Raw genomic sequence first — 288,358 nt, 5'->3', positions numbered from 1 at the left:
ATAAAACAGAAAAGAGCTCTTTTTGGTTGAAAACAGAGCATCTGGTACAATGGCTGTACAGCTGTGTTGATCCATCAAAAATGTTGATTTTTTAAAAATGCAGTTGGGCGGGAGCAAAATAAACTCGCCGCCTGCTGAAATATCACTGCAGAGGGAGAGAAAGAAATTTCTCCTTAACTGACATGGATCTCACTTAAACTTACAAGGTGGCAGGCGGTTTCTCTCTCCCTCCCCACCCCTAACTTTTCAAAATAGCCATGTGCTGCTTGTGGCAGTGTTAAGGCTCCCTTTCTGCAGCTTCCGGTCAACCACACTTCCTGGAATAGCTTGGGCACTTTGCATTGCATCATTCCCAAGGCATACAAGGAAGTGTGAAAGAGAAGCGCTTCCTGCAACTTTCTGCAGGCTGCCCTTCTTGTTGACACCCAGTAGGGCAAGTGGCGTCCCAGAGAAGGCTGCACTAAACATTGTAGGCCTAATTTTGATAAGAATATGGCTTGCCAGATCCAGACCTTGAGTGGGTTTCCGGTGCCTTTGGAACGGGAAGAGAAAACCACCAGCCACAATTTCTCTTGTTACTGTGGCGCTATAAAGTATAAAGCTGCACCAGGTGAAATTCTGTCTTCTCACTACAATTCTCAAATGTAGAATTGCCCTCTTTCTCTGACCCCACTTACAACTACAGTGGTACCTCGGGTTACATACGCTTCAGGTTACAGACTCTGCTAACCCAGAAATATCGGGTTAAGAATGGCAGCGGGAGGCTCCATTAGCCAAAGTGGTGCTTCAGGTTAAGAACAGTTTCATGTTAAGAATGGACCTCTGTAACGAAATAAGTACTTAACCCGAGGTACCACTGTATATCCCAGTGCCTTCATTCATGTTTTCGGTGAGAGAAAAAGGCAAATACATTTCCATTTTCCGGGTAAGGGCAGCCGCCCTTGTGCTCTGCAAACTCCACAGAATGCTTATGGCATTTGTGAATGGCTGAGCATAGTGTTAGCTCTTAAGGACTGTTTAATTCCCCCATGTTTTGATTTATTTATTCATTTTTAAAAAGAAGCTCTCCAGGCAAGACTTTCTTTCTTTCTTTCTTTCTTTCTTTCTTTCTTTCTTTCTTTCTTTCTTTCTTTCTTTCTTTCTTTCTTTCTTTCTTTCTTTCTTCTTCCAAGCTGCAAGATCTAAATGGCAACCTCACTGGAATGAAAGAAGCCTAAAAGTCCACTATTATGTGGTCTGCGGAGATGGCTGGCAATGAAGAATGGATGAATCAGGGATCTCTGACATCTGCCTGAAGCATAGCACAGTTGTCGCTGGCAGGGAAAGAGCAGCTATGTTCAGTGCAAACAAAAGCAGCCCTCATTGCAGGACGGGAAAGCCAGACCTTGAAAGCAAGAACATGTTTCTGGTGCATCTGAGGCCTAGATAAAGTCAGCCACATAAGGTAAGTGCCTTGTAGATACAGGGTTGTCATCCAATGTTAGTCCTGCTCAAAGCAGATCCATTGAAAAGAATGCCATTTATGAGCTCCATTAATTTCAATGCATATACAGTGGTACCTCGGTTTTTGAACGCCTCTGTAGTCAAATGTTTCAGAACTCAAATGCCAAAAACCCAGAAGTAAGTGCCTCCATTTTCGAACATGCCTTGGAAGTCGAACAGGAAACACAGCTTCCATTTTGAGTTTTCCGTATTGTGAGGCTTCCGTTTTGAGGCTTCCCCTTTCAGTTTTTGAAGGTTTCAGAACTCAAACAGACTTCCAGAATGGATTACGTTTGAAAGCCGAGGTACCACTGTATTCTGAATAAAACCTAATAATCAAACCCATGTGGGACACGGGTGGCGCTGTGGTCTAAACCACTGAGCCTAGGGCTTACCGATCGGAAGGACCTCTGGATGGTTAAGTCCAGTCAAAGGCGACTATGGTGTTGCAGCGCTCATCTCGCTTTCAGGCCAAAGGAGACAGCGTTTGTCCACAGACAGCTTTCCAGATCATGTGGCCACCATGACTAAACTGCTTCTGGCAAAATGGAACACCATGATGGAAACAAGAGTGCACAGAAACGCCATTTACCTTCCCGCTGCAGCGGTACCTATTTATCTACTTGCACTGGTGTGCTTTCGAACTGGCAGGAGCTGGGACAGAGCAACGTGAGCTCACCCTGTCGCGGGGATTCGAACCGCCGACCTTCTGATCAGCAAGTCCAAGAGGCTCAGTGGTTTAGACCACAGCGCCACCCGTGTCCCCCTTTGAATGCATTTTATATTCACCTAACTCCAAGTTCATGCAACTGCTCCATTTGACTGCAAAGCCCCTGTCTCACCAGATACTAGCTTCAGACACTGGTAAGTTTATCCTGGGTGTTAGGTGTAGCAACTTTAAATTTATTGCAATGGGACCAATGGGGATAGCTGCATCCATTACAACCTTTGCGTTTATGAACGGCGTTGTAGCACTCCCGTATGGAATTTTCCCATGGAACTCACATTTCTCCCTTGGCCTGAGAACTTTCGAGAGTGGGTTACAACAAACACCCCTCAGGAGGAGGTGAGCAATGACCCTTTGCGGAAACATGAGATCAGTCTCCGTCTACCTCCAAGGAGAATGGACTCCCATTGCTGGTATGCAGTGAATGGTGGCAGCAGAGGCGGAGATCTGGCTAGAGACAGATCCAGCTCTATGTTATTCTGTGTCCATGGGCGGGGCTATTGATGGACCAACCTCATCTCATTTTACCCTTAGACATGTGCCAAGAAAAAAAAATCCTTATACAAAGTGCTTTCCTCTACACAACCACCATCAGTGTTAAAGCGTGGGAGACAGGGATAGTCAGTGATTTCCCTCCAGATACGATTGTACCACAAATCCCATCATCCTTGCCCACTGGCCATATTGGCTGGAGCTGATAAGCATTGTAAACTGACAATTTCTGGAGGGCCACAGGTTCCACATCCCTAGCACATGGCAAGGCTTCCATTGTGAACATTGTTAACAGTGACCCCCAAAGCCAGGAATTGCTCTTTGGGTCTACTAGACATCAGTTTTTATACGAGAGCACAGCTTCAAACTAATAATAATAATAATAATAATAATAATAATAATAATAATAATAATTTATTTATACCCCACCCATCTGGCTGGGTTTTCCCAGCCACTCTGGGCAGCTTCCAACCAAAAATCAAAAACAATACAACATCAAACATTAAAAACTTCCCTAAACAGGGCCGCCTTCAGTTGTCTTTTAAAGGTAAAATAGTTGTTTATTTCCTTGACATCTGCTGGGAGGGCGTTCCACAGGGCAGGCGCCACTACCGAGAAGGCCCTCTGCCTGGTTCCCTGTAACCTCACTTCTTGCAGTGAGGGAACCACCAGAAGGCCCTCGGTGCTGGACCTCAGTGTCCGGGCTGGATGATGGGGGTGGAGACGCTCCTTCAGGTATACTGGGCTGAGGCTGTTTAGGGCTTTTAAGGTCAGCATCAACACTTTGAATTGTGCTCGGAAACGTCCTGGGAGCCAATGAAGATCTCTCAGGACTGGTGTTATGTGGTCTCGGCGGCCACTCCCAGTCACCAGTCTAGCTGCCGCATTCTGGATTTATTGTTGAATTGTTTAGCTTGGCAGCAGGGCCACCATCATCCTTTGGCTTCCGCCGTGCGATTTCTGCACAGGCCATTTTAGGGATTGTGGCATGAGGAAGGTGTATTTGTGGGTAAGGAGGGTGTCAGGTCAGAGAGAGAACTATTGCAGCACCCGGAGAGCGGGGAGGGAAGCTGCATGGTCACGCTGCCTGCACTGAGTAAGCTGCGGCTAACCTAACTACACCGCTGAGTCAATGTAAAATAAACAGAGCCGAGGACAGCTTGCAGGCTCTGTGCAGCAGGAATGGGCACTTGATTGGCTGACTGCTCTCTCCTCTTCCATCTCTCGGGAATGAAAGCTTTGATTCTCTCTCTCCACCCGCCCTGAGTTCTTGGCAGTGTTTTTGGAAAGACACTTTGAGAGATTTCACAGTAAATAAACTCTCTTGCTCACAAAGAGCCTCCGAAGAATAATTGAAATAAGATTGCTATCAACTGCCATAAGGGGCAGGCTGCTGGTTTGCTGGCAAGTATGGTTCCTGCCATCTGGCATGAAATGACACCTCTTTTAAGCGGGGATCCAACCACAGGCCAGGAGGCTGAGTGTAGCCCTCTAAATCCTGCTCTCCTGCCCCTGGGACTCTCAATAGGCCATGCCTTCCCCAGGCCACACACCTTTGCCCAGGGCACACTTGACCCTGGCCTCTCATCACCCCCTCCTTGAGTGCTTTTGCCTGATTGGAATGTGTCCTTGAACTGGGATCGTGGTTCTTGCATGCGTGGAAGGAGAGATGCATTTGTGTGGGTTGGTGTAAACCAACTCTGACTTTTATGTTGCTGGAATGTACAAAGATCCACCCACTTCTGCTTCTGGCCACACCCACATCTGGCATGTACCCCCCCCCCCAGGTTCCGAGAGCCAGTGTGGTGTTGTGGTGTAGTGGTTAAGAGTGGTAGATTCGTAATCTGGGGAACCGGGTTCGCGTCTCCGCTCCTCCACTTGCAGCTGCCGGGTGACCTTGGGCCAGTCACGCTTCTCTGAAGTCTCTGAGCCTCACTCACCTCACAGAGTGTTTGTTGTGGGGGAGGAAGGGAAAGGAGAATATTAGCCGCTTTGAGACTTCTTCGGGTAGTGATAAAGTGGAATATCAAATCCAAACTACTACTACTACTACTATTGTTGTTGTTGTTGTTGTTGTTGTTGTTCTTCTTCTTCTTCTTCTTCTTCTTCTTCTTCTTCTTCTTCTTCTTCTTCTTCTTCTTCTTCTTCTTCTTCTTTTCTTAAGGGAATGTGGTCCTTGTGCAGAAAAAGTTCTCCACCCCAACTTATAGCATTGAACCAAGGTTGTAGCTGCAGGACAGGTATTGAGAGTTCAGCATAGTTGAGCATTTGCCTAGGGGCTCCATCCCAGCAGAAGACGCCACTGATATGAGCCCATTCTGGACCAGACTATGGTAGTGATGAGAAAGAGGAGCAATAGATGCCCCTGTGACATTGGCTCTCTGATTGGCAAGCAAGCAGGTAGCAGCAATGCTGAGAGGCGCAAGGAATGACAGGATTAGCTGGTGGTGAGGAGGTAGACTAGCTGAGGGACGTGAGCCCATGGAGAAAGTCTTGCCCATGAACTCCCCAAAAACTGAAGCTGACACCTTGTGAGTGTTTCCTATCTGTCCTTCATCAGTATCAGCACTTCTGAAGACTGTGAGGTAATACGTTAGAGAACAGCATTCCTTCAAACATGACAAATATCCCTTGAAATGAGGAGAATCTCATACTAAGGTTTTCATCTCCATCACACTCAACAGGAACAAGACTCTGATTCACCATGAGCCTTCTAAAATTGGCAACTCTGGCCAGGACAGATCATAGTGGGCGTCACCAATGCCAAGGGGAATTGGCCAGAAAATTAAAGGATACTGAAGAAGCGCGATTCAGAGCTGGTATGGGCCAGTTGATGGAATGTTATACTTTGAGCCAATGCACACATACAGGAAACAGTGCATGGCACTGCCTTCTTGGGAAACAGACTGTAGCTCTGTGGTAGACCACAGGAGTTGCATGCAAAAGTCCAAAGTTTCAGTCCTTTGTAGGACTGAGAGATCTGTGTTTTGTTTTGTTTTGATGGAGATGCAGGGGATTAAACCTAGAACCTTCTGTGTTCTGTCATTGACCCCATGGTCCTTTCCAGGAGATCTCTACAAATACTTTTTCTGAAATGTGAAGGCTGTGTGTGGGTTTTTTTGTTGTTGTTGTTTTTTGTTTTAAAAATTAATAACTCAGAGACGCATGTATTTTGAATGCACAGTCTCAGGTAGGAATGAGAGGAACCCAAATAGATGTTTGTACTAAATATAGATACCACCTTCATATTCAGGCAAGAAAGTTGGATGTGTCATCTCTTCCAAAAGAGTCAGAAGGACATTGGGCTGGGGATGACGCTCTGTAGGCCCCTCCCTGCAGGAAAAAAAAATACTGTTAACCTTTCAGTATATGGAAAGTGCTCCAATATCTTGATGATCTGGGTTATTTTCTTCCTGCAGTTTTCCCAGCTCTATGGTTCCTTCCATCCTTCTTTTTCTTTTTCTGAGTTTTGGCAGTAGGAAGGTTATAAACCTGCCCACACTCTTCTTACCGGATCCAGCACAATTGGACAAATGCTGTTTTGCATTGTTTCCCAGTGAAACATATGAGTCCCAAGCGACATTCTCTTCCTTTAAGTATTCTCTTGTAAAACCTTAGCCCCACAATGGCTGCAAAATGACTAGACAGTTGTTCAGCAGGTGGCACCAACTGTGTCATTTGCTTGCATCTCCACTCCTAAATACCTTTCCTCATTCTTTGCATCCACCTGTTGCCTCTTGTTAAACTGTGATTGTAAATTTCTTTGTTCAGTTGTCTCAGGGTCCACCTCTTTCATTCCAAATTGATATTACTGATGGGCAACTGGCCCAAGGTCACCCAGTGAGCTTCTTAGCTGAGTGGGGATTTGATCCTCAGTCTTTCTCGTCCTAGCCCAATACTCTACCCAGTTACACCATGCTGGCTCTCCACAGTTGAATTCCTCACAGATTTTATAGTTCCAGATTACTCTAGTCCTCTTCAGGGGCAGCCTAAACATGCAAAGAGGTAACCAGGAGCACATGGGGTTAGCTCTGCCCTATTCAATGGTATTGTGCACACTGGGCACATACTCTGATTGAGGAGTAATTGGCATCCATCTGAAATTTCAAACATGAGGACCCCAACTATGATCGACCAGGGTAGTTATTCCTATGTTCGAAACAGTCACCTTCAGTCTAATGCAGATTGTGCATTGGTCAGCAAACATACCAGTTTGTTGCAACTTTTAGTTCCTTCAGTTCATTTGGGCCCCACTACTGCCACCACATCCCTGATGTAGCTAATATGCCGCATAAAACAATCTACATGTAATTGCATCAATATTCATTTTGTGCTGTGTTTTACCAGTGCACATAGGAATGTGTCTCCATCAGCAAAGCAGTCGTTTACTGCACCACAACAGCCTTTTCAACCAAACTTCAGTGCACATCAGAAACACAGAAGGAGAAAATGCACAGAGACAGAAAAGTGCGTCAGATTGTGCATGCTCTCATTCTGGAATGAAGTTCCGAAAGTCTCCTAGAACCTAAATCAGGTTTCAGGAGGAGCAAAACGCAGGGTAGACTGAACCCATATAGAACATGGAATGAAAGGAACCCACTTGTCCATCATACCCAGATAAACATCATTTCAGTAGAGGGGATAGCCTCAAAAGCAGAAAGGGACCAAAGGGGGATTATTTGCAGCAGTAAACAGGCTTCCGAATAATGATGATGATGATGATGATGATGATGATGATGATGATGATAATAATAATAATAATAATAATAATAATAATAATAATAATAATAATAATAATAATATTTATACCCGCCCTCCCTGGCCAGAACCGGGCTCAGGGCGGCTAACACAAAAAAAAATTTACAATAAAACGTAAAAGAAGAAGAAAAAACAGTTAATTAAAATATGGGTTAGAATACAGGTTAAAATACAATTTAAAATGCAGCCTCATTTTAGCAGTAGCCCATAAATCAAAGCCATAAGGGGAGGGAAACATAAGGGTCAGACTGAGTCCAAACCAAAGGCCAGGTGGAACAGCTCCATCTTGCAGACCCTGTGGAAAGATGTCAAATCCTGCAGGTCCCTGGTCTCTTGTGACAGAGCGTTCCACCAAGTCGGGGCCAGTACTGAAAAGGCCCTGACCCTAGTTGAGACCAATCTAACCACCTTGTGGCTTGGGACCTCCAAAGTGTTGTTATTTGTGGACCTTAAAGTCCTCTGCGGGGCATACCAGGAGAGGCGGTCCTGTAGGTACCTAGGCCTCATAGGGCTTCAAAGGTCAAAACCAGCACCTGTACTCCACCGGGATCCAGTGCAGCTGGTAAAGCACTGGATAAATGTGGTCCCATGGCAAGGACCCCGTAAGGACCCTCGCCACGGCATTCTGCACCCGCTGGAGTTTCTGGGTCAGCTTCAAGGGCAGCCCTGCGTAGAGCGAGTTACAGTAATCAAGCCTGGAGGTGACCATCGCATGGATCACTGTGGCCAGGTCAGGGCGAGAAAGGTAACAGAATAGTCAGAGCAGCATTGTCTCCCTTACAGGAAGACAACAAGACTTTGTGGAAATCTTAGAAAGGGGAGTTAATCCTAACTGCCTGGTTGCAGTGCTTGGCTCTGCAACTGTTGCAATAACATAAATCCAGCCTGCTCATGTCTGGCTTATCTCTGACTTGAAACTGTGAGCAATGCCTTGATTGCAATGCTTATGCTCCACTCCTGATTTACTGCTATCGTGTCTAATGGTGCATCCATCACTGTTGCCTGACGTCAGTTCCAATATATCATTTCCCCTGAAGGATTCTCTTGCTCGCTCGCTCTTGGGAGGACAGTGAGATATCAGCCTGGCTTGCTACCTTTGGGTAAAGAGGTCAGCTGTCTGGCATTGACTGTGAGATGTAGCCAGGCCTGGAATTTCTGGGGATGAAATAACATAAGCTCAGGATATGGGTCTTGCTGTTTTCCACCTCTAAAGGACTTGATTTATGGGAGCTGAAATAATCCTATTGCATTCCCGAGAAACCGAGAGTCTTCAGTTGCAGCTCTCGTGTTAACTGTAGTTCCGATATGATGTTTCAGGCTATTCTGGGTTCCATTTATGCTCTGTAAATAACACTGGTTAGGGGGCTAATGGCATGGGAAAATGGCAGGTCCCCATGTTAGGAATAGAGGAAGTAGTCTTATTCTGAGTCAGACTGCTGGCCCGTCTAGTTCAGCACTGCCTAGATAGTGATGTATGGAAGTGAGAGCTGGACCATAAAGAAGGCTGATCGCCGAAGAATTGATGCTTTTGAATTATGGTGCTGGAGGAGGCTCTTGAGAGTCCCGTGGACTGCAAGAAGATCAAACCTATCCATACTGAAGGAAATCAGCCCTGAGTGCTCACTGGAAGGACAGATCCAGACTCCCTGGAAAAGACCCTGATGTTGGGAAAGATTGAGGGCACAAGGAGAAGGGGACGACAGAGGACAAGATGGTTGGACAGTGTTCTCAAAGCTACCAGCATGAGTTTGACCAAACTGCGGGAGGCAGTGGAAGACAGGAGTGCCTGGTGTGCTCTGGTCCAGGGGGTCACGAAGAGTCGGACACAACTAAACAACTAAACAACATTATTATTATTATTATTATTATTATTATTATTATTATTATTATTATTATGTGGGGCTCGAACCCACGACCCTGAGATTAAGAATCTCATGCTCTTACAAACCAAACCACTCTACCCACAAGGGGACCTTGTTCATTGTAACATGGATCAAATACGCCTTCCTTTCAAAAGCAGCTTTCCAGGGTGTCAGGCAGGGGGTTTTCTCAGTCCTTTGGAGATGCCAGAGGTTGAAAGTGGGGGTAAGGTGCTCTACCACTGAGACCTTCGCAAAGTGTCTTGTCTGGAAACCAAACCTGAGACCTCTGGACCCAAAGTGAGAACTGTGGAACAAGACCAGGGTTACTGCACCTGTGGTCCTCTAGTCTAGAAGTTGTTGGACCCTAATTCCCATCAACCCAAGCTAGTCTGGCTAAGGGTCAAGGATGATGGCAGAAGGAGTTCACCACCATCAGAAGGAGATGCAGGTTTCCCCCTCCCTGCTATACTAGACCAACAAGCTAGAAGCTGTGTTAAAAGACAGGTTGCCACCAAATTAGTATAAAGTAGACTTGGTGTTGGAAGAAAGAACTGTGTGTAGAATTCTACCCTTGGGTGCTGCTACCTTTCACTTGCCAACTCCCTCCCACTACAGTGGTACCTTGGTTCTCAAACTGAATCCGTTCCAGAAGTCCGTTCCAAAACCAAAGTGTTCCAAAACCAAGGCGTGCTTTCAGATAGAAAGTAATGCAAAACGGATTAATCCGTTCCAGACTTTTAAAAACAACCCCTAAAACAGCAATTTAATATGAATTTTACTATCCAAGAGACCATTGATCCATAAAATGAAATCAATAATCAATGTACTGTACTATAAAATAAATAAGACAGTATTGTAGATGATAAAAATTAAAATTAATTTTTTTTCTTACCTGCACTGTTGGTAGTCATTGTTTGGATGGGAGGCTTTTATCAATTTCCGCAGTCACACAATCAGTCAATCAATCAGTGGCGTAGCGTGGGTTGTCAGCACCCGGGGCAAGGCAAGTAATTTGCGCCACCTAACCCTACCCGAGCAAGGTAGGGGTAGAGAGCTGCGAGTGCGAGCGCCCCCCCCCCCGATGTTGCGCCCGGTGCGGCCGGCCCCCCCCCCTGCACCCCCTACACTACGCCACTGCAATCAATCAATCAATCAGTAGCTGAACTGGGTTGCACATAGTCACAAAAACAAATTAACCGAAAAAGCCTCAAAAACAAAAGCACCAAATAAATAGCTAAAAACAAAAGCGCCAAACTTAATCCATTCTGAAAGTCCGTTTGACTTCCGAAATGTTTGAAAACCAAGGCGCAGCTTCTGATTGGTGCAGGCGCCCTCGAAACAATAGCCGACAACCACATCGGATGTTCGGCTTCCAAAAAACGTTTGAAAACCGAAACACCTACTTTTTGGCATTTGAGTACCAAGGCACTTGAGAACCAAGGTACCACTGTATTAGTTTTTCTGCTCATGGACCATCAAGATCAACATCAAGTCCCAGCACCTTAGGGCCTAAAGCAAAATCTAAGGCCAACGTGTACGGTCCAACTGAAATAAAATAAACATATTTAAAGGCATTTCAACTGCTGCCAAAAATAAAGTTGCTAATAGAGCACCCAGGTATTGAGAAGGGTGTCCCACATCTCTAAGGAAAGATCTAGATGCTATGGAACTAACATTGCTACCACCACAGCTAATATACACATCTTTACAAGCAATTTCTCCACACATCATGTTTTTGTTTTTGTTTTTTACACATTGTTTGGTTGGAGACCTGCATCACAAAATTCAGAGATGGGCAAATCTGGAAGGAGAATTGCATTTCAATTCACATATTAGTTAGAGAAGCGTGAATCAATTAATTTCTCATTAAAATGCAAATTTTAATTGGATTTCTTATCCCCATCCTCACAGAGCCGATTTCTGTTCATGAGTTTCCCTGCCAGCATTATTGGCTGCAGGCTTTGCAGGGACAGGAAACTTCACAACACAATGATGTTGGTTGAAGGTTTTGTAAAGGTTGACATTATGGTTCCCCGCTGCCACCCACCAGCAGGGCTTTTCATTGGCTCCTTCCTTCAGGAGAAGATGGTGCAAAGCCCTATGACACTGCCAGGTGGAAGGGGGAAATCTCTCCCCCCCAGCCCCATGGCAAAGCTGGGTGGTGGAACATCTTGTTGACTTGGCAGGAGGAGAGGCATTCTGCAGAGCTTTGTCGCCAATCTCCTTCTGCCCCTAGGGGCCAAGTTGACCAGCGGAAAAGCTGGGCAGTGGAACAGGATGCCACCCCTTGGGGGATGCCGCCTGAGGCAGCTTCCTCACCCAGCCTCATAGGCTGTGGGGTGGGGTGGCGACAGAAAGGGATGTGGAGTATCCTTTTTTGGTGGCATCACATCAACTTCTGGCCTAAGTGTCTTTCTCCAGATTTCACCAAAAGCCAACTCCAAAGCACTCTGAAATTCTGATACACAGGAACAAAACATCGAACAGACAAGCTCCTTCTCAACAAAAATGATCACCAGTGGCTTGCAATGTGGTTTTGCTGCCTCTCCAGGACATTCAAATACAGCAAATCTGTTAAACCAATCTGAACACATCAAGCATTGTCAGTGGTTATCTGTGGGTTTAAGGTTTCAAGACCGAGGAATAACTGCAAGGAGAACTCATTTCATCTTAAAATCCTTATAACGGGAACCCCACAGCTATAGCTGTGTTTGCCATCCCTGGCAGGAACTGGTCTCAATTACGCTTCAGAGCTGGTTGGTGGGGGAGGAGAAGTGGTGAGAAACTGGATTTTAGACAATTTGGAAATAGATCAACCAACAAAACATAGCCTAGCGATGGATTTTCCACGTTTCCCATCTGGCTCAGAACTCTGTCTGGTTGTCACATGCAGTTGAGATTAACAGGCAAATTCACAAAGCGGGCCGTGCCATTCTGGCTGGCTGTGTGTAACTGAAGAACACAGCGCTTCTTTTGAGCCACACAATCTGGCCTCTTCATTCAGGGGAGGAAAATACGATCCTTACCTCTTGGTCGCCTCTGAAATGATTTATGGTGGAACCTGCTTGTGCTGATCCGTTCCTTTGGAAGACCGACACAAGGTGTCTGGCTTATCCACTTCAGTGCGATGGGTAGAAAGTTTGATGAAATTAAAACAGGAAGAATAACCACCACAACAACATTTTATGTTCAAGTGACTCACTTGGAAACACACAAACTCCTTTCAACACAGAGCACACAGTAGAACCAGAATCATTTTGGCTTCCCACTTAAGCTGTATTTTATACTTCAATTAATATTTTTTTGGGGGGGCCGGGGAGGTTATTTATTTGTTTGTTTATCTGGAAAATGAGAGGGAACTTTTGCTACAGGCCTGCAGTCCAAACCATTGTTCTTAACAACATTACCTCATTGAAGTCAGTGGGATTTCCTTCTGGAGAAGCATAGTTAGGGTTGGTTTTCATTCCCAGGGGTTTGTTGCAGTCTCTCCCTGCCCATTAGCATCTCTGGTGATACAAGTTTTGAATGCTTTGAAAGATGGTTGTGGGTTGATGGAGGTGGGCTGAGTAACCATGCATATCATGAACAATGATTGCCGTTTCATATCGCCTGCAACTCTTTGTCTTTGGGTTGGCTTCAGGGTCAAGGAGACCCTGGAGAAATTATTCTCCATGCACCATCTCATTAATCAGTAGGAATATACCTAACCACTATACAGTCATACCTCATGTTACGTCCACTTCAGGTTGCGTGTTTTTGTCTTGTATCCCGTAGCAACCCGGAAGTAGCAGAATGGGTTACTTCCGGGTTTTCCATTTGCACATGAACAGAAGCACTGTATCACCGCACACCTGTGCAGATGTGGCGCTTCGAGTTGCAGGCTTTTCACATTACAGACGGGCCTCCGGAACGGATCTTGTCCGTAACACGAGGTACCACTGTACCCAAAGGGCCACCTTTTCCATATAAATCTGCCTGAACCTTGATATCATCATCCTAGGTCCTTCTCTGCATGCCACATCCAAGGCAGGTCTGGGGATTGGTGATGAGAGAAGAGAACCTTCTCTGTAGGAGCCTCCCATTTATGCAATGCTCTCCCCTGGGAGACCCGCCTGGCACCAACCCTGTTGTCCTTTTCATGTTAGGCAAATATATTTATCCCCAGGCATTTGGGCATTTGTATAATATTGTACAGTGGTACCTCGGGTTAAGTACTTAATTCGTTCCGGAGGTCCGTACTTAACCTGAAACTGTTCTTAACCTGAAGCACCACTTTAGCTAATGGGGCCTCCTGCTGCTGCTGCGCCACCGCCGGAGCACAATTTCTGTTCTCATCCTGAAGCAAAGTTCTTAACCCGAGGTATTATTTCTGGGATAGCGGAGTCTGTAACCTGAAGCGTATGTAACCTGAAGCGTAGGTAACCCAAGGTATCACTGTACTGCTAAATATGCCTTTACTGATGTTTATGTGATTTTATCCCTTTGGTTGTTGTTTTTTTTTAGTGAGAAGTGATGTATACATTAAATAATCCTAAACCCAATCCCGTTTTTGTGGTGATAGCAGCAGCACACAAGGCAGCTGGCTTTTAAACATTCTTCACAAAATCCCCAGCACCCCTGGTTTATGGCCATATTCTCTAAGATTGTAAGCCTGCAAATAAAACTTGTTTTTCCCCCATGTGGGGATGCTTCAGAAATCCTCATCTGAGGTCTTCCCTGGATTTTGGAGTTCTGAATGTTGTGCTTTTTGCTTCCAAAGTAGAACTGCTGCGTTAGGTATTCTTAACTGCTGCATTAAAAAAAATAATCAAAGTTTTAAGACTAGACTAATTTTTACAAGTAATTCAGGAACAGAGGACTCGGTGTACATTGAGTGGCAGCAGTTCTCCAGGAATTCTGACAGGATCTCTCCCAAATCTTTCTCAAGATTCTCCCTCCCCAGCCGTATCTGCACAAAGGCGTGTTTCCTTGGAAAAGCCATTGCGCTCGTCTGACCAATGGCTTTCTGCTATTCCCATCCCACGTGTTTTGGTGGTGGTTTAAAAAGCTGCCCGCTGTGCAGCTGGAGCACTCAGAGCATCTCATCCCGAGACACTAGCAGGGAGTTCACCAGCTGAATCTCTTGCAGGCACAATGCATCTTGTTCAGATTTTCTCAGTCGGAGGTCTTGGCAGAAATGCTTCATTTCCGGAGACAGAACGAGCTTTTAATCTACCAAGAGAAAACTTATTTGGGGAGAGAAAAGGAGAGAGGGAAAAGAGAAGTCATAAAATTCTGATAAAGTGAAGCCACATTTTTTTTCCTCTTTAAGAATCCATGTTTTCTCTTGGAGCAGATTTGATTGATATGAGCAAGCACTTTCCAAAGTTGAGTGTTCTGATGGCATCCACAACAGACAGGCTTTCAGGGTCTTTATCTCTGCAGAGCCCAACCCATAGCTGTCAACATTTCCCTTTTTTAAAGGGAAATTCCCTTATTCTGAATAGGATTCCTCTCAAGGAAAGGGAAAAGTTGACAGCTATGGCCCAACCTTTTAGGAGGATGTCATTTCATCCTCCTTCCAGACATTCAGAGATGGAAGACTAGAGCATGGGTAGGCAAACTAAGGCCTGGGGGCCAGATCTGGCTCAATTCCCTTCTAAATCTGGCCCGCGGAAGGTCCGGGAATCAGTGTGTTTTTACATGAGTAGAATGTGTCCTTTTATTTAAAGTGCATCTCTGGGTTATTTGTGGGGCATAGGAATTCGTTCATCCCCCCCCCCAAAAAAAATAGTCCGGTCCCCCACAATGTCTGAGGGACAGTGGACCAGCGCCCTGCTGAAAAAGTATACTGACCCCGGACTAGAGGATGAGGAAATAGACAGTTCAAAATCCCAAAGAGGGTAGTCTGACTTCTTGGCAGCAGTCCAAATGCTGTTGTCAGGGGTTCAGGAGCAGAGGCGAGGGCAAGGGAGGAAACAGAGAGCGAGGGGGAGGAGTCCGAAGAAAGGATGAGTGATGACGACGACCCGAGATCTCCGAGTCTTTCCAGTGAATCGGAAGATTCACAGAAAGGAGCGCCAGTGGCCAGAGCAAAGGGGGGGCCTAGGGGGACACCCCAGGAGGAAGGGACCAGCGGGGGTTCAGAGGGCAGCAGTTGGAAATCGGGGCCAGCGTCCCCACCAGAGTGCAGTGGAGAGGAAGGACGTCAGGGATCGAGCCCTGGCAGCTCGCAGCAGGGAGGAGGGCATGAGTCAGGAGTGACCACGCCCCCATCGGGGAGCGAAGAAACGGTCAAGCGGAAAGTGGAAGGCTGGGCACGCGCGCCAAGTTCAAATGCACAGGAAGGCGGCGCAGTAAGCAGCCCGGAAAGGGAGCCAGGTCCTAAAGCCCGACGCAAGGAGACAGGAGGGTCCGGGGGGTCAGCGTCAGAGGAGTCCCGGAGGGAGGAGACCACGGGGGGCAGAGGGACCCAGAGAAGGACGGTCAGGCGGAAAAGGTGGAGTAAGGCGAGGATATTAAGTTGGTGTACGAGGGGCGGAGATTCAGACGGAGCTTCGCCGGTCTAGCCATAAGACATAGAGTTGCACGCAGCAGCTTGGAAATGGAAACTGTAACTCAATAAAGACTTTTATAAAGCGAACGCTGGCTAGCGTGATCCTCTGTGAGCTGGGATCGGAGAGCAGCTCTGACAGCTGTCCTATCAGGGGATTGGCCATCGCTCACTGGCAGAGCATCCCCTTTGTACACAGGTGGTCCCACAGACAAACCCTGACATCTTCAGGTAGGGCTGAGAGAGAAACCTTGGAGAGTCATGACAGGTCTGTGTAGGCAATGCTGAGCTAGGTGATCTCATGATTTGAGAAAACTTTCCATGTTCCTATCAGATGGGATATAGCATAAGGTTGGACATTTTGAAGAGATGCTAGGTGGCTACATTTCAGGGATGCTGAGTAGTCTCTGAATGTTTATCCTTGAGTGAAATGAGGAGGCTTTGGGATTCGGTTTGAGGGAAAGGGAAAAGAGAATCAACGAGGTTGGCGATATTTCTTAGAGGTCTTCATCATATCCCTACCTTGTGCTATACTCTCCATCTACATGATGACAAGTGAGGGCAAGTGAGAATGGTGGCAATTTAAATGAAGAAGCGCTTTTTCTCCAAAAGAAAAGTGCCAGCTTTGTTCGGTGAACTGCCCTGAGACCTCTGGGTATAGGGCAGTATATAAATTTGATAAATAAAATAAAAATAAGCTTTCTACATTGCCAAAAATATCCACATAAAAAGTGAGTAGTTTGAACCCAGCTCTCGTTGCCGTAACATTTCTTCTAAAGCAAATTTGCAATATTGAGGTGGATGGACTGAGAACTAAACGCCTATGTGTGTGCACATGCATGTGCGAGTTCTTGTGAAACTCTCACCGCCCTGCTTGCTCCCTTTCAAGCTGTAAAAAGTTTGAGCCAGAATGCTGAGCTGCTTTTCTCCGAGGCCATCCATTCAAAGCATTCTTATACCACCTTAACAGCCATGGCTTCCCTCCAAAGCATCCTGGGAGCTGCAGCTTGTTAAGGGTGCGGAGAGTTGTTGGGAGACTGCTATTCCCTTCACAGAGCTACAGTTTCTGTGGGATGTGATCCATGAGAGGCAGTCAAGTACAACATTCTTTGTAATGCTAGAGAAGACATGCGAGGGAATGTTTGGTCCAGCCAGTCGAAACTTCCTGTTCCTCCTAGCTGGAGCATCCTTCCTTTTGCATGTGATAGAAGGTGGGCGTGACCTAACCTGTCCAGGTAACAAAAGGACAAGTCACACAGCACAGCTCTCTTTTTGACTTCCTTCTTCATTTGACCAGCTTCTAGCTAGGACTGCTCTGCTAGATCCCAACTAGCAGAAGCACTGGGATTATTCCCCCATATGGGGTAGACTCACATGTACATATTTGTAACTAAGTCTGCTTTCAGGAATCCAACTGTGAACTGATGTGAGTAAACTTCTTTTATTGACTTTGAATAAGATTGTCGCGTCTTTATTCTTTTAAGAGGGATTCAAGGGAATTTACAAGGAACGTACAATTCAGTCTGAGACAGATTGAATTGTATAATAATGAGAGGCTCACACGAGCCTGCAACCAGCTATCTGCTGTGCATATAAAAGGGGAATGTAACTCTGCTACATAAAGGAACTTGCTAGCGCAAGTTAGGAAGGCTATTAATAAACAATATAACCTCTCCCACCACCCTGAACATCCCCAAAGTTTCCAGCATGGTTTATCAAACAATCCCAGCAAACTCTGGAAAATGTGGCTTGGTTAGAGGAACTCTCACCACGCTTAACAAACTTCAGTTCCCAGGATTGCTGCAGGGGGAGCCATGACTGTTAACACAGCATAAGCATCTTTAAATGCAAGGCATGGATGTGGCCTACTCTGCAGCAAAAAGCTCCTTGCATGCTGACTGGTCTGCAGCCTTCCCTTCTCTGCTCCTGAAGGAATGCCAACCCATTGCTAATCCTCTGTGTGGGCAGGATTAGCTGGAACAATCTAGCAGCGCAGCAAGACAAGCCAGGCACGGGGTGTGCATTGTTGTGAGGGAGGCTCAGTGGCGCATCTCCCTGCCTGACACCGCAGAGGATCCATGAGGAAGGTGAGCCAATTGGAACACTCTGCTATTACCTCTTGGCAGGCAGGAGTGCTTTTTTTCTACATCACTTCCTGTGCTTTCTTTTCCATCCATGGCTGGCTGACTCTAAATGACCCAGATGGAGGCTTTGACAATGGGAGGGGGCCAAACCCAGCTTTCTTTTCGAGCCAATTCCCTAAGAAGGTCTTCAGCACGTAAAGAAAATCCAGGCTGCAGACAGATGATATAGGTGTAGAAGAGGGTTTTATGTTTTGTTTGTTTTTAGGACGCAGAGAGAAAGGCGTGGGTGGGAGAGGGAGTTGAACATGATGTGCTAGCGCCATACCTCCATTTGTGTTATGAGCATTACTTTCTGCTGCAACTCTCTCTGTGCAAATGGGCTTTGCAGGTGGCTGAAGCATGGCTGCGGTGACCACTGAATCTATCCCCAAAAGAAGAAATGCATTTGTTATAAAGAGGTCTAAGGGAGAACAGATCTGCATACAATTTGCACGTGCTAACTTATATGCATGCCTATACCCTTTTAAAATCTGGCTCTTTTGGGGGGGGTATTATTGGGTTAGGGACGTGGGTGGCGCTTTGGGTTAAACCACTGTGCCGCTTGGGCTTGCTGATCGAAAGGTCAGCTGTTCGAATCCCCGTAATGGGGTGAGCTCCCGTTGTTCGGTCCCAGCTCCTGCCAACCTAGCAGTTCGAAAGCACGCCAGGGCAAGTAGATAAACTGATACCACTCCGGCGGTAAGGTAAACGGCGTTTCCGTGCACTGCTCTGGTTTCGCCAGAAGCAGCTTAGTCATGCTGGCCACATGACCCAGAAAAACTGTCTGCAGAAGCAGACAAACACTGGCTCCCTTGGCCTGTAAAGTGAGATAAGCGCCACAACCCCAGAGTCGTTCACGACTGGACTTAATTGTCAGGGGTCCCTTTACCTTTATTATTGGATTATTGCTTTTATTTTTATTTTACATACTGTGATCTTTTTATGTGAACCACTCTGAGACCTCTGGGTATAGGGTGGTATATAAATAATAATAATAATAATAATAATAATAATAATAATAATAATAATAATAATAATAATAATAATAATGCAAATTTAGAAAGAATAATTATAGCATTAATAGAAATACATCTCACCGCTATAGGGAAGGCTGACTTCACTTCTTCACCATACATCTGATGCGCTCTTATACCAATTTAAAAGTTATGGCTCCCCCCAAAGAAACTTGGGGACTCCAGTTTATTAACAGTGCTGGGGATTGTGGCTTTGTGACCAACAAACCGACTAAACATCAGGGGGGAAATTCCGATAGCAAGAGCTGTTCAACAGTGGAACGGTCTCCCTCAGGAGGTTGTAGATTCTCCTTCCTTGGTTTTTAAACCGAGGTTGGATGGCCATCTGTCATGGATGCTCTAGCTGAGATTCCTGCATTGTGGGGGGTTGGACTACATTGTGTTCCCTTGTGGTCCCTTCCAGCTCTACAATTCTATGATTCTAGGAACCCACAGTTCCCAGAATTCCTTGGGAGAAACTATGGACCTTAAGGTGGTATGAGAGTGCTTTAAATGTGTGGTGCAGATGTGATCTGTGAGCCAGCTCAGTCTGCTGTCCAGGTACTAACCGTTGATAGGCAACACCAAGGTATCTCCTGCTCTCCGCCCTTATGATTCTTTGGACTGGATTCAACTAGCTCAGTGCAGTGGCAAGTCATTGCCAGTGCAAGGACTTCTGCAAGTGCAAGGGGGCTTCCCCACTCTCCTCCCCCCGGCATTTCGGCACTTCCCCCAAATCCACTCTGGAGGGTTGAGAGAACCCCCATAACAACATGTAGGAGATGAGAAAGGAGATATGTTTTTGCTGACAAAACAGTCATAATAACACAGCATTGCATTCCACCCTATATCTTTAAATGGAGTTTCAAAGACAGGACTGCCCTCTCTAACTGCCCTCCAAAGACAGGCCTGTCCAGACTAAAGTTGGGCACGTGGGCATCCTGTGTATAGCAAGACAAATAAACCCTTCCAAAAAACTGTTTGGTCAGACACTAGGTAACTTTTGGTCAGACCAGTCCAAATTTCTGCAATGTCCCTAGCCATAAACTTAACCAGTGGCAGTTGTGGAAGGTGGCCATTTTAATTTTCCACAATGCCCTTGTGCATTAAAATGGCCGCCACCACTACTGTCACTGGGTAAACCCAAAACTAGCCCAGACAAACATAGGAAAAGGCAAGCAAGAGAGCAGTTTACGGAAGGCCCCCTCAGACTTGGAAACCTTGGCCCAGTCACTGTCTCTCAACCTCGTGTCAGCCAGAAATGGTTCATGTCAGGTGCTGGGTTTAAGGGGTAAATGGCATCATTGCAAAAACTAATGTCATAGAAACTTGTATTTGCATTTCAAAGCTTCATAAACATTTTATAGGGTTCCTCCCCCCAAACAAAAATAAAGTTGAAATTGAGAACAATATTAGAACAGATGCTCCAAGCCTTTATTTTCAGCTCCAAGCTGATTTCCTGAGGTAGCCCATGACATCCACACCTTCCACACCTTCCTGTTTCATTATATCCTCTGACTGAAACAAAATGAATAGAACAGAAGAGCATGAGGAATCTTTTAAAATATTGTTACTGGAAGAGAAGCCTGGCACAAAGCTGTGCTTTCCACTGTAACTACAACATGACTTCTCCAAAACAAACTGAGACCTAGAAGAGCGGAATGATTGAAGTGTTACGAAGATACACTACCCAGTGGAATATCCAGTGTTTTCTTGTTTCCCATCCTTTGCTCTTCTTGATCAAAACATTCCCCGGCAGATGAGGAAGAGGAAGAGAGTCTCATTGCAGGGGAAGTTCAGATAGCATGAAGTTTGTCAGAAGCTGATTGATGGAGAGTGCTATAACTCATCGAAGAGTGCAGCTCAGAGTCTGGCACAAGTTTATGACCGCCTTTGAGGTGGAATCTCAAAGAAAACAATCCATGGCTACTGTCAAGTTTACACCAGACCTTTTCCATCTGCTGAGCATTTGCTTGCTTGCTTGCTTGCACCAAGAGGAACTTTTCCCCTAAGAAGTGGAGGGGAGTTTTGACGATGCCTTCAAACATCCCTAGTTACAGTGGATTTAAGACAATCGCACCAAGGAAACGTCTCAGCCTGTGGATCAAACAGCATGAAGACTAGGCCTTAAAATCAGGCCTTAAATCAGGATTCCCTGTTGAGCCTGAAGGGTCCTGCCTGCCTTGTTCCACCTGGCTTGGGGTGGGGCCTAGAGGGCTCCATAAAGAACTGCTGCTGCTGCTCAACAGAGAGCCAGTGTGGTGTAGTGGTTTAGAGCGACAAAGACTCGTAATCTGGGGAACCGGGTTCGTGTTTCCGCTCCTCCACATGCAGCTGCTGAGTGACCTTGGGCTAGTCACACTTCTCTGAAGTCTCTCAGCCCCACTCACCTTACAGAGTGTTTGTTGTGGGAGAGGAAGGGAAAGGAGAATGTGAGCCGCTTTGAGACTCCTTCGGGTAGTGATAAAGCGGGATATCAAATCCAAACTTTTCTTCTTCTTCTCAACAGAGATGGCTCCTTTTTAAAAATTGTTTTTATTTTTTATCTACATCATTTTAAATTGTTATTGATATTAATGTTATAATCTTTTTTAGTTTTAGATTTTATGATTTATGTGGAAATTGTTTTCCATTTGGTTGTATACCTTTTGATGTGCTTTATTTATTATGACTTTTGTTATGTTGGTAATTATGTACACCTTGTCATGTTGTAAGCCGCCTTGAGCTTAGTTTCAACTATGGAAAGGTGCCATACAAATAATCAATCAATCTGGCCGAGGAAGGCATTTTCTAGTTGGTGGAGAAATGCAAAGAGGTGGCGATTCTGGTAAGCAAGGAGGTTGGTAAATTTAATAGGAACCTAGCATAAATCCAGCTTCATCCCACCTTTCCCTCTTAACTCTTGAGATACGACTCACCAGAGAAAAGCAAACATGAGAACTGAATATGCACATTCATTTTAATTAGTAAGAGGGTCTTGGGACCCTCCCCCCCACACTGCCAGGAGCAGCACAGTGTTGGCAGTGAGGGAACCTGAACAGAGAGCATGGATCATTTTCAGATTTATACTGTGAGGGAGGCATGGTAAATACTTCCAAGTCCCTGCCAGGCATCTTGGCATAGCTACTGCATCTGCTTGAACGGGAAACCTTTCCCCTCACATTCTTTCCTCCCAGATGTGTCCAAGTAAGATATACTTTGAGAATCAGGAGCCAAGACTGAGGAGGGGTCCTACCTACCTGTCATCTGATTTCAGAGGGGCAGCATCTCAAAGTTGAGCTGGCTGGCTTTCACTTGAAATAAGCTGCTTTTTAACCAAAAGCCCCACTGGATTATAAAGCCATCAAAGCTTTCATGAGATGGCTAATCCTTTCAAGGGCTTGCTGCTTAATACACACTGGCTGATGATACGACCAGCTTCATTTACTGAGCTCCTCAGGTCTAATGGATCTTAGAAGATCTACACTTCTAAAAGGAAGGATATTAATTCCACTTTGTGGCAATGCTAAGGCAGCATTGATTGGTCTATACTAGTGAGCGGCCTGTGATTATGACCAGCTTTCTGAATTTAATGGAGCCAGGGAAAAGGCATGGAAGACAATTGCTTTTAAACTCTGGGGGGTGGATTTCTATAGGGAAAGCTCAAATCTGCATCTCAGGGGACTCATTCAGCAGGTTGAACCAGTCACTCTGTCCCAAACAACAATTTTGTGTTGTGAATGCAGTGAGAAGGATACATTAAAGAAAATAATCACAGTCCCTTGCTAATGTTGACATTTATTGGCAATTCTTAAGAGGCCTGGTGGAAAATGTCAGAAAATGATGACATTGATTAGCAAATATCAAGGCAAATCAAGTCCAGGCTGAGAAGCAAAGAGCTCCTGACGTTGCACCTTTACTAAAGCAAAGCAGGGTTATACACAATCTATTTGTTGGATCAAAGTCCACTGGGAGTCTCAATGCAAGTGCATTAGAATAAATGATTTTGCAAAGAAAACAAAGTCCAAATTCCATTCTCACTTCCATCCTTCATCGGGAAAGGACAACATTCATCAGAGTATTGCTGTAAATATTGAAAGCAAGTCTCTTGATAAATTTGTAATCATAACATTATGTATATACCATTCTCTTGCAAAAAATCAGGGTGTTGTTTACTATCAAATCTCAAGAGCTACCAAACACTTTCACTAAATAACCCATTTCCCACATTCCAGTAAAATGTCATTTAATAGCGAAGCATGCAAAACATCTAGAATTATGGGGAAACTGTATTGTTTTTCTGGTATTTTCTTACCTAAGGTAATTACAAATACACTGAAAAAAAATTCTAAATATCATGACAAATACATATGCAATGAACAATATGCAGTTTTAATACAAATATAAAAAATATTGCACAGGAATAAAGATAGCCAAAGTATCTGCAATGCACTCATATGTGTTGCATTATCACAAGGATAAGTTAAAAGCCAACCATAAAGGGCTCTAGCCATTAACTTCTATTCAGAGTATCCTAGGTTAACCATCTTTATTAATTTCAGTAGGTTTGCTCCGAGTATGACTAACATCAGATACAACTCAAAATATCTAATGAACTTCCTTATAAATACAGTGTTGAAAAATATGTCACAGGACAACCACTAGATATACAAATCACCTTTCTTCTAGAGTTTTTTTCTTAATACACATGCCAGTTACAGGTTAATATAAATCAAGGGCTCCCAAACTAAGATCTGTGGACCAGCAGCAGTTCTTGAGCTTCATTCAGATGGTCTACAACAAGTCTGGATTTTGGGTTGAAGATGGGGGAGGCACATCCCTTACATCCAAAATTCATACTGAATTTTAATTGCATTCTTATTGCTAATTTTATTTCTTATATTGTATTCTGTTGTATTCAAATCTGAGTGCTCCAGAACCTCTCTTCATTCAACAGCTGCCTGATTGAGCAAATCCACACGCACTACTCTCAACGTTCTCTAAATCTGGAAGTGTTGCAGTTCTTTCAAGGGGGTCTTCAGTCCTTGTCTGGCTTCTCAGCTGCAGCCGTTCAAGTGGATTTCAACGAGTGTTGCCTAAGAATCTGAATCCAAAATATGATCTCAACGGATATACAACGGCTTTAACTGAAATCAGAAATTTGGCTCCAGATGCTCAGTTGTACGTTAACCAAACAAGTGCTTTGAGAGTTTCCTGTCTCTACTACAGCAAGGGAAAGTGAGCACAGCAAAACTCCATCCATTAATGATCCAACCCAGCCTATGTCTCATTCATTTCCCTTTCCCAAGGCCAGTTCAATGACAAAGATGCATGCTGCATTATTGCTGTCATGCCGTCTTTATACAGCTTTGAGTGGCAGATGTTGCTTCAGCTGTTTTGGTGGGGAAGCTCACACGAAACTTTTGTGTGGCCTGCCTTTTTAATTGCTCTGCACTTTTCCAGGCTTGTTACAGTTGCCTCAATTAAACTGGCTAATTTTAGCTGCATCCTGATTGCTCCCATCTGGGATTTGTTAGGAAAATTCACAAAAAAAGCTTGAAATTTGGCTCTGGCCTGTAACAGCCCTGTGCTCTTCCTTCTCTGCTTTCCATCTCCATGTTGCCATTTTGTTTTGTTTTGTTTTTCCATCGCCCCAAAGCAGAGAAAGTACTGGGCCAAGACTGAAATGCAAAGCCAATGTTAATGTGATTCCCCTCTGGAGAAAGACTGGGCAAATTATGATGCATTGTGGTGTGCATCCAGGCATGTTTGCATCAAGCTGGTTCAGAACCGGATCTAAGGACTCAGCAGATCTGACTCCTCTTCAGGCATAACCAGAATGATTTCTCTCATTGCTATACTAGTCCAGTGTAAATACTAAATAATGCCAATGGATCTGTGGCTGGACTGCCAGATTTATTGGTTGCTAAAGAGGCTTCAATACTTTGGCCACCTCATGAGAAGAGAAGACTCCCTGGAAAAGACCCTGATGTTGGGAAAGATGGAGGGCACAAGGAGAAGGGGACGACAGAGGACGAGATGGTTGGACAGTATTCTCGAAGCTACCAGCATGAGTTTGACCAAACTGCAGGAGGCAGTGGAAGACAGGAGTGCCTGGCGTGCTCTGGTCCATGGGGTCATGAAGAGTCGGACACGACTAAACGATGAAACAACAACAACAACAACAACAAAATTCTATTGCATCCAAATGCCATCTAGCATCCTTGCTCATACCTTGAGGATCTATTTTATCTGTCAGTTGCTGGCACAAACATTCATATAGTATACCATACCCAGGTGACTTTAAATTCCAGGGAGCAAACCATTCATACACAATGGATTGTCATGCAGATCAGTGGATTTCCTTTGTTCCACCGCAAATCTTATTGAGGCACCATCTGCATGGTGAGATGACCAACAGGTTCCACCATGGAAATCACTCCCCAAAGAAGGCATTTTAAAGCTGCCCTCTTGCAGAAGCCATTTTGCATGCACCAGCCTCAATTTAACATGCCAAGTGAAAGTTGCCAAGTTGGGTTAGACCAATACATTTTGCTACCTGAGGCCACCAACAAGATGGCTCCTACATTCCCCATTTCCATACACACACACACACACACACACACACACACACACACACACACACACAGCTGGGCTCGCAGTTGACTCTTAGTTCAGCAATGGCAATGGGACAAGATCCTCTACTGTAGCTGAGGGCAGCAGGCAGACCACATGGTACATGTAGCTCTGTCCTCTATCTCCTGCTACTCTTACTCCCAGCATCTGCTGCCTCCCTCTGCCAAATGATAGGGCTGGCCCTGTTGCCAAGGCAACCACATGTCTGAAAAGCAAAGGAAGTTCCTTGGACCAAGTTGGAGGAAAGGATTCATATAATAGGAAAGGAGATGTGAGGGCTGGGGGAACACAACCAAAACCAATTGGCTTGATTATAACGAATTGCTTGATGACTTGAGGAAAGGGATTCTGCTATATCTCTGGTTCTGGTATGAACAACGTTCAGCACATTGTGGGTGGCCTGAAAGCCTGCCACTGTAAACAAGTAGAAAACAATTCATTGTAAGACATGTTGAGTCCAGCCAAGAGTTTTCCACAAATGATAGACCTGGGTCTGTGGGACGGGGTGTGTGTGAAGAGAAAAGGGAGTAGATTTTCACTTTGTCACTGGTGTTGTGCTTTGGATCATAACATAGCATGTTACTTTTTGGGGTTCAGCATCCTACAGACCTCCTGTGGTTAAACTGGCATGCTATATGTCATATTCTGATAAAATCTCCTGAAAGTAAAAAAAAAAAAGAAAGAAAGAGACACTAAATATACATATATCTCTTTTGCCAAAGAACAAAGTTACAAACTATTTTCTTGTCTCTGCTTTTCTCAGAATTCCTTGGAAGCAAGAAGGACTACTCACTGGAAAGTAAGTTAAATTCCACAGCAACTCTAGTCCTGGGAGAGTTTCTTCACCAACCCATAGGCTCCAGCAGGCCTTGGTGTTGGTCGAAGGCAGCTGGAAATCAAAGCACAGCTCAACTTAAAATACATGCAGTAATGTTTTCTATGGATCTGAGAAATGGGTTTGTTGGAAGAATGGGAAACTTACAGCCCTCTGGACGTTGTTGAACTCCAGCTCCCATAAACTTCAGGCAACATAGTCAATGGTGGTGGGTGATGGGAGTTGTAGTTCACCTAGATTTGGAGGGCCACAGGTCCCCTATCCATAGTGCACAGTAGCCCACTGAGAAATGTTGCTTGGCTTCTCAAAATTATCTTTGTTGCCCTTGAAATTCCTTGAAAGCTTCACCAAAACAGGAGACTTCAAATTTGCCTCTCAATTTTTCTTTCTGATTCCATTGTGGAGCAACTGGAGCTGAGATAAAATTTCACCACTTTTTGTAAACAGCAACTGTGCTTACCAAAACAAAAAAACAAAAAACCCCTCACTTTTTCATGTTTTTCCCTTTTTGCTTTTTTTGCAAAGATGTTCATGTATTCATTACTGATATCATATAGGCACCTTCACTTTATTTTTTACTGTGGCTGCTGAAACCATTCTTTTTTAGATAGGTCTACCCATTAGAAAGTTGATGCGAGTTTTGGTCTCTTTTTATTCTATTGTTATTTTAGCAACTGAAAGTCTTAAATTATTGTTGTTGCTTTATTGATAATTTTATTGGGCTTTTTTTGTAAACTGCTTTCAGGTGCAGTTGGTTTTTTTTTTAGAATTAAACAGTGTACAAATGTTACGAAATAAACCAAAATTCAATACTCCCACTTGCTCTCACTCGCTTCACTGTGCTGTCAAATCTAATTGACTATGTAGCATCAGCCTGTTTTCTGTGGGATCCTGTTTTGTGTGGGATCAACTATTTGACTAATCCAGAAAGGAAAAAAGAAAGGGGGGCAATGAACGAAAAAACCATCAGCAGCCAAGGAAAACAATGACATCCAAAAGGATTGAAATGAGATGAATATTCACACAATGGAAGGAATGTTAGGCAGAAATTTCTAGTCCACATTTATTTTTTCGGCGATTTTTTGTGCATATTATAAAAATTATGAAATTCTCCTCCCTCCCACAAGCCCTCCATAATGTCACTAGGTAGCCAAATTTCATTAGTTGCTCAGCATTGGGACATCATCCTGTTCTTTGTGATCCCGAATTGGGTGGGATCATGCATGTGACTAATCCAGATTGGAGTAAAAATCTGCAGGGAGGGGGAAGCTTGTTCCAAAAAATAAATAAGCAGCAGGCGGGGGCAACAAAGGCAACAGCAGGCTTTAGAAGCAGGAACATTTATACAATCTAAGCATACTTTGTAGAACGTTTCACCTACCAAAGTTGCTAATTTTGACCCAAGACAAAAGATGGTGATAGACTGAATGATGTGAGCCCATAATTTTGACTTTTTTTCAGACCCAGAACCCAAAGGTGCATTTCTTAATTTTTCACCACGTGTGTTTGTAGGGTGGTTGTGCTGCTTTTTGCAACTCCCCTTGGATCAGGCCGCAACCTGGTGGTGGGCCCCAACTCGCCAGATGAAGGCCAATGGTGGAACCTGTGGAAAACAGCAACCACTTTCCCAATGTATGCTCCATGTGTGTTGTTCCCTTGTGCACTGGAAAGCAGGAGTCCAAGAGGAGATAACCCCCACCCCTTCATTTTTAAACGCAGCCCTTGGCTCTCGTGTTGAGGTTGCTCTTTGAAATCAGGTCAGTGCCCGCATTAGCAACTGCCTCCCCCCCCCCTTCTTGGTTCCCTTCAGCCTAATTGTTTTTCCTGGTTTAATGAGCAAGTATCTGCCAGGAGATATTAGCAATGGACCGAGAGGAGGACCTAAGAAGGGTGGTTGATTTGTCAGGAACGCTTATGATTACCAGCTTGAAGGATCTGCCGGCTCCTCACTCACTTGATTGCTTTCTTGCTATCCCTGCCTGTTGCGACAGAGGAGGACCTATAAATGCCCAAGGAGAACAATATGATGCTGAAAATCAGGCGCCTCACCCACCAGTAGTTTTGTAGGCCAGAAATTAGTTTTGTAGGCCAGAAATCAGAGAGTAGTTATGATCAGGGATGTCTGAGAATTGCCAGTGCAATGGAAATGGGGGTAAAAATGGCTGTTGTTCACTTATTCGTCACATGTCTGGCACGAAAATCAATCCAGCAGATATGATTGGTATTCACTGGTGTTGTGGTTTTCAGTCTGCAGATTATACATAATAATATGGAACTGACCGATTTGCTTTGTGTTTATTTGCATTGGACTGCATGGTGAGCAATAATGTAATGATAATGAAACGAATGGTGGGTGGACTACTAGACCTAATCAGAGTAGACCCATTGAAATTAATGAACATTAATGTAATTAGTTCTATTAATTTTGATAGGCCTACTCGGAATAAAAGTTAGTTGCATTCCACCTTACGTAATTAATTACATAAAATTTCAGCATATCGAACACCAAGACAAACAATGTAGCTTTTCTCAGAAGCCAAACCGCAGAGGAATGGAAAGAGGGCTGCATGATTCTCTGATGAATCCAGGTTGAAATGGATTAAAATCCTAAGGAAAAGGAGAGAGCAAAACAGAGGAAATAAAATGAAGCTTCTGTTCTTATCAAATGCCCAGTGCATACTCAGTCATGAGACACATACATACACCCCTCTGTCACTTGGAGTGATGCAATCCATCTCACCACTTCATTCTTCTACATGTATTTGTTGTTGTTTAGTCGTTTAGTTGTGTCCGACTCTTCGTGACTCAATGGACCAGAGCACGCCAGGCCCTCCTGTCTTTCACTGCCTCCCACAGTTTGGTCAAACTCATGTTTGTATCTTCGAAAACACTGTCCAACCATCTCATCCTCTGTCGTCCCCTTCTTCTTGTGCCCTCAATCTTTCCCAACATCAGGGTCTTTTCCAGGGAGTCTTCTCTTCTCATGAGGTGGCCAAAGTACTGGAGCCTCAGCTTCACAATCTGTCCTTCCAGTGAACACTCAGGGCTGATTTCCTTAAGAATGGATAGGTTTGATCTTCTTGCAGTCCATAGGACTCTCAAGAGTCTCCTCCAGCACCATAATTCAAAAGCATCACTCTTGAGGAGTGACTCCAGAGTCTCCTCAAGACAATCCTTCTGTATTCCAGAGAGGCCCACAGAAATATCAAACTGTTCCAAATAGCTCAGTACCATGGACATCCATGGCCAACTTTTGTTGTTTAGTCGTGTCCAACTCTTCGTTACCCCATGGACCAGAGCATGCCAGGCACTCCTGTCTTCCACTGCCTCCCGCAGTTTGGTCAAACTCATGTTCGTAGCTTCGAGAACACTGTCCAACCATCTCGTCCTCTGTCGTCCCCTTCTCCCCTCCATCTTTCCCAACATTAGGGTCTTTTCCAGGGAGTCTTCTCTTCTCATGAGGTGGCCAAAGTATTGGCACCTCAGCTTCAGGATCTGTCCTTCCAGTGAGCACTCAGGGCTGATTTCCTTCAGAATGGGTAGGTTTGATCTTCTTGCAGTCCATGGGACTCTCAAGAGTCTCCTCCAGCACCATAATTCAAAAGCATCAATTCTTCGGCGATCAGCCTTCTTTATGGTCCAGCTCTCAGTTCCATACATCACTACTGGGAAAACCATGGTTTTAACTATACGGACCTTTGTTGGCAAGGTGATGTCTCTGCATGTCTCTACATGTATATTCAAGCGCAAACCATCTCTCTTGGGAAATGTCTTAACACTTACTGGGCTGCTGTGGGTTGCCTTCCTTCCACCCCAGTTAATAGATTTCTTTCCTTTTACCTGGGAATGGGGAGCCTATGGCCTTCTTAACATTGTTGAACTTCAACTCCCACATGCCCCATCCTTGCTTTTATGCCTACACTGATGTGATACTTGAAGCCTGATAGGGTGTCTTGTAGGTTACACCATTTTTAACACCACGTATATGATCATAACCTTCCCATACCTTTTCACTTTAAAAAAAGAATCAACTAAGCTATTTTGGACATATGTCTTCTGAGTTTTTTTCACACACACACACACACACACAACCCACTGGAGCCATTTTAGATCTGACACAATGAGCTACAGTCATGACCAGGGGTCAGCAACGTGTGGCCCATGGGCCGGATCCAGCCAACGAAGACCATTTTACAGGCTCCTGAGCTGCCCCCGAACCGAGCCACCCACTTGGCAAGTCCCCCGCGTCCTGTGCTAAACCAGCGCAGCATGGTGTGGGGACTCGCTGAGCGGTGCCAGAGATCATGTCTGCGCACACGCAAATACCGGAAATCGCATCTGTGCATGTCCAGATGCTGAAAAAGACTTCTGCACAAGTGTAATTTTCAGCATCTGGGCATGCGCAGAAGCGATTTCCGGCGCCACGGACATGCACAGACATGATTTCCGGCATTGCACTGTGCCAGTCTGGCCCACGGATGATCTCCGTGGGAGTGATCCGGCCCATGGCCGGTAAACCTTACTGACCCCTGGCCATGACTAAGAGAACATGAAGTGCTTTTGATCCCCGCTACTTTCAGAAGGAGAGAGGGAGTGTGATATTAAGGTGCATGGATAGCTCAGGGACTCAGCTATACAGCTGCATATGAAATGTTTTAAGTGTGTTTTAAGTGTAGTATACAATGTGGCACTAGATGGTGATGGTGAGCCTTATGGAAAATTCAATGTATTTTTTAAAACGTTTCGATCCTCGTGTGGGACAGTTGCATTTTCCTGAACTGCAGGGGGTTGGACTGCAGGGTGTAAGTATGCTTGAAGGTGCAGCCTTAAACGCATGCTTAAAATTGCAATCCATGTCTACTTGGACATTAGCCCTGTTGAGTTCAAATGGGATGTGCTCCCAGGCAAGTGTGCAAATGACTGCAGCCCAAATCACTCCTGCTGACATCAATATGAATAAAAAGCTAGATTTAACCGGCTGGATTTTGCATCATCACTATCACCACCACCCTTACAAGTTGTCTGACATGTAAAAAGGCCTTCTCCCTCCTCACAGCCCTCGGAGGCCTTTGGTCACATTATCAACCCCATTTTTGCTTGCCTCGATTCATCCCAATTAAGGGGCATTCTCATAATGGGGAAGCGAGATGAAACACAGCGCGATGCTCACTCTGGTGGACGAAATTCCTCTTGCTTACTAAAGTCAGGCTAATGTGCACATATATGCGCAAGCAGGTTGCTGACCCAGCTGCAGCCTTCTGGAGTGTCTCAACGCTCCTTCTGGCTGGGCAGATTCCCAGCATTTAAATAGTAGGTTACTTTGCAGAAACATACTTGCCAGGAGCCAAGCAACAAAGCTCTTTTTATTCTGTCCTTTTTGCAAGGTGGGGTGGGATAGGGGCCAGGAACACCCCCCTCCCCCTGAGAACCAATTACTGGGGTCTTTTGGAATTTTTAATTGAATATTTGTATTATAAACAGGAGCAGGACCCGTAGCCTTGATTAGGGGAAGCAGAGAGACAATGGCCAGGGTCTTGTTTGCTTTTCATTCTGGATTAAGGACTTTCCATTGTTTTCAAAGCTCCTAGATGGTGGCTCTGGGGATAATTAGTCTGAATTTTGTTTGCTGTCTGACTCCCTCTCCATGCTTCCCTCCTCTTTTGCCCCTTCTCACCATCACATGGTGGCAGAGACTGAAGCGAAGCCTTAACATCACCAGCCAGGTCTTCTGTTACACAACTGGGTTTTCTGGAGGCTTTGATACCTCTGGATGAAGCTTAGCTGGGGCGAGTGGGCAGAGCTCATAGAAGTTTAAGTCTTTGGGTCTCACCAGGAAGATAATTTGGGTATATCAGCTTGTATGCTAAATTTGAACCATATGTCTGTATGGTCTAGCAACTCTTTCCTCCTCAGAGCATCCCAAGAGAAAGATTACACCTTAGTAATGAAAAGGACTGGGCCTCTCATCCCCTTTTAGGGCTGTCTCAACTTATCAGTTCTGCTAAGGAAAGTATTCTTCCAAGTTCTGGGTCCTTATTAGGAGGTGTCTACAGACAAAAGAAGTGCTCAAACTCAAAGTGGCCCACAGTACTGCAAATTTCTTTTTATCTGTTACGTCTGCCTCTAACATGCCAGAGGAGGAGGAGTAATAATAGTAGTTCAATTTCTTACCTCCATTAGGTCCCAGCAGTACTTCTCTTCTAGAAAAAAAAGGTGCCCATACTGCAGGTTGCAGGGTGGGTTACAGCCATTTCAGAATCATATAAAAGCGAAAATTCCATATTAGAAACAGTTTAGAATAAATTCCAGAGACATGAATAGGGTGGATCCTGGTGTTATTTACTCTAATGGATTGCTTTGTTGATGCAGTTACTAGTTTGTGCCATTTTTAAAACCAATGCAATTTCTATTCTCTACTTGCACGTTTGGCATGCTTTCAAACTGCTAGGTTGGCAGGAGCTGGGACAGAGCCACAGGAGCTCACCCCGTCATGGGGATTTGAACCGCGAACCTTCTGATTGGCAAGCCCAAGAGGCTCAGTGGTTTAGACCCCAGCGCCACACATGATCTGTCTGTCTGTCTGTCTGTCCGTCTGTCTGTCTATCTATCTATCTATCTATCTATCTATCTATCTATCTATCTATCTATCTATCATCTATCTATCTATCATCTATCTATCTATCTATCTATCTATCTATCTATCATCTATCTATCTATCATCTATCTATCTATCTATCATCTATCTATCTATCTATCTATCATCTATCTACAGTATATCTCTTAGTGTTCTTGAACTTTAGGTCCCAATACATTTTTTAATTATAACTCCTATCATCTCTGACCACTGGCTAAGCCATCTGGGGATGAAAAAACGTTAGCAGTGTTGGAGTAAATTCAGCAGTATAAATTAAGCAGAGATATAATGAATAATTAGAATACGCAGGAGGAATGGATAACTAAAATGAACCATGGAAGCGGGTGGGTAGGGAAGTCGATAGTTAATGTATGGTTGTATTGGTTAATGTATGAGTGTGAAAAATTTGTAGTAGAAAAAATAATAAATAAAAATTAATTTTAAAAGCCAGCTGAAGGTGATGGGAGTTTTAGTCCAGCAACACTGGGGATGCAAGGTTCAAGAACACTGTCAGAAAGGAGCCTTACCGACCAACAGCTACCTGCATATTTTACACTCTCCTTGAAGGCATGGCTATGAACTCTCTTGGGGGGGGTTAGGTATTATGTTTTATGTGCTATTAGATATAATATCTACTCTCAGACTGATTTTAATAAGGAGTGAGCTATAAATTGCCCAGAAAATGCCACGATGAGCTTCTGCACCTTATTTGTCACTGCACTACCTCTCATGAGAGCTAATAAAAGCACAGAGGGCAGGCAGATTGCCAGAGACAGCAAGGAGGAAAAGGATGGGGACCAGGAGGTTCTGGAAATCAGCGTGGGTCTCAGCAGGGCACTGATGATGCTGATCCCTGATGCTCCCTCTGTACAATTCATATAGCAGGTATAGGGAAACTGGGGCCCTCCAGGTACTGCTAAACTGCACCTCCCATCTTTCCTGAGCACTGGCCTTGCTTGCTGGGACTCATTAGAGTTGGTATCCAACAGGTTTCCCATGCCTCTGTGCAGAAACCAACTGTGCCAGGGAGAAGGATTTCAGCCAAAGCTTCCTAACATGCTCACCTCTGCTCAATAGGAGTGGTGTATTCAGTAAGAGTGGTGTATTCAGACATGCGATCCCCGTACATGCAGTCCATAACAGGCTAGAACAGAGCTGGCAGGGGAACCTGTAGCTCTCCAGACATTGCTGGACCACGACTCCCCATCACTTACATGGCTGGGGATGATGAGAACTGGAGTTCACCATCATTTGGAAGGCCACGGGTACCCCATCCATGCCCTGGAGCAGACAAAGGCTTGTCCTCTTAGTGAGAAGGAAGCCTCATCTGGAAGTTCTCCTGCTTCCTCGACTTTTGGTACGGGAAGAAGACTTCAGCGATCCTGCTTAATAATGTGATGTCTTTCTATGAGAAAATATTTGCCAAGCTGTCTTATTCCCCACTATTTGATTTACTCCAACATATGCATTTCGGCGGATTTATGCTCCAAACAAAATAAGCTGGAGCATTTCCCAAACGTCTGGAGCCCTATGAATACTTTCTTCAATTACACCGAATGAGATCATGGAATAATTGGAATGTTGTGATGAATGCTCTGCTAGGTAATGCACGCACGCACGCGCACACACACGCACACACGCACATACACACACAGGCAGGCTTTGCTTTACCTCTCTTGTGATAAAACAGCATTCTGTTCCATATATTTGTTCTCTTCCCTTGTTGCTTTCTGCTTTGTAAAAACCTTCACTTTGATGGCTAATGCATCTGAAAGCTGAGAGGCGTCATGCTAGCCATGTGACTGTGTCCTCGTCGGCCATGCTTATGATGCACAACCTGCTAACCAGCAACAAGACTCACAACCGGTGTTGCTGACTTCAGCATATGGAAAGCACAGCCTCAGAAAAGCCAGAGTGGTTTCAGTGGAATGCAAGTGTCTCCTACAGTGACAGCACCCTGTAAATAATATCACTGTGGTTTGGCATGGTGCGTTACCCCCACCCCTACTCCCCCATGATGACAGCTAGTATTATTAAGTCACTAGAAATCTGCTCTGAAAATCCAGGTGAGCAAGTTGTTCTGAGATACTGAGAACAAATAAAACTTTCTTCTTTTGATTAGTTCAGGGTCACCAACATGGCGCCCACAGAGGCTTTCCCTTGTGCCAAAGGGGCTCCCTCTTCCTGCTGTAACTACACTGGAAAGAAAAAGTCTATTGAAACTTAGGTTGTGGAGTGTGTAGGGGGTTCATAGGGTTTTTTTCTGGTTTGCAAACATGCCCATCAGCTCAGAAAGCTTGTTGACCCTCAAATCCTTTTTGCTCAAAAGAAAAGGGCCCTTGTTTGCCTTGTTCTGATAATATCACTATAAATAACAAATAATCGCAACAGATATTCTTACAAGACACAGGTTGCCTTTTAACAATTTAATCTAGGATTTATTCAGGCGTTGGCATCTTGCTCATTGTCATGGTAAATCTTAAATCTCTTTTGACAACCTCCCTCCCATCATCTAAAAAACCAAGCTTGGCCTTCCACTGACTGCAACATTGCCAGCCTAAGACCAATTGATGAAAGACCTACCAGCATGGAACTGTTTGCAGCTCAGGAAATTTGAGTTATTTGCATCTTTTGGAATTAGTATTGCAGGACAGCAGGGGTATTGTGCTCTTAAAGGCTGCGTAGCAGGCAGGCATTCAACAGGTTAACCCTTTTCTTGTACGGAAATAAAATCATGGGGAAAGCTGCACCTGTTGACACCATCCACCCAGATTGAGGAGCTGCCAAAAACCAAGGCCCTCTGAATGTGGATTTGCCAGTTTTGGGGGGGCCAATGAGTTAAGCTGAGTGCACATCATAAGCACCACCTGTAGCTACACTTAAGGATCAGCTGCAGCTTAGATACAGTCCATCAAACCAAAATGGGACTCTACATCTTACCTGAGAGACCACACTTTTCTTATCATTCTAGTACAGTGGTACCTCGGGTTACGAACTTAATTCATTCCGGAGGTCCTTTCTTAACCCGAAACTGTTCTTAACCTGAGGCGTGCTTTCGCTAATGGAGCCTCTTCCTGCTGCTGTTCTGCCAGCACACGATTTCCGTTCTCATCCTGGGGCAAAGTTCTCAACTCGAGATACTACTTCCAGGTTAGTGTTTGTAACCGAAGTGTTTGCAACCCGAGGTACCGCTGTATAATCCTTAAGAGCAGTGAATATCTTTGCTGGTAGCATCCATGCTCTGAGACCAACAAGCAACATAACAAACCCAGGCAACTGCTTAGGGTAGCATAAAGGTAACAGAGCCTATGAAGCAGAGTCTGATCTGCTTGGGATTCAAAGACCCAGGGCTTGCCACACATCCTCCTCCACCCAACCGCATGCTGAATCTTCATCTGATCAGATTAACTCATCATTGGCTGTCAGACTAGCAACTTGAAGAACGAAAGGACAGAATTCTTATTACTTTGACATTCTGGGATTCTGTTTTGCTTTGTTATCTCCACCAGCCCAGCAAAGGTTTCACTTGAGGAGGAACCCCTAAATTAACTTTGAATTTAGCTGTGGGCAAAATGTAGCCAGAACCTTAAAAAGAGCGGGGCTGGTGGGTGGGATCATGAGAAATTTCATTCACCTTTGTCAGGGACTGGGCAGAGGAAGAACGGTGGAGACCGCCTCCCCATCCTGACCCTTCCAGGGAGGAGGAAGAGGAAGACAGTATAGATTTACAACAGGGGTTTGAGGGGGGTCGCAGCTCAGAGGCAGATGAAGGGGAAAGTTGGGAAATCATGGGAGAGCCAGAGCAACACCCAGCTGACACGTTGTCATTAGAAAGCATTCCAGACCCTCCATCTCCCAGAACCTGGCGAGCCTTAAAAGTAGGAGAGCAAAGAGCTCAAAGACAGAGGGCAGGTAGCAGCACCCATTGAGGAGATGATGAGAATGAGGAAGTGGGAGAGACGGGGATGGAGAGTCACTTGGGACAACACCATTATCCAAGAGGCTGGGTTCTATAGCCTCTCTCTGTAAAGACTGAAATAAAAAAGGATGGTAAGAAACTTTTCTTTGTCTTTATATTTTCCTAGGCAACCAGCTGGTAGCCGCTGACAGCATCCTGACAACCTCTGATTTTGCAGCACTTTGTTGATCACTGTAATGCAGAGATGAGGAAGTGGACCCTGTTGCTTGGTCAAGTCCCTAATCCCCACCACATGGGCCATCTTTGACAGGTCATATAATGATATCAGGTGACTGACACCTGTCAACAGTCAAAAGATGTCACTGTAACCACTGATCAGTTGTTTGGAGTCCCTTTGGTGGAAACAGCTTGGGTTCAAGCAGTTTCCTCCAAATGGAGCGTTAATGCTGTGTTGGAGCATGTGATTTAAATCCAAGCCACTTCTTCGGAGGGAAAAATGCTTCATTGGGCTCCAAACTATTTCTTCTAAATGGATGCATTTCCAGTTCTGCAATTAAGTAGTTTGAATTCAAACAACTTCCTCCAAATGAAGAAAGTGGATTGTATCCAACCAAGGCCTATTGAAATGCATGGACTTAAGTCAGTCATGTTTGTTAAATGGGCCTTCTCTGAGTAAACTAGCATTGGCTACAAACCTGTGAGTGCCTTTGGCTACAGTAGGGAGTTCCTAATGGTGGACTCCTTGGCATAACCAATTCTAATAGGGCTCCCTTGTCAACACCAGTCAGCTGGTTGATGCTAACAGGAAATCCCACGTGCAAAAGAGCATTTGGGAGCTCACTTTAGACACCCAATTGTTCCTTTGTAGCCACATCCATACCTGGCCCACCCCCATCACAGTTGATGCCAGGTGTGGGAAAGTTGGGCGGAGCTTGTATGAAATGGCTTCAGAGGCCAAACAGGGACCTATGAAGGGCCAAATTAAGCCTGCTGAATTGGGGTTCCTCACCATTGCTGTAGTAAAAAGTGAGAAGCTTGAAGCCACTGAAGAACAAAACTTGTGTTGCTTCAAGGTGGAACGTGTTGGTTGTTTGCCCTACTTGCCAATTCAGATTGTTAGCTGTTCTTTGGAACTAGCCAGCAGAACAGCTGGAGATGGAACAAGATTTTCTTTGTCCCTCATTTTAATGCGACCTGACTTCATTCACATACCCCTAGACTCTAATTCACAAATCAGCATACCAGTCTTCTTCAGATTTCACACTATTTCACTGCAATTCCCAGCTGGGGAAAAATGTATGAAATGAACAAAGAATGTGTGCTTTAGCATTAAATGGGTTTAGAAATATACATATTGAAATAAATATATATAAGTACCTTTTATGCAATGAAATACATTTTTAAATTTGAATTTTGGGTGCAGATTAAAAAAACAAACAAAATCACCCATTACTGAGGAAAGGGAATGGAATGGCTTTATGAATGAGCACATCTGAAGTTGAAATGAATTGCAAATAGACTGATCTGCCAATCCCATACACAGCAAATATCCCCTTCCATGAATATATTTTATGATCTGTCCGTTCATTATTATTAAGTGGGCAGGGAAACAGGAGAGAAAATAGCAACTCCTGGCCTCTTAATGGTGATTCATGGTGTACAAGCTGTTGGGAGCGCAGGTGTGTGCTTAGAAAATATCCTAATTACCTGAACCTGCTTGTTGTATTGTCTGTGTATGTAGGCCTGTGATTTATGAAGCTCTGAAAAGCTAGGTAAGATCATCTGTGTGCCCTGAGGCCAGAAGAAGCAAATCTGGCTGCAGCAAACATTTCTGCTTGGCCCCCTCATCCCCATCTGCCTTTGCATTCAGGGCTGCTCAGTAAATTGAAGGCTCATGCTTTGCAGATACTGAAAGAACCATAGAGGAACCTAAGCGAAAGGCAGATTCCTGCCCTGAGGAGCCTACAGTCTAAATGTAGGCTACATAAACGGAGAAGAAGAGAGGGGGTGGGAGAGGAGAAAATAATAAAGTTGAGATTAGAATGGGAAATCCCTGTATGCACAAAGGCTTAGATTCAGCCATGGACTAGGTTATTGACAGTTCTTATAACTCGAAGAAAGCAATTTGTGAATGGGCCAGAGGACATCATGGAGATGCTGTTAGATTCTACACAAAGAGGATATCATCATGAAATCACCAGAGTTACATAAATAAATGCTCAGGGCCCAGCTTCAAAATTTCACAGGCAACAACATCCAGGAGAGAAATGGTTGGGGACAGGAAGGCTGCATCATCATCATCATCATCATCATCATCATCATCATCATCATCATCATATTTTATTTATTATTGTCCACCCCAGCCGAAGCCGGGCTCAGAGCGGCTAACAACAGTAAAGTAATACAGCAGTCTAAAATCAATTCATTATAAAATCAGTTCAAATCAAATTAATGACAACCATTGGGCTAGAGTTCTATGAGGATTACAGAGGGAGAGAGGAGGTCAGACTGTGCCTTGGCCAAAGGCCTGGTGGAACAGCTCTGTCTTGCAGGCCCTGCGGAAAGATGTCAAGTCCCGCAGGGCCCTAGTCTCTTGTGACAGAGCATTCCACCAGATTGCAGCCACAGCTGAAAAAGCCCTGGCTCTGGTTGAGGCCAGCCTAAACTCCCTGTGGCCCGGGACCTCCGAGATGTTTTTGTTTGAAGACTGTAAGGTCCTCCATGGGACATACCAGGAGAGGCGGTCCCATAGGTACGAGGGTCCTAGGCCGTATAGGGCTTTAAAGGTTAAAATCAGACATCTCCAAGCTTCCCCAGAGAACACCTTCAAAAGTATGTAGGTTAAATGGGTAGAGTGGAGAATGGGATTGCACATGTTTCCTTCACCAGCAACTTAAGCAATCTGAATAGACCCATGTGAACTGAAGGTCTGAACAGAGTCATATGTGCCTGTCCTTCTTCAGATACCTCATTGGCACATACCACTCTATGCACATATTAGACTCTTCAGCATGATTGGGAACCCTGGGGAAAACAACAACATTCCCTGAGTTCACATTGTGCTGCAACTTTATTGAAGGGTCAGGTCTGGTCATGGACTGGATACAGGAATGAATTTTATGATGGCAGAAAAGGTAGGGTACATAGGCAACAAATTAAATGTGTCTACAATTGTAAGTTTGAAATCCGCTCATCTAGGAAAATATGAAGCTGTCTTATACTGCTGGGTGACTGTTGGGTCACCTAGCTCAGAATTGTGTACATTGATGGGCAGAAGCTTGGCAGGGTTTCACACTAGGGTCTTTCCCAGTCCTGCCTGGGGATGCTGGGGATTGAACCCAGGACCTTTGCATGCAGAGCAGATGCTGTACCATTTCCTCCAAATGGGCAGACATCCACAACTTGAAATATTTCTATAAGACTGTCTTCCCTACCCCTCCACGCTGATCACATTTTCCAAAGCTCAGTGTTCGGAAGCATGAACGAATGCGAAAACCCTGATCTCTGGTTCTGTATTCTGTGTTAGCAAAGAAGTCGTGTTTGCAAGTAACTGATTATCTAGGTGTAGCAGAAAAAGAGACATTTCCCAGATTCCCCAAAAGTGCAAACTTTTGCCAGACACACCTGAAATGACTTGTGATTGGTAGGAGACTGCTGGCTCCCAAACACATCCCACCTGGGTACCCAAAACCCTTATTTTATTCCTCTTCATTCCCACAACCTTCAACCAATACCTGAGGCTGCCAGCTTCAGAGGTGACCACCTAGAGCAAGTTTTGCAATGTCAGTTTGGGTTACTATAAGATTAGTTACACAAATATTCTGGAATGGTGTTTTATATAACTTTTGAGATGCATACTTGCAATTTCACCACCTCTTCATTATTACATATACTCTTTTGAATAAAGCGTTTGTCAGCGGCTGCCTCAGGTCCCAGCTCACAAAGGACCAACGCCAGTTGCTCTTTATAAACAAAAGTCTTTATTGCGGTTCATTGTTGGTTTGACATCAGTGGCGCGCAGCGCTATGTCTGAGTCCTTAGACCGGCGAAGCTCCATCTGAGTCTCCACCCCCTGTACACCAGCTTAAGACTCTAACCTTACTCCACCTCTTCCGTCTCTCCTTTCTCCTCTGGGTCCTTCTGCCCCCCGGGGTCTCCTCCTTTCTGGACTCTTCTGACGCTGACGCTGACCCCCCTGACTCCTCCCCCTCCTTTCGGCGGGCTTTGGGACCTGGCTCCCTATCCGGGCTGCCCACTGCGCCGCCCTCCTGTACATTTGAACTTGGCGCGCGCGCCCAGCCTCCAACCTTCCTCTTGACCGTTTCCTCGCTCTCCGATGGAGGCGTGGCCAATCCTGACTCCTCTCCTCCCGCTGGCGGTGAGCCTCCTGATCCCGATACCTGGGACTCCTCCCCCCTACTGCGCTCTGGTGGGGAAGCTGGTCCTGATTTCCAACTGCTGCTCTCTGAGTCCCCTCTGGCCCCTTCTTCCTGGGGTGTCCCCCTAGGCACCCCCCTTGCTCTGACCATGGGAGCCCCTTTCTGTGAATCTTCCGATTCGCTGGAAAGACTCAGAGACCTCGGACCGCTGTCGTCGCTAACATTTCCTTCGGATTCCTCCCCCTCGCTCTCTATTTCCTCCCTTTCCTGTGCCTCTGCTCCTGAGCCCCTGACAGCGTTGAATTGGATTTCTGGGCTAGGCTGATTTCTGAAGGCACTCAAGGGCTGGTTGTCCTCCCGGTTGTCTTAGGCTGCTTGGATTATGCAGCTAGTTGTTAAAGTGCCCAGGGCATCAGGTGAGGAGATGGGCTGCAGTGACCACTATGTTAAGAAGCACTTGAACCATCTGAGAAGCCCTGGCGATCCCATCTATGAAAAAGCAGTGCTGAAAGGTGAATCTGCTCCTATCTTTCAGCCTTGCAAGCCTGACCTTCTCCTAGAAAAACACAAGGAGTTTGCAAGCCATAACCTCTGACCCACAGCTGTGTGCCTCTAGCTGCTGCCAATGGCAATCCATCAGAATCAGCCATGTCTTTGGGTGCTTGTGCTGATACTCTGCTAACAGAGCAGCTTATTAAAAAAAGAGAGAAGTCCTCCCCCCTTCCATCAGATTTCGTTCGCTTTTAGATTCTGTTTCAAGAATCAAAGTTCATCAGCAGTGCAAGATGACCTGGCCTCTTTCAAGCACAACTGGGTGGCCTGACAAGGCTCCAGTTTTGTTTCAGATCTTTGCCACTGGAACTCAGTATTGGCTGTGGATGCTTCCCTCCGTGCAATTCAATGTGGGGAAGCATTCCAGAAAAGGAATTCTCAGCATCCCTCTTGTTCTCTCACATTCCTCCATGGACCTGCTCTTGCAAAGCACTGCTGCTCCACCTAAGCTAACTGTTTGCAGAACCTCTGGACTCTTCCTGACCTTCTCATTTGTTAAAATAAAATTAAATGGCTTCTGCACACATGCAAGTCAACTCACAAGCTTCAGATTCAGCCTTGACTCTACACAACAAATGGCTAGATCAGAGAAGGATAACCTCTCAGGTCTGGAGGCCAATTGTGACCCTTGAAGTTCTCTCTGGACAATGCTTCCTTTGCTGATCACATCCCCTCTCCTTGGGGCACAACACTCACTGGCCCTACTCTATCACTTCAAGTATCTGGCTGCCTGACTGCAATGGAGACTGGTCTGTTAGGACTACAAAAAGAATGTCAAGCAATTTAACATCCCACACACACACACACACACACACAGAGAGAGAGAGAGAGAGAGAGAGAGAGAGAGAGAGAGATCAAAACCATACACTCTTTCCTGTCCCAAACACATTTTATACATGCATATGAACTCAGAAAGCTCTGCAAACATTTTTGTCAATCTACCATTCTCTGGCCAACTAGACCTCCACAGCACTCAACCAATTCTAATCCAAAAGCATAGTTATAGCAAAGCAGGTCCCACCCATGTGTCTTTTCCAGTTAAAGCCATGTTGCTGTAGAGAGGCCATCTTTTTTCCACCCCCTGCTGTAAAGGCTCCTTGTTGTTATGAGTGCTAACCAGCCATCTCAATCTTGGCCTAGTAGGGCTGCCTTGAAGAGCACTCTAAGCATGCTCAGAGCCGTTTTCTTGAAAGCCGCACCTCAAAACACATTCTTCATAGCTAGTCAGAAGAAGAGTGCAGTTCCAATGCGAGCAGCTGGGCTTTTTATTAATATTTATTAAGAGAGAGAAATGGAGGACGGAGTGCATGCGTATCTTCATAATGCAACTTTCAGTACGCAGACAGAAAAGAAATATACATGCTCTCTCTGTGAAAGCAGAGAGCAATCGGGGGGGAAAGGAACAGGAAACCAGTAACATCGCATCCGTCTCCTGTCTTCTGTGGGACTTCCAGCAGTCTGGGATTCCAGGAATGTAAACAGAGTCCTGTGACTCCAAGCACTGCACCAGTGGCAACACACAGAAACCTAACAGTTGTGTACTAATGAAATTGTGTAGTTTGTTTGTTTGTTGTGTGTGTGTGTGTGATACCAAAAATGATTGGTTTGTAAGCAAACCAATTTGTAAGCAAACACCTCTCACCAGCTGCCAAGGGTTCATTGTGCGGTGAGGTGTTTTCTCCCCACGATGCCCTGCAAGAAGGCAACAAGGAGATCATGGACCAGATCATTATCTCTCCCATTCCCTGTGGGCCAACTTGGTAGGTAGCTAGGATCACCCACCTGTCAATCACATGAGAGCATAATGATGTCAGGCAAGTGATACCTGGGTAAGTTAAAAGAAGATACCTGTAACCATCAAGCAGCTCATCAACAGCTACAGAAACCTCCTTTGGAGATGCACCTTCAGTGCCAATCAGCAGTTACAGGGAGCCCATTAACGTCTCTGTAGAGGGGGAAGTGCTTCTTTAAAAATGGAGCATTTCCCCCTCTGCAGAAAAAGTGTTTTGGATTCAGAGCACTGGGGGAAGTGCTTTAAATCCAAACTGCTTCCTCCAGAGGCCTCAATAGCACTAGGGAGCTCCTGACAAGGAATTATCTAGGGCAGTCAATCCTAGCAGATCGTTTGGGCTGTCCTTCGAAGCTTCAACAAATCATCAACCATGAAAGGTTCTCTTTTCTCAAGCACCATCCATCAGCTGGGGTCATGTAGATATTATGTGGCAACAAAGGACAGCATTTCATGCATTTGATAAAGTGGGCACTTGCCTGCAGCCAGACATTTTGTGGTGAGGAGACCTAAGATGAGGGGATGTAGGAAATTAAGGGGGTGCACAGGCCCAAAGATTCGCCCTGCATCTGTGCCTTAAAAAAATAATAATTCTGATCTGCTTCTGAGTTGCTCTGTGCTCTCTGCACTTCAAACTGTAATTTGGTTTCCGAGTCACTCTTGTTTCAAATGAAGCTCTGTGTTCTGCATTCACTATAATAGGGATTCTAAAAATGGTTATAACCCTTTTCCCCACTTTGGCCAATGTGGATGAAATTGACAGGTACAGGAGCCGCTCCAGAGTAGATTAAGCCTGCCCAATTGCAGGGGATTCACTTTTCTCCATAATTCCTTGGGAGAATTCCTCTCACTCTTTCTTACCATGAAATAATTAAGAGGTGGTCAAGGGCTGTGTATTCTTACTTGTACATTATTTAAAGCTTTGTAGTTTCATGCCTGCCTTTCCTTTCCAGTGCTTGTTTATGTCCTTTAATTGGCGTTACAGCATGAGGGTGTCTAGACTACAGCCCGAGGAGTTCTGAAGAGTTGTGTGTTTGTTTTTGTTAAAGCAATGTAAAGTAGGATTTTAGAAAGGGGGGGGGGGCTTAAATGAAGTTTTTAACTTACAAAAAGTCAACTGCTGTGTTTTAACAAAAACAAAACAAACAAAGCAACCCAGAGCTCTTAAATGCTCCACAGACAACATTTTGGACAGCTCACTTCTTGCAAAGCCCATGGACCTGGGAAAACATATGCAGGAAAACATAGAGCTATATAGGACAGAAAAGAACAGAAACAACAGGCTGACTGGAGGCTTTGTGTGGGCAATCTAGTAACTTGGGCATTTATTGACACATGGAGAAGGAGAAGCCCCTGCCCTCCCCCAAAATCACATTGCTTAATCTTATTAGTAGACCACACACAGAGCTGACACACAACCCTAGTGCAGAATTGATGCAGAATAACTAGAATTTAATACGATTAGCCAGTAGTGGTTGGTGCCCATTGGGACTGGTGGGGCAGAAGGCATGGTGCTAAAAGGCAGATAAGTGGCAGCCAGCCAAGGGCAGGCTGGCAATTGGGGATGGTGGGGTGCCCCCATTCACTCTCATGGGCCAGCCTCCACTGCAAAGGTTCATAAAATGAAGTTATAACAATTTTAATGTGCCTATTGCTTATTCGTTATCTCAGGGCCCTTGTACACATTTTCCAGGACACAGGAAGGTACACAAAAATGCATATATCAAAATATACAAAACGCAATTATATTACAGAGAGCCAGTGTAGTGTAGTGGTTAAGAGCGGTAGTCTCGTAATCTGGGGAACCGGGTTCGCGTCTCCGCTCCTCCACATGCAGCTGCTGGGTGACCAGTCACACTTCTTTGAAGTCTCTCAGCCCCACTCACCTCACAGAGTGTTTGCTGTGGGGGAGGAAGGGAAAGGAGAATGTTAGCCGCTTTGAGACTCCTTAAAGGGAGTGAAAGGCGGGATATCAAATCCAAACTCTTCTTCTTCTTCTACAGGGAAATGCTTGCAAAAATGTGTAGATTTGTCAAGACTGCAAAGAATGTTTTTATTACAAGAAATTTGCACTAAAATTTTCCTTATTTTTTAAAAAATCACAGAATGCTGCCGAAATATGGAGAACTGGTGACTGGAGAAAAGAGAAACTGAGAGAACCAAAAATTGACAAATTCATCCACCCCTTAATAGAACAAGGATGGGGAACCAATGGCCCTCCAGATATTGGTAAACTACAGCTCCCACCAACCATAGTCAGCATGCCTTATTGTCAAGGATAATGGGAGTTGTAGTCCAACAACACTGGGAGGGTCACAGCTTCCCCAACCATTCTATGCATGGACCATTACGGGGGAACAAAAATGAACTGAGTTTGGAGCAAAAGTTCAAGCTAGTTAAAACTATTATCCATTCTCTCCCCCCCCCCCTTTCTCCCTCTCCCTCTCTCTTCTTCTCATTCTCTCTCCAGATTTCCCATCGCTGAACTCGTCTCCTCCCCTCGCTCTTTCTGGTGTTTGTCCTTATACTGCCCTCTCATTCAGCACTGAAGAGAAGGCAGCTGACCGCGTTGTCAGCCTGGAGCCATGGCTGTGGTGTTTATTAGAAGAGACACCGAATTTTCAGTTTTATTTACTACAATTCTCCATGCCTTGTTTCACAGAGGCTGTTTGTGTAGGAGCTGCAGGGGCCGTAATGAGTTGCTGATGTTCTGCAGCTGGCTTGCATTTTGGAGATGGTAACAGTAGCCATCCTTTCCCCCCTCCGCTGCTACCTGATGAATGGAGTAGAAGCCTAGAAACTTCCCATCACACAACAGCAAGTGACATAAGCGGCAACGGTCTCGACAACTCAGTCTGAGTGCCCCAGTTGCCAGATCAAGAGCCATAATGGGGAACCTTAGGGCTGGTAGCAAAATGCAGAACCCGTCTCTCTTTCTGGTCCTTGAGATCTTCCACAAGCCCCACCCTCATCCCAAAGCCACATGCTTTCTATCCAGACCACAGCCTTCATTGCCCCTGCTTTGCACCCACATTGTGTGTTCTTACTTGGCTGGAAAGTATCCTTCAATTCTAATCATGCCTCTTGCTTCCTGTATCGAAGATAAAGTGAAGTGTGTGTAGAGACTAGCTGACCGCACAAAGGTTAAATTTCCATTTGTTGCTCCAAGGGTGTGATGGCCTGGGATTCGGACTCAGATACTGAACCTGAGGGATCCCAGCCTGCACAGGATTCCCCGCCTCCAGAACCAGCTGAGCCAGGGCTGGGGCATGAGCCTGAAGGGTCCTCACCTGAGGTACAGGCATCAGCTGAGTCTGCTCTGACTCCTGAGGTGATGGAGAACCCATTGCCTGAAGGTGCCCCACTCTCAGCCCTGTCAGAGGAAGCTGAGGTTGCCTCTGGGTCCAGTAACCCTCCAGCCTCTCCTGAGCTGCAGAGGCTCAGGGCAGAGAGGCGGAGGGAATTAAGTTCCCGCAGGAGGAGTGCTCGCCTACAGGCCAGGAGAGGTGAGTCACCAGAGGATCGGGGCCGTCCTATGCCTAGGACAGATAAAAGCCGGACAGCCCCAGTCCCAAGTTGTAGGAGCAACATTGTTGGTTGCTAGTTCCTGCCTGAACCCTGTCCTGCTTTCCTGCCTGAGCTCCTGACCTGCCCTGGCTCCCTGCTTGCAAACCTGTTCCTGACTTCACCCAGCTCCCTGCCCTGCACCCAGCTTCAGCTACTACGTGGACTGCCTCCACATTGCACCTTTGACCACAGACCGGACTTGGACCTCGCCTCTTGGGTAACCCACGGGACCAGCACAAAGGGATACAAAGCTGAGCTAGTAAGAGGTCTTGCTCAGGAAGATCTGTGGCTATGGGAGCGTTCAAAGGGCGATAGAGAGAGACCTGGAGAAAAGCAGTTGAGCACCAGGTTGAAGGCTCACCATCTCTGCTCCAGATGAAAACTAGAATGCCATGAAAAGAAATCAGGTCATTTGGAACAGAAAACACTGAAATCAGCCGAAAACTGCCTGGGCCTTCCAGTCAAATAAATGAGGGTACAAATTGGGATAAAGTCTAGGGCCGCCATACGTTTCCCCAGATGTATACTCATCCATAGGAAATAGCATCCAGGTGGAATTTCCAAAAATGGTTAAGACCCGGATGTAGGGCAACCCACGTTGGAACAACTCTGCCAAAAAATGTTTGATGACTTTTGTGTCCAGATTTTCACTTTTTGAAATACGGCAACCCAAATGCATTTAAAATGAATGGAATATGAAATGAATGAAGAGAAGAAAAAAACGCAACAAATGGTAAAGTGAAACTCCCTCCCCCAAGCATTTGCACATCGGTACAAGTCATGAGTTTTGGGCAGAGTGGTTACCTGCAGGGCAGGGCAGCTGGTCCTCTCATAAGGTGGTATGGAGTGGCTGTCTCAGGCAGTGAAAGTGCAAGAGGCCTGCCCCATCGATTCTGTCAGTGGCTAAATGCCTCCTCTTGTCAAGATTGTTCCAGTGTGCGCTGCTGCACTTCAAGACCCCCAAGGCACCCCCCGGAGAATAAAAACACAAGGACACAGAATTTAGCTTAATGTTAATGTGCAAAATTTAGGCCACAACTTTATTGGTTACAGAATGTGAGTGGTATTGGCTTAGGCATTGGCATCAACAGCCTATATCAGACTCCTGCCCACCTTGCAGGAAGTCTGGTAGGGTAAACCACCAATGCGGATCGACTCGAGCCCCCCTGAGTTCCCACTGGGGTCGTGGCATGGCCCCAGCCCCTCCCTGGGCTTCGGACAAGTCCTGGATTCCTTTAACAGAATACCCTTACGCGTGGAGAGGCAGGTGATGGCCGCACCTCCCCTCCCCAACACATCGCTATTCCAATGCCTAACCATCAAACCTTCCAAAGTTGTGACGATTGCTATGAGGTAGGTGAAAACCAAGTGGCTGGTGCCAATTTGCCAAGGGGAAAAAATCCTACCAGGCCCCTCAACAGTGACCAACTGAAGTCCATAGCAAGGCCAGTGACCCTACTTAAAAGAGGATGGAAGGGCAGGAGATCCACAGTGCGAGGCTGAAAGAGGAGCTTCCAGAGTCGTGCTGCGGTTTAAATTGGCCCCGGCCATGCCCCCACAGCGTCCTGATTGGTCACCTGGCAAATGGCATCCCCGGGACACCCTCAGCATGATGTGGGATGCTACCACACACCACGCTGAGGCAAGGGTGGGACCTGGTGGCCCGAGCACAACCCGTTTCCACTTGGAAGCGGAACCAATTTGCTGCTCATCTTCCCCATCCACCGTGCAGAGAAAATGGGTATCAAAGCCTTACAGAATGCTCCTCTTCTCTCTGAGTTTAGCAAGAGGTGGGGGCACTCTGGCAAGCCACTTTGCCACTCGTCTTCCCCGCCCCCAGGGCAGCGAAGGCAAGGGTCAAAGGCTTGTAGAATGCCCCTCCACTCGCCAGTTTCAGTAAGGGGATGTTCCAGCACGCAATGGGGGTGGAGTGAGGGGTCAGGGAGCAGCACATTCCTATTTTACCTCAGGTGGCAAAGCGGGATGGGCCGCCTCCGCAGGGCTGGTAGATCAGCCCATGTTGCACCCATATTGCAAGCCTTCTCTATGCAAGTGGTGGAGCATATGTTTGCATGAAAAGGTCACAAGGTTAATTCCTCTTATCTATCCTTAAAGGATCTCAAGCAGCAGGGCCTGGACTTTATCAAATAGTGTCCAAAAACAGTTACAGACTGATGTTCCCCAACGTTAGGATTTCAGATTGACATCAAAAAAGACTACTGATTTCTTTTTTTAGAACCGCTTTAAAAACAACAACAACAACAACTAAGATTGAATCACTCACCTTCCAGAATGCAGCATTTCCTTGGTCCACTTTCCCTTTTCTTTTGATTATGGGAGACAATAATTCCCTGAGGCTTTTGGTTTTGTTTTGTTTGTGCTGATGCCTTGGTGATCCATGGTGAAGTCTTGTCGAAAAGTCAACGAGGGAGGATTAAAGATACCTGCTGCTTGCTCCCTTCGAGCTCCATTTAAGCATGACTGGGTCTTCTAGACACCCCTTGACTTCTTTTAATTGCAGTTGCTTTTGGGGATTATATGCTATTGCTAAATCATGGAGGGAGGGGAGAAAGACTGTGAGCTTTCCTAATGCCGCACAGAAAAGAGATACCATGTCACTTTTCCTTTGCATTTAATGGTCATGTGTTTGTGTTCATACACAGCTTGGCCCTGCCACTCATACAAGTTAATGGAATAGTTATTGTACAGGTGAGTGGGGACCTCGGGCGCAGGGACAAAATGTGACCCTCTTGGCCTTTCTGTCTAGCCCTTGGCATTCTCCCCAAGCCACACCTCCTCTCTCACAGACCACACCCCTCAATGGCCCTGCATTGTGCCCCAAATGTTTTTGCATGGCTTGAATGTGTCCTTGACCTCTTATAATGGCAGTCACTCCTGCAGTCACATGCCCTTTGGGTCCAGTCTGTATCACTGCCCAGAAAGAGAAGGAAAGACAAGTGGAGGCAGTTTCTCCTTCTGTTGACAGACTTGGAGATGGCAAGTGATGAGGCAGTGGCAGAAGAAAGGAAGAAGAGAGGCAGAATTTGATGGCTCTAGGGTTCAGCACAAAACTGGGTCAACAGTACTGGCCTTCAGGTCTCTCTGTTTCTCATTTATACAATCCTAAATTCAGTTTTCCACATTTCTGCAGCAATTTGCATTTAAAAAAAATTCTCATTAAAACTCGTCAGCATTTTTGTATGAAATTTTCCTAATGAATGCATGTTTGCAGGCAGTTTTGACTGTACACATTTTTCCAATCATTTCCCCCTAATAAAATGCTCTTTTGCATGCTATTCTAACTAATAAATGCATTTCTATGCACATCTTTGCTTAACATATGCATTTTTGCACCTGCTGTTTGGATGGAAAACTGCATTGCAAAATTCAGAGAAGTTCAAGTTTTGAAGATGTGCTGTTTTGGAGTTCACATATTGTTCCAAAAAGTGCAATACAAATAGTTTTTCATTAAAATACAAAAAAACCCACAACAACCCTTGATTTTCTCCCCCATCTCTAAATGCTACTGGTTTGAATTAGCTGCCTTTGGGACCTTTTTCCAGGTGATCCAATGTTCGGCATAAGGTAAATATTAAATGCATGAGTAAATGAGCTTTGTCAGGGGTCAGCAAAGTTTTTGTGGCTTGGGCCAGTTCACAGTCCCGCAGATGCTACCATGGGCGGGAGTGTGTGTGTGTGAGCGCACGCGTGTGCACGTGCACGTATACACAAACGTTATTTCCAGTGCTCCTTCTGGCGTGGAAGAGGTGTGTGCAGCTTCCCACTGGCTGCAGGAGCTTCCTGCAGCCAATGGGAAGCCGGCCAGCATAGCGGAAGGCAGTCCCCGCTCTGCTCCGCGCCGGTTTAGCACAGTGCACAGGAGCCGACCAAGCGGGCAGCAGGGGTCCCTGAGTGGGCAGTGGGGGTCCATGGGCCGGTTAAACGACCCCCATGGGCCACTTGTGTCCCATGGGCCTTAGGTTGCTGCCCCCTGAGTGCATTGTGACTGCATTGACAGCCATTGCCAACCTGGATCCAGTGTGGTGTAGTGGTTAAGAGTGATGGACACGTAATCTGGTGAACCGGGTTCAATTCCCCGCTCCTCCACATGCAGCTGCTGGGTGACCTTGGGCCAGTCACACTTCTCTGAAGTCTCTCAGCCCCACTCACCTCACAGAGTGTTTGTTGTGGGACGGGAAGGGAAAGGAGAATGTTAGCCGCCTTGAGACTCCTTAGGGTATTGATAAAGCGGGATATCAAATCCAAACTCCTCCTCCTCCTCCTCCTCCTCCTCCTCTTCTGCCTTGGACTAAAACTCTCATTACCCCAGCCAGCATGATCAATGGTTAAGTTACAATGGCAGTTGTAGTCCAAACCATCTGGAGGGCATCCGGTTGGCAACTCCTGGGATGTACTAATGAGATTTTTCAGCCAGCGGGTGTAGGGGACATCAAGGTGACATCTTGGAGTAGATATTTCATGGATTATGTGGGGTGGGAAGACCGGTCCTCCAACAAAAGGGAAGGAGACTTGCTTGGGTTGCATCCCTGTCTGCCTCACAATAGCAGAAGGAAGGAGATTTCTTTTGAGAGGCTTGTTGGAAAGCAATCATCAGATTAAGGGTGAAAATAAACCTTTGATGGGAAGATTGAAGGGATTTGAGTGCTGTTGTTCTGGAAAGACAAATAATCCATTTGAACACAGGAATGCCCCGGCAATTAAATCAACAGGCAACACTGCCTAATGTTAAATAAATAAGGGGGCAGCAAGGGAGGGGGGGAGCTGTGTCCTGGTCTGTACAAGGATGCTGAAATAGAGGCCAGTAGCTCCTTCTCCTCTTTCTACACTGGACAGAGAAGTCTTGCTGCTGTAATAGAACACAACTTCCAGAAGTTGCAGCATGTTGGACAAAAGGAAGAACAAAGGATATGCTCACATTACCGTTTACCCCACATCCACTGTGCTCCCACTGCAAGTGTTCACAGGACATTAGCCACAGTCCGTAACAACCCTGTAGCTCCTTGACAGATGCTGCTGTTGGATGCAGTTTTTCTCAAACCGGTTCCAATCCGACTAAAAGCCTGAAGCCACATTGACTTTGTACATGCTCAGGAGCCCTGGGGACAACCATTGCGTATGCACAGAGGAGCACACATGCACAGAAAACATCTTCTTGAATAAGAGCTGTGGGGGGGTGCAGGTGGGGGGGACCAAACAGGCCATGCGCGTTGGGTGGAGACAAGCTATTACAGAACAAATTGATATGATTTACAGTAGGCAGAGAAGAAGCAGTATGCTGATGGGGGTCACATTTGGATCTTTAGTGTGGGTAGGGCATTAAATACTAGAGTGTCCTTTATGTGAGATGTTGGGGCTAGGGCTGAACCAAAATGGCCAGATTGGAATTCTTCTAACCAGTTAGGGAGCAACCCAAACCCCAGAATTACCAGGAAGAGCAACATAGGAGCCAAAGAATTTGCAGTGTGTATAACAAAGTTAGGGTACTAATTCCTCATGTTTGGATAAATGAATTTCCGTATGCCGTGTTCATAATGCAGGACCTGTGTTTATAGCGTGGATGAACCCTCATAACTATAGCCTCACCTGGATTCATTAATATTTCTGTAGATCTTCTGGTGTTCAGCTATATTTAATGAAATGTTTGTAATGGAGGGTTATTCAGGGTCCTGGTATTATGGCCTTTTTATTAATTTATCTACTGTATTGCTGTGTATGTTGGGTTATTATAATTATAAGATCATTGCGGTGTAAATTTTGATAAAATGTTTGCAATGATATTTTTTTTTAGTACTTAAAACTGTTCATATTTATTATTCAGTGTTGCTTGATACAATGAGCTTGTTTTGAACCGATATATATATATATATATATATGCTTTCGTAGATTTTCACGGGTATAGGTATGCAGGTTTTGGTGTCCTCGGGTGTCTTCCCGTGTAAAAGTTGGGGTGTCTAGGCGACGTTTCGACGAGGTCTCACTCGTCATCTTCAGGCTGGTGCTTTCGGCTTCTTGTTACTGGAACAGAGCAGGATCTCAGTGTTTGAGTTCCTATAAATACTGTTGAGGGGTGTGGTGTATAGCCTCCAATGTTCTGGGCCGAGAGGAAGTTCCCAGGCTAGTGTGCCTTTTCTTCTTTTGTTCCTTAGTTGCTTGAGGGATATCTTGAGTGATTTCTTGAGTGATATCCTGAGTACCACTTAGGTGGGTCATTAGGTGTGGATTAGTTGCTAAAGCCTTTGTGTCTTGACCTCTTGAACTTTGTGAAGAGTTTTTCTGAGAAGATGGCTGTAGTTGTGCTCTGGCTTGGCTTCGTGTATAGGGGCGAGCTGTGGTTTTGTGGCCTGTGCCAGCCAGATCTGTGTAGGGATTGCAGGGGGGTGCAGCATCCGGAGGTGCCATCATGGTTTGGCTACTGGATGGTGTCTGTAATTCTCCACAGATAAATTACAGACACCATCCAGTAGCCAAACCATGATGGCACCTCCGGATGCTGCACCCCCCTGCAATCCCTACACAGATCTGGCTGGCACAGGCCACAAAACCACAGCTCGCCCCTATACACGAAGCCAAGCCAGAGCACAACTACAGCCATCTTCTCAGAAAAACTCTTCACAAAGTTCAAGAGGTCAAGACACAAAGGCTTTAGCAACTAATCCACACCTAATGACCCACCTAAGTGGTACTCAGGATATCACTCAAGAAATCACTCAAGATATCCCTCAAGCAACTAAGGAACAAAAGAAGAAAAGGCACACTAGCCTGGGAACTTCCTCTCGGCCCAGAACATTGGAGGCTATACACCACACCTCCTCAACAGTATTTATAGGAACTCAAACACTGAGATCCTGCTCTGTTCCAGTAACAAGAAGCCGAAAGCACCAGCCTGAAGATGACGAGTGAGACCTCGTCGAAACGTCGCCTAGACACCCCAACTTTTACACGGGAAGACACCCGAGGACACCAAAACCTGCATATATATATATATATATATATATATATATATATATATATATATGGGCCTGTGTGTGTGTGTGTGTGTGTGTGGATCCATTTCTTTTATTTCTGTTATTTCTGTCACTTAAAAGAAATTTAAACTTCAGCATAATATAAGTGGAAAGGCAGTATATAAATATAACAACAATGGCACTAAGCTGGATCTGAGCATTGAAAGTCATCACATCTTGTTTCAATTGAAATAAATGCAGCACTTTGCCATGACATAACAAGGTTGAGGGCTGGGGGAGGGGGAGGGGCGGAATATCGGAGTTTATTGAATTCGTTAACTTCATCCATGGACCAAAGGCTGAGGAGGTGGGCTGGGAATAGAATGGAATTCATTTCATTGCTTTAAATGAAATAAAACATTGCGTCGTGGAAATTCATTCCAGCCTAACATCAAACACATAATAAAGCCTTCAAAAGCAGCATCGACAAGGCTGGGGAAAAGGGAAGGGCTGCTTTGGGTCCTGCTCTTTGGGGAGTTTTTGGAGTGGTTTGGTTTTGTTTCGTGGCAATATTTTTGAAATTATGAATGAGTTGAGTCAAGAGTCTCTGTTTTGTCCAAGACATTTATTTATTCCTTGGCTGAAATCCTTAATTTATTGGCTGACATCATTACTCCCACACTCCTGGGAATAAGCCCCATTCAGCAAGATGGGATTTGTTTTGAGGAGGTATGGATAGTATTGTGCTTTTAGAAGAAGGTGGTTGTGGGGGGGAGACCCACCTCCCTCTTGGAGAGTACATATATTGTATGATAATGGTACCAGAGTCAAAAGCTGGCATCTCCAGGTCTGGCACCTCCTGGCTTGAAGAGACTCCTGCTCAAAACCCTAGGGAGCCGGTGGCAGTGAACTAGATGGACCAACACTCTAACTTGTTATAAGGCAGCTTAAAAAGGTAAAGGTAAAGGGACCCCTGACCATTAGGTCCAGTCATGGCCAACTCTGGGGTTGCAGCGCTCATCTCACTCTATAGGCCGAGGGAGCCGGCGTTTGTCCACAGACAGGTTCCAGGTCATGTGGCCAGCATGACTAAGCTGCTTCTGGCGAACCAGAGCAGCGCACAGAAACGCCGTTTACCTTCCTGCCGGAGTGGTACCTATTTATCTACTTGCACTTTGACATGCTTTTGAACTGCTAGGTAGGCAGGAGCTGGGACTGAGCAACGGGAGCTCACCCCGTCACGGGGATTCGAACCGCCAACCTTCTAATCAGCCAGTCCTAGTCTCTGTGGTTTAAGCCACAGTGCCACCCGCATCTATGTTTAAAAGAACAACGGTGGAAAGAAAACGGGCCTCTCTTGGCATTTGGTGACGCAAACTAGGTATGACGACAGAGGAGGCCCTCTCTCACATATTCTAGGCATTCATACCTTTGAAATCCGGACATGGAGAAGAACGTCTTCAGCAGATCTTAATGCATGGGCAAATTTATATGGGTGTAAGCAGTGCTTTTTTCCTGGAGGGATGCAGGGGTATGCATACCCTGAAACATTTTGTGAATCTTTGTACTTTTGTCCATTTACTGTATTTATTTTTCCTGATTTGAACTATAAAATGGTGTACCCCTCAATTTAGAGTACCCCTAAACATTTTTTAAGAGGGGGAAAAAGCACTGGGTGTAAGTAGTTCTTTAGATAGCCTGATCCTAAATACATAGGGCTTTAAAGGGGACCACCAACACTTTGAACTGGTCCCGGGAACAAATCATAAGCTGGTGACGCTGTTGCAACAGGAGGGTCCTGATAATTGACTCATCAGCTAGGAATGGAGGAACCAGTCAATTTCTGTTCTCTACATTTCTCATTTTTCCAGTCTTAAATTCAGTTTGCCACGTTTCATTAGCAATCCACAAGGCTGGGTGTGATTATTTGATGCACATTTGATAACCCTCCCCTTGCTTAGGTTATCAGGTCTTTTCCTCCCTGCATGTGCCCCAGGTGAATGAAGATGGAGAAGTGGTGATTGCAATTTTGGTATACGCCAAGTGGCCACAACATCACTGGGCAGGTGTGGATGCACCACCATCCCATTGCTGGGACCACCTACATCTGTTTTCATGTAGACATTCTGTGGGGTAATGCAGAATCAATCTGCAATGGTCTTTTTCTTTTTCAAATAAAACCAGTTCCTCAAAAGTGCTTTTGGGGACCAAAAATAAATAAATGCAAGAGATGTAGATTATGTTTGGACTACATGGGGTGCAGGGAGAGACAATAACTCAGTCTTTGTTGATTCTAGAATAAAATATTGTGCAGACAGAGAGGTGGGCATTTGCAATCAATCACTCAGTGACTTGGAGCCTTACACACCTGTTGTCCTCTGCCGAGTAACCCAATTCTTACAGAGGATCTGCTTCCTACATGCCCATAAATACAAATAAGAGATTTGAGGGTTTTGCAGTGTTGGAGAAACACGTACCACAGGACGAGGGCCCGTTAATGAGGTATGACTTGAAACTGATTAGACGAGGCTGCTGAGCAAAAGAGATTTATATTCGGCACTGAGCATCAAACCAGTGGAGCCTAACTGCTTTAATAAGGATAAACCCAGGTTAGCGATGATTAATATAGGCTGGCTGGGCATGGTGGAGGAAAAGCTGGCGAGCCGGACGGTGGGTTTGATTACCTTACTCAGTTGGAGAGAAAGAACTTTAGTTGAACCATTGTCCACCATTTCATCAAATTCACCCAGTGTCTCCTGGGGATACCTAGAGTTTGACCTTAAACACTCGGACCAAAGTTCTTTTCTTTGTCTCCTAATAAACAGGCCCTGATGACTGCAAGGCTCCTGCTGTTCCTCAGCTCCCAGCTTCCTGAAAGAGATGACTTCTCCATGTGACGTCTCATTAATGTGGACTTAGGGCCAGGTTGGGCTCTCGGCAGCCGCCTCTCTCCTCATTATAGGCCCTGACTAGTTAGAGCAATCATTTTCAGCTCTTTACTTGACGGGAAAGTGGCTCTTGGGTATGAACCAGCTTTCATAGAAGCCCATTGTATGAAAAGTTCAGGCCTCCTGTTTTGACAGCACTGAGGAGAAAGGGGGGGGGGAAGGTTCCCACTTAGCATGACATTTTAAAACATTTTGACAGATTCCCCCCCCTTTTTTTCCTTTGGTGTCTGCCTGAGTTGTATCAACTCCTCTCAAAGACAACTTGTACTAAGGAACTAATGGCCTACATACATATGTGTGCATGTAGGCAGGTATAATTTTGCAGTGGGTCAGCTTGGTTGTCATTCTTTGACAGAAAATAGATCAAAACCAGCTGCGGGCAGACCAGCAATTCACAAAATTCAAAGGCATGCCCACACATACATGCAGACAGATGCACAACACCCAGCCTTCCTCCTTTCATCTGGGGCAACAGGCATTTTACATGTGTGTTTGTGTGTGTGTGCCAGGTTCTCTTTAAGTGTGCAAGACCAGTGGTCTTCTGATGGTCCAAACTTGAGACCCACCACTGACTCCTAACCTGCAACATGGACCCACTTTCATTTATTCGCTTCCAATTTATACTTAATAGCACTAAAACGGCACATTGTTCAGCCGAAAATGGCAGTTCACAAAGCAATCTACATATTCTTAACTTTGCATTGCTACAAGATGGAAACCAGCAAGGAACCCAATTCGATTTCAGGTTGTAGAGCAGACATCCCCAAACTCAGCCCTCCAGATGTTTTGGAACTACAATTCCCATCATCCCTGACCACTGGTCCTGTTAGCTAGGGATTACGGGAGTTGTAGTCCCAAAACATCTGGAGGGCCAAGTTTGGGGATGCCTGTTGTAAGGAGGGAGGATGGTGTGGCACCCCTGCTCCTTTGAACTCTCACTTCGTGTTGCGAGACTAATGCTATCATTTCCGTGGTCCCTGGCTGCTGCCATGATGGCAAGCACTGGGCAACCAAGCTCCCCATCCCAGTGGACGCTTCTGCAGTCTAGTCCAGAACATGCTTCCATTCTGGGAGAAGTCTACAGAGCCATAGAAACAGACTGGAAAGTGAACAGAGTATCGCTACTCCATAGAGTGCTCCCTCACTACAAATATAGTTATAGGAAGTTGGTCAGCTGTACAGTTGGCCAGAAATACATTTCTTAGTGAAAAAGGCTCTTGCCTTTCTGCCATGTTGCAGCACTCATGGAAATTGATAAAATGAATTTCAGGTCCTCAGATCAAACTGGGTGTTGGGTCTCAGTAAGCAGCAGGAACTTCAGGTCCCTCTGATTGGTGGATGGCATTCTGCGATCTTCGGAAGTGGTGGCCTGGGAGAGACTGTTCTCTGCAGCAGCCTCTAATTGCTCTAGTTCCCTCCCACAGAGGGTTCTAGAGGTGCTGCAAGCAGAATCCCTGATCTTGGACCTTGTGCAGAGTAGAAATGATTTTGCTCTCCACAACAGGAATGTGTTTCAATGCTTTACTGAAACAGTCTTAAGATAGTTACAAATAAATGTTACTAAACACAAAGTAACACACTGCTCTTAAACAAAGTAGCAATGTGGCCCAGTCTTCTTTTTAGCCCTTAATACAGTTCAAAAACTTTCCTCTTTCTGTTCTTAGAGAGCGATTGAACAATGCTGACCTTAGTTCCTCCTCCTCCTCCTCCTCCTCCTGGCTCCATCCCTTGCTGTGATGCTGAGTTCTCTGGTTTCCCCAGGGATGAGTAATCACTTAGCATACTCCCTGAAACAGAAAATATCCAGCCTCTCCTTGCCGCATTTACCTAGAGTTCAACCTCTTGCCTAATACAAGCTTCTCTTTATAAAATATTTTCAAACACAATGGATACAAACTTTTCATTTTATGCATATTAAACTCATATCTTTAACAAGAGCTGCATCAAACACCTTCATTTTTTGGTTTCCATTATGTTCCATTATGTTGCACCCCTGTAGCCTGACCTTTGATAGTGAAGATATTTTGTTTTGTGGACCCACCTCTTTTGTTGAATCTATACCATTCTGTTTTGGTCATTATCATATCACTGCTTTACCTGTTCTTATAACTGTATGTACTGTATTGTTGTAATGTTCGCTGGGACCTTGCAGTGAAAGACAGGTAAGAAATCTTATAAATAAACAAACCAAGAAACAAAACCTCATGGAAGGACAGGGAATTATTGCTCCCCCCCCAAAAAAAAAAATAAACAGCAGAGATCAAAGTCTTCATGCAGTTGCAGACCTTGGCGTCTCAACTTGCAAATTACTCTTGTTTGGCTATTTAGAGAAAAATTAAGGAGAGTAAACAAAGTTCAAGATGCAGGTTCTTTGTTCTTATTTAATTTCAGTAAAAAAAAACCCAACAGCTGCTAAAGAACAGGACATTGGAATCAGAATGAAAGTACGAAAGTGTCTCACATAGACCACTAAAATGGGCACATGCAGACGTCATGATAAGACATATCATTAAGTTCATCTTAGTGGAATTAAGTCTAGACTCTCCTAGGATTCACACATACAAACACTCTCCTTTTCCAGTGTGGCTGCAATGAAGTAATTGAAAGCTTTTAACCTCAATTGACCATAGTTCAAGTCAAACCTTAAACTGTTGCTAATCATAACTATGGTTTGTTGAAACAAGCCAACTTTGTAAACCCTGGTCTGAAGTTGTCTTCTTTCAAACAAACCATAGTTACAATTAACCACAATTTTTCATAGGAACAAAGAAGCCATACAGTGGTACCTCAGGTTAAGAACTTAATTCATTCTGGAGGTCCGTTCTTAACCTGAAACTGTTCTTAACCTGAGGTACCACTTTAGCTAATGGGGCCTCCCGCTGCTGCGTCACGGCCGCACGATTCTGTTCTCATCCTGAAGCAAAGTTCTTAACCCGAGGTACTATTTCTGGGTTAGCGGAGTCTGTAACCTGAAGCCTCTGTAACCTGAGGTACCACTGTATGGAGTCAGAATATTGGTCCATCTATCTCAGTAAACACCAACTGGCCATGGCTCCAAGTTTCAGACAGGGGTCTCTCCCTGGAAACACCAGGGATTGCACATGGGACCTTCTGTATGCAAAAAAAGCACTACCACTGAACTCTGACCCTTCCCCAGTTTTGTCAGGTTCACAATGATGGCAAGCTGTGGTTGATCAGAAACATAAGGGAAAGCTCCTCAACTCCTCATGCCCACACCAGAGGAGGAGGAGAAACATAAGCCTGGGAGCAAGCCTCATTGCAATAAACCATGGTATGTCAATATGCCCAAACACAGACTATGAGTTAATGACATTTTCCAAATTCCACTATTTGGGAGCTGATGTGCACAACTCTGTGTGGTTTTGATTTTCACATTTTTATTTTATTTTTTTGCAATCTGGTAGCCACAGAGTAGATATCTTTCCCTATCAGGAATAAACTAGATATACTGCAAGGTGTTTCTGTCTCCTAGCATAGCCCAAGCCTGCCTCTGCCTCTAGAGGTGTGTTGATTCTCGCCGTATAATATCAAGTCTTGGTATAAGGGGCTTAACATTTATATGGTGCTATTTACTGGTGTTTTCCCAGTTAGCGCCACTCTGAAATTTTCCTATATTACATACTGCTGTTCCAACAATAAACAAGTCATTACTGAGGTCAGAGGGCAAACTCTGGCTGTTTTATATTCATTGTTTTACGAATTGACTCGATCCTCTCATTAAAATGCTTGTATACACTCTGGACTGTTTTGCAAGCAAAGTGGATACCGAAGGTTTAAGGCTTCACCAGGTGAATTAAGGCTTTGCTTCAGAGCAAAGCAGGGATTCCTCTCACTCCCCTCCCATCACACACTTGCACGCACGCACGCATTGCCCTCTGAGCAATTTCTAGCAGAGCACGAGCTGTGCAATTAATTGTGGGCTCACAGCTCCACAGAGCTTTGGCGAGTTTTATTTCCATTTTAGCCTGCAAACAAACATCAGGGCCAGGGGCAGACTTTGGATCAATGCCCATCCTAAATGAATCCATGATCTGCAATAAACAGCCATGTTGAGCAATGTAATCACACCTATGCACCTGGAGAAGCTAGTAAAAACCGCTGAAAGCTTCTGAAACAAAAGCCATGGGCCTGCGGTGCATTTGAAGCCAGGAAGGGGTTTGTTGCACCCTCACGCAGGGGTGTAGGAAGGGGGGTGCAGGGGGTGCGGTTCACCACGGGTGTCACCCTGATGGGGGGTGACAAAATGGCGGGTGGCACTCATCACCGCAGGGCCTGCAGCGTGCATGAGCCATGTGTCTCGGCACCCGCAGGCTCCGTGCTGTCTGCCCGCTGCCTCCCCCCAGCTGTAGGGCGACAGAGGCCCCACTGCAGTGCCCTGGTCCTATGGGTGCCGCGTGCCCCGTCTCGTCCATAGGGATAGCATAGGCCGCACTGCACCCATAGGGATGGGGTGCGGCGCAGCACCCATAGGGACGGCACAGGTTGCCAAGCACCCCGTTCTGTCCCTATGGGTGCCACGCACCCAGCCCCTATGGGCGGTTCGCCCTGCCCCTGGGCACTCCACGCCAGGTGCCTGAGAGGCTTCTTCCGCCACTGCCCTCACAGTGCAATCCTAGGCATGCCTACTCAGAAGTAGGCCCCGTTGGCTTACTCCCAGGCAAATGGGCTAAGGTTGCAGCCTTAAAGACTCACAATTCTTGCAATAAGTGTTATTACAATTCATAGACTTTCTTTTACATGGGACAGTGCTCTGTAAGATCTGGGCACGGCTGCTAAGGTCACTCGTTGGGGCTGGTTGGGAAGAGCAGAGTAAGATTTGAGATAGCTGTATGAGTTGCAGAATCACTCCGCAGATTGGCAGCACAATCATGGCCATAGCTGTCAAGTTTCAGATTTGAAAATAAGGGATCAGCAGCCTCACTTGTCCCGGGGACAGTCTATGGGATATCTAACAATTCAGGACAGCAGCAGGAAACAGCGCTGGAATAAGGGAATTTCCCGCAAAAAAAGGGAAGGTTGACAGCTATGATCTTGGCCTGTCCACTCAGAAGAAAGTCCCATGGAGTCTACTGAGACTTACGCCCTAGTAATTGTGTATAGTCTAAGGTTGTAATCAGGGCACCCCAGGAGGCGAGGTGTGACCATTGCCTCAGGTGGAAGATGTGGGTCTGAGGAGCATGCCACTGTCACCGCTAACTCCAGGCTGTTGCCTCAACTGCTGTGCCCGGGCTGCCACATCTGCACAGTGCCCAGACCAATGCCATGGCTGTAGCCACACCACTGTGGGGCATAGGGGCAGTGCAAGTGGTGTCACAGGCGGGGGGGGGAGGGTCCAGGGGGGTGGGCCCAGATCTGCAGCAGTGGCAAAACATCCTAGGCCAGTCCTAGTTGCAATCCTATACACATTTACCTGGGAGTAATTTTCACTGAACCCAGTGGGCTCTTTTTAGTCATCGTTCCCAACAGGGTACCCCAAGCCATCTGATACCTCCCTCTTCTGTGTGGGTGGTACTGCTTTGGCTATATAAGGATCACCATCTGAACACCAGAAATAGCTGAGTGAGATGCCAGGACACCAAGGTCACACCCATACCATTCATTTAAAGCACATAAACGGCCTCAGCCCAGTATACCTGAAGGAGCATCTCCACCCTTATTGTTCAGCCTGGACACTGAGGTCCAGTGCTGAGGGCCTTCTGGCAGTTCCCTCACTGCAAGATGTGAGGTTACAGGGAACCAGGAAGAGAGCCTTCTCGGTAGTGGCGCCCGCCTTGTGGAATGCCCTCCTATCAGATGTCAAGGAAGTAAACCACTATCTGACTTTTAGAAGACATCTAAAGGCAGCCCTGTTTAGGGAAGTTTTTAATGTCTGATGTTTTATTTACAGATAGGTAGCCGTGTTGGTCTGCCATAGTCAAAACAAAACAAAATCCTTCCAGTAGCACCTTAAAGACCAACTAAGTTAGTTCTTGGTATGAGCTTTCGTGTGCATGCACACTTCTTCAGATACACTGAAACAGAAGTTGCCAGATCCTTCTATATAGTGAGAAGGTGGGGAGGGGTATTACTCAGAAGGGTGGGACATTCAGGACATTCTATACAAGATCTCAAAGTAGCTGTTTTACTACAAAGGAATTTCAAAAATAGACTGGAAAGAGAAGCTGCTGAATTGCAACTCATTACCAAACTTAAAACCATGGAGAGACCTGGTCTGAACAAAGACATTGGATTCTTATCTCATTATACATGACAAAGCCATTTTTCACCTTCTCACCCCTTGCTTTTTCCTGTAAGACCTATTGCAGTCGTTAAGAGTCGTCAACAGGCTCATCCCAGCTATCTGCCAATCACCCATTCCCACCACCCTTCTGAGTAATACCCCTCCCCACCTTCTCACTATATAGAAGGATCTGGCAACTTCTGTTTCAGTGTATCTGAAGAAGTGTGCATGCACACGAAAGCTCATACCAAGAACTAACTTAGTCGGTCTTTAAGGTGCTATTGGAAGGAATTTTTTTTGTTTTGATGTTTTATTGTGCTTTTAATTCTGTTGGGAGCCTCCCAGAGTAGCTGGGAAAGCGCAGCCAGATGGGCGGGGTATAATAATAAATTTATTATTTTTAGTATTAAACTCACATGGCTTCCCCCAAAGAATTCTGAGAACTGTGGTGCCTAGAATTATGACTCTGGTGAGGATTAAACTACAGCTCCCAAGATTCTTTGGGGCAAGTCATGTGCTTTAAATATATGGTGTGGATGTGTGGCCTCATCTAAACAACCAGAACAGAAAGATGTTTGTTTCTAAAACTCTCTGGCTTTCCCACATGCCCTCACATCATTGCAAGAGTCTCATAGAGTTCCTTTGTAGTGGTTCATTATACAAGGCACAGACAGCTTCCTTTATCTTGGCTCATGGAGTAGCCTTCTTGGAGATATTATTGCTGAGAGCTGCAAACTTTCACTCTCTCAAGAATAGAGGAATCACGGCAAACTTGTTGGGGCTTACTTCCAAGTAGACATGTGTTAGATAGCACTATTAACCATGGCAGTTTGCAGATAGAATGCCTTCAGCCAGGACCCAGTTCACACAGTTCTAGTGGGATGGGTTAGTTAGGGAAGGAGAGGGAGACAGGTCTGGAAGTCAAATAGATGACTCATATGCTCCGATCTGAACTTCAATCTGGATTTAGAGTTCAGGGTTCTTTTAGTTCCACATTTTGTAGATTGCTGTGCCAGCACCAAGGTTTGGGATCACTGGGCATCTGACAACTGCCCACGAACTAGAAGAAAGCCCACCGACAGGAGCGCGCTGGATGACCCATGCCTCTACACTATATATACATGGTAAATGACCCCTGGATGGTTAAGTCCAGTCAAAGGCGACTATGGGGTTGCAGCTCTCATCTCACTTTCAGTCCAAGGGAGCCGGTGTTTGTCCACAGGCAGCCTCCTGGGTCATGTGGCCAGCATGATTAAACCACTTCTGTGATGGAACACGGTGATGGAAACCAGAGTGCACAGAAATGCTATTTACCTTCCCTCCACAGTGGCACCTATTTCTCTACTTGCACTGGTGTGCTATCAAATTGCTAGGTTGGCAGGAGCTGGGACAGAGCAACATGAGCTCACCCCGTCATGGGGATTTGAACTGCTGACCTTCTGATTGGCGTCCTGTTACACTATAGCAACTGGCTTGTGCACCTACCACTCAATGTGGCCCAGACAATGGTGAAGCTACAGAGAAAGAAAGCTTGGGAGATGCCACCATCTTGACTGCTTGACTCTCGGCCAGGGATTGAACCTGGGACATTCTGTGTCCACAAAAGGTGTTTTGTCCAAAATTTTAGAAATGTGAAAACCAATTTCAAGAGGAGCAGAAAGCAGGGCAGAGAGAACCACAGACTGGTTGTAGGAATGGAGCAGGTGATATCCTCTGAGCCTTGTCCTTTCTTGTAGATCTGGAGGGTGGAGGGGATGTGTCTAGTTGGCTTATTTCCACAAGCAGCCCATCTGTACTTCTGCTGTGCAGGCAGAAGACAACCAAAGTTTCACTTTTCCCTGCCCTGTAGGGCAGGGATGGAGAAATCTGTGGCCTTCCAGATGTTGCTGAACTCCAATTCCCATCATCCCCAGCCATCAATGGTCGATGGACAGGAAAGATGGAGGTTGTAGTTCAACAGTATCTAGAAGACCACATGTTCCCTACCCCTGCAGGAGGGGAAAGTCAACCTAGGAGCAGCTTTTCTCTCCAGACTGTTGTCCCTGCAGAACCAGTGGGTAAGTGGGACAATGCTCTTTCACATCTGCTTTTTGTTAACAAAGCAACAGCTTCATTTGGGGACCTGGGGAGAGGGGATGGTAATTGGCTCATGAAAGCTGCATTTTGCTGGAGGGTTCAGGAAGGGGCTGGGAGGGGGCTGCAGTGAGAGCAGCGAAAGGGGACTTAATGGGAACCAAATGCAGCCTGCAGAGCAATACCCCCTGCCATCACTCCCCCCTCCCATCCATTAGCATTCCTCAGACACCTGTAGGCACTTAAAACCTTGGCAGCCGACAGAAAACATTTTCTTTTTCTTCTGTGCCATGTTTGTTCACAAAAAAGACGCACAAGTTTGGTTTCAATTAAGGGAGCTGCCAACTACGAGGAGCTCCTTATAAATCCATTGCGGAGAGCAGGCGAGGAGGAGGAGGAGGGCAGGGAGGAGAGGAGAGGGCCCTTTTTCGGTAGAGTGTTTTGAAAGGCCGGGACTGGAGGGACCCTCCCAGTGATGTCCTTAGAGGTGTTGGAGCTTGATCTGATCTGCCACAGGGATAGCAGGAGGTGTAAGTAAAGGACCATCAAGGTGGCTTCTCGTGTACCAGAAGCTGACATATTAGCAGAATCCAAGGCACCTGCCAGATGTTCTTTGGGAATTCTACAGTGCTTGGTGGGCATGTGTCTGCCTTCTTCAATCTAGCACCCTCCAGATGTTTAGGTGCTAAATATCATCTCCAGCCAGAGAGGAACTGTAGTCCAAAATATGTAGAGACCCTGGGGTGGAAAAAGGCTGGCCTATCATTCAAAGGAAATGGATGAAATCATCCCATTTTGGTGAGGTGCAAGAGGAGAATTCGTCCTCATTTCTGAGTCCTTACAATGGCTGAGCCAAATCAGCATTCCTGACTTCATTCTTTTATCAAAATGCATCACCCACAGTGGATTTCCTGTACTAGTAAACATATCCACATTTTTTTTGGTGACTATATTCTTTCTTGCGGCTGTTTCCCTTATAGTGGATGACATTATAAAGGAGAGAACTGTTAGATCCCAAAACCAAGACTTTGTCAAGGATGTATAACTTGCTGTTGAAATGGAATACGCAGGATGAAACGGTGAAATCTGCTATGATTAAGTGGGCACAAGATGTTGGACATAACATTATGATGGCTGACTGGGAACAGTTATGGACCACAGGTATGAAGTTTACGGTATGTAATGCCTTAAGAGAGAATATTATGAAAATGATATACAGGTGGTACATGACACCAGTCAAGCTTGGAAAAATCTATCATCTGCCCGATAATAAGTGTTGGAAATGTAAAGAAACTGAAGGTACATTCTTTCACCTTTGGTGGACGTGCCCAAGGATTAAGGCTTTCTGGGAGATAATATATAATGAAATGAAAAAGGTATTTAAATATACCTTTTTGAAGAAACCAGAGGCCTTTCTCCTGGGCACTGTCGGCCAATTGGTGCCAAATAAGGATAGAACTTTCTTTATGTATGCCACGACAGCAGCAAGAATACTTATTGCAAAGTATTGGAAGACACAAGATCTACCCACCCTGGAAAAATGGCAGATGAAGGTGATAGACTATATGGAACTGGCGGAAATGACTGGCAGAATCCGAGACCAGGGAGAAGAGTCGGTGGAAGAAGATTGGAAGAAATTTAAAGACTATCTACAGAAATATTGTAAAATTAATGAATGTTAGAATGATGTTGGATAAAAAGTTAAGTGGTTTTTAGCTATAACGCTATAAGGAATATGAAAAAATGTATTATTAACAGGTAAAAATTTAATGGTACAATATTTTAAGATTAAAGACTAGGACAAACAAAGAGGGAAAGGATTTGCTGAACTAACAAATTGAATTGGAATACAAAAAGGGAGGTGTGAGGAGGTCCGGGAAACAAGCAAATGAAAGATAAGTGATGGAAAGATAGAATTGCTTTTTAACTATTTTTACTTTGTATTTTTCTTTTTTCTTTTTTCATTTTGTAATATTTTGAAAATTTTAATAAATATCTTTTTAAAAAAAAGACAGTATAAAGGAGAGGTCCTGCTCACCTGACCTCCACTCAGTTGCGTTGCTGCTGCTTACCGAGATGTAGAGGGTGATGGGGCAAGGGAACAGCGAGATTGGTTTATCTGGTATGCATGTACCATGCTAACCTCTCCATCACCTTGTTCTTCCCCTTGTGGCTCCTGGTAAGCAGCAGGAAAGCAACCGACTCGAGGTCAGGTGAATGATGTCCCACCATGTCATCCAACCTTTCATTGTCCTTCTGGCTTTGTTTCTCGTTTGCCCCTATGGCTACTTAATCTACTTGGCTGTGGTGTGATCCATGTCACCTTGCCAAGGAAGCTGTGGTGCTCCATCTGCTCTGATGTCACAAAAGGGAAGCAACAGGCTATGGGGAGGAGGAGGAGGAGGGTGGAAGGAGGGAACCGAGATCGCAAATGCGGGTTGGAAGAAGAGAGGCAAAAGGTTAGGAGATGGAGCACGGGTGAAAGTTTTGAAGAGAGGATGGTCCAAGGAATGAAATGAAGAATGAGAATGACAAGTGGGGAAAGATGTAAGGAAGGCATGGGAAAGGGATGGTGTTGACAAAGCAGGGAGTATGATGGGGAAGGGAAGCTGGGAGGAGAACTGGCCTGTGAGAAGAGATGCAGATCTCTTTAAAAAGGTGGCAAATTTTCTTGCTTGCTTTCAATGCGGGAAGCAGACATACAGACATTCAGTTCCGTTGTTTATTAGTTAGCATATCTATAGATACATGGTGCTTCGCACCATAAGATCATAGTAGATCACTGCTCAAATTATTATGGCCCAAATCACTTTGTGAGCTTTTAAACTGGTTCTCCTTGGTTGTAGCCTGCCATGTTTTTGTCTACACTACAATCTCAGGTCCAGGGCCTGACGGCAGACCTCCAGCCTCAAACCACACCCCACATTGTCCCTTCATCACACCTTTAATGTATTTGCCTGGCTGGACTAGCTCCTTGAACTCTGGCAATACCTCAGGCTTGTCTGGGTGGAGGGCAGAGAGGGATGTGGGTGGGTGCAGAAACTAGCTCACCACACAAAGGTAAAACTAATGTGCATATCTCCTCCTACTTCTGCCTCTGACCTCCTTCATCACTGGCATGGCCAAAAGTTGGAGAAAGGAGGAGGGCTGAATATCTTGCCACTGCCTGCCAAATCTGTGACTGTGGTCCTTTGAGGTGACAGTGACACACCATGTGGTTTAAACCACATGACTTTCCCCCAAGATTCCTGGCAACTGCAGTTTGCCCCTCACAGAGCTACAATTCCCAGCACCCTTAACATATTACAGTTCCCAGGATTCTTTGAGGAAAACCATGTGGTTTAAATGTATGGAAGTGATATTCAACTAAATTTTACTCAGACCCACTGAAATTAACAAACATGTCTAAGTTAGGTCACTTCATTTCAATGTGTCTGCTCTGTGTAAAACCTAGTTGAATACCGCTTCATGGTGTGTTCAAAGCCTTGATTAAATGATTGCACCATTCATTGTCATTTATGCCTCAGCGACTAGTCAGTGTCGTATGATGTGTCTCCAAAGGCCAAGCTACACATTACATTAAAACTCTCAATGCCATTTTCTTCAAAAGGCAGCTGGTGGTGGGATTTGGATCAGGGTCACAATGAGGAGAGGGAACACTGCTACTTTTTTTGAAGAAGAAAATGGTGTCAGTAGTTCCAGTCACAGTACACAACTGTGGTTTGGCCCTATATCTCAATTGTGAAACGTCTGTTTCCTTTCATGGGATCTGAGCCAGGCTAGCTAGTGGTTATTTTCTATAAATGTTGTGAGAGAGCCGTCCCACTCTGGAAGTAGAGTCATAAGTCCTGAAGACATGCAGAAAGACAGCAAGTGAAACTGGAGATGAAATCATGGTGATAGCCTCACATGTTGAATTTTTGCCTGACATGGAGCTTTTAATGCAGAGGCTGGGAACTTCAGGCAAAGAGGCCAAATGTGCCCCTCCAAACTTCTCCATCTGGGCCTTAGGGCTCCTCCTAGGCCACACCCTTTACTGGCCCTGCAATACACCCTCCTCCAGTTAGTTTACCTGGCTGGAATGTGTCCTTGAACTGTAAGAAAGCTTCTCACTTCCCTGAATGGACAGAGAAGGTAAAGGGGACCCCTGACCATTAGGTCCAGTCGTGGCCGACTCTGGGGTTGCGGCGCTCATCTCGCTTTACTGACTGAGGGAGCTGACGTTTGTCTGCAGACAGTTTTTCCAGGTCATGTGGCCGGCATGACTAAGCCACTTCTGGCGAAACCAGAGCAGTGCACGGAAACACCATTTACCTTCCCGCCGGAGCAGTACCTATTTATCTACTTGCACTGCGTGCTTTTGAACTGCTAGGTTGGCAGGAGCTGGGAACAAACAATGGCAGCCCACCCCGTTGCGGGGATTCGAACCACCGACCTTCTGATCAGCAAGTCCTAGGTTTAACCCACAGCGCCACCCGCATCCCGAATGGAGAGATACATGTGTGGAAATACACCTCTGACTTGGTACAATAGGCTGCAGTTCAGCCATGCGAGTGAGAATCTGTGCCTCATTCACCACTCACATGTGGCCCCCAGAAGGTTGCTCATGGGGGAACGTGGCCCTCAGACTGAAAGAGTTTCCCCATCCCTGTGCTAAAGGCACACATGATCTGCCTGGGGGTGGGAGGAGGAGAGAGAAAATTGGCAACCTCACAGGGTCGAGCCATCTGGCCGTAGGTGGACCTTACTTTGCAAGAAACAAGGAAGGCCTTAAGTTCCTCAGAGACCCGCTTCTACCCCCACAGTTATGTAATTTCATGACGGACTGTGGGAATGGAAATTAAAGTCCAAGGACACAGCGGGGAAGAGTCGCCTTTGAGTGGGAAGGCCCGCTCTCCTTTGGTGGAAATATGTTTTATGAGCTGAAGGAGAGACACAGCTGGCAGCTCAGGAATTAAAACAGCCAGCCCTTTTCCACCCCCACCTTTAGCATGTCTTGGCAAGGCAAACACTGTGCTCCGTGGTCCCTTGCTTGACAACCACGTCTGCAATGGCTAAGGATATCAGGGAATTCAGTCGGAAACACAGAAATTGCTCCAATTTACCTGTCTGCCCAAGGTCAAGAACGGACCTTTGTTTTTGTCAATGAACATTACACATATAACTGCATTGTTTTCTGCATTGTTTTTGACGTTTCCCTGCTATTGAAATGCACTGAAGTTAATTGCAGGGTTAATTACATTGGTTTCAGCCATAATGGACAGCAAGACGTATAACATAGGTTTCAGCAGAAGCTGAACTGTAGTGGAATGGAAACAGTACCAATTGCAGCAAGCACAATGACTTTGAAGAACATTTCTATTGAATCATGTCAGACCACACAAAGTGCACACCTTCCATTGCAGGATGACAATGTGTATTTGTCAGAGAGCAAAGGGAGGATAGATAGCCAGTTAGATGGATAGATAGATATTTGCATCAGCCACAAGACATTGCAGTCTGTGTACAAAGTACAGCATATATAAACACAAGCACACATATAACATTGTCACACTAAATGAATGGACATGCAATTTAAACTCAAAGCATCACTGTGGCCCTTATGTTAAGGGCAGCCGTTAGAAACAATGAGGTGCTTATCCTCGCGCCCCTACTGGACTTAATCGCCTGCCTATGAGTCTTGAAGGCCACTCCCTGCAAGGCCTTTTCCATCTGGCCTAGGGGGCGGGGCCCAGGCTCACCAGTTCTACTAAAGAGGCCCCTGGGGAAACATCGCTATGCCTGACAACAAATCCTAAGTACAGTGGTACCTCAGGTTTACTTAATTCGTTCCGGAGGTCCGTTCTTAACCTGAAACTGTTCTTAACCTGAAGCACCACTTTAGCTAATGGGACCTCCTGCTGCTGCCGTGCCGCCGGAGCCCGATTTCTGTTCTTATCCTGAAGCAAAGTTCTTAACCTGAAGCACTATTTCTGGGTTAGTGGAGTGTGTAACCTGAAGTGTATGTAACCTGAAGCGTATGTAACCCGAGGTACCACTGTATTGGATTCTTTTCCCCATCTTTTTGTGCCTGACAAACAGCTGTGTCGTGCTTATAATATTTTATTCTCTTGTTAATTTTGCTGTTTTAAATGTGCATTTGACTTCACTTAGCAATGTTTTGTTTTGAAATGTTTAAGATTTTGTTTTTGTTTTTTGTTTTGTTAACTTTGTGTTAAGTATGTATTCTGTAGTTGACCTCCTTTGTAATGTTTTATTTTGAAACCTTTGAGACGGTATTTTGGTTTAGCGTTAATTGTATTGCTTTGACTGTGTACTTTATATTTGACTTCCTTCAGAAATGTTTGATTCTGCATTGTTTTTATTGATGTTTAATATGCCATAAGATTTTTCTGAAAAACATAAAGCGGTATAGAAATGAAATAATTAACAACAACAACAACCCAGGCTAGATTGACTGGTAGGGTTGCCAACATTTTCATTGACTCTGCAGGCCCACAAAGAAATTTGGCAAGGATGCTTTTCCTGGCATGAAGATCAAAGTGATGGGGGATGTTTAACCTACAGTGGTACCTCGGGTTACAGATGCTTCAGGCTACAGATGCTGCAGGTTACAGACTCTGCTAACCCAGAAATTGTACCTTGGGTTAAGAACTTTGCTTCAGGATGAGAACAGAAATTGTGCGGTGGCAGCATGGCAGCAGCAGGAGGCCCCATTAGCTAAAGTGGTGCTTCAGGTTAAGAACAGTTTCAGGTTAAGAACGGACCTCCAGAACGAATTAAGTTCTTAACCTGAGGTACCACTGTACTTGACTTCTGTAAGCTGAGCTGCTGCTAAAAACATAGGAGCTGGGTCAATTTTAAAAGGTGGCAAACATTCTTCCTTGCTTTCGCTGCAGGGAGCAGGCATATAGACATTCAGTTCTGTTGTTTATTAGTTAGCATATCTATAGATACATGGTGCATTGCACCATAAGGTCATAGCAGATGACTGCTCAAATTATGATAGTCCAAAACACTTTGTGAGCTTTTAAACTGGTTCTCTTTGGTTGTAGTAGCCTGCCATGCTTTTGTCCACACTACAGTCTCAGGTCCAGGGCCTGATGGCAGCCCTCCAGCCTCAAACCACACCCAACATTGTCCCTTCATCACAACTTTAATGTATTTGCCTGGCTGGACTGTGTCCTTGAACTCTGCCAATACCTCTTGCTTGTCTGGATGGCAGGGAGAGAGGGGTGTGGGTGGGTGCAGAAACTAGCTCACCATACAAAGGTAAAATTTATATGTGTTGCTCCTCCCACTTCTCCCTCTGGCCTCCTTCACCACTGGCACATGGCCCTCAGAAGGTTGCCCAAACAATGCGGCACTCAGGCTGAGAAAGCTTCTCCACCATTGGTCCACACCACACTGGCTCCAAGGAGGAAGGGCCAGCAGGAGCTTATTGGAAAAGCTCAGCCTTTAGAGAAATCTGAATGAAAAGAAAAGGTGGTGTGGGCACTTGTATAGTTTAGCCGTCAGGAATTTCCTGTTACTGTACTGTTCTTCTTTCAGAGGGACCAATAAAGTTCTTGTCTAGCTTCCTGACTGGTGCCTCTACAAAGCCTTCAGTGAGAAGGTGTTCTCAAATGGAGCTTCAGAGATAATGGACAGCAACAAGGTGGAATCGTTAAGAAAGCTGGGGACCTAAGGGCAGTCAAGAATGGTGGGAGTTCATTTATCCACCATTTCACCCTGCCCTGACTGCAAAAAAATAAATGAAAATATAATAGGAGGCACCAGGCTCAGCCGCTGTAGGAACTATTGCAGGCTTGCCAAAATGTCTAAACCTTGCCAAGGGGGAGAACGAGGGGAGTTGAAAGAGGCCATTCCAACACCCACATGTAGCTCAACAGTTTGAGAAGCCCCAGAGAACAAGTGCAGACCTCAGCAGCTTTTCCCTGCTGGCTGGGCTTTTTTTATTTTAATGGGCTCCCTGAATGATGGCAAACTCCATTCTCACCTGCTCCCCAGCTGTCTTTCTCTACAAAGTCTTCTTCCACCCCGCTCAACTGTAAATTCTCACGGGCTTCTTAAAAATCATCCACCCAAATGCGAGACATCTGTAAGACGGATTTGCAGATTAGTGTTAAGTGGAACTATTTATATTGTTATCTTTGGGATGGTTCGTTTCTCCTCCCTCTTTCTCTCTTTCTTTCTTTCTCTCTTTCTTTCTAAATTGGCCTGTTTATTTTATTTTCACTAATGAGGCAACAGTTAGTTTTAGTAATATCCTACATGTGTAATATTAGCTCATTGACTCCTTTCCCCAAACAGAGCTACTACAAGCATTTGGGACTTAGTTTTAAGACTACCAGCAAAATCCTAGATTGCTGTAGGACATGAGTTATAGATTCTGAAGCAAAGCATTCAGAAGGTCTTGAATCAGCCACCAAATGGAAGGGAGTGGAGAGAAGCAGCTTCAGGAACAAGAAACCCCAGGTTCTACAACTGGTATGCATTATTTCAATGAGCCTATTGATACTGGAGTCTTAAATTGCTTTAAAATGCATTCCTTCACCCCAAGGATTACTGGGAACTGTGCTTTTATGAGGCGGACTAGGGCTCACTGCACCGAACTATAACAGTTATTCCCTCTGTTTCCGATATCCTGGTGTGAGTGCCATCACTTAGGTAGCTACCAATGGCATCATCTACACACAAGGGGGAGCTATCAGTGGGGTTTGGGGGATCCCAAGACAGCTATTTCTGGCCTGTTTTCTGCTTTCTGCAATCAGCACCATTTCTGTTCCACTGCACTTTGGTTTCCGCCTATGTTATTGATCTCACTATCAACTATGGCCAAAACAAACATAATTCATTACATAATAAACCTCAATACATTTCAGTAAAAGGGAAACATCAAAAATATGTATTTTTGGCATATAAATACATATAAAAACCAGAAACCTACACAGAATTGGATTGCAGAATTCAAAAAAATAAATGACTGCAAATGTCACCCATATTTACATGAATGATTTCATCCCTGACCTTGGATGAACATGCAAATTGTGACAATTTCCACTCTGATTTCCAACAGAATTTTCCAACATCCCTGGGGAGAGGATGGAAAACTGAGCAGGAGGCATAACTATCTTATTAGAACAGCACTTGGCACTGCACTATTTTGTTGCAGGTCTGGCTTGCTGCTCGGATACTTTGGGGTAAGCCATGACATAGGAAACTGTAGTGTGAGTGCAAGACATTTTGCTGATTGACACACAGTCCAAATACCACCCTTTTAAGGTTTGCTAACCCACTGAGATGCCAGTTCTAGCCTTCATCCATTCAGTCTCAGTCAGTTTTATTGCACATAGCCAAAGGCTGCCGCAATGTACACAGAACTATTTGACAATTAAAAAATATATATACTGAATTGGTAAAAAAAGACTTAAAACATGACTGGCCCTGGAAAGCTTATACCAGGTTGGACTAGTTGTCAATCTAGCCTAATCAGTATTATCTTTTCTGACTGGCAGCAGCCTTCAAGGTTTCAGGGAGAGGTCTCTCCCATTGTTCCATCTTCAGTCTCCCATAAACAGGCAAGCACCCTTTCATTAGGAGATGAGCAGAGGTCCCAAGATTCATCTTCCTATACCTGTGCATTCTTTAAATAAATAAAAAATTCAGATCTGTTTCTGAGTCGTTCTGTGCACTCTCCTTTTTTATCTGTAATTTGGCTTCTGAGCCACTCTGTAGAACATAAAGCTCCCTGTTTCCCCATTCTCTATGTCATATTTTCTCCTTTTGGCCAAAGTGGATGAAATTTACAGGCACAGGAGTCTTTCCAGAGTAGATTACAACCAGGCTTTTGTTGGCATATTAAAAGGGATTCACTGCTGCTTCTGGGCACCTTCCTCATTCCTTTACATCTCATGGCACTGCTATTACTATTACTACTACTACTACTACTACTACTACTACTACTACCACCACCACCACCATCACTGCTCCAGAACCCAAGGCCACCTGGCTACCTTCTGAGCACCTTCTTCCTCCCTGCACTGTTGTGACAATCTCGCTGGAGCTTGCCTGGGCTACCCACCCAAGCACCACCTATTGGTAATCAAGAGAACTCCAGCATGATGACACATTTATATTTTTATTATATAGTAAGAAATATATAATCTCTCTCTCCCCCCCTCTTTCTCTCACATACAATACCCATCATCAGCTACCTGATTCTTTTTAACTGGTTTGAACCAGGGGTGTCAGGCATGTAAAACTTGTGCTTTGTGCATAGAGTCCCCAGTTTGCATGCTGTGTATGATTTTAGCAGTGCAAGAGAAGTAGGAGCTGACTGAGCAAACCATGCTTCAGGGACTTGGAGACAAAGGGATCTGGGTGAAATGGGATAGAAGAAGCTCTGATTGTCTCTTATTTCTCAGCAAGTGACCTGACAACTCAAAAGAGGGACAGAAAGAACAGGGGGGGAAACAGTTACAGTACCTCTAACAAAACCATCCTCATTCCCTGGCTATGCAATACCTCACATTTCCAGCCTCTTAGCAGAGATTGCTGGCTTTATTTCAAGTCTAGAAACACACTGAATTTCCACATGACCTGTTTATTGAGCGTTCATCCTGATTGGTTTGCAGGGAAATTCGATGATGTTGGCTATTTAATGAGCATTCACTCCTGTTTGTTTTCAGGTAAGCTTGAAGTTGTGACATCAAAGGAAGCATTATCCCACAATTTCCACTGCATTGTCCTGCAACTTTCCTTATCACAAACCAACATGAGCTTGTTGCACTAGAGCTCCAAATTGACTTCAATATGCAACCTTGATTTGTAAGTATGTGATTAAAACCCACTCCAAAATAGTGACAGTATGGAAGTTCCCCAGAGGGCTGGAAACTAATAACAACAACAACAACAACAACAACAACAACAACAACAACAACAATGTCACTGGCAAAGCAACCAGATCCTATGTGTCTATACCTGATTCTTGGCAAGATCACTGCTATGCAGATTTACATCCCTTTAGCACAATATATTTTGATAGGGCTTCAGTGTCAGTGTAAATGCAATAAGGAAGGGGACCTTGTGGATTTACCCCAGGAGGCTGTTCCACAATTTAGGGGCCAAAGCAGAAAGGCTCTGCCTGTCCTGCCCGCCCACCAGGCCCCCTAAAGATCCACAGGACAGAGGACAAAGCCTTCAGTCTTGAGGCTCAGAAAGGTTTGTATGGGGAAAGGTATTTCTTCAAACCCGTATACCGCAGGATAAGAGTTAGCATGTGTGCAAGCTCTGAGTCATTACAATTCCTAGAAAAATGGAGTTTGACATTCCCGGGGAGGGCTTGGTTGCGGCTGATAAAAAGAGAACATCAATGTCCAATACCTTTCTGCAGCTTCTTCTTCTTTTGGTTGAAAGATGAAAGTGAGGGGGGAATCTGAAGGAAGAGATGTATGGAACAGAATGGAGATAGAGCCTCTAATTGTTGGCAGGTGCTCTTCAACGTGGCTGGGAAAATTCCCCTAATGATTTCAGGCCAAGCTGCTCGTAATCTTAGGGGAAGGGCATCTCGGAGTCCTTTGGACTTCACAAGGTCAAAGGGTCATTTGCAAAGCAGCCATACTGGCTGCCAAAGGGTAGGGAAAGTCTCTCATTAGTTTGAAATCCCGGTTTGTCCCCCCCCCCCCCGCCCCAGCAAATAATTTAGTCTAAAAATGTTCATGGCTTTTGTCTGTAGCCTAATTGCTCCCTTGCCTGAGCTTTATCTTGTGTAACCTGGAAAAGGGGGGGGGGTGGAAAGAGAACAGAGCAACTTACAGTGACAGCTGCTCTTTTTTAAAAAATGATGCTATCATGATTCTCATATGAAGGTGTTTAATCTTCATCAGGCCATCAATTTATTGCATTATTTAAATGGTCTCCCCCCCCCCCCCAATTTGGAAAGTGTGGAACCTGTGGTGTGGATCAGGCCAGTTCATGCTGAAATCTGCAAAGCTCAAATTTCTCAAGCATTGCTCTAGATGAGAGGGCCTGATCCTGCAGACTTCTTACGTAAGGAGCCCCAGCAGCACCAGCTCTTTGGTGATGCTTCTGGTTCCAGTCTGGAAGTTTCAGCTAGAGCAGAATGTTGTGGCTAGACTGGTGATGGGAACAGACGACTGCCAGCACATGACAATTGCATTAAAAGGTCAGACGGGCTTCCCACCTGCTACCAAGCAAGGTTCAAGGTTCTTGTAGCAGTGTACAAAGCCCTGAAAAACTTAGACCCAATACCTTAAGGACCACTTTGTCCAACATGTCCCAAGCGCACCACTGAGATCATCCAGGGGAGCACTATTGGTGGTGCTTTTCCAGGGGGAAGTGTGGATAAGCCCCAAATTGCTTTCAGGGACACATATACTAGACGAAACTGTGTACAAACATGCATAGGGCAGATGTACATAAAAAACTGAATTGTTGCTGAAATGTGGAGATTTTAAAAAAACACACAAATTGATGCAGAAATGGGCAAGCTGGATTCAAGGTTGTAAAAAACAGCAGGTGAAGAAGAACCAGAATGGAGAGATTCCTCCATCCCTAGTATTAAGCTACTCTGTTCTCTTAAAAATGCACCGATCAGATTCTCTAAGCTGAGTCGTGCATGCTGTGCACATAGGTATGTATGCATGTGTTATCTAGATACCCTCTCCTCTGTCTGACTTTGCTCAAGCGTCCTGGTCAGGGCCAGCAAGTGAGAAGGCCAGTGCTTCCGGTGTCCAGGGTACCTGATGCTTTTCCTCTCCCATTGGCCACCCTGACAGAGAATAGCTGCAAGTTAATTCCCAGCAGTAATGAAGTCGGGAGCAGCGAAGTGTGTGTGCGTTTGGTGGAAGGAAGGGGAGGGGAGAGAAACAGCTGAGGTTAGCCCTGTCTGGGAGTAAACTTGACCTGTCCTCTCTTAAAAGGGCCATTAGTTTTTGCCACCGCCAAGCGGGAGAGCACAAGGGACGGGCCTGCTTCGAGCTGAACTCCCACTTTGGCGGACTCGGCGGGGTTAGGATACAGAAAAGACAAGCACTCCATAGACTGCCAGGCCCTGAAAGCGACTATTGTTAAGGGCTTTGGCATGAGGGAGCCCAGAGCAAAAGAGACTTGTTAGAGAGGCCCAGGCTGAATACAAGACGCTCTCAGAAAGCCACTGAACCATGCTAAATTACTTAAACCAACACTATTGACATTGCACCCAGCTCTACTTGAAGGGGGCAGTTTCTCCTTCTGTTCATCAAAAATTCATAGTAAAACCCTCCGGCGCTTCTTTCTCTGCTCTTGTTATTCACTGAGGAGGGCTCCCCCCCCTTACAAACACACACACACACACACACACACACCGTTCCTTTCCAGTCCCCTGGCTCTGAAAGGAAGACAGGGAAGCCTGCTATGGGAGATCAAGAGGGTTTTTGATGCAAAAACAACAACCCAACCCTTTCAGAGTTTATTAAATCAGAGTACAAGGCCAAGCAAACCTGGCTTGTTGCAGCCAACTGGATGTCAGAACAGTCGTGCTCCCGCCACCAGGGTCTGTTGCAAACAAGTTCTTCTGTCGTGTTCTGTGTACAGCCTCCCAGATTCCCCCATCAGTCAAGGCTGACAATTTCGAATTTCCAGAGGGGTAGTAGCCGTGTTTTTTTACCGCAGCAGCAGTAACAACAAAGAGTCTTGTGGCACCTCAAAGACTTGCACGTGTATCACGGCATATGCTTGAGGGTCTGCTTTAGCCAGGCGTTTTCCCAAATTGGGGTGCTTACTTCGTTCATCTGAGGAGGCGGACTCTAGCCCATGAAAGTTTTATGGCACAAGAAATTTGTTAACAATTTAGAAAGCAGTACCTCAGGTTGAAACGCTGAAATTGTTCCAAGGTCCCTTCGCAAGTCTTGGAAGGCAAACTGAGCCACGGTCTTCAAGCTGATATTGGGAGGAGGTGTGCCAATTGTTTATTTTTGTTGCTATTATTTGTATTTCTTACGTGACCTTCACAAAAAAGGTCCAGGGCAAGTTACAGCATAAAAAAAACCATAATTGAAACAGTAAAAAGAAAACTAATCCAAACCATCAACCCCAAATCAATGACTCATGAGGGACATTACAGGGAGGGTACCAAAATCCATTCTTCTGTTTTCAATGATAGACGAACATGGGAAATCCTGAGTCTTTCGCTCACTCCCTGAAATGACCCCTCCCATTTTCCATTGCTGCCCCTTATGCCTAGACCTGTCTCCCAGATCTCTTGATATGACCAGCCTATTTCCTTTTAAGCTCCTCCTAAAGCTCATCTTTTCCAGGAAGGCTTTGAGCCATTCCCCTTAGTCCCTGTGCCTTGCTGTAACTAAGCTAAAGTATGGGTAATTGAAATAACCACATCTCCTGCCTATCCATGTCTCCATTTCCCATTTCATCTCTCGCAGGGGTAGTCGATGTTGGGCTCTCCAGATGTTGTTGGATTACAATACCCATCAGCCCCAGCCAGCATGGCCAGAGGTGATGGGTGTTGTAGTCCAACAACATCTGGAGGACGCCTTCTCTATGGTTTCCCTGTGTTTGTTTTCAGATTGTAAGCCTCTTTGGAGGAGAGTATGTCATACCTGCTCTTTGTAAAGTGTCATGTGGATGTCAGAACAATAGATAATGATTCATTTAGGATAGACCAATAGGCACGATAACCTAAAATGAGTTGCTTCACCAGCCACATTTGGATGTCAGCCTGTCAACTGATGCTGCCTGCTTCTCACAATCTACTGCCCTTCAGATGGTTTGGACTCCAGCTCCTAGTATCCCTGAGATTAGCAATGCTGGTTGGGACTATGGGAACTGGAGTCCCAAAACATTAGGAGGGCACCTTGTTGAGGAAGGGTGCCCTAAATTGTAACAAAAATGAGACCTGGATCTGAAGACAGGGGAACGTAGAACTGCTTTATAAGCCTTTTCGGCATGTAAACAGCATATAAATTAAATTATTCTATTATTACAGTATTGTATCCATAATTGATCGGCCCCTCCAATCCTCTTGCTGAGTCTAATCTGTTGAGTTGGGGGTTTCTGCAAAATCATTTCCCGAATCTTGCCTCTGACAATGCGTTGCCCTAATCCGGCTGCTCTGCCCTCCTGGATTCAATCAAAGGAGGCGAATGGCATAGCAAAAGCTGAGCATTTCTGTATATGAAGTGTGAAGAGGATCTCCCATGGTTCAGTGACTCTCTGCTAACTCAGTGGGAAGGAAATGATAAACATACTAAAGAGCTGCTGATTTGGTGCTGTGTAAACTCAGCCTGACACCGTTTACTTTGCTGTCAGAAGCCCCTTCGCTTGGCGCAGAGCAGAGCACTTTTCACGGGCAGGCAGCCCCCACAAGCAAGGACAGGAGTTTCCCATGTCCACTGTTGTTAAGAAGAGCCCTGCTGGATCAGGCCAAAGGCGCGTCTAGTCCAGAACCCTGTTCTCACCATGGCCAACCAGATGCCTCTGAGAAGCCTGCAGACAGGACCAGAGTCAACATACCCTCCCCACTTGTGATTCTTAGCAACTGTTCTTTGGACAAATGCTTCTTCTGGCAGTGAACACTGCAGATCTTGGGAGGGAGAAGCAAGGAGAAAGCTATTTTTCCACTGCCAAGGCATCTTTCCCTGATTTTGAGCATGTTTTTCTGGCCTTTCTTTCTTGGAAAAAGTCACCAAGAGGTAAACATCAAGGGTGATATTTAACTAAATAGTTGTGCTGGCGCAAGGATTAACTCAATGGGATTTCCCCCTTCGCGCCCCGTGCATTCCCCATGCACTACCCAAATCTGTTCAGGATGATTTGGGGAACTCAGATTTAGGGGGTACATGGTGAGGGAGGAGAGGAGGAGACTGTTTCATTACGCAAGGAGAATTCCTTTTATATATATATAATAATATTTATTAGTTTTCCAACAAATTAAACACAACACTACAAAAAACCAAAAAAGAAAAAAACATACAATAATAATAATAACAAAAAAGGGGGGGGGACTACAAAACACTAACCTACAACTAACAAAACAAAACAAAAACCATTTAAAACACAGTCCAATTTCAATATTTTATCCTCCTTTCACTAATTTCCACGACCTCCTCACACCTCCCTTTTTGTATTCCACTTCTATTGATTGTTTCAGCAATTCCTTTCCATCTTCCTCTATTTTCTATCCTATAATTATCTTAACACATTCTAACCTTATTTTTCCCTTTAATACTCTAGAAGAAGAGAAGAAGAGTTTGGATTTGATATCCCGCCTTTCACTCCCCTTCAGGAGTCTCAAAGCGGCTAACAATCTCCTTTCCCTTCCTCCTCCACAACAAACACTCTGTGAGGTGAGTGGGGCTGAGAGACTTCAAAGAAGTGTGACTGGCCCAAGGTCACCCAGCAGCTGCATGTGGAGGAGCGGAGACGCGAACCCGGTTCCCCAGATTACGTGACTACCGCTCTTAACCACTACACCACACTGGCTCTCTCTCTAATGATCTATTTAAACTTAATTCCTTATAACATTTCTACTAAAGCCATATAACTTCATTCCAACATTTTTCTAACATTCATTAATTGAGAATTCCTTGTGTTGATGGGATGATCTGCCTAACCAGGACTTCTTTTTCCCCCCAGCCAGAGCTCACAGGAGCTCAGCTCCAGCACCTCTGAGGTGGGCACCATTGTCATTCTAATACAACAAGGGAGAAATTTGTGGTGAGCTCTGGCACCTCTTTTTCTAGAAAAATTGCACCGTGCCTAACCCGAAGTTGAACACAACCCCGAATAAACCAAGAGTCAAAACCCACCATAATAAATCTGTTTTTAAAGCATACAAAAACGAGGGGAATGATTCTGCACTGGAGACCAGTAAGAAGGAGAGCCCTGAGATATCCATGAAAACAGTCGCATCAAGTGACACCAGTCTCTGCTCTGCCCTTTGGCTCCTGGTCTCACCCTGCATTCTGCCCTCAGGCTGAAGAGGACTGGCAAACCTACTACCCATGTTCTATTTGGGATAGCAGGTTGGTGGGGCACACATAGTGATCCTCAGCACAGAATCCTACTGGTAGCTTATAGCTGAGCAGCATCTGCTGCAGACGATCTTCAAGGTTCTGGTTAACATCAAAGTCTGTTTGAGAAATTTGCAGTGATATAGGGTCTCCATGAAAACTGTAACCATGAAAGCACCTTCCTTCGTCAGCCAGTCAGCATTCCTGTCCAGCAGAGAGAAGGTTATATTGGAAATAAAAAGGAATATATTGCTAGCTGTCTATCAACAGCAGTGTCTGGAATGCAAGCAGAAGACTCTTAGCAGGCTCCAAACCCTCCCTCTCTTTAACTCTGTAAAAGAAACAACAGATATCAAATCAATTTGCATATGCTTTTGTACTATTGCTTCTATTTGTTAAGGAGTGGGAAAAGCAGCAAGCTTCAGCTCCTCTTTCAACCCACCCACTACCTCCATTAAATGTCCTACACTCGTCCCTGATGGGTTTGAGGAGTCCATCGTTTCAGGCTGTCAAATGAATTCACAGAGCTCTGTGAACGTTTTCAGTGATGGCCCCAAACACTTTCCATTTCCAGCTATTTTCCCAGCTATTTGTAAAAACAGATGTGCATCTTCATTCATGTTGCTCTCAGTAACAGCATTGTGTTGGTCAGATCCTCTTATATGACTATCATTGTGACATCATCCTACTCAACTGTATGAAGAACAAGTTGCTCAGCTGGACCATTCCATGCAACCACCAATAATCCGTATTCAAGAGCAGTAGGTTGACTAAGACCCACTTCCTTCCTTTTACAATACAGTGACAGATCCAGGTTTTTGATGCCCCCTGGACAAAGCATCTCCCATGGTTTTCAAGAAGAACTAGGTTACTATTTTTGTCAGGGTGCCTCTTGCTCAAGGTGCTTCCTGTTCACCTTCTTGTATTGCTGCTACTGTTGCTAAGAAAAGATTGCTTGAGGAATATCTCCCAGTGGTTGACCTTGTAGCAACCACAACAAAGCAAGTGATGGTTTTCCCCCACAGTGACTTATCTGCTCATATTATGAGAAGTTCTTCTCTCTCAAAACTTAGTACTAGGATAGCCAACAAGTCGCCCTCCAGATGTTGCTGTAGTACAGATCTCATTGTCTCTGGGGGTGATGGGACTTGGAGGGCACCCCACTGGCCACCCCAACTTTAGAGAAATCCTTGGTACAACATATAACACTCTTAAAAGTGAAATCTACATCTCAAGCCATCAGTAGCCCACCAATATCACTTCAGAGGCATCTGTGCAAGGTGGGCTATAATTATGAACCAGAATGGGTTTACTTTTCAGATTTCAGAAGCTCAGGAGAGATTTGTTACTAGAGTCTGGGATTGAAGTAGGATTTTCACTAATGGAGTGTAGAATTCACTCTCCCTCCCCCTTCGCTCATGGTTAAAATCATTCTGGCTTAGTTCTGCTCCTTCTACCACCATACACGTTCCTATGAGCCAAAAATGCATGAACTTTATGCTAATAGCTCAACTCTGGCTCCAATTTGAGACAAAGTTCTTGCAAGTCTGAGATGAAACACATGCCTTTCTGTCAGGCCGGTAATAAGAGGCAGAGAGGTCGGCGATGTCCCAGGGCAATCGGAAACTATTTGGAGTGAGAGGAAGGAAACCAGGCTGTGATGTCCAATTCTAGATGATAGGACAGATCCATACTTCCAACTATCCCAGTTGTCATTTCAAGCTAATATGGAACCAACATGTTATCTTGATGAGGCCTAGTCAGGTTTGGTTTGGTTTTGAACTCAAATTAGAGAAAGCAAGAACTTTTATTGTAAAAGTATTGTTGTGTTAGTAAGAGAATCCCATTCCAGCGCTCTCTCCAGAAAACTTCTCCTCTGAAGCTTCCTTTCATGAGCCCATACAAAAGTCCAAATAATCTGGGGCTGAACAGTCTAACTTTAGGGTCATTCAGTTGTTTATTCTCCATTTTGTCTGCCAAGCAATGAGGAGAATTTCACCTCACACCTACTCGTTTGTGTAGAAGGTCTGGTAAAATAGGCATTCATATAAGCTCAAAGATTCTGCAGAATCACACGGAAACTTTGATTTGTCACGTGGTAAAGAACAGACAATGTTTTTTTTAAGATGCACCAAAATCCACCCAGTCAGTTGCTTTGACTCTTCCAAAACATGGTTGTGTTTAGCTCAGTGATGGGGAAACTACGGTCCTCCAAATATGGCTTGCCTTCAACTCCCATCATCTCTTACTATTGGCAATGCTGGTTAGGACTGATGGCGGGGGGGGGGGGAGTCTGATAACTGGAGTGCCGCAGGTTCCCAGTCCCTGGTTTAAAAGATGACTGTTCTTCAAGAAAGCAATGAAACGTTCTGGGCTCATGAAAGCCTCATTACAGCAGCACTCATTTTCAAGGCTCCTTGTTGGCCAGGGAGAAGCTCACATGTGTTTCCTCAAGTGAAAGCAGCTTCTTTCATGATTATTTTTAAAGAAAGATATTGCTTCCTCCCAAAGGCAGAACCTATTACTTGGCAAGTGTTCAGACAGTCTGGATCTTTTAGAGGAAAGGACATCACTTCCTGTAATACAAAAGGATTTTCCTCTCAACTTATAATTGTCTTCTTGGAGAAGTCCTCTCCTCTTCTAAGTCGTCATTGGGAAGAGAGCCATACACAGCATAGTGCCAGAGTGTGTTCTCTGAAGATTTGAGCCCCATTCAAAAGTGTTAGATGTGGACTTGAGATGATGCATGGAGGACGGATGAGGATTGTGTGTGTAGGTGCAACAATGGAGTCCTGTTTACATGGAAAATGTAATCCTTGCGCCAAATGAAAGAAACGGTGAAGCTGGCACAGAAAGTCCTTCCTATAATTTCGGAGGAAAAGTTCACCAATCCGCTTTAAATTCTTTAATTGCAATGTTTCTGCAGCTAGCCATTTCTTAGGAAACATGGGGAGTTTTGATTCCTTTATTGCAGGGGTGGCCAACTTCCAAGAGACTGCGATCTACTCACAGAGTTAAAAACTGGCAGTGATCTACTCCCTTTTTGGGGCTTCAGGTAAAAGTTGTTGAGCTTTTTTAGGGAGGAGGATAGCGACGGGTTTTAGGGGTGCAGGACAAATATGTTGAGTTTTTTTTAGGGGAGCCAAACTTTCTTAGCTTCTTTGGGGGGGAGATACCAGTGATCTACCACAGTGATCTACCTGTTGGACATGCCTGCTTTATTGTAAATGGAGCCTTGCTCTGTCTACTCAGAAGTAAGTCCCACTGTATTCAATGGAGCTTACTCCCAGGTAACTGGGTAAAGACTGGGCAGCTGTACACTGCAATCTGAAGCATTTTTACTCAGAACTAGGTCCCACTGAGTTCAATATGATTTACTGTCTGGTATGTTCCTGATCATTCTCACAGTTTCTCCTCCTCCTCCTATTATTTGAGTCTCCCAGACAGAGACTCAAAGCAACTTACAGCTAAAATTTTATTTCATTCCATTTATCTGTGGGAGGTCTTGTACATGATCCATTCCGTCACACATTTTTTTCTTTACAACCATCCCGTGAGGTAGGTGAGGCAGAGAGGTTGTAATTGGCTCAAGGTGACAGGTGTATCTGTGTATATGACGTTGATGTGTGTGGCAAGATCAAACATGGGAGAAGCTTCCTGGTGTAGAATAGAACATCCCTCTTTTCATTGGGAAAATGTCGGAGGATATGTAAAAAGGACAGGCCTTTAAACTGTCCATCAGTGGTGAGCACCTGGGCAGCAGACTGAGCAGGAACAAGGGTTACCTGGTCACAGTCCTCCTCCGCACTGTGATGCGATGCATCTTTATTTCTAAATTTATCTTTGTACTTGTAGTACCTGTAGCAGCAAAACCAGATGTCTTCATCTGCCCCAACTGCAGTAAACCATATCTCTACTGTACTGGTCTCTACAGGCACTCTCCAGCAGTTTGGCTTGACCCCAGAAGGCACACTGTTCCATTATCTCCCAACGGAGGCCTTGTGAAAAGTGGCCACCCTACCTCAACCTCAGAAACTCTTGTGTCTGAGAACACAGTTTCCAAGTCCGGATTTGGTTATGGCTGCCTATAGCTCCAGCCTAGCTGTGATGGTGCACACATTATAAATCCCACTCTGCAGACTTCAGGCCCATACAGAACCAGAAATTGATACAATCTGTTGTATAGCGTTGGTGGTATAGTGGTGAGCATAGCTGCCTTCTAATCTGTTGCATAAATTCCAGGAGGTAAGCCATACGTGGAACGAGTCTGCCCATGAGGCTTGATGAAGGTAGAAACTGTCTCTCATGTCCTGTTGCACTGCCGTTTCTACAGGTATATACGCTCAGTATTTATCACTCCTGTTAAAGAGAAATCTCCAAATGGGTCTGAACTTCATTGTCTAAAACTACTGGTAGAGGACAAGGATCTAGAGATCACGCTAAGGGTGGCCAAATTCTGTGCGACTGCCATAAATCTTAGGGAACAAGCTGTACTACCAAAATGATTTAAATGACAATTTTAGGTTATATTTTAGTGATCAAGATTTAATATATATTTTTAACTGCCGCTATATCTGAATTGTCTCTGTTATATCCAAACGCAATTCAATGTATTCCTATTGTGTTTTATGGTTTTCCTGATATTGTAAGTGAGCTGGAACTGGTCTGTGAGCATAATAATAAAGTTCTAAGTTCTAAATTCCAGGAAGGCAATACCAATGGAGTACTTAAAGCATGCAGGTTGGATGTGCATTAGATACATGCCTAGGCTTTCAAAACCTCCCCATAGAAGCTGTATTCCTAAGGAAAGTGCATCCCTTCTTTTCCAGACCGAGTGGCCTGGCAATCACAAGCTATATCATGTAGCGCTAGTGCACTGATATACATAAAGTATCAGTACCAACACCGACATGGATAGTAACACACATGGCTTCATTTTGCTGCATTTCCCACATAGGCATACCTGACTTCCTGTCCTAAGAATTCTGGGTAATATAATGTGACATGTATTTCCTGCAGTAAGAAATCCGAAACTGTCACAGTTGCCACAAGAGGGCATACCAACGACCTGTGCGCCTGTGCGCCTGAACATGACTTGTTCCGTTTGTTAATTAATGGCGTGAAGCTTGGGTAGATATCTCACTGGCTCAGATACAAACCCTCTGTTATTCTTTGTGTAAATGGGTTCAGCCTGCTAAGCCCCTGTTTAGTCACAGAATGGCCTGCTCTCACAACAGTCCTCCAGATGTGTCATAATAAGCTGCCATGAATGTGCAAGGAGGCAGCTGGGACAGCGTTAAATCAAAAAATAGCATGGTTTTGGAGTTCCAGCTCTTGGCCTTTGTGGTATTTTATTGCGGGCTTCTTTCTTTTTTTGGAGATGTGGCGGGGGGAACGACACATTTTACTCCAAGTGCATTGATTTAACAGGACAAAGATATCTCCTTTTAAAAAATGCACATTCTTCCCGTTTTCCCTCTAGAGTCTTATATAGGGGTGCAGCTGCTATATAGTCCCCTGAAGCGCATAAGAAGATGGAGGCCTTTTGGAAGGGAAGTGTCCAATTTCTGTGGCTCCCAGCTGGGAGCAGTGAGTCACTTCCTTGCAGGAAAGGAAAAGCAAAAAAACGAGAGAGAGAGAGAGAGAGAGAGAGAGAGAGAGAGAGCGTGCAAAGCATCTCAAACTAAAAGCAGGGTTATCATTTGGTTAACAAAATGGAAGCAAGTTGACAAGGTGTGTGGTTCAGCAAATCACAAGATAACCTACTGGCCATACGCTAGGGTAGTTTTCTGTATTTTCATTTTGTTTGCAGATTGCAGCCTGTTTTTCCTTCCCAAGGGAAGCCCAAGGCAGCTAACAGGAAAATCAGGGTGCGTATGAACGTAAAATATCAAAATGATAGCAGACCCTCCAAGTGTCCCTATTTTCTAGGGACAGTCCCAGATTTACAGGAGCTATCCCAGTTTCTGATTTGATCCCAGAATGTCACAGTTTTCCTTAGGTTGTCTCTGTTTTCATTGGATAAATGTTGGAGGGTATGGAGTTATGCTACTCTTGAGCCAAGGAGATAACTATACAATCTTTATAAATAAATAAAAATTAAAAAATTGTCCAGTAGCTCCTTAGAGATCAACTAAGTTTGTTCTGGGTTTAAGCTTTCGTGTGCATGCACACTTCTTCAGATACCAATATACATACAATCTTTAAAAGACATCTGAAGGCAGCCCTGTACAGGGAAGGTTTTTTTTTTAATGTTTAATGTTTTATTCTTTTTTTATATATGTTGGAATCTGCCCAGAGTGACTGGGGCAACTCAGTCAGATGTGTGGGGCATAAATATCATCATCATCATCATCTATTATGTCTCAATTTTCATCAGAGAAATGTTGGAGAAATGTTGATATTCAATGGGACAATCTATCAAAAAACAGAACCAATTTTAAAAACCAATTTTCATATCCAAACAGTACTGACAAATAAGTAAGTAAAACTGTTAACTCAGTGAGAGTGATTTCAATAACTCTTCCCATTGGCTGTAAAATCCAGCTAATTAACAATAACTGTTCTATCAACGTATACTATGACACAATGATGAAACTGATACCCTCCTACCTTGAGAACTCCAGGTCAAGTCCTACTTTACAGAGGACTGACCCCTATTTGAAGGGGCTGTGAAGTTATGAAACTTGAAGTTGCCTATCAGCCGTAATCACTTGGACAGCAAAGGGAGCAAGAACACAGATCACATCATCACCGTCTGACCCATTTTGCCATTTCTGCATCATCCATCAGTTTAACCTCTGGTAGGGACTGTGCCTTCTTTCCAACTGTAGTTTCTTAAGAGTGTTGAGCAGGGGGAGGCATCCTAAGGCCCGGGGGCCAGATACAGCCCAATCGCCTTCTCAATCCGGCCCACGAAGGTCCGGGAATCAGCGTGTTTTTACATGAGTAGAATGTGTCCTTTTATTTAAAATGCATCTCTGGGTTATTTGTGGGGCACAGGAATTCATTCATTATTTTTTTGAAAAACGTGGTCTGAGGGACAGTGGACCGGCCCACGGATGAAAAATGTTGCTGACCCCTGGTGTTGAGAGTAATTAGGTGACCCCTATTCCTTTCCCAGAGTGGATTTACAGTACAATCAATCCCTCGTCTCAGGGAATTCTGGGAACTGCAGCTCTGGAAGGGAAAAATGTGTTTCATAACAATTCTCTGCACCTGCAAGAAACTACAGTTCCATTACAGTGGAAAGCAGTATGACGCTGCTTTAGATGTATAGTGCAGGTGGGACCGTACTGGACCGATAGCTGATTCTTACTTCATCCCTAGTGATGGGGCACGATCTTACACTATACCTGAGGGTAGCAAGTAAACTTAGGAGCCAGGGGGTGGTCCCCATGACTTACACACAGCTCCGTCCTGCAACACCTCACCTATGCTCCCCAACACCACCCAGGCAGCTGCCTCATCCTCATTGCACCTACCTAATGGTAGGGCCGGCCTCCTCCTGCCAAAAAGGAATGAAAACATTAAGGAAATTGACAAGTGTGTTGAATCTCAGAATAGTAACACTTTGGGTCGATAAGAGAGCTGTGATATTGTCACGCCTACACGTTTCATTTAAAAAGAGTAGGGGAAATCACGAATGGAGCAATTCGCTAATGGGACTCATGGGATTTTTGCAAACAGCAGCCGAGGAAGTAAACCTAAGTCTTTGGAATGAACCACTTCAGAATGCAGGTGGAGGTGGGGAAACATGACAAAATGTTTCCCCATGGAAAGGAGTCTGATACACAGAAAACTAACCTTTCTGGAAGATGATTAGGCTACAAACCCTTCTCCCGGATGTCTGGTTTTCTGCGTTCAGGAAAGAAGGGGAGTTGGGGATATGGAGAAGCATTTAGTTACACGAGTCCCCCTCCCAATGTGAAGTAGTACAGTCCAGACAAAGATTGACTATGCCGTCTGCTGTTTGTGAAAACTAGGCTGTAGTTAATCTTTGGAGTAGGAAAATACATTCCCCCCTTGCTTCCTAATGAGAAACACAAACTCAGCATTCAGGGGGACAGACAGTTGTTCCAAATCCAGGAAAATGAAGCGGAGGAAGATGGAGAGAGAAAACACGCAATGGAATTGGGGGCTGGGAACCAGAGATTGTAGCTCTGAGTAAACTGTTGATTAAAAAAAATGCAATAAATGAGTGATGGCGTCAGACCCAGGAGAGGCGCAGAAGGAAAATTGAAAATGAGCAGGCTCTTTCCTAAGTAAGGACAGCTGCCGGGGGTGGAATGGGAACAGCATTTTAATAAACAGTCAAGGTACAACACCTGGGAGCAGATCAGAGGCGCTGAATCCATTGGGTTGGGGGGCAAAGGGGAGGTGACTCTCAGCCCAAATGAGAAGAGAGCAGGAAGCCTTTAGGAATATATTTATGTAGACAAACCTTTTATTTGTCTACATTTGCGAGAAGTAGTTCCTTTAGGGCGGCAGCACCTGTGCTCTGAGAACTCCTTGCCTGCGGAGATTAGGCAGACACCTTCACTAAACTGCTTTGGAAGCCTGCCAGAAACCTTTTCTCTTCCATCAAGCCTGTCTGGACACATGGTCTAGTTGCATTTGTTTTAAATTTTCATTTGCTTGTTTTAAAAAATGGGGGTTTTATGTATATTTGTTTTTCGTTAGTTTGTGGGTTTGGGTTAGGTTTATACATATATATAATTGTACTTGGAAAATTAATTTTTGAGCAAGCGGTTTATACGTTTTCTAAATAAATAAATATTGCAAAATACAGTACTGTTTGATTGTTTTTTAAAGAAAACTTTGTGCATTGTTATCATGGAGTCGGTCACTACCTCTCAGGTGAGTCTATTTCAGAGGACTGCTGTGAGGATACAATGGCCGAGGGTGGGGTGGATTGTAGCCAACTAAGCTATACTCAGAGGAGACCCATTGAAATTAATGAGTCTAAGTTAGGCCCGATCTCCACTATACATACTAGACACCAGCCATCTTTCAACCATGGATAGCCTTCAAGCTATGATCCCAGTCAGCGAGTCGACTTGACTTATTATCACTCTATAGCAGTGTGGTCCAGCGTGTGGACCAAGGGCCACATGCGGCCCCCCAAGGCCTTTTTGGGCAGCCCTCAGCAATAGTTGACACCCCTGCCCTTGTGCTGCCTTCCCCAATCCAGATAATAGAGGCACTGGGCTTTGGGAAGGAAGCGTGAAGGCTCTTGACAGGGTCCCAGAGTCCTCCATCCTCCTTCCCAGAGCCTAGTGAGTGCTTTACCAGCTTTGGGAAGGAGGTGGGTGGCAGCGGCGTAGCATGGGTTGTCAGCACCCGGGGCAAGGCAAGTAATTTGCGCCCCCTAACCCGTGGATTTGCCCTAACCCCAGATGTTGCGCCCGGTGCGGCCGGCACCCCCTGCACCCCCCACGCTACGCCACTGGTGGGTGGGTTCTAAGACCCTGCCAATTCTATGACCCTAACAAACCCCCGTGTTGCAAAGAGAACTTCAGCAATGTCTAGGCAACACGATGACCATGTACATACGCAATAGACAATCTGTTATAGAATTCCTTCAAACAGTAACAAGCCCAAAATGAAATCTTTAGTCTCAAAGTCTCTGAAAATCTTTAAATGAAGTGAGGTATCAGACTTTGTACGATGAAAAACAAGCTGTGAAGCTTTGTGTATTCAGCACATATGATGTCCAACACTGAACAGTGATTCCGGATATTGACTACTGTTTCGTAGAATTCTTCGCCAGCATGGTGGGAGGATATAGAATTGCTTCATAAACCCATCTTATTTTGAATGAATGTATGTAAATGAAAATATCAAATGCTGTGGAAAAGTGCTCATGTAATAATGTAGTCACTGCTCATTTACCTCACTTCATTTAAATATTTTCAGAGACTAAAGATTTCATTTTGGACTATTTTACTTTTAAAAGACAACTGAAGACAACTGAAGGCGGCCCTGTTTAGGGAAGTTTTTAATGTCTGACGCTGTATTTGTTTTTAATATTCAGTTGGAAGCCACCCAGAGTATTATTATTATTATCATTATTATCATCATCATTATTATTATTAACTTGAATCCACTGATTTCAGTGGGTCTTTTCTGAGTATGAAGTATTTGGCTATCCAATTATTAAAAACAACAGAATGCAAAGACGCTAAAGAATTAAAACAAAGGAGAAGGCTAAAATCCTTAGCCTGAGGACAATTTCAGCTAGAATTGCAGGTCAGGTGTATTCCTTAGCCCAAACCAGGCCTAGGGGTGGGCCTTGGCGCTGTCATTAAGCACAGCACCTGAGCAGAAAGAACAGAGGACCTTGCCACCTATGCTTGTTGTGAACTGCTCTTGTGAACAGCCACTGTTAATAATCCTGCCCAGGAAACTTCGCCATGCACCAAGTTAGGGATGAATATAAGTCCCCATTTGTTTCTTTGGGGTCATTTTTGCAGACAGTGCATAAATCATTTTGAGCTCCCCCCCTCCCCCCATGCTTTTGAACGAAGCTCCACGGACATGCAGCAAAAAAATAAAAAAATGAGGTGTGGTGGATCTGTGTCGTCTGATTTCCTTGGTTAGGGGTGGGGGGAATTAAAGCCACAATATTATTCTTACCTAACCTGCAGTGCATAAGGCTTGTGCAGAAACGTTAGATTAATCTGCATTGCCTATGCCGTCAGAGGAAATTTATTTGAAATGTCTGCATTCAAATATTAATAAAGCTTGCTTGCTTAGGAATATATTTTCCATGGTGCTGTGCTGTAAAAGGCACCTTGCGTGTCATTGCCATTGCTTTAAAACATATATAAAGGGATTTTAAAGTGGAAAAAATGAATAATTTTAACTTTATAAGGCTGCACAAAATATATAAAGTATGCAACCAGGGGGAAAAGAGAGATTCCATTGTCTAATGTATACAGCTTTAAAATAGATTTAAGCAATTCTTGCCAGACTTTCCAAAAGTACTCTTTGTTCAGCAGGAAAAAAAATACAATGGTTGATGTGGTGGGATGGTTTCTGCCCAGAATTGTGAGATAGAGCTTGATACCTTTTGTTTTATCTGTCTGTCTATGTATCTTTCAAAAAATCCTTCTAATAATGAGCTCAGGTGGTTGAGTGCTAACTAGGAATGGGAAGAACTTCAGTTTGGCTGGCATTTTAATTCACACTTCCAAAACAATATGTAAAAAGAAACACAGTAAATCCTTTGAATGTCTCTAAATTTTCTGATGCTGTTCTCAAACCAACACAAGTGTAAGAAAATGAGTAAACTGGGGAAATTTTGTATTGAAATGCATATATTAAAAATTGCACATTTTTGAAGTGGTTTTCATTGATGGGGTTAAAATATTTTTTAGGGTTGCCATATTTTTTATCATTATTCTCTGCTAAATTAGGGTTTTGTGGTTGCTCTGTTGTATTTATTGCTGCTAAACCGATTAAGAAAAAGATTTAAGTTGCTGTTTTAATTTACGTTGTTATTTGCTAGCCACCTTGGGCTCACTGAGGCAAGGTGGGGTATAAATGGCTTTAATAGATTTTTTAAAAAATGTTACTGTGAGAAACTCTTGTTTCATCTCTTTTCCTGGAAATTGCTCCCCATACTCCCAAATGTGTCTTAAAACATGAACCCAGAGAGCAGAAAGCGTCTTGGTATACCTACCCAAGCCTTTGCGCTTTCACTAGTGAGCGCTGGATGTGATGTGGAAAAGAAGCAAATTGACCAGTTGCTGATTAAGTGAGTTCATATCCACATCTTCCATTTAAAGCACCCTGGATACCATTTTAACAGCCATGGCTTCCGCCAAAGAAAGCTGGCAACTGTGGTTTGCTAAGGAGCTCCCAGAGCTACAATTCAGAGCACCCTTAACAAACTTCCTGTTCCCAGGATTTGCCATGACTGTTAAAGTGATTCAGTTGTGCTTTAGACAGATTGTGCAGCAGGATCAGGCGACGTTTCCCAACAACCCTGATCGCTGGCTATTCTGACTGAGGCTGATGGGACTTGTAGTCCAACAATATCTGGATGGCATCATGTTGGCTACTCCTGAGTTATGGAGTGGGGCCAGTAAGCAGATCACCAAATTATTCTTGCAGGGATGTCACTTGTAATTTTTCTTTAAAAAATCATGAATGGTTTTAATGCAACCTCTTAAACTGATATTAGGTTCATGGAGCTCATCTTTCTTGCTGGGACCTAGTTCTTTGATCACGCAACCTGAATTCTGCTATTGCCATAAAATTATACAATGGAGGTTGTATTTAATAGGCACATATTCAATTGTTCACCTTCTGACATCAGACCAAACATCTCTCTGGTCCAGCCATGTCCATTGCCATGTCCCTGAGAGTTTACAAGTATAGCATGGTGTAGACACCCCCTGTGTCTGTATGAGGCCAGATATTTACTGCTTTTGTACACAGAAGTTCATTCTTAGCATTTGTGATGCTTCTACAGATTACCTTTGCTTAAAAAGAAAGAGAGTGCAAAGGATTTCAGCCTCTGATGGTTTCAGTTACGGGCTTTTGTTTCTGCGTATCTTGCAAGTCATGCTCACCACACCTCTTTGTTCTCCCATTTCTTATGACGGTATTCTCCTGTCTGTATTTTATCACAAATATCTGAATAAGCTGTTTCATCATTTCTGCTTGTGAAGGTAACATCCCATGCCAACCTTGGTTCAGTTCGGTTTTCGTGCATTTGTCTCATGAAGTTTTGTTCTCTTTCTAAAATTCAATTAAAAAAATACTTTTTTAAAAAAGGGTTTAAACCTCTCCCACTGAAAGTTTAAACCCAGCAGTAAAAACAGAAACTTCTCCTAAACTCAAGACATTTTGAGAGCAAGGCATCTCATATATATATATATATATATATATATATATATATATATATATATATATATCCATTATTGTTTCCTGCTCCCCAGACATACCTGAAGCCTCTGAACACCAGTTGCTGGGAACCACATTTTGTGCTCATTTTATTCCCAAGCCTGGAGAAGCCCTTTGATTTCAACGAGTCTACTCTGATGATGGCTAACGGATAGCAAACATTATTTCTAAATTTGCACCTGTACATAGAAAGTAGTACATGCAAACTTTATGTATCTCTGTGCCCTCATTTGTCCTCTTTCTTTGGGGGGGGGCAATATGTTTACTCTCTCTTTAGCAGTGCTTATGTGGTCACTGTAATACAGAGTGGCTGGCACTACTTTGGATTGAAAAGCTGAAGAAGAGAAGACAGACTGAAGCAGAAATTTCAGGGGCCCTTGGCCAGAAAATCCAACCTGACACTGATTATCTGAAGAATGCTTTGAACCGGAGGTCCTGGAAACTAATTCTCCGCCCTGCCCAATGGAATGTGGCTTTGGCCAGGATCAGGAGAGTATTTCAGATAAAGTCTTGCTCCTCAGAAATAATCTGGCCTTGGTGCTCACAGTCCTCATTTAAACCCAGTCAATATAACAGAAATGCAACTTCCATGCGCATCAAACCAACACACGATTGTTTCAGAGTGATCTGTACATTAAATATAGCAATTAGCTGGCAGATGGTTCAGATTTCCCTTTCTGAGGGCAGTCCACTGTTGAAGAGGACAGGTTGACCTTGCAAGCCTCCTGCCCATGACTACAGAAAGATCTGCAGCTCATGCCTTATCAACATCTATCTGTACTCCAGTGTTGGAGGTCCAAATGAGGAATGCTGGGGAGTGCCAGCGATATGATAGAGGCATGCCAGAAGAGGCTGTGCATCTACAGGATCCAAACCCCTCTCATTCCCCCTGCACAGACCCTGAATGAGGGTAAAAAATACACCTGCAGTTGGTGTAGTTTATTTCTCTTGCATTGATCCCAAAGCAAGGGAGGGGAAACTTGTCCTGGATAAATTAGCGCTGTGCCAAAATCTGCCTTCTATCATCTCAGACATTTCTTCCTTCCTTTCTGAGGCTTCCAAAAAAACCCAACTGGTCAGGGCACTTGGGATTTGCAAGGTGGCTGAGGGTAGTGTGTGTTTTCCTTCCAGCAAGCATTTATCTATGACTCTGCAGCCTCCCTCCCCCACTTCCTGATCTGAGAAAGCCCTGTGGGAGGAGTCATCCCATGACGTCTTCCTTCAATTGAAGTGTGGGCACCCAGGAAGGCTGCTGAGCACTGCAGATCACTGGTGAGGTACATAGAAACATAGCAAGGTGCCTTACACCGAATCAGACCACTGGTCCATTTAACTCAGTATTGTCTACACTGAGAGGCAGCTGCTCTCCAAGATTTCAGGAGATGCCAGGGGTTGAGCTGGGGCCATTCTGCATGTGACACAGATGATCTGCCATTTATAGAATGAAATAAAGTACCTTCACTAACAGCCCTCAGCCACCTCTAAAGTAAGATAAGTCAGATAATGTCAGAGAATTTCACCGACATTTTCTCTCCTCTTTGGCAATTTCCCAAAGTGGTTTCTCTTCTCATTAATTGGGTTTAATTGGTTAAACACAGACACAGGAGGAATCTTCAACACAGCATGAGAAAAAATGCCTCTGAAAGGAGCGGGGGAGGAGGAAGGAGCAAATGCCCAGTAGGATTTTAGACATGGCAGCTCATCCCCCTTTGATTCCTCCAGCATTGCTCTGTCAGTCTTGAACTCATCGAAAAACACTAGCCCTTGAATCTGATTTTAAGGCTGATTTTTGGGCTGGGTGTTCATCAGTATGCAGATGAAACCCAGCTCTACCTCTCCTTTAAATCAGAACCAGTGAAGTCAGTGAAGGTCCTGTGTGAGTGCCTGGAGGCGGTTGGAGGATGGATGGCGGCTAACAGATTGAGGTTGAATCCTGACAAGACAGAAGTATTGTTTTGGGGGGATAGGGGGCAGGTGGGTGTGGGGGATTCCCTGGTCCTGAATGGGGTAACTGTGCCCCTGAAGGACCAGGTGCGCAGCCTGGGAGTCATTTTGGACTCACAGCTGTCCATGGAGGCACAGGTGTCCCTGTGTCCAGGGTGGCTGTCTACCAGCTCCACGTGGTACACAGGCGAAGACCCTACCTGCCTGCAGACTGTCTCACCAGAGTGGTGCATGCTCTAGTTATCTCCCTCTTGGACTACTGCAATGCACTCTACGTGGGGCTACCTTTGAAGGTGACCCAGAAACTGCCATTAATCCAGAATGCGGCAGCTAGACTGGTGACTGGGAGTGACCACCGGGACCACATAACACCTGTCCTGAGAGATCTGCATTGGCTCCCAGTACGTTTCCGAGTACAATTCAAAGTGTTGGTGCTGACCTTTAAAGCCCTAAACGGCCTCGGTCCTGTATACCTGAAGGAGCGTCTCCACCCCCATCGTTCAGCCCGGACACTGAGATCCAGCGCCGAGGGCCTTCTGGCGGTTCCCTCATTGCGAGAACCAGACAGGGAACCAGGCAGAGGGCCTTCTCGGTAGTGGCGCCCACCCTGTGGAACGCCCTCCCTTCAGATGTGAAGGAAATAAGCAGCTATCCTATCTTTAAAAGACATCTGAAGGCAGCCCTGTCTAGGGAAGTTTTTAATATTTAATGCTGTACTGTTTTTAACACTTGATTGGGAGCCGCCCAGAGTGGCCGGGGAAACTCAGCCAGATGGGCGGGGTATAAATAATAAATTATTATTATTAAGGCTGGCTCTTGCCCTTTAAGATTTTATTATTTTTTATTTTGCTTTGCCCCCACACGCCACACTCTCAAACACTGAATGGCGCTCCTCTTGGCCTATGCCCTAGAAAGGAAGTCCTTTTCTGATTGTCACAACTGGCTGTTTAATATTCCTGAAGAATGCCAGGAAAGCCTCCAGAAGAAGATAGGATCCATGGAAAAATGTGTCATCTCCCCCTCCTCTTTCCTGTGATCGTGAGTCATGTAAATTTGACCTTTAAGGAGGCTTTTAAATAAAATCTCAGCACTTCATTCTTTCTCCCATCTGGAAGGCAGGATCTGGCTCTGCATGGCGAGGCCCATGTGCAGCCCAGATGTCGAAAGCCTGACGAGAGTTACAGCAGCTCAGCTGCATTTTGAACTGTTCCTTGACCTCTTGACATGTGGAAATTCCATATAACCTTCGAGTCCTCACACCTGAAAGAGAGAGGCTTCGCCCCTGCCAATGGGAAAGGGCTGCAGCTTAGTGAGGCAGCATGTGCTATGCACACAGAAGGTCCATGGTTCAATATTCAGAATATCCAGGCAGGACTGGGAAAAACTCCCATCTGTAATTCTGAGGAGCCACTGCCAATCAGTGTAGAGACTATATGGAACAAGATGGACCAAGGCTGCATCCCCACCATCCACTGAAAGTACAATGATACCACTGTAAACAGTCAGTGCTTTCCCCAAGGAATTCTGGGAGCTGTGGTTTGTTAAATGTGCTGAGAGCTGTTAGGAGACCCCTACTCCCCGCACAGCTCCCAGAGCATAGCGTGAGAGGTGCCAAGGGGGATGCACAGTTTTTTGAGGGAGTGCAAACCAGGTGCCCCCAGACAGGCGACCCCAGCACAACTTGGCCTGGTGCTCCTCTCCTCCCTGCAAAGGCTGCATCAGCTGGCTGGGCTCCCCTCTGTGCTGGTGGACAGGCAGCTCAGCATGGCCCCACTTTGCTCTGGTCGAAGTGGGGCCGCTCCAGTGGTGTAGCTAGTGAGGGCTGAGCTGGTGCCCTCCCGCCCCGTACATCAGCAACCAACGCTATGCCACTGCCCAGAGTGCCTTAGTAGTAGGGATTGATTGTTAAGTTACTCTGGGAATTGTAGTTCTGGGGAGGGAATAGGGGTCTCCTAACAATTCTCAGCAGCCTTAACAAGCTACACTTTCCAGAATTCTTCAGGAGACTCCATGCCTACTTAATGTGAACTCGCAGTGCCTTAAATGTATGGTGTGAAAGTTGCCCTAGTATAAGGCAGCTTGCATATGGTCCTCATCAATTTCTGTGGGAAATGGGGCATGGAGCTGGGAGGACAAAGGAATGGTGATTATGATACCACTGGCTAGCCAAGTATTTGTCCTCTGACTTTTGCACCTTCTTGTGAAATGGTTCGTGGGATAATGGTGGAGGGCATTCCAGCATGCTTTGGAACAGCTACTTGCCACAATCCCAGAGAAGAGATAAGAAAGCAATACAAATGCTGAACAATTCTATGTCCTATGTTATGAATCCAGTGGTCTGTGTTTGCCTGAGCTTGAGTCTGGACTAAGGATTCTGAGCTCCTGTGTTCTGATTCAATACATGATGTCCAATCACATAACATTTCAGGATTTGGGCCTCTGCCATTGGCCCTTGAACTCTGAGTTGTGATTTGCAGCATGGAAGTTTAGACAGCCAATCGTGTTGGGAGTGGGAGCGGCCAAGGCTTTCAGGAATGTATTTAAGCCTTTGCTTTTCCTCTGTTTCCCAGTTATGTAGTTCAATAAAGGTTCTTGTTGTTATCGCTGTGTCTTGCCTCGTGTGAACCCACCTACACTTCAATGGCAACGAGGATTGGATGCTTGGCTAGGTATGCAGCCCTGGCTAGCTTCCACAAGCTGAAATCACTGCTGGAGAACTGTCGCCTCAGCAGAGCTGAAATCCTATGCCCCCAAGGGCTCGGTCTAGGTGTTGTCTGAGTTTGGGCACGTTCTGCAATGGAGAAAGAAGTCTGCTATAGGCTGGCCATATGTCCTACACTGCACTCTGTTTGAAGGCTTAGGAACATTGGAAGCTGCCTTAAACCAAGTCAGATCCATCTATCTTAGTACTGCCTATACTGGCTGTCAGCAGCTCTCTAGGATTTCAGGCAGGAGTCCATCTTTACCTAGAGATGTTGGGGACCGAACCTGGGACCTTCTGCATGCAAACCATGAGCTCTACCACCAAGGCACAGCTCTCTGCTCCAAGTCTGGTTTAAATCTTTTTAAAATGTGAGAAGGAAGAGCAAGGATGATGGGGTGAGATTGGGGCCACATATGTGCCCCAGTGGGACCACTGCCCTGCCTCAGCCCTGTCCAGGTAAGCAGCAAAGATGCCTATGTCGGGAGGGCAGCTCCACCACACAACTACTGGGCTTACTCTTTGGGCTGGCTCATGGGCTGTCCTTTGATTCATGGTCCCTGGCTCACTATGGACTGCTGCATGTCGTCTTACCATAGCCATCTGGGTTAGCCACTGTGAGGTTGGTGTCAGTGGGCCATTGATTCTGGCCCATCTTTGCCCATGGGTGAGAAATATGAATGCCACCCTGATCTCTGTTGAGGAAGGGGACAGTGAAGGCTAGTCTATTAGCACAAATGGGGCACACCCCTCCAACTTCAGTCTGCCAGCGCCCACCTGCATGTGTCCTTATATCCAGTCTAAGCAGGTAGCCCTGCCTGCCCACTTCCTCTCCCTCCTTGGTCTCAGAATTGCCCTTGTAGAACCTAGCAAGGAAGAGGATGGGGAAGAAGGCTAGAATTAGCTGGCTCTGCCTGTAGCTGACTCTTGCTCTGCTTATCATTTGCTCGGACTCCACCTACCATTCGGGCTTCTTGGTTTCTGCCCCACCAGTCCCAATGGGTATCAACTGCCCCTGGAAGGGTGGGTTTTTTATAATGTAAGTAATAAATAATATGACATCATTTTGCTTCAACAGCCACCCAATGTTGTACAAGATCTTTGCTCTTGGTTCCTCCACCAGCCACCAACCCATTCTAGTGATCTCTTTGAAACGCAAATAAAAATGTTTAATTGAAGTGGAAGAATGTGGCATTTCTGAATGGGAACTTACTGGAAACTAGGGCAAAAATAGCAAATACACTTTCCCTTTGGCAAATAATACAGAACCCCCCCCCCTTCTTCTTCTTTAAAGAACAACTTTAATCATATTACCAGGATTTTTTTTTCATGGGGACAGAAACTATCAAATCCAAATCAATGCAATAAGTGAAAACACACCCGGTGTCATAAAAGGCTTTGGGAAAGATGCCATGTTAATAAAGAGGGAAATGTGAAGGAGTCTATGAAGAGAAAGCAGTTAAGAAAAACTCAGGCACTTGTAAAAAAACCACTCCAACAAAAACTGCAGGCAAGATTTATTTTTAATTTGGAGGGAGGGGGCTATTTCTTTGGTCTCAACGGATCTTTGATTTAGGAGATGGTGGAGACGTTTATTTGCAATTGAAACAATTGGTTTATAAAGAGGAATCAAGGAGACCTTGTAAAAAAGAAAACAGATCTTAAATCAATAGGACATATTCTGTGATTACTTCAAAACATTGGCCTCTTATCATCATCCCACTCCAAACATAAGGCAGGCACAGTGAAATAGCTAAGAACACAAGAAGAGCCCTAGTGGATCAAGACAAAAGCCCATCTAGTCTAGCAATCTCTTCTCACGTGGCTAATCAGATGCTTATGGGAGGTCCACAAGCAGGACACAAGAGCAGCAGCACTCTCCCATCTTCCAGTTCCCAGTGACTGGTATTCATAGGCATTCAGACTATCCATAACTACAACCTTCACCCGTCTCCAGGCTCATCCTTCTTCTCCTTCTCAATTGGCTTAGCAGAAACCTTGCTGAAACTACCTTAAGAGGAGCTGTACAGATCAGAACCCTTCAAAGACAACGCCTGCGTGGAGCTGGAATTCAGCAGACAAGGTTCAAAATGCAGTGTTCACACATGCATGCATGCTTACTATGAATGACTGCAACATGAAGTGTTGACTGCTTTGTGTGAATGTTCAGTCGCAGATCTAACACCACGGGTGGGACTTTTCCTATCATCTCAAACCACAGTGCTTTTCAGTGGGGTTCTAATTCTCACATTTAACTTCCAGTCCCAAGGCCTGTTTCACATGCACAAATGCACATCATTTGGTTTGACTGTGCTCAATTATTGTATCCTTGATGGCTGGCTCTCTTCTGGTTGCCATTCATTCTAAAGCATTCTGCCATGCATGCTTTAGTTGAGATTTCTGCGAGCATTGGACTCAATGGGCCTCAGAGTCCCTTCCAGCTCCACAATTCTATGATTCTATGACTAAAGCTATCAAAATGTATTCAAGCTGGGCTTATCTTACATTGACTAGTTTTTTGTGTTGTTGTTTTTTGTCATTATTCAGACCAAGATCAGCACTTTCAAATCCTCTGATTTTCTAAGGGCATTTAAGGGGATACTTGCTTCTCTCATTCAATTTCAAGCTCTGATCCTAATCTTACTTACTTCAAAGTTAATCCCGCCAAAATCTCTTGGACTTCTTAAATAAACAAGCAGGTTGCAACATGGCTTAACTTTGGTTGAAAGATGTCCTTGCTTATTATGTGTGCAGGTTTCTGCTTGTGAGTAGTGAGTTTATCTCTGCCAGCTCTGCCTATTTCACCTGGCACAACATTGCCTAGAAACTGAATGTCATCAAATTTCTAGTGCATCTCAAGTTCTGACATTATAACAAAGGGATCCTGGTTATAGGAAGCCAGCAGGACCTAGATCTTTAAGCTAAGTTAGTATAAGTGACTCCTGTTCCGAACTCCATTCAGAACTGGGGCCCTTAAAACAGAGTTTGACTTACACAACCTTTCCTTTAGGTTGCCAGGTCACATGGCAAAGCTGAAGGAGGTTTGGAATAGGTGTAAATCACCCATTCCTCTCCTGCCATGCCCCTGATAAGGGAAGGAAATCCAATATAAAATTGCATGTTGCCCAACTGGAACGCACCAAAGCGCATTGTGTAGGTGGGTTCTTTGACATGTGTGGTGACATTCCACTCAACGCCATCCATCACCAGGCCCCCATACTTCCATTTTGTTTCCAAAGAAACAAAAAGATGCAGCTTGCCTTTTTTGGCCAGTTGTTGTGGTGTCCCATGCACTCGTTCCATTAGCGCACAGGCTTACACTTATGCAAGGGGACTTTCCATCTCTCTTCCCCCTGCCCACACCCTATCCCATTCCTCGATCTGCTCCAGGTGTTTGGGGAGCTCCCGGAACAGATTTAGAGGGTATGCAGGTGGAGGAGAGCGGGGCAGGTTCTGTTGTGCAAGTGGAAATCCTTGTGCTAATAGAATGGGTTCCCAAGTGCGACATTGGATTCAGCCCAATTTGTCCATTTCTCACTGTCAAATGTTGGTTGCATATTGCTGGAATGCAACCATCTCCACCCCCCTTCTTTCTTATGGCAAAAGTTTAGTGGTGTTTAAGGGAGCGAAATTCCAATATTATTTCAGTTTCTGGAAACACCTTTCATTTCCAACACCCTTTTGTTGGGTGAGACTCCAAATAGCCAGGTGTTTCAGAACCAGGCCACACCAATGTCTGGAAGGCATTTTGCAGGCACAGCCCAATGACTGACACCCTCCGCCCTCTTCCCCTTTCCCTGGCTCTCATCAAGAGCAGCTATTCACATTTATATATGGAACTATGTTTCATTATTTCACAGATTTTCAAATAATGAGGGCCTTTGCTGTTTCAAGTGCTTCCTATTTTTGTCTTCCATATTTGTTTGGGGAATAGATTTATGAAAATCAGACCTAAATCCTCCTACACTTGTTTTATTAGTTTTATTAGTGTCAAGCTCACTCATCACTAGGGTGCTGAACCTGACAATTCATTAGGGTGAACCTGACAATTTCAGCTTCTTTCATATTCTCAATTTTCCATTCTTCCATTTTCCATGTTTCCACTTCAGTTTATGATTTTTAAAAGCCTTCATGAGAAATCATCAGGATGTCCCCTAATATAAAGGTTTATATACAATTCCTCCTCACATACACATATTTCCAAAAAAAAGCTTCCCCTAATATGATGCATGTTCGCTAATATATGCACATTTTATCCTTCTATATGCATTTTTGTATACGTAACTTGGCTGGAGAACTGCATTGCAAAATTCAAAGCAATCCAAAAATTTCAAAAGATGAAAGTGTTTCTGTTTGCATATTGTTTCTGAAAATACAAATGAGCGGAGATGGTATTAAAATGTGGACTGAATTGAATCTCTTCCCAATCCCTACTCATCACCAGCTGCCTCATTAAATATTGAGATCTTTGAAAGGTACTATGGAATCAGGGGGCATCTGTATGGATTTCAGCCTTGGAGAGGAGGAAGAAAGAGATGGGCTTATGTCCACATCTTTGCACGGCATGTGACCATCTTCAGTGCAACTTGCTGGCATAACACAGACCTAGTCCCATTATCAGAGCAAGGGCTACTTTGGAAGAACAGCTAAGCACTTCCTCCCTTGGATCCATAAACTGTACCTCAACCATTTGTTGGCTTCTATGTGTTTTAGGAGACCATTGAAAGAGTGTGCCTTTGCAGGTAAAGTCAAAGCATTAGAGAGTTGCAGCGCCTGCTGTGGCTGTAGAGGTTGATATGGAAAAGACGTATTTTATTGCAGGTAGGGCTGATGAAGGCAGACGGTTTTGCTGCTACAGGTGCACCATGGCGTTCCTTCTCCCTGTGCTCCTCCCACTCCACCAGTAAATCTCTTTGTTTCTACAAGTTTGATTTGCTGTCAGTTTTTCCCCATGTGTGAGAATGTTAGCAGGAATAACCATTAGACTAAGAACCCTACAGAGTGGGACCTCGGTGGAACTGGGGCTCTAACTTGGGGGTGGGGAACCTCCAGCCCGTGGGACTAATTAGGCCCCACTGTTTGGCCTGTAAGGTTGTTTTGGCAATGTCATATCAATCTGCCGTACACTTGATGTCATCTATGGTGTAAGTGTAAAGGTAAAGGGATCCCTGACCGTTAGGTCCAGTCGTGACCAACTCTGGCGTTGCAGCGCTCATCTCGCTTTTTTGGCCGAGGGAGCCGGCATACAGCTTCCAGGTTACGTGGCCAGCATGACTAAGCTGCTTCTGGTGAACCAGAGCAGCGCACAGAAATGCAGTTTACCTTTCCACCAGAGTGGTACCTATTTATCTACTTGCACTTTGACATGCTTTTGAACTGCTAGGTTGGCAGGAGCAGGGACTGAGCAACGGGAGCTCACCCCGTTGCGGGGATTCGAACTGCCAACCTTCTGATCGGCAAGTCCTAGGCTCTGTGGTTTAACCCACAGCGCCATCCGCGTCCCTTATGGTGTAAGTGAGGGACAGATAAAGGCAGGGCTTGGATGAAAATAGGTTTGTAATTAGCTGATTGCCAGTGCTTTGGAATCACTATGCAAGGGGCGTTGCAAATCTTGTCTAGTTAAGGTGTAATTTTCCAATAGTGTTTCAGTATAGGGAAGGAAGTAATGTTCCCTGTGGTGGGTAAAAGATGTATCTTTATCATATGAACCTAGCACTCCCCTTTAGTGCCTTCCAGTCTTCCCTAAATGAGCAGCACTGCTGCACCAATGATGCAATGGGATGGGATGCCTAAGAGGAAGCTTGTGGCTGCTCAGAGCCAATGTGCTGTTCAACCAGGCCATTGAAAGAGCATTAGTTCAAGTAAAATGCAAATCAATTTCATCCAAGGATGGGTCTGGAGGGATTTGTGCTGGTTTATCCCTCCCAAGGGAATGGCATCCCATTTCCAGCTGTGAGTGACTTGTGCATTCCAATCACACTACACCTCCTTTGCCAACCCACTTTCCTGTGACATCAAACTTCCCGGCTTTCCTGGTACCTTATTGGCTAGGTTCCAGGGCTAGGACCACCCCCCACCCCCTGCAACCTGATGTTGGGTCTTGAGTTTCCTATAGGACTGAGTGCAGAAGAAGACAGGCAGCTGTCCTCTATAACCCTTTCGCCCTCTTTTTTTGTCCCTTGCTTACCAATATCAAGTCATGCTGCATGTGCAAATGTCAGCCCGTCAAGTGGTGTGTGTGTGTGTGTGTGTGTGTGTGTGTGTGTGTGTGTGTGTGTGTGTAAGCATTTGTGCACATGTACACCAAGAAAAGAAAAGAGAGCAGTGAGGGTATATGCAGCAAGCCCCTCGCAAGGAGCTGGATTCATAGACTTTACATGCAGCAGAACACTCACCTTCTTTAATGATCTATGGTTCTGTAAGCAACACTTTGAGAGTTTGTGCTTTCTTTGGTCAAGATCCAAGGCAAAGTGGAAGCCCACACATAATAACCAACTGTTGAAAGTGAGAATTAGCAGCAGCCAATTCCATTTTCAGGCTCTTCAACCCCCTGAAAGCTCACTGCCTCTCCTTTTATGGAGGCTAGAAATTCCATGTTGACTTGGCTCTGTTACAGGGCGGCATGAGGCCTGGCTGAAAAGACCACCCCACCCCCCGCCAGCCCCCTCCCCAAAGTGGAGATCATTTCTTTTCTTCTTCTGTATTTCTAAATCAGGATAGGAAGTGCTGCTTTGCTAATTGTGGGCCCCCTAAATGAATCATGACCACATTAGATGCCATATTTGGTACAAATGAGCACACACACATATATATTTCTTCACTTACTGAAAGAACCCCAGCTGGTTGTTACATATACACACACACTCACTTACACATAACTATTTAAAATAGTAAAACCTCAGAAATACAGCCTGAGGTCATTTTTTGGCACAAGTGCCCATTTTGTACCAAAGTTTTAAGATCTGTTTTAAGATATGCAAAAAAAAAGCATTCTTGAGCATGGTGGAGAGGAGTCATTTGGGACGAGCAGATTCTTAATCAGGAATGATTCTCAGTTTACAGGCATCTTTTGGTACTCCATTGCCAGGAGAAATCAACAGGCAGCTGTTCCGTACTGGACCAACTAGGAAAGCTATATAGATTCCAGAGGGTGGGGGAATATAGGTATTTGAAATGCATGTACATTCTTGGAATGCAGAAGGGTGAAAGGAGATAGCATTTGCCTGCACAAGATGCGGCTTCTAAGGACACTCATTCCAGACATAAGTACATAAGAGCTCTGCTAGATTAAGCCCAAGGCTTACCTATGCCAACATCCTTTTTTCCAATGGCCAACTAGATGCCCATGGAAAGCCTGCAAGGAGGACCTGAGTGAAACAGCACTGGTACCCAGGAAATCGGTACCCAGAGGCATACAGCCAACACATTTCAGAATCCCAGCTCCAGGAAGCGATCCTTCTCCTCTTCTGTACATCATATGTAAGGTGGGCACAACTTTTAAGGGGCAATATATGGCCATTGCAGAAGCCATCAACTCCTCATCTCCTCTGCATAGCTGTCAACTTTTCCCTTTTTTAAAGGGAAATTCCCTTATTCCGAATAGGATTCCTCGCAAGAAAAGGGAAAAGTTGACAGCTATGCTCCTCTGGTCTAGTGGTCTCAGGGGCCATGACCATAAAGAGAAGGAGCCTGGGATAGGACAAAGGCATGCTCGAGAAATGAGGAAAAGGCTAATAAAACACAAACAAAACAATCAAGCAAAACAAAACCCATCTGGCCGGGATAAATTGGGGCACCCTGGCATTGAATCAGAAGCTGTGACAGCCTTAGGAATTCCAGGGCTGTCCCAGCAAAATTGGGACCATTGGAGGATATGTACTTGAAGCATGCACTGCAGAGAAGGTCTAAATCAGGACTGGGGAACCTCAGGGGGCCAAATGCAGCCCCCCCCAGGCCTCTCTGTCTATCAAGGATCTATCAAGATTTTGGGGAATTATGATACCTCCCCCAGTGGCAGTAAAAAGGCAGATAACCGAAAGAGTTCTTACCACGTAACTTATTCAGTATTGACTGAGAAAGAGAAAAGAATGTTGTCTCTACAATAATGGCGTTGCTCCAACTGAGCTCCTCTCCCCTCCCTTCCCAGCAACAGCACTTCCCTTTATGGTGACCGCCATGGGCTAATTGTCTCTGAGTCCTTCGCTCTTCCACTTTCAATGCACGTCAAGTTCTGGGAGAAGGGGGGGTCAGAACTGCTCAGCCGGCTGCTCTGTCTCTGGCTCCCCCTTCTTTTCTCCCAACACCTCCCAACTCTTCTGTTCACCTGTTTCTGAGCTGTGACCTTCCTCAAATCACTGGAGAATTCAATACTGCCTTCCTCTTCTCTGGAAGGTTCAGAAGGAGGGGCAGTCTCCACCATTCCTCCTCAGTCTCGTCACCCTCAGTCCAGTCCCTGACATCGTCTGGCCTTCAGTAGGCCACACCTGCTGCCCAGGCCATAGCTGCTTTCCCCAAGCTACACCAGCCCTACTCTACAACTTCCTAGAAGGATTTCAGGGGTCAGCCTGAGTGGACCACATCAGTTTGGAATGTTCTTTATTAAGGAGGCACCCACCTGCAGTTCCATGATTCACAGGAATTGTAGGAAACTTACACAGAGTTCATCAGCTCCGGACGAGAAGGTGTGGCTCTGTTGGTCAGAAGAAATAAAGATGGCTTGGCTCAAGCTGCTGAGAACAGAACTGGGAATCTACAGCTCACAGTGAGCCTCCCCATATGGAGAAGTCTTCTCATGCTCCAGAGTAGGGCTGCCTACCCATGTTTGGCATTGTGCACCTCTGAACAGGAAGGCATATAAAGGGTTTCCTGTTTGAGCCCAACTCTTCCTGAGCAACAGTGTCAGCCTTGCCGGTTCTGAAGTGCTTTGGTGTGTTCTTTGGCTCTGACTTATGGCTTTGTTCTTCAGCTCTGACTTTCCAGCAAAGCTCCTGGCAACTCATTGTGGCTCAGTCTTGACCGCTAGGCTCACAGTGAACATGCTAGGCTTGGCCAATCCAGAGACCTCGTGCTGCCTGCCAGTTGCTGAAGCCAATGCACCCCTATTCCCATCTATACCTGAAGAACACTGGAACCTGCCTTATACCAAATCAGACCAATGGCCCATTTGTCTGTGCTGACTGGAAGCAGCTCTCCAGAGTTCCAGGCAGGGGATGTTCTCAACCCTACCTGAAGATACCAGGGATTGAACCCGGGACCTTCTGTGTACAAAGTAGATGCTCCATCATGAAGCTATGGCTTGAGAGTGCAAGTTACCAGTAGCTTCCTAGTCTTGGACCCAGACTAGATTCTAAAGCTATAGATCCAAATAAACATGACCCTGGGGAAGGAAAAGTAAGTCTCTGTATGCGTGTAAGGCAGCGGTTCTCAACCTGTGGGGTCCCCAGATGTTGTTGGACTACAACTCCCATCAACCCTAGCTAGCAAGGCCAGAGCTCAGGGAAGATGGGAGTTGTAGTCCAACAACATCTGGGGACCCACAGGTTGAGAACCGCTGGTGTAAGGGATTTGAGAGAAAGTAAAAATAAATTAAAACAATTCTTTAAAAAGATAGCTAAAAAGACTCTTAAAAACCTAAAAACTCCCTTAAAAGAATCAAGTCTTCAAAAAAGTGATAAGATCTAAGAAAGTCTTTAAAAGAACCCTTCCAAAAGAATTTAAAAGTTATAATGTAGCACCTTAGAGACCAACTGAGTAGTCTTAGGTATAAGCTTTTGTGTGCATGCACACTTCTTCAGATAGGAATGTAGGGAATGCTTTAGCTGAGATTCCTGCATTGCAGGGGGATTGGACTAGAGGACCTTTGGGGTCCCCTTCCAACTCTACCATTCTATGATTCTACTTTCCTACAGAGAAAGTATTAGACTCGGCTTCATGGTTGCATTAGGCAGATATATTCTGAAGCCCTGGATATTTTAAACAAAGCGACACTCTGAATTTATGTTGCAAGCTGGACCTAGTGAACCTCTCAAATGCACGTGTGCGTCTCCTGCGATAAATTCCCTCCAGGGACATGTTATGTCATTCCCTGATGGGTGGTAGAATGGAAACGCTGGGACGAGCCTTTGAAGGATTTAATTCGCTTCTTAATTGCACAAGCCGGAGGATAAATGTCCTACGGCCAAAGAAGATGGAAGGCTTGCTTGCGCAGAATAGCTTGAACCTGAGTGATTTAGCACCAGCTAAATCTGACAAATTACAGTAGCACTGACAGCTTTACAGTTTTGTCAACAGTAGGCCCCACCTCATTTCAGAGCTCTCTGTGGAGAGATCATAGGAGTCTCCTGGCACCATGGACGAGCTCTTGGCGCTAAAGAGTTTCATCTCCGACTGAGGCTGATATTATGTATTGCGACAAGGCCCCCAGAAAGCTGTAGAAAAGCGCACGGGGCTTTAGGCTCACCTGTCCGGTTCTTGAAAGGTCCCTCATATACTGAAATGACTTTTTGAAGAGCATTGAATTGTTTTTGGTCCTGCTGTGTGGATCACTGAGAACCAAACCACCCATCAGATATACTGAAAATGGAAACATCTTAACTTATTTTATAGATTAGGTCTCTGTGGAAGTGTTCTGGGTGCAAAAAAGAAATCATTAGCTGCAGTGCAAAAGAATGAGAAAAAAAATGGCTTAAACCCATCAGGCACTGAATCTAGCACTAGTTTTTTCTGTAACAATATTTAATAATTTGTTTATTTCCTTATTTATCCATTGCCTTCCACACATGTCTCAAGGCAATGTACAAAATGCTATAAAAATCATTTAAAAGAACACAGAAACTAACAGGAGATCAATGTTAAAAGAATGCCAGGTAGACACCCATGGCAGAGAACTACTCAACCACCTGGGAAAGCTTATCTGAACAAAAACGTATTCAATTGATTCCAGAAAGTGCAGATAGTGAGGGTGTGTCATAAAAATGCTTCCTGTGCCTGTTGGAGAGGCTTGCCTGGTGAAGTAGAGTCACAGCAGCAAAGTCACTGATGCTTACCAGGGGGAGGGAGAGGTGACAGAGAGAACAAGGCCACATGGGAGTGTTAGAATTCCTGCTCCATGATTGCAGTCATGGGATTTTTGTCTTTCACATGATGGTGTGTGTTTTGACTCCACAAAGTGGGAAGTGACTGAAACAGGATGTTTGTGTTACTGTGTTCCGTGAAGTGGGACTACTGTCCTTTGTTCTTTCTCTTTGCTGTCTGATGCTAGAGAGAGAGGGAGCCATGTTGCAGTGCTCCGTGTGTGTTTATATGTAAATAAAGTAGATTAGCCAAAATGTTGAGTTGCTGAGGTCTGTTACACAAGCTGCGAAGACTCTGCGGATCCCTAAGTGTGCCAATGTCTGTTGGCATCAGTCGCTGTGATGTTCAGGCTGAAGAAAGCTTTTGAAGCTCCCGAACGATCGACCAGGAGGGAGAGAACATGCCAGTTGGGCTTGTGTCTCTGCCAGGGTCCTACTCGAATGTAGGACGAGCTCCTGACAGGGAGCACTAGATTGACTCCACTAGTGCACCTGCGAAGCCCCACTCTTGCCATTGTCTCATGTCCCCACATCCCAGGAAGCAGCAGTGATGCTGCTATCAGGAAACTATTGCTCTGGCTCCATCCTTCCAGGCGAGACACTCCTGCTTTGCTCAGGGTGCTTTGCTGTAGCAGAAACCCTCACTGTTGCCCAGTGCTGCTGTTTCAACTTCTCCACCATCCTACCAGAGTGATGCTACATTAGGAGCACTATGGAGAATTTTAAATGGTGGCCTGTAGCCAGGCACCAGCACTGCAAGGTAAGCCTGTTACCTGATCTCCACTGACACAGGAGGCCAGCCAGAGGGCATTCACCAAGGATCCACTCCAACCTAGCCCTGCAAATTGGACCTCCTCATCACCTTGAATGGACTGAGAGTGCCCCCTAGGACACTTTCTGCTATGGCTTAGAACTGCAGGTGACAACGTCCTTCAGGAAAACATGCTCAGCATTGCCGATCTTCTTGCTGAGCATCTCTGGGGGTTCCCTGGAACACAGTGTACAAGTTCCTGTTTTCAAATAAAGCTGCCCCTTGCCACTCTAAAGAGCAGAGGCTTGGCCCACCACCTTCAAAAGCAGGTTTAAGAATGGCCGTGGGTAGATGAGTTACTTTTTGCCCACAAGCTTCATCTCTGTTATACGTCCCACCCCCATGTAGCCACAAGGAAGCTCATGCTGCAAGCTTCACATCTGCGGTGAAAGTTTTTGTAAAATAAATATTGGCACTTAGCAGCACAGCATCTGCCGTCTTGCAAAACCAGATTCAGGCTTCTCCTTAGATTTGTCTGCTCGCAAGTGCGCAACCTCACCAAATGCAGCCAAGTTAGCTGTCCCCACCTGGCTCAGCTAGCATATGGTCCCTATAAGATCAATAAGATAAGAGGCGTGCTTATCTTGAAGCAAAGAGGTTTTCATTAGCAGGTCAGCCAAGAACCAGTGGTGGGGGAGACCGAGATACCACAACACCGTAGAGCTATTTACTGCTATCGAAACCTCAGTGTAAAAAGGTTTCGCAGGCAATTCTGTAAGGGCATTTTGCCTTCCGAAAGTTTTCTTTAAAAATCATTTGATGGGTTTCACTCAAACTCCCCATCTCTTTGGCTTCTTTTGGGATAAATGCATCCCCTGGCATTTGTACATGCTCTCCTGCATCTGATATAACATAATAGGCAAGAAGAGTTGCTTTGTCCCAAATAGGCAAGAAGAGTTGCTTTGTCAAAAACCAGGGGAAAGAGATGCATCTTCAGTATTTGCAGGAAGCTGTATAAGGAAGATGCCAGATGCATCACTGCAGGGAGGGAGTAACACAACTTAGTGGCTGCAAGTACTCTGAGCCTCTGAGGGCAGAGGAACTAAAAGAGGGCCGCTTTTGCCTGTGTGTGTGTGTATAGTTAAAGCCATGGTCTTCCCAGTAGTGATGTATGGAAGTGAGAGCTGGACCATAAAGAAGGCTGATCGCCGAAGAATTGATGCTTTTGAATTATGGTGCTGGAGGAGACTCTTGAGAGTCCCATGGACTGCAAGAAGATCAAACGCATCCATTCTTAAGGAAATCAGCCCTGAGTGCTCACTGGAAGGACAGATCGTGAAGCTGAGGCTCCAATACTTTGGCCACCTCATGAGAAGAGAAGACTCCCTGGAAAAGACACTGATGCTGGGAAAGATGGAGGGCACAAGGAGAAGGGGGCGACAGAGGACGAGATGGTTGGATAGTGTTTTTGAGGTTACCAGCATGAGTTTGACCAAACTGCGGGAGGTAGTGGAGGACAGAGGTGCCTGGCGCGCTCTGGTCCATGGGGTCACGAAGAGTCGGACACGACTAAACGACTAAACAACAACAACAAGTGTGTATTTCTCTAGTACCAAGAACCAGGTTTGGGGCAAGGGCTCTTTGGTGAGAGAACCCCAGCAGAAATTTAAAGTCACAAAATATGCAGCAAAGTAAAGTGTGGAATATAGGCTGTTAGACCTTTAAACTATGCCAACTGAATAATAATAATTAATAATTAATAATTAATAATTAATAATTAATAATTAATAATTAATAATTAATAATTAATAATTAATAATTAATAATTAATAATTAATAATTAATAATTAATAATTAATAATTTATACCCTGCCCATCTGGCTGGGCTTCCCCAGCCACTCTTGGCGGCTTCCAAAAAAATATTAAAATACTGTAATACATCAAACATTAAAAGCTTCCCTAAACAGGGCTGCCTTCAGATGTCTTCTAAAAGTCTGGTAGTTGTTGTTCTCTTTGACATCTGGTGGGAGGGCGTTCCACAGGGCAGGCGCCACCACCAAGAAGGCCCTCTGCCTGGTTCCCTGTAACTTAGCTTCTCGCAGTGTGGGAACCGCCAGAAGGCCCTCGGTGCTGGACCTCAATGTCCGGGTAGAACGATGGGGGTGGAGACGCTCCTTCGGATATACTGGACCGAGGCCATTTAGGGCTTTAAAGGTCAGCACCAACACTTTAATTGTGCTCAGAAACGTACTGGGAGTCAATGTAGGTCTTTCAAGACTGGTGTTATGTGGTCTCGGTGGCCGCTCCCAGTCACCAGTCTAGCTGCCGCATTCTGGATTAGTTGTAGTTTCTGGGTCACCTTCAAAGGTAGCCCCATGTAGAGCGCATTGCAGTAGTCCAAGTGGGAGATAACCAGAGCATGCACCACTCTGGTGAAGCAGTCCACAGGCAGATAGGGTCTCAGCCTGCATACCAGATGAAGTTTCCAAGTCTTCAAGGGAAGTCCAATTTATCCTCCCATCAGTCCTGTAAGGTACATTCAGCAGTGCAGTGGTGACAGGGCAACAGCTGGGTAGATGGGGTATAAATATCATCATCATCATTAGTGCAACAGGGCTTTCTACCCTCTCGCTCCCAGGCCTCCCTCAAATCTGCTCTGCAGGCTCAGGATCATGCCCAGAACAGCACACTGGGTAAGGAGAAAGGAGAACATTCCATTGGGCAAGCAGAAATGCTTGCACTGATGGAAAGGAATTCTTAGCACTACATTGAATTCCATTCCAGGTCTCAAATATGGCCATCTTCCTCCCACCCTGCTCAATGCATATAAAGCATCATAGACATCAGCCTTGTGCATGCATGTGAGATTTCTAGCCCTTTTTGATACCAGAGTCAATTGCACACGTTTCCCTCCCGTATCCCACAATAGGTGAAATCAAAACTCCAGGGCACTTTGACATATAATACCATGCCAATATCTGCACCATTTAATACGTTCATTTTGTTTTGTTCCTTGGTCTGTTGCCTCCACACTTTCCACCATCTGTGGCTGCTTTGCCTTGCCTTGAACTACTTCTGATCTTGGCGGGAGAGGAATTCTTTTGCCCGAGCCCAGATGGTTTGCTTTCTGTCTTGTTCTCCATCTTCATTATCAAACTCGTTTTCTAAACCTGTCTTGAAAGTAACTCAGGAATGACTGCAAAATCTCATCCAGAAGTACTCTTTTGCTTCTGGCCCAATTTTCTGGGGAAAGAGTTAATCACCCCCTACCATCATCAAACACCCACATACCCACACACAATGCCACATTTCTGCTCTCAATTCTTTCCACCCCAAGTGATTTTTCTTAAAATAAATGGTATCAGGGGACTGGTGTGCATGTTTGCACCTCACACGTCATTAGCCCCTAAAGTCTGGAAGAAGAGGTAAGAGAACTGTGTTTCTACAGAAATATAATCAGTAAATGTTCATGGTGGCACTTGCCTTGGCTGCATCTCAGTGTCTTAATGGACTATTGTAATGTGCTCTACACAGGTTTTCCTTAGAAGAGTTTCCAGAACCTTCATTTGGTTCAGAATGCAGCCCAGGTGGGGAATCTTTGACAGAACCTTCCAGGGACCATATGCCAATGGAGGGTGGAGTCAGATGCAATGATGAGTGGAGCAACATACTGTATGAGATGCTTACTTTTATTTTGTATAATAATAATAATAATAATAATAATAATAATAATAATAATAATAATAATTTATACTCCACCCATCTGGCTGGGCTTCCCTAGCCGCTCTGGGCGGCTCCCAACAGAATATTAAAAACATGATAAAATATCAAACATTAAAAACTTCCCTAAACAGGATTGTCTTCTAAAAGTCAGATAGTTGTTTATTTCCTTGACATCTGATGGGAGAGTGTTCCACAGGGCGGGTACCACTACCGAGAAGGCCCTCTGCCTGGTTTCCCGTAACCTCACTTTTCGCAGTGAGGAAACCGCCAGAAGACCCTCATAGCTGGACCTCAGTGTCCGGGCAGAACGATGGGGATGGAGATGCTTCTTCAAGTATACTGGGCCAAGGCCATTTAGGACTTTAAAGGTCAGCACCAACACTTTGAATTGTGCCCGGAAACGTACTGGGAGCCAATGTAAGTCTTTCAGGACCAGTGTTATATGGTCTTGGTGGCTGCTCCCAGTCACCAGTCTAGCTGCCGCATTCTGGATTAATTGTAGAGTCACCTTCAAAGGTAGCCCCACGTATGATAAGCTACATTCCACCCACAAAAAAGTCAGATGCCTCTACATCTCTCAATCTCCTATCCAACTGAGCAACACAAATCACCATAGTCCAAGGAAACATTCCAGCGACGCATAAACACTTGAGAAGTGCACACAGCAAAGCCAATGAGTGGGGAGGCCTGAGGAGTTGTGGCCAGGTAGAGAGGCCCAGATGGCCATATTTTGTCATCACATTGAAAATGCAGGTTGAATGAATCCATGTACAGGTCATGTGATTGTATCAGCATGGCCCTCCCTTACAACATGAGCCTTTTTTAGCTAGGCAGGGAAATTGCCATTTCTGCTTCCCCCCTCCCAAAAAAAAACCTGAGCTGTTTAAGTGATTTTTCAAGCGCCTTCTAGCTATTGAATAGGACTACTTTCCACAGTGCCTGCCATAGAACCATCATCTCTTCTTCTTCTTCTTCTTCCTCCTCCTCCACCTCTTCCATATAGTCTCTTAAAAGTATTACTAATGTCTATGGTATGTTAATTTAAGTTACTGTCAGCTAAAACATGGCCGTTCCACCACTTCAACCACATAATGTTCATTCTGCACCTGTAAGGAACCAAACTTTTAGTGTGGCAGCTCCCATACTCTGGAAATTTAACTGAGAACCTATACTTTTAATTGCTGACTTTATTCATTTTGTTTGTTCGTCATTTTTTTTAATGTCAAATTTTATTGAAAAGTTTGATGTATATTTTATATTCTATAGGTGAGCTGATTTTCAGGGGGGGTTGTCAACCACTTTGGAGACCTACTGTCAAGCAAGAGAGAAGGTGAGAAATATTGTGAATTAATGAATAAATAAATAAATTGCAGAGCAGTATGAGATTACTCCTTGGGAAAGTGTTTCCCATGCTACTGTTCCATATTTATGAAATCTCAGGCTTGTGGTCAATGTAGTGTTAAGTTAAAGTCACTTGAAAGTATACTTGTTCCTCTGGTGAAATGTTTTGCACTGGTGGAAGATAGTTGCATTAGCAGGTAACTGGTAACTTTGCCGCACAATAGATTGCTCAGTCTGTTGCACAACGAGTTTCCACTAGCGCAGATGTGCACTGAATTCCTATGTTGGGCAACATTAAATCTTGCTTGGCTGATAGAACAAGAGTTCTTCTGTTAGCAGATGGAGAACATTGGAATCATCCCTAAATGTAAACATGTTGAGGAGGCCCTGGTACTTTGAGTACGGAAGCATTGATGGGAACAGGTGACGAGACATGAACATGCTTGAATTAACGGAAGGTAGTTGACTCACCAGATTGGACCACAAGCGTCTGGTCAAGAGCGTGAGCAAACCAGGGCACTCTTTCCCATTGTCCCACATCTGGGGTAGATTGTCTTTGGCCACCTTCTTTAGCCTCACTTAATGCTTTCCTTTTGATCATGTTGGTTTAGAACATTGAAGTGTAACTTTCCGAAAAACAACACAGCTGGGCCGAGATCTGAGCATGTGGATTTCCTGAAATCCCACTTTCTTTTTATCAGACACTTGAGGAGATTATTTCATTTGCCTTCCCCCAGCTGGGTGCAGCTGTTGCAGAGGCTGATGGAGCTCCTTACACTTTGGCCTTCATCAGCTCCTGCTTGATCCTTCTTTTGTGAAATCCAAACCTTGGGCAAGCCTCAGATTTCAGCCCCACTGCTAAAGTCTTTAGGCTTGTTGGGCCTGGCTGGAATTCCATTGTAACTGTATCTTTTGGCCTTGTCTCTGGGCAGTCTGAATAATTCTGGGAATGCAGCACTGCTGAAAACAGTGCCGTCAACAAGTTGCCAAGCAGAGATCCAGTCTAACAATGGCTGTGTTTGTCTTGGGATGCTGGGCACAGTATTGTGGTTCTACAGAACTCCTGCTGAGGCCTTTGCCCAGAACTCATGCACAGCTGAAATAAGCTTTCCTAGAAGGGTATTTGGATTTTTGTCCTGTTGTTTGCTTTCTGGTTGAATATTTATATCCTGCCTTTCTTCCGCTGTGGAATCCAAGATGCCATATCTACAGTTCCCAGGCAGTCAACCATCCAAACGCTGAGTGGACTCAGACTAGCTTAGAGTCAGCACAGTGGTGGTTTCCTGTACCTTGAGACTAGAGACAAACACATATGACAATCTCAGTTTCTTATTTTTCCAATCTTCAGTTCACATTTCACTCTGCAATTGTTTTTTAAGTCTGCGTGAAAATTCATCTGCATTTTAGCACGAATTTTTCCTAATACACACGATTTTGTTTGTAATTTATCTTGATATACACACTTTTTATTGCAAAGCACATTTTCCCCAATATAACACATTTTTTGGATGTTATGCATTGCTTGGTCAGCGAACTGCCTTGTGAAATTTGGAGAACTGCAAATTTCAAAGGATGGCTGTGTTTTGATTTGTGTGTTGTTTCAGGAAGTACAAATTTGGTAGGCTTACCTTTAAATAAAAACTGAATTGAATTGCTACCCCATCGTTACTTCAGACCATACACTGGAACTCAAGATTATGATAAAATACTAGGAAGCAGTCTTTCCCATCAATAGCCCCTTTTACACATTCATTGAATGCATGGAGAAGGGAGATTTCATTCAGTGACCTGTCACAGGAACGTGCTGGTCAGTAATTAAACAGTTCAAAGCTGCAGTTAACTCTTTATTAGCAAAAACACAATCTTCACAGACTTGGTTGAGTGTCAGGCCTAGTGAGCAGAGCACCTCGTACCTGGTGGTCTTCCTCCATGAAAAGCAGTTGCCAAGACCGAAAGTCCTTGCCACCTCACAGCTATGACTCCTCCTCTCCAGGACTTTTTCAAAGGAATCAGAGACTGTGTCTGCATGCAGCCAACCTCTCCTCTGCCCTTTTCATGCCTCCTTCAGTTCTGAAAGACCAGGGAGAGAGGAGCTTGTCACAACTAGAGGGGAGACTCTGATGACTCTTCACCAGAGATGATGAATCATCTCTACCTCTTGGCCTTCCTCCTTCCATGCTCCTGCTTCAGCTTCTGCCTCTGATTCTAGACTTCTCTCTGCCACAGACTCTCCCAGCTCACCAAGCCCTGTTACCTCTTTAGCTTCCAACATCTCCTCTTCCAAGGTTTCTCCCTCTTCTCCCTCTGACCTCTGATCAATGCCCCACCACCAGTCCCTGAACTCTGAGTCTTCTTTCCTTGGGAGTTCCCCAGCTGCCTCCTCCCACCATTCCTCTGCATCCAACCAGTCCATGACATGACCCTAGTTTCAACTTCCACACATTCAGACAAATGGGTGAATAGACCCTCCTTGCACACAAGTTGTACATGCATAGATTCTCTGCATGTGATCAGGAACCCTTCAAAAGGCATAGTTCCCAATCACATTTATGTAGGATTGCATGTCCTTTGGGCAATGTCCAACCAACGCATCCCATTAAGGTTTTCTGTGCACACAACAGGACTTTCCCTTCTCTCTTCCCCCCATGCATAGCCTCCCCAAATCTGTTCTGGAAAGTTGGGGGAACCCCTAAAACAGATTTAGGGAGCACAGGAAGGCAGGAGTATGTTCCATTGCACCATTGAAAATCCTTGTGTTTACAAGAAAATCCTTGTGCTGCTACTTTAGAAGCAGCCCTCTAGCTCTGCTCAGACATTTTGCTGACCATTCTGAGGTTCAAGACAGGGCTGACTGAGGAATCAGGGAAGGCTGGGAATGACTTGCTCTGAACTCTGAATGAATTGTGAGCCGAGCTGAATTTGAGAGACAAGTTCGACTCAGCTCATCATTGACCCCGTTTTTCAAAACTGGGGGAGTCTCATTCCACCCCCACCCCAATTCTGACACTCAACACCACCCCTACCAACTATCTCCCCTCGATGCTTAACATCCATAAAACTGGCTGGGAAAGAGCTGCAGTCAGGACACAAGAGACCAGAAACTCTTTTGCCAAACTGAATATTTGCAAGGAAGTGAGTCATACTGTTTTAATTTAGTGGGTTTAGATGGTGAAACACACACACACACACACCAACATGCAATGTGCTCTCTAATTTGCAAGCAAAACTCCCTGAAGTGTTCGTTAAAGAAAAACAGCCAAACAAAACAGACACAATGCCTGAACAAAAGAACAAACATCCAAGTTCTGATTGGTTGAAGATGACTCATGTGATGACAGAACACAATTAGCAAGGAAATGAATCAAGGCAACACAGACACGGCTAATCAACGAGAAGTTCTCTTCTCTCTGGAGGTCTGAAGAGAAACTCCATGATTCATCAGTGATAGTATAAGCTAGCAACTTCCTGCGCTGAAATCAGTTGATACTTAGGGCCAAATGACTCTAGGGATGCCATCTTCTGATTTACAAAACCCTGGCTCCCTGGGTGAGGTGAGGACCTTTGGCCCACTAGATGCTGCTGAACCATGACTCCCATCACCCCTGGCCATTGGGCTGATGGGAGTTGTCATTCAACAACATCTGGAGGGCACCACATTGGATGCACCTGCTTCAGGTGGACCAGGGGGGAAATCCATTAAACTACCTGGTCTAGAGGTTGTGCCTATGTTAATTCTAATACATGGATAGGGAACCTGTGGCTCTCCAAGTGTTGTTGGACTCCAAATCCCATGGTCCCCAGCCAATGGTCAGCAATGATGGAAGTTGTAGGCAGTAACACCTGGAGGACTGTGAGCTCTTCAAAGGGATGAACGAATCTTTTAGCTTTGGTTTCTCTCAGTTTCTCATTTTTCCAATCTTAAATTGAGTTCTCCACATTTCCACATCAGTGAGCATTTTCTTCCTTTAAAAAAAAAGTATTATTGAAAATTCATTAGCATTTTAAAGGCGAATTCTCCAAATATTGTATGCACAGCTTTGTATGCAATTTGGCCTAATATGCACATTTTTGCAACACAATGTCCCCTAATCTAACACATTTTTCTATGTCATCTTCAGTAATACATGCATTTTAATGCATGCTTTAACCTAGTATATGCATTTTTGTACACATTACATGACTAGAGAATTCAGAAAGGGATGAATTTTGAAGGGTGGCTGTTTCAGATCTTGGATTGTTTTGGAAAATGCAAATTAGGAAGGTTCGCCTTTAAATGCAAACTGAGCCAAATTTCTCCCCCATCCTAGTTCTCCATTTCTGTCCCCATGGGGCACAACAAAAATGTTACATGGTGTGTCATGTGCAAAGCCTGGCAGAAACCAAAGGTTGCTAGGTCTTCAGACCATATTACTGTTTTCCCTGCAGAACTCAGTTTTACTGCTAGGACAAATAAATTACTGGCTGGTTGGAAACCCTAATTAACACATTACTTAACACCATTGGTGTTAACACATTACTTAACACCATTATATCTCCTGGTATGCCCCACAGAGAAACCTACGGTCTGCAAATAATAACATCCTCAAGGTCCCAGGCCTCAGAGAGGTTAGGCTGGCCTCAACTAGAGCCAGGGCCTTCTCGGCTGTGGCTCCAATCTGGTGGAATGCTCTGTCACAAGAGACTAGGGCCCTGCGGGACCTGACATCTTTCTGCAGGGCCTGCAAGACAGAGTTGTTCCACCAGGCCTTTGGTCAGGGCGCAGCCTGACTCCCTCCTCTGGCAACCTGCACAGAATTTTGCTTAATCGGTTGCCATCAATTTGATTTTAATTAATTTTTATAATGAAATATTTGTAGAATGTGTGATTATTTGACTGTTTGACTGTTTGATTATTTGATTGTTGTTAGCCACCCTGAGCCCGGCTTCGGCTGGGGAGGGTGGGATATAAATAAAATTTTTTATTATTATTATTATTATTATTATTATTATTATTATTATTATTATTATATCCTGCTTTCCTCCATGGATCTCAAAGCAATGTCTGTGCTTCCTCTCTCCCTCACTTTATCCTCATAGCAACCATGTGAGGTAGGTTAGGCTGAGAGAGCAAGACTGACTGGCCAAATATCACCCAAGGAGCTTCATAGCGGAATAGTATATGGAGTCTGGGCATCCCAGTGCTAGCTCAGTGCTCTACTCACCACATTAGATCCCATGGAGAAAGCTGCAAGGTTGGTCAGAGGTTGCCATGTCTTGAATAGCTCTGAGGGAGGAACTTCCTCAGACAAAGCTTGGGAGCAGACTGTAGACAGTTAAGCCTCTGTCTCCTCCAGGCCCCACCCTTTCTGGAATGTTCCTCTGGGAGCTTCTGTCCAACAGCCTCAGGCCCAATAGTCTCCTTAAGTTCAGCAGTCAGCTTTGAGCCCATAACCTGACCTGGCTCTCCATCTGGTGCTCCCATATAAAAAGGTAAATGGTTAAGTCCAGTCAAAGGTGACCATGGGGTTGCAGTGCTCATCTCACTTTCAGCCAAGGGAGCCAGTGTTTGTCCACAGACAGCTTTCCGGGTCATGTGGCCAGCATGATTAAACAGCTTCTGGCACAACAGAACACTGTGACCTAAACCAGAGCGCACGGAAACACCGTTTACCTTCCCACCACAGAGGTACCTATTAATCTACTTGCACTGGCATGTTTTTGAACTGCTAGGTTGGCAGGAGCTGGGACAGAGCAGTGGGAGCTCACTCCATTGTGGGGATTTGAAGCACCAACCTTCCAATTGGCAAGCCCAAGAGGCTCAGTGGTTTAGACCACAGCACCACCCACATCCTTCCCATATAGTGTCCAGATCACTGCTGGATTTTGGGGTCATGCCATACTGGCTCTTAAAGAATAGCTCTTTCCCATGGTTTTAGCAGCAACCTTGAGTGGTGGTGGCAGGTAACATTTAACGTGGGCCTTCTTCATTCAAGTTATGAAAGCTCAGTGTCACCCAGGGTGCTGACCAGTGCTGGTTCTTGGGGTCTCAAATGTGTGAAATTTGCACTAAAATGCTGGTGAATTTTCATGCAGATTTCTTTTTTTTAAGAAAGCAAATTGCTACAGAAATGTGGAGAACTGAAGTTTTAAACTGGAAAACTGAGGGAACTGAAATGAAACAACTTGTTCATCTCTAGTTTCAGGTCCCACTACTCCATCCCTATTGCTAGATGAAAGACTATATATTTCTGCTGTGAAGCAGAGTTCTTGGACTACGTGGTGCAGCTCTTTGAGGCTGCCAAAATGTCTTAAACCCCCATTGATTGTCGCGGAGGCAGAATGCCATGCTGGGGCAAGAGCAGTCAGTCTGTACTCGCTGACTCATTTATAGCCCTTCAAACAACACTGAGATTTCTAGGTCAGCGAGAGCTCTCTGTGTCTCTCGGCAAAGTTCACGCTAGCAAGATGACGGCTGAAAATCTCCTTAAAAGTCTAATGTAAAGTATAAGAAGTTCTGGTTTGGGGAGGGTTCTGCGTTGCTTCAACAAGCAAGTGAGGCTTTCCAAACTCTTTAAACAGAGGCGGGATCCTTTGCTGGAATTTGGCAGGAGAATCACATTTTTAACATCCGTTTCAGGGTTTTTATCTCTTTTCTGTCCCATACTGATTTATGCTTCTCAAGGTTTTATCTAAGCTGTTGCATCTCTCCTCCCTATGATTTATTCCACCTCTCAGCTCAGCAAATAAATGTAGTTCATGTTCAGCCATGCAAAGCAAGCTACCCTGCCAGTGGTTCGTGGGGGGGGGGTATCTCATTTCTCTTGGCATTAGGGAATGGTTCAAACCCCCCCCCCCTTTACATTTTGGCTCTGGGACAGTTGAATTGACATGTCACCCAGAGATCAATGCCTTTAAGGAGATGATGAAGTGTTGAGGGACCCCAAGGAACTTCTGGTCCAACCCCTGCAATGCAGGAAGCACATAATTATAATCTTAACAGGATTGCAACTCCGTCTACTCAATATCATTGTACAGTCCCTGATTGGGTGGGATCACCCATGTAACCACACAATCTAAGTGGAGGAGGGTTGGCAGGGATTCTTACCCCACTGAATTTACTAGGTTCTACCTGAAAAATCAGATTTGGAGAATATTCAGCACAACTCTACCTATTTGGGGGCAGGAGAATGAATATTGATTTAAAATCTTGTAGCAAGTGACTCTTGTTTTACCTGTGGAAGAGGGCATGTAATACAATTAGATTTGTTAACATGCCATTTCTAATTAGTCCCATCTTCCCCAAGGGAAGTTGTACTCAAGGAGACTGACCCAATGTTTGTGGTTCAACAGTTTTGGCTGCTATTATTTAAATAGTTTTATGATCCTCTGGGAGACACAATAAAATTCTTGGGGACATCTGCTATTAATATTGCTTTGTCCATATGTATTTATGTTGTGTTCTTTGATTTATTTGGTGGCATAATTGGGTATGCAAACTGTTTGGTTTTTTTGTCAGGGATGTTAGGTCTCCAGGGATAAGGGTCACAATGAGAAATTTAATTTAATTTTTAACTTTTTAACATAGTTTCCCCCCATTTAACCCCAAGAGCTGTTTCTTGATTGGATAGATATATGACCTAGTACAGGGGTAGGCAACCTAAGGCCTGGGGGCCGGATGCAGCCCAATCGCCTTCTCAATCCGGCCCACGGACGGTCCGAGAATCAGCGTGATTTTTTTTAATGAGTAGAATGTGTCCTTTTATGTAAAATGCATCTCTGGGTTATTTGTGGGGCCTGCCTGGTGTTTTTACATGAGTAGAATGTGTGCTTTTATTTAAAATGCATCTCTGGGTTATTTGTGGGGCATAGGAATTCGTTCATTCCCCCCACCAAAAAAAATATTCGGCCCACCACATGATCTGAGGGACAGTGGACCGACCCATGGTTGAAAAAGGTTGCTGACCCCTGACCTAGTACAAAACCATTGTGCAAATCCCAAGACAGCAAACAGATACTGATAAAAGTTAACTGCTACTAAAAACCCTCTACTGAAAATGAAAATTGTTTTATTTATTTAGATCTCCATTTTGAATATTTATTATTTCCTCATTCATTTATTATTAAGACTTAAATCCAACTTTTTCTCCAATATGGGGTCCAAGGTGACTTGCAAAAACAAACATATTAGGCCAAGGCTAGCCGAAAATAGAGTAGACCCAATAAAATTAATAGACATGAAGAACCCAGGGTCCATTAATTTTAGTAGGTCTATTCTGAATAGAAGTTAGTTGGATTTGAATATACAGTGGTACCTCGGGTTAAGAACTTAATTCGTTCCGGAGGTCTGTTCTTAACCTGAAACTGTTCTTAACCTGAGGTACCACTAATGGGGCCTCCCGCTGCTGCCGCGCCGCCAGAGCACCATTTCTGTTCTCATCCTGCAGCAAAGTTCTTAACCTGAGGTACCATTTCTGGGTTAGCGAAGTGTCTTTAACCTGAAGCGTCTGTAACCTGAGGTACCACTCTATATAGAATCATAGAACTGTAGAGTTGGAAATGACCACAAGCGCCATCTAGTCTAACCCCCTGCAGTGCAGGAAACTTTTGCCCAACATGAGGCTCAAACCTACGACCCTGAAATTAAGCATTTCATGCTCTACCAACCGAGCTCCTCTTGCTCTATATTCCACAAAAAAGAAATACAAATAAAACCTTTTAAAAAATAAAAAAAAAACAATAAAATTCCATAAGCTACATAGCAAACAGCAGGGTAAAGGATTAGTTAAAACAGAAGAGTAAAAATCTCTTCAAGCAAATGCCTGGTGAAATAAATAAAAGTCTTTACACACTTCTTAAAACTATCCACTTTGGGGAACAGCTGTATTTCTAGCAAGGAGGTAGATCAAAGATTGGGAGACCACTATGAAGAAGGTTCTGATAACGCATCCAGAAGTGAGTCAGGTGGTGCTGTGGGCAGAGTGTTTGACTAGGACAAGGTAGCTGGGCTTCCTTATGTTTTTCCAACTCCCATGCTAGCTGGGTCTGATGGGAGCTGGAGTCCAGCAACATCTGGAGGGCAACAGATTCCCCATCCCTTGACTAGGACCAGGAGGTGCTCGTGTTTAAATACAGTGGTACCTTGTGTTACGGATGGGATCCATTCCAGAGGCCCGTCCGTAACGTGAAACGCCCGCAACTCGAAGCGCTGCATCTGTGCAGGCACGCAGCACAATTTGGCGCTTCTGTGCATGCGTGAGCGGCGAAACCCAGAAGTAACCCGTTCTGGTACTTCCTGGTTGCTGTGGAACATAACATGAAAAGACGCAATGTGAAGCGGATGCAACACGAGGTATGACTGTACAGGCTCAACCAGGAGGCTTGCTCCATGGGGGACAAATATAATAAATGCAAGCACTTGTAATACAAATATTCACCTTCACCATTCAAAGAGGGGAAATTTGTGAATGTTTGTGGACAGACTCATTTCACCTCTAGCTGTCTTCCCATCTGCTTGATGTGCAAACACTACATTCAAGGCATCTCTCTGTTTGTGTTACAGCTCCCTTGAACCAGGCCCCACAAATTCTGCTTCTGCTGCTATTTACTCACATAGCCATGAGATTTTTCTTTGCTTCTTGGAGAGGACCACCACTGACGTCAATTGGGTGTTTCACCAACTTTCAGCAGATGGTTTATGGGGCAGTTAAATTTCTCTCCTCCATACATCTTTTTTCTCTTATCAGTGATGTGTGTTCACACTGGTACCTCTGTCTTTCTACCAGTCTATATGCATAGGAATGAAATTATTTACTCAAGTGAACTTTCCAAAAGTGCCTGGAATAATCCAATCTGTTGGGTGTAACAGTTGCAGGGCTGCATCCAGGGCTTAAAGCCCTCCGGGGGCGGGGGGACCCACAAAACCCACCCACTCCAGCCAAATGAAAGTCAGAGGTTTAGACACACCTATTGACACCTCTCCATCCTCCATTCAAGCAAACGTGAAACATTATCACAATTCAAGGACACATTCCATTGAGGCAAAAATATTCAAGGAGGGATTCGGAGCAGGGACTGTGAAGGGTGTGGTCTGAGAAAAGACTAGAGATATCTAGAGTCTTGCATTTGGTCCACAGGTTAGAAGCCCTCTACTCCTTCCTTGGAATCTAAGATATACTGGTAGGTCATTAAGACAGCAACCTAGTTTAGACACTTACATGGGAGTAGGTTTCGCTGAACTCAGTGGAGCTTACTCCTGAATAGGCACATATAAGTTTGCACTGTAATATTGCATATGCCCATGTTGTCACCCATCTGTCTTGATAGACAATGGACTGCATCTCTGGAGGTGAAGTCAAACCACTGTGTTAGCAGTGCCAAAGTGACCTCCCTGGGGCGCCAGCCTGGGCAGTGTGTATGGAGGTCCTGGGCTGCTTAGACAATAAGCCCCCCTGTCAGCCTCACTGATGTGGTCCAAAGGAAAGCAGAGCAATACATTTGGCACCAGCCAGATCCTCCGCACAACCCTCTTTAAGAACTCCACTCCAGATTTGTGTGGGGTTTATTCCTTAGCCTCTCCTGAAACTATACCACAAGGCAGTATAAATTTAGGATCAGAGATTTTCTTCTCCTAGATGGGCTACCTCCCCAGGTTGATGAGTCTCATCTGCCCCTTACTTTCCTCTGCGGCACATGCAGAAGCCACCTTCTTGACCGTTGGACCCATTATTGGTCTCGTCCACTCAATCCACCGGAGCCTGTCTTCGCATGCAGAGGAAGTCCCTAACTCATTAAGTGTTCAAGACCCATTGGCTACCCTCACCTGATTTCACCAGTCAGTTGAAGCCGTTTCCTGGGGGTGTGGTTGCCATCTCATGCTGACAGCTTCAAGGGGCCACAGGTGAGAGCTGAGTGCAGGATGGGGACCAAGGATGGACAAGCTATCCCAGAAGGATCACAACGTGTCCCTCACCAGAGGTGCTACCCCTTCCCTAATACCCCATACACCCCATCCCATGTTGCAGACTTTCCAAATTTTACCCATGACAGCTGGCTTAGTTACCCCACCTACAGATACCTAGCACTAAACTGCTTGCTTGGTTTTGCCTTAAAGCAGAAACATCGCTTGACATGACCTTATGATGGAATCTTCATTTTTCTCCTTGAACTTCACACCTGTTGTTGTTGCTCAACTCAGAATACACCTCTGTATACCTCCACATCAACGTACTGTTAGATTATACCCTCTTTTTCTCCTCCAGTCCTTGGAAATTCAACACAGGTTCCACCACTGCTACCCTGGGAAAATGAGCATACCTTGTTTTTCAATTTAGCCTCTCTGTGCTTTTAAGCAATCTGCCATTTCAGGCTGCTCTAGATGGCCAATTCCCATACGTCCGCAGTTCCTGCTACTTGTGAATGCGGGGCTGTGCAACATACTTCATCGGAGTCTGGGAAGGTTATCAGGCAAACAGATGCCTTTTAATCTCATGTACCAGGAGGTACCTGGGTCATTTGTAAACTGACAATCCTGGAGGAGAGTAAATCTCAGCCAGGAGGAGCCAGAACCGAACATTCTTGGCGAGAGTTTGTAGTCCCATGATGGAAACATTGGAATATCCATTTAATAAAGACCATCTGGGAGGCTCATCTGAGCAGCAACTGCATGAGGAGGAGAAGCAGAAGCAGAAACAGCAGCACACACTCCTGGCTGAACTGGCAGCTTCACCAACATAGTAGGCTATGCACAGATGATAACGTTTCAGAGCTATGAAGGAAGCATTTGCAGAGCTGTTGTCGCCTTTTTGTTTTACCCCCATCACCTCATTTTCTCTGCTAGTCAATATATATACACACACATACATATGCATTTTGGGTGGATGGGTGTGATTACTTTAGTTTTGTAAGGTAAAATGTAAAGGTAAAGGACCCCTGGATGGTTATGTCCAGTCAAAGGCAACTATGGGGTTGTGGTGCTCATGTTGCTTTCAGGCCAAGGGAGCTGGCGTTTGTCCACAGACAGCTTCATGTGGCCAGCATGACTAAACCACTTCTGGTGCAACAGAACACCGTGACGGAAACCAGAATGCACGGAAACGCTGTTTACCTTCCCGCCACAGTGGTACCTATTAATCTACTTGCACTGGCGTCCTTTCGAACTGCTAGGTTGGCAGGACCTGGGACAGAGCAACAGGAACTCACTCCATTGCAGGGATTTGAACCACTGACCTTGTGATTGGCAAGCCCAAGAGGCTCAGTGGTTTAGACCACAACGCCACCCACAACCTTTCACCTTTCAGCTTTAATTTTGTATCACATCACAGCCCTGACCTCAAAGCTGCCTTGCCCCAGCCCTGGCCAGGTAAGCAGCCATGATGTCAGGCCCAGTAGGTAGCTCCACACCCACCCACACCCCACCATGCACACTGCCGCTGCATCCTGCACCATTTCTCCAATAGAAACAATTCCCTCTCAAAAGCCGCTGTTTGTTGTCCTGATGCCCATGTTGTAGTTGTGTGTTTCCTTCCTGTTCTTCTACTACAAGGAAGACCTCAGGCCCCGTTTAAATCCTTGTGAGACTAGAGAAGCTAGTCTGTTTCACTTGTTTTATTATGCTAACTGTTTTATGTAGAGATCAGACTGCAGTTACTGACAGAATCTTTCAGTGGGCTCATTGGGTGCCTTATTTCTGTCAATGATATCAGCTTGAAGTTTTTGCCAGAAAGAAAAGTGAAATGCAAAAAGAATATGATTTGAGAATTTCAAGTATGATGTTTTCCGCTCGTAAGAAAGAAAGAAAGAAAGAAAGAAAGAAAGAAAGGGCAATATGGGATGCATCCAATCAAGTCCTACTAAGAGTAGACCTATTAGAATTGAAGGACCTAAGTTAAGGCTCTTCCACACTTCTGCTTTTCCCATGCCTAGAAAGAATGTGTCCCAGAGATTTTGTGCTTATCCTGTGCTTTCTAGACACGGGATGGAGTGATTTTGCCTCTGCTCTGCCAATTCCCCCCAGAAAACCAGCTCTTTAGTGCCAAATCGGAACAAACAGAAATGCACAGAAAACCCAATTGCCATTTGTTCAGCGCTAAAGATTGGGTTTCCCCAGGGGAAAGTGACAGGGCAAACGGAGGTGTGTACAAGCCTTTAGTCATGTCCATAAGCTTCAGTGGGTCTACTCTGCGTAGGACTAGCATTGGATGCATCCCATCCAATTGAGGTTTTTGCATTTTTTTTTAATTTTAGTTTTATTTTGTAAATGCAAATACAGTTACAGAAATGCTTATGTAATGCTTTCCCATCTAGGCTTTTGTTTCATACATGATGATCTGTGGCCGGAATAAATCTTTGTTCCCACAATGGTGGCTCAGCTTTGTTTCACCCTTCCAGAGAGAGGTCAAGTTGGCCAAAGACGCTAATGGCTGGTGAGCGTGCCATTCTTGCTACTAGGCCTGCAATACCCCACCGAAGAAGTCTCAGCGGAAGCTTCTCAAACAAAATGCATCAGTGTTTCCTTTGCCCCCCTGCCTTCATTATAAACTCTTGTCTCTGACTCAGAGACACCCCCCCCCCGCTGTTTTCGATGAAGGCTGTCATCCATCCTAAGAAGCAGGGAAAGCAAAACCGACCCTTAACTAAATAACTCCCAGAGATGGGAAGTTCTGGCCACTCTCCATCATGCCTGAGCCCCTCTGCTAATCTGTTATGTCTTTTTCAGTAATTTAGCACATTAGGACAGTCCCGGCTATGTTCTGTTTATTTTTCTGATCCTCACATAAACCATATTATAGCTGTAGGCTGGGGCAGGGGAGTCGAGTGGGGAGGAGATGTCTTGTAGTTACCGTAATACTTGGGGCAGGGTGGAGGGAGGGAATACGAAAGCAGAGGGGAAAGTCCCAAGCTTGTGTTTTCTGCTCTCCATCTGCCGTACAGCTGTTAAAATTAATGTCTCTGTTTAATGAAGTGATTGTTGATTTTGCAACCCCAGGGCCTGAGGTTTGAAAGAACTCATGAAATCACTTGTGCTTTTCAAGCAAAGCATTAGGACCTGGCTTGCTTGCTTGCTTGTTATTATTTATTTGCTAAATTTGTTTGCCACTTTTCCACCCAAATGGTCTTATGAAGTTCTCAGAGATGGTGATGGGTGAGGGCAGAGCTAGGGTGCCCATCCTCATTGGCCCTGCTCCAGGGATGCCTTAAACCTTATTGGTAGCAGCTGACTCTACAGCCTAGAGTCAACGGTCAAACCTTTGATGATGTAAGTCAGCAATGGGGAGCTTGTTGTTGGACTCCATTTCCCATCAGCCCCATCCCAGCATGGGCAGTGGTGGGAACTGTAGTTCAGTAACAGCCAGAGGGCCAAAGGTTTCCCATCCCTAATGCATGAGTTTGAGCAAACAGAAAGAGTATGAGAAAGATTAACTTTGGAGAAAGTTGCATTCCTATATAAAGTGGTACCTCGGTTCTCGAACAAAGTCTGTTCCAGAAACCTCTTCAGCTTCTGAAACTTTCAAAAAGTGAGGCACGGCTTCTTATTGGTTGCAAGAGCTTCTTGCACTTAACCGAAGCTGCGTCGCATGTTCGGGTTCCAAAAAACATTTGAAAATGGAAGCATTTACTTCCGGGTTCTCAGGGTTCGAGAATCGAAATGTACGACAACAAAGGAGTTCAGGAACCAAGGTTCCACTGTAGACACACACTTGTCTGTAGATTCATTCTGCTTAACTCAGTGGAGTTTAGTTCAGTGTAGACATATAAAGGGCTGCATTTCTAAGTGTGGTGCTTGTTTAATATGGCTGCAAATCGGCAATAGTTCTGCAGCATATTGATGAGTTTTTCAATAACAAGGTTGAAAATGCACATAATGCCAAACGGTGTAGAGGAAAATTGAGATTTTTAAAAAAATTATTTTCAGTAGCCGTGAAGTCTGTACCAACACATACTTTGTTCTTTTGAGAATGCAGCACAAAGTTAGCTTTTGGAGAAAGGAAGTGTGTTTACATTAGAGATTAATGTCAAATAAATGGGACTGTTGATCCACAGTTCTCTCCCCACCCCCCACCCCACCCCAGCCTGTCTTTTCTCCTGTCCTGCATACCCTTGTCCCCTTAGGCTTATTAATATCAGACATGTGGGAGAGACACTTGTGAAATGACAGCCACTTCCTCTCCATCCTTTGGATTTGTCAGTAGGTCCTGGGGAACTAGAGGGGAAGGTTGGTTCCCCCCCCCCCAGCATACACACCCCATGAATTCTTTTATAAGAAAACTACTTTGTTTGTACTCTTATTTTTTTTAAAGGGGAGCCGACTTTCTGCAAATACAATATCAATTTAGACTCGCCCATCTCACGAGGAGAGGTTTTCTCTCTCACACACTAAACATAATGCTTACTGCAATGGTTTCAGGCCAAAGATCTCTTCCAGACTGGTTGTGGGGCCCAGTGTGGTTGTGTTCTGCAACTTGCCATTGATGCAATAGTACAGCATTCATGGTGGGTTTATACTGGGCCTTCCACATATCCTCTGCTTTCATTAGTTGCTATGGGATGCTTTTTGCAATATTACCTCATTACTACTGGAGGGGCATGCAACAAAACCAAGTCAACAGAAAATAACCCTGGAACAATTTGTGGCATTAAATGTTACAGGATTTCTGCAGGAAATTATGGGACATGCACTTACTGGAAACAAAGCAGTATGTGTACTTGAAAACCTCTGCAGGCACAAATGTTACTGAAAGCACACTTGTGTATAACTGACTTGATACTATCCTGAATGCACAGTAAAAAAAAAAAAAAAAGGATGTCTGGAGAGGCACAAAATATGACCTGGCTCAGTAGAAGGCAGCTTCCTATAGGAGTTTCAATGATGTACCCAAACCATTTCAATCATACTTAGATGCATGTCTAGAAAATTGTCTCATACCCATCTAGCTCAGTTTTATCTGTACTAGAGTTAGCCAATGTGATGTCCTCCATATGTTGTTGGACTACCATCATACCTGATCATTGGCTATGTGGTTGGCTTGGGCAGATGCTTGCTGGATGACTCCACATTGGCTACCCCTAATTTATACCAAGTGGAAGCAGGTCTTCATGGTTTCAGAGAGGCACATCCCTTGGGGCCTTCCACATGCAAAGCATGTACTTTCTTCACCAGAGATGTCTGGGGTTGCTGTGGGTCAAAGCCCCATTCCTGTTTCTGCAGCAGGATCCCTGTCTCCAGCAGCCTAGAGCTGCCCAATCAGCAGGAAAAGTGAGCTTTTTTAGCCATTGAGAAGAAATCTTCTTAACCATCGTGCTGATTGGAGCCAACCAGAGCAAAAGATGGTGAGTCAGCCACTGAGGATTGGCTCCTAGGGCCATGCTTAAGAAGGTATGCAGGAAGAACACCAAGGAGCTGTTGTTTATGCTCCAAAACTAAGCATTTAGGAGCACTGAAAACACAAGGTGCTTCAATTTTGAGAGAATGATGTGCAAGTTCTGTTACATATAATGGAATGTCAAGCAAAACACAGCTTAAGAAAACCCTGGGAAAATATATTGGAGAACTACAATTCCTTTGTCCATGGTCACACATAGCAAATAGTAGATATAGCTGAAAGGCATCACATGGAGATCTGCATGACCACTCCAATGCATTCACAATTATTGTTGTTGTTTAATCATTTAGTCGTGTCCGACTCTTCATGATCCCATGGACCAGAGCACGCCAGGCACTCCTGTCTTCCACTGCCTCCCACAGTTTGGTCAAACTGGTAGCTTTGAGAACACTGTCCAACCATCTCGTCCTCTGTCGTCCCCTTCTCCTTGTGCCCTCAATCTTTCTCAACATCAGGGTCTTTTCTAGGGAGTCTTCTCTTCTCATGAGGTGGCCAAAGTATTGGAGCCTCAGCTTCAGGATCTGTCCTTCCAGTGAGCACTCAGGACTGATTGCCTTCAGAATGGATAGGTCTGATCTTCTTGCAGTCCATGGGACTCTCAAGAGTCATTCACAATTCTTATTATTGTATAATTATAAGATTATTGTATAATCTTAGAAGGCTGTATTTGAGGGTGTGGCAGTGAGGGAGCTTGGCTGTCTGGGGCTATGCCTATGACTCTCATGAAAGGATTCTGCACTTCTGAATCTGCCAGTACACTGCTGATCTTCACTGAGCAATAGCCTTTCCCCATTTCTACCCAGAGTCCTCAAACTTTTTCCATCAGTTTCCAGAGTTGCATTCCAGGTCAGACACCTCTTCTCAAGATCATCGCAGTCCCCAAAGGGTATCTTTAGCCTTAGCTCACATTTTGCTTTCTCCCAAGGATTTCCAAAAGAAACTCCATCAACCTTGCTTGACAGCAACAATGCCCCATTGTCAGAGGTGCATCTCCTAATATCCCATTCAGTCTCCAGTTGGCATGGCAGTCTCGGAGTTCAATGAGGCACAGCTGCATGTTTCTTTAATGATGAACAAACATCTGGAAGAGCTAAGGAGCAGCAATAATAGAAAACTTTTCACCTCGGTTTGTAGGGCTCTAAGCTGACTGAAGTATTCATGATCAGCACATTTGGGCCACATTGATCCTGCACAATAAATAGTACATAATGCTTTTAATCTGCACGGCAAGATGTTTTACTGTTTCTGCCTTCCATGCTCATCCTTCCAACAACCATGCTCCAATGTTATATACCTGTATCTTGGGCTGAAATTGCATGATTCGCCCCTTTTGATCGCTCAGCTTGCAATCTCTGATGCACTGGACACCACATGGCAGCAATGAAGCCGCAACAGGAGAAACAGCCTCTACATCGCCAGCATGTAGAAATCAGAACAACTCCATCATTCTGTCTTGGGGAGTTAATGTTCTGCCTAGGAAGGGAAAACACACTTTGAGATTCTGTCTGTCTTGGCCAGGCTGCCAAGCTAAACGGCGCTCCACTCTGGGTAGTGATTCCTCTGTTTCTCTGGAGAGACATCTGTGAGTTCTGGGAGGGAGGTGGCTTCCTGCTCCAAGAGCCCTTTCGACTCTGTTCCTTGTAATGGAAAAAGAAAGGGAGGGGGAGAGATGTGGCACTGGGGCTCTGCTGCCCCTATTATTTTAGCGCTAATACTTTCAGCCTGTGTTTATTTTCGGAGAGCGGCCAGTGTCTCCACTGCCGGAGATCCTGCGCACATTGCACTAGTATGAGGGAGGAGGGGATCTCTGGTGACTGCATTCAGCAGCAGCAGCAGCGAGTGCATGTGAGTGTGCATGTGTTTGTTTTAGAAGTGTTGCTAGACTGGGGGCTGGACGAGGGAGATTGCCAACAGAGCAGCTTGCGAACAGGACAAGTGCTGTGTTTGTTTACTTAGCTGAGTGGAGCTGGGCTTGGGGCAGAGGGAAGAGAGAGAAAGGCAGGTGCAGGCCTGACAAGTCCTCTCTCTAAACCAGAACGAAAATAAACGGCAGCAAAGGGAAGCCATGGGCTTCGGGGTGCGAATCGTCTTCCACCATCTGGTAGGGTGCTGGGCTGAGTTAATTCCTAGGTCAGGGGAGGGAACCTTTTTCAGCCCCAAAGTGGCACACTCCCTTCTAAGGCAACCTTCCGAGGGCCATGCAGGTGGGGGGGGGGGGAGGTGGGCAGAGTAACACACGTGAAAATGACCTGCATGCACCAAAGAAGGACGAGTAGCAAATAAAACTGATGGAGTATGCAGAACTGGCAAAGTTGACTGGGAGAATTCGGAACCAAAAAGACCAGGACTTCCTTAAGGATTGGAAGAAATATATGACTTACAGTGGTACCTCGGGTTACATACGCTTCAGGTTACAGACTCCGCTAACCCAGAAATAGTACCTTGGGTTAAGAACTTCGCTTCAGGATGAGAACAGAAATCGTGCTCCAGCACCACGGCAGCAGCAGGAGGCCCCATTAGCTAAAGTGGTGCTTCAGGTTAAGAACAGTTTCAGGTTAAGAACGGACCTCCAGAACAAATTAAATACTTAACCCGAGGCAATTGCATTAATGTAACATCGCTTGTAGGTTTACAAGAAGTTTTGTAAGGGGGACTATATAAATTATTGTAAAATGATTTAGGAAGGAAATAATTAGGAATTGAAGTTTAAAAGCATTAATTAAAATAATAAAATGGAAGATTAAATAGCAAATTTGAAAATCACTAGACAGGATTGATGGAAGTCTCAGGCTATAATAGCCAAAATGAGGATGATGTGATGTGAAGAGCAGCACGTGGAAACGCCGTTTACCTTCCCGCTGGAGTGGTACCTATTTATCTACTTGCGCTTTGACATGCTTTTGAACTGCTAGGTTGACAGGAGCAGGGACCGAGCAACGAGAGCTCACCCTGTCACGGGGATTCGAACCGCCGGCCTTCTGATCGGCAAGTCCTAGGCTCTGTGGTTTAACCCACAGCGCCACCCGCATCCCTAGAAATAGGGATGTCCTATTCCATACCCTCCAACATATCTCTGAAGAAAATAGGGGAAACCGGAGGCTTTTTTTGTTAGGCATTCTAGGTACAGAGATTCCAAAGGAGCAGAAACGACTATTCATGTACACGTCAGCAGCAGCGAGGATACTACTGGCCCTGAGATAGAAAGAAGACAAAGTTCCAACCAGAGACAAAGGGCTGATGAAGATGATGGACTATTCCAAAATGACAAAAGTGATCGGGAAAATCAGAAACCAGGAAGAGAATAATTTTAAGAAGGAATGGGGAAAATGTATAATGTATTTAAGAGAACACTGTAAACAACTAAACACTTTGGCAGGATTTGAGTAATGCTTGTAATGTACGAAAAACCATGGGGAAATGTATTATACTTTTAACAAATTAAAGAAAATAAGATAAGCAGTTGGGGGGGGGGGAGATTGATAATGGTAACCATGGAAGGGCAGGGAGGAGTCAGAGGATTCAGGGAACCCTAAATGAAGAGATGAATAATTTGTTTGAATTTAAATTTGTTATGTAAAACCATATATATATATTTTATATATATATATATATATATATATATATATATATATATATATATAACATAACAAAAAAGAGAATAGGGATGTCCTAAGGAAAAGCGGGACATTCTGAGATCAAATCAGAAACTGGGACAGCTTCTGTTAATCTGGGACTGTCCCTGGGAAATAAGGACACTTGGAGGGTCCGGCCACATCCAGCCCCCAGGGCTGATGTGTACCCACCTGGGCTCTAGGTATTCATCAGGCACAGCTTTCCAATATTTCATGACTGAAAACAGGCGCATTCCTCTGTGACATGCAAAACATTATAACATTCTCACACAATGGCACCACACTTATTACAGGACTCATGCATTACCAAAAGAAGACAAAGAAGAGGGAACACATCACCCAAAAAGAAGGCAAAAGAGGACATACACATGGAAGACGGAACAAGCTTCGCAGGTTTCTAAGCAGAGATTGGATGGCTGTCTGTTATGGATCCTTTAGCTGAGATTCCTGCATTTCAGGGGGTGGACTAGATGATTCTCTGGGTCCCTTCCAACTCTGTGATTCTATAAAATTTGCCAGTGCTGTTTTATAAATAATGACTATACAGTGGTACCTTGGTTTACAAACTTAATCCGTTCCGGAAGTCCGTTCTTAAACCAAAGCATTCTTAAACCAAGGCATGCTTTCCCATAGCAGCGTGGGACTCAATTTACACTCAACAGGAAGCGGAGCATGTTCTGCTTCCAAGGCAAAGTTCACAAACCAAAACACCTACTTCCGGGTTTGTAGCGTTCTTAATCCAAGTTGTTCATAAACTAAGCTGTTCTTAAACCAAGGTACCACTGTAATTTAAATAGTAATGAAATACATCTCAGGAAAGCAGGGAAAGAAAGAGAGATAGGCAGACAGACAGATTGTGACCAGCTGACCATTGTGCATACTTGGTCTGCTGTCCAGGTCTTATTGATGGGCAACTTCAAGGCTCCTATTCTTCTTCCTGGATGCCTTATCTTTCAAGCAAACTTGGGCCAGATGCTGTCAAATATTAATTTTCCTGTATTTTATTTTCTTAACCTCTGTCACCGAACCAAAATGTCATTCCCAGTCACCCATCCAAGCACTGGCCAGTTCCAGACTTCTTCTCTAGCTGCATCAAGGTGGCCACACCCTTGGGATGGTTCCTCTGTGAAGCTGACCATATGAAAGCTTTATTGTCACTTGCTTGGTGTGCTGGTCCCAGGGGGGGAAAGGTACTATTACCGTAGCCCAAGTTCAGTCCAGAGTCTCTAGCAGGGTAGACGATCACTAGATGAGACACGAGGTCCGAGACAGGGAGCCGGGCGGGGAAACAGGAACGCTGGTAGGGCAGAAGCAGGAGTCCAGGCGAGGAACAGGAACACTGGTAGGGCAGAAGCAGGAATCCAGGCGAGGAACAGGAACACTGGTAGGGCAGAAGCAGGAATCCAGGCGAGGAACAGGAACACCGGAGAGTCAGGAACAGGAAGCCGGGCGAGGAACAGGCACACTGGGAGTGCAGATCTAGGACTGGGTAAAGCAGGTACTCCACAACGACGTTGCTCCCGCAACCTGGGACTGGGCTGCCTGACCTTTATCTTCTTCTAAGGCCGGGGGCGGTCCCGGCCCCCAGAAGCCCCGCCTCTCTTGGCCTTAAGGCGAGCACTCCTCCCGGGAGACACCAGTTCCCTTCGCCTCTCTGCCCTAAGCCTCTGCAGTTCAGGAGAGGCCGAAGGGTTACTGGGCCCCAGGGGAGGCTCACCTGTAGACACTGAGTCCTCCAGCACCTCTGGGGCCAGAATGGTTTCACCTGGTGCCTGCTCTTGAGGATCTGGCACAGGTGCAGGCTCCTCAGCATCTAGGCCTTGCCCCAGTTCAGCCGGCCCTGGAGGCGGGGACTCCTGTGCCGGCTGGGATTCCTCCGGTTCGCTCTCAGACTCGGAATCCCAGGCCATCACACCTGGTTTTTCAGCGTTGCATCTGCCCAGGGCCAACCAGTGGTGCTGTTTTGACCAGTAGGTGTTTTTTTTAATAGCTTGGTCCTTGCTCGACTCCCTCAGTGGTAAACTTTTGGCTCGGTCATAGTTTATACACCCGGCGTGCTGGCTGAACTCTTCACACACTGTAAGCGATGGACATGCTATGCTACTTTAAGGATGGCGGCATTCTGGAAAATGAATTTTGTCTGGCCCACCTTTAAGCCAGCCCTTATGCACACTTGTCCCCATTGATTTGGTGTTACTTGAGACTCCCTTCCTTCTGCTTGTTCGGCCACTCGTTCGGATTACTTGTTCGGATTACAATAGAAACTCGCCCTGGTAGGATGTTGTCCTTCCTGCTGCTAAGCTGTTTTTGCAGGTGAGAGAATAAAAGAGGCAGGGGAGGGCTTACTGGATTTTTCTACATTATTGAGGCAGGAAGTTAAGAGGCAGTTGAGAGTTTCACTCCCCCCCCCACCCCACCCTCACCACACGCACAGCTTTTTTTCCCTTTTTCTTTTGAGGGCAAAAGTGAATTGCACAAAGATCCTTTTCTTTCCTGTCTGGGATCCTTTCAAAGTGTCCTGGGGCTGCGGGAATAGCAGCTTGGCTGCAGGTAAATGGTTCCTTGGATCCTGCTGCTCAGAGTTGATCTGCAGGTGCACTTTAAGCCCTGGAAACTGCTCCGTGCACAGTAACTGAAGACAGAGGATGAGGCAGCAATCCTTGTTCCTTCAGAAGTTTCGTTCTACCTGCCTTCTCACTATTCACTTCTTTGCCTTTTGTTCGTTTACAAAATAAATTCGGCTTCTTGGGGCATCCCTCTCTCCATTCCAATTGTAAGAGAATTGTTTCGTCTTTGAAATTTAGTTTTAGGGCCCCTCCAGACTTTTTTGCAGGTACGTTCTGCATCATGTCCTTAATATAATAATACTACATTAAAGGTAAAGGTAAAGGGGCCCCTGACCATTAGGTCCAGTTGTGACCGACTCTGGGGTTGCGGCGCTCATCTCGCTTTATTGGCCAAGGGAGCCAACGTACAGCTTCCGTGTCATGTGGCCAGCATGACTAAGCCGCTTCTGGCGAACCAGAGCAGCGCACGGAAACACCGTTTACCTTCCCGCCAGAGCAGTACCTATTTATCTACTTGCACTTTTGGCGTGCTTTTGAACTGCTAGGTTGGCAGGAGCTAGGACCAGGCAATGGGAGCTCACTCTGTTGTGGGGATTCAAACCTTCTGATCAGCAAGTTCTAGGCCCTGTGGTTTAACCCACAGTGCCACCCAGTTTAGACTGGAAACAGCTCTGGTGTGGGGCACACTTGCCAGGAAGATTGCTGACTACTGACCTACCCACTTTTTAAGCAGAAAGGAGGAAGGGAGTGGCACATTGGAAGGTTGGAAGGGAGTTAAAAACTAAGGAGGATTCCTACACTGGCCCTGATAAACCAGGGTCAGGTAGTAGAGGAAGATAGATTAGTCCCTGAGAACATTGGCAAAAGTAAGCAATGGCTAAGACTGGCCTGTGAAAGAGCAGGACTTTCTACCATTTTGTGCCAAGATTATAGCTGTAAAACCTAGGTTGTGAAATGATTGCTTTTTCCTTTCAAGTAACTCCTGTATAGGAGGGTCAAAAGTTCGCAGGAAGGGTAAAAGTACAGGGGGTGTTTTGCTCAGGAAGAGTCGACAATACAAGATGATGTTTTGCACAGAAGGGCTAAAGGATCGTCCTAATAACCTGGCAAATGGGGGAGATAGAAAGTTCACCAAGACCCTTCTCTTCTTATGATTGGCTGAAAGGTTGAGAGAGGAAGTAAAAATACAGCATGTAAGTTGAGTTACAAATAGAGTAGCTAAAAAGATGAGGTGTACTGGTCCCGAGGGTTAACCGTGCAGTGAGGTCCGAGTCCAGTCCGAGGTCGAGGGTGCGGTACGGAGGCCGTCCATCAAAGCTGAAGCAGGGTCCAAGGCAGGGAGTCGGGTGAGGTCAGGAACTCTGGCAGAAGAGCAGGACAGGGTGCAGGCAGGAACAGGCTACCAACAATGTTGCTCCCGCAACCTGGGACTGGGCTGGCTGGCTTTTATCTGCCCCGAGGCATAGGGCGGCCCTGGTCCACAGGTGACTCACCTCTCCTGGCCTGGAGGTGGGGACTCCTCCTGCGGGAACTTAGTTCCCTCCGCCTCTCTGCCCTGAGCCTCTGCAGCTCAGGAGAGGCTGAAGGGTTACCGGACCCAGAGGCAACTTCACCTTTCCCTGACGGGGCTGAGAGTGGAGCACCTGCAGGCAATGGGTCCTCCATCATCTCAGGAGCCAGAGCAGACTCAGCTGATGCCTGCACCTGAGGACCCAGCACAGGTGAAGACTCTTCAGGCTCAAGCCCCAGCCCCAGCTCAGCTGGTTCTGGAGGTGGGGACTCCTGTGCAGGCTGGGATTCCGCAGGTTCAGCCTCCGAGTCCAAATCCCAAGCCATCACATGAGGAGTTGAAGAAACTTGTGGAGTCAAAAATGTACAAGAGATGAAAAGGACTGAAACACTTTTTAAAAGTTAGAATACTGGAATGTGTTCAAGGGCACAGATGAGTAGTGCAGCAAAAGCCAGGAAAAAACAAAAGGTGCCCAGAAGCTCAGTTGAGGGATGCAGATGACAAGTGTTGCCTTGTCTATGCACACTGTCTAGAATAGGTATAGCTGGATGCATTTAGCTCGATGTATGTTTAACTTATGGGTCTAAATTAATTTCCCCAAACTGGCTGACATTGCCATTTCTACACTCCATAAGAAATAAACACAGCTTATGATGGGACAATCTGGTTTGAGACCTTGTTATTTGGCCCATGCCTAAGTGCCACAATACTCCACTCAATATAGAGAGTAGGTTGGGCCAGTTAAAGTCGAAAAGGTCAAACAGCTGTTCAGTGGAGGCAGATAGAGAAAAAGAAACTGTTCTTAACCTGAAGCACCACTTTAGCTAATGGGGCCTCCTGCTGCCGCCAGGCTGTTGGAGCACAATGTCTGTTCTCATCCTGAAGCAAAGTTCTTAACCTGAAGCACTATTTCTGGGTTAGTGGAGTCTGTAATCTGAAGCGTATGTAACCTGAGATACCACTGTATAAGAACCCACCAGATCTGCAACTGAATCTTCCTTCAGCATGGTGATGGAACAGCATCTGCCACTGCACCTGAGGACAGTAGGCTAGCCTGAGAAGTACAGAGCAGGCCCTGCGGTGCACACAGTTCTGTCCTCCAACAAGTCACCATTGCTTCCCATCGCCTGTTTCTGCCACCTGAGACATCTGCCTCACTCTCTCTAATGGTAACGCCAGCCATGGCAAAACCACTCCCTTTTTGGGGAGTGGTCTCCAATAGAGATCCACAGACAAACGTGAATCACTCTGGCGTGGTGTCCATTTGTTTCCCATATTTGCTGCAGATTCGGAGAAAGTATGCAGCTCAATGAGCAGCTTTGTGATTTGGGCTGGAATATCACTTTCCCAGGCCAATTTTAATGGGACTTGTTGTTTTTCCCAGACTCTTTGATCCAGTTCATTGCTCGTTGCATCTAATCTGAGATGCCTGAAAATGCATCTTGAGTTTTTGGAGAGTTATGGCTCCCGTCTTATTCATTAGCCACTTGGCTTGTAGCCAGAGGAGATGTTCTGGCTTCTTTGCATGCCAGATGTGATGAAGAAAAAATGGAGGGTGTGTGTTTCTTGATCCTTGAGAAGAAAAGGTCTTGGGTAAATCAAAAGGAAATGTTTGTAATGGGTTATTGAGGCCAATAGAAGTCGATCCATCTTTATACGGCTAACTCATCCCAGGAGAGAACTGGTGAGATTAAACCATTCATTTGCATTCTGCTACAGCTGCTTGTAGTCTTTCATCTTGCAAACGATGCTCCAATCTGTGGAAACTTCCCTTCTCACCACCGCTTCAATCTTTATCACTTTCCTTCGTTCTCTTTTGCAGATACACGCCAGCACACAACTTTTCAACCTCATGTTTCAATGGCTTTACAAAATACTTTAATCCAAACCTAACATCAAATTATGGAAGAAATGAAACCGGGTTGAAGGCTTTAGAGTTCAAATGCTAAAGATGGCTCAGGTCCATTTGTCCCTTTGGGAGCAGAGAAAGGTCTCAAGAGATGAAGCCAGCCATAATGTCTAGGGCCAATCTGCTGTGGAAGAAACTTACTTGAAAAGGAAGAACATTGGGATCACCATGAACAAGGAGATGGAGAAGGCCCTTTTTTATCCACCCATTTTAATCCACAGGTCACATGTCAATATTTCCACTTTTATTGGCAGGTAGGGGTTTGTGTGTGCCTATCTTCTCTATTTGGATGAATTCCCACAAGTGTTTATTGCAAACATTTCATATGGGATTCACTCCCCATTCAAAGCTAGAGCACCTCTTGTTCCTAGAGAAGGGCGGGTGGGGAGGAAGGGCTGCTTAGGTTCCAAGCAACTCTTCCATGGCTGGCAATGGGGAATTGCAATTCCCAGGGTACAATACAATAAAGCATTCTGCTTGCAAGCTCACAGAGAGGGAGCTCAGAAAACAGACACATTCAAGATATTCGAATTGATGATTGTTTACCCTTTTCTAGTTTATGTAGCATTGTTATTTTGCAGTGGTGTTATTGAGAAATTTGAATTCCAATGAGCTCTCATTTTTGTGAGTTTCCAGAGTTGACAATTAGTCTTGGACTTACTATCATACCATTTCTGGAAGCCATCAACACATATCCAGATGGTTCAAACGGACTCTTTTACAATACACTCTCAGTCGTTCCTCTCTGGCAGGACTTCTCTACTAGTTCCACCATTTTTCTTCATCCCCACTCAACCACTGCCAGTGGTTTGAGTTCCTCTAGGGATTTAAGAAAGCATTGTTAGCCCAAGCACAAAGGATATATTTATCCCGGGGCTTTCCAAAAGACCAGGTGCTATCCTCTTTAATCTTCTGGGTCAGAGGTCAGCGTTTTTGACACTGCCGTGATCAAGCAGGAGGTGGACTCGGAGAATGATTCCCAGGAACATGTGTGGTTTTGGCTCAGAAATGATAACCTTCTTTCCTCCCCTGTTTTCCAATAAAATAGTAAATTCAATGCTCTCTTCATTTAGAGCTATCACTTTTCTTCCTCAGGGGCAAAACATGAAAAATAGTGTATCAATACAAATCTGCCTTATAAGAAATGATACAAATAGGTGTACTCATTCCACCCACCTGAATGTATGCAGAATTTTCTCAGGAAATCTGTGGGGCCAGCCAACTCACCCTTTCCCATGGCTTTAGGGCTCCCTCCCGACTGAGATTCAGCTGTCCCCCACATGGCCAAGGTTTAGGCATCAACTCAAAACATGTTCCAAGAAATTGATCTGTTCGTTTTTGTTTTTATTTTGTTTAGAGCTTTTCAGCCCCAAAGGCTCCCAGATTAGCTTAAATACAATCAATAAAAAAACAAAACAAGAAAAGATAGTCCCTGCTTGCAGGTCTGCCATATAAAACTACTACTGCAACAACACACAAGTCAAAGGGACCAGGGAAGAAGAAAAATCAAACTCAAGTACCAATTATTAAACAAATCGCAATGTAAACAGGATACCAATCTCTTTATTAGCATTGCTGGAGATGGTCCAAAAGAGGCTGCTTTGCATAAAGAAATTCTATATTCTATATAATTCTATATTTATTGTTAGCCACCAGGTTGATTATCGCATTAACATGGAAATATTAAGAGGGATTAAATAAGGAATTGTGCTACAGTATAGTCAAATCTGTTCCATAATTATTGCTGGAAAAAATAGCTCAAAAATTAAGGTATACTAGAGGAGAAATGAAAGAAATATTCATTTTTTTACCATGCAGCAAAATTTTATGCAATAACGATGATAACAATGTTCAAATGACTCCCGTTAAATAAATATGCTGCTATTGTGAAGATGTCATTGATGTCATTTTATTATTTATTTGATTTCTTACCCACCCAGTTGTATCGTGGAACAGTGGCTTTTTAATAATATACCACCATGTCACGCTAAAGTTCAAGTGATGGTAAAGAACTGGATGCTGAGATAGTGCCCAAAATTTCATCACATGAAATTGCAATGCAAAACTCCCACAATTTTCTAAGTTAATGAGGCTGAAAATGACTTTTTCTCCTAGAAGCTAATTGTTAATGACATGGAAATGTTTGAGAAACTCCCACTAGATTTCACCAGATACCCAGAAGTGGCTTTTGTGTCATGTGAAAGATCACATAAGGAATAGAAATGACCAGGTAAGGTAATTTCAGGGAAATGGAAAAGGACTCTAAAGTGAAACTAGGTAGAACCCAACTCCGGTTCTGCTCTGAGCTACAGAGTTCATATGTTGTTTTAACAGGGAGCAAACAGAGCCTCAGCCCTATAGAGTAGCAGGACAGTTGCCTCCTCATTCTGAGCCCTGCGCATACTGGAAAGTTTTGCTTTGCTTAAAGGGGCCCAGCCTTTTCCATGACTTTCTTGCCGCAACAGAGCAGAGAGATTCTCCAGTCACACCGACTCCTCCATGGAGTTCTCCAAGTCCAAGGATAGCAGTACTAGGGGGACACTGGCTCTGTAGGCTCATTAGGTAGCTACACTTCTAGAAGGCACTTCTGTGTACCTTTCCCCTCTGTTTCAGAGTCCTCCGCTTCCTCACGTGAAGAGGACTCTGACAACTGGTACCCTCCAGAAGTTATTGAACTACAACTGACATCATCACCTTTGAGCATGGCCATTGAGCATGGCCAAATGCATTTCTTAGTACAGAAAGTATTGATCTAATTTGTAGAGATCTTTCCTGTTCTAATTAATTCAAGAGGGTTCCGGAAGCTTCTGGAAGCTTCTCTGTGTGAAAGAAACTTCATGTTTGGGTTATTCCTTCAGAGAAGCTGAGTACAGCCTGTTTAAACTGGTTCTCTTATCTCTTTCTGTCAAGGTCATGTTGACTATAATAGTGAGGCCAGAAGGAGCCTGGGTTTTGCTCTCTCTTTCTGTCTCTCTTCTTTCTGGTGTGGTGTTCTATATATAGTGTTAAGGTCTTATAGTCTTATTACATATATAATAAGACAATATAGTCTTATTACAGTATAATAAGTTATTGTAAGTTTAAGTTAAGTCTGCTGCAACTGGATTTCTTATGGACAGAGCCGATCCTGAATGGATTTGTGACCATTATACTCATTTTTCTTAAAAATATAAAGTGGTATAGAAATGAATGAATTAATTAATTAATTAATTAATTAATTAATAATTTGCCTTCAGTAGCAGTAAAGCTCTGCTGGATGAAATACAATTGCCTCTGGTCTATTTTTTGGGGAATCCTGCAACGTGTTTAAGTTTTTACATTAGAATCTACTCTGGATCAATATTGAGTAGAATTTAAATGACACAAATATCTGGTGGGTACCTGTTTGGGGAAGACTGTTCTAACCTACAAGGTTTTGAGCTGCTTTGGGTTGGATGAGGAGGAGCAGTTGATGGAAGGACCAACCAACTTCCAGTCCTTGTCTTTGCCTCTTTCACATGTGTTCATTTACAAGTCCACTCCATGACATTAATTTTAGATACATATTTAAATAGGTATTTTTGAATTTATTTGCTCACAAAGCATGCATTCCTAAATGAGTTTCTTTCCTCAAAATACACATTTCTAAGCAGGTTTTATCCCAAAATACATATTTGTATATGCATTGTGGTATTTCTCCTTGCTGAAAATTGTTTTGTGAAATTTAGAAAAGCACAAAATGCAAAGGATAGTTATATTCTCATCCACACATTAGTCAAAGAGGTACTGAATGAATCAGGTGAGTCCAAATTAGAATTCATGAAGAGGGCATTCCTCAAGTATCTCTGGCTTTGCCATTATGTAAAAACCTGGGTTCGCGGGAGAGAATTCCCCCCACCAAGGAGGCAGAATCCCAGAGTCCAGGCTGTTTCCTGACAACGCTGTAGCCAAAGCACAGGCATGACTGAACAAACCTGGAAATGGGAGCACTTTGCCCCCCGTGATCTGTGTCAGCAGGCTGGAGAATGAACAGTGGGAAGGAATGCAAATGTATGGTTTCACTCTCACCACTTTGCAGAAGTGGCTAGAAAATAATAAATTGGTATTTCTAAAGCAACTACTGAAGCACAAGCAGACAGGAAGACAGACCATAGCAAAAGCATTTAAACAACAGCTGCAGATAGTTGCTAAACACTTGAATTATGAGAACCACAGCCTGTCAGACTTATTGGCAAATGCTCTGGAGGTTCCAACCGATCCTACAATGTTAGCAATATTAATTATTACAACCTGTCTGGGTTGCCATACCTTCCAACATTTCTCCGATGAAAATAGGGACATCCCATTCCATACCCTCCAGCATCGCTCCGATGAAAACAGACATGTCCTCCAAAATTTCTCGGATGAAAAAGGAATGTCCTATTTCATGTCCTCCAACATTTCTCCAATGAAAATAGGGACGTCCTAAGGAAAAGCGGGACATTTAGGATCAAATCAGAAACTGGGACGGCTTCTGTAAATCCGGGACTGTTCTTTGTAAATAGGGATACTTGGAGAGTCTGGGTTGCCCCAGCCACTCTGAGCGGCTCCTAAAAGCAAGAAGGGAGAACTGCTGGATGTACACATTAACACTGCATGGCCTCAACCAAGAGGATAATACTTATGGCTTAGCGTCAGCGAATCAAGCCCTTCTGAGCATCCCATTCTCATAGCTCTGTGATGGCCACCTTAGAAATGGCATCACTTTTATCAGAGCAAATGATGAAGGTGGAAGCCAAAATGTTTTGCCATGAGAATTTTTAAATTTCTCTTTTGTTGCTCACTGTAATATATACAGTGGTACCTCTGGTTGTGAACGGGATCCGTTCTGGAGGCCCGTTCGCAACATGAAAAGAGCGCAACCTGAAGCGTCGTATCTGCGCAGGTGCCCAGCACAATTTGGCGCTTGTGCGCATGCGTGAAGCACAATTTAGTGCTTCTGCGCATGCATGAGCGGCGAAACCCAGAAGTAACCCTTTCCGGTACTTCCGGGTCACCGCAGGACGTAACCTGAAAGAACGTAACATGAAGCAAACGTAACATGAGGTATGACTGTATATACATATATACATTCATTCCTTATATATGAAAGAGGAACATCTTCTACACTACAGGCACCAAAAGGACAATGCAGAAGGGCACCAACTATGAAATGCATGGGTGGGGAACCTGAGACTCAGGGGGGTCAAATACAGCCCCAAAGCCTCTCTATTCAGCTATTTAGCCCTCAGACCCCTCCCCAGGCCACACTGCCTGTCTGTTTTTCCCTGGCTGGAATGTGGCCTGGAGCTCTGATAATGCCTCCTGTTTGCCTGGCTGGAAGATAGTGTGTTTGAAACTAGCCCACTGTACAAAGATAAAAGTCCCATCCAATGCCTCTGGCTCCACTTAAAACTGGCATGTGGAACCCAGATGGCTCCCAGAAGGGGATGTGGCCCTTGAGAAGAGGGCTTCCCTCCCCTAATATAATGCCTGCCCAATAAATGATATTACCTGATCTACCTCCTTCCCCCTTCCTATACCACGAGAACATGACAAAGCTGAATGAGTACCACATGCCCTTTAAGCCATTCACAGTGTCCATAATTTCCAGCTGTGCTAAAACACAACTTCTGCTGCAAACACATATTCAGGATTCAAATACCTTCCAGATAAAAAAAACTCCCCCACACCCCTAGGGAATTTGTTCCAGAGGTTAGTTACTCTCCTTGTTCGTATCATGTGTGCCAAATCATAGTCTGCCTAGCTTCAGTTTCAGATACAGGATCTCGTTCTGCTTTTTGTCCTCTTCAGACATCTTTGAACATTCCCCACTTTGCCTGCACTCCAGGCCCTTTGCTGTACATTATGAGTCTGCTACTTAACCCTCTCTGGGTATGTCTCATAAGTTCCTCCCGAGGTTAGATGTGAACGTTTAAAAGATGACTCACCTGTCTACGTTGTACATATGGCAAAGCTGTATACTCTGCTAGTTAAATGTGCATTTCAAGGCACCATCTGGATTCTGAAGAGCATGGCAGATGTTTCTCTTTCTCCATCCTTACCGTACTCCCGACACCTCGCATGCACAGATGCCTACACCTGGCCCTTTCCCCTCCATAAACAAGCCCATAAATTAAACTTCCATGGGAAGGGTGTCCTGGCTCCAACTCAGTGAAGAACCCAAACTCAGATAATGGGTCTTTCCAAAACTTTATATGCACAGATCAGTGTGATACATATACTAAACAATATCTCAAAAGCGCATTAGGCAATACAGTGGTACCTCGGGTTAAGTACTTAATTCGTTCCGGAGGTCTGTTCTTAACCTGAAACTGTTCTTAACCTGAAGCACCACTTTAGCTAATGGGGCTTCCCGCTGTCACCGCGCGATTTCTGTTCTCATCCTGAAGCAAAGTTCTTAACCCGAGGTACTATTTCTGGGTTAGCGGAGTCTGTAATCTGAAGTGTATGTAACCTGAAGCGTATATAACCCGAGGTACCACTGTACACATCTTTACCCAAAGGCATAGCAGGAAATATGGCTACTCAAGAGAATACATTGATCCATGAGCGTAGTCAGGATTTATGTTGGGGGGCAGGACACCCACTTGTCATCATCCTTTGTCTGGCTCTGCCTAGCAGATTTGGAATGAAATATCTCAACAACAATTGTTTTAAATTACAGCCGTACCTCAGAAGTCGAATGGAATCCATTCCAGAAGTCCGTTTGATTTCCAAAACGTTCGGAACCCAAAGTGTGGCTTCTGATTGGCTGCAGGAAGCTCCTGGAAGCCTCGCCAGACGTTCGGGTTCCAAAGAACATTTGTGAATAGGAACACTCACTTCTGGGTTTGCGGCCTTCGGGAGCCAAAAGGTTTGACTTGCAAGGTGTTCAGGATCCAATGGACGACTGTACTTTCTTTTGGCCCCAAGTGCTAGAAAACTCTGTCAAAATCTACAATTTCTACTTTTAGGTAAGTATTTTTATTTATTTACTTGATTTGTGGGGTGGGCAGCTGCCCCCTGCCCCCCCGCCCACACACTGATCCAACAGTGACATATCCCTTGCACTCCTGTGCAGCCGATAGCACAGGCAAAACCTAGAGTAGCAAACTATTTCTTAGCAAGCGATCTAACACTCCACCTGGAAGGCTGGACCATCTGTTCAAGCCTCTACTGGTGTCTCCAGGACCTCCAGAAGGATGGGGGTACCTCTGTCTCCTGAGAGACAGGGGGTGGGCACAGTATTCTCCTCCAAGAGGCAGGGGTAGACTTGGTGACTGAAAGCTAGACTAAAACTCTCACAATCCCTTGGGGAAAAGGTGCTGGCAGCATGACTACTCTGGTAACATGGCAATGCAAGAAGCTACGTTATGTTTTTCAACCACTTGATTCCAAATGGCATCCAATCATATCCAAACATAGAGGGGAAACCTTGATCTCAGGAACCATCACACCCAATTAGGTTATGATATCATAAGAGGTGTCTAAACGCATAGAGAACAAACAACTTTCCAAAATATATAGTAGATTTTTGTATGCTGTTTTTGCTACTGTGGGCGTCCTTTGCCCTAACACAGGCATTTAAACCAACCAACCAACCAACCAAGCTCATCACTTTGCTGGAGAACTGCATTGCAAAATTCAGAGACCTGTGAATTTCAGCAGATGGCTGCATTTTGGTTCCTGTGTTATTTTGCCAAGTGCAACTTAGATCAGTTCAGCTTTAAATGTGAACTGAATTGAATTTATCTCCTATCCTTAAAGTGATCCTTTCAAAAGAACTGTAGCCACTGGCCAAATTGTCTCAACAGCATTGGTATATAGCAGACATGTCCAAAGTCCGTTTTGGGGATGTAATCCGGCCCACCGGTCAGTTTAATCTGGCCCCTGTGGCAGTTTATTTCCTGGGCTAAACTCCTTAAAAACAGCCCTCACAGCTCTTCACTTCATCAAATCTGGCCCTCTTTGAAAAAAGTTTGGACACCACTGGTGTAATTCACAAGGTTTGGGGGGGGGGGCATTGTGGAAAAATAAAGTACCAGTTTGGGTGTGGTTTGTTTAAAAAATAAAAATGTGATATGTAATAAAAGACAAAAGACTCCATCTGCAATGCAGTTGTTTCTGCATCTCAGCTCCAGGGAGAATTTCTGCTCCGATTTCTGTTCCCTTTTAACAATACCTAATCTGAAAAGCAGTTGGAGCTTGGCACCAACAACCTTCACAGCTGGAAGAGGCCCCTGTCTTCTCAGGAACACCCTCCAAATCTACCCAGAAGGTGGCAAAACTTGACTGTGTGCGGCGTCAGAAAGGAGCCGGACTGGTGGTGTGAGGTATCTGTTCTCAGTTCCGGAGCCATAAATCCTGGGCTGATAAGGTAAGCCAGATGTGAAAGAGGGCAAGGATGCACCTGCTGAAATTCCATCTTCTACATGGCTATGGAAAGGCCACGTTGGTCCGTATGTGTGTCGCGAGGGGAGGGGTCCCTCCAAAATCCACATGCCTTTATCAGGACCAACCTGAAAGAAGAGAATTGCACAAGGAAGTGAAGGCTTATACAAAATGCAAAAAGTCCCAGATGGAAGGGATAGGAATGCGTCCAGTCTGAAACCATGAGAATCTTCTTGCACCCCCTGCCCTCTGCAGGCCTGTTATGGGGGTGGGGAGGGACCCTCACCTTGGGAGTGAGAATATGGTAGTCTGTGGCTCCTATACTCACCCCGCGACAGTTTGCAAATTGAAGGTGCTTGTGGAAGACTCATCATGAGGGAGTTTCCTGAGTCCCTAAGCATGCAGCCACATGGCTTGTTCTCTGGCAAATAAATGGCAGTTTAGCAGCCAGGGATTTTTATAACTGGACTGGGATAGAAATTGAACTTTCAGGTTGCAATCCTAAAAAAAAAAAAAAAATACTTAGGAGTAAGACCCAATGAGATAGGGGACTATGTCAATTTTGGTTTCTCTGCTTGAAACAGGAGTGGTAAACCTGATTTTAAGAAATTTTATTAAATTAAATTAATTTGGTTCAATTTGGTTCAATTTAGAAAATTCATATTAAAAATGGGGGTGGGGATCTGATTTCTCTCAGTTTTCCAACCTTAAATTCAGTTCCCCATATGCCCATATCAGTGTGAAATTCTTTTTTAAAAAGTCCTAATGAAAATACATCAGTATTCTATTCCAATTTCTTCTGACACACACTTTTTTGCTAGCAATCTTGCCTAATACACATGTCTTTTGCCCGCAATTTCCCCAAATGTATGATATTTTTGCACGATATTTTCCCTAAATCAGGCATTTTTATGCACACTTTACCCTGGTACATGAATTTTCCTACATGTTACTTGGTTGGAAAACTGCATTGCAAAATTGAAAAAAAGTGTAAATTTCAAAGATGACTGCATTTTGGTTCAGTATTATTACCGGATGAGAAAATTATTTCTGTCTCTAGAAGTAAATGTGCAAAGAATTGTGCTGGCACTAGAGTTACAAAGGTGGGTGCTAATATGTGGAGAATGGCAAATACATTAACTCATATTAGCAATACTCTAGGGGTGTTCACACATTACATTTAATGTGCATACAATCCGTTTACCTGTTCACACAATAACCTATAGCTGAGTTGCACAAAAAAGTGTACACTCTTTCACACATACATTTGTACAAGTGTAGAGGTACCTTCTACCTGTGTTCAGTGTGAACATGTGAGCAGCCTTTTTATCTATCTATATCTATCATCTATCTATCTATCTATCTATCTATCTATCTATCTATCTATATCTATCTATCTAGAGTTTATATTCCATCCTTCTTCCTGAAGTAGCCAAAGGTGGAAAACATACCCAATTTAAAAAAAAATTCTAAAAACAATTAAAGTTAAAAACATTATTCCATCCAGTGATCTCAGGATTGCCAGGAACAGTATTCTTCCACCAAATGACTGGGTAAAGGAGAATGTTTTCTAATTCCTCCTGAAAGTTAGTAACGATGGACTCAGGCTTACCACACTAGGAAGGGCATTCCAAAACTGGGGAACCACCACTGAAAAGGCCCTGCTATGGGTCAACACCGACCAGGCAGCCCCCTAGGGGCAGCACCAGCAACAAGGCCTTGCCTGTTGATGGTAGGATCCAAGATGGTTGGTTAAAGTGCATTCTCCAAATCTAAGAAGAAGAAAAAGAAGAAGAAAAAGAAGAAAAAGGAGAAGGAGAAGGAGAAACGGGCAGGTTTGGGGGACTCATGTTGTGTTTTTTTATGTGTTTGTTTTAACCAGGAACAGATTCCCGAAAAATGTTTCATGTGCCTGGTAAATAGGAATGATTGGAACACATTGTATTTGCAAACCATGACACTGCTTAGAAGATCTAGCCAGACAGTTTAGCTGACTCTGAACACCTATATGATACGTGCCGTGTTGGTCAAAGAGTGGGAGAACTTGAGAGAGAGCGCCATGAGTAACTCTCTGCAGAGCTGTCTGGACCGAATGAGGTTTTTTCCGGAGGTAAAATTACAGGCAGGGTTTTAATTGGGATCATAAATAAAGAGAGAGAAATGTGTCAGTCTAAGACATTTGGGGAGTGTGGGGCGGGGGGGTGGCTTTCAGCATAAACATCATGGAAAGTTAGGTCAACATTTAAAAAATCAAAAAATCAGAATGGCCAAGCAGAGCCTTAAGAACTCAGCTGCACTGGACTTGTCCCTCTAGGGAAAAGGAAAAGGACAGCTAGCAAAATCAGGATGGGGAGAAAGAATTTTAAAAACCCTCATGATGTCTAAAGGAACCAGAAGTGCAAATGGGAGCAGAGTTTTGTAACTGTCTAGTTGTATCCGTAGTTGCACCCATGCTGAGGATGCTGATAATTTAGCAGAAGCAGATTTGCTTGCTTGTTTATTCCATTGCAGGCTGAGCAAGATCCAATGGGTGCAATGGGATTTCTGAAAGCAGGAAAAATTCAATCTTCCAGTGAAACAGGGCTGTATCCCATGCTAGTCACAGTCAGAGCAGGCCCACTGAATTGAACATAACTGACTTTAGGTCTACTAATTTCAGTGAGTCAAGTAAAAGTTAGCAGGCTGCCACCCACAGTTTGAGAGCCGATGGATTCCTTTAAAATAGCGCAACAATTATGTGTTCTTCCTATAAAAAAAAAAAAAGCCTTGCTTCCCATGCCCTGGGTATGATCATACACACCCAGGCAACAGCATATCCTCCAACATTTCTCTGACGCAAATATAGATGTCCTAGCCATTATTATTATTATTATTATTATTATTATTATTATTACCCTGCCCTTGTGAATGGGTCACCCAGCCACTCTGGGCAGCTTCCAACATATATAAAAACATAATAAAACATTAAACACTAAGGAACTTCCCTATACAATTGTACATGGGGTTAAGAACTTAATTCGTTCTGAAGGTACGTTCTTAAGCTGAAACTGTTCTTAACCTGAGGTACCACTTTAGCTAATGGGGCCTCCCGCTGCCGCCACGCCGCCGGAGCACGATTTCTGTTCTCATCCTGAAGCAAAGTTCTTAACCCGAGGTACTATTTCTGGGTTAGCGGAGTCTGTAACCTGAAGCGTGTGTAACCTGAAGCGTCTGTAACCCAAGGTACCACTGTACAGGGTTGCCTTCAGATGTCTTCTAAAGGTTGTATAGTTACTTATCTCCTCGGCTCGGGGGGGGGTCACATAACTCCATACCCTCCAACATTTCTCCAATGAAAACAGGGACGCCCTAAGGAAAAGCAAAACATTCCGGGATCAAATCAGAAACAGGGATGGCTTCTGTAAGTCCGGGACTGTCCCTGGAAAATAGGGACACTTGGAGAGTCCGTAACAGTTATTTAGTAAGCAAAAACCCAGCACCCAAAGTCCATTCCAGGGCTGGCTCTACCATTAGGCTCTGCCTCAGGTGGCCGATCCTTAGGAAAGCAGCAAAAGCAATGCAGCCGCCTCTGGCTTTTTCTCCTAAGCCCCCAGCCCTTCCCCTCAGCTACCATATGGCCTCTTCTGCACCACCTAATCTGGCCTGCTGTCTCAGGTGTAGTGAGGGATGCTATCCCGTGTTGAAACAAGATTTGACTGCAGTGCACAAGAGTGATGGGAGTGAATGTAGTTTTGCCCTTTGCTTCATACGGCAAAATGTCTTGGACTGGCCCTGGTGCAATCTTAATGCCACATCTGGCTAGGCTGTCAGGGGCCATATAGACCACAGCCTGGCCTTTCAGACACATTGCAGCTACCAGAGTATATTTCAGGGATGGGGAATCTCTTGGCTCTCCACATGTTGGTGGACTTCAGACCCCATCAGCCCCAGCCACCACAACCAGTGGTCAAGAATGATGGGAGTTGTAGTCCAACAGCATCTGGAGGCGCACAAGTTATCCATCCCTGGAGTAGAGGCAGGTGACATTCACAGCAAAGTAAGGGAGGCCAGGTTGTGGCTGTTCCCTATAGGGTTGTCACATGTCTGGAATTTCCCTGACATAGCCAGAATACTGGAGTCAGAAGCAGTGTCCGGATCAAAATTGCAAAAAAAATGTCCGGGAAAATTTGGACGTATGGCAACCCATGTTGGGAGTGTCGTTCGGGGTGATTTTCCTTAAAAGTAGCTCAAAAACTTATCTTTTCTCTCTCTCTCTTTTGCGATTTTGCCAAAGAAGCTCAACAATTTTGGGCAAAACTAAAAAAACCTAACTCAATAACACTGGCCAAAAAAAAAAGACAAAAAAGCTCAACAGAACTTTTGTGTCCAGATTTTCACTTTTCAAAATATGGCAACCCTAAATTAGAAGCTTTCCCAGACTTTGCCTGTAACATTCTCACTGCAGGGTGTGTGTTTGTAAATGACGTCATCTGCTTCAAATCATATTTTACTGGAGACAAATGGCCAGGGCTCATGCCAGAGAACTCTGCCGGTTAGGGCCTGATCAAAGACTTTAGGATTGGGCTCAGGATCAATGGGAAGGAGACAGAGAGAGAGAATCAGCTTTATTGCCTTCAGATGGTCATTAGCTGCAGGTGGAAGAAGGCATCTCCCTCACACCTGTTGTGTTGGCTCAGTCATGGAGTTGGCATCAGCAGACCCAGCCAAGACACTAATGGCTCCAGGCTGCCTTTCATCTAGAAAATGCAGGGCCGAACTGAAAGAGTGCCCTGATAGCCCCTTTTCTTGCCTCGTACACATATGGCCATTATTTGAGCATGCACTTACTTAAAACTTCCATGCGGATGCCAGGCAGCCCGCTACAGTCGCCAAATTTTAAAGCAAATGTGATGACCGCAACAGGGAATGGCAGTGATCCATTAGACAGGTTCCTTTTCAATTACAGCTGATTGTCAAAGCTTCAACAGAAGTCCTTTACACTTCCAAATTAAGGATTCTTTAGGGCTTTGAAGAAATGCTCTGTCTCTGAGATTCCTGCATCTCTTCATCAAAAATACCTTTTCTCCGGATAACCGGTGCTTGTAGAGGCAACCTGAAACTTCTTTCCCAACCTTCTCTTTCTGCTTTCACCTATGGGTGTGAGCGGTGCTTTTTTCCTGGGGGGGGCGGGGTACGCAGGGGTACGCATACCCCTACCTAAACATTTCGTGAATCTAAGTTTGGCCTCATTGAGGGGCAGCATTTCAATATGAGTGGGAAAATGTTGTTGTTGTTTAGTCGTTTAGTCGTTTAGTCGTTTAGTCGTGTCCGACTCTTCGTGACCCCATGGACCAGAGCACGCCAGGCACTTCTGTCTTCCACTGCCTCCCGCAGTTTAGTCAAACTCATGTTAGTAGCTTCAAGAACACTGTCCAATGATCTCGTCCTCCGTCGTCCCCTTCTCCTTGTGCCCTCCATCTTTCCCAACATCAGGGTCTTTACCAGGGAGTCTTCTCTTCTCATGAGGTGGCCAAAGTATTGGAGCCTCAGCTTCAGGATCTGTCCTTCCGGTGAGCACTCAGGGCTGATTTCCTTCAGAATAGATAGGTTTGATCTTCTTGCAGTCCATGGGACTCTCAAGAGTCTTCTCCAGCACCATAATTCAAAAGCATCAATTCTTCGGCAATCAGCCTTCTTTATGGTCCGGCTCTCACTTTCATACATCACTACTGGGAAAACTATAGCTTTAACTAGACGGACCTTTGTTGGCAAGATGATGTCTCTGCTTTTTAAGATGCTGTCTAGGTTTGTCGTTGCTTTTCTCCCAAGAAGCAGGCGTCTTTTAATTTCGTGGCTGCTCTCACCATCTCCTAAACACTGTTCTCCTAAACACTGTTCTCCTAAACACTGTTCTCGGTGCGGCCGCCGAGACCATATAACACCGGTCTTGAAAGACCTACATTGGCTCCCAGTAAGTTTCCGAGCACAATTCAAAGTGTTGGTGCTGACCTTTAAAGCCCTAAACGGCCTTGGTCCAGTATATCTGAAGGAGCGTCTCCACCCCCATCGTTCTGCCCGGACACTGAGGTCCAGCTCCGAGGGCCTTCTGGCGGTTCCCTCACTGCGAGAGGTCAAGTTACAGGGAACCAGGCAGAGGGCCTTCTCGGTAGTGGTGCCCGTCCTGTGGAACGCCCTCCCATCAGATGTCAAAGCGATAAACAACTACCTGACATTCAGAAGACATCTGAAGGCAGCCCTGTTCAGGGAAGTTTTTAATATGTGACATTTTAGTGTATTTTTTATCTTTGTTGGAAGCCGCCCAGAGTGGCTGGGGAAACCCAGCCAGATGGGCGGGGTACAAATAATAAATTATTATTATTATTATTATTATTATTATTATTATTATTATTATGTTCTGGGGGGGGAGCACTGGGTGTGAGAGTGGGGCAAGGAGAGATTTTTCAAACATTCATGAATAATCTGTACTTATGTTTATAGTCAGCTGGGCTGGGCTGGTGCCAACAATGTGGACTTTTAATGCAGCTGAGTTCATGAGCCCAAAAAGCACTCAAAAATTAGTTGCATACCTAGTTATGCACTGTTTGTCTATGCTTATTAAACAGCTGTTTTGTGTGGCTTTTATCATACGCGTTTGTTGTGTCAACAGCGAATGCGTTACAGATTGATTTTCATTTTAAATATGTATATATACTTCCAAGGCTTACATTGCACTTCCAGTGGTTTCCCATCCAGGTCATTGACCAGACCTTCACTGGCTTAGCTTCACAAAAACAATAGTCTGATTTGCACATAATGCTAAACCAAGCCCCAGCTTAGTGTGAACAAGCAAACATGTAGCTCCAAGGGAGGAGATGATGGCCACTTTGCTCCTGCCCTGTCAACTTGCTACTGTGCTGTACTGAGCTAAGCCATGGTGTGTCATCCAAACCCAGACTCATGCTTCAATTCTCACCGGACTGACAATGAGCTGGAACTAAAGTTTGACCTTCGATTTGCATCTTGTGGTTTTTCTGGAAGAGGTAAACCACAACGCCAGGTTCAGATGACATGCTAAGGCACACCACATATTTGCACAGCAGCAAAAGAACCTATCATAGCTTCCTCCATAACCGCCATAGCTTCCTCCATAGAATCCCAGGAACTGTAGCTTGTACGGGGTTATTATTGATACCCCGCCCATTTGGCTAGATTTCCCCAGCCACTCTGGGCGGCTTCCAGCAAAATATTAAAATGCAATAATTCATCAAATATTAAAAGCTTTCCTGCACAGCAAATATTAAAAGCTTCCCTAAATAGGGATGCCTTCAGATGTCTCCTAAAAGTCAGATAGTTGTTTATTTCTTTGACATCTGGTGGGAGGGTGTTCCACAGGGTGGGCGCCACTACCGAGAAGGCCCTCTGCCTGGTTCCCTGTAACCTCACTTCTCGCAGGGAGGGAACTACCAGAAAACCCTCAGTGCTGGACCTCAGCATCCGGGTTGAACGATGGGGGTGGAGATGCTCATTCAGGTATAGTGGGCCAAGGCCGTTTAGGGCTTTAAAGGTCAGCACCAACACTTTGAATTGTGCCCAGAAATGTATTGGGAGACAATGTAGGTCTTTCAGGACCAGTGTTATATGATCTCGGCAGCCACTCCCAGTCACCAGTCTAGCTGCCGCATTCTGGATTAGTTGTAGTTTCCGGGTCACCTTCAAAGGTAGCCCCACGTAGAGCGAATTGCAGTAGTCCAAGCAGGAGATAACTAAAGCATGCACCACTCTGGTGGGACAGTCCGCAGGCAGGTAGGGTCTCAGCTTGCGTTCCAGATGGAGCTGGTAGACAGCTGCCCTGGACACAGAATTGACCTGTGCAAAATGAGACCCTAGAAGACTACAGTTCCCAGTTCTCTTTGGGAGAAGCCATGACTATTAAAGTTGTATAGGAGTGCTTTAAATGGGTGGTGTGAGTGTGGCCTTCAATACCCATGACACATCAAAGGCCATGCAGGGGTCCGAAACGGAACTCATTGTTGGCCAATTATGGCAGCAGTGGCCAATGTGATGTCCTCCAGCTCTTCTTCAACTCCAGTTCCCATGGGCCTCAGACCAATGGTTGGGGATGATGGAAGTTGTCCCCCAACAACATCACTATTGGCTGTCTTGGCCCTAGGAATCACAAAGTTCTCTTCTATATGTGCAGGAGTCAAGTAGCCAAGGAGAATCTCCTCCGAGAGTTTCCCAGCAAGCATCTTTGTTCAATTTCATCTGAAGACAAGGGGCAGCAGGAAGAAACCGCTATTTCTTTTTCTCCCCTGGAGAAAAAACATGGGTCTCATCTTCCTAGTTGCGGCAAAGGTTAGCCTCTGACCCCTGCCAGACACAAGGAAGGTGTCTGCCCTGAAAGGCAAGCTTGTGTGGAGCAGCCGAATGAATAAAGCCATGGGAGAAGGAGGGGGGGTGCTTTATCCAAAACACATGTTTTTTGCCACTATTCTAGTTATCTGGAATATTTCCTGCATGTTTGTTGCCGTGGTAACTGGCCCAGCATGAAAGACCTATTTACTAGGCCCTAGGATAAGAAACAGCCATGTGTTGTCAATTTTAGAGCTCTCTTTCTCTCCCCCCAACACCCCTGTCTCTCTCTCTCTCTCTCTCTCTCTCTCTCTCTCTCCCCCTCTTATACAGTCCCCCTCTGCTGTATACCCGGATGGTACGGAGCCTAAAAACCCAAGACGAGAACCATCCCTCCTGCTCGCATCATTCCCAAGTAATTTTGTTTTCTCCTTGAGTGAGGTTTTCTTGGCTCCGCATGGAGAACGACTGGGCAAAGAGCCATGGTGGGCTGGGGGGGTGGGTTCTGCTTTGAAGGAAACGTTAAGAAAAAGTGTCTGGTGCCTTAGAGGCGTGATTTGAACAGGAGAGGCTCTGAGACTGGACAAGAATTCACCGACAGAGCAGGAGGTAAGTGAGCGCTTCAGCTTTCAGAAGGGGAAGCCGCTGAGTTAGCTGAGGTGAATTTGTTCCCTCTTCCTTCTTTCTCTTTCTCTCTCTCTCTCTTTGCACCTTCTTTCCCCAGTTTCCTCAGGGTGGTCAACCTGAGCTGAAGCTCTTTCACCTCGCTGCTTTCTCTCTCCCTCTTTTTTTTCTTCCTGTGAAGCGAGCAGCCTGTCGACAAGCAAACCTGTAGGAAAATATTTGCTCTTCAAACTGCGACAGGAGAGCTGCACTGTGCTGCCTTTCTTACGCTCCAGTTCAGAAGAGCAAAAGGGGAGACATTGATGAGAGCATCGAGATTGTGAGGTCGGAGCTTTTCTGTACAACGACAGAAAGATGTAGTCCCCAAGGGGCCATGAGACCCTCTCAGAAGAGCTCTGGGGACCCAGAATTGATGGTGGCCTGTTTTACAGTCTAAGCCTCCGCATGCTCCTTCTGTGAGAAAGTCTTGCAGCTCTATGAGGGATTCCTCCAGTCACCAAGGGGCTCTGTTCTTACTAAACGTAATGTGTCATATGCTGGACAGAGCCCCAAGCTTCTGCCTGCAGTTTAGGATTCAGAGAAGTCGCTTCTGGTTGTCCCTGGGGACAGATCTGCTGTCTGAAGTCAGGCAGGTGCAAGCTCGTTTGAGATATTTCAGTAATTAAAACCAGTCCAGGTAATTTGCCTGAATTAATTATCCTAATAAAAGACAAATGTCTCCTCTTCTTTTTCCTCGATGTCTCTTTGCTGGACAAATCAGAGTGTGCTTAGAGGTGTGGGTGAGCTGAGGGGAGGAAGGTATGATTTGTCTTTCCACAGGTGTTGCCAAGACACTCCTTGGAGAATGTTTGCTTCCCTGAGCTGTGGGATCTCTGGTGCAGTATTGCCTTTGATATATATTGTAGTTCCTATGAAGGATAATGGGTTGTGTTGTGATGTATGCAGTTACAGCTGTGTGAGCATTCAAAGTAGAGGTGAACAGGAAAAGGATACATTGTAATGGCGTGTCGGTGGCCCTTACCTGTGCCCAGGTGTGTGCAGTACCTGAGCACAAAACTTTGCTGCTTTTGGATCCATAATAATGCCTGAACATCAAACCAGCTGATGTAGGCATACCTCTGGTTGACTGACACATCCGTTTCCTAGATTTCATAAGGAGTAGCAAGCGGGACTGGATGGTTAGGAGTTTGGGTTTTGTTTCTTCTTATTTTTGTCCAAATGCTCTCTGTTTAGATCAGAGTAGGAAGCTAGTCCATTTAGCTCGGTTACATCTACACCAGGGATAGCCAACGTGGTGTTCTGCAGAGATTGTTGGACTATAAAGTCCCATCATCTCTGAGCATTGGCCATGCTGCTTGGGGCAGCTGAGAAGTGTAGGCATGGAGAAAAGCTTAAACTTCCGCATATTGTGCATTTGTGCGTTCCTGCCACAAATTCAACAATGTCTGGAGGACAACACTACCCTTAGTCTCCACTGGCTGGAAGTGGGTCATCAGCATTTCAGACAAGGAACTTGCTCAGCTCTACCTGAATATGACAGGGGTGGAAAATAGGATCTTCTGCATATAAAGCATTTACTCTACCACCTTGGTCCCTTCCCAAGGATGCACATGGCAAACCTCAAAAATTACGCATCCCAGGTATGTTATGGCAAAGGGAGCCCACAGCATCATGTATCTGCTCCAACATATAGATGTTAAGATAGGACTGTTCACCCCTAATATTTTGTGCCTTCCTTTTGCTGAGCTTTCCTCTAAAGAAGTAGAAGTAAGCACAGTATGAGACAGGATATAGGATAGGGTGAAGTTGCACAAAAGACCTGAGAACTCTTTCTCACATCGTTTAATGTACACATTTCCATTGTAATTGCACATATACATGTGCATAAACTCTGCAGTGCTGCATGCATAGAATTTCCTGCAGAAATACATGTTGCTGTATGGATTCCTGACACTGCCACCATCCATGATTTAAAAAACCAAACCATGCAATATAATTCTAGTCCTCAAGGAAATTGAAATAATATTTTAAACCATGTGCAGTATCTGTCAGAGGCTCCAGTGTTCAAATGATAGAGTTTTGGTGCTTGTCTTTACCTGTTCACGTATCCCACAACTCATGACTGACCCGTTCCTTGCCTCCTCCCACCCTACTGCTGCTTCCCCCAAATAGTTTATGTTTTGCAAAAAGGTAAGGCATGGGGTTTAGAAGAAAGTTGAGCCCATGCTTTACCTTCATACTTCATGCCAAATGAACAATATGATTATAATAAGGAGGCACGTTTACAAAAAATAAAAAGATGGTTTATTTACATGATTGAACTCAAGATGTGGGGTAGATGCCATTATTTCTTCCTGATTTAGAACCTGATTTCTAGAACACATTCGCTACTTTCCCAACCCCATCAAGTACCCCGGGATCAACAAGAGTTGGTGTGCTCAACAGAGAAGTTGTGAGACTGCATCTATTGAAGTTTGGCACATTATAGAAATGTGTGGAAGGAATGTAGTTCAATGGTACAATGGCACATGCTTTACATGTAAGAGGTCCCAGATTCACCCACTGACATCTCCAGGTAGGCAGGGGCTGGGGAAGACCCCTGTCTGGAACCCTGGAGAGCTGCTGCTGGTCATTGTAGATCAGAGAAGAGGAACCCCCTAGCCCTCCAGATGTTGGTGGACTCCAGCCCCCTCCGTCAGCATGGTCCATGGTCAGATATGGTGATCCAATGACATCTGGAGGGCCACAGGTTCTTAATCCCTGGTGCAGACCATACTGAGTTAGAAGAACCAATGGTCTGACTCTGTTTAAGGCAGCATCCTATGTTCCTGGATATATTCTATGGGGCACAGCCATCCAGCCCACTCAATAGCAGCATAATAGTCAACTTGACCATGTGTTCATCTTCCAACATGCTTTCAATCTACCCTCAGTGCATATAGCTCATTCTCCCAAGCCCCTGGCAGAAATATCACACATTTAACGACTGTATGGCAGACAGAAACCCTGCCCCATTGCTGAATCTGCATGCAAGGAAAGGCTTTGCCTGGTTTCTGCCTTTCATGCAGAGGTAAAAGCCGCAGCAGTCTTGCTGGTGGGGAGAAGCAACCCTGTTCAGTTAGTAGGCTGCATTTTTCACCGGCCTTGGCATTCTGTGAATTTGCTGAAAGTCCCAAGACGTGCTGAAATTCCATCAGAAATGGCTGGAATTGAAGGTTGGAGTGGTAAATGAAACATCTCTGATAGGAGGGCAAACTAGGTCACCATTGTGGTTCTCTCTAGCCTGCAGATTTGTGTTACAGACAGCTAGGCTCCCCTTTTGAAGCAAAGCATTCTTTCATATGGATGTGAAGTGACTGTTTCCATACCTTTGGCCAAAACAATACCTCCTGCCATCCCCTAAGAGCAAAAAATGCCAAGAACATTCATTCTGGCATGTGAACTATATGGCAACGGCAGAGCGCGCTGTCGTGAGCCAAGGAAAATACCTCCTGACATTCCCTTAGAAAAATAAAAGCCTAGGTTTCCTCGCAATATGAAATAACTTGAATATTAAAAACAAACAGAGGCCCAGTAACAGGGTCGAGATGCAAAGAGTAACTCCTCATGCAACTGAAGTTTTGCATGCAAAGATGTGCCATAGCTATGGGAGCTTACCCACATACAACCAGAAGTAAGTAGAAGGAAATATGATGGCATTGGCACTGGCCAGTAGGCAACCACAATACTAATACAACGGCCATCCACCCCACACACATGCTATTTCATCTGCAATACTTCTACTCCCTGGAGAAATTGATCACTCAATCAATCATTGAAGTGCTATCATCTTTCTCGCCTGTATGGATGTATATGCTCACTTTTGCATGGCTGGAACTTATCTCCAGAACAGAGGTAAACCTGCACTGATTGATCTGTACACTTTGCCTTTGGCCCCAACCACCACTTACACGAGGGCCCTAGAAAGTTCAGACGAAGCGAAAGCAATGTTTGGGATGGGTTTGGGTGTGGTCAAAGGGTGTGACTTTCATCTTTGCTACATTCTGGCCACGCAGGTGCTAGAGGTTTGTATGCAAGTGCCCATATCTCTCTATTCAGTCAGGCAGCAGGTATTATCACATTCCCAGCCAGGCATATTCCAGCCAGGCAAAACCACACAAGGAGTGGTTCAGAGTGGGGGGGCCTAGGGAGAGTTCTGAGGGCCAGAGAGATATTGAGGGCCGTAGGCTCCCCATTCCTGGCTTTCTGCAGACATCACTGGTAATTTGATCTTCAGTTTTCCTACACCAGATATGCATATGTAACTGTAATATACCTGTAAATCCTTGCATTTCCCTTTGCCTTCTGCTGAGCTGAAGAGAGTTTTGTTGATGAAAAGCTGTGAAATGCCAGGGCCAGGTCACATGCCCATTGCAAGGTGCTCTGCGTAAGGGTAACACTGCGGTTTGTTTTGGAGCAGCCATGGCATGTGCCAGTGGCCAGGGTGCCCAGACGACCAGGGCTATGTTTATAATAACAGTGTTATGTGTGTAGTAAGAGCAGCCTATAAAAGGCAATGCGGGCTGGTGGTTGTAGAGGAGAAATGTAAACATATAGCTGAAAGTTAGAGGCAGACCTGCTGGGCTGTGAAGAAACTTGCTTGTGAGATAGAGATGGGATTGAGACTAGAGGAAGCCTAGCGTGCAGGCAGTTTAAGGAGGTCTCTGTCTGCCAAGCATAAAAACCTCAAAACCTGACAATATTAGGAGTCAGGTCACACAGCCCTTGGCTCTGTCCGTTTGGAATATTGCTGTGAAAACGACGACAGCCTTGTAGAAATTTCATAAAGCTTTTCTTGAAATCTAACAAAGTATTTGATCTTGCACCTTTAGTCTCCTGCCTTCAGATCCACAGCATTACACATTTTTTACTTGGGTGCTATCGGCCGACGGTTAACATTTCTGTGTACTTGTAAAGGATATTTTCATAATATGCTGACCTGTCATGCCATTTGCAGTCTGATCCTCTGACCACCATCATGTTGCACCAAAAAGACCCATTTAAGTTATTGAATGTGCCGCCAATTTACAACTTTTCCCTTCTAACTCAGAAGAATGGAACATTTAAGACTACAAAGTCAATGATGCAGTGTTGCGCTGAGCAAGAAAAGGAAAGAAAGGAACATGTGTGACACCACTCAGGGCCTAAATTAATTTAACCAAGTAACTGAGAAAGTATGGAAGTTGATTGCTTGGGGCCAGGGAAGTGGAATGCATCTTGGTTTTGGGCTATCATTTGTGTTATGTTTATTTTCTTGTAACCGTTTATTTTATTAAAGTTTTTTTTTTGGATGGGGTAAAATGCAGTTTGGAGATGGAGGCAAGCATTGGAACCAGAAGCCTCTCTGAGCCATGAATAAGTGATGCGCCTCTGTGGCTAGTTATCACATGCCTAGAATTCTCCATCAGATCACCTGGACACTCACAGCTCCCACTGCCCTTCGCTCAAGAATCTGCCTCTAAAATGCCAAGAATGAGCCCATCTCAAACATGGGAGGAGGCTGGAGGCCACTATTCCTTTGCACAGGTGTCAAAGCAGAGTGCCTCGAGTGGGATCTCCCCAGATTGACAACACAACATTACATGGAGCAGCATCTGCCATCATTCCTGAGCGCGGAGCACAATGTGCGGCCCGGAGGCAATCCACAAGGTCAGAGTCCTGACCTCCAAAGACACAGCCCCACGGGCTGGAATGTGTTTCCACAGCAACCTGTTGGGTTTGGATTTCTCCACCCCACCCCAACCGCCTCACTTATCAAGGGGACAGTTTCTGTTTTGGCAGCTAATGGAGCAGCCTGGGAGTGTAACTGGATCCACAGCTGGAATTAAAGTAATGGCCTGGCTTGTTTAAGAAGTTTGATGGATGGGGAACCCCTTGGGGTGAGTGGAGGAGGGGGTTGGATACTCAAGGCCGAGTCTCGGGAGCTGGTGCTGAAAGCAGAAGGCCACCTGCCCTTGTTGCTCCAGAGCCCTCCTTCTAATTTGAGTCCCTCCTGGGTTGTTTGTGGTGTGGTGGGTGGTTAGATGCTAGCCGGAGAGATCTGATGAGTGGCAGAGCCAAGCTGTTTGCTTTAGCTTGGAGTACTGGCTCGCTCTTTGGTTTCTCCTCTTTCAAGTGGCAACTGAGGTTGTGTTGTGGGGAATGTGGGCAAACAGGGGCCCGGACAAAGAGGAAGCTGCCATCGAGCCTCAGCGCAGCGGAAGGAGATGCTTGTTCAGCATCTCATATTTCCAGCCAGGGCCTTTGCAGGTGATGAATTTATCTATATTCAGACATTTCAATGCCACACCCATGATAAATGAACCTCGCGGTGCCTGAAAGGTTGATTGTCCCTGGCCACTGCTATTGAGAATGCTCACTGTGCTGGTCCAGTGCTCCAATTTGGAGGGGAAATGCATAAAGTTATCTGCAAGATCCTCCTCAATTTTAGTCCAATCACAAACATGGCAGCCTTTTTAAAAACAGTAGCTGAGGAGGCCAGCACAGAGGGGAAAGGGGCTGGGTCCCCTCTGTCCCTCCTTATGATTTAAGTCATATGCCTATTTTATGAATATTTGATCTTCCCAGGCTGCACCTTTTGGCATGTCATGGTCATGTGGCCTTACTCTTGACCAGTTTCCCTCTATATCCATAAGTGTGAGCATCTGTAAGCACATCATCTTTCTGAATTACAGTAGCCAGTTAGGCATCACCAAAAGCAAGAGCAAAAGAGGAGTCAATTTTGCATAACATTTGCATATTGTAATGTACAGCCACAAGCTGACAAATTATGGGTTGCATCCAATACAGCACTAAGTTGATGTCACTTAGCGGCATACTTGTCCCACCGGCAAAATGTTTTGTGCAAGAGAAATGTTGTGGCGCAATAGAAGGTTAAAGGTAAAGGGACCCCTGACCGTTAGGTCCAGTCGTGACCGACTCTGGGGTTGCGGCGCTCATCTCGCTTTATTGGCCGAGGGAGCTGGTCATGTGGCATGCATGACTAAGCCACTTCTGGCAAACCAGCGCCGTTTACCTTCCTGCTGGAGCAGTACCTATTTATCTACTTGCACTTCGACGTGCTTTCAAAATGCTAAGTTGGCAGGAGCAGGGACCGATCAGTGGGAGCTCACCTCGTCGCGGGGATTCGAACCACCGACCTTCTGATCGGCAAGTCCTAGGCTCTGTGGTTTAACCCACAGTGCCACCCGCGTTGGTTGCCAGTAATTTTGTTGTGCAACAGATTGTGCAATCTGTTGTACAATGACTTTTCACCAGTGCAGTTGATGCGATGAATTCCTCCATTGCACAACATTAAAACTCACCTGTCGGCTAGTGCATTGGCCCTTAATAACAATAAAACCAAATCCATTGCAGGTGAGTAGCTCTAGTTTCTCTGTATTCCAAGGGCCTGCAGCATTCAGGTCTAAGTACAGTTCAGAGGGAACAAGGGTCTTCTTACCAGGCTGAGTGGTTCACAGCAACCAACTTTCACAGTGAGACAATTGAAACTGCACCTATGCAAGCCTCTGTCTCCCTTCACTGTTGTGTGTGTCAGCCTGAAGGATGCTATGGGAAAGTCTTGGTCTTCTGTGGGAACCTCAGCGCAAAGCTCTGTCCCCTCACTTCCCAACCCCCCGTGTTGTGTCCCGAAGAAGCACCTGGACCTGCACCCCCATGAAGCAGAGAGTGGGGAGCTGTTGTCCTGCAAAAACTGCTTCCCTCGGCCCTGTTTGCATGCAAAAGTCTTGCAGCAGGAGACTCTGTAGGCGTGGACCCAGCCCAGCCGACAGTGGGATTTGCATACATCAAAGCCGCAGACAAGGAGCCTCCCATGTGTTTGTCAGCCTGAGTTAGAGATGATACGGGCCGGAGCTATTGTCTGCCCTTAAGCCACCCCTGAAAAGATCCACTTTCAATATCTGAAATAATTTCTCCCTCGGTTATTAAGAGACGAGTGGCGGCCACTTACTGAGAGGTCTCCAGCTGTGTAGCCAATGGGGTTTTCATGGCCTTTGGAAGCGAGGCTGGTCCTTTATGAGAAAAGAGAGAGGTTTCCTGTGGGAAGAAAGGTTGGCCAGGGTGTATGTATGTCACTGTGGGTACTATGGACCTTGAGCAGGTTCTGTCACACTTGTCTTGCACTAAGGAGAGGCGTGCTGTCATTTCCCAGGCTTGTGGGCGATTCAGATGCATCGCGAGCAAAACCAATATGAATCATAAGCATAAGCTGTTTGTCTAGGGAACAGCCAGATGGCCCTGGTTTGAGGAGCTAGGCAAACTGATTCAGCCCTTCCAGTGCCCACAGAGGTGCATGAGCCCTCTTTGGGTTCCACAGAGCTGAAGGAAGCCCACATGGGGTTGCATCCCCTGCCTAGCTGACTCGGGGTGGGCATTTGCACATCACCAAGAAAAGAGGGGAGGTGCTGTGGTCTAAACCACAGAGCCTTGGGCTTGCCGATCAGAAGGTCGGTGGTTAGAATCCCCACGACGGGGTGAGCTCCCGTTGCTCGGTCCCATCTCCTGCCAACCTAGCAGTTCGAAAGCATGTCAAAGTGCAAGTAGATAAATAGGTACCACTGCGGCGGGAAGGTAAACGGCGTTTCCGTGAGCTGCTCTGGTTTCGTCAGAAGCGGCTTAGTCATGCTGGCCACATGACCCGGAAAAACTGTCTGCAGACAAACATCAGCTCCCTCAGCCAGTAAAACGAGATGAGCACCACAACTCCAGAGTCATTCACAACTGAACTTAATTGCCAGGGGTCCTTTACCTTCTTCTTTTTTAAGAAGAGAGGGAGAGGGAAAGAGGGCGGAGAGCTGCATAAAATTCACATCTGTGAATTTATGTGTACAGATGTGCAAATTTTGAAATAATGACTGTGACTGAAATACCTTTCCCCAGAGCAAGGAACATGGAGACCAGCTGGCCTGTGTACCTGCTCAGTATGTTCTCCAGATACTAACTGTAAATGGGCAACTTGGGCACAATTAGGTACATCCACACCATTAAAAGCACTGTTATACTACTTAAACAGTCATGGCTTGAGTTTGTTGAGGGTGCTGAGAGTTGTTAAGACTCCCTTAGAGAGCTACAATTCCCAGCACCTTTAACAACTTGACAACAAACTTGGACCAGGCGGACAGTCCTTCAAGTGAAAGATGCCTTCAGAGATGGAGCTGTGGTCTGTCAATTAGGATCCATGGACCCCCTAAAACATGGGTAGGCAAACTAAGGCCCAGGGGCCAGATCTGGCCCAATCGCCTTCTAAATCCGGCCCGCGAAATGTCCGGGAATCAGCATGTTTTTACATGAGTAGAATGTGTGCTTTTATTTAAAATGCATCTCTGGGTTATTTGTGGGGCATAGAAATCCGTTCATTTTTATTATTTTTTTCAAAATATAGTCCGGGCCCCCCACAAGCTCTGAGAGAAAGTGGACCAGCAATAAGCTAGGGTGTAAGTGGCCAACTTGCAGCCCATGAGCTGAAATCAATCCAGGAATTTATATATTGTATACATAAGTGTGTGTGTGTGTGTGTGTGTGTGTGTGAAGTATCGAAATAACTTGAAAGGGCTTGGGTGCTTTGAATTTCAATTTGTGGGATAAGTCACCATATACCGTTTTCTCCTAAAGAGCAGAATATGTTGGGCCAGCTTTGGAAACAAACAGACTGGTGGTTCAGGCTAATGGCTAATGCTAAGCAGAACAGGAATTCCGTCTCTGATTCTGTAACTGAATTACATCGGAATGCCCACTCTCCCAATCCCCTTGGCAACCTGCTGCTGCTGCAACTGGGCAGTGGCTGACAGGTAAAGATTGGGAAGGAAGTGTGCGTCAGTGCAAAAAGGTTATCAGTCCGGTGCTGTGACAGTCTGCAGAAACCTGCCTTGGTCAGAGGCTATGCCAGAGACAAAGGGAAGATAGCCCAGGGGTGAGGAGCTAGAGAATAAGGGAGGCCTGGAGGTGAGGCTTTGTTACCATGGCTACCAGGATGCAAACACGGCTGGGCGCAAAGATGCTGGAGGCAAGGAGCAGCTTCTTAAGAAACCGTTTTTTGGTGTGTGTGGCCTTTTTGGCTGCGTAATGTGCCTGTTGAATAAATATTTCTCTTTCGCTACAATCCAGTGACACTTTCATTGTTTTTACTTCATAAACAAGAAGGCTGAGTTTCTATAACTTTTGTTTGTTTGACTTGTCTCCTTTGCTGTGCTAAAGGCAATGGAAGGGAAAGAGCAGAACACTCTTATTTGGGACTGGGAAGCGTAATGCCATGTCAAGCTTCCCCAAGCTGGAGCCCTCCAGATGTTTCGGACAGCAGCTGGGCTGGCTGGAACTGATGAGAGCTGTGGTCCCAAACATCTGTGTGGCACCGGGTTGCAGGAGGCAGTGCTGTTCTGAGGCTGCCACTAGGGCCAAACAGAAAATTGACTTGGAAGTTTGAGACCCTGAAGTTGGGAAGCCTTTTTTTAACTGTTTGGGAGTGATGTGTACCAGGCTTTGTACACAGAACATCATTTGACAGAGGAAGTTGAGCTAAAGGGAGAATGAATTTTAAAGACAGGTTGTCAGGATGCCCAGCAGGGAAGAGAGACGGGTCCCCAAAAGTCACAAAAGAGATGTCGCTTCTGCACACATTACAATATGTTGTAAATAAATGCCAATTACATGTGCATTTGATGGATCATTGCAGTGCAGGTACAAACCTCTGGCTGATCTGTACTGCCTTATGTTATCTGTTAATCAGTACAGTGGTACCTCGGGTTAAGTACTTAATTCGTTCCGGAGGTCTGTTCTTAACCCGAAACTGTTCTTAACCTGAAGCACCACTTTAGGTAATGGGGCCTCTGCTGCTCCTACACCGCCGGAGCACGATTTCTGTTCTCATCCTGAAGCAAAGTTCTTAACCCGAGGTACTATTTCTTGGTTAGCGGAGTCTGCAACCTGAAGCGTATGTAACCTGAAGCGTATGTAACCCAAGGTACCACTCTAATGGCTTGTGGCCCTTGGGACTGGTAGGATGGAAGATAGGGAGACCAACAGTAGATGGCGCTAGAATCGATGACAGGCAGATCTAACTAACTCAGGAATTGGTTCATTCCCCCCCCCCAATATAATCCGGCCCCCCACAAGGTCTGAGGGACAGTGAACCGGCCCCCTGTTGAAAATGTTTGCTGACCCTTGGTCTAGTACGTTTCCAAGCACAATTCAAAGTGTTGGTAAAGGTAAAGGTAAAGGTACCCCTGCCCGTACGGGCTAGTCTTGACAGACTCTAGGGTTGTGCGCCCATCTCACTCAAGAGGCCGGGGGCCAGCGCTGTCCGGAGACACTTCCGGGTCACGTGGCCAGCGTGACATCGCTGTTCTGGCGAGCCAGAGCAGCACACGGAAACGCCGTTTACCTTCCCGCTAGTAAGCGGTCCCTATTTATCTACTTGCACCCAGGGGTGCTTTCGAACTGCTAGGTTGGCAGGCGCTGGGACCGAGCAGCGGGAGCGCACCCCGCCGCGGGGATTCGAACAGCCGACCTTTCGATCAGCAAGCCCTAGGCGCTGAGGCTTTAACCCACAGCGCCACCCGGGTCCCGGTCAAAGTGTTGGTGCTGACCTCTAAAACCCCAAACGGCCTCAGTCCTGTATACCTGAAGGAGCGTCTCCACCACCATCGTTCCGCCCGGACACTGAGGGCCTTCTGGCAGTTCCCTCACTGCGAGAAGCCAAGTTACAGGGAACAAGGCAGAGGGCCTTCTCAGTAGTGGCACCTGCCCTGTGGAACACCCTCCCACCAGATGTCAAAGAAATAAACAATTTTCTGACTTTTAGGAGACATCTGAAGGCAGCCCTGTGTAGGGAAGCTTTTAATATTTGATGAAGCTTCTGGAGTCCTGCGCATCTCAACACATCCCATTTTCTTTATCAGTTTTGGTCACCTTTTCCAGCTCGTCCTCCAGTTTTCTTTACCTCCAGTGGAACACTCTCTTCCAACTATCTTTTATTGGTTTTCTTGCTTCTCAGTTCTCTGCCTCCTCTTTTTTTCTTGGGTTCTCCTGCTGGCTCTACCTCTCCATACCTAGACCTTCCTCCTAACACCCTGTTCTCGCAGTGGCCAGCCAAATTTCCATGGGAAACCCACAAACAGAATCTGAGCAAAAGAGCATTCTTCCTTTTCTGTGGTTTCCAGCAACTGGTCTTCAGAAGCATTGATGCCCCTGACTCTCTGAAGCTGTGCTTAGGCTACGTTTTTAACCTTTCCTGCAAAAACTTTGATGCCACTGCCAGACGTATAGCTGCTCTGTATCATATATGCAAGAACACCCTATCAGTGATTATTCTCTGATCTCTCCCGCCGGCCTCGTTCCCTCCTTCATTTTTGAAAAATATCCCAAATGCTCTAAAGTAGGGCAGAGGTTGGGGAGGGGGTGTTATTGGGGGTGGGGGGTTGTCATATTTTGCTGGTCCTAAGGCCCCAGATTACCTTAATCCTGTTCTGTGTATAAGGAGAGGAGACAGTAAGGAAATTGTCTCTTTTTCAACCCCTGGAGGAGTCGAGAGATTTTGTTTGAAGACAGTTCTTAATTTCCTGCCTTGCGTGCTTCAAAGCTGAGGTATGCCTTAGGGAGTTTTTGGGGACTGCTCTGCTTGCAAGAGCTCAGGAAGCAGAGCTCGTGGGGAAAATGACAGCTGCAATTTTAATATGATGACTGCTTTTCAAATGAGCTCAATTACGGATGCGGGGCTGTTGCCCTGTTGACAGGGTTGGTTAAAAACCAGAAGAACAACTCCATCGGATGCAGGGAAAGCAACCAGGCTAAAGGACGAACGCTGAAATGGGCCTCTTGCTAAGGCTTCACTGGGGCCAAAGGAAGCATGGAAGGTTTTCTTTCTTTATAGATGATAGATAGATAGATAGATAGATAGATAGATAGATAGATAGATGATGATAGATAGATAGATAGATAGATAGATAGATAGATAGATAGATAGATATACAGTGGTACCTCGCAAGACGAATGCCTCGCAAGACAAAAAACTCACTAGACGAAAGGGTTTTTTGTTTTTTGAGCTGCTTCGCAAGACGATTTTCCCTATGGGCTTGCTTCGCAAGACGGAAATGTCTTGCAAGTTTGTTTCCTTTTTCTTAACACCGTTAATACAGTTGCGACTTGACTTGGAGGAGGAACTCATAGAATGTGGTGTGGTAGCCTTTTTTGAGGTTTTTAAAAGACTTTGGTGATTTCTGAAGCTTTTCCAAAACTTTCCCGACACCGTGCTTCGCAAGACGAAAAAAATCGCAAGACGACAAAACTCGCTGAACGAATTAATTTCGTCTTGCGAGGCACCACTGTATATAGATATAGATAGATAGATAGATGATAGATACCGGTAGATAGATAGATAGATGATAGATAGATAGATAGATAGATAGATAGATAGATAGATAGATAGATATAGATAGAGTCATACTTCGGGTTACAGATGCTTCAGGTTGTATTTTTTCAGGTTACGGATGTGCCAAAACCCGGAAGTACCAGAATGGGTTGCTTCTGGGTTTCGGCGGTCGCGCATGCCCAGAAGTGCTAAACCACGCTTTGCGCATGCGCAGAAGTGCCGAATCACAACCCGTGCTTGCGCAGACGCGTGCTGCAGGTTGCAAACACTGCAGGTTGCGAACATGCCTCCCGCACATATCACATTCGCAACCCAAGCGTCCACTGTATACACGCACACACATCTTGGTTTACAAAAGTATGCAATGTCTCTTTTTCAAGTTACATTTTCTACAGATCAATTTCATTTGTTGAGACATTAGTATTACATTAGGAAGAAAGGGGGGAAAGAGGTAGACTTTTAGAAGACATCTGAAGGCAACCCTGTTAAGGGAAGTTTTTAATGTTTGATGTTTTATTGTGCTTTTCATATTCTGTTGGGAGCTGCTCAGAGTGGCTGGGGAAACCCAGCCAGATGGGCATGGTATAAATATTATTGTTATTGCTATTGCTATTGCTATTGCTATTGCTATTGCTATTGCTATTGCTATTGCTAATCGCTATTGCTATTGCTATTATTCCACTCCTGCCTCCAGAGCCACTTGCAGAAAGTAGTTATGAGAAGTTAGTGTTCAGCACCACCTCAGCTGCTCTCTGTTGTCCTGCAAGGTTGAATCTTGTCCCCCACGCTGTTAACATCTATAGGAAGCTACTGGGAGCTGCCACAGGATATTTGGAGTGTAGGTGGCACCTAGCTCTTTGTTCCACCTGAATCAGGTGAAGTGGTTGGAGGCGATGGTGAGGTAGAATTTTCCTCCCCAGTTACGCTCGCAAGTCACGGGAGCATCCTTGCATGGAAGCACCACATTGGGGCGTATATGTTTGTGCATCAACTTCCAGTGACAAGTGTAAGTGTCTGCCATCTGGGTACCACACAGCTGATTCTCTTCTCTCTGCTCTCCACAGAAAGACTTCCTTGGCAAAACTGGACCATTCCAGGAACGGTAGCCTGCCACGGTAAGTCTGCCTTCGTGGATGCCGCTACTTCCCTCTCTTCCCAATTTCCACTTAATTCCTTGTGTAAACTCTTCGTTTTTGCCACCTCGAGGCATGCTTCCAGTGACCCTGTCCAGTGTTTCCTCTTCCCCCAGCACACACCACACACACACACACACACACACACACACACACACACACACACACATCTGGGAGGTCCCCTGGGAAGTCTGCTGCCTTGATCTCTTTCGGGTAAGTGCTAACTGCTGATAATAATCTAACAATAAGCATTTCAGGGCAAGGTTAGGGATATTATTATGGCAAAGCGTTCACACTCCTTTACTTGTTGTTGCAGATGGGGCCAGGGATGGGGGGGTGGGCTGGGCTGGAAGTGGATGGGGATTGAGACCAAATAGGCCTCTTTTCCTGACCTTGCGTAAATGGCCGACTTTAGGTCACGGCTGTGCAAACAGAATCTTCCCTCCCCCACTTGTTTATTTCTTTATTTGTCTAGCTAATGCGGGTTTAGTTCAAATGCTGCCGAAATGCTCCCCTGTCATGGGCTTCACAGCCTGTGCCAAAAATCGGTGGCAGGACTGCTAGGCAGGCAGGAGCCAACTATTCCACATCCCTGTCCTGTTTTCATGGTCCCAAGAAGGAGTTTTCTGGGCAAGGAGGGAAAGAAAACTCCAGTGGTCCTCTGTCCTTCCACAGCCATCAGTCAGCTTTGGAGGTGGTTTGGCTGCTTTCCTTCCAAAAGGAGTTGTAAAGTAAAGGTAAAGGGACCCCTGACCATTAGGTCCAGTCATGACCGACTCTCATCTCGCTTTATTGGCTGAGGGAGCTGGCGTACAGCTTCCGGGTCATGTGGCCAGCATGACTAAGCCGCTTCTGGTGAACCAGAGCAGCACACAGAAACGCTGTTTACCTTCCCACCGGAGCGATACCTATTTATCTACTTGCACTTTGATGTGCTTTCGAACTGCTAGGTTGGCAGGAGCAGAGACTGAGCAACGGGAGCTCACCCCGTCACAGGGATTCAAACTGCCGACCTTCTGATCGGCAAGTCCTAGACTCTGTGGTTTAACCCACAGCGCCACCCGTGTCCCTAAAAGGAGTTGTAAACACATGCTATTTGTCATGATTAGGAGTTGCCCCGTCTTCAATTCAGATTTTTGTCCAGGTGCCTCACCAGGTAAACTACAGAACGATGGGCTGAAGCATCTGCCTCGTACTCTCAGGCCCTGGACTAGCTCTGTCCACCCAAGCTGGTCACAGGGCAGCTTCTTATTTCACCTGAGCAACAAGACATTCCTGGTGTTGATGTGGCCCTGCATGCTCTGCACCTGTGCCCTGCAGCCCTACATTTGGACTTATCTTTGGTTCCAACTGTCAGGAGTTCAGCCTACACTCAAGTAGGACCCTGGCAGAGACACATGCCCAACTGGCATGTTCCCTCCCTCCTGGTCAATGGTTCAGTAGCTTCAAAAGCTTTCTTCTGCCCGAACAACCAACACCTGCACACTTAGGGATCCGCAGAGTCTTCGCAGTTCACATGACAGACCTCAGCAACTCAGCATTTTGGCTAATCTACGTTATTTACATATAAACACACACAGAGCACTGCAACATGGCTCCCTCTCTCTCTAGCATCAGACAGCAAAGAGAAAGAACAAAGGACAATAGTCCCACTTCACGGAACACAGTAACACAAACATCCTGTCTCCGTCACTTCCCACTCTGTGGAGTCAAAACATACACCGTCATGTGATAGAGAAATATCCCGTGACTGCAATCATAGATCAGGAATTCTAACACCAACACCTGCTTTCTTCTAGGCTTGCCTTTGATTCTGCTGGTTCCTGGTGTGGATAGTGTCATTATGTAGTTTAGTCAATAGGTGGCGCTGAACTGACCTGTCCCTGGGTGGAGTCAGGAATTTCCTGTTGCTGCTCTGTTCCTGTTGGAAAGAGGCAATAAAGTTCCTGTGCTGTTTCTTGTAGCCTTTAAGTCTTCCATGGTATTCCTTGGTGTCCGATGGTTTCCTTGGTTCTGAGTCCCCAAGCTTGCTCCTTGGCTTCCACTCTGTCGATTGGCTCTTGGCTCATCTTGGAAATCTGCTTGTGGTTCGATCTGAACACTCACCTTTTCCAGGTCCTTTGCTCCCTGGATCTTGCCAGTGGGAAAAGGCACCGGTGCTGTTTGGACAACAGGCACCATCTGCAATAATCAACTAGCTGAACTGGCAACAATCTCCCTGAAACAATAACCCTCATTGCAGTTGCCCCTTACCCTCATGGTCAACTGACCGCCATGCAGGACAAAAGCCTGACAGTGATTGATAAAGTCCAGCTGGACTCACCGCGCTTGGCTAATCATTTAAGGAGCCATCCTTCTTCCGTTTTCACGTGCTTATCCTTACTGCTTCTCTCAAGGCAAACCTCGCGTTCCTGCCTGTCGGCCGAGCTTCCCAAGCCCAAGACAGATGGCCAAATTGCATCTGCCTTCTGCAATTAAAACAGCAATTCCTGTCGCTAGGTACTGGGATGGGAAAATAAGGGACCCTCCTTTATTCCTGACCTGGAAAGTTCCCCAAGCAAAACACAGCTCACCCTCTCCAAGCATCTCATAATGAAAACAGCAGGCAACAGAGCAAGCTGTTTACACAAGCTGTGCTCTTCTTCCCATGGAGAGGTTGACTGGGGTGGAGCTTCCTTGCACATCCTTGTTTTAAAAAGACATTCCGGGGACTGGCTTGGCTCCGACATTGCATCTGTTCTGTTCTACAGACCAGTCAAAGGCTAGTCTCTTTATTTCATGGACGGAGAACCTTCTTTCTGTTGAGGGTCAGGACCCACAAGCTGTTGGTGGGAAGGGCCCAAGGCAGTGGTGGTTAAAGCGATCAGGGGCTTGGACTGAACATCTTTCTCTCTTCTGCCTCCCCAGTCTCTTCACTGCCCAGCTGTCAGCTGGGGGTCAGACATCTTTTGAAAGGTCTGAACAGATCACTTGCAGAGGACTTCTGAAATCAGGCTAAGGTCTGCGTGTGGCCGTAGGGCTGCTGGTTGCTCATCATAGCCCTACTTTTATATAGAAGAATTCCCTCCTTGGTCTTTCAGTCAGGCTTCTCCTAGATTAGGGATGGGGAACTTTTTCAACCTTGGGGCCACATTCCCTTCGAGGCAACCTCCATGTCAATGGTGGGCAGAGCAACAAATATGAATTATACCTCTGCACTCCATCCAGACAAGGAAGAGGCATGGTTCAAGGATGCATTCCAGCTAGGTAATAAAACTTGAGGTGTGAAGCAAGGCCAATGAGGGGTGTGGCCTTGATAATGAGGGTGTCGCTTGTCGTGTCAAGGGACCACGGGGATCATCTAGTCCAACCCCCTGCAATGGATGGATCTTTTGCCCATCATGGGGCTCGAACCCACAACCTTGAGATTAAGAGTCTCATGCTTTACCAACTGAGCTATGATGGGCACACTAATTGTGTGACAATTGGAGTAAAACAGTCTAACTATAAAGTTGGGCTGAGACTTTGGATGTATTAGTTATATAACAAACTAGGGTGTGTGTTTGTGTGTGTGTAATGCACATCTGTATTGGACTGAAATGTGATGATGGCATCATTATGACAAAAAGAATTTTTTTAAAAGAAAATGGGATTTGTTCATAAGCACGGGCCCCCAAATGCTATAAATCCCCTGCTGTTCAGGAGGTTGAGTCTTGCTGCAACTGACTAACACAGATACCCCTTTGGAATGAGTTGCTTGTTCACCAGAAGCGGCTTAGTCATGCTGGCCACATGACCCAGAAGCTGTACGCCGGCTCCCTCGGCCAATAAAGCGAGATGAGTGCCGCAACCCCAGAGTCGGTCACAACTGGACCTAATGGTCAGGGGTCCCTTTACCTTTATATTGGTTTGCCACGTTGTGCAGGTGCAAAACATCTTCTTTGCATACAGTATATCCTACCTGTAGTCTCTTTTCTGGAGCATCATCTAGCGCACCATGTCTTAGGATCTGGCCCCAAGCGTTATTAACACCATTCGCCTTTCATTTAATTAGAAAAACAAACAAGCCCCTCTTCATTTCATCACTACAAAAAGCGAGCCAAAGATGTGGCTGGTCCGGCTCCGCTGAACGCAACAGATTTACACCAGGAATGACTGTGGTCTGCATTGTGTTTTATTCAGCCACAATAAATTTTCTCCTGCAAGTGCTCTGGTGTGGCATGAAAGCAGCTGTGTTTTCTTAGGCACCAACAATTTGACTGATATGGTTTTTATTGCCACCACAGAAGCTGTTAGCGCGTAAAAGTTACATTAAAGTTTTATGGACCTTGCTGTCTCCTATGTTAACCTTCATATATCTAAGGAGGGTTTCCAAAGGAGACACCTCCTTCCAGAAAAGGCCGCTGCAGGTCTGGAAGGACCCACACATGCCAGACATTTAAACACGGAGAAAGACAGAATCCACCGTCCGAATGATTCCTGTCCCTCACCTTGCAGAAAAGCAGCGGTGCCTCCTTATTCGGTGCCCCCTTCCCATTAAAAAACAAAACGCTCCGTCATACAAGTCTCAATCATTATGCCGTATCAGATCATGTCGCTAAGAATGCCATAATGTAACGGGCAGCCGGCCAGGAATAATATTCGCATTCCCACTGGAAATCTCGAAACCCCTTTCATTTCACCGCGTCCCCAGATATACTCTCCACAAAGAGGTCATGAAATCTAAACCTCAGTGTATAAACCGCAGGAGGACATCGGCCGAACATGTCAGGCTGGGAGCGAGGGGGTGGGCTGAGGGGGGGGGTGAAAAAAGCGGGGAGGGTGTCGCATTAAAAATTGCCTTGCCCATTTACAATCTGTTGAAAGTTTAAAGATCGCTTTCTTTGAGGTGACAAAGCGATCTGTCCGCAGCAAACAAAGGCCATTTACCCGAGTGCTTGGTTTTGGGGGTTTTTTGATGGTGTGTGTGTGTGTGTTTGCGTTTTGTGGTTGTTGCTTTTTAATGCGCGGAACAAGGGCGACTCTGCAGCCGAGTCAGCTTAGAAGCAAGAATGGTGCCTGAATCGGGGAGACAGGATGATTTGGGAGTGTGGGCTCGCTTGCATTGTTCCCCTTCCTCCTCGCCCCCACCCCCCACCCCCGTGCTGCCCCCATGCCGATCTGGCTTTGGCAATTTGAAATTGATTATTTTGGATTGTGTGCGTGTGTAGAGCCCCGCCCCTTCTGCCGGCTAATTAAAAAGTGGCCTTGTTGAGGCAGCATGCTTTTAAATTGCTAAGGACTGGCAGGCCGGGCCCGGCAACAAAAAAATCATTAATTCTAATGTGACAGTGTTTCTTTAAGGGGCCCTCATGGTACAGGACAGGGGTCGGATCAAGTTGATTATGGACTCCTGTTCTCATCAATCTCGCGCTCTGCGGGAAGGTAGCGGAAACATAGCTCCAGACTTTGGCTCGCTTTTCAGCTCTGGGCCGAGCTGGGGTCGAGACTGTTTCTCAGGCTCCTCGTTTCTCCTGGGGGGAAGGAAGGGGGGTCAGAAGCGAGGCTCCTCCGCGTACAGCCAAGTGCAATGAAGAGTCAGCCTTCGTCATCTTCGGCGAGATTGCTTTTCAGCGTTAAAAGCGCTCCAGCCAGGACACTGCTGTTATTCAGCTGGGCTGGGTCTGGTCCTGCCGGATTATCCCAGAGCAGGGTGTGAGATATCAAAGTTGGAAGAGCAAGGCAATGTCAGCTCTGCTTTGTGAGATTCACTCCCATGAATGCATGAAAGGCTCCCTGTACAAACTGCATTAGATGCGCTCCAAATGTTCATTCCTGATTGGTCACGCTCTGACCCGCAGCTGCATTCCCTGGCTGGAGGAGTGAAAGATGCACTGTGGCTTTGTTCTGCCAAAATCAGGGCTTGGAACCATGACAGGACTATCATATTACTGAAATGGAGGGTCATCTGGAGAAAAATGATCCTCGCTGTGGCTCGAGGGGCATGTCCCTCCTTGGGAGAACAAAACACGGAAAGTCCCGGATTGGTTTCCGTTGAGGTGGGCGCAGTGAATACTGGGTGCAAAACAAGGATCCGGCAGAGACCCGGAATCCTGCTCCATCGCAACATCCAAGGATACAACTCTCACTTCTAAATTATTTGCTTCTAAATTCTGCTGTGTGGATCGAAACGGTGACTGAACAATATACAGTGGTACCTCGGGTTACATACGCTTCGGGTTACATACGTTTCAGGTTACAGACTCTGCTAACCCAGAAATATTACCTCGGGTTAAGAACTTTGCTTCAGGATGAGAACAGAAATCGTGCTCCGGCGGCGCACTGGCAGCAGGAGGCCCCATTAGCTAAAGTGGTGCTTCAGGTTAAGAACAGTTTCAGGTTAAGAACGGACCTCCGGAACGAATTAAGTACTTAACTCGAGGTACCACTGTACTTGGCATGTTTAGGCTTTCTCTGAGTAGATCTTGCCTTTCAGTGACTAATTTGGACTCACTATCATAACCCAAGGTTGGTTGGTTTTAAAAGAACAAACCCAGCTAGCTTTGATAATTCCATTGTCTGCCCCAAGTGTCCCCCCCCCCCTTCTTTCTTTCAGAGAATAGTCTCTTTTATTTTTGTCAAGTTTCTAGTGCTCATGGACATCAGCGCAATGAACATCAGTAGGTGGCAGCTGCTGAAAGCACAGCAAAACAGTGGATGGGTTGTGTTCATTGCTTTTTTTTCTTTAAAAAATGTTTAGGGGTACTCTCATTTTCCTACTCATATTGAAATACTGCCCCTCAATGAGGCCAAACTTAGATTCACAACATGTTTAGGGGGGTGTGTACCCCTGCGTCCCCCCAGGAAAAAAAGGACTGGTTGTCTGTATTCTGAGAATCTGTGCAAATGCAGAATGCCCATGCTGATACTTAGCAAAATAAATTAATAATTCCCCCAACACAGCATTTTGTAGCAAAAAGAACCTAAAACACTGCAATAAATCAGAATCAGACAGGCAATTACAAAATGTGCACCGTTTATTCTGAGTGTGGCATTCGGTTCTTTATTGTCACAGAATTTGGAAGGGGCAGTATGACCTAGTGGTCACCGGGGAAGCAGTTTTACTCAATGCGCCTTTTATTGTGGGCGTATTCCAGCTGAACCCCAGCTGAAAAGTAAAAGTTTTTAAAACATGCCCTGTCCTATTTGGGGCTGGCTCTTTTTATTGGGGGTGAGCTAACCACTACACAATGGGCTGAAATTCAACAGTTCTGGTGAAGCACCCAGGGGTGGGCTATCTCTCGTTTTGCCCCTCACAGAGCTACAGTTTGCGGCACCCTTAACAAAGTACAGTTCCCAGGATTCAAAGAGGGGTGAGTGAGAGAATGTGCTTTTAAATATATGTGTATGCAGCCTTTGAACCCCAAGGTGCTTCACCTTAAGTCAATCCACTCCTCTCATTTTTCTGCCACGGTGTCTTCGCAAAACTGCAATTGCTGTTTCTTGCCCACTTATTTGCGGGGCCAGGGTCTCTGCCTCTGTCCCTGCAGGTGAATCCCCCATCCAGGAAACATTAACAATAATTTAGAAGCAATAACATTTGTTTGTCAAAGAGCCCTGCTGGCTATCAGGTATCACTTGGGGCAAAACCTTAATGAGAGGCACAATAATGGAACAGCAGCTTTAAAAGTATTTTTGTTCTAGCTGTATGAACTGTGCAACGGACTGGCTTGACAATTTGCCAAGAACCTTCTACAGTCATACCTTCTACAATCGTAGCTTAGTTCTCGAATTTCCCCCCCCCCCCAACGCCGCAAACCTGGAAGTGAGTGGTCCGGCTTGTGAACTATTTTTTGGAAGCTGAACGTCCTAAGGTGCTTTCGCGGCTTCCGATTGGCAATCAGAGCTTCCTGCAGCCAATCAGAAGCCACACTTTGGTTTCCAAATGTTTTAGAAGTCGAACGGACTTCCAGAACAGATTCCGTTCGACTTCCAAGGTACGACAGTATATGTCTTTGACAGAAAACGAAACCAGCATCCTCCCTGTAGCTTGACTAATTGCAGCTAGAAGTGGCTAGGAGGTAGGTGGAGTCGTAGACCTTAGAAAAGTGTAGATTCACAAACGCTGGCTGGCTTTTGACTTGAAATGTTCGTTTCCGGCTTCTCAGAAATCTGTAACGGCGAGAAGCAGCAAGGGGGAGCTGGCCAACAATGGTGCCCAACTGAGAGGTGCCAGAACTGTGCTCTGGCATGCGCCAACTGGGGGGGGGAGCACTGCGCATGCATCTGCTGCAGTTGACTCTAGCCCCTAAAAGCTTATAATTACAGTGGATGCTCAAGTTGCGAACGTGATCTGCGCGGGAGGCACGTTCACAACCCGCAGCATCTGCAAACCACAGTGCCACGTCTGTGCATGCGTGGGTTGTGATTCAGCGCTTCTACACATCCGCAAAGTGCAATTTAGCGCTTCTGCACATGCGCGAACCCATTCCGGTACTTCCGGGTTTCAGCGCGTCCATAACCTGAAAACGCACAACCTGAAGCATCTGTAACCCGAGGTATGACTGTACAGTGGTACCTCGGGTTACATACGCTTCAGGTTACAGACTCCGCTAACCCAGAAATAGTACCTCGGGTTACGAACTTTGCTTCAGGATGAGAACAGAAATCGCATGGCGGCAACGGGAAGCCCCATTAGCTAAAGTGGTGCTTCAGGTTAAGAACAGTTTCAGGTTAAGAACGGACCTCCAGAACAAATTAAGTACTTAACCCAAGGTACCACTGTATTGTGTTTGCTTTTAAGGTGCTGCTCTCTGCTGTTGTCTCCACTGCTGTTAGACAGAGTGAGCTGACCACCTTAGGCAGAAGTAGCTGAGGGAGCAGCAATGAGGTGTTGTGGGCCAGGTCTGTCTGAGCCAAGCGGCCTGCTATGTACCCCCAAAGCTAGCCCTCAGATGATGCCGCCTCACTGCCACAGCTGAACCGAGCGCCACTCTGATTGGCTTTTGTACATGGACTTAGGAGGGCAGCACCATCTTGCCTGTTGCCTCGGGCGGCGAAACGCTTTGGGCACCAGACTGACGCAGCACTGTCCCTCTGGAAATGGTCGCCTCCATCTGCCATTCCTAGCGAGTGTGTGTCACGGCCTCTGTTTATGGCTCTGCAAATGGGCAGAGCTTTGTGCCCTTCAAACCACGCCACCTTCTCTCGTGTGATTCCAGCCCACTCCGATCATATCCATCTCTGAGCAGCAAACTGGTTAACGTGACCTTGCGAAAGGTTGGTGGGGGCTGGGGTTACTTCTCCCTCCTTTTTTGTTCTTTTGAAGCTTGAAAGGGAGTTTAAAGGCTCCAATCAGTAATGGGAAGCGAATGGGCACAGGTCAGAATAAATTAGACTCTCCTCTTGCAATGAAAACCAGGTTGGCTGAAAATTACCCCCACTCCCCAGTTCTCACTATTTTTAGTCCCATGGCGGCAGGGCAGGCGGATGTGGTGGGGGAACAGAACTATTTACCTTTTGGCAAGCATCAAGTATTGAACTTGAGAAGGGAGAACAAAAGGGAGAACATCTTTCTCTGGGCAGGTGGAACTCAAAAGGGTCACTTCAGAGCTCGCCCTGGATTTAATACTTCTGTACTGCTCTTTATCAAAAGAATCCAGGGAGGTGTACAAAAGAAGACTTAATTCACACAACAGAGAGATGTTGTTTGAAAATGAGTGAATAAGTATCAGAAGATACAACACACATGCAAAACCACCCAAATATTGCTTCTTAAAGAAGCTGCCGAAAAGAAAGAGCCCGTGTAATATAGTTGTTAGAGTGTTGGAGTAGGACCTGGGAGACCAGGGGTCAAATCCTTACTCGGCCACGAAGCTCGCTGAGTGACCTTGGGCCTTTCTCTGCCTCCTAGGCTAGCCTACCTCACAGGGTTTTTGTGGGGATTAAATCAGGAAGGGGAAGAACCATGTACACCACCACATGACCCCAGTAAGTAGGGCTTTGGTTGCAGGGCAGTAGCCACAAGAGGAGCAGCACCTTCTCGTTTCACCTCAGGTGGCAAAATGGGATGGGCCGTTGCTGGTCCTTGGGCAAGATACCTGCCACGGGCCCCGCATCCTTTGTGAGGCTACCTGCTTATCACCATTCTCCCTCATCATGGCTACTGCTTGCTTGCTTGCTTGCCAGGCAGCGATCCAGTGAGCAAGCAGTCAGTGGCATCTCCTGCCCTTCCTTCTCCCCACTGCCATTGTCTTGGCGTCTGGTGATCAAGCAGGCTACAGGTAGGGGAGCAGGCCCAGGAGAGCTCTTGTCAGCACCCTTCTAGGGTGGATGCCCAACCATGCTGGCCCTTGGCAGTGTCTCAGATCTTCATGTTCAGAAGTAGCATTGCAGCTGGATTCCCCTTGTTGTAGGGTCACAGCAGGGGAAGGCCGTAGTCTTTGTTTTGTCCTCATGGAACTGAAGGAGGCATCTGCCTGACCAATGGAGGAAGCAGGATGCTGGACTTAATAGGCCTTTGGCATGGGCATAGCCAGGACATGGGTGGCGCTGTGGGTTAAACCACAGAGCCTAGGACTTGCTGATCAGAAGGTCGGTGGTTCGAATCCCTGTGACAGGGTGAGCTCCCGTTGCTCGGTCCCTGCTCCTGCCAACCTAGCAGTTGAAAGCACGTCAAAGGGCAAGTAGATAAATAGGTACCGCTCCGGCGGGAAGGTAAACGGCATTTCCGTGCGCTGCTCTGGTTCGCCAGAAGCGGCTTAGTCATGCTGGCCACATGACCCGGAAGCTGTACGCTGGCTCCCTCGGCCAATAAAGCGAGATGAGTGCCGCAACCCCAGAGTCGGTCACGACTGGACCTAATGGTCTGGGGTCCCTTTACCTTTTATGGGCATAGCCAAAGGTCACTTGGTTGATGTTGTGGCACATTTCCAGCAATGCAACCGGCAACCCAACTGAGCTCCGACTCCGAAGCTGAACTATGGTACGCCATGGGGAAGCAGAAGAAACTCAGCAAAGAGCAGTTGAAAGAGCTGAACATAGCAGACCTAGTAAATGACTTGGAAACCTTTTGCCACACCACAAAAAAAAGGCTCTGCTCATCTCTCTTGCTCTGCCACGTGTCACTTGCACCCTAGAGCGGTCATTCGGTACCTTGAAGAGAGTAAAGATCTAGCTAAGGCCGTCAGTGACCCGGCAGCGTCTCACTGGGCTTTGCTTATTGACCGTGCACAGAAAAACTGCATCGGGGGAAAGCAGGAATTTGAGAAGGAAGGGCTGAAAAGGTTTTCAGCAAATCTAAGAAAACTTGTTTTAGTTTAGATTTTTCTTTTAAAAAAAGGTGTGTTCTTTGTAGTTTTGCAAAATATACTCGTTAACGGCATGAAAGGTACTCCCTGGTGTTAATTTGTTACTTAGCTTCCTCGTTGTCAAATGACTAAGATTTTGACTGGTTTTTCTCAGCACTTGGGGTCAAAAGGAAGCCATTTAAAACAACTGTTGTTGAGATATTTCATCCTGTCTCTACTAAACGGAGGATGATGACAGGTGGGTATCCTGCCCCCCCCCCATGGTTTTGAGTCTGATCCAGCAGGGTGGGTGTGAACACACACACACACACACACACACACACACACACACACACACACACACACTGGAAGCTGTGTTATACTGAATCAAACCATTAGTGTCCATCTAGCTCAGCACTGATGAGTTAAACCACAGAGCCTAGGACTTGCTGATCAGAAGGTCAGTGGTTCGAATCCCCGTGATGGGTTGAGCTCCCATTGCTCGGTCACTGCTCCTGCCAACCTAGCAGTTCGAAAGTATGTCAAAGCGCAAGTAGATAAATAGGTACTGCTCTGGCGGGAAGGTAAACAGCATTTCCGTGCGCTGCTCTGGTTTGCCAGAAGCGGCTTAGTCATGCTGACCACATGAACCGGAAGCTGTCGGTCATGACTGGACCTAATGGTCAGGGGTCCCTTTACCTACCTCAGCACTGTCTTCACTGACTGGCAGCAGTTCTCCAGGGTTTCAGACCAGGAACTCTTCCAGTCCTAGCAGGAGATGCCAGTGACTAAACCAGGGACCTTCTACACACTAAGCAGGTGTTCTACCACTGAGCTACAGTCCTTCTTAACTCCAAAATGGCATTTCTTGGAGATGACCCCCCGGGTGGCTGAGAGAGGCCTCTATTCCGTCATGGATAGATGCCAACGGGTCATTGGATGTGCTTCAGCTGCCCCGTTTCCCCTCCATGATTTATGTTTTGCAAATGCCAGGTGAAACTGGGCTGGCAGCCCGTAAATCTCCCATGGGTACAAATGGGAGCTTTCCTTCCGATGCAAACGGCAGGCACGAGGCAGGCGATCTGGATCAGGGCCACAGTGGGCGGCAAAGGGTTAAAGCCCCCTCCTTCCTGGCCAGGGTCTGGGACTCAGCACCTGCTATTAACTTTTTAAAAAGCGATTCCAGAAATTGCAAATTGCATGAATGACGTCTTGTCTAGCTTTGGACTACCTCTTTTAGGCTTACACCTGACGGTCATTTGCCGGGAACACTTCTGCTCGTTAAACTGCAGGGCAAAATGTACTGGGAAAGGAAAGTCCTCTGATTCAGAGAGAATTTTACTTGAATGCTTGTAAAGAGAAAAGAGCAGTCTGCCTGGCTGTTTAAGAGGCATTCTCTCAACATTTTCACCTACAATGACATCCACATTGTGGACAAGCACTACAACCTCCATGTTGCAGTGCAAGCATGGTCTAACTACACTATAAGCACAGAAAATAGCAGTCTGCTCATGGACACCCTCTAAAACTGTAATTGTTTAAGAGGCATTCTCTCAACATTTTCACCTATATTATTATTATTATTATTATTATTATTATTATTATTATTATCCACACCATGGACAAACACTACAATCTCCATGTTGCAGTGCAAGCATGATCTAACTACATTATAAGTACAGAAAAGAGCAGTCTGCTCATGGACACCCCCTAAAACTGTAATTGTTTAAGAGGCATTCTCTCAACGTTTTCACCTATTTTTTTTAATATTATTATTATTATTATTATTATCCGCACCATGGACAAACACTACAATCTCCATGTTGCAGTGCAAACATGATCTAACTACAGGATAAGTATAGGAACAATCTCATGCTGCTGTTTAACTCCCAATAAGCAAAATATACCTACATAACATGTGGGAGCTAGTATGCAGTGGTTTTAGTATCAGACCAGGACCTGGGAGATGGGTTCAAGTCCCCTCGCAACCACAAACTGTGTCATATATTTTAGCCTCATCTACTTAACTGGATTGCTGTGAGGATAAAACAAAAGAGGGGGAGAGAAGCGATAAGTGCCTTGGGATCCTTGGAGGAAAAGCTGGATACAAATGTAGAAAACGAAATAAAGTGAAACGTGTACGTGAAATCATCTGTTTGCTGGATTCCAGCGAAATCGGTTTTCCTCCTGGATCCGGATGGGTGGAACTCGCAGCAGATTTCCCGGTGGGATTCAAAGCAGCACGGTTGCTAACAGTCCATTTGAAAGCACCCAAGGCTCCCCTTTCATAAGACGGTTGCATTGTGTGTTGGAAAACACAGCTGGGGAGGGGGGAAGCAAAGCAATTCAGGAGTGTTGCAAAAGCCCATGGTGCCCTGCCAGCTTCCGCAGACCAGGGCTGCCATTTCACTCTTGGAACAGCTGGGTGTATTTTTCATTTGGCTGTTGCCTGGCTTCTGATATCAGCATTGTGCCTGGTGTCACCTAGCTGATAAAACATGGCTTCATCCCCCATTGAGAGGAGCAAATGAGTGAGTCAGACAAAGAGCAGCGAAGAAAAGGGCTCACTTTAAAGAGGCTTTCAAGGATGTTGCTTAAGTCTCTTTTATAAGCTCCTCAAAGCTCCGTCCCTCCTCCTATTAACTTCCCTCTAGGTGGGAACCTCTCCTTCTGAAGTGTGACATAATGAGAGGACTGTGACTTCTGGGGCAGTCAGGTGGGGCCAGAGAGGCTGCCATTGCTTACACAGTGTTGTACTTACCTGGTTGTAGCCCACAAAAACAACGATCAAGGGCATGTTCTCTGCTTTGGCATGATGATTTTGCACCAGTATGTACTGCTGGTGGCTTGTATGGTTTCCGTATAATAATGACAACTTCTACCAGCCTGTTGTAATTGATATCCCATTTCTAGGGGTGCGGGGGTGCGACTGTCACTTTACAAGAGAGAAATTAACTATGCATCTTTCAGTAATTTTGCAAAGACCCCTGACTGGAGCAACAGAGACATCATTTCCTTATTAGAATATTTTCTTCTTCCCAGGCGTTTTGTTACCACCCGAAGCCTGTCATTTCAAAACCTTAAGTTTAATTTTAGATAAATTCCCCCCCCCCTTCATTTCTGTTGTTATCATTTACAGTTGTCGTTGAAAAATCTTAATAAGCTATTGATAAGGGGAGCAAAAACTTCACACCTATTTTAATGTGCTAACAAGGTTGCCTGGACGAATATATATACCGGTATATATAACACAAAAGGGTGTTATCTGGGTACTGGTTATAATTTCAAAACTCCTCCCAGCTCTTGCCTTGATGTCCTCTTTTATATTTTATCTTTACTTATATTTTATCACTACTACATTTTATCACTATATTTTATCACTACTATTCAAAATAATAATAATAATAATAATAATAATAATAATAATAATAATGATAATGATGATGATGATGATGATGATGATTTATTATTTATATCCCGCCCATCTGGCTGGGTTTCCCCAGCCACTCTGGGCGGCTTCCAACAAAATATTAAAATACAATAATTCATCAAATATTAAAAGCTTCCCTAAGCAGGGATGCCTTCAGATGTCTTCTAAAAGTCAGATAGTTGTTTATTTCCTTGACATCTAATGGGAGGGCATTCCACAGGGTGAGCGAGTGCCACTACCGAGAAGGTCCTCTGCCTGGTTCCCTGTAACCTCACTTCTCACAGCGAGGGAACCGCCAGAAGGCCCTCGGAGCTGGATCTCAGTGTCTGGGCAGAATGATGGGGAGGGAGATGCTCCTTCAGGTATACTGGGCTGAGGCCATTTAGGGCTTTAAAGGTCAGCACCAACACTTTGAATTGTGCCCAGAAACGTACTGAGAGCCAATGTAGATCTTTCAGGACTGGTGTTATGTGGTCTTGGTGGCCACTCCCAGTCACCAGTCTAGCTGCTGCAGTAAACAAAGGTGGAAGGTGCTGGAGGAAATGGATCCAAACCTATTGTTTCTCAGTAGCCCAGTCTTGGTGATATACTTAAGTAGCCTAATAAGGATTGAACATACTCAGTACCCTGAAATGTTATGGGGTGAGACAAATGGAAAATCAGGCAACTTGTGAATGCCCTTGATAGTATCCTAAGGAAAGCATGCAGAGTCTCGTCGCTCAGAAGTGTTGCAGGTCCCAGCGTAGGGTGTGTGGCTAGTCACCTAAATGTTCCCAGTAAATTAGAGTATTATAGTATTAAAGACTAGTGCCTCTTTCCCAAAGCCTTGGAAGCTTCTGCCCAGCTTAGGGAGGGAGGCGCGATGTTAGGACATTGTGATGTAACACGCACAATGTCACTCCCCCGCATCACCCTCACAAGCTGGCGCCTCTGGCCTTAACTGCTCCCCTGTGAAACATTCCACTGCACAATACAGGTGGGAGTGCATTTGCTTGCGAATTGTAAAGTTTTAGCATCAAATTGTACAGATGCCTGCCTCTTCAGCATTTTTATTATTATTACAGGGGTACCTTGCAGGTGGTGCTGTGGGTTAAATAACAGAGCCTAGGGCTTGCTGATCAGAAGGTTGGCGGTTCGAATCCCCGCAACGGGGTGAGCTCCCGTTGCTCGGTCCCTGCTCCTGCCAACCTAGCAGTTCGAAAGCACGTCAAAGTGCAAGTAGATAAATAGGTACCACTCTGGTGGGAAGGTAAACGGCATTTCCGTGCGCTGCTCTAGTTTGCCAGAAGTGGCTTAGTCATGCTGACCACATGACCCAGAAGCTGTACACCGGCTCCCTCGGCCAATAAAGTGAGATGAGCACTGCAACCCCAGAGTCGGCCACGACTGGACCTAACGGTCAGGGGTCCCTTTACCTTTACCTTACCTTGGTTCCCAACGGTTTGGCTCCCAAACAAATTGGCTCTCGAACGCTGCAAACCCAGAAGTAAGTGTTCTGGTTTTTGAACGTTTTTCGGAAGCCGAACGTCCGATGCGAATTCTTCGGCTTCCAACTGAGTGCAGAAAACTCCCGCAGCCAACCGGAAGCTGCGCCTTGGTTTTCAAACAGTTTTGGGAGTCAAACGGACTCCCAGAACGGATTAAGTTCAAGAACCAAAGTACCATTGTATTATTATTATCAGAGACTTATCGATCATGTATTTAGCTCTAAAATAAAAAGAGTTCTAAGGTCCAGGTTGTTCTCCGTGCCTCATTTACTGAGAATTTTCTCACTTCAACAGAGTGAGTCTGCATATCTGCAGCTAACACATAAATGTTTTCCACTGAGCCAGATGTCCATGGGCTGCTCATTTGCAGGTTGTGATGATGGAGATACCTGTTCCTTGAGAACAGTGATGGGGAGGGAGCCTGTTGCCTGCCGGTCTTGACTCCAGCTCCCATCAGCCCCAGCCAGCATGCCCAATGGCCAGGAATGATGTGAGTTGGAGTCCAACATTTCAGTTTTTCAAGGCTTGTAAGAACTGCTAAGGTAAGCATTTTCTTTAACCTTGGGCAATTTGATTTTCCTGTCCATTTTGAATGGGTTGTTGCTGTTTTACTCTATGGGTTTAATTTTTCTGCATTAGTGTGCATTCTTGATTATAATGATTATGAAACTGTAGTCTAATATCCTGTAGTCTTCTAATATCCTATACTCCCACAAGATTAGAACATCAGAATATGGGGCATTATTTTAATTTTTTTAGCCCCAAATAGCTATCCCCTTGTGCATGCTCTAAAGTCCAATATTTACTGGATGGAGGAACCTGAGGAAACTTAAGGGATGTGCTTCCAGCCATGGATTCAGGAACAATTTGCCATTCATGTGGAAAGGAAAACCCCGTACTCTCTGATAACGACATGGGATGCAAGGTGCAGACAATCAGCTACAAAGTCAAACTTTGGATCAAAGAGCAACTATAAATGGTATACACTATAAAAGGCCCACAGTTGTGAGGATAAAAGCAGGAGAATATGTGTGCTGCCCTGCATTTGTTGGAGAAAGGGTGGAATGAGAATATAATTATTATTGTACATGACTTCACACCTAACAAAAAGATGATGTTTCTGATGGTTTAGCGCAGAGGAAATATTTGCAGCATGTGGTGTTTACCTACCTCATGTGGAACATATAGGAATCTTTCGGTGCATTTAGCTAGCAGGACTGCTTAATAACAATTTCAGGAGCAGCTGTTTACCAAGTTATTTCAAAACCTCACATTTTCACCCAAATCCCCCTCTGGGAGTTAGCAATCTCCCGTGTAGACCGTGTGCGACAGACATGAAGAAACAAGCTGTCCGTCATCCCTTCTGAACCATGAAGCGGTTTGTCCCCTGATGTTAATTTAGTTAGATCACGGCCAAAGGGCGTAGCTTGTATCAATGCCAGGCCTTAATGAGCAGCTCATTTGAATCCATGCAAAGTACCAGGGAGCATGGAGACATGCTAATTAAAGTGACTGCTGCTCTTTAATTAAGCAGTAATTCCCCCCCAAAGAGGTGATTATCATGCAAATGGAGCCCACTTAAGTGATGTAAATGCTTTGGGCAATATATGAGCCTCTTTCTTTGCTAAGAAGTAAGGGGACATTAATCCAGTGTGCATGTACTGGTATTAACCAAGCAGATAAAAGTTATTCATTTATTGAGCTATTGGGTTCTTGGGGCTTTGTTGCGGAACAATGGGGCCAGGCAACAGGGCTCTGCTTACAATAATATATTTATGAATAATCCTACTTCCATCCTAAAGGCCTATTCAAAGACTGCAGATGTATAGTTAAGGTCTGCCAGCAATATCTTACAAGTGTGTGTATATCTCTCTGTGTGTGCTGGGCATCTGAGAGAGGGAATACATCTGGGTAGTATTTCAAGAGCAGTAGGGTAACATGTGTCTATAGATGGTGTTGACATGTTGGTCCTGGAGGGCTGAAGGAGACAAAGGGCTCAGTCCATTGGGAATACCTTCGGTGTAAATTCTCTTGGAATGAATGGCTCTTGTGCAGGAGCACAGCTCCCCTACTTTTTCCACTGCTCCCATGCCTTTCCACCCTGCTTGTTCTACAAAAGACCTTCCCCATTTGCTCGCGCCCAAAGTAGGTAGCAAATTGATACTGTTTTGGAGGTGAGCTAGTGCTAAATTTGTTCTTTAGTTTGCAACAAATCAATAGCAAAGATCCCACAACTCGGGGACAATTCTGAGGGAGGTTTTATTAGCATGCATGCTCTGGCAGACGCTCTGTATTGGGGGAACTTTGGATTTCCAAAAGTCAATCAATCGATTTATTGTGCATAGCCAAAGGCCTTCACAATGTACAGCAGAGGGCAAGGCAAGGTTTTCCTCTGAAATCACACATACCCTATAAAAAGTTTACAGTGTAAAAAGTTAACAGCATGAAATTTTCAATTGAGAGAGCATTATGGAGCTTCTTGCCTGCCAGCGCAAATTTGGCTACCAGGTGTATAATCTGTAGATATTCATGTCCGACGCTTCGTGACCCCATGGACCAGAGCACGCCAGGCACTCCTGTCTTCCACTGCCTCCCGCAGTTTGGTCAGACTCATGTTTGTGGCTTCGAGAACACTGTCCAACCATCTCGTCCTCTGTCGTCCCCTTCTCCTTGTGCCCTCCATCTTTCCCAACATCAGGGTCTTTTCCAGGGAGTCTTCTCTTCTCATGAGGTGGCCAAAGTACAGTGGTGCCTCGCAAGACGAAATTAATTCGTTCCGCAAGTTTTGTCGTCTTGCGATTTTTCCGTCTTGCGAAGCACGGTTTCCCATAGGAATGCATTGAAAATCAATTAATGCATTCCTATGGAAACCGACTTCAGACCAGGTCCGGGGACTGTCTGTCCCCCGACCTCTTCTGAAGGCTGGGGGGGGACCAAGGGCTTTTCTTCCCACCCCCAGCATTTTAAAAAACCCCGGGACAGCGGGGGACTTCTCCGCTGTCCGGGGTGATCTTAAAATGCTGGCGGGCGGGAGCTGCCGCCCGCCAGCATTTTAAAAAGCCCCGGGACAGCGGGGGACTTCTCTGCTGTCCCGGGGCGATTTAAAAGCCCCCGGGAAGGCAGGCAGGGGGGACAAAGACTTTTGCCCCCCGCCAGCCTTCAGAAGAGGTCCAGGACCTCTTCTGAAGGCGGGCGGGGTGCGAAAGTCTTTGCTCCCCCCTGCCTGCCTTCAAAAGCCGTCCGGGACAGCGGAGAAACATGCTGTGTTTCTCCGCTCTCTCGGGAAGGCAGGCAGGGGGGAGCAAAGACTTTCGCCCCCTGCCAGCCTTCAGAAGAGGTCCAGGACCTCTTCTGAAGGCGGGCGGGGGGCGAAAGTCTATGCTCCCCCCCGCCTGCCTTCAAAAGCCGTCCGGGACAGCGGAGAAACGAAGGCTGGCGGCGGGAGGAGGTCTCTCCGCCCGCCGCCAGCCTTCGGAGGAGATCCGAGGACAGTGGGGAAGACGCTTCCCTCCTGTCCCGGAGATTTCCCTATGGGCTTTCGTCTTGCGAAGGAAGCCCATAGGGAAATTCGTTTTGCGAAGCACCTCCAAAACGGAAAACCCTTTCGTCTAGCGGGTTTTCCATCTTGCGAGGCGTTCGTCTTGCGGGGCACCACTGTATTGGAGCCTCAGCTTCATGATCTGTCCTTCCAGTGAGCACTCAGGGCTGATTTCTTTAAGAATGGAGAGGTTTGTTCTTCTTGCAGTCCATGGGACTCTCAAGAGTCTCCTCCAGCACCATAATTCAAAAGCATCAATTCTTCGGCGATCAGCCTTCTTTATGGTCCATTTATCAGCTAGGAGCTCTATTATCATCCCCCTGGGGGGATCGGCCTGAGAGACAGTCAAGGACATGTAATTTTCTCTGGGCATTGAAGCTAAGGGGCAAAGCAGCAGGTAATACCTCAGAGACAATTCCTGGGTTTAGTTTGATCTGTGGACCAGCTACTTGTAATATGTACAACAGAGGGGAGGAAGAAGGGCAAAGTGGGAGGGAGGTTGATGTGGCGCAAACACAGTGGTGAAGTCCATCTAGAACTCCTGCAAGCGTGTTTGCTCCATGCTGACCTTCCTGCTGCCTCCACCTCCCAGTAAGCAATAGCGACCCACCTGCTAGGGCAGCCAGTCCCTTCTGGGTTTAGGTTTATTAAATTTATTTATCTCTTCCTTCAACAAAAGTCCTAAAGCAATTTCCAACAAGAACAGAATACAATAATAAAAATACGTAAAGATATTAAAAATATACTCGGAGTAGAAACATCCAATCATTGGTACTGCCCAAAATGTTCAGGGGGTGGTTGGGTGGTATTTTCCTAGCACCAAAGTAGCACCAGGGGATCTGCTACAGATTCTCAGACCCACCAAGTGTCCCTATTTTCCAAAGACGTCCCTGATTTAGAGAAGCAGTCCTGGTTTCGGATTTGATCCCGGAATGTCCCACTTTTCCTTATAATGTCCCTAGTTTGATTTGAGAAATGTTGGAGGGTTTGGAGTTATCCAACCCCACCAGCCATCAGAAGGCAATCCTGCATAGGGAAGGGTTTTTTATGTTTAATGCTTTATTATGTTTTAATATATGCTGGAAGCTGCACAGAGTGGCTGGGGCAACCCAGTAAGACGTGCAGGGTATAAAAAGTAAAATTATCATTATGGAATGGGACGTCCTTATTTTCATCAGATACATGTTGGAGGGTATGGATTCTTATTTCTAAAGGTCCCAGGCCATTTGAAGAAAAGACTTCCTACATCCTGCACTTGGCAGCCTAGTACAGTGGAAGCTTGGGTTGTGAACGTGATCCGTGCGGGAAGCACGTTTGCAACCTGCTGCGTCCACAACCCGCAGCGCATGCGCAGGTTGCGATTTGGCGCTTCTGCGCATGTGCAAAGCACGATTTAGCGCTTTTGCGCATGCGCAAGTGGCGAAACCTGGAAGTAACCCGTTCTGGTACTTCTGGGTTCGGTGCGGTGCGCAACCCAAAATCGCACAACCTGAAGCGTCTGTAACCCAAGGTATGACTGTAGTATATTTTGGGCTGTAACTGTCTTGGATGGGGCTGCTGTGAAAATCAATATAACTTCTCATGATAATGCCAGGCATCAGTATCTGCTCATACTGATGTGATGTCCATGCTCAGCTTGCCATGTTAGTATTGTAAGAGAAGCAGTGCTGGATGTACGTATAAGCTAAACAAGCTATAACTTAGGGTCCCACTCTCTTGGGGGCCCCCCAGAAAATTAAAGGGGAAAAATACTGGGTGTACATTTCCAAAATATAAGATAAAAACCAAATAAAATAAAACCTACATACAGCAACAGTGTTTTGTGTTGTGCAGGCTCCTATGATGTATGTAATGGGCCCTACCTGCTCTCTAAAAATATCACTGGTTTGCTCATTTCTATATTTAAGGTGCCTACATTCTTCATGTGCAAATGGGTTTAGATACCTGTTAGGTCCATAAATTACCATATAGCATATATTCAACACAAAAAACAGCAAGAATTGTTGACAAAGGACAGCTGGACATATGAAGTGCCCCATTACCTTCAGTATCTTAGGCCATGGCCTCATTAAACCTAGATCTGACCCTGGAGAGAGGAAGAGGGGGGAAAGCCTGCCCAGATTAGAAGAAAGGTAAAAAAAAATCAAGTAGTTATGTCAATAAACCCTGGCTAATATTCCAAGACAGATGTGTGCCTGTTTATTTTCATGAAATTATGGAATTGTAGAGACCCCAAGGATCATCTAGTCCAACCCTCTGCAGAGATATGCCATAGTGTGATGGCTTGATATGGCTCAATAGGCTTGATATTGCTCAATAGTCAGCTTGGAATAATAAGGTCAACAGAGAATCTTGTGGCACCAACAAATTTCTTATGACATAAGCTTTCATGGACTACACTCCACTTCACCAGATGCATGAAATGTTATCCTGAGTTACAGTTGCAGGTGCATAATATGAGAGGCAGTGTGGTGTAGTGGTTAGAGGATAAGTCCAGGACCTGGGAGACTAGGGTTCAAATCCCCACTTGGCCAGGAAGCTCACTGGGTGATCTTAGGCTAGTCACTGCCTCCAGTCCAACCTAAAGGTAAAGGTAAAGGGACCCCTGACCATTAGGTCCAGTCGTGACCAACTCTGGGGTTGTGGCACTCATCTCACTTTATTGGCTGAGGGAGCTGGTGTACGGCTTCCGGGTCATGTGGCCAGCATAACTAAGCTGCTTTCTGGCGAACCAGAGCAGCCCACGGAAATGCCATTTACCTTCCCGCTGGAGCGGTACCTATTTATCTACTTGCACTTTGACGTGCTTTCGAACTGCTAGGTTGGCAGGAGCAGGGACCGAGCAACAGGAGCTCACCCCGTTGCGGGGATTCAAACCGCTGACCTTCTGATCGGCAAGCCCTAGGCTTTGTGGTTTAACCCACAGCGCCACCCACGTCCCTTCCAGCCCAACCTGTCAACCTGTTATTGTGAGGATAGATGAAGAGAGGGAGAATCAGGTATGATATCTTGTGCTCCTTAGATAAAAATGTGGGAAATAAATAAACAAGTGTGTCTGTCTAGCAGTAGAGATTGTCACTAGTGAGGTCAGCAAGAAATAAAATGCAAGGAGTCTTGAAACTGCTAAATATTGGAACAGCTTCTATATAACAGCACAAGACCTTTTCATAGAAATGAGCCGTGCTGTAGCATATGAAAGTTATGTGCTTAGAAGCAGAGTATATACAAAGGCTGTTTCAGGAGCAAGCAAATCTGGCTTTTATAGCTTGCAACTCATCAAAGTTAAAATGGGCCCTTACACTGGTGATGGATTTTTGGAGCCTAAAAGACTACAGAACAAGCATCAGGCTAGAGAGAATGAGAGCTTCAGTGCATCACTTGAAGCCTGGGGAGACTCCTGCATGTCTGAGTGGCAGCCTTTGAAATTCATTTATTTTTGTCTCTGGCAGCTTTGATCAGATTGTCAACATGGGGCCTGACAAGGACTTGTTGTGATGATGAGCGAGTGATAAAAGTATCTTCTCTCTAGAGGAGAGACTGATCCAAGCTGCTCCTTTTCTCATTATGGAGGCTTGTAAACTGTGCAGAAGAGACACTAGATGTCGAGAGGATTCTGAATTTGCTGCAGTTATTGTTCTGATCTATGCTGGAGCAGGGGAATGCGGGAGGCTTCCCTGCACCCAGCATGTATTTGCATGGAATTAAAGATGGTCTTTTGATCCACTGTCTTCAAAAATAAAACCACATGGAATGACTTGATGCCAAGAGTGATATTGAGGCTGCTATTTTGGGGCTAGCAGGGAAGAGGCTGCAGACTGAAGGTGGCAATCCTAAATCATGGGCGGGAAGATTTAGACTTTATCCAGTACTTCGCCAGGTTCTTACGATGGCAGAAGAATGCCCTTATGTTTCTCCATTTTGTTGCTATGGTGGAACAGTCTCCCTCCTGATGGAAACTACAGGAGGAAAACTGAAGGGAAGAAACTGCATCAGTTCCACGAATGATATAGCTCAGGGATGCCCTGATGTCAATTGCAATCTACTGGTTGATCGCGGGCAGTCCCTGGTGGATCCTGTGGTTTATTTGCCACAGCATATATTTCAAACATTTTGACTGAGGGACACATGTACCGTATTAGGGTTGCCATATTTCAAAAAGTGAAACTCCAGACGCAAAAGTTTATTATACTATATGCCCAGGAAATTCTGCCCAGACCCAACGGACGAATTCCAGACATATGGCAGCCTTAGCTAAGTGACTTTAATGTAACACTACATTGGATACAACTAGGGTTACCATATTTCAAACAATGGAAAAGTTGAGATTTTTTTAGTTTTGCCCAAAGTTGTTGAGTTTTTTTGGCAAAATCACAAAAAAAGCCATTTTTGCGCTATTTCTATGGAAAATCGGCACTGCCATATGTCCAGATTTTCCCAGACATTTTACCTATTTTCGCCCGGACACTGCTGCCAACTGCAGTATTCCAGATCTGTCCAGGAAATTCCAGGCATATGGCAACCCTAATACAACCCACAATTGCTATGCTCTATAGTATACAGCCAGTGCTCCTCAGCCCTTGCTTAAACATTCCCATTGGAGAAGAACTTTCTTTTGCAATCCTTTAGGCATGTGCAACTGCTTTGAACATGGCAATGTATACCACGCCAGTTCTTAACTTTTCTTCTTGGGGGTGATTGCTGTATTGAGAGAGGAAAGGGAATGATGTCTTGCAGATCAGACTTGCTTGTGGCGACAGTGGCACTTACCTAATACATGAACTATGATTGTTGCTCCTGAAGCATTCTGTAGCAGGGAAGTGTTAAGTTGTGGGCGAACATATCAGACGACACAGTGATTCTTCCAAAGCAGCTCTTTATTTATAAGCTGGAACAGAACTGAACTGAGGAGCTCAGTCAGCCTGCTTATATAGAGCTCTACTAGAATGCAACAGTAACCATTTTCTGTAACTAGCCAATCACTGAATGTCACTTTTGATCCTTCATTTGCATACAAACTATCCAATCACTGAACGTCACTTTTGATCCTTCATTTGCATAACTATCTACAGTATCCCCCTGCTGGCCCAGGGTGAGAACTTCAGTACATAACAGGAAGGATAGTCAGTGGAAGCCCAATGGAAGCCCTCAGACCATATCTTGCCTACAAGGGCTTTTCCATCCCATGCTGTCAGGAGTCTGCGCTGGAATCACGGTTAACCTGATCTATCACACTGAACAGGTAGGAACACATCCAGACCCCCAAATAACCGCAATGTGGGCCACTTGTAGGAGCTGCAGACCTCACCAAGCCTCCGCTTCCCAGTCTCTTTTCAACAGAAGCTCTTCTATTAACGGGTTCTTGATCCTGTTTATTTGGCCTTTAATCCACCAAGAATAATTGTCCTCATCGGGAAGTTAGCATTTATTAGAAGAGTCGTTTTCAAAACCCTTAAGCAAGTCACAGTGATGAAATGTGTCTGTTTTTATGGGGCTTTAAAATGCAGCTTAATCATTGTAAACAAAGAAGAGAATCGCGGACAGTGGAAATCTGGAGTAATCCCAAATAGTGAGAGAAGCAATGTGCTATCTAAAGAAGAAAACAAAAACAGAGGCCTGAAGCCCATAGCTCTGTTTATTTTATTCTTGGCCGGTGGAATCCTTTCACAGTGCAAAAGCCCCAACAAAAACTTAAAACAGCAGTAGCTATTTATATAGACAAGCACAGAGTAAACACTCTCTGATGGAGTAGTCCACCATTCACAACACAGCAGCCATTTTTTTCGGGAATCCTGCCACTTCCTGTTTCCATAGAAACGTGGCTCGCCCTGTTTCGCCCTTATCATTTCCCTAATGTCTAGACCGCCAAGAATTCTAGCGCATTGAACTTTCCTAAATAATACGAGGCATTTCAGCTGATAAGCAGTCAGAGGTGTCTCACCACACATCTCACGTGTTACGCAAAGACTGGGGAGGGGGAGAGCATCTAAAAAAAATCACAAAACCACCTCCCCGAAATCTTGACAAGAGTAGATGTTGTTTGCTTTGGAAGCAGAGACTCTGCGGCTGTTGGGATACACACAGCAAGCTCCACAATTTGGTGGCGTGTATAATATTGCACAGGCTGTTCTGAGTGACACATACACAGCTTTTACAGGCTTTAAGTAAAAACACCTCCTGGACTCATCAATTTCTCTCCTCTGTCCTTTTAACTTTGTTGTCAGCAACTACTAGTTGGAAGAGATGGGATGAGTTAACATCTCTGTTTACCCCCTTCCCCTTACTTACTTACTTACTTACTTACTTACTTACTCCCTCCCTCCCCCCACCCCGTCTTTTTACAAGGGGCCAGTAATATAACCTTTTAGGGGAGCACCATTATCCTCTTCTGACTGATGCATCCTGCAATTGTATTCCTGCCTTGGATAGCTTTTGTTTTGCTTCATAGTGCAGGAGGCAAGTGGCCGAGCCCTGAGTTAATGAGGGTAATTGCTGCTCCAAGAAGACTGCTGTAAATATTATGCTTTGGGATTCTAGACTGCTAGGTTAAACATCATCCTTGCTCTGCAGTCATCCTTGGAATGCAGCCTTCCAGCAACAGAAATAAAGCTTGATCTGTTAAGGGCGAGCCTTTCTGGATCCGCCTTTTCATGTAAAAGGGATGGGGCAGGGAAGGGAAAGGAAAAGGTTCCTCAAGCAAAAATCTTTGTGCTAACTGAACAAGTTGCATAGTAAAGCATGGCACTACGCTGGCCGAAGGCGTTGCCAGAAGGAGGCCTACAAGGCGTCATCCCACTGTAAGGCCTTAGGGACCCCACTCGGGATTTGTATAGGGTTTATTCCTTAGCTTTTTCTTCTCCGGATTACAAAATCTTCTAAGATTATACAGTAATCTTATAATTATAAGGTAAAGGTAAAGGGACACCTGACCATTAGGTCCAGTCGTGACCGACTCTGGGGTTGCGGCGCTCATCTTGCTTTATTGGCAGAGGCAGCCGGCGTACAGCTTCCGGGTCATGTGGCCAGCATGACTAAGCCACTTCTGGAGAACCAGAGCAGCGCACGGAAACACCGTTTACCTTCCCACCGGAGCGGTACCTATTTATCTACTTGCACTTTGACGTGCTTTCGAACTGCTAGGTTGGCAGGAGCAGGGACCAAGAAATGGGAGCTCACCCCGTTGCAGCGATTCGAACCACCGACCTTCTGATCGGCAAGTCGTAGGCTCTGTGGTTTAAGGGATCTGCAACTATCAGTGCAGATCTCTATGCGTGAATCTATTTTTTCTGCATGGACTTGGGCAAACGATTTGCACTGCTCCAATATCTTCCTTCAAAGTGCCTTTAGGCTAAGGTTACCAGACATCCCCATTTCCCAGGGACAGTCCCTGGATTTACAAATCAGTCCCCTGACAAAATCCTATCATTCCTACTGAAGTTGAAAAGTGTCCCTGAGTTCATTGGGAAAAAATCTGGTAACCTTACTTTAGCCGTGTTTTCTTTGAAGTTTCATTGCATATAACAGAGCTTGCGCACCATTCCCTTGAAACAGAAACACCTTGTGTTTTCAGTGCATGTTCCTAAATGCTTAAGCTTTGGAGCGTACGGAAAAATTCCTCCTCTGAGTTCTTCCAACGCATCTTCTCCAGGGTGGCCCTAGGTGGCTGACTCACCTACTTTCATTCTGATTGGCTCTGATCAGCACAAAAGGTGTGAAGGCTTCTTCTCAGTGGCTGAAAAGCTCGTTTTTCGTGCTGATGGGGCAGCTCCAGGATGGTGGAGACAGGATGGTGGTCCCGGACCACTACTACCACTGCATGGATATGTGTTATGTACTGAGTTGAATAGGATCCAAAAGGCAGCAGTCTGATTGGTCCAAGAACAATAGGATTCAGAATGCAGCAGTCTGATTGGTCCTAGAACAATAGGGTCCAGAATGCAGCAGTCTGATTGGTCCTAAAACAATGCAGCAGTATGATTGGTCCGCAGGAGCCACCCAATCCAGCTTCAGATGGAAGTGAATCTGCAAACTGATTGGCCTACAGGAGAATCCCAGAATTAGCCAATCATGTGCGGCCCATTGTGTAAATAATGTATATAAAGCAGATATTTTGGGGGAACTTGCATTCCTCACTACTATGAGCTGCATAAAGAGCATGAAATACACACTCGAGTCCGAGTATATTTCAATATGTTTTTACGGTAGTCCTCTCTCTACATAGCTGACCTTTTTCTCAAATACGCAAGGCAACTTACAGACGACGTCTGAGCATTTTTCCATCCAAGCTAACCAAGACCAGGCCTGCTTGGGCTTAACAAAGTGGACCGTATCATATGGGGGTTGGAGTAGATGCTCCTCAGGGTCCCTTCTATGATTCTGTGTGCCTTCTGACTATGCCTTGGGCTGCTGGGGTATTTATGTGATGCTGAGGCTTCATGGGAAAGAAGTTTAATGGCCAAAAGGAGCTCCTATGCCACCCAGCATGGCCATGTGATCACTAGTGCCATTGTTGTTGTTTAGTCGTTTAGTCATGTCCCACTCTTCGTGACCCCATGGACCAGAGCACACCAGGCACTCCTGTCTTCCACTGCCTCCCACAGTTTGGTCAAACTCATGCTGGTAGCTTCGAGAACACTGTCCAACCATCTCAACCTCTGTTGCCCCCTTCTCCTTGTGCCCTCCATCCTTCCCAATATCAGGGTCTTTTGCAGGGAGTCTTTTCTTCTCATGAGGTGGCCAAAGTATTGGAGCCTCAGCTTCAGGATCTGTCCTTCCAGTGAGCACTCAGGGCTGATTTTCTTAAGAATGGATAGGTTTGATCTTCTTGCAGTCATGGGACTTTTAAGAGTCTCCTCCAACACCATAATTCAAAAGCATCAATTCTTCGGTGATCAGCCTTCTTTATGGTCCCCTTCATGGATCACTGCCTTGCCGTGGCGAAGGGGCTTGAATAACTCAGAGAAGCTATGAGCTATGCCGTGCAGGGCCACCGAAGAAGGACAGGTCATAGTGGAGAGTTTTAACCAAACGTGATCCACCTGGAGCAGGAACCGGCAAGCCACTCCAGTATCCCTGCCAAGAAAACTACATGGACAAAGACAACAGGCACTAGTACCATGCCACTAGTTTATTCGCTCCCAGAAAAGTTACCAACACCTGTGGAAAAAATGAGTAATCTGTGAATATTTACACAGCCAGCGTGGTTCTTTTTAAAAACTCTGTTGGTGTTACTTTCTGCCAGAGGCGTTTGCTTGATGTTTGAGGGTCCTCCTCAGCATGAATGGTGGCAGTTTCTGTAATGTAGGCAAAGCACCTCATAGGCTCGTAGAATTGCAGAGTTGGAGGATCATCTAGTGCAGGGATGGCCAACCAGTTGACCACAATCAACAGGTAGATCCCCAGGTGTTCGCAGTCGTTTGTGGTTGATCGTGTGATCCCTGTTGATTGCTGGATGAAAAAAGCATTGTGATGAAAGTCTCCGGCTCCCGCCTTCCTTGTTCTATCCCTCAGTTGTGTCTAAAAAAAGCTCAACAACTTTGGCGTCTCCCCCCTCGATTGACAATATGTAGATCACTGCCATTTATTTTCTACTGGGAGTAGATCGCAGTCTCTTGGGAGTTGGACGTGCCTGATCTAGTGCAACCCCCTGCAATGCAGGAATATGCAGCTGTCTCATATGGGGATCGAACCCGCAACCTTGGTGTTATCAGCACCAGGCTCTAACCAACTGAGCTAACAACAGATGCTTCTGTGGTGCAATGCTGCTGCTGTATCTTGTGCAAGGAATGTGGATACACAACCATTCAATGGCTTGTGATAATCAAGAAATTCCTGCTTCTTATGACATGTGAACATAGCCAATCAGGGGTGGAGGAATGGGGGTGCGGTGGGGGTGGTGTGCCCTGGGTGTCACCACTGAGGGGGATGACAAAATGCCAGGCAGCACTCACCGTGGGGCCTGCAGCACGCCCGAGCCACGCATCTCTCCTGTGAGTGACGCGGTGGCCCAAACAGCCCACCTGCCGCCTCCCTATAGGGCTATAGGGCGGCTGAGTGGGAGGAGGCAGACTCCTCAGAGGCCCTGCAGAGTGTCCTGCCCCAGCTCGCCCTGCGGGCAGCTGGCTGCGCCTCTGGGTGCAGGGCATAGCTGTCAACTTACAGATTTGAAAATAAGGGACCAGCAGCCTCTAAAGTAAGGGATCAGCAGCCAAAATAAGGGATTTTCCAAGCACAGGTATGTTCAACTTCCGAGCCCCTCCGAGCCAAAGGCAGAAAGCCCAGCCAGCAGCCAAACGAAGCCTCAAGTGGTGGTTCCCACAGCTCAGCAACCCGGCAAAGGGGATGCAGCAAGGGAAACCACTGTCACCTCTCCGCTGGGAAGCGCTGAGCAAAGGCGAGTCCCCAGGCAACGCGGCAGATTTGATCGGCACAAGGCATGCAAGCTCCACCCCCCAATCGTTCTTAGGCTCCTTATTGGGTGAGAAACACAGCCAAGCAACACAGTTAGAGCCTCCCTCCTCCCTGGCCGGCAGGGAGGGAGGGAGAGGAGCTGCTTCCTTTGAAACCCGGGAAATTTAAGGGACATCATCAATAAGGGACAGCAGTGGGACACGGCGCTGGGATAAGGGACTTTCCCGCCAAATAAGGGACGGTTGACAGCTATGGTGCAGGGCACGTTCGCCGCCCCAGGCGCCCAATCGACTTGCTCCGCCACTGTAGCCAATGGCTTGCTCTGCTACCTTGTTGAACTACAGCAGCCCAGTTTTGGTTGCACTCAGACCTGAATACTTCTTTTAAGGATCCTTAAATCTTTCTCAATAGAAAAATTCAATTTTTTTAAAGAAAAAAATAGTAAGAGGACATCTTTTTGCCATAGCCCCCCCCTTTCTTTTTCTTAAGGCTATTATAAGCTTATATGAAAGGCAAACAACATGGTACTTCTTTACTCCCCCACGCCCACCCCATAGCTGGCATGGAGAACAATTCCTGTTGTTCTATAGATGATTGTTAAACTATTTGCTTTTATTTTTTAAAAAAATCTATTGCACAGATTTCTTCTCACATTTCCATCTTCCTTTTAAAACGTCTCTGTAATGCCATGCCAAAATGGAAAAAAGGCACAAGTGGTGCAAGCTGAAACATTAAGATGTTTAAAAAGAATGTGTGTGTGTGTGTGTGTGTGTGTGTGTGTGTGACAGAGTGAGTGAGTGCACACTGAATTTAATATTGAATGTGGAAAGAGAAAAAGCAGATTGCAGTCTCTCTTGAAGTCTTGGACAGCAAACAATATTGTATTCAGTTGCTGCAGAATAAATGCTTTGTGTTACGGCATGCTCAAGATATGATCTCAAAAAGTCTTGCCAACTTTGCACTCTTTGTGCCAATTCGCAGGCCGTTTCTGGAAGGGGGAGCAGACCAAAAAACAACATTGCCAGGACTTGTTAGCAAAACATTTTCATCATTCAAAGGACTGCCGTGCTTGAAAGTGCGAAAGATACCAAGCATGCCCAGTGACTCATAATGTACATACTTTTTACCTTGTTTAATTTTTTCAAAAAATTGTCCTGCAAATTGATTTAAAAAACTGTCCCAATGTTCCACCGGGTGGGGAGGGGGCGTTGTATTGTGTGTGTTTTTTAAAATAATCCTACATGAGTTCTTGTGTTAGCGGTTAGGCAACTTTCACTTGGTTGGGTTTGAAAATGAAAACAAGGTCAAAGTACTTTTAATTTACCAAAACCTACAGGAGGAAACCAGATTTTTGGTAGTTAACCAAGGCAAGTTATTTTGGTGCTTCTCTGAGATTATCATAGAGCGACTGTGATTCTTATCAGTATTTTCCACAATAATTATGACGCTCGTTGCGACTCTTTGCACATACATACCTTCCAACATTTATCCAATGAAAATAGGGATGTCCTAAGGAAAAGCGGGACATTCCAGATCAAAGCAGAAACTACGGTGGCGTCTGTAAATCCGGGACTGTCCCTGGAAAATAGGGACACTTGGAGGGTCTGCGAGAGAGCCTGTTGGCTCCACTCCTTACATGTGTTTGCCTTCAAACTTTATGTGTATGTAGGTTCTGTACACAGGAAAGTACCTTATACTGAGTTAGGCCATTGATCTATCTAGGTCAGAATTATTTCCACACCACGGGTGGCTGACCTGGGGCCTTCCAGATTTGCTGGACTACAACTCTCATCATTCCTGACTGTTGGCCATGCTAAGCAAGGAATGATGAGAGGTAGAGTCAACAATATTTAGAGGACTCCCACTGATCAACTCTGGCTGATAGACGGTTGTGCCAATTCACACCATGGGTTAATCTAGTTCACTATTATCTATAGTTATTGATGGTGGCTTTCCAAAGTTTCAGACAGGAGTCTTTTCCAGCTATACCTGAAGATACCAGAGATTGAACCTGGAACCTTTTGTCTGCAAAGCATGTTTTCTGCCACTGAGCTACATTTATCCATCACCTGCTACCTGATTCATTTAATTGATGATACCAAGGATTCAGCCTAGGACCTATTGCCTGCAAAGCATGTATCTTACTATTCAGCAGAGATCAGAGAGCTCATTGAATAGGTAGAATCCCAATTATGTTTGCAGAGTCCGTGCTTACGCACTCTGGCTGTGCAAGTAGGTCAGGGGCACAATTTTTTTGGGACTAGAGGGCCCATTTTGAATTTTGAGAGGGTGCTGGGATGCCAGTCACAAAACAGCTATCATGGAGAGGGTGGGCACAGCACAAAATGGTTTATCCGGGGTAGCGTGGCATAACACAAAATGAGAGGGACAGCCACCCCCAGGAAAAAGATGCATGGTAGTCACTCTCATTTCACAGAAACAGCTTTGAAAGTACCTGCATTTTTTGGCCCATAACTTTCTAGGAAGGCTAGAAGCTTTTTTCTTTTTAAAGGAAAGCTCAGAGTCTGGGCCACTTGTCCAGAGACACCTCTGAAGCCTTCAGAGGTGTCACAGTCCCCCTGGGCACAGAACTGGTGACTCCTGATATAGGCCCTTTCACAGGCTATGTCGAACTCAGGTATAGGGCAAGGCTAGCAAGCAAGCAGAGTCCCACTGCCCCATCTACATGGAGTCACCACAAAGTGTGGTGTGGTCTGAGTGGTGGGAATGCACAGGAAGTGGGGTCCATTAATGGATCCAGCTGAAATAATTTCATGGCCTTGGCAGGTGGTGAACAGTAGAGTGGTTTCCCAAAGCTCTGTAGTCACACTGGAGATACCATTTCTCACAGGTAAGTTTTACTCCGCGTAGACTCGTGGAAATGAATGGGCCTAACCTGGTCATATAAATTGCGTTGGATCTACTCTGAGCAAAACATAGATCCCACCCCAAGCTCTTTGTTCCAATCCAACAATGGAGATCCACCATGAAGAAGACCGTCAGCGTGCATGGCAGATGTAGAGGAGAATCTCGGTGTGAATGCCACCTGCATCATGATGCTTATCCATATACGGTTCCCACAGGTGGGTGAGTCTATTGATGGAAACAGAGAATATAAGCCCACCAGGGAAGGTCCAGAACAGCAGTGAGGAACCTGTGGCCCTTCAAGTGCAGTTGGTCTACAACTCCTGTTGTCCTTGGCCATTGGCCATACTGGTTGGGGCTGATGGGAGTCCAACGACATGTGGAGAGCCACAGGGGTACATGATTTGAGTTGGGTCAATATCCCTCTTGGTGTAGTCATATCAGTACCCTACATCTGGCAGAAACACATTCTGAGAATGTGTTGATTAGTAAGTAATTAGATTTTAAAACATACCCATACACCCCTACAGTGAGCAGGCGGCTGTGTGCGGCTGGCAGCATAGCTCGTGTTTGAGAACAGCTCATTCCAAGGGGATTGCTTTAAACAGCAGGTCGTTAATCAAAAATCTCATTTCATTAGAAACGAATATGGCATGTTAGTTTTTAATCTAATCGCATATAAATTTCAGTTTGAGAATAATAATAATACATCTTCTTAAGTGGTGTGGCTGAGTCATTGGTGTCTGAGTAATGGAGTTTTGGATGGTGGGAAGAAAGCCCTCTTAGATCATATCTTTCAACAAGATTTTCTAGTATCCTCCCAGTCTTATTTCAAAATGTTTGTTTAAAGCGTGCGCGGTGCCCATTGTCATGGTAAGACAACATCTTTCCATGGGGCCACATGAAGTCTTTTTTGTCAAGAGCCACAGACAGCACTCTATCCACAGCCTACCTTTGGCAATTTTGGGGTCCACCTCCTCTGCTCCTGTAGTTTCTCCTGGGACAAGGAATTATTGAATAATGGACCTGTTAAAAATTACAGCAAGAGTCACCGCATTAAGAGTCTGGCTACAGTACAAGGAATCTATTCAACTGATGCTCAAACTCATGGCCAAAAGCAGCTGCTTTGCCATGGAGTAAAAGAAACTCACCATTAGCTGTCATCAAAAACAGCATGTCTCTATCCCAGCTGCTAGCAACATCAGCTTGCCTGTCTCTGCACACAGGTGCAGAAGAAACTAGGCCTTTCTGAGTTCCCAGGACTCATAGAATTGGAAGAGACCACAAGGGCCATCGAGTCCAACCCCCTGCCAAGCAGGAAACACCATCAGAGCACTCCTGACATATGGTTGTCAAGCCTCTGCTTAAAGACCTCCAAAGAAGGAGACTCCACCACACTCCTTGGCAGCAAATTCCACTGTCGAACAGCTCTTACTGCCAGGAAGTTCTTCCTAATGTTTAGGTGGAATCTTCTTTCTTGTAGTTTGGATCCATTGCTCCGTGTCCGCTTCTCTGGAGCAGCAGAAAACAACCTTTCTCCCTCCTCTATATGACATCCTTTTATATATTTGAACATGGCTATCATATCACCCCTTAACCTCCTCTTCTCTAGGCTAAACATGCCCAGCTCCCTTAGCCGTTCCTCATAAGGCATCGTTTCCAGGCCTTTGACCATTTTGGTTGCCCTCCTCTGGACACGTTCCAGTTTGTCAGTGTCCTTCTTGAACTGTGGTGCCCAGAACTGGACACAGTACTCCAGGTGAGGTCTGACCAGAGCAGAATACAGTGGCACTATTACTTCCCTTGATCTAGATGCTATAATCCTATTGATGCAGCCCAGAGTTGTATTGGCTTTTTTAGCTGCCGCGTCACGCTGTTGGCTCATGTCAAGTTTGTGGTCAACCAAGACTCCTAGATCCTTTTCACATGTACTGCTCTCAAGCCAGGTGTCACCCATCTTGTATTTGTGCCTCTCATTTTTTTTGCCCAAGTGCAATACTTTACATTTCTCCCGTTAAAGTTCATCTTGTTTGTTTTGGCCCAGTTGTCTAATCTGTCAAGGTCGTTTTGAAGTGTGATCCTGTCCTCTGGAGTGTTAGCCACCCCTCCCAGTTCTCGGCCTGGAGAACGTAAACCCATCTCCAAAATGTGGTTTGAGGGATTTCTATAGATTCTCAGCACAAGTTTTCCCCCACTAGTGATTCTTAAACTGAGTGTGGCAAAGGGGGCTGAGTGTGCTTTGATGAATGAAGTTACCATGCTTAATTTGAGATTTACGCAGGTTATCAATATATGTTGACTTTGTGATTCAACATTTACTAGTATTTAAACACGCCCATTGGAATGGGTAGTGTTTATTCGAAGAACTGCCAAGTCCCTTAAGATTCTGCCCAGTTATCAAGACCATCATTAGATAGAGGCTCAACTTGCAGGTGGCTGTCTTTTTTCCTCATATACAGGTAATATCAGGCTTCCTCAGCCTCGACCCTCCAGATGTTTTTGGCCTACAACTCCCATGATCCCTAGCTAGCAGGACCAGTGGTCAGGGATGATGGGAATTGTAGTCTCAAAACATCTGGAGGGCCGAGGCTGAGGAAGCCTGGGTTATATAATAAACACACCGGGCTACACTGTTATTTATTTTATAGGATAATTTTGGTTCTTCTGCTTCCCAGAAAAAGCTTCAGAGAAAAACAAACAGAGCTAATTGAGGCTACCCAAGTACGATACAGTGTGTGCGTTTGCAAGATGCAATGTTTGGCACAGCAGTTTTGCCCGATATAATACCTTCTTATTGAAGAAATAGAAATCTCCTAACAAGTTTTGCTGCAGCCTGGAAAACCATTCACAAACTTGTAAATCCCATTAACTTCAGTGACATAGCGGTTACAAGTGGTTTTCGGGCTCTGCCCTTGTTATTTTCAGTCATTTGGATTTATTGAAGGAGGGGGACTGGGGTGTCAAAGGCAAGTCACTCCACCTAAATAAAAACAAAGCCCCGAAGCAGAGGATCTTTTGTGCTGAAGGATCACAGACAGAAGCTCTGTTGGTTCAGCTTCCTGGCTTCTGGAAACAGGTCAGGCAGAGTTAAGTGATTTAACTTTTTAGAAAGGAGTTAAGTCCTCTTTCAGGGCTTTTTTTTGTTTTTGTTTTTTCTTTGGATTAGAGAAAATGTGGGTGTTTTCCCCCAGCACTCCACCCTCCTCCTCCAGGCTTAATTCTGAAAGAATGCAGAAGGATGCATTCAAGGGTGCTGTCCCGAGGCACCCAACTTTAATCACAAGGTAAACCTTTTGTGGAGGTACCCTAGTAGAAAAGACAGCCATTCTAGGGTGCTAATTAGCTCGGAGTTAAGCTTCTGACAAATCCAGCTGAAATAAATGTGGGATGGGAAACACATCCAGGAATGCAGGTAGAAGAATGTGAGCGGAGGTGAATGAATAGCCTCCGCTGATTATACATCCCCTCCGCAGCACTCCGGCAGACAGGTAGCGGGGGAGAAAGGCCGTTTAATCTGAGACCATAGAAAATTGCATTGTGGCCTGCCTTTAAGGATCTCTGCCTGGGTTTTAGCTGCTGCCGTCAGCAGGACTGTCCTTTCCTTAGGGAACTGGAGGAGAGGCAGAGAGAGCACCATGCTGGGGTATAGAGTACACCCTGGCAGGGGACTGGATTTGATTCACTCCCTTAGCATCATTATTCTCTACAGAGCAAAGAAATTTTAAAAAGGGGTATCTTCTAAGTGAAGCAGGCAAGTGGAGTAGCTAAGTGAAGCAAGCCACATTTAACAGAGGCTATATAGAGAAAACATGCTAGCCATGTCTTCTGTTCTTTGCAAATAAGTCACTTTTTGATTTGTCTTATTTTGTCATTGTTTTGTTTGCAGAGATTTGCTGGATGAATATACATTTGCTTTTCAGCTTTGCAGCTGACTCAGGAAACATTAACTAATTTTGTCTGATGAGTAAGGAAACATTTCAGCATCCTCAAGGGCAGTTCCACTACACACACACACACACACACACACACACACACACACACACTTCATTTTAGTCATGCCACAAGTTCATTTGAAAGCTGATGTAATGTGAAATAAGCTCTTAAAACTGCCAGAAACATCACCCAGTTGTTTAAAAACACAGTCTCAAAAAGAGCCCAAAGTTATTTCAGTATGGCATAGTGGATAGAGCATTTACATTGAGACTGGAGAGACACATGTTCAAATCTCTGCCCAGCCATGGAGCTCCTTGGGAAGCCTTGGGCCAGTTATTCTCAGCCTAATCTGCATCGCATGGTTGTTTTGGCTTACAACATGTGAAACGGTGTGCCATCCTAAGCTCCTGGAAGAAGAGTGGGATAAAATGTTTGAAAAGCTCATTTGGAATCTATCTTACACCTTAAGGAAAGATATTTAAACCATAGGCTACATACAAAAAAGGTGTTGCCTCCTATTTCTCCGATAGCCAGCTCAGGCACCCATAAAACTTCTGGGGACTGGGCTGGGATAAAGGAAGCACATCAGCGACACGTGGATTTGAACCACAGCTCTTCCAAGAAATGAGGTGCAGGGCTGCCTCTTGAACTGTTCCATGTCCTTGAAAACCATGGGGTTTTCTGAGTCCTAGCAGCCTAATATGCTCTTTACCTGACTCTCCCTATTGCGATGATACTAATACTAATACAGTGGTACCTCAGGTTACATACGCTTCAAGTTACAGACTCCGCTAACCCAGAAATAGTGCTTCAGGTTAAGAACTTTGCTTCAGGATGAGAACAGAAATTGTGCTCCGGCGGCACGGCAGCAGCAGGAGGCCCCATTAGCTAAAATGGTGCTTCAGCTTAAGAACAGTTTCAGGTTAAGTACAGACCTCCGGAACGAATTAAGTACTTAACACGAGGTACCACTGTACTAATTTATTATTTATACCCCACCCATCTGGCTGGGTTTCCCCAGCCACTCTGGGCAGCTTCCAACAAAGTATTAAAATACAGTAGTCTGTTAAACATTAAAAGCTTCCCTAAAGAGGGCTGCCTTCAAATGTCTTCTAAAAGTCTGGAAGTTGTTCTTCTCTTTGACATCTGGTGGGAGGGCATTCCACAGGGCAAGTGCCACTACCAAGAAGGCCCTCTGCCTGGTTCCCTGTAACTTGGCTTCTCACAGTGAGGGAACCACCAGAAGGCCCTGGGTGCAAGACCTCAGATTTCTCCTTGCCCTCTGCTGTCTGTGTATGATAACCTCCTCTTCCTACCACCGGGCTCTGGCCTGATCTACAGATGCAGCAGAATCAGTGGTGGTAGAGAGCAGCACTTCAAGGTGCAGCTTGAGATGTGGGGAGATCACATATGGGAATACTCTGTTTATGAACTCCCTGCAAATAGACAACCAGTACAAAGGGCAAAATGGCCAAGTTGTTGTTGTTTAGTCGTTTAGTCGTGTCCGACTCTTCGTGACCCCATGGACCAGAGCACGCCAGGCACTCCTGTCTTCCACTGCCTCCCGCAGTTTGGTCAAACTCATGCTGGTAGCTTGGAGAACACTGTCCAACCATCTCGTCCTCTGTCATCCCCTTCTCCTTGTGCCCTCCATCTTTCCCAACATCAGGGTCTTTTCCAGGGAGTCTTCTCTTCTCATGAGGTGGCCAAAGTATTGGAGCCTCAGCTTCACGATCTGTCCTTCCAGTGAGCACTCAGGGCTGATTTCCTTAAGAATGGATAGGTTTGATCTTCTTGCAGTCCATGGGACTCTCAAGAGTCTCCTCCAGCACCATAATTCAAAAGCATCAATTCTTCAGCGATCAGCCTTCTTTATGGTCCAGCTCTCACTTCCATACATCACTACAGGGAAAACCATAGCTTTAACTATACAGACCTTTGTGTGCTTCTTTATTTATTTACAGGGAGTCTGTTTTTATTCATTTGGTGGTGGTGGGCGTATTCAAAAGTGGTATCCCACACCAGGCATTGTGGAATCATAGAACTGTAGAGTTGGAAGGGACCCTGAGGGTCATCTAGTCCAACCCCCTGCAATGCAGGAATCTCAACTAAAGCACCCATGACAAATGGCCATCCAGCCTCTGCTTAAAAACCTCTGATGGAAGAGTCCACCACGTCCCAAAGAAATCCATTCTTGTCGAACCGCTCTTCCTGTCAAAAAGTTGTTCCTGGTGTTTAATCTTCTTTCTTGAAACTTGAAGCCATTGGTTCAAATCCTACCCTCCAGAGCAGGAGAAAACAGGCTTGCTCCATCTTCCAAATGACAGCCCTTGAGATAGCTATCATATCTCATTTCAGTCTCCTCTTTTCCAGGCTAAACATACCAAACTCCATCAACCATTCAGAGTTTCAGACCCTTGATCATCTTGGTTGCCCCACTCTGCACATCTTCTAGCTTGTCAATATCTTTCTTAAATTGTGGTACCCAGAACTGGACACAGCATTCCAGGTGTGGTCTGACCAAGGCAGAATAGAGTGGCACTATTGCTTCCCCTGATCTGTGTAAGAATTTAGGCTGCAGTCCTAACCCCCTTACATAGGAGCAAGCCCCACTGACTTCAGCAGGACTTATTTCTCAGTAGACCTGGTTGATTGAATCTACTTACATGCCACTCTTCCACAATGGGCTGCACCCAAAGTGGCTTACAGCAAACATCCAAAAATCAAAATACAAATATACAAAATATAGAGCATGTCAGTAAATTTCAAAAATGGCAATTTAACACAGAATAAATTCAGTATTACCAAAACACACACACCACAATATAGGTTTAAGTACTGTAAATACAAAGCAAAACAAGAGTTAACTGACAATAAAGTTTCTAGTTTATCTGTACTGCAAGCAGCTTGGCTTACAGCTCAGAGGGGAGGGGTCCTCTCAGCAGGCTAGATGACACATACAGCTGGCTCCCAAATCCTTACTCCAGAGGAGGCTGGCAGCAGCAAAAAGCAGGAGTTGGGCAGGGCAACTTCCCTAGCATCCTAGCGCATATCTTATTGGTTAGGAGTTCACTGTTGGTATAAAGTTTATCCATGAATTCTTATGGAAGCAACAACCTTTTATTTTCACTACTTCAAAGTAATGTTTTCGCTAATAGTATTACAGTTTATAAGCACTTACCTGGATGAGAGCCAGCCATTTCCTGAGATCCCCTTTTCCCCAAGACTCCATTATATTTATTTTAAAACTTGGTGGAGGTGGGGTTTTGAAAATGCTTTGCTTAATGTAAGCCCTTTGTTTTCGCTTCACTATTAATGTCAATTTATATGGCCTCCAACAAAGAATCTTGTTTTGTCTAGCGACGTTGATCCTTCCAAAAATGCTTATTTTTAGAACGCCTAAAAGTCAGCCAAACATGCAGCAGCCACAATCTGTCTTCTTTTAGACAGGAAAAATACAAGCTTCTATTGGGTTTTTGTTTGTTTGTTTCGTTGTCAACTCCACAATGTTCAAGTGGATTCTAACCACAGCCAGATGACGTATAATGTCACTAGGGTGGGTGGGTGCCCTAATTTACAATGGGCAGTCCTCTATTGGGTTGACACTCCTCTATTGGAAGCGTCTAAGCCTCGTTTAAAGAGAAAGAACCCCAAGAATAGTGAGCAGGTGCCATGAAGTTTGAGATCAACAGTGAACACCTGCACAGAAGAAAAAGCAGACACCTGGCCATAGTTGTTCCCGCTACTGTGAGATGTATTTTAGTTAAATGATAGCAATTCTTCCTAATTTTACATCATTACATATAAATTGGGGATGCGGGTGGCGCTGTGGGTTAAACCACAGAGCCTAGGACTTGCTGATCAGAAGGTCAGCGGTTTGAATCCCTGCGACGGGGTGAGCTCCTGTTGCTCGGCCCCTGCTCCTTCCAATCTAGCAGTTCGAAAGCACGTCAAAGTGCAAGTAGATAAATAGGTACCACTGTGGCAGGAAGGTAAACGGTGTTTCTGTGTGCTGCTCTGGTTCGCCAGAAGCGGCTTAGTCATGCTGGCCACATGACCCGGAAGCTGTACGCTGGCTCCCTCAGCCAATAAAGCAAGATGTGAGCCGCAACCCCAGAGTTGTCCGCGACTGGACCTAATGGTCAGGGGTCCCTTTACCTTTACTTTTTACATATAAATTAGATAATTAAGTTCTTTGCAAATCTGTGTCCTCTTTTGAGGTGATACATTTCCACTCTTTTTGGGTGCTATATAAATGAGCACCCCAGCTGGAGCTAGCTGAATTGCCCATGGTGTATTGTCATTGAAGAAATGTTTTATTACTGTTCTTCCCTATGTCTCTATATGTTAAAGGAGAGAGATAGTCAGAGAGGCTAAACAAACTTATTAGGGAACAAGCCCCATTGGACACAATGGTCTTAATTCCAAATAAACATGTATCGGAGACAGAAGGCATGTTCAGGACTGTATGTTTGCATGAGTGACCAAAGCTAAACTTGATCAGAACAAGAGTTATTGCAGGAGCTACTCAAATGCTACAGCTATTAGAAAGATCATCACTCCTGGGATGGTAATACGTACAGGATAGGGGTGCGTGCATTCTTGAGCAAAGATAAGATACTGCGTTGAATTTCATGAATGCACATTTCAATTTTTTCCTTTCATTATGAATGGGTAAGTGTGGCAAAGAAAGGAATCACAATAGCAAAGGAGAGCAGGAGACTGTACTCTGTGTATCAAGTGTAGAATTTTATTTATGGCATTATAATTACACTGGCTTTGTGCCAGTGCAAAAAAATCAACCCCGTGGCACTCCTTTCAAGGTTTTCAGCTTCCCCAAGGAGAGTAGTTCTAGTTAGCAAATGAGTAGCTTTATTTATTTATGACACATGGCCATTTTTAATTTCAGAATTTGTTATGCATATCATCACTGTGGCCTCTGGGGACATCAGGCATAAAACTGAACCTCTGATATATAGCATTCCGTGCTGCTGCTGGTAAATATATTAACTCAGCCTTGCAGAAGACTTTCAGATAATTTACTAGCTCACCTGTCTACAGCTACAGGCCATCAAGCAGACCCAGCAGCAAGTTGCCCTTTGTTTATTTTTGTTTAATTGCTACCTTTATATCTCTCCTTTCTTCCATGATGCATAATTCCCAGACTCTCCAGGGGCAGGAGCAGAGGGCTCTGAGTGACTGACCCAAGGATATTCAGTGAGCTTCATGGCTGAGTGGGAGGATTTGAACCCTAGTCTCCCAGGCCCTAGTTTGGCACTCTAACCACTGCAGCGCACTGCCTCTCACATATGTGAGCCCTGTGGTGCTATGGTCACTTTAAACTGCTATCATATGCCTCTACGCAGTGCTTTTTTCCTTTAAAAATGTTTAGGAGTACTCTCATTTTGACTCAAGAAAATCTCCATTTTATAGTTCAAATCGGGAAAAATAAATACAGTAAATGGACAAAAGTGCAAAGATTCACAAAATGTTTAGGGGTATGCATCTCCCTGCGTCCCCCCAGAAAAAAAGCACTGCCTCTATGAATAAATAACACACGTAATTTTTTTTAAAATGGGTTTTATAAAGGAGCAACACTGCAATCCCACACCTGCTTACCTAGGAGCATGTCCCACTAAACTAAATGGGGCTTATTTCTGACACTAAGGTCGCAGCGTTCATCTCAGTAATGTGCGCAGCGATAAAGCCCACAGCAAACCATAAACAAACTTCACACGTTGCTGGATCTCATTGAGAAAACGAGGTCAAGCAGAGTTACACATGCCCGCAGCCGCGCCTCCTTTTCTGGACGGCAACGCCCATGTTCGTACGGGGGGGGGGGGACAGAAACACCTTCTCTGTTCCTTCCTCGGACTTCCAAGCGGCGGCGCCCCCCTTCGAAAGCCAGCCGTTTCCTACACAAAGTCGCCGCCCTCACATCTCCGCTTAAGCAACGGACGCGGCTCGGCCAGGATTGAGACTTCGCTCTTTTACGCACGCACCCCCCACCTTCCATTTGTTTACGCCATTGGTACATTCCAAGAGTGTTGCGGTGGCGGGAGGAGGGAGGAGCGCGGGAAGGCAAAGGAAACCGCCGTTTGGCTGAGCGAGCGCGGTGGGCGGCGCTTGAGGCGCGAGCCCAGCCGTTTCGACTCGTGAGGAGGAGGAGGAGGAGGAGGAAGGCGGAGCCTCGAGCGCGCGCCTCCCCCCTCCCTCTCCGTCTGTGAGAGGCTGCGCTCGGGCGCGAGCGGGCCATGGGGCGGGGCTTAACGCACCCACCCACAGAGCGGGGCCGAGCGCGCGCCTGTCGCTTGCTGGCTCGCGCGGGCGCGCGGGCGCGTTCCCTCCCTCCCTCAGTTCAGTCAATCAGTCCGTCAGTGCTTGAGAGTCGTGTGTTGTTCGTTGGCGGCGGCGGCGGCGGCGCAGGACGGGACGGTCTGCTCTGGCCGGTTGGTCGGTCGGTGTTGGATGGAGGGTCCCGTCCGCCTCGCCTGCTCTCTCTGGAATGTACTGGGGGGCGGCTGCCGAGTGGGAGCGAGGGCTCTATGGGCGCAGGCAGCGCCGCTGCTGCCGCTGAGGAGAGGTGAGAAGGAGGGGAGCCGCGGTGGGGGGTGGGGGGTGGGGGCGGGTTGGCTGCGGTGGGTGTGTTAAAAGCCGGTGAGGGGATGAAGAGAGGCCGAAGAAGTGCCGGGGCTTCGGGCCGAATGCCTTGAGCCCGGCCAGCCCTGGGTGTGCGCGCGTACGTGTGAATGCGCGCTTGGAGTTACAGGTCACCTCAGGAGGGCAAAGTGTAGGGCCGGGGGACGCTGCTGCAGCTGCTGAGGGCCCTCAGAGAGGAGGAGGTGGTGCTCTTCAGTTAAATGGTGAGGCTTGGCGTTTACTATCGGTTCGTTTTTACGGCTACGTGTAAAAACCTCGGGTCTTCGCACACTGTATTCTGAACCGGGAAGTGTGTACACGAATCGGATCCGAAGCAAGAGCCGGGTGTTAGCTGCAGGCTGATTGTGGCGGGGACACCCCCACCCCAATGCACAACACCCACACACCCTGTAAAAAACCCAACAACACGGGTCATCAATGTGCGAAACAAATAAACACGTGCGCACATGTGTGACACCTTAAAAGGCTCGCTGATTTATTGTGCGAGTAAGCTGATGTGGGCTACGTGCAGCAAGCAGCCCACTCAATCAAGGCAAGAAGCAGTTAGGTTTTGCGCTGAGGCGGGAGCATCAGCAATGTTTCATGGCACCTGGAAGACAGTTTTATCCGGGATGTTAGCTTCACGAAAGCTGCTGCCATAATAAACCTGCTCCTCTAAGTTGTGCCGCATTATTTAAAGACATGACGCATGATCCAGCCAGCCACATCTAAGTTGGATCACAGTTCATGAAAGTGGGATTCTGTAGCCCATGTAAATTTATGCCACAATAAGTATATTGCTTTTAAATATGTTATAGAAGTGAGGCTTAGGTTTCTATTGTGTTCTGGTGTTTATATTTGGTTTTAATGCATGTTTCACGTTACAAGGTACTTTAGGTCTCTTTTTTGAAAAATGCATCTAATGAATGGAATTGATAATAATAAAGCTTCTTAAAGTGCCCCAAGACTTTCTTCAGTGTGTATGTGTTTGCTTTAATAAGCTACCATGTCTACTCCTCTGGAATTTGAGGAAATAAAGTTTGTTTAATCTGAAATAGTTTCTCATGCATCTGCCCAGGGGAAAGTAATTGGTGTGGAAGTACCTTTTTAAATCCTAGAACTGTGAAAAGAAAGAAGCATTATGACTTTAGTCTTTAATTCTGGGTGTCATTTTTGATATCACGGTATCCATCCTCTAAGGTTGGCACTTGAAAAAAAGATCTGTTTGTTGTTGAGTGCACCCAAGCTTTCCCCCTATATACAAAGGGATGAGCACCTCTTTACTCAGCTGTACTTTTCTACAGAGTGCATATGCAAACTAACACTGGTGTTCTGGAATAACCAACGCCTCCTGGTTCCATTTATAAATGTGAAAGGTTTTTCGGGGGGGTGGAGGGGTGGAGGCAGATGACTCTGCTTAACAATTTCTTGACTTTCATTTTTACCTGACAATGGATGAAATATTTTGATTGGTATGAATATACCCTCTTGCACTTGATTACTTTACTTTAAAACAAGGTAGCCCAGTACAAGACATCACTTTTTATGTCTTTCTTCTGCCCCCATATCCCAGACTTCCTTTAATGTCAAAAAATGCTTCTGCCTACTTTTTGTTACCTGATTTTGCAGTCAGGGATAACCTTACCTGATTGTGTTCCTGTCATTTATGGTCCAGTTTCAAAAGCTCTCGTGTGTACATGTGGAAGGAAGAATACCTGTGATTACATGTGTGAATTGGAAGGTATTCTGTTCCTTCTGGTTAAGGCATGGATGCTGTATATCCATGACCAAATCCCATTTGTTGTTGTTGTTGTTTAGTCGTTTAGTCGTGTCCGACTCTTCGTGACCCCATGGACCAGAGCACGCCAGGCACTCCTGTCTTCCACCGCCTCCCGCAGTTTGGTCAGGCTCATGTTTGTAGCTTCGAGAACACTATCCAACCATCTCATCCTCTGTCGTCCCCTTCTCCTTGTGCCCTCCATCTTTCCCAACATCAGGGTCTTTTCCAGGGAGTCTTCTCTTCTCATGAGGTGGCCAAAGTACTGGAGCCTCAACTTCACGATCTGTCCTTCCAGTGAGCACTCAGGTCTGATTTCCTTAAGAATGGATGCGTTTGATCTTCTTGCAGTCCATGGGACTCTCAAGAGTCTCCTCCAGCACCATAATTCAAAAGCATCAATTCTTCGGCGATCAGCCTTCTTTATGGTCCAGCTCTCACTTCCATACATCACTACTGGGAAAACCATGGCTTTAACTATACGGACCTTTGTTGGTAAAGGATCCTAAGCAGCTAGCATGTCTGCAGTCTTCTGATGCTGTCTTGATCAGGAACTTGCTTTTGATAGAGCCAAAAGCAGTTCCTGGCACTTCAATGGGAAATGTGATTGAGAAGCTTGGTTGTCAACTTCAAACTGTTTTAAGTTCTGGCACATCTCTTTATGAACATGAAACTGTAAGCTGCATCTTGTTTTTCTTAAAAAGTATTTATAGCAGCTACATGTTGGGAGTTCTTCTCATTTGGGCTGAGATGAAACATCACATTTTGTCTGGAAAGTTTAAATTAACTGTTGTTAACTGCTGCTCAACTAGAAAGCATTCTTACCAGGAGCAGCCTGCATTGCCGCTATCTGTTATGCACATGTTAAAATTGCATAGTGTCCAAATGAGTTGTGTGGAAGAAAGATATTATAAAATAAGAAAAGTTTGTTTCTCTGTACTGTACCTAATTTCAGAGGAACAGTTTGCTTACTTAATCAGGAACATAATTCGCTGTGACTTGTGGGTTTACATAAGAGAATTCTTAGCATTAAGTTCTTTCAGCATCTTAATTAACCAAACTTGCAGGAGATTGATGCCTCAATCTGCTGTTCCTGGAGGCTATCTCTATTGATTTCTAAGCAGAGTATTTATGATTCTGTGTCAAAACACTTGTGTTTGTGTCAAAAGGAGATCAGCTGTGATTTTAACCCTGTATCACTCTTAACAGAGGTTTGGCTGGTTTTAAAACTTTGTATTCAAATATTATTTTTCCTGTGAAAAGAACTCTACAGTGTCATTTAGTTTTCTCAAAAAGGACACAGTAAAGAGTTGGATCATGTTGCTTTAGTTTGTAGGTTTCATAATCCTTGCCCCGTCTAGCAGGTGGTTTGACTTTCAAGTGAATTAAATTGATTGTTTAGACAGCCAGGTCAGCAAAACAGTACAGAATGAGTTTTCTATGTACCAGAGCAAGAACGGTTGTACTCCTTTTACTGTCAAAGTGAGAGAGGACTTGGTACTGAACTCAATTTAGGAGGCCTATAATCTGATGTTTTTCCATGATGAATAAAAAACATGCAGACCTATTTTGATGTATTTTTACATTTTTTGCCGGGCAAGTGTTTTTTTTAGTTATAGCATGTACATAAACTAGGGGTTGAATCTAGTTCATTATGACCTATTATCTGACAGTTTCCTTTCACAAGTAATAATGGTTGTAGTCTGTCTGCAGCGCATTTTAAACAGGATTTAGGGCAATATTATTTTAAATGTTAATGTTATCTAACTGTGAAATATCCCTTGACTTTTAGCCATAAAAGTTATCTCCCAGGGCCATTTGGCATTCGTTATATCTCATGATTTTCAAAACTCATAGTATTCAGCAACCTCAGTGTCATGTACAAAGAGATTTCATTTTTAAAGTTAAAAATCTAAAGGAAAAATTAATCACTGCTAGCTTGTTTTCATGCTCAAAGAGTTAAGCATGAATGTCTTGCTGTTAAAATGAAACCATGCAGCATGCAATAATAGGAAACATCCCTTTGTAGAATATGTAGCATTTTGTATGATTCTTTTTATATTTCCTTAGTTCCCTTTTTCAGCCTTGCGATGTACAGTATCGCTGTCACGCACAATCTGGGTAATAGTACTGAGGTGATATTAATGTGACTCTTTAAAATCAAACTAATTATATCTGCCTGAAAGAGCCACATTAGTGTGATTCTTGCTCCCTAGTGCTTTTTTGGAGCCCTGGAGACAACCTAGTGAATAGGGCTGAAAATTCATTCTGTATTTGATTAAATGGAACAGACTCGTTGCTTCTTACCCCAGCAGGGGCTATGAGATCTCTTGATCCCCGAAGCGGCTCATAGACCCTGGGAATTCCATTAGCAAGCACCTGAGGAATTTCTGCCCTGCAGTGCCTTTTTTTGTAATACGGGTGGGGGTGGGGAAAATAGAACAAGAAGTATATCACTCTTGATGATGAGTGGGGGAGGCTACGCCAGAAGAATCTGTATGTTGGCAGATCTAAAATCAAGGCATGACTTAACAGCTTATCTAGTGAGAGAAAAGCCCAACCCCAAAGAATACGAATAGTTAGACACTGATGTTTAAAGAGAACTGTACTTAAGGCACTGAAATTAGTTCAACCACCCTTATTATTGAAACCATCACTTATTTCTCAGTCTGAAGAAGCAAACCGGTGGCAAACCATTATCAGTGCAAGCACTTAGACTTGTGGAGTGGGTGAGTCTTTATAATAAGATGGAATATAACAGGCAATGGTGTGTACTTTTTATTTGCCAGTTAATATAAATTTGGTTTTTTAATTATTTTTAATCATATTTGTGGTACTGTTTAAAGCACAGATTTTTGCTGAGAGAAGCCTCTAGAGCACTATTTTGATCACACTGATTTTTTTTTAAAGGTCTGAATAAATAAAAGATTCTTGGTAATTAACCTTTTATTTGTATACTTTTCATCTTCCCTCATAGGAAAAATACTGGTAATTGAAGCTTTTCTCAATAGTTCCAAGTTTGTGTTCATTATCTTTTTATCTTAAATTTTTGATAACATATGCAAGTGGTATATGATTTGTATGCAAGAATATATATGGATTGCACTCTACATGTTTGATCATTTGGTGATTATCATATTTCTATATTGAATGGTATATTTCTTATGTGGTCCATTGTTTCCATTTACAATTTGTACATGGAATTTATGTCTATTTTTTAGACATACTTCATTAAAACAACTAAGGTACTTAGCAACTGAATATTGCACCTTGCCTGAACATAATCACAAAGACTGCATAGGTAGTCTTGTGTAATGTGGCTTACTTTTAAGGATGACAATCCCTTCTCTAAATACATACTCCCCTCTACCTGCTCCAATTTTTAAACATTATTTTTTAATTGAAAAGGTTTAGGAAGCGAAGCTTATTCTTTAACATGATTCTTGGAGGGTGTGCTAATTTCAGGGTTTAGATTTTCTGTTGTTATTTGTGTATGTACATTACATGTGGAAATTGTAATGATTTGATTTACAGCACCAGCAGTGCTTTTTCTTCTTCTAAAGAAATGTTTAGGGGTACTCTCATTTTGACTCAAGAAAATCACCATTTTATAGTTCAAATTGGGAAAAATAAATACAGTAAATGGACAAAAGTACAAAGATTTGAAAAATGTTAAGGGGCATGCATCACCCCAGGAGAAAGCACTGAACATCAGTATTGGCTAAGATTGTCTCTGGTACTGTCTGAGTTTGGAATCCAATCTTAGTAGTTGCACTGACAAACATTTCCAGTAGCATTTCTAGTTTATCATTTGGATATTTTAAAATAGAGCATATGAAGGGGAAAGAAAAATGTAAGGAGTTCCTTAGATTTACGTAATTCAATCGGTTGCATGAAATATACTTCTGAAGTAAGATTGGAATATTATTTGTTTGTAAGTTTCATTTAAGCATAATTAGGTATGATGTGGGCTAACAAGTATAATAAATAGCTTAAATGTCAGCCTGGTAAAAGCACAAAACAGTGGGAAAATTATAAAATGGTATATTATTGATTGACACAAGAGCTAATATTTTAGGATTACAACTGAATCTCTCCTGTAGTCCTAACATTTGAAAGTAAGATTTTATTTCCAACACAGTTTTTATTCTGAGAAGTTGGCATTCTCTGCTCATGATCTGCAAACATTGATCTTCTCTATTTCTGTTTAGTAAAATCATCTAGTTTGTGATGTTTACAAAATTCTTTTCAGCTATGCAGAACATTGGCTCTGACGTACTCCCTCTGCTGGTCAGCTGCAAAGGCAGCACTATTTGTGAATACAGTACCTGTTCAGGAAACTTTAGAGTAGTAGATACTTTTCATGTTTGATAGTACAACAGCTATAACTTTAGGGAAACAAAGAAAACAGTAATTTGGGAGTCATACTAGCACTACTATCTGTCTGTTAGAATGTAAATTCAAGATTCTTGATTTCAGCTTTCTCTTTTGGAATGGGTCCAGCAAAGCACGAATTGCACACACATGCATTTGTTATCAAAGTACAAAAAATATATGCACTGTATTCTGTACATTAGGAGAATAAAGCTTGTGAAAACTAGTGGGCAGTCAGTCCATGTCAAGTTATTGGCACAATAAAACTATGAATTGAAAACCACAGAAACAAGTTTGGATAGTGACTTGAAGAAAGGGCAGAGTTTTTAAAATGTAATTGTATCTTAGCATTGCAGCCAAGTCTGTTCTTTTAATGTAAAGTAAACTATCTTAAAGTAGCCTGGGGCGTTTTATGTAGTACTGATGTCTGCCTTAGAAATGTGTCATAAGTGAGTATTCCAATCTATATTTTGTGTGGTAACTGATGTAGCATTTGCTTTATGAGGCCAGTTTTTGATGGTTCATTATGCTCAAGAAAAACGTATCAGTAAATAGCAGGTAACTTTCTCTGTCTCTACTGAAAATGGTTTTTCTTGCTACCTGTAGGGTTTACATAAGTCTACTGTCTACAGCTGTCTTGATGAGTCTTCCCCAACCTAGTGCTCTCCATATGTTTTAGACAACTCCAGCTGGCTGAGGCTGATGGGAATTAAGTCCAACAATATCTGGCGGGCAGCAGGTTGGGAAAGGCTGACATTAAGGTTTTAGAAATTAGTGGCCATTGAGAAAACAGCATGCTGGATTAGACGGACCTTTGGTCTGATCCAGCAGGGCTGCTTGTATGTTTGTATCCATAGAAAAGTAGGTGGCAAGTGACAAAGCAGGGGATTGGTGTAAGTAAGCTGTACAGAGAGTGTGTGGAAGACAGCTGTGCTGAAAAATCAGGGGTGGAGTCTAGCTAATCTGCTGGGCATTGAGGATGCATATGAGGCAGAGATGTACAGTGCACTGAGGGTTTACTTACCTCACTGCTTCAACAATGGGGTTGTGATTTTATGACAAGTCCATTGAGGTCTGGGCATCTCTAAGGCAGTCATAACCAGGCAGGAAATGTATGTGATCTTAGAAGTGAGAAAGCAGCAGGTTGTGGGTTCCGATTCTGCAAGTTTGTTGAGTGTGAGGGAAGAGAAGTGGTGATCGTCATTCCTGTCTTTCTACCTGAGCCTTTTGTTGGCAGTATAGGCAGTGAACATATTCTCCTCACCCCTCACAGCATATATGCAGGAAGCATGATGTTGGCACAAGAGAAAGCATGATGCAGTCAGCTGACATATCAGTAAGGGAGGGTGATGGAATAAGTTAGGCAGACAGATATGGGAGATAAACATGGATGATGGAGGCCATGTATCAGGAAAAGTGAGGAGAAATTTTCTCTGTCTATTATTTAGTAACTGGGGGCACATTTGTGTATTCTGTACCAGCCAATGCATTGGGTGTGGACCTCTAGGGTCCTGAATTGAGCTATTAGAAGAATAAGTCTTGGAATCCAGTGTCAGCCTCCTGATGGTGCTCTCTGTGATTGAAAGTGAGGGCATGTTAGAGGAGGTCAGCAGCCTCTTCCTGCCTATGGAACTTCTTTCTTCCAGCATTGAAACCCTGTGCTGTACTGGACAGATATGGAGAAGGTGTCAGAACACCACTTTTTGTCCCTTATACCTCCCAGCTAAGACTATTCCAACCCATCATCCATTACAACTATATTTTGCAGTTTGGCAGTAGGCATGTCTTGATTCACCGGCAGTCCCCCTAACCTGAATCAGCTGCTTGCCATTGCCAACAGCCCACATAACAGAGGCACAAATGCAAGGATCAGACACTGCAACAAGCTCAGATACAGATGCAATAAAATAGGTATTAAAGCACCTAATAATGTTAACCACAATATCAAGGGTTTATTCACCTGCTTGGCTTCCAGTGTGATAAACAGCATCATCTGCCAGTAATGGCCTGCATTCTATGCAGCATAGGGCAACCAGGTCAGTAGCCTTTATGCAAAGAAAGAGAGAGAAAACACAAATATTACATCAAAAAGGACCATATTCCATTGGAGAACATTTCACCACCACAGAATACTCTGTTACTGACCTTAAGTTGACAGTTCTTGAACAAAGAGAAGTGTTGATTAACTTGAAATGCCAGGATGTGTATGTTACTGTTCACAAAGCAATGTTGCTCATTGTAATTCTTTTACATACAGTTAAGCGTTAATACATTTTTCACCATCTGTGTTTCTTACATTTCATTTTCTGCTCATCTGACAGCTAATGTTTTGTCTCTTTATAGTCATGTGTACTATATTGTAGCTACTCATTCAGCATATTCCATACATCAGATAAAGTGGACTTTAGTCCTTGAAAGCATGTGCCATAATAAATTAATTTTAAAGATGCTGCAAGACTTTGTTTTTTGCCTATGCTCTAAATAAAACAATCAAGTTGTTGCTTGAATACCTGAGGCTACAATCTTAGAAATTATTAAAAAGCAAATAATCACAAATCCTTAATTTAATTCTTCAAATCCCCATTTAGCAATCACAGAAGTTATAAAGCATTGACTGCTGGTGCAAGACTTGCCTACCACTAAGTGGATTTATTTCTGGCATTATATCCTATAAATCAGGGGCTGTACAAACAATGTTGATACCATGTAAATTTTAGAATAGCTGTAGCCTTCAATCCAAGAAATCTTTCTAATAAGACTGCTGCATTGTTGAAGGAATACTGAAATGATACTGTTGTAAATCTGCTGTTCTGTGATCTGATGAAGCTGTTGAGATACATTTTGGAACATTAAAGCTTGATTTCCTCATGGAATCTTCTGCTGAGTTACCTGGAAATTTGCATTGGGTTTTGGTTTCCCAAAACCTGAAAGAATTACAGGAGGTTAAAAAGTGTGGCCCACCAGTTCATTTGAATCTAGTATATATGCCAGCAAAATGCAAGCAAGACTGAGTTTGGTGAAAATGTCAGTAAAGTATAGAATAAATAACATGAAGTCAAAACTTAACAGTTGCTCCTTTCTTATTCCGTATTGAGTCAGATTTAATTCGTCTCTTCCATATGCTGGTTGAAATTCTGTGGAACTCGTGTTTGCTTTGTGTTCCCATTCATGGGACTTGTATTTTCCCTGTGGCCATGAATTCAGTGAATTCTAATTACCTATGATGTAAGACAGTAGTAGATGACTGGGTGGCTATAAATTGTAGCTGCAGGTGTGGATTTAATAGATATATGTTCCTTTTATGGATCACAAATAGTATCTATAGTACAAGTTGCAACAGAAAATCACACTTGATAAGCTGGCGTACTTTTGGCCTGTATTTTATAGAGTTGCCATAGTTTCTTGACAATGTCAGTGTAAGTACAGTTGAAAATTAAGTTATTAGTTATTTTAGAGTAGAGTTCAGATACCTTTGCACAAGTGCTTAATGACTGGTGGATACTTAATAGCAGAACACAATTATTCTTTAGCCAAAATGGATGCTAAACAGTGTGGTGTAATGGTTAGAGTGTTGCAATCAGGACCTGGGAGAGCAGGGTTTGAATCCCCACTCAGCCATGAAACTCACTGGGTGATCTATCTTAGCCTAACCTACCTCACAGGATTGTTGTGAGGATGACATGGGGGGGGGGGAGAGAGAACCATGTACACCACCTTGAGATCCTTGGAAGATAAAGGTGGTATATAAATGTAAGCAATAATAATAAATAATAATAACCCTGATGGATATGTTCTGCCTCCAAAGTTGGAAACCACAGGAGGGGAGAGTGATGTTGTGCTCAGATCCTGCTTGTGGGTTTTCCATACACATCTGGTTGGTCAGTGTGAGAACAGGCTGCTGAAGTAGATGGGCCACTGGCCTGATCCAGCAGTCTCTTTTTACATTCTTGTGTGAGTGTCTCTCCCTGTCATTTAAGTTTTGGAATTTCCCAAAAGAACAGTGTTGAGGCATCTGAGCATTGTGATGGAATGAAATGTCAGATCTCTACACTTGTTCTTCCTTCATCATATCTGAATCATCTTTAATGTCATTTTTCTAGTCTTTCAAACCAAATTAATAGGTCTTCAGGCCTCTACGTTAGCTCATCTTACTTTTCTCTCTATGCGATTGAATTTGAGACTACTTGAGGAATCGTATTTGGATTCAAACCTAGTTCTTGTTGTACACGTTAGTAGCTTTCTTTTTGAATGCAAAGTATCTTAACTACTGACTGCTTACACTAGTGAATGGAGTAAGGCACTGTAAAGCTAAAAGAATTTCCTCACTGAAAATGCACCAACAGTCTACTTGGGTTTCTTCTTCTGTACAGGCAACTCTCCACTTACGCAGGGGTTACGCTCCAGGGACAGCACATAAAGTAAAAATCGTATATAGTCAAAACACATTGGGTTGAGTGGGTGTGTAAGATTGCCAATGCCTTTTTCCCTAGACACCTATTCCATTTCCGTCCACTCATTTATTTTTTAGCCAAGCACATAAAGTTGGATGTGTTCAAGTTAAATGCACACAAGTTGCAGTTACCTGTACTGCCGTGCTTGATTTGCTTTCTTGAGATGTGTGGACTTTTACTGGGTTGTTTATGCACTTCTGGCATGGCATACCTTGTGTGTTCTACTCCATTCTTGTGACATACTTTAGTCAGACTGTTTTGGAATGTTGAATAATATACAGAGAATCATGCTTCTAGGTCAGAGGGTAGATGGTTCTATTATATCTCTAGGCTGCATCTGTATTCCATGTGCAAGTTCCATTAGACTATCATTGGCCATACCTAAGAACCAGATGTGTTCGACATGGTTTAGTGTGCATTACATAGTCAGGGCCATATGCATGCCAAGTTTTAGAACAAAGCTGCTTTTTTGTGTGTCTCGTTATAACAATTCAATAATTAAAACAGTTGAAAATCCTGCCCTACCCTATTCCTTCTATAGCTTGCAGATGTGTAATTTAGTTGACCTATGAGTTGAGTTCAAGAATGAAAATTTATAGACCTCAAGGCAAAATGTAAAAGGCTTACCAATTGAAGTGTGGCTCAGATAAATGGGTGGTGGCCGCTATCTAGCTTCGAAACATGTACAGTTTTTGGGTTTTTCAGAGGAGAAAGGTATTTCTCTCTAGGCATCACACCATAATTACAATTTCTTACACAACTGTGTAATCATGTTGGCAGCATGTACAGTTTTTTTAGCTATGTGACCCATGGAGCCTTACAATGATGAGTTGCCCAACTTTTCTTAGCCTTTATAGTTTCCAAGAATTAAACTGTAATAGAAATGTTGAAAAGTCAGGAGCAAGGAAATACATTAAAATATGTATTCATTGGTCGGTGGTCATAATCAGTGGTCATAATTTCTAAGTTAAATCAATATTTTTTTAAGGGTTGCAAAAAACTCTTCAAAGTTTTCTGTTACCATTCTGTATGGCATAAAGAAAGACTCAAAATGGGACTGGAAATATGTAGTGAACTCTAATAAAAGAGTAAATGGACAATTTACTACATTATTTTGTTCAAACGTTCCTTGGGGGTGTAAATTTAGTTTAAGGTGAATTATAATGCCTCTGAGGGGAGTTTATATTGATACTCACTGGACAGTTTACTGTTTTACTTGAGTTCTCTCCTTTACCTTGTACTATTTTGAGGTTTCCCCTCTTTCTCTGCTCTTTTGCATTTGGTTCTGTCCTTTTTTATTTAGTGTTGTAGCAGTTGTTTGTAGCCTTCTACTTGTGAGCTATAATAATCCTGGTTCATGTTGCAAGACACAAGATTTTCATAGTGACTTTCAATTTCAGTAGAAGATGGATTTACAGTGGTGCCTCGCAAGACGAAATGAATTCGTTCTGCGAGTTTTTTCGTCTTGCGAAGCACGGTGTCGAAAAAGTTTCGGAAAAGCTTCAAAAATCACCAAAGTCTTCAAAAACCTCAAAAAAGGCTACCACACCGCGTTCTATGAGTTGCTCCTTGAAGTCAAGTCGCAACTGTATTAACGGTGTTAAGAAAAAGGAAACAAACTTGCAAGACGTTTCCGTCTTGCGAAGCAAGCCCATAGGGAAAATCGTCTTGCGAAGCAGCTCAAAAAACAAAAAACCCTTTCGTCTTGCGGGGTTTTTGTTTTGCGAGGCATTCGTCTTGCGAGGTACCACTGTATGTGGATTTAATACTTGCAGAAATAAGCCACCATTGTACTTTGTTTCACAATAACTTGCACACAGAGAATTTGTCTCAGGATTGTGGGTTTGAGACCTACGTTGGGTATAAGATTCCTGCATTGCAGGGGGTTGGACTAGGTGTCCCACATGGTCCCTTCCAACTCTACAGTTCTATGATTCTAAGTTTCTGTGAAATAAACTCCATGGAAAAGTTCAAGAGTTCCTTCAAATGGTTGTGGTGTTTGATGAAACATGAAATGGTGCTTTGTGGCAAGTTGGCATATTTTTGTTCCTACTAGCTCATGCTGAAACTTGACTCGAAAAACAAAACACCCTAGTCTAGTCATAGTGAATCAGTGGAACACTTTACCTGTTGCTTTAAATTAAACCTTTTTCCAGGAAAGTGTTGTGACTTGTAGAATCTAGAAAAAAAATTTTACTAGTGCACATCTGTGATTCAAGGTTGTAAAAAGTGCTTGGTACACCCTTTATCTCTAGAGTTTGGTTTATCTTTAGTGCCTGACTCTGTTTTTAATTTAAAATTATATTTACCACTTTGAGAACTGAAGGTTCTCAAAGTGGTAAATATTAATATACTATTAAAATCAAACAAGGTTAGGAATGAAGTTACAGCAACAAAGTAAGCTTTAAAGCAGCATATGGTCACCATCAGAGCACTAGTAGGAGGGACAGATAATCACAATAGCAAAGGCATGAAAAAAATAGCAGGGTGTTGAAATGCCAATAAAGAGTGGGACAAATAAGTGTCTTGGGATTGGGAATCACATAATCAGAGCAGTACACCTTGATACGTATGATTACTACATGCAGTTATTTCCAAATTTGGGACAGGGTGGACAATATCATATTTGTAATATGTATAAATGGAGTGTTGACTGTTTGATTCCTTCCTTGTTTTAGAACAGTGAAATAAACTTGGAAGCGAGTTTGTTGCTCATCAACTTTAATTCGGAGCATAAATGAAGGCATAACATTGTTGCTGGGTTATATAGATATCTCACATTTAACAAATGAAAATAGGCATATTTGTTCCTGAACAGGGATAGCATAACAACTATAGTCCATGCATTTGTAATTTCTGGGCTAGATTACTACAATGTTCTCTATGTGGGGCTGCCCTTGGGTCTTGTGTGGAAGCTCCAGCTGGGGATGTGGCTGACATCATGTGACAACATAGTTAAAACATTAGCACTAGCTGCCAATCTGCTACTAAGTCAGGTTTTGGGTCCTTGTATTAATTTACCTTAGGGACCACCTGAACCCTTACATTCCAGACTGATCCCTGAGACCAGGGACATCATTAGTTGTTTCCTAAGTTGACAAGGCTCATTTGATAGTAACAAGAAGTATTTTGTGTCACTGGAATACTTGTGGAATACTCTGCCAGTAGAGATACCTTCTTTTTCAGCTTTTAAATCAGGGGTAGGGAACCTAAGGCCGAATGTGGCCCAATTGCCTTCTCAATCCGGCCCGTGGACGGTCCAGGAATCAGCGTGTTTTTACATGAGTAGAATGTAATTTATTTAAATGTTATTTAAAATGCATCTCTGGGTTATTTGTGGGACACAGGAATTCGTTCATCTCCCCAAAAAATGTTGTCTGGCGCCCCACAAGGTCTGAGGGACAGTGGACCGGCCCACGGCTGAAAAAGGTTGCTGACGCCTGTTTTAAATGCTTGCTGAATTTTTTTCTATTCCATGAGGCTTATGCTGGCAGTTACACATACATATTTCTGTAATAGTTAACTGTTCTCTGTTGTTGTTTTTTACTGTAATTTTGTGTATTTTTTATGTATAACTGTTGTAAACCACTGTGATACTTTTTTAAAGAATAGCGGTATACAAATGTTCAGAACAAACAATTAAAGCATTTCATATTGGTGTTGCACACAAGCCACCTAGTTGCCCAAGGTGAGCAGGTTCAAATGCCTGCATAACTATGGGATCTCTCTGCATGACTTTAGCAAGTCACTCTCTTACTGTCTCACTTATCTCTCAGGTAGTACTTGTGCACACAGTAGCATAAAGCTTGCTTAAACATATGTTCTTAATGGTTGCGTTCAGAGTGTTACAGTGACCTACAGCAGATGGTATTGGATTTTGATGAGGAAATTTTCCACATTCCTGCCTTTCCATATCATTTTGAAACAGCATTCATTTAATCCCCTCCCCCCTTGTGGCCTGTGGAGATTTGTATTCATCTGGTTGCCTTTTCTGTGTCAAGTGTCCATATTTATCATGAATAGTATAAGGGATATCACACACCTCAGATTTAGTTGCTGTACCTAACTCCACCCTTTCTGCTCTTGGAGTGTAAAATGACCCAAATCCAGAAGTTATGGGAGCGAGGGAGTAAGATGTGCATAGCCAGACAACAGACAACTCAGTTGCTGTCAGCCCATTGAACTTAGTGAGACTTACTTCTGAGTAGACATGCATATACTTGTCTGTTCAGATTTAAACCATGCTATATTAATTTATTTTAGGAAGATGGGAGGGGGATAATAAACCGATTAGTAGCTGTTATTAAACATGCCTATAATAAATGTATTAATTAAATGGGTTTTCATAAAAGCTTATGACTGCAGCCTTCATTGAAACTACCACTTTTTATACATTCTTATTTATTGATTTCACTGCAGTGTTTGAAACTCCCATTGTTCTAGGCACATTTTACAACAGGAAATTTCATTTGCGCGCGCAGTTTCTGAGCTCTGGGAGCAGTACTGCGCCAAAGATTTCAGATTAAAACTGCATAGTGGAAGGAAAGGAGGACCTTTTTCTGTCTCCCCACTTCCAGCTACTCTCTGAAGACTGGAGAAGAGACCCTCTTAAGAATATTAGGGGGGTGGGTAGGAAGAAGGATTCTTGTTATTTAAAAAGTGCCTTGACAGTCCATTGTTGGGCTCATAACCTAGGTTTAAGGTGCCATTTAGCTCCTAGCTTTCATATCTCAGTTTCTAACAGTGTTATACTGATATGCAGTACTAGCTTTCTTCCCAGGCATTCCAATGTTATTTGCATTTTTAAAATACTAAAACAAACAAATGGTACAAAATATGGAACATTTTCTTCTTAGACCAAGTGGTGGTCCCTTCAAGAGCTGATAATAAGCCTCCTACCTTGAGCTTCTTCACTTCTGCCTTCCTTCAGGGCATACAGCTCTTAATTTGCCCCAAGGAAGATGTGGGAAGAGCTACCCCAATAGTAATAGGTGGAAGATGGCAGTTGTGGAAAAAGACAGCAGGCTTGAGGACTGTCTTCTGTTTGGTCTAGCAATTTTAGAACAATTTTTTTTAAAAAAAATCTTAATTGCCATTCTATTTGCTTACTAAAGATGACATACAATAATAAGAAAAAAGGCAAAGTTAGGCAGGCTGATACACAAGTAAAATATGACAATTTCTCCACTACTTTGGTAATATCTTCATCAGGACCATCCAAAATGTCACAAAAGGGTAGCATACTTTTGAGTTCCCCAGAACTCAGCTTACAAATAAGATGTTTACACAGAAATGAGACCAAGAGGTCAGCTTGTAGACTCAGTTACAAGATGGAGACTGCAGGCTAAAGAAGTCCCTCCCAGGTGCTTCAGATATCAGGTTACACACCTAGGATTCTGGAATAAATAAGCGATGCCATCTCGAAATTTCTGATAAATTAAAGCCTGGCTTGTAACATATCTGTGTCAAAAATAATGAATAACAAAAAATTCTCCTGAAATGGTTAAAAATGTTAACTTTTGAAATAATATTATGATTCTAAAGTATAATTCAAATTAGCTTGTTACACACATTGTATTTTTGTCCTAAATTTAGAAAATTTAGGTGTGTGCACACACATCCTGCCTTCATTCTTGTTTTGAAAAACTACTGGTAAATTCTTTGTTCCATTCAGTACCATAGATTTGTGAAAGGCTAGTACAAATATTGAAAGTGCAAATTTAGTTGAAAGACTGAACCTTGGAAACCAACAGACTCACTTCTCTCTTCCCAAAGTACTTCTAGATCTGACTTTTCAAATCACTTTTGCAAGTTTCTCATCCGCAGGCATGTTGGAGGCCTGACTTCTTTTAATCTAGTAATACACAAAAATATAAGTTGTAGTTCCTGGCTTTTACATTAGGTTGTGACTAAATCAAAACATTATTTGAGCTCAATCCCTTCTTTTCTGAATGTAATTAGGAACACACTGATTCTTATTGCAGCTGGCAGCCTCTCACTATTGCCTTTTTCTTCATGTGACCCCCATGGTCTCGATGACCTTTCCTGGGGTTAGTCATAGGCCTTTTTCATTGTGATGGGCTAGAAGTGGCTCATGTGGAGTTGATTATTTCCTTGCTTGTCTGGTCTTTTTGGTGCCATAACTTCAAGTCATTTCCATTTTCTTCTCTGTTTTTGGCTGACCACAGTGAAAGGAAATGCTTTTGCTGGCGACAGGATCAGTTTACATGCTTGGCCGACTTGATTGAGCCTGTGAAAAGGTGGGGGCGTAGGGTAACAAACCCCAAAGGTGCTATATTTCCTAGGTATAATTTGGTAGTTGGTACTGTCTATTAAACATCTAAAATCTGCTTAAATTTACATTTCCCTGATTTTCCAGTCTCCCTTTCAGTGTTTAATGCACAGCAACTTTTTAAAAATCCCAAACCCACAGCCCTGTGAGAGAGAATGTATTAGTGTCAATTGTACATGAATGTGCATTGAGAGATTTTACAGTTCTCAGAAGAGTGAAGAAATGAACCCTGGGGTTAGCAGTTAAAATTGATGGGCAGCAAGTCAGTTGCTACTAGCTGATGTTTAACCACTCCTTGTAAACAAATAAGGCCTAGTGAATTGCATATGCCAGCTGTTACACTTGTATTCCTGAGGTCTGACGAAACAGCATGAAAACTGTGATCAAAGGCTTTGAGAATCACTGAGGAGCCAGTGACTAAGGAAATGCCAGTGACTAAGGAAATACCTTTCTCCAAATAATGTAGACGTCTCTACTTTTGCTTTTAAGGTGGCTCAGTGGGAAACTTAATGATCAATTTTCACTTTTAAAAACGTGTTCTGTTCCTGACAGATGTAGTGGAATCTAAATGGGTTTTCATTGATGCAAGGGGGGCAGTGTGATAAGATGTTTCTTCACGCAATGTTATGTACAGATTAAGATCATACAAAACTCTGAAATTGCAATAGAAGGAAATAAGCAACTTTCATAAGTTGAAATTTCTCTGTCGCGCAAAATTTTAAAATCCTCCATTTTTCAAAGGCATTGACTTGCACTGGTGGTGTCATTTGCTGCCTCTCTCAACTCTCCACCCCTCACTTCCGTAATATGTTGATAGTACTGACATACATTCATGGATTTTTAAAGTATTATGACAAGAAAAAATGTACCTGAAGTGTGTTGAACACTGTTGAGTGCCATGTAGATGGATTATTATTCATTCAGTTAATATTCTCAAAGGGCAAAGAAGCTTTGTTGTAATTCATCTAAAGCAAATTAGCCACTTATCAAAAGCTCATTTTAGAGCTGGGGTAACAAAAGCAATATTGTCTGGCTTCTGGGAAATGGAATCATGATCTTACTAATTTTTGATTTTTTTGCTGCTTTAAATGGATGATTTGCTTATTTGTTTAAGCACATCAGTAGAAGGGCCTAAAATATATTCCAGTGCAGAAATCACTAGATATATAGATGGTACAGAGCAATGTATTAATCATGTGCACAAAATGATCTGAAAATATTTGATTGGATTGTAATGTTAACTGAAGAATTTCCTGCAAATATCTCTAAAAATATTGTTCACTCATTTGATTTGAAATTCTGAACTAAAGCTAAATATAAATAGTGATGATTCGATTCTGCAGTAAATTTTCCAGTTCTGAATTTTGTTCACAGTTAACATAGTAAATAAATAATAAGTAATGATCCAGGTTTTGGAATATTGGAAATTGTGATTAATGTCCAAAATAATATTCTGTGACTGAAATAAATGTAACATCTCATGCTGCCTCTTTCTTGAAGATTTGCAACTTGTACAGATAGCAGACTTCAGTCTGTAGACTCATTAAATATTGACCTCTTGAAATGATCAATAGAGATATCAGTGATGACAAATGAAAGGACACCTGTCACTTAACAAAGTTGTTGGCCTTTCCTTTCAGCTTCAGGCTGGGTTTCAGTACTATGGTTACCCTGGTAGATGACCTATGCTGTTGTAGAGATCTGGGTACCATGAATATTTATCCCCCCCCCCCATCTTTCAGTCGACTTTGATACCATTGATTATGGATGTTGCTGGGAGGCTCAAGAACGTGAACCTGGGGAACTGTTCTTCTGTTTAGCAGCTTAATTGTTGGTGGGTCCTTCCAGGATCCACACTGTCTCCAGGGTGATAATATATACAAGAATCATCAGAGTGAGATCAGCCCCAATAGGCATATGGTACACACTTCCATTTATGTCTTCCATCTTAATGACATGATTCTTCAGCTTTACTGGGTACTTGCCTAGGGTCAATAATGCACTGATTAAATCCAGTCAAGTTGCTCATAGTCAATATTTCTCTGAAATGAAGTGGGATGAGTAACTATCAGAGACATAGGGACCATCTCCTACGGGCTGAGGTCCCTTTAGCCCCGCCCCAAAATAAAATATTTGAGGGAGGCGGGCCCCTGAAGGTTGATTGGCATTGCCACTCAAATGGTATGCATGTGCCATGTCATTTGATCAATTATGCAGGGTGGGGCTTACCTGGGCCCCCTCAATATTTTGTTCAAGTTGTCACCTGTGATCAGGGAGGGTGTCTCTTTAGTAGTGGCAACGCAGGTAGGGAGCTCTTCCCAGGGATGTGTTTGTGTGTATCAAGTTTGTGGTCTTTTCAGTACAGTGTGAAGACTTTGCTGCTTATTGAGCTTAATGGCAGTTAATATTGATTGATCAGACTACTTATTTTGACTTTTAAAAAACAAAATATTGAACTTGTTAGGATTCACCTGCTTATCTCTCAGTATGATATATGAGGGACTCCATTCTCCTGTACAGACTTGCAGTTACTGCAGTATAGTCACTCACTGCAGTCTGCCGATGGAACCCTCCTGATTGTACCATGAACCACAGAGATCTGATTGCTGGTTGTGCAAGGAAATCCTTCTCCTTTGTGGCACCTACCACATGAAATGCTCTTCCCACTGAAATCAGGGAAATACCAACCTTGGGGTGTTTCTGCCACTGATTTGAAGACATATCTGTTCATCTTTTCCCTGACCCTTAATATTACTAATACTGGTCATTGGGATGATTGTACTGATTATTTTTATTGGATTTGTTACATTTTATTATTGTGTGAGCTGCTTTGGTATTTCTTTCTGTATATGAAAAGTGGAATAGAAATGTTTTAATAAACAAACTGAAAAATCTACCCGCAATACCCTTCTGCATTCTACAGCGGAAAAACCCATCTCTGTGCAAAAGAATAAGTGAACACAAATCTGACACCAGAAATGACATTATTCAAAAGCCATTTGGGGAGATATTTCTGTAAATGATCTCAAAGTGCCCATCCTAAAGCAAAGGGACTTCAGAGGCAGATTAGCTTTCCAGTGCCAGAATTTCTGTCTATTTTTTTCTGCATTTCATTTTCCTTTGACCTTAGTTTTTACAGTCCCTCTCAATGGGGTATATGCTTGTAAATATGTGTATCTACCTGTAACTTGGAGTAACACTTCATATGTTTGATGAGGTGGACTAAAGACAACAAATACTTATGCCAGAACCACAAAAGACTAACACAGCTGTTACTTGGGAAATGGTTAGAATTCTACTGATGTTTGATACTGCTTTGTTTGTAAGCTGCCTCATAGACCGAATGGTAGAAAGGCAGAATATTTTGCTGCCCTCAAAAATAAAAATGCTTTTGTAAATAAATACCATGCCAAAATGTAGTTCATGATGAGTGCTTAGCTGCCCTGATTGAGATGATGCTTAAATCAGAAGCCCTTTGTTTTTGTGAATTACTGTTTTCTGATAGAGAAATTAACATACATGACATTTTGTTTTATATGGAAACTAATCTGCCAATAATAAATAAATTCTGGTCAGAAAGCCACTTATGTGGTTACTGGATGAAGAGAAAGTGGGAGTAAAGAAATTCTTGAATAAGCCATCATAAAGTAAACTTCTTGAAAAGCAACATAATTTATTTTCTCTTATTAAACATGTTGCTATAAATAGTACTGGGTGTTTTCTGGATGTTCAGTTTTATAGCAAACAGTAAAATTTGTGACATGTACAAGTTGCGTGAATCTGCTTCTTCTACTTTTCATAATACATTTTATTAAGCATTCATGCTCCACTGAAAATTTAATATGGCAAGCATTCAGGAATCATGGATTTTTATCAGGCATTGCCCACCACATTAAAACTTACCTTCAAAATATATGGGCTAGAAACTTAGGTCACATCCACAACTTACATTTAAAGTTCTTATACTGTAATAATAATAATAATAATAATAATAATAATAATAATAATAATAATAATAATAATTTATTTATACCCCACCCTCCCCAGCCAAGGCCGGGCTCAGGGCGGGTAATGGAGAATCCTGGGAACTGAAGTTTGCTCAGGGTGCTGGTAATTGCAGGTCTGTGAGGTCAACACCCTAAAACAAACTACATTCCCCAGGATTCTTTGCAGGAAGTCACGGCTGTTAAATTGATATGAGTGCTTTATGGTGTGGATGTGACCTTGCTCTTTTAGAATTAAAAGCATTGGAGAATGTAACATATGGTTGACTTCAACTGCAAGTGTAAGTATGCTTTGCCCTCTATCCCTAGCCAGAAGAGTGAGGACCACTGGGAGGTTGTACCCCTCTCCATCCCAGAGCACCATGGCAAAGGGAGGACTAGTCTGGCCCCAGCCATCGGCCATACAGTGGTGCCTCGCAAGACGAAAATAATCCGTTCCGCGAGTCTCTTCGTCTAGCGGTTTTTTTGTCTTGCGAAGCAACCCTATTAGCGGATTAGCGCTATTAGCGGTTTAGCGGCTTAGCGGCTATTAAAGGCTTAGCGGCTAAAAGGCTATTAGCGGCTTAGAAAAAGGGGGAAGCGGGAAAAAATCACAAGACTCTCAAGACGTTTTCGTCTTGCGAAGCAAGCCCATAGGGAAAATCGTCTTGCGAAGCAACTCAAAAACGGAAAACCCTTTCGTCTAGCGGGTTTTTCATCTTGCGAGGCATTCGTCTTGCAGGGCACCACTGTATTTTCTTTCCATCTCCCTAATGGAAAGAACTCTACACCAACTACAAGGACCTGTGACTGCAGTTGTATGAAGAAGCTTCCCTCACTTACCAGAGCACTAAGGACCATTGAGTAGTTTCACAGGTTCTATTCCAACCAGAATATTCACAAGGGAAGGCCAGTGATCCTAGGTGTCGTCATTCTGGCAGTATCAAACTGTTGATTTTCCTCTACCCTTTTCTTCCTCTACCTTTTTCTTTTAGTCCCTTCTGCATGTGTGTCTCTCCCTTTGTAAAACTAAGGGAGGGCCTGTACTTTCTTTCATTTGTGCACAGTGCTTACCACCACATGCATTGTCCGATATGAACCATTTTGTAGCCATTTTTGTAGCCATTTTTGACAAGTAGGATTAAGAGCATATAGCCTGACTATGTAGCAACAAAAAACACAAAAGTCCACTTCAGACTGTATATTTCATTGGATGGTTTCTTATGTGAATACAACTGATGTTTTGTAAACCATGTTTCATTTAATACAACACTGATTTTTAAAAATAAAGACAATCCTAGAAAATCAATACATTAAAGAGCATGTATAGCATAGATATGTATATGGTCCACTGGATGACTTTTGAAATTTTTCTGTATACAAAGCCTGTGAAATAACTGGGTAAAGTTGATGATGAGTGTAGTTTCAACTACACTCTTTACATAAATAGATGGTAGAAGGATTTGGCAGATAGAGAAAACACTGCTTCTCATCCTCTTAAAGTTCTCTAAATGTTTACTTCTCACATACTTCTCAGGTGATTCTACTACTGAATAAATGAAAAATAAACTCTTCTATACAGTTATTTCCATCTGTGCAGCTTGAAATCTAAAGGATCACAAATAAAAGTGAACTAAATACCTTAGATTATTTATGTGAGTTTTTCTCTTTTTCAGTAAGAAAATTACCCAGCAAATGGTAATATAAAATGTTGAGTTCCTGCTGGTTAAGTATAGTTCACTTCTACATTGGACATTCTAATGCAGCAATTATATACCTCATTTTATGCCATTTTAAAAAAAACCTTTCCTTACTAGACATGGAAAATAATTGACAGATTTGGTGCTAGCAATACCTCTGGAGTAAACAAAAACAGTACAGGACACCTTTACACCCACCCACCCCTTTAGGCATGTTGTTCATCCTAAAATGACTTTCAGGTACACCAGAACTGTACTGCAGTTGGAAAAAGTTAGTGAAAAGTATGTAACATCTGTTTAAAACAGAGCTGAAAATGTAAATGCAGTGTGTTGAACACATGCAAAGACTTCACTCCTAAAAACTGAATTCCCTTAAGCAACTTGGAGATCTCTTATGGCCTTCTTTGATAAGGAAAGCAACATAGGGCTCATCCACACTTCTGCTTGTGCTGTTCCTAGAAAGCACAGGTCTGAGTGGTTTTCCCCTTGTCCCACTCCTTTCCATATGACAGAAAAGAAGTAGGCCTTCCCTCAAACGAACTTCAGTGTATCATTCACATCTGTTTGGCTGTACCATATTACATCTTATTCATGCATTCTTTCTGGCCTCATCTTACTGTCCCATCAGAATGCTTCTATTCTGCAGGCATTTGGCATACCTGATTAATGAGTTTAATATGGCAAACCCTTGTTTTGGATTACTTTTATCTGCTATGTCAGCAGCCTTTTTAGCTGTTCTTACATTTACGTATCTGAAAGCTGTCTCGAGTCCCTGTTAAGGAACAACAACAACAACAACAACAACAACAATGTTGTTGATGCTGCTGCTATATTGGTTTGTGGTAGTGGTAGGTTTGATTTTTCCTGTTTTTACCTGTTGTGTACTGCCTTTACAACAGCAAATGCATTGGAAGGGCAGGTTAGAGTTTTCCTAGCACTGAGAGATGCTGAGGAGAAACTCAGGAGCTGGAAATGGAACAAGACAGTTTCATATCTGAAAAACAGATGAAAAACAGTAGTAATAAAATAAATACCTAAATAGTAGCCTCCAACATGTGCTGCTCCTTCCTCCTTGTTAAGCATTCCTTGGTAGCTAAGTTATACAAATGTTGTATTTGCTTAAGTAGCAGGTACAGCTTCATTTTGTACGATGGGATTCAATTAACCCACTAATATGTCTGTCAGGATCATATAAGCATGTGGAAATGGTACTGTAGCAATTATGGAATGAAGAAATAACCAACCTTATTTTTAGATTTTAAAAACTTAGCAAAAACCAACTAGACAAAAGACATCTGAGAGAATTTCCTTTGTAAAAGAGTTATCATATTTACACACTTGTAAATATTAAAATATGAAAGATAAGATCTGTAGGAGAGGAGGGGGGTTATTGGTTTATTTTTATTTTTTTGTTCATTTTAAAAATGTATTTTGTGTATTTAATTTTGTTTTTTATGCTGTGAATCACCCAAAGATCTATGGATGTATTATACAGATTGAGTAAATAATAGTGTGGCCACCCCTGCTCTATCAAATAACATTCCTGTTAAGATATGACAGGTGTCCACTATCTGTACTTTGAAGAAACCATTAAAGACATTTTGGTTCTGATAGGCTTTTCCAGGTGGATAAATGGGTCTTTACTACAAGTGTTCACTTGTTAGGATTTTAGTATTCTTTTAAATGTATTTGTTTTTGTGTTTTAAACCGTTTTTAATTTTCTTATGTGTAAATCACATTGAGACAGTTATTTAGAAGGCTATTAATAAATTAATTGTAATAATAATAACATGCCTATTCTTTTGTAGGCTCTTCAGTGATTCTCATTAATCTGAAGCTCTTTGCCACAACACTTTCTAACTTGGCACTATGCATCCTGATCCTGGACCTTTACAAGAACTACTTTTTCTTATAGTTACCATTTGCTTCTCAACTACAGCTTCAGGTAAGTTCACCTTCCTAAACTGTCATATATACCTCATGTTCTCCTCCAGACATGCCCCTATATTATGTGCTCCTCACTTGGGCACAACCTAACCATTCGAACTGCCAACCTTCTGATCGGCAAGCTCCAGGCTCTGTGGTTTAACCCACAGTGCCACCCGCGTGGATACATCCCATCAAAGACTGCCCACTAATATGGATTCTAAAGAGAGATACAGTATACTTACAAGAAGCAGAAAAAGTGAACCACACGTGTGGATCTGTTCATATCAATGATACAGACAGATAAATTGGATCAGAAAGACCTTCCTGGATATAAGCACCTGAAGTGTCTGTTAATATATGATAATCAAGCTAAAATATTCTACTACTTTCTGTATTTAAAACTGAGTTTTTTAAAATCAGTCAAGGGATTTAGAATTAAACTTGATGATGTCACATATGGTGATCAGAGGTCATTGTATATTAAATAGTTTGGCTTCACTGTAAAGAAAGCGGTTTCTGCATTGTCTAGCACTGTACTTGATTTTGAGAGTGGTAAAAATGCTCATATTGAGCTAAGGTTTAGCTTCAAAATGGTTTTCTGTTCCAGTCTGTAGTGCTTATGAGTAAAGAATGCATAAATATTGAGGCTGGATATAAATTTAGAAATAGTATAAACTGGTCTGTATTTGTAGGAGATACATAAAAAAATATCTATGGGATTCCCTCCCCCCCATGATGTTTCCTATTGAAAATCCTGGCACTATTTTATATTCTTTTGATTGTTGTGTTTTCTATATTGTACCTTTATTGCATATTTCTTTTGCATCAATACGTATTAATGTTTTCCACGGCTTTGGGGGCCTTTGGGCTAAACTGCGGTACAGTGGTACCTCGGGTTACATATGCTTCAGGTTACAGACTCCGCTAACCCAGAAATAGTACCTTGGGTTAAGAACTTGGCTTCAGAATGAAAACAGAAATCGTGCTCCGGCGGCACCAGGAGGCCCCATTAGCTAAAGTGGTGCTTCAGGTTAAGAACAGTTTCAGGTTAAGAACGGACCTCCAGAACAAATTAAGTACTTAACCCAAGGTACCACTGTACTGTATATAACCTGCAGCATACCAAATGTTTAGTTCACATTTTCATACATACTCAAACTGCTAAGAGCTAAAGGAATTGGTTGCACTGAGTGTGTGTTTCTTTCTTTTCTAGATTTGATTCCTCACTTTGTTTCTGAGCCACTTTCTACCATCCAGAAACCTGGTGCAACTGTAAAGCTTCATTGTACTGCTGAGCCCTCCACGGCTCATGTAGCTTGGCTATTCAATGGAGAGAAATTACACAAGAAAGTGGAGCAAGTAGACTCACAGCCAGGATACCTTACAATCTTCTCCCTTAGCCCTTCAAATTCAGGTGTATACCAATGCATAGTCAATAACAGCATTGGTGCAATTATCAGCAGGCCTGCAACAGTATCCATTGCCTGTAAGTTATACTTTTATTTATGGTAAAACCGAGCACATTACCCTTTTATAACGTTTCCTTTTATTTTGCCCATTTTTTTGTTTGCCACATCCATGAATTTAACATCTGGGAGGAATTTATGTGTTTTTAAATATGCCTTATATGGGACAAAGGGGTGACCTTTGTGTTAGAAGCACATAGTAAAACAAAATATCTGTTTTGTGTTTTTCTCTTGAAGTTAACTACATAATATAGAAAGAAACAATTACTAATTTCTTCCAGTATAAATCAGTCCTCATATTACAATTTATAAACATGTTCTAGAAAGGGAGTTTGTGCTAAATGAAGAAATCTTTATCTGAAGGCCTACCCAAACACCCCCTGGTTTTTAGGTAGATGCTGCAAGTTTGATCAGTTTTACCTGAATTGAAAGGGGAGGGGAAGAAAAGCTTGTTAATTCCCTGGGAATTGACATAATTTACATTATAAACCATAATCAACTGTAAAAAAATTAGATTTGCATATACAATCTTAAATGAAAGTCAAAAGGCCTCAACAAAATCATACCATGCTTATATTTGTCTTTTGAAAACTTTTCCCCCTCTTGTTTTCAAACGTATTTCCAACTTGAGGGTGATTTGGCTTTTGGGAATCAGAAGTAAGATGCTTGAATTGTCTTGTAAGTCTGAGTTAAAGAATCTCCTTTATAAAGATGCTGTGTGTATGAAGCATATCCCAAATACCCATAAGAGAAAAGTTTCTCATAATTGAGACGGGTAAGTGTTTTTGTAGAGTATTGACCCATAGCAGGATTCCCTTGAGAGCTTATAAAGGTCAGTTAGCACTGACAAACTCTACTGGTTGCAATAAATTGTGAATATATCTAAGTGTACTGTACCACTTGGAGGTGAAAATGGCAATGGTGGAGGTACTGGTAGGTGAATTGGCATTTAAGTGAACTAGCAGCTCTGTAACATAAGCTGAGAATTGTACAAAATAGTGGCCCAGTTCACACATCACATTAAACCATAGTTAAAAGAAACCAGTGTGGAGCAGCATGTTCATGCATGCTGCTGAAGTCATGAGCACTTCACTTCTTCCTTGCCGCTGCATGTCATGTTGTTCAAACCCAGTTGTTTTTTCTACAAAGGAGCAAGATGTGGAAGCCAAAGTTATTTGGAGAGAAACAAACCACAAGAGTGGGTTCAGATAACATGACATACCAGATCATGACTTATTTCCCAACAGTACAGCAGGAGCAGGGGAGGAAGAAGACATCTGTACTCTCAGCAGTATGCACCAGCAACTCTGCTCATTCAAACTCAGTCATAATTTGTTTTAACAATGGTTTAATGTGCTGTGCAAACCTAGCCAATGAAAACTGGCATGGCAATACTGTACAACAGCACTATATTCTACACATTGTCAAATTTCAACTCTGCTATTCTAATTATCTTGCATTGCAGGAACAAAATGTACTCTGTTCTTGTTACATGCCCTTTCTCTTGCATCTGATTTTATAACAGTATCCCACTAGTTCTTGCATTTTAGCCTTTCCTTTTAGCCTTATTGCAAAATAACTGAAAGGTTTTTTAAATGATGCTTTGAATGAATTCATCCTACCTTTCATTTAGAATTGAAATTCTCTGATTGCCCATATAGCATTGTTGAGGTCGAAAAAGTTAGAAGAATTTTTAGATGGTGCTCTTCAGGAGACAGTCAATACATTAACAATGGATATTCAGACTTAGGTATATTCATCCCCCGCACATATGTGTGCGCGCACACACACAGAGCTTGTAGAAAATAAACTTCAAACTGGGCTGTATGCTGGAACTTTAATTTCTGTGCTTAGTAAAGTGGGAGGGGAAGGACACACATGAACTTAAGGCTTTCCTTCATTGTTAATGCATTGACATTCTCTCCTGAGAAATATCCTCTGATCAGGACTTGAGCACCCCATTTTTTTAAAACCCAAAACTTTGGAAGTAGATCCTGCTGTATTTTCTGAACCTTTAAAGAAAGAACTACATTTTCTTCTAGATCTTGATGATTTTGAGACCTCAGTGAGGAACACAATTGTTGCGGAAGAAGGGAATACTGCTTTAATCAGTTGCAAGCCACCCAAAAGTAGTCCAGAGGCACATATTCGTTTCCGTGTACGAGGGAAATGGCTGGAACAATCAACAGGTAAGACACTGTGTAATAAAAAGATCTTTTGTTGTTGTTTAGTCGTTTAGTCGTGTCCGACTCTTCGTGACCCCATGGACCAGAGCACGCCAGGCACCTCTGTCCTCCACTACCTCCCGCAGTTTGGTCAAACTCATGCTGGTAACCTCGAAAACACTATCCAACCATCTTGTCCTCTGTCGCCCCCTTCTCCTTGTGCCCTCCATCTTTCCCAGCATCAGGGTCTTCTCCAGGGAGTCTTCTCTTCTCATGAGGTGGCCAAAGTACTGGAGCCTCAACTTCACGATCTGTCCTTCCAGTGAGCACTCAGGGCTGATTTCCTTAAGAATGGATGCGTTTGATCTTCTTGCAGTCCATGGGACTCTCAAGAGTCTTCTCCAGCACCATAATTCAAAAGCATCAATTCTTCGGCGATCAGCCTTCTTTATGGTCCAGCTCTCACTTCCATACATCACTACTGGGAAAACCATGGCTTTAACTATACGTACCTTTGTTGGCAAGGTGACGTCTCTACTTCTCAAGATGCTGTCTAGGCCTGTCATTGCCCTTCTCCCAAGAAGCAGGCGTCTTTTAATTTCATGGCTGCTGTCACCATCTGCAGTGATCATGGAGCCCAAGAAAGTAAAATCTCTCACTGCCTCCATTTCTTCCCCTTCTATTTGCCAGGAGGTGATGGGACCAGTGGCCATGATCTTCGTTTTTTTGATGTTGAGCTTCAGACCATATTTTGCGCTCTCCTCTTTCACCCTCATTAAAAGGTTCTTTAATTCCTCCTCACTTTCTGCCATCAAGGTTGTGTCATCTGCATATCTGAGGTTGTTGATATTTCTTCCGGCAATCTTAATTCCAGCTTGGGATTCATCCAGCCCAGCCTTTCGCATGATGTATTCTGCATACAAATTAAATAAGCAGGGAGACAAAATGCAGCCTTGCCGTACTCCTTTCCCAATTTTGAACCAATCAGTTGTTCCATATCCAGTTCTAACTGTAGCTTCTTGTCCCACATAGAGATTTCTCAGGAGACAGATGAGGTGATCAGGCACTCCCATTTCTTTAAGAACTTGCCATAGTTTGCTGTGGTCGACACAGTCAAAGGCTTTTGCATAGTCAATGAAGCAGAAGTAGATGTCTTTCTGGAACTCTCTAGCTTTCTCCATAATCCAGCGCATGTTTGCAATTTGGTCTCTGGTTCCTCTGCCTCTTCTAAATCCAGCTTGCACTTCTGGGAGTTCTCGATCCACATACTGCTTGAGCCTTCCTTGTAGAATTTTAAGCATAACCTTGCTAGCGTGTGAAATGAGTGCAATTGTGCGGTAGTTGGAGCATTCTTTGGCACTGCCTTTCTTTGGGATTGGGATGTAGACTGATCTTCTCCAATCTTCTGGCCACTGCTGAGTTTTCCAAATTTGCTGGCATATTGAGTGTAGCACCTTAACAGCATCATCTTTTAAAATTTTAAATAGTTCAGCTGGAATACCATCACTTCCACTGGCCTTGTTATTTGCAGTGCTTTCTAAGGCCCATTTGACTTCACTTTCCAGGATGTCTGGCTCAAGGTCAGCAACCACACTACCTGGGGTGTACGAGACATCCATATCCTTCTGGTATAATTCCTCTGTGTATTCTTGCCACCTCTTCTTGATGTCTTCTGCTTCTGTTAGGTCCTTACCACTTTTGTCCTTTATTATGGTAATCTTTGTACGAAATGTTCCTTTCATATCTCCAATTTTCTTGAACAGATCTCTGGTTCTTCCCATTCTGTTGTTTTCCTCTATTTGTTTGCATTGCTCGTTTAAGAAGGCCTTCTTGTCTCTCCTTGCTATTCTTTGGAAATCTGCATTCAATTTCCTGTATCTTTCACTATCTCCCTCACATTTTGCTTGCCTTCTCTCCTCCGCTATTTGTAAGGCCTCGTTGGACAGCCACTTTGCTTTCTTGCATTTCCTTTTCATTGGGATGGTTTTCGTTGCTGCCTCCTGTACAATGTTACGAGCCTCCATCCATAGTTCTTCAGGCACTCTGTCCACCAAATCTAAATCCTTAAACCTGTTCCTCACTTCCACTGTGTATTCATAAGGGATTTGACTTAGATTGTATCTTACTGGCCCAGTGGTTTTTCCTACTTTCTTCAGTTTAAGCTTGAATTTTGCTATAAGAAGCTGATGATCTGAGCCACAGTCAGCTCCAGGTCTTGTTTTTGCTGACTGTATAGAGCTTCTCCATCTTTGGCTGCAGAGAATATAATCAATCTGATTTCGATGCTGTCCATCTGGTGATGTCCATGTGTAGAGTCGTCTCTTGTGTTGTTGGAAAAGAGTGTTTGTGATGACCAGCTTGTTCTCTTGGCAGAACTCTATTAGCCTTTGCCCTGCTTCATTTTGAATTCCAAGGCCAAACTTGCCAGTTGTTCCTTTTATCTCTTGACTCCCTACTTTAGCATTCCAATCCCCTATAATGAGAAGAACATCCTTCTTTGGTGTCACTTCTATAAGGTGTTGTAAGTCTTCATAGAATTGGTCAATTTCAGTTTCTTCAGCGCCAGTAGTTGGTGCATAAACTTGGATTACTGTGATGTTAAAAGGTCTGCCTTGGATTCGTATCGAGATCATTCTATCATTTTTGAGATTGCATCCTAGTACAGCTTTCGCCACTCTTTTGTTGACTATGAGGGCCACTCCATTTCTTTTACGGGTTTCTTGCCCACAGTAGTAGATGTGATGGTCATCCGAACTGAATTCGCCCATTCCCGTCCATTTTAGTTCACTGATGCCCAGGATGTCAATATTTATTCTTGCCATCTCATTTTTGACCACCTCCAACTTACCCAGGTTCATGGTTCTTACATTCCAGGTTCCTATGCAATATTTTTCTTTACAGCATTGGACTTTCCTTTCGCTTCCAGGCATATCCGCAACTGAGCGTCCTTTCGGCTTTGGCCCAGCCGCTTCATCAGCTCTGGATCTACTTGTACTTGCCCTCCGCTCTTCCCCAGTAGCATGTTGGACGCCTTCCGACCTGAGGGGCTCATCTTCCAGCGTCATAACTTTCATATGCCTGTTGTCTTTGTCCATGGAGTTTTCTTGGCAGGATACTGGAGTGGCTTGCCGGTTCCTCCTCCAGGTGGATCACGTTTGGTCAAAACTCTCCACTATGACTTGTTCATCTTGTGTGCCCTGCTCGGCGTAGTTCATAGCTTCTCTGAGTTCTTCAAGCCCCTTCGCCACGGCAAGGCAGTGATCCATGAAGGGGATAAAAAGATCTAAATGGCTGCAATCCAGTGCACCCTTACCAAAGAATAAGTCCCATGGAACTCCATAGAATTTACTTCTGGGTAGATACAGTGGTACCTCAGGTTACATACGCTTCAGGTTACATCCGCTTCAGGTTACAGACTCCGCTAACCCAGAAATAGTGCTTCAGGTTAAGAACTTTGCTTCAGGATGAGAACAGAAATCGTGCTCTGGCAGTGCGGTGGCAGCAGGAGGCCCCATTAGATAAAGTGGTGCTTCAGGTTAAGAACAGTTTCAGGTTAAGAACAGACCTCCGGAACGAATTAAGTACTTAACCCGAGGTACCACTGTATATATATATAGAGGGATTTCACTTTCTGTCTGTTTCCTGACCATTAGGAATTGCTACAGTAATTTGAGCTTTGGTCATTACATTATCTTTCTGTTTCAGTAAACACTGATTAATCTGCACACTTGAGTAGAAAATCAGTCCATAGCAACTTAATTAATAATAACCCAATTTTATCCTAGAAAACTACCTAATTCTCCCATCTGGAAATCTGCAAATTTTGAATGTATCTTCAGATGACAAAGGATTCTATAAGTGTGCAGCATATAACCCAGTCACTGATGATCTTAAACATGAACCCAGTGGACATAAGCTCATAATCAGCAGTGAGTATTGAATGTGATAGGACTAAAATTGTTCCATGAAATCATAGGGCATAAACCACCAAGGACTACCACTGCAAGTTCCCTTAATCTCATACCTTGCACTTTGAAAAGTTCAGTTTAGAGGAAGCCCTGTCAAAGTATAAGGTACTATGCACACAACGCATAACCAGTTTTCCTTAACCATGGTTAAGCATTGGTTCTAAATACCTAAATTATTATTATGGATGTGAAAACATAATTTGGAGTGTGTTTGTAAATTGTAGTTAGTATTAACCTTTTTTAAGAGTTGCATCTGCGTCAAGCAGACCATTGCAAAGGGCCACAGCTCAGTGGCAGAGCATATGCTTTGCATGGAAAAGTTTCCATGTTCAATCTCTGGCCTCTCTAGGTAGGAGCAAGAAATGCCCACACCTTGAAACCCTGGAGAGCTTCTACCAAACATGATAAGCAATACTGAGCTAGATAAACCAATGGTCTGGCTTTGTGTAAGGTAGATTCTTATGGTTAAAGCAGTTTGCAAGCAGAGAAATGAACAAAGAAGGAAAAGTGATAAGCAGATCTTACTAATGTGTACTACTTAAGGTTTAGCTTGGCTATGCCTGGCAGACGTTTGGAAATTTAACCAGGCTGAAGGGAACAAACTACTGTACAATCAAATGTTACATCTTCACTCAGCCTAGGGTCAACAGTGGGTGGTTATGTTAGCATGTTTATAAAATGGTATAGAAACATAATGCCTTGGTGAGAATGTAGGAAGCCAGAGAGTCTTGAACACCCAATTGAAAAGAACTCATGTATCCTTTCCTCTCAATTTCTAGGCTCTTCCTCAGACAACTTTCACATTGTTCATCCCACCACTTCTCAGACTTTGGCAGTACCTCAGCACAATCCTTTGATGTTGGAATGTGTTGTTAGTGGGCTGTCTGTTTCTTATGTCCATTGGTATAAGGATGGCCAAGATGTACTCACTAAAGGCAGGTGGAGAATGCTTCACTCTCATCTTATGATAGACTCGATTAATACGTCAGATGCTGGAAATTACTCCTGTGTGGTGGATAACAAGTCCGGAGTTGTGAAACATGTAAACTACAGTATAAATGTACTTGGTAAGATATGCAGTGGCAAAATGCTTGATTGGCGAGTTTTTTTTAAGCAACAAATTTATGGTCCATGAGACATGCTATTGTGAAATTAACAGAGTGAAAGCAGCATATCATATGTACATTTTCTTTTCCACTCTAGAATCGCCATCAATTTCAAAAGGATTGCAAGATCAGTTAGTGTCCCTGGGTAAAAATATACATCTTTCCTGTGAAATACATGGAAACCCGACACCTAACCTCACCTGGTACCATAATGCAGCTCCTGTCCATCTTTCTTCACGGCACTTACCTTCAGGAAACAAGCTGAGAATTAATGGTTTTGCCAGAGAAGATTCGGGGTTGTATCAGTGTTTAGTCAACAATGGCATTGGATTTGTGCAGTCTACTGGGAGACTTCATTCCCAAGGAGGTAAAAATCACATCACACACCCTTCTGTTTATAAACTTCTGCTTTTCTTTTTGACATCTTTCAGTCTAACATGAAAATAGCCCGTTGCTTCCTGGGATTATTCTCCTAAATTGTTCTGATCAACAAGTTATGCTTTAAAATGGTAGACCTCATTTCTTGTGTTACAAAGTAGGCTGTAGTCCACTGACCAAATACTAGCCAAATTTTGGATAGGCTACCAGTGTGTGAGCTATGAGATTGTGACAGACTAAATTTATTTGCCTCTTTGTTTTGATGGTGTTGAGGGTGTTGCCAATGGTTTTGATGATGTTGCCGATTGAAACTAAATTCCTGTAAACTTATATATGCAGAATCTCAAAAAATAGAATTCTGATAATACTTCTTGCTGATGTGTCAGTTTAGGGAGCATATTTGAAAGCTTTCAGTTTCTTTCTCTTCAGAATATTAAATGTTCTTTTACTAGAGTAGTTAACAATCACAGCACCTGCATGAGTGGGTTCTGATGTGTTTGTGGCCCAAAGCAGTCTACTTAGCCTTTATGTGCATAGATGTCCATATATTACCCCCTGGCCCCCTTTATGACTGTGCTGGCTTCGGGATATGCAGGAACAGTACAGTGGTACCTTGGGTTAAGAACTTAATTCGTTCTGAAGGTCCTTTCTTAACCTGAAACTGTTTAGCTAATGGGCCCTCCCACTGCCACCGCCGAACGAATTCTTTTCTCATCCTGAAGCAAAGTTCTTAACCCGAGGTACTATTTCTGGGTTAGCGGAGGCTGTAACCTGAAGCGTATGTAACCTGTGGTACCACTGTATTTTATTATAATATGAGTTTGTATCTTATATTTATATTTTTAATAGACAGAGGCTTCAAGCCAACTATAACCTCGCTGCCAGCAAACAGCAGAGTAGCAGAAGGTGACACAGTCACGCTGTCCTGCAATGCCACTGGGTTGCCTCCGCCTGTAATCCGTTGGTACAACAGTCATGGGCTGATTACCAGCCATCCTTCACAGGTGCTTTATTCAAAATCACGGAAGTCATCCTCCCAAGCAAGAACTGGCAACTCCATTTCAGACAGAACCTACTTCATCATGTCTCGCAGTGGATCAAGCTCCTTATATGTTCAGCCTGTTACATCAGAGCATGCTGGGAAATATACCTGTGAAGCAATGAATGAATATGGGACTGCTCGTTCCGAAGCTTTCCTTACCGTTGGTAAGTGGCATCCAAGTTGCTGCTCCAATAGCATGCAGATATTTTGGCTGAGGGACGCGGGTGGCGCTGTGGGTAAAAGCCTCAGCGCCTAGGGCTTGCCGATCGAAAGGTCGGCGGTTCGAATCCCTGCGGCGGGGTGCGCTCCCGCTGCTCGTTCCCAGCGCCTGCCAACCTAGCAGTTCGAAAGCACCCCCAGGTGCAAGTAGATAAATAGGGACCGCTTACTAGCGGGAAGGTAAACGGCGTTCCGTGTGCTGCGCTGGCTCGCCAGATGCAGCTTGTCACGCTGGCCACGTGACCCGGAAGTGTCTTCTGACAGTGCTGGCCCCTTAAGTGAGATGGGTGCACAACCCTAGAGTATGTCTAGACTGGCCCGTACGGGCAGGGGTACCTTTATCTTTACCTTTACTATTTTGGCTGAAGTACTGTCAGGGTAATTTTTTTTTTTAATTGGATTTGGACAAATCATACGTCTAATGGATGGTCAGGAGCATCTGCCTGTTGCTGTTCATACATATTCTGCAATTTATCATGCTTTGTTTCTGGCCAAGCAAACCCATGAATGGAAACCAGGGTTCTTGACTTGACAGTTGTGGTTGGTCTGGTGGAAATAAATGATGACTGTTAGTTCACACATAATGCTAAGCCAGGGCTGTGGTTTGTTTCCTCCTGGCATGGAAAACACAGGAGCAGGGAAGGAGCAAAGTAAGGTATGACTAACTTGTGTGCCAGTGCACAGTGCTTGTTCATGTTAAATCTGAGTTTTATTTTTATTTTATATTTAATTATGCTTTTGTGTGATGTGCAATCTGGCTCATTGTGCCACAAGAACGTGTCTTTCATATTTGTTGGTAAAGATCAAAAAGCAAAGCACTATTTTGTGTTCTGTAGCACAGGAGTAGCCAAAATGATGCCCTTTAGATGGTGTTGGATTACAACTTCCATCATACCTAGCCATTGGCTATTGGCTGGGGCTGATGGTAGTTGTAAACCAATAACATTGGAATCCATGCATATCTCCAGGGCTTTTTTTCACCCAGAACTTGCCAGAACTCAGTTCCGGCATCTCTCAGGTAGACACCATTGCCCTTATAAGAGATTAAGGGAAGCGTTCATGGAGAGTTCTGGTGCCTCTTTTTCTAGCACTGCATATCTCTAACCTTCAACTTCCTTCTGTAGATTCCTACGAAGCTAGTACAAAAGCAGAAGAAATTGCTCCTGTGGAAATTGCCCAGAGTGATGAAGGAGATGGAGATTATGATTCTGATACGGGCCTTCAAAGTTCATCTCCAACAGAGATTCTTACTGAAGAAGTCGCTACAGAAAAAACATCCAGTGGCATTTCTCCACCAGAAGCTCCAATCATTCTCAGTCCTCCACAGACTCTTAAACCAGATCAGTACAATCTGGTATGGCGCCCTGGAAAAGATGGTGGTCAGCCAATTAATGCCTATTTTGTGAAATATCGCAAGGTACTTATTCAAATTGCACTATATTTGATAAACTTTGCACTTCCTTTTTTTGAATATTGGATGAGTTGGACTGCCATCATTTTTAGTAACAAACAGGGCTTATGTTAAACACACACACACACACAGTACAGAACTCTGGTATTTGATGTTAATATTAGGCCAAAGAGAGATACATCCATCTGGATATGTAGGTAGCTGTTTAGGAATGCAGAGGTTTCAGGTTCTTTTGCTACTGGCAACATGAAATAGAGCCTTGGGAGTTTCTAATTTAACCTCCCAATTTAAATACTGCCCAGAAGCTTGGGGAGAAAACCCTAGCAAGATTAGGAAACTCCATGTCCCAATGCATTCAAGTCTCTGCTCTTAAAGCTTGCTCTAAGCTTTGCAGGAAAAGTAATTAAGAAAACTCACATCAGTTACTTGTTTTCACTTTCTTATAGTGAAATAACTAAGGTATTAGCTTATATTTAGACTTGCCTTTCCTGTATTTAACTGCAGCAGATTCAGGGGTTTATTTGCTCTTAGCCTCTTGTGATTCCTTTTTGCAGTTGGATGATAATCTCAATGTTACCAACTGGAATACAGTTCGTGTCCCTGGAAGCGAAAATGAACTTTCTCTCTCAGAACTGGAACCTTCCAGTCTCTATGAAGTCTTGATGGTAGCCAGAAATGTGGCCGGTGAAGGCCAGCCTTCCATGCTTACTTTCCGTACTAGCAAAGGTAAGTAAGTGTGTACTCAAAATACATTGCAGTTGATGGGCTTTTTTCTAAAGTTCCCATTTGCGGAGACCTATAAAAAAACCAAAGATAGTGGCCGCAGTCTCATTGGAACTCCATGACCAGTACTTGCTCTGAACCAGGATTCAGTAACTGAACATAGATCTGCAGTCTGAGATTCTGTGAGTGATCTTCCATTCACAGAACAATATCAGCACTTGCTGATATAAGGGGAGGAAGGTGATTTTTGCAAATTTCTCCTCCTCTTTAGCCCCTAGGAAAATTTACTCTGGTAGAGTGGGGGGTCCCTTGGGAACAGTATTGAAAGTTGTGTGGCTGGCTGGCTGCAGGAATGAAGGCAGATTGGCAAAATCACCTTTCTTGCATTATTGGGAGGCTGTGCTCTTTCATACATAGAAGGGCACTTTAGGATCTCTTCACAACGAGAATACGCTTTCCTTGGGAACTTCCCAAAGTTCCATTGAAACAGACTTGCAGATTCGGGCTGTCCTATAGCAAAGGCTAAACTGATGTACCTTCAATAGCATGGCATATCCAGTTTTAGTGGGATTTCTGTAGTGTAAATATCATTTAGGTTCAATAGTATTGCTGCCTATTTCCATGGGGCAGAAAGCTGTTCTCAAATGGCATAAAAATTGTGTGGGATGTGTGTGATTATAAACCTTTACTACTTGGTTCAAAACATGCAATAGGAGAGAATATTGACTGAATAGCAAGGTTTCTTCCACTCACTGAGCACATAATTCTCTTTTAGAAAAAACCTCCTCCTCAAAAAATACACAGGCTCCCTCTCAACCAGTTGGTATTCCTAAGCACTCTGTCATTCAAGAAGGGGCAACCAACAATTTTGGAGTGGTCCTTCCAGATTCATCTCGACATAGTGGAGGTAGGTGTTACCATTCAGATTTTGTCTGTGCATTTTATACTGCAGCATACATTACGGTTTGGGGGGGGTGTGGAAACCCTCCTGAATATTCTCTGGCTGTTCATCTGATTTTCAGGTCATTTATGTGTAAGTGTTCAATTTGTGACTCTTCTGGTTGAATGACAGTATAGCAACTTAAAATACTTAAAAGACTGAGCACTAAACTGTTTGTGGAATTGGGAAGGCCCCGTTGCTTATTGCAGAATGCATGTTTTTCATGAAGAGGATCCAAATTCAATCCCTGGCATCTTCAGTTAAAACAAAAATCTGGTAGCAGATTATGAAAGACTGAGAACCTGGAAAATTGTAACTGTTCAGTGTGGGCAGTACTGATAGTAGATGTTCAATAGTCTGATGTGGTATAAGGCAGCTTCTACGTCCAGTTAAAGATCTTGGGCAGCAGTGCTGGGTAAGACCTCTGCTTTTGGGAGAGTGCTTCCAGTCAGAGTAGTTTGCAGTGGGCTAGATTGGGGTAGAGAACCTCTGGTCTGTGGAGCTTCACCAAACCACATCCACTTGCCCCAAACCTGACATCATATGTGATGTGAGGTGCCAGGCAGATAGAGATGTGACTGAATCCTGCAGCTGGAAAGCAATATTTAATCTGCCAATTAGTCAACCCCCACCTTGTGGACCAACTTTGACAGAGTACACACATTGTAATGTCATCAGATGATAGACAGTGGTCCCCCCGATTCATCAGAGTTTGTCCAAGAATGAACTCTCTGTGTGCATCAGCTGAGGTGTGAGGAGTCTAATCCTACTTGATTCAGGAACTTGATTCCCGGGGGAAATCTCTGGTGCATCCAAACCTTCCAGAAAGTAGGACTCCTCACTCATTACATGATATATTTACCTTCCTGATTTCCTATATGATTTGTTGTATAATGAAGAGGGTTCCAGCGTATAATCAAAATGTATTATTTGTGATGGTCTTTGGGTTGCATGTTGAGATGGTAGGATTAATGGAATTTATAATTAGTGAGAGATGTCCTACTCATTTACTAAAAAATGAGTCCAATGTATGTTCCACCACTTTTGTCAAGTTGCTAAATTTTACAGAATATTTTAACATTTCATAGGTAAATTGATGTGAAACAACATAGTCAAGTGTCGGCGCTTGCATGTGTTGTCTGTCCTATGTGGTAGAAGATGACTAGCTGGAAAATAGCCTTAAGGATATATAACCTTTTCGTGGTTAAACTATGTATCTTCCTCTTCCAAATGATATCCCATTTCTCTATTCTATACTCTATGTAGTTTAAATGTATGAACCAATAAAGTAAAGACTGAAGGATATTTCTGCCAGAATGGTTATAATCACACTTACTAACACCACCTCTCTTCATTCTTTCTGTTCCCACTGCTGTCTAACTTCAAGTGAGTTCAGTAAGTATTAATATAATCTGCATGGTTTTGAATGCTAGCTAACTTGTTTTTAAGAGGTCTTAAAGCTTCTTGATACTTATGAAAGCTTTATTCTTATAGTTACTGTATCTAGGAATTTCAGTTTAGATTGTAGGCTTTCTGTACTGCAAATGGTTAGGTTTCTGTGCAATATGTTCATTTCACTTTGGTACCAAGTAGTAGTGACACAGCAGATCACCCTGTCTATTTCTGTGGTTGTGAATTAAGCTATGCAATTCTCTTGGTTTCTGATGATGTGCTAATACTTTAGGACTGGTGTGTGCTGACATTATACAGTGTTCTTGCATAACGTAAGCTATATACAATAGAGTACATTGCCAAATTAGCTAATTTTTTTCCCTAAGAAGCTTTAATTATCTCCATATTTGAAAACTGAAATGATCTTCCATGTTTGCATTTCAGAAAGGATTTTCTGGGCTTAAGACAAATGCACATTTGAGTATGTTCTTTCTCACTTGACTGAAACACATTATTAAATAAAATCTGGGTATAGAAATCAAGTGCTTCTAACTATTCTAAATATTTATGAAGCCTTCTCAATTTCCTATTTCAGTACCTGAGGCACCAGATCGACCTACTATTTCCACGGCATCAGAGACTTCTGTTTATGTCACTTGGATCCCACGTGCCAATGGTGGATCACCCATCACTGCCTTTAAAGTAGAATATAAACGCATGAACAGGAACAGTGAGTGGCTGGTTGCAGCTGATAACATCTCCCCTTCCAAACTTTCAGTGGAAGTTGGCAGTTTGGATCCAGGTATTAATATGCATTTTTTGTTCAAGAGAGACCACAATCAGTATTATGCTTTTCTGCATTTGAGCTGTAGCCAAGTTAAAATCCTGTTAAACTATAAGATGTTGCTTTTAATGCCACCAATGCTATATAAGATTCAGGAAAATTAGTAGTCCTTGTGTCTTAACTATCACAAACTTTTTTAGTCAAGCATCTGAACAGCATTTTCATAATAAGCATGAGAATAAGTCGCTGACCAGCTTTTACTTTCCTAACTTGGTATAGAGAGCAGGCATGTGCTCACATCTTGCCATATCTTTTCTGGTGGAAAATAACATCTCATCCAGTATTTGGCTAGATTGGATCTTTCTATCAGGAGGGGTTGTCCAGCATAGTAAGTGAGAAAAATAGTATAAGATAACCTTACAACAAGGGCCATTTGGATCTTTCTGTTCTATGTTTCTATAATGCTGGGTTTTATCTTTTCATCTAATGTTCAGTTCTCTCTTTTATTGCCATATGAAAGGAGCTGCATATAAGTTTCGTGTGATTGCTATTAATAACTACGGGGAGAGCCCACGAAGTTCTGCCTCTCGGCCTTATCAGGTAGCTGGATTTACCAATCGGTTTTCCAACCGACCCGTCACAGGACCTCACATTGCTTACACTGAGGCGGTCAGCGACACTCAGATCATGTTAAAGTGGACTGTAAGTATCAATTTATGTGCACCATGAAAAAATTGATTTTGCTTGCATCTCACGTTAGATCAAATGTCTGTTCTGTACAGCAACAAATTAGTGGATTATACTAAACTGACCTTTTGGGAACCAAAAGCTGTATATGAAAAGCAGTGAGCACTTGAAATGCACAGTATAAATGCTGAGTATGTGCAGTCAGTATTAGCAACCAGTATTGCACTCAGGAAAATGCCTTGGTGAACATGTACTCTTAAAAACTTGCATCAAAACATAATATAGATAGTGCCTACTGTAACTCTGTAGGGAGGCTGTTCCACATAGTAGGTGCTACCGTCACAACAGCCCTTTTCCTGGTGGTCTGGAGGCTAGAAGGATGCATAAGAGGGCTCATCTTCTGATCTCATTGCATGGACAGGTCTATGGGAGGAAGCATTCCTTTGTGTAACCCAGTTCCAAGTTGTTTAAGGTTTTATAAATTGCAGTAGACCCTTAAACTTTGTTTAATAGCAAATTGAAAGCCAGTGCAGTTTCTTCAAGTGGGATGTTATATGCCCACAGTATAGTGCTCCACCGAGCAACCAAGTTACCACATTGTACACCAGCTGCAACCTTCGAAACAGTCTTCGGAACAGCCCCACATTGAATACATTATATTACTACAATCTCAAAATTTCCAAGGCATGGGTCACTGGCTTAGGCTGTGCCTTTCTAAGAACAGTCATAGCTGACATACCAGCCAGAGCTATAAAAAGGCATTCATAGCCATGGAGCCTACTTGAGTCGCCAGTGACAGTGATAGATCCAGGTATACCCCAGACTACCTATTCCTTCAGACAAATGCAGCCCCATCTCGAACATGCAACTCTTGTTTCCCAGAATCAGGAGCCACTTACCCATAGGCCCTCAGCTTTAGTTTATTAATCCTCATCCAGCCCACTATTGCATCCAGGCACTGATCTGGGACCTAAACAGTTACACCTGATTCAGATATTACAGAGAACTGGAGCACAGTATCACCATCATACTGAGGACGCAGGGTGCCAGATAGCCTAATGACTTCTCCCAGCAGCTTCATGCATAGATGGTAAATACCAGATGCAACTGTTAGGGGCCTGAGGAACAGTTACCCAGTGCCACTCACTGAATTTGACCCCACAGGTAGAACAAAACAGTGCATCCCACACCTAAGTCATGGAGTCAATTTAGGGGGATACCATATAGCTGATAATATCAAAGGGTTGTGTAAAGGCAACAGGGTCACATTACTCCTGCCCTTCTCCTGATAAAGGTCATCCCTCAAGGTGACCAAAGCTAATTTGGTCTGAACCCAGAATGGAATGGTTCCACATTTTAAACCTTTAAACAATAATGAGAATATGGCTTTAGCTAAAATTCTAGAACTGTATTCACAAAATACTTCTCACTGTTTTAAAGCCCACTTTTGTTTCGTTGTCTCTTCCCACATTACATTAACATTGTCTTTCAGCCCCTGCCCCAGGAAAATATATCCCTTGTTGACTGTAGTTCTGGAATTTCAGTTGTTTTAATATTTCTTTTCCAGTATATCACTTCAAGCAACAACAACACACCCATCCAAGGATTTTATATTTATTACCGGCCAACAGATAGTGACAATGATAGTGATTACAAGAGGGATGTTGTGGAAGGTAAGATACATTACTCTGATTATGCAAGGAATTGCTCCAATTACAGTACTTCTTATTCCCCCTCCAAAGCATCAACCCAAATGCTGTTCTAATGTAAAGAAAACATAACAAAGACATCACAAAAAAGACATCACAGAAATAGACAACTCTCTACTATAGACTAAGGGACTGTGCTCTTTGTAACATTTAAGAAAGCCAAAGTGTAATGCGGGGGGGGGGGGGGTTGAGAACCCTTTCTGATTCCTGTGAACTAGAGTTGAGGCACTAGAATAAACATATTTTCATTCAGTGTCTTGTACCAGGTGGTCAGTAGCTTCTCTGCTAGAGGAACTTTCACTAGTACACTCCAGAATTGCATTTGCTTCTGTTGCAGCCACACCAAACTAATGGTTAATAGTTGTTTGTAACAAATATCTCTTCTTCACTGTGTCACTATCTGCCAGATCTTGAACCCTTGTCACAGAAATTGCAGTGGGACTATATTTGTGGAGTATTAGTTCTCATAATAAATTTCGCACATGATCCATAAATCTCATTATGGTCTAACAGGATTGTGTGGAAGCTGTTTGTGTGAACGAATGATCCTTCACTTTTTGAATTCAGTGTCCCATTACTATAAAGATGCCATGTTGTTAACTTTTAGGTTACAAATTTGAGATAAGCGGCAAAATTTTCTATACTGCAATTGTTCCTTTATTTAATTCAAGTGTTAAATCTCTTAATGTGCTTGAAGCTGGAAAAGAACTGGCTTCTCAGATTTAGTCTCATAACACTAATATATAAGCGGCTGATTTTATTGGATGGATTTTGGTCCATTTGTAGGTCTTAATTTTATGAGCTGTACAGTGGGAAAGTATATAAACCAATTACATTTGTTAACGCAGGAACAGGCATTTGGTTGAGCACTGACAACTACAGAATTCCCCTGATAACACCTGTTAGTGCATCTATGAGCTCTTAAAAATTATTTTACGTAGGATTAAACCTGTTCTCACAATTGCATAGAATGGCTATGGCTGCCACAAGTTGCCATGCTTGAATCTATTACTATATTAATATTGCTCTACAATGCTACAGGACTGCTAAACACCTATGTAATGAGTGTAGTTAACTGAGAGGTTAAGCTATTACCTTGGAAGAAGTTCAGTGTTTCACTTGTAGCCTTTCTGGTACACAGAATCTGTGTTTATAAATGTTTAAGTGAGCTCCGCTGTGCTGTGAAATTTGCTTGTTCCTGGTTTTCAGGTTTATGCATTCTGAAATCTTAGTGGAAGCCGAAACCACTAGCAGCTGCTCTGCTGTGCCAAAGCTTGAACAGAAATTTGCACAGTGGTAGAAATGTTATACATCAAACTCTTCTTCACTACATTATATAGCCACAACTACTTATTGATTTACATATTCAAATTAGCCTCAGTTATGTAGGAAAATATAGAGAGAGGAATATCTTGTGCATGCCTTTTGGATCACTGCAGCTGCATTGTATTTTTATTTTTTGTACCTTTCATAAGTAAATTTCGACACAGGATTTTCAGTTCAAAACACTCAGTAGTAAAGTTTTTGCAATGGTTGTGACTTCATTAGTAGCCCAAGGTTTCATTTCATGATCAGTCTTGTCTTTCTGAGATTGTCTCAAAACTTTGATGCCTTTTCTGTATATGTTGCCACATGCTAGCTTGATTTTATTTTTAAAGTTCCTGATGTTTGCATTTGGTTCTTCATTACGTAGTCAGTAGTTTTCTGTCTTTCTGCTTGTTCAACAAAAGCACCACCAAACCATCTGTTGTCTCCTGTGCTGAAATTTTGCATTCCATACTTGGTTCATGGAGATAGTGTCAAAAACTCAAAGTGCATTCAGATAACAGTTGCTTACATTTTCCTTGCTTCAATATATGGGAACAGAGTTAAAATATTTGTACTGATTCCAGTTTTAGTAAACGTTTGAAGGAAAAATCTAAAGCCTAATGTAATTACTAAAAGGATGCTTGAGGTGTAATGAGAAGATGGAGCGTAGAAAGATTTGGAAAACTGAGTTCCTGGGGAAAAGCTGGACTGTTTGTTTGAAACAGTCACCTCTAAGGCTCTTCAACGAAGCAGTTAAACACACAGACTTTCAGATATTGGCAGGCTGTATTGTACAACAGTGCTGTTCTCTTGTCGGTTCAGTCTTTCAGTAGGGACAATAGTTGTATATGCATGTGATTCACACCTGGAGTGTGATTTTGAGGGGAAGAAGAATTACACTGGCTGGCTCAAGCTCTATGCATTGACGCAAAGGTGAGAATTAGGTGTCTGTGCGTGTACATGTCTGGAGCCTTCCATGCAGTTGAGATCCGTGATTGATCAATGTTTCAGGTGGTGCCGAAGCATCTGTGCACATAAAGGCCCATTTTCACCTTTGTCGGACTGTATGTGGAGATCAGGGGAAGCACCAACTGAACCGATGCTGCTTTACTTCCACCTTTCTAAGTGGAGCAAAGAAGAGCACTGGGTTATTGTGTAAATAGCACCCCTACTTGGGTGCTGTTGAAATACAGTAGCATCTTGATACTATTCTTCCCTGTGAAGGCTGTAGCTTATAGATCTGTCTGTGTTCTAGGTGGAAGTAGTCCCAGCAGAAATAGACCACGATGTCGACATTTAAGAAGCATTAGGCGTATCTAAACCATCTTAATTATAATATAGTGGGTTCCTCTTTATTAAAACTTGTCATAAGAGTGAGCATACAGACTGAAAGTGATTTATGAGTACGGAGAAAACACCAGGTGGTGTCTAAACGAAAAATTGACTTTCAGCCAGACACAGTAAAATCATTCCCCTAAATGAACTTGTTTGGATTAGAATTTCCAGTGCTGAATATCAAAGGCCTTCTTACTTCATATATTTTCATAGTACATAAAAATTGTCTGCAGCTTGTGCTAGTCATGCTGTTAGTAAACTACTTACGCTTTCCTCAGGTTCTCTGGAGTACGTTCTTAGACTTAAGTATAGAATTGAGTGGCTTCAAGTCTTTTTGTGATGTCTTCACTTTTCTGCCTTTAAAAAGACAGGAAAGGTAACAGCAAGTGATCAGAAAAGTGATCAGAGGCTGAACCCTTATCTCTGTTTGCACACAGTTTTTATACATATAGGTTAGACATGCAAGACTCCCAGTAATACAATCTTGCATGTGATAGCGCCAGCTTAACTGCATAGACAGATGCTTCCACATTTCAGCTAGCTAGGCATTTTTCTGTTTATTACATTTAAATGTCATGGCCTAGCATGCTCCTAAAACTTCCCTTCCCCTCTTGTGTTTTGCTTTTTCTCTGTTCCTCTCTTAAGCTTGCATGTCAGCATGATTACCAAATCAAACCTTTATTGCATTAGCATACAGCCATAGCAAAATAAGACAATACAAAAAAAAAAAAAAGACAAACTAGAGACAAGCAACCAAGCAAAATTCAGGCGATTTTGCTGGCGTAGTGACATTTAAGTTACCCGAAGACAATAATGCAAAGATATAGTAGCCAGCGCCAAAAACTAATATGCGGATATATATAGAGCACAAAATGGCCCCAGAACAGACTCAGCACATTGAGTTAAAAGTAATAAAAGAATTAAAACAGGTCCAGGTCTAGGGCACGCTACCCTGTCAGAGTAGCCCTGAGTTTCAGAGCCTGCACTATGAAGATTGCCACCCCACGTGAAATTTGGGGATTTGCGTCCACAAGAAGCGATTTCAAACAGTCTTCCTTAGATGTAGTGGTGGACGGGATCAAAAGGAGGAGCTTAGATCTTATTGGCTCATAAATAGGGCAGTAGAAAAAGAAATGTATGAAGTCCTCTACTTCATTCATTGTGCATGGACATAGACGCTGGGTAATAGGGGTCTTAGAGTAAATCCCCTGCAGGAAGGCCGTGGGTATAGAATGGAAGCGGGCCATAGTAAACGCTCTTCTCAAATTGGGCTCCGTCAGGTCTATCAAGTAGTTGGCAAGTGATCTTACCACTTTCACTTTAGGGAGCCACATGGAGAGGCGAGCTGAGGTGGACTGTGCCCGGTCCATGGCCTCGTCTCTTGTAAGAATCCAGGCCCGGATTTTATGTTTGTCCCAAGAGGACAGCGAGTCAAGATCTGGGAGAGAGTAGCGTGCAGTAATAGTCACCATGGCCTTGGACCATTTATTGCTTTGAGAACACGTTAAAAAGGCTTGCCTGTCTAGTAGGGAACCTGGGGCATTGATTAATTTACAATAAAAGCTAATAATTCTAATGTGGGCTCTCGCAACAATGGAGGGGAGGCCCAGTTCTGTTCTTAACTGTGCTGCAACCGAGCCCTTGGGGAGACCCAGTATCTTCCGTGCAAAAGAGTTTTGTAGAATCTCCAGCCATTGTAGTGTTTTTAAATTCCACCCCCAGATTTCAACCCCATACAGTATCATCGGGAGGACTTTGCTGATAAATGCTTTTCTGATTGGTAGAACCAGCTGGCCGCCTTTTGCATAGTAGAATTTCTCCAAGGCTTTGATGGTTCTGCGGGCAGCCAGGATGGTTGTATTTAGGTGAGCTGACCAGCTAAGCCCATGCTGAAAGATGATACCCAAATACTTGAATGTTGAACAATATTCAATAGAATGGCCCTCAAAATTCCAGAGTGACTTCCGAGTTTTCGTGCCAAAAGTAAGAATTTTGGTTTTGGCGAAATTAATTTTAAGGGAGTTGGTATCACAATATGTCATGAGCCCTCTGAGCATGTTGTTTAAGCCCAGCTTGGTTAATGAGAGTATCACCATGTCGTCCGCATAGAGTAATATGGGGATCTTGAGCTGTTGTAAGGAGGGGGCAGATTGATTTAGGGCCTTCATAGTTGTAACGATGTCATTGATATAGAAATTGAATAGAAAAGGGGCCAAGAGGCAACCCTGTTTGACCCCTTTATTCAGAGGGAAAGAATCAGAAAGAGCTCCCAGAGGGCCGAATTTTACTCTGGCCGATATGTCATTATGAATTTCCATAAGAAGGAGGAGGAGTCTCTTATCTATGTTGGTGTAACTAAGCTTCTGCCATAGCCTATCTCTGGGAATGGAGTCAAAGGCGGAGGTCAGGTCCACAAAAGCCGCGTGTAGTTTGCAATTGAACCTGTTTAGGTATTTATCAATCAGGGTAAGTAGAACAAGACATTGGCCAGATGTGCTGTGACCTTTACGGAAGCCAGCCTGTTCCGGATGGAATAGCTTTGTTTCTTCTGCCCACTCGATTAATTTCTCTAGCAAGAATCTAGAGTAAACCTTGTATGATATGTCCAACAGGCTGATAGGTCAGTAGTTACACGGATCTTGTGGGTCCCCCTTTTTATGTATTGGGATGACTATGCTCTGTTTCCAGTTAGGTGGAATCTTAAGAGTAGCATTAATGGTGGTAAAGAGAGATGCTAAGATAGGGGCCCACCACGACTGGTTCGATAAGAATACCTCAGGTGGTATCATATCCTCCCCCGGGGATTTATCCCCTGATAGCATGCTAATTAGTTGTGTACATCTCTCTGGGGAGACTGGCTCCCAGGTGGGCAAGGCAGATGCTGGGAGAGTGGTGACTACATTTACGTTGGAATCTGGGGCGGAATACAGCTGAGCAAAGTGAGAGTGCCAGCTGGCTGCTGTGATGTTATTAACAATGAATGAGGGGGGTCTGATTACAATGAGAATACATGATTATGGTGTCAGCCTGCAACAAGATGGTGTTAGTCTTGCTTAAGCTATAACAAAGGTGGAGGTGATTCATGCTACTCTTTGTATCATATTGTGATTAGTTGTATCAACAGCAAAACCTACAGTCAAAAGTACAGTGTCTCTTTCTACCAGGCTCCTATTGCATTCTTTATTTTTATTTATTTTTTAAGTCAGATCTTAATAGCATGGTGGAAGGTCATCAACAATGGGGCTAGATGAGTCTCTTTAAGAAAGACATTCTATGATCATATCATGTTGTGATCCATGGCTGTCCATGCATACTGCTGTGTATTGGCCAACTTCCAAAGTTTAAAACAACCACTTTCTGCCAAATATTTCTTATTGCAGTTTTATTTACATGTCTGATTCAGACTTTGCCCTTAGGGTTTTATGTTAAATAGATGCTACATTCCATCTTTGAGACAAACATGTTCAGGAAGGTTGTAGACATTTTATTAATAGTAAATTACATTCTTCTTATATGCATATTTGTGTATGTAAGACTGATTTTCGCCTGCTATCTTAGCTCTTAATTGCAATGGGTCATTTATTTTTTACCTGTTGTCCTCAAATTGTAAGGACAGTTCCTACACTTTTTAGCTCAGTTTATATTTTCCAAATTGTGAAACAAACATGCTACATGTCTATATGTTTTTCTTTCTAGGCACAAAGCAGTGGCACTTGATAAGTCACCTGCAACCTGAAACATCTTATGATATTAAAATGCAGTGCTACAATGAAGGAGGTGAAAGTGACTACAGCAATGTGATGATCTGTGAGACCAAAGGTGAGAAGGGGCTGTTATTTTTCTTCTGTCACTAAGCCAATAGCCATATATTTGCTGTTCCCTAATCTACATACTTGGGACCCGGGTGGCACTGTGGTCCAAACCACAGAGCCTAGGGCTTGCCGATCAGAAGGTCAGTGGTTCGAATCCCTGCAATGGGGTAAGCTCCCATTGTTCGGTTCCAGCCCCCCCACCTCAACTAGCAGTTCGGAAGCACGTCAACGTGCAAGTAGATAAATAGGTACCGCTCCGGCAGGAAGGTAAATGGCGTTTCCATGCGCTGCTCTGGTTCGCCAGAAGCAGCTTAGTTATGCTGGCCACATGACCCGGAAGCTGTCTGCGGACAAACGCCGGTTCCCTAGGCCTATAGAGCGAGATGCCCGCGTAACCCCAGAGTCGTCCGCGACTGGACCTAACGGTCAGGGGTACCTTTACCTTTAATCTTCATACTTATGTAAGAATTCATTTTTTTCCAAACATTTTTCACAATATTTCAGATGTTTTAGTTAGTTTCTTGACTTCATGAAAATAAATATTCCATTTCAGCACACCATATGTAATCCAATATGGGCTTTTAGAAATCACATGCTACCATCAAAACCAAACCTCAGTGCTTGAGAGAGCTTCTCATTCAATGCATAAAACTGTGCTATCTTCCCATACTTTATCTCAAGCTAATGCTCTTGCTTGTTATTGCTGTAAACAAAAAGACGGCTTCAGTTTCTGGGTTCAGAAAGGCACGTAGGATTTATCATCAGCTACCCAATACCCTTGTTCAATAAATAATTTATTTCTTTTAAAGCAAACTTAAGTTTGAAACTATGATCAGTTTTAAAATATATAATTTTGGGATACTAGTAAGGGTAGAAGAAGGATCTTTAATAAATTTTACGCACACCTGTCCCAGAATATATCGGTGTGTTTTCATTTCCAACCATCCATAAGCATTGATATTTGACAACAAAAATGGGCCCATTATCTTTTTTTGTCAACTACTTTACATACCCTTTACATTCTGGTAATGTTCATTATTCCTATGTGTGAAAGTGTGAAAGAAGCTAAAGCAGTGGCACGTGTGGACTTGAGGGTAAACAAATTCCAAAACAAATATATATTATCAAGTAACTTATGATCAAAAATGTTCTACCATCATATTTTATGCCATTTTGAATTGCAGTAGTTGCAGCTCTTGATTGACTTATAGAATTAATAACACTTCTGTAGACTTGCTATTTTAAATGTGTGTTTTATCTTATACTCTCCTCCCTCCACATTAGTGAAGCGCACACCTGGAGCATCAGAATACCCAGTGAAGGACCTTAGCACACCACCAAATTCTCCTGATCGTGGAGTTGGGAGTAATGCTGGTCAACCAAATGGTCCCGTCCGAAGCAGTGACATGTTATACCTGATTGTGGGCTGTGTCCTTGGAGTGATGGTGCTCATTCTGATAGCCTTCATTGCTATGTGCTTGTGGAAGAATCGCCAGCAAATTGCCATGCAGAGTAGGTTAATTCTGATATTCTTCATGTCCTCTGCTGGACCAAACCTAATGAAACAATATTGTTGCTAAGTAACCTAACACCACAACATTTATTGTGAATTTAAGTTGCTGTTATGATCACCACTGAATAACGGAGGGGAACAAATTTGAAAAAGTGCTTTATTCTTCTTATGAAACATAGAGATTAGAGCCTAACTCTGTGCCTTCACTTTCCACTCCAATTTAGCAATAGAAATGTATTCTAGGAGAACTTTATATTTTCACTTTCAGAGGATATTGGTAGATATACTGTCGTTATTGGCCAATATACATAGTTACACTCTTCTTTGAAATCTTCTGCTGGGAAAAGGACATGCTTCCTGTTCCTACATTTTTGGTGTTCTAAATGTTCATAAGGTATAGCAATTGTGTTTTGGTCTGGGGAAAATGTGGGATATAAATAAATATAATAATAATAGCAATTTTACTTGGCTCTTATAACTGTAGATCTGACAGAACAATCTATATTGCATTGTTAAGAATAGTGCTGGTGCAATAAAATAAGTGTGTTTATGCCACAAAAGCTGTCAGATTCCCCAAACAGTGGTAAATATGCAAAACATGTAATCTGTGTTAGCCCCTTAATTATCAGTGGTGGTCACCTGCTATCTAAACTCTGTTCGTCAGATTGTAACATGTTTTATAATTTGTAAAGGGCTTAAGGCATTGTAGTGCTAGGGGTGTAAACTCTACCGTGAACAGCCAGCTATAAAACGTTTTCATCTGTAACCTTTTCAGATAAAAAACATGTGTAAGAGTTGAAGTGTTAAGCATTTTCTCCCAATCCTCACTCTTTCAGAGTATGACCCTCCTGGTTACCTTTACCAACGTGCTGATATCAATGGGCAAATGGTTGAGTACACGACATTACCAGGCACAAGTCGTATCAATGGCAGCATACATGGAAACTTTATCAGTAATGGAAACCATAATAATGGTTGCCTTCATCTCCATCACAAGGTTCCTAATGGAACGAATGGAATCATGAATGGTGCTGTAAATGGAGGAACTGTTGTTTATCCAAGGCACACTAACTCCCTGTCCAGAGCACACATGGAATATGAACACACCCACCACCTCGGAAATGTAAGTAAGCCCTAGATGTTGGAGGCCTGTTTCTTGAACATAATACGAAATGAAGTCTTAGGAAATGGAAAGCATTCATCACTTAACAAAAATATGTTGAAAATTCCATAACATGGCATGCTTTGTGAAGCTTAACTTGCTGGAATTGCCTCATAGAGCTTTTACTGCACTGTTAGGGGTTAGAATCTTCATTTTTAAACAGCATTTTTAACACCCAATATTAATGTTTTGCTAACCTGGTGATTATAGAGAGGCTCGAAAAGGTTGGCTAAAAGATCAAGCATAGCAAATATGCTGTCTTTCAATTCTCATCGTTTCTTGTGACTCTGCCAAGTTTTTCAGAATAAAGATGTTATGCATGCATGTGTGAACCTGATGGGGTGAACAAACGCCACTGAAAAGTTTTGCGTTAGACTTGGTTGAAGAAAATTGTGCTTTTAGTGATCTATTTTTATATTATATATGTGCATGTCATCAATGGTGATTTTTTATGTGTGAACCAGCAGATAGATAGATAGATAGATAGATAGATAGATAGATAGATAGATAGATAGATAGATAGATAGAGGTGGCTTGCATAAGTGCAATTTCCCATGTACTATTCTGCTTTGTCTTGGTTTTTTTGTTTTGTTCTTTAAGGCTGTCAGCCTAACTTTGATGAAGGTGCTTGGGTGGAATTATTCCTCAGGCATTCTCAGTTTAATTCTACGTCATAGTAATAATGGCAGTTACACATTGGATACCCTTCCACTCACTTACATTGCTTGGAGATTTTTGTGATCTTATTGGAGACTTCTCACATTCTTCCATTAATTGTGCCAGAACCTTTAGCTTTATGACCAGGCTGTTACTACAGCCCCATTTCAGGTTTAACTTTTAAGCAGTGCTCTTTATTACACTACAGTGTGCCAAAACCTTAGGTTAATAAATCAAAAAATCGCTCCTCCTGGTCCTGCTTTGACACACCATAAGTCTATCTGCATTCTGAATGTTTGAGACTTGGGTTGAAATTATTAAGAATGACTGTGATTAGGCCCCTGTATTATGAAAAAAATATGCATTTGTTTCCCCAAGGAATTATCTAAATAGCTAATCTTTTTTTTAACATTGGTCCTGCTCAAAACTGTTTGAATATTTTTGAGTAAGTACACTTCTAAGGTTTTTGGGGAATATAGGACTAGTGTTTGTTTTTGGTAACTGAACACAAGTGCTTCGTTTTAGGGAGAAACAGATTGCTGCTCAAGCAAGAGTTGCCACTTCAGATAACCTTGCCTTCTCTTGTTTCTTTTTGCAGCACTCTTAAACTCATAAGTTCTCATTCTTTTTAAAAGCCAACCCAAACACTGATTTTACAAGTATCAAAACATGATTCTATAAGCATTCTGTAAGTGATGGATATATCCAGACTATTTGAACCTAAACAGAACAATTGTCTATTGTCTATATAAGGGTATTCCAAGGACACAAACCTAAAACAGGTGTTAACCAGTTTTCTTTTAGATGCTTGTCTAAGGCCTGATTCTCACTTTGATATTTACATTCTGAATAAAAATACAGTCATACCTCGGGTTACAGACGCTTCAGGTTGCGCGTTTTCGGGTTGCACACCGCGCCAAACCCTGAAGTACCGGAACGGGTTACTTCTGGGTTTCGGTGCATTCGCAGAAGCACTAAATCGCACTTTGTGCGTGCACATAAGTGCCGAAGCGCGACCCCCTCATGCGCAGATGTGGCGCTGCGGGTTGCGAACGTGCCTCCCGCACGGATCACGTTCACAACCCGAGTGTCCACTGTAGTACCGCTTAAACTAAATATGAAATCTGTAGTTCAGCATGCATGCCTATAAAATAATCCAAAGCAAAGGCCTTTTCTTTTCTTATTCACTGGTTTTGTTTATTTCAAAGGGCTGCATACTGACATTTAGAGAGAGGCACTCTTCCACTTAATGAGAGCCATGTGTCTGTTGTACTTGCCCCATCCATAATATCAAAGTGAGAATCTGCCTATAATATTCTAATTTGTCCTCTTCATCTTGAAACAACACACCAGGGCTAAATTGGAACATGAAATTGGAATTTTGTGTGGCTATATAGTACGTTCTTTTAAAGCCCTCTGACCCACACACAGAACTATGGTTCTTAGGATTTAATGGTGAGCAAATTTATTGCGTTGAGCAAATGTGGCAACCTAGAACCAGAGCACAGGAGCAGTTTTGCTTTGGATGTCTTCATAGTCAAATATTGGACAGAAAGATTTGTTCAGTAGAGTTTGAGTCTTGGATGTAAAATGGTCTTTCACAGTCTTGAGCAGTTAAATAAGGATTTTTATTGCCACCTGTACTACCTCATTTTCAAATATTCCTCAAACCTGCATCTCCCTTGCATTCAGCAGTGAGGTATGTGTTAATCTGAGCATTTTTATTTGTAAAGGATTCTGCAGCCAAAACCAACAATTCAAAATCCCTCTCACCCCCAAATCACTCTTGGCTGGTGAATTATTGCATCTGTGAAAATAAAGAACATTTCAAAACTGAGTTTGGTGAAGCAAGCTGATCTAATCAGATTAATTCCAAGAAAATCAGTCAGATGTATTCATCATACTAGCCACATGTATATCTTGTCTCCACAAGCAGACAAAAGTCTGTATTGGAAAGGAAATTACTTTCATGTCTCATCTGTGTGTGAAGCATTTTCAGTTTTGTCAAATTTGAGTTGGGCACTACAGGCTGAAAACAGAGCCAAGGAAATTACAACATACGTGGGCAAGCTACAGCTGTTAGTTTTTGCTGTAGCATACATGCTGAAAGTTAGGCTTTGCAAAACAAATTTTGCAATACTGTGAGCTCTGTCTTTTTGATGAATGCCAAACTTCATTACAAATTAGAATAGAATCTGCTGTTGTTGTTAATTGTGACAGATGGCATGCTTAAGGGCTTGAATTTATTCTGATTTGTTATTCTCTCCCCACCCCAAACCCCCAATTTATCTAGGGTGGTGGTGTATACACAGCTATGCCTCAGACAGACCCTTCAGAATGCGCGAACTGCCGGAACTGTCGGAACAATAACAGGTAGTAAACCGGGGAAGAGAGAATAAAGTGAGCTTTGGGGTTGAGTCTGCTCCAGTTGCTTTCTACACCTATGCATTTTAGAGGCTTTCAAGTGGAGGTGGCTTCTTATCCCTGATTTTCACATAAAGACTATGCAAGATTTAGTTATTAAAGCTGTTACGTTTTATGGAAATGTGTATCCTAAGATGTTGGCACTTTAACAGCAGCTTCCTGGGATTTCTCGAATACTTTGAGTCCAGAAACAGGTACCATAGCAGCTGGTGGTGCTGCCTCAGGATAAAAATAATCTAATCTTGTGTTCTGTTACCTTGCCATTGCAAATGAGCTTGCAAATCTTCTAGGTTTATTGTGGTTATTATACCACTGTGATTTCAACATGGGGGTCTCAAACATCCCAAACAAGGGATAAATATCATCACCCAGAGGAGCTTCTCTCTGGATCCTCGTAGATTAGTTAAGCTAAGCTTCCAAGAAGCATAGTTCTTTTGCCATCCATTCTCTTTTATCTTCCCCATCTACCAGCACCTTCCAGTCTTTTCCCAACTGGAACATCTTTGAGTAGCTTGTTCCCTCTATGATATTGCATTGGTATATGATAGCCCAGCAGGTGCACTCTGTTTTCTTCCTTTTATATTGAATTATTACTATGAAGAGGCCCCAAAATAAGGCAAAGGTCCCCATGCTCTGTACAGCAAAACAGAACAAACACAAGAAATGCGGATTATCTGCTCAATTTGTATGTTCCAGTTGCAAAATGGGAGTACTGGATTGACAGTTTTGAAGTATGGAAGGTGTTTTAACAGAGCTCTTATCTTTGTAGTGAGGATGGGGCATGCAGTTAGGTAATGAGCTGAGTACCTCCAAAAATACAGGATCTGCATCTTGCCACGAGGTATCTCTGAACCCTTCTCCTGATACTTCAGATCAATGGCAGGCTAAACACCACACCCAAAAATGTAGCATCAAGCAAGAGAATTTCCAGTTTCCACAGATGCACAAATATGTCATTTCACATAACGTTTATAAGAGTCAACAGGAGAAATGAAGCTGTCCAAGAACCAGCCACAAGGTTGGGTGTGGCTCACTGCTTAGCACTGGATACATTTGGCTATTTTGGAGTCCTGAAAACAGTTCCATCTTCAAATATATAGTATCTAGTTGCCACAAAAGTCATCCATCGGCACAGAAAAATGCTCTTAGGAAGCACAATGACAGGAAAGAACAGCTGTTACAAGCTCATCATTTTTAGGCTGAAAGTTTCATGCTGCAACAGACAATTTCAATATTCTGAAAGAAGCTAACTGCATGTGCGCATCAAGAGAAACTGGGTGATTAGATAGAACTAGTAATAAAGATAATTCAAGCAGAGGTTATATTGGGTATAATATTATCATTGTTAGATGTTTCCACTTTACTCTTTTGTAAAAGGTGCCAACCCCCCCCCCCAAGTTTCTTAAATGACCACAGCAATAACTAGTTGGCGTATCAGAGCACCATGTATGCTGCCAAACATCTCTGCCCATGCCCCTGAATTCTTTGGCTTTCTCATTTCAACTGCAACTCCCTTAGGTGCACCAGAGGCTGCTCTAGTGAGACTATCTAGTGAGACTTAGGTGCACCAGAGGCTGCTCTAGTGAGACTATCAAATTTCAAGAGTGACTCTCTGGGTTCCATGGTGGCAGGAGTGAGAAGTCACATCTTGTGGGAGGGAGGTTCAGTCAACATCTCTTTAGTCTTACCCTTGATTTTTGCAACTTTCCATTAGCAAACATTGCACACCGTAGTCAGCGAGAAACCACTGTCTGTCTGCAGGGGACACGTGGAATGCCCTGGTTGATTACCAGGGTTAATTTGGTCTTATTTTGCACACAGCTGACCCCTCTGGGCCCTTAGATCAAACAAACTCAACATTTGTGGATCAATGCTAATGTTTTCCTGGTCAGACTGTTTTAAATACACCTGGGGTAATAGTTCTCTTTTACAGATGATAAAAAGCACTCCTTGTGTCAGCTGTATATTTTGAGCTTAGTGGCTTGTGGAGTAAGGGGAAAACCCTCATGCAAACATTTTTAAGTTTGTTCATTCCAGAATATAGCCAGTTTCTTGCCCTTCAGTGTAAAACAAGCGGAAATTAAATGGCTTAGTCAGGAGCCATTCTTAATTCCTTTGCTGTCAGCTTAAGTAAGCACAGCTTCTAAAATAGATGATTGTACCGTAGAACTGTGTAGCAGTTCTGTGGTGTCAGTTTTTCTTAGTATTGAGTGTGGTGCAGTCATCCCAGTCTTCTCTAATCAAAGACTGATGTAACTATGATCCCAGGATTGCACAATCTCTACTTATAGTTGCCTGTGTTTTGAGTCAGTCGCGTATTTATGAGTTTATTACTTTAGATGCACAAAGCGAATAATGTTTTTTTTAAAGAAAAAGTTATCCCCCAGCATTCAAGCCATTCTGCGTTGCAAATTTTAAAGCAAATGTACTATCCTTTCAAATAGAATCAGACAAAAATGTAGTAGTAGATCTATGCTGACTATCAAAAGTCGGATTTTACAGGTCTTCTGTTAAAAATACACAAGGAGAGTTAATTTCACGATTATGGTTAGACCACAGTGTGCACATCAGCATTTGCCTCTGCTGTCTGCATTTGTGATTCTTTTTGGGAATCTCTGTGATTCTTGCAATAGGATATGGGAAGGATCCGATTGCTCAGGTAGGGCTGAGGTTGCAATTGTTTTGATATGCGCATTTAAATATACATTTGGAAACCAGCACTTTGTCTATATATTGGAAGAGCAAAGGCTCCTAAACAGAGGTTCTTAGTTGTTGCCTTACAGATGTGGAACTCCCTTCTAGATTTCCATTGAAGTCTCAGCCTGCATACCTTCCAGAAATATTTTTAGGCTAGGTTTACACGTGCAGCAGAATTTATAAAAACTCCTAACCCACAAGGCATCTCACAACTGTAAATCAAAACATAACAACTTACCAATAATAGAACTGTTAAAAATATACAGCAACAGGTTTGAATTACTCAAATCAAGCTAAAAATGTGGCAGAACAAAGTCTTTTCAAGTCACATAAATGGCATTAAAGAAGGGACCAGTTGACTCTCCCAAAGACCGTTCCAGAGTCTAGACACTGCAGCCAAGTATGCAGTATCCTGCTGGACCTATGATGGCAGTGAGATGCGGAGCATGGCCTCTAAGAAGATAGAAACTTGAGACTATAGGTATCATTGTTATATGATCCCCATAGTGGTTTAAAAGCCTTGCCAGGAATAGAACCCTTAGCTGTAATGAGGGGAGGTTTTAGCCGAGCATTCAAAAGCATCTTTCCACCTGTAGTCTGATGTGATGCAGTCCATTTTACGGCCTCATTCTAGGACAGACATAACCTTCCCTGTTCTGGCTGGCTTTTAAAGCTCAGACATAAAGAGGTATAAAGTGACTTCTGTATGTAAATTGTGTAAATGCAGCATCAGGGTTTTTTTAACTTGGTAGAGTTGTGCTGTGTCTTAGCTGAAAATGACAGTGCTTAAGCATCCTAATGGCATATAGAATGGAATAAATAATCCTCTAGTTGGTAAATGTAGGAGATACAAATGCATATTTGGGGTAACTCTCAGGGTCTCAAGATGTGGGCTACGACCTTCCTGGGGGATTGTGAAATAGTTGTGGGAAAGTTATGCGACAGGAACTTTCTTTCCTGGAATAATCCAGCAGTGCTGGAAGACATAGACAGACCCTGGCTGGTAACTTGTGCAAGCAGCAGCTCAGTTCCTTGTCTTGACAGAAAATATAGATATGGAGAAAGGGCAATAGCACTCCTGCTAAGGTCTTGAATATCCATTTGTTCAAGTGCAGAGGTTCTCACACGGCGCAGAAAGATATATGCCACTCTGTGCTACATTGTCTAGACACTCTTCCACTATGCACAAGGTTAAGGGAGCCTGGAAGTTTTTTAAAAAATTAAGAGGATGGCTTGTTAACTTGAGACACATTTTAAATATCCTGCAAATAAGAATCTTGCAGCTTGTGTTGTATTTGTCCATATGAGTGTTTGATTTGTGAAATGAATCTTCTCTCTCTCCATTCACATTCCTCCTCTGAATCCACCTCTTCTGTGAATCCTGTGCCCTAACTTCTTAATCTTGATCACAAGCCAAAACACAGTCTGTCTGTATTTCCATCTGCTCCCATTCATCCCCTTTAGCCTTCTCCTAGCTCTGTTGTCTCTCATCATGATGAAATTTAGATTGTAAGCTACTTGCGGCAGGGCGACTTTTTGGTTGCTTCTGTAAAGTGCAAAGCACGTCGTTGGCACTGTATAAATAACAAAGCATTTCTAATTATGATTCTGCTTCTGTGGCTAAAGAAAGTTCCACATAATAAGCTTTCTGTCTGTAAAGCTAAATATTATGTAGCTTTAGGATGTATTTTGACAGCCATTGTGAATAAGTGGTGTGGTTGCCAAGGAATAATTTAAGACAGAGCTTCATGTTAATCATCTTCTTCCTAGGAGATAATTATGGAGAGCTAGCAAACCATAGTCAATGAAAAGTGAATGAATTCAAAGAATGTATATGCCAGTAGTTCCTCTACTTGGTGGAAGAATACTTTCTATGTTTTATTTCAAGTTCTCTTAATAAACCCTGTAACAAGAAAAGGTTTAATTTAAATCACTGTAAACATGTATATATGTGAGAGGATGAAGTACAGTGTCAAAATATTTTTGCTACTTCTATCATAGTTTTGGAGAATATTTTTAATTGTTCACATGCTTTGTGTCCCAGATTTTCAGTTCATATGCCTGTCCTAAATAGATATGGGTGTGCTTTGGTTTCTCATTTGTTTAGTTACAAATAATATAGTTAAGTACTTGTTAGCATATATCTTGAAAGTTGAAAAAGCAAGTTGATAACCACCTCAGTGTCCTTAGAAGCTGGTTCTCCAGCTGCAAACATTTATAGCACTGGCAGTTTCCCAACACTTTGGATTAGCTCTGGGCATGTCTACAAAGGATTTTAGCTGTAAGATGCCTTTTTTTGTTGTTCAAAGGCTAAGTAGATTCCGCTATAAGGAATTGACTTCCTTCCCTGCTTGACTAGTCTTTCACAATCCAGAATGAGAGCGAATTATCAAAGATTCTTTCTGGGAAGGCTTAGAAAGCATGTTCTCACTTTCTAAGTTTACAATGCTGAAGAATCCAATATTGAATGTAATCACTCTATCAGCAGCACTTTAACAGAGGTCGAGTTACCAATTGAAAGAGCAAATTGATATTGAAGTTCTTTTTCTTATATTTCCAAAAAAATACCCCATTTAAAAATGTGTAAGAGAGCACTTAGTGGGAGCTGTCTTTTTTAAAAAATAAATAAATAAACCCTCTATTTTGTACAGCTGGGTAATGAAACATTGTTTATTTCATTTATGAATCACTCTATAAGGTGCATCACAAAGTGATTTACAGTATACTTTATAGTGAGCCATTTTCAATGAACGTGTTTGAATTTTTCTAGGTGCTTCACTAAAACCAGTGGCACTTTTGGAAGCAACCCTGCAGCTGTGATGCCCATCGTAGCACCTTATCAGCAGGACAGTTTAGAAATGAAACCGTTGAATCATATGATGGTTGCGATGTGCTTAGCGTCCACAACCCCCGGATGCAACGCTGAGGCAGAGGAAGATGGCAAGGAGAAAGTGGATCCCCCATCTCCTCAGGACTCCTGTGACCAAGAAAATGTGAATCCACTCAGTACAGATTGTATAGAAGGTACGCCAGCATTTGGGGAATTGTGGAAATATATAGCTGCCTCCGAGGCAGTTGCTTTTTATTTATAATCAGAGCAATTTAGCACAGAAACCAAACTCAGACTGAGATTAAATACTTAAGCTTCTTGTGGTTCCCTGTGCATGTTATGGAATTTGGTGCTGTGGTGCTTAAACTGCAGGCTTCTTTTTCCTTTTTAAAAATGGATTTCATCCAGTACTCTCCTTGGATTATTTGTGGTGACTAAATTGTTTTAAACACTGTGCTAATTTATTTAAATCTCTGCCAAGACCACCTTCGGCTGTGATCTTGTGTTTCAGCAACTAAGATTAATCAAACTAGCTACTTAGGATAGAAGAGCTGCAGGACAGCGGGGGAGGGAGGAATGTTGATGATTCATCAAATAGGAGTCTTGTTTCCCAGCCTGTTGGAGCTTGTATGAAGCCTCTTGATAAATTGGATGGTTGTTGAAGTTGCTAATAGACAACTAGATGATAATAGCTGTGTTTTTAATTTGCAGATCACAGTGCACATTTGGAAACATCAGATCACATGTTAAGCTGGAGCCCCCTTATTCTCCAGCCTCTTTCAAAAGACTGTAATGAAAAGACAGAAGGGATTTCAAATGGCGTTACGTTGGATGGTTTGGGGAGTCTTCGACAGCTCCAAGTACAAGAGACTTAAGGAACTGACCTCCTTCCCCTCCCCACTTAAAGCCAGTAACTGCACAGCAGAGTCGCTGAAAGAGACTTACAACAGGATGTTAATTATAAAAGATGCTATTTATTTTTTGGTGTAGTGTCCTATGAATGTATGTTTTTAAGAAAGCCTTTTGCCTTTTCATTTTATTTATGTCTTGAGAAATTCCTTCCCATCCCTCCCAGCACAACACCATTGTGACTATCTGAAGGTATGTTGTCATTACAGGAAACTTACTAAAATGTTTTCCACGGACATTGGAAGAATACAGCTTCATTATAGTGCAAACATTTAGCAGAAGTACTTATTGGATTGGTTCAGATCCAAGTTGATCTTCAGTTTATAATTTACAATTTGGTGATATAACTCCACAGGATGGTTCAGTGCAAATGAAAACAGAATGAACTGTTGGCTATGGAAATTTAAATTGTTACAGCATATTAATGAACTGTTGCCACCTAACTCTAAACATCCTAATGTGGAAAAACATGGAACTTGCAATGGAAGTCTGGTTCTCAGTCAGTGCTAGCGAACACTTGTTGGAAAACGGCAGGACTGAAGAGAGGCTCATTTAAGTGAATGTAGTAGTTAAGGTGTGGAGTTCTTGCCATACTCGTTCCAGATAGTGAAAGGCACAACATGGGTAACAATTAATGGTTGGCAGACACATATGTAACCCTTACTGCTGGGTGGAAGAGTTGAGCATGGGTATTTTGCACCGGCGCCCCTTGTTGCCATTCTAAAGTGTTTTGATTTGTTTCCTGATGTTCCTGTCATGTGTCCTGTGCATCAAGGAGAATGTACAGGGCACATTTTCTACTTGGGTTAGGTGAGCTTTTTTGAAAGGCTTTGTAGGATGCTTGGGTTAAAAAAAGCAAGGGGAGAATTTGATGTCAGTGTTTTAGGAAAGCAATCAAAATTGTTCTGGATTGAAAATGGCTCCCTCCTATCTCCCCCCCCCCCACCCCCTCAAATGTGTGTTTCTGGCGTTTGCTTTAAGGGTAAATAAGTTCATACACGGTCCACATTAAGGAAATAGAGAGGTAAACACCAGGAGGGAAATGGCCAGAATGGAGGAAGTTGAGAATAGTTGTCCTGGTTAATCCGCAGTTAGAACCTTTATAACTAGTCACTTCCGCAAGATGGAGCAGTATTGAGAGAGGTTTGGGGACAAAAGTGCTAGTTGTTGGTAGTTAAGTTTAGCAACACATTCTATGAAATAGGTCGTACAAACTCACCCTTTGCCAGAAGTTGGTCCAGAAAAGGGTTCTGCTTTGGCTGCTTTATAAATACACTGGAGCATTACACAATCAAGCTTAGAATGTAAGGCCTCTAGAATATTTTGTTCATTTGGTTTAGGCACCAGCTTCAGACTCAAGTCCTTTGCCTTACACCTTCCCAGGGTTGCCAACTTGAATAAAATATTTGGGGGGGAGGGGGAGCTTCCCAAAGATTATCATGATTATTCTGTGTATCTTCATGGAACTTGGATAATAGGTGTAAAAGCAGGGCAGTCAGGGTTGGGGTGATGCAGAATGTTTAACACCCTTGTTTCACTTCTTTTGGAGTACAAAATAGCTGCTTCGCCCCACAGCGCCCAACACTATTCAATGGTTGTGTCAGACTTGCAGCCAAGTTGTACAACACCTGTATATGTATCTTTAAGAAAGGTGCCTGTGCTTCAGAAATAGCTGAGGGCACAATGTGGACGTCACAAAGCTAGCTGCATATTTCCACCTTCTCCCAGTTTTAACCAGCACAAATAAAACAAACTTACACTTGTAAAACAGCTCCACGAATTGGAGGCACGTAACACTATATTTGCAGTTGCCCCGCGGCAATATGAATTCATTTTCCTAGCTAGATCCAGGAACTAGAAACGCCCCGTTTGAAGAAGGGGTGAGGGGGGGAATAGAGGAAAGGCCAATTATACTGAATAGTAATTGCAAGCCCCTTACAGAAGAGCAGAGGTGCTCATAGGTGCAATGTACCATACTGAGTAACATTTGTGTGTTTTGTGAGTGTGTGTGTGCGCGCGAGATAAAAACAAGCTTTGTATTTTTATATCTGTTGCAGCAATTGTCAAATGCTGTGTGTGTATATAGTGTGCGATTATTTTATATAATATATTATGTATATTATATAATTTTATAAATAAGGCTCCCTAATGAGAATTTGCAGTGCTTATTTGGGTTACTGTGCAAGGACCCCTTCCTTTGTAGGAAATTAGAACAAGATTCAATTTATAATTAGGCCCACAGAACATCTCTGCTGCTCATCTCCAAACTAAACTAACGGCTGGAGACTTCTGAGAAATTACTTTTCAAAGCCTTAGAGGGGGAGTGACAACTAGTAAACGAATGTGACCTGGTGGAAGCAAAGTCCCAGCTGGTTTGGAGACAATTATTATATATGCCTTTTCAAAAAGCAAGAATGTCAGAGTACCTTTGATGTGGGAATTTAAGGGATTCTGGCACCTTCTCTGTCATACGAGGCCACTTCAGTTCAAAAGAGTCCAGGCAGGTAACATGAGCCTTTCGATGTGGAACTGAGAAAGTCATACTTGGAGGCTGGGAAAGAGTTTGTAATCTGTTGTAGTAGAATCTCATCAAGGACTGCTTTATTTATATTGTGTGACACTGTTTTAAGTGTTTTTCCTTTTTATTGTATTTTATTTATAAAAGTTATATATTGCCTTTATATTTTAGGGGGATTGTGAGTTTTCCCTCAATCATAGGTGTGTAATTATGAACCTTGCAAAGCATAGACAAGTGGCCAAGTTTCTCTGATCCACCTGCTCATTCAGTGCCCACTATCATATTAGATTCTGACTAGTGACTTCTGGCCAGGAAACCTAAGAAAATCTTGTTTTTGCATGTACTGATGGATAATAATGTGCCTTCCTACTTGGTATCCACTTAAGCTGTCACTGCCTTTTCAAATTCATTAAGCACAATAAATTTGTGGGACTTTTTAATGGCTCATAAAGCACTTTCATGAGACTTACAGCATCTTGTTTAAAAACTTTAGAATGCTAGCTTCTCAATGTTTCTACTCCTCATGTCTTCACAGAGCTTTGGAACCAAATAAGCAAGTAGAAGTCTAAACTCCACATTCATTCTCATGCTTTTAGTGTTTAGCATATTTCTCATATACAAAATTCATGATCAGAATATATTACTGCCACAGACAAATTCTTCATGTCTGTCATCAGTAGTTTGGCATCTGACATGTGTCCTTGTGGTAAGATGCAGATTATGTTAAAGCAGAAAGAAAATGCACAATTTTGGCTTGTGGTAGGTTAGATGTTCTCCTTTTGTTCATCCTCAAGGTCTCTGACTTATTAGAAGGGCTTCTGACTATTTTAAAATGGCAAGAACTGATGCAGCGATATATTATTATACCACAGCTATCCATGTTATGCATGGCACTAGCTGGTATGTAAGTCCAAGCACAAAATTGGAAGTATGTCCCACTGAAATCTGTCCTCCTTACTTCAATATAAGGAGCCAGTGCTGGGAAACCACTTCAGCTTTGACAAGTTTTTTTTTTAAACAACTTTCTTGATGGCATATGTCCTGCCTATGGAACTGAAGCATTTCCCAACATGATGCCCTCTGTATGTTACTGGATTACAGTTTCCATAATCCTGAAACATTGTTCATACTGGCTAGAGCTGATGGAGTCCCACAACTTCTGAAGGGTACCAGATTAAGGGATACTGGTCTTCATTATAAAAGGTCTTATCCCCCTCCAATCTCTTAAAAGCAACTTGGTTAAATAAAGTATTGCTGTCTAAGCAGCAAGCGTTCTAATATTTGTAATTCTTGTTCTTTTGCAAATAAATGGTTTTAAAGATGCATGTCTTTTGTATCATATAGAAAAAAATACACTATATTTTCCTTTAAAAGTTGTAATATTCTTTTTTTTAAAAGAAAATTGTACATATGTTTAAATGATGTAGGTTTGGGCAGGATTTTCCTTGTTTTTAATATTAAAGAGAATGCTGCTGCTTTGGTGTAATAGTTACAATTGCTGTCTGGTGTTTCAGTCTCCAGTGTTTAAATCTGAATTCTCCAGAATTATGGTTTCCAAGTGCTATACCAAGTAAGTTAACTGCTTAACGGTGCTTTGTTATTGTTATTTTGGTATTAGTAGTAGTACACACAACATTTCTTTCTTTCTTTGCTTTCTTTCTTTCTTTCTCTCTCTCTCTCTCTCTCTCACACACACACACACACACACACACACACACACCTGCGCACCATAAAATTAAATGATTGGTTAGTATACTATGTGTTTACCCGGGACACATGGGGATATTTTCAGGACCTTTTCAATAATTGTGCCCTGGTTTTGGAATGCTCTCCCCAGAAAAGTTCCTCTGGCACCCACTCTGATAGTTTTCCTACAACAGGTGAAGTCCTTTTTTATTTCCCCAAGCTTTTTTTTTTACTGAACCCAATAGATCAATTGGGTTATTTTTTTGCTGCCCTCTATAGGTTTGATGTTTTTTAGTTTATACATAAGTTTATACATACATTATTTTATGGTGTTTAAATTGGTGTTTGATAATACATTTGGAATAGTAATAATAGCAAATAATAACTAATTTCAAATCCACTATTTGGCACACACCTTATTTAAATGGTGACATTAGGTCAGCCTCCTCTCACCTGGTGCTGTTCCAAAGTATTGAAATATAACTCCCAATATTCCCTAACCATGGATGTGCTGCCTAGAGCTGATGGGAGCTATAGTCCTGACACCTGGAGAGCACCAGGTGAGGGAAAGCTGCGCTTGAGGATTACAGTGCTTCCATGTGTTTGCCACTGCCATCCCATAACCAGCTGTTGCTATACCACATCGGTGCTTAAAACTGCTGTGGAGGTTTCATATAAAATATCAACCCAAGCGCTTGCTATGGTTGCCTTCCTCTGGGGACCAGTTTTTCCAGCAGACAGAACAGGCTTGTAATAATTGTGGAATTGGATGCCATTTCAGGGACAAAAAGCAAACTGCACCTTTTTCACATAACGTGTATGCTGCCAAGCCTTGTGTATTTTTAATATTGCCTGTTGTGGATCTGTGTTACCTGTCTAAATGGCCTTTAATGTTTGCGGCATTTCAGTTATCTTCCACAACTGTCAACTCTGAAAAGGGCCCCCAATGAAGTTTAGAAGTGTTTTTATAAAGATGAATCAATATACATAAGAAGCCAGCTGCTGAATCAGGCCAGGGGCCCATCTTGCTCATCATCCTGTTCTTATAGTGACCACCCAGATGCCTGGGGGAAGCTTGGAAGCAGGACCTGAATGCTACAGCATTCTTCCCTCCTCACTACCTCAAGAGAAGGACATAAGTTGAGAAGCTCCTAGATTGCTCTAAGGGAAAGTGTAGTGTAGTCAAACCAGCCTGTGAAACTGCTCTGCGCCAAGACTGCTTCCTGCAGTTGGTCAGACTGCCTTGTCTATAAAATCTTACACTAGAAATCCTCACTATTCCCTACGAGACCCCTCTCCAGCTATCTCTGAGTAGCCACTGCCTTAAAACTGGACCTGCAGCGACGCCTCCACAGCTTCTATATCACTCCTTTGCCCACCCATCCTCATATAATTGGTCAATGACTTTTGCCACACCCCTATCTCCTTGTTTCAACTTTTTGAGCTGCTGTTCTGCCTGTCTAAATATGTCCCACAAATCCTATGATCGCTCTTAAGAAGGTAGGAAATGGAATCCTACTTTCTTGTCATGGCCTACGGAGACCGTGGATGTTGCAGCCTCAACATATACCCCAAAACAAGATTCCTTGAAGGAACCTGCTTTTAAAGTGTTCCCTGATCCAGATCCTAAGAGTGGGTTCCTGTGATTTGAATTAGATAAGAATCCAATGTCTTTGTTCAGACCAGGTCTCTCCATGGTTTTAAGTTTGGTAATGAGTTGCAATTCAGCAGCTTACCAAACTTAAAACCATGGAGAGACCTGGTCTGAACAAAGACATTGGATTCTTATCTCATTATACATGACAAAGCCATTTTTCACCTTCTCACCCCTTGCTTTTTCCTGTAAGACCTATTGCAGTCGTTAAGAGTCGTCAACAGGCTCATCTCAGCTATCTGCCAATCACCCATTCCCACCACCCTTCTGAGTAATACCCCTCCCCACCTTCTCACTATATAGAAGGATCTGGCAACTTCTGTTTCAGTGTATCTGAAGAAGTGTGCATGCACACGAAAGCTCATACCAAGAACTAACTTAGTTGGTCTTTAAGGTGCTTCTGGAAGGAATTTTTTTTGTTTTGACTATGGCAGACCAACACGGCTACCTATCTATAGTTGTGAATTATTTCCTAGCTGCGTGCCAATGATGAGCAAAAGCAGTACTTGGTGTTAATGCAACCCTTAAAAGGAGAGGAATCTTCACAAAGTCTGGAGCCCAGCGACAATGGCTGAAGCTACATGGAGCTGTTGGACTCAGGCCAGAGATCAGGAACTTGTGACCCACCAACATCCTTGACCATTGGCCATGCTAGCTGGGGTTGATGGGAACAGAGAGTCAACAAGACCTGAATGGCCACTTGTTCCCAATTTCTGGGCTAGGGAACCTTACAGAAAGGTGGAAATAATGCAAAATGTGGTGGCATGCCTTTTTAATTGCAGAGAAACTGGTTACGCAGGAGTTGGGCTTCCAGTGACCGAGGCACAAACTTTTCTTTGGTGTAGATATTAGAAGAGAATGTCTGTGTGGTTGTGGTGGCGAGGTTGCTACAACAAAATGCACTGTGTACAGAAATGTGATAGCAAGCAGGCAGATTGCTTGGGTAGTGAATGCCGTCTCCCACCGATCCCATAGACAAGCTGGGGGGGGGCAATATGTCTGGGTCTTTGCCTGGGCCTTGTTTGCTGAAGAGTCTCATTGTTCCAGTTGCTTAGGGCTGCTGTTTTATTGGCCCAGGCAAGTCGCTAATGAGAGATGAGAGGATGCAGGGATTCCATGGCAGATGAGACTGGGTGGGTGCTTGTGGGGCTGGCAGTTCCCACAGTTTTTCTGACTGTCCTCTTGGGAGACAATGAAAGGAATGTCTCCTATGGTTAAAGTAGCTGTTGACATCCTATGTTCTTTGGGGCACTGGATTTAAAACTAGGAGGGATTAATCTGATGCAGTCAGAACTTCTGTTAGCATGTGTGCCCCTAACCACCCCCTTTCTCATTCATTTCAACAATGAGCTGAGCAAACAACTGGCTCTTCAATCCATTCCTCTGTCCCTGATCATCAGCTCAGCCTCTCCTCCACCTGCTAAGATTTGGACCACCATAAATCACCTGGGAATGACTGTGTTGATTTCAGCAAAAATAAATAAATGGGAGGGCAGGTATATGTCAGAAATGAATGTACAAGCCTTTCCATCTTGAACAGAAGATTCAAAGGTCACAACATGTTGGAAACAGTGAAAGAGCAAAAGTAGCCAGCTCGTAAGCTGAAATCAGCCAAGGGAGTGATGCTGTTTGACTGATGAAACTCATCGCAACAATAGCCAGTGTGTTGAGCCACAGCTTGGTGGCAGTGTGTGTGTGTGTGTGTGTGTGTGTGTGTGTGTGTGCGCGTGCGTGTGCAGCCATGAGACATGGACATAGCCCCTGGCATCTCCATTTAAAGCAGGAATCACAGCACTCACAGAACTTACCTAGGCAGCATTTAAGGGCACTGCAAGAAGGACTTGAAAGCAACCTAGAGCCATGGCTACATCCTTTGTCTGTAGAGCAATTATTAGCTCCACTTTTCCAGACTGGATTAGACAATTTTCCAGTCTTTTCAGGCAAACTCTATCCCCCAAGGAAAAAGCCCAAGGGTGACAAAAGGGGTGGGGGGTATCATTAGTAATAGCTTGTGGTGCAGTAAAGTAATTTTGGACTACTGCCTTACAGTGACAACACTTTTTAGACATCAATGTGTATAATTCACTTCACTTCAAGCTATGGGAAACCAGTCCTCTGTTTATGCCAACTTGCCTGCTCATGTTGCTGAGTGGGACCCTGGGTGCCTGTTCCAAAGTCTGGATGATGCCACTGGCAAGATTGTGGTGCTCTGACTGGGTGGAGATTTCTGCACATGGTTCTTGGGTATATGAATTTTGGGGTGATTCACATCACATGCTCAAGAGACTTCTTAAAATTATCCTTCTCCCTGGACCATACCATGTCAGGCAGTGGGATGTGGGGGTTGAACTGCCTGGGTGAATCCTCTCTCCCACCCACAAATTTCTGGGTAGAGAAGAACTAATGCAGCCTAGCAAAAGACAAGAATTCTTACCTTGGTAGGAGATTCTCTCACTTTCAGCATTCAAGGTGCTGTTGATATGCAGGAGCATTCCAATCTGCAACTGCTCAACCTCCCGTCCAATTATACAGAATAAGTGCAGCGTTCTTCCAGTGGCCCATCCATTTTTGTTCTTGGTGTTCAGGCCATTTGTCACCACATTAGACCAGAGATTGACTATTAGTGGCCCTCAGGTGTGGTTGGACTCCAGCTCCCATCAGCCCCATCCCGAAAGGTCAATGATGATGGGAGTTGGAATCCAAAACATCTGGAGAGTCACAGGTTCCCCACTAGATCCAAAAAAAGAATCTTCTTCACCTCCAACAGCTACCTATAGCCATTGACTTAGAAGTTGTCTTGTATTTGCGCAAGAGATGGACACAGCCATTCCCAAGGAGCAAAATAATTTTGCAAAGCCCTGAAATGGGTGCATGATACAATCACACTGGGGTTTCCAAACTGGGAAATTAGTCCATTGGTTACCACACTTCTTCTTGGACCTGGGGCTCCAGATAGACTACCCAGCCTCCTT

At 44.1% G+C, this 288,358-nt stretch overlaps 1 protein-coding gene, 2 long non-coding RNA genes and 1 other non-coding gene across 9 annotated transcripts; 2 read left to right on the top strand and 2 right to left on the bottom strand.

Annotated features, from left to right (window-relative positions):
- Nucleotides 1-150,980: 150,980 nt before the first annotated feature.
- LOC144325664 (uncharacterized) lies at nt 150,981-164,836 on the bottom strand. Its single transcript, XR_013390879.1, has 2 exons — nt 164,621-164,836; nt 150,981-151,478 (listed from the first exon to the last, which is right to left on the bottom strand). It is a non-coding gene; the product is annotated as an uncharacterized LOC144325664 (long non-coding RNA).
- On the top strand, nt 160,200-282,506 carry CDON (cell adhesion associated, oncogene regulated). Of its 6 annotated transcripts, XM_028708445.2 has the most exons (21): nt 160,200-160,290; nt 174,772-174,822; nt 242,771-242,907; nt 244,105-244,377; nt 246,400-246,546; nt 250,308-250,451; nt 251,270-251,557; nt 251,694-251,963; nt 252,824-253,180; nt 254,360-254,652; nt 255,201-255,372; nt 256,145-256,276; nt 258,297-258,503; nt 259,006-259,187; nt 260,740-260,845; nt 267,221-267,343; nt 268,621-268,848; nt 269,686-269,972; nt 272,962-273,041; nt 278,560-278,813; nt 279,331-282,506. In XM_028708445.2, the coding sequence occupies exons 3-21, from the start codon at nt 242,832-242,834 to the stop codon at nt 279,492-279,494; spliced, it is 3,783 nt and encodes a 1,260-aa protein (XP_028564278.2). In that variant the 5' UTR covers nt 160,200-160,290; nt 174,772-174,822; nt 242,771-242,831; the 3' UTR covers nt 279,495-282,506. The 6 variants fall into 6 exon arrangements, with proteins under 6 accessions (XP_028564278.2, XP_077775693.1, XP_028564280.2 ...); XM_028708443.2 differs by lacking the exons at nt 160,200-160,290; nt 174,772-174,822 and adding an exon at nt 218,101-218,329; XM_028708446.2 differs by lacking the exons at nt 160,200-160,290; nt 174,772-174,822 and adding an exon at nt 218,448-218,609.
- TRNAK-CUU (transfer RNA lysine (anticodon CUU)) lies at nt 178,213-178,286 on the bottom strand. The gene has a single exon. It is a non-coding gene; the product is annotated as a tRNA-Lys (tRNA).
- A 141-nt stretch (nt 282,507-282,647) lies between the features above and the next one.
- LOC144325663 (uncharacterized) lies at nt 282,648-283,541 on the top strand. Its single transcript, XR_013390878.1, has 2 exons — nt 282,648-282,715; nt 282,860-283,541. It is a non-coding gene; the product is annotated as an uncharacterized LOC144325663 (long non-coding RNA).
- Nucleotides 283,542-288,358: the final 4,817 nt, after the last annotated feature.

The sequence above is a fragment of the Podarcis muralis genome, chromosome 15, assembly GCF_964188315.1.
Source record: "Podarcis muralis chromosome 15, rPodMur119.hap1.1, whole genome shotgun sequence".
In the NCBI taxonomy this organism is placed as follows: Eukaryota; Metazoa; Chordata; class Lepidosauria; order Squamata; family Lacertidae; genus Podarcis; species Podarcis muralis.
This window is presented reverse-complemented; position numbering and strand designations above follow the sequence as displayed.

Excerpts from the sequence above, each read along its gene's own strand:
- CDON (XM_028708445.2), top strand. The coding sequence starts at position 242,832 with ATGCATCCTGATCCTGGACCTTTACAAGAACTACTTTTTCTTATAGTT. Across the intron at positions 251,558-251,693 it reads CTACAGTATAAATGTACTTG|AATCGCCATCAATTTCAAAA; the intron begins GTAAGATATGCA and ends TTTCCACTCTAG. Across the intron at positions 254,653-255,200 it reads ATTTTGTGAAATATCGCAAG|TTGGATGATAATCTCAATGT; the intron begins GTACTTATTCAA and ends TCCTTTTTGCAG.